Here is a 243,793-nt window from a genome sequence, read left to right as displayed (position 1 = left end):
AGCATGGGTTCCCTGCAGGGTCAACAGTCCTGCTGCAGACCTGCTCCAGCCTGGGCTCCTTTCCATGGGGTCACACCTTTGGTGTGGGATTTTGCATTGGTTCTAGCTGAGTATCTCCTCCACCCTGGAGCACAGCTGCCTCATCATGGTCTGCACCATGGGCGATGGGGGAATCTCAGCTCTGGTGCCCGGGCACCTCCTCCCCCTTTTCTCCACTGACCTTCGTGTCTGCAGGGCTGCTTCTCTCACATGCTCTCACTCCTCTCTCCAGCTGCAGTTGCTGTTGCACAGTTTGATTTCACTCTCTGCTCTGCTCCCCCTCCCACCACTTCTTAAACAAGTTATCTGAGAGGGGTGCCACTGTCACCAGTGGACTAGCACTGGCTCTGTCAGACAGGGACAGGAGCTGGCAGTTCCTCAAAATTCAAAAACAGCCAAAACCTTGCCAAGACAAATGTCAAAAGTACAGCAGGAGCATCGCAAAATTTTTCATGTGCCTTCTGCAAGTGGACAATCACGTAGGAATGCCCAGTGAGGTCCTAGTTCACACAAGACAAATCAGTCTTAAATTCAATAGGAAAATTGTTGTCTCCAGGAAGTTTTAGATTGAGTAGCACCCAAAGTGCTATTTCACTAAGTTCTTAAAGTAGTGACTGCATCATCTCATTAAAAAACAAACAAACAAACAAACAAAAAACCCCCCAAACACAAAGCCCCCACCACTGTTGCTACAGCAATGTTAAAAAGTACTTTGTGACACAGAGTTTCAAAATGCTTTACCCTAACAGGACAAAAAAAAAAAAAAAAAAAAAAAAAAAAAAACCAAAAAAAAAAAAAAACAAAACCAAAACAAAACAAAACAAAAAACACCTGTTTGTAGCTGAAGAACTTTTCTTCCTTTCAAATCCATTTTCAAAACACCTAAGGAGTACATCAGTTTGGTTTTCTTTTTCCTGAAGAAAGATATTAGAGTGACAGGGATGTATGAGTAGTGCACTCTGTCACTGCAAAGATCATGACACAAAGGAAGAGTGGGCCTTGAGGTTAGTTAATGATGTTGTAACTGCTCTTAACTCAGCCAGTTGTTTTAACTTGAAATCTGAACACAGGACACTGCTGCAGAATTTGTAAATATACAGGGAATAGAAATGAAGGAAAACTATTCTTCATATAATTGTTTAAAGAGGCAAATAGAAATGTTTTCTTTCTCTATTTCCAGCTGATAAGCAAAGATGCTTATCCACTAATAACTAGTTCATAGTGGGTTCAAAGTGCTCAGTTTTCTTTCTGTAAACTTCATGCAGATCATGAACACTGCACTAACCAAAGTGGAGACCTCTCTGGGAACCATCCTATAATTCTGTCTTTCCTTTGGAAATTTCACACTCTTACAGAGATAATATTCTATTTCTTATATTTAAGGAAACATTTTGCAGTATTCAAAATCTCTTACTAATCTTTCTCTCATCCAAACTAAGGCAATATGGGAATTTCCATCTGAAGCCTCTCCATACATTGGCTTTTATGCTTAGAAACATGTTGGTAACCATATCTGATAGAAGGACATACATTAAAATTTTACTCATGGGATGAGTGAGACCAGACATTACGGTAATCAACTTCTTTTAGATGATAATGTGTTTGGTGTCACTAATGCTACTTCTTTATCTCTCAAGGAACCATAAACACAGGCCATTATTTTTAAGACATTTGTTTGATGACTTGGACATTAATTTTTCTAGTTTCCTCCTTACCTACCATCAGAAGGAAAAGTGTCATCCCAGGTACATGTAACTTCCTACTGCATCCTCGTGACGAAGGGAAAGAAACAGAAAGATCCAAGATGGCATACAGAGGAAGTAAAATACAACATATAAATTGGAGAGCAAAACAGCTGGCAAAAAGAATCAAGACAAAAGTGTAACAGTGCACCAAATAGATAAAATATGCAGGGAAAGAATGATTATGAAAGAACAAGGACAACAAGAAAATAGTTTTGTAAATGAGGGTCAGGAGGAAATATGCAAGGGAAAACAGATTTCATGGTTGTGAATTTGTCAATGACTGCTTTGAAAATGTATGTGAAAAACTGTTCCTTGAATGATTAATACAATTTGGATGTCTGATATGATGCACATTTTTATCCTCTTTTTACAGTGATATAACTCAAACTATCTAAACATATGATAAAAATAATGTAGTAGATTGATCACACAGAATAGGAATTGGAAAGATTTGGATTTGGGCCTCTTTGTACGTACTCCATGGAATAACGATTGTGCTTGGTCTTTTCCCATATACTATGAATAACTTCTGAAAACACAATGTTGAGATTTTGGAAGTGATCTAAAAATAAGGGCTGGTTAATAGCTGTAAGAACAAAGCTGAAAAATTTTTAGCCTAATATTCTTGGAGCACAGAATCACAATATACAGTTTCAGTACTTAATTGCTCTGTGGCAGTTGCTCTGTGCTGTTTTTTGCTTTCTAAACATGTCTGCTAATTGTGATGATAAGAGAGTTTAATGCACTGAGGTTTTTTTACTGTTAATGCTAATCCACTGACCTTAAGCAGCTTGAACTGAAGATATTTATAGTTTGGCACTGTCTGAATTCTTGGATGTTGAATGGGAAAGCAGTAAGCGCTTCCTTCAATTGTTTGTTTCTGACTATCATCTTAGACTCTTGGCATTCCATCAACATCTAGGAGCAGGTGGCCTGTTTTGTCTTGTATTCACTAATGTTGCTGAAGTATTTAAAACTACATTAGTGAGAATGGTGTGATGACAGCACTGTGCTACATGACCTGTGATCCAGGGTCAGTCCTTATTTTCAAGCATTATGACAGAGGCAAGTGAAGAGCAGTTCCCCTTTGAGCAGTTCTGAAGACTCTAGGGGGCTCTGAAAAACCAAACAGATGGAAATGAGTATTTAAGCATTTCTCTTTATAGCAGGCCTAAGGCAAGTCTTCTTATTCTTTTTCATTGTTCTTCTTCAAAAGAAAATAAAGTATTACTTTTTAATATTTGGATGAATTTATTGCAGAAAATATTTTTGTTGTTGTTTTGGGTTGGTTGGTTTTGTTTCTTGGTTGTCTACATTTAACTTCATGAAATCAAATGAAATTTTGGGAGATAAAAGTGATTCTGCACAAATTCTATCTCCTATGCAGCAGGTCTGACTTTCTCTTAAAAGAAAATCAGACCTTAAATTTCAGTTTGCAAATGAAACTGCGCAAAAACAGGGATTCTTACCTTTATATGGATAAATACATCTTACCTTTAATATGAATGTTTAATTTAAGAAGTATAGACCATGAAGTAGTAGGGGAGTTTGGGGCAGAATGTCAGTAAAACATTATAGTTAATGTGCTGAGCAAGGACTGCACCCCTGAAAGTTTAAAATCATCTTTTAGAAGGTTCTTCAAGTCTGCAGGGAAAGATATTCCCTTATACTGGATCTCCAGTGGCATACTTGGAAAAAGAAGCCTTCTGCAAAAAGTTATGGACCCTTTAAATGTACCAAAAACCTGCCTGACTTTACCAGTGTTATCCTTTGTTCTAAAAACCTACCTATGAAATACGGTCTGTGTGCATTTCAACAAAACATTATAGGTACTTAATTAAATAAAGTTTACTTCTTCTGTTTACATACATGTCTTAGGGAAGTTTCATTGGGACTTCAGCAAAGCCTGCCTCTGTTTGTTTAACTGGGAGAGGAGATACCTCCCATGTTAACCAGATCTCTCCTTCCCTCTGTTAGTTTACCTTCCTCACTCCCACATAATATTTCCTTTAGAAAATATTTTCAAAATAGTTTCCACCAAAATTATTTTTTCAAAATGCCAAATGCTTATACCAGCATATTTTTATTGATTCTGGGGTACTGTTTTGGCAGTTTAGCAAAGCCTCAGTGTAAATTGCTGCTATATTTAAAAGACAAATTGACTGATTGCAGTGAATGTGGCATTACAAGCAAAGAGGTTACGTTGCAAACATAACAAACCCATAAATGATCTTTCTTTCAAACCATGAGGAAAAGATATGATTAGAAAGAGATTCTTGCTTCAAAAAGTGTCGTAAATTTTTAAGTTATTGTCTTATTTCAAGAATTTTTGCTCCTAGAAGGCAGCCTTCAAGACTTGCCCCTCTAAACCTCTATTCAACAAAAAATAAAGGTCACTCATAAGTTAAAAAAACATCAAACAAGTGATTTTTTTCAACACTCAGCTGCAGTCTTCTAATAGGAAATTAAGAACAGTATCTGAAATAGATGCAAACAAACAAGAAAAAAAAGAAGTATTAATGAAAAAGGGGGAGGAAATGTCAGATTACAAGGATTCCTCAAATAATATAGAAAAGGCAACTCAAATTGAAATGCATCTGCCTCTATTTCTATAAATAGCTCTTCAGTCTCTTTCTTTTTCCTTCCATCATTATGAGGTTTTCAGGTATTTTTGTAATGAATTAAATAATCTCTTTATAGCAGTTTGCATTCTCTCTAGGAAAATAATAGCATTGGGAAAATCCTGTGGACTCAACTGGTAAGCAGTGAATTCTGAGTCTTGAAAACCTAACATTATCTGCTATGTGAGTGTCAAAGACTGGTTTATTTATACAACCTTCAATTAGTAAGAAGTGGAAATATCTACATCTATCCCATCTACATCTATCCCATCTACATCTATCCCATTGTAACATTCTGTCTTCTGCATATCTTTTGTATTTTTGATACAATAGAAGAATGTACTTCCCTCCCTCTACACAAGAGTCTTCTCTTCTACTCTGCCCCTAGCAACAATAGAATTAGCAAAATGCCTAATTTTAGGCATTTAATTACTGAAGAATCCCCATCTAAGGTGACAATCTAGTTTATCTTTTAGAGACTATTGACAGAATGGAAGGTAGTCCTGTAATCTGAAAATAGACAGATGAATCAGCTAACTTCTGATTTAGAAGCAGATCTATCTCTTCATTAATTAGAGAGATGCAAAGATGGCTTAAATGTATCCTCAGTGACTTTGCAGATGACACCAAGCTGAATGATGTAGTTGATACTTTAGAGGGAAGAGATGCCATCCAAGTGCACAGGCTTGAGGGGTGAGCCCATGTGAACCTCATGAAGTTCAACAAGGACAAGTGTAAGAAACTGCACCTGTTTTGGGGCAAACCCAAACACAAATTAAGCCTGGGAAATAAGTGGGTTGAGAGAAGCCCTGCAATGAAATTGACATTCTGATGGACACAAAACTGAATGGGACCTGGAAGTGAGAACTCACAGCCCAGAAAACAAGTTGTGTCCTGGGCTGTATCCACAGCAGCGTGGGCAGCAGGGCCAGGGAGGGGACTCTGCCCCTCTTCCCTGAGGATACCCCACCTGGAGCAGTATCTTCATTCAGTGGTGCCTCTGGTGCCTCTGGCATGCAAAGGACATGGAGAAAAGGACATTTGTTGGAGTGAGTACAGAGGAGAGCCACCAAGCTGACCGGAAGACTGGAATGCCTGTCCTGTGAGGAAAGGCTGACAGAGTTGGGGTTGTTCAGCCTGGAGAACAGAAGGCTCCATGGAGGCCTTATAGCAGCTTTTCCTGAAGGAACTGCTGTAAGGGGGCTTACAAGAGAGCTGGGTGCACTTCTGACCCGGGCATGTAGTCGGGAGGACAAGTGGGAGTGGTTGGTGTAGATTAGATGTTTGGAAGTAACTCTTTACTCTGAGCATGGTGAGGCACTGGAATAGGTTGCCCAGAGAAAATGCTGATGCCCACCCCTGGCAGTGTTCAAGGCCAGGCTGGATGGGGTTCTGAGCAACATGATCTAGGGAAAGGGATTCCTGCCCATGGCAGGGGCTTTGGGAAAAAATTATCTTTAAGGTTCTTTCCAACCCATTCTATGATTCTATGTCTCTCCTGTATATATCTAAAGCTGGGTGAGGAGATCATTATTCCTCAATATTTACAATTTATTTTTTTTCTTTTTTCAATGCAATGTACTTACAGGAATTGAGAAAGTTCATTTAGTTCCAAGTTCATTTTGTTCCACCTTAGGGATTTCTATAGCCTCATATACTGCAGCAGTTTCATGCAAATCAGAGTTCTACTAAAAATATAATATGGATTTATCTTTGTGACATGACACTTGAACACAATGTAGAGGAAGGCTACTTTTATTGAAAAAACTGGGAAAATGCACATGAATTTGCTAAATACTGTCCCTTTGGACTGTATAATGCACCAATGACTTGTAAAAGACACTTTTTCCCCTAATTTTTTTTTTTTTTTTTTGTGCAAGGCTTGGTGGTTCAAATATCATACACAAGAAGGAACAGAGAAATATGATAATGGTGTGTGGAAAAAAATGCATAGTATTCAAATAACAGGTGGAAGTGGTTGCGAATCCCTGCAACAGTTGGATAGTAAACCTCTGGCATAAACATATCCAGGAGAACTAGTTAATTTCTGAACTGTTCTCAAAAATAGCGCTATCGCTCTCTGGGATAAAGATGATTGTTGTGGGTCTATATGTTGGAGATAAAAAAGGAAACAAAAAACTGTACCTTTTAGCTAGAATGTAGAGAGGAAGGAATAAAAAAAGCTAGCCAGTGCTTCAAAGAAACCACCACACAATCCCAGAGACTATGTAATATTATAAAATATTGTCTAGGCAACACCGATGACCCGTTTAGGTTACTCAGAAAGAGACGGGTTGAGTAGTTTGGAGAGGGCTCAAGATTTATTCTTTCCTCATTGATATCCTGCTTCCACTTCTTATGGGGTGTTCACATTTATTGCATTTTAAATGCTAAAAGGCTGAAGACTGGAGCCTTTCTGGAAAGATATTTTGCTCTGACAGGAATCTGCTGCCTGCTTTTATGATGCTCTGTCTTGCCTACGATGCAGTGCAAGCTTAGAAGAAACACCAGGAACTTTGCTGGTTTCACCTTGTCTTGCCTTCTGAGGTTGCATTGAATTCCTCATGCAGGTATAGAAAAGGTCATGAGAAAATACAGCTTGATAATCCCACAACATTTTTGTAAGTTACTTTGTCACATTTTTGGGGAAAATGCCTGAGAGGCCCTGCAGCAAAGAAGTACAAGCTTCAGAGAATAGACAAGTAATCTTTGTTTCTGCAGGGTAAGATTGGTTTGGGCATTTTTTTTATAGTCAGTGGAGCAGAGGGACTTGTTTGTTATCTATTTTGTGTTTGCAGAAGCAGAAAAATTAATTCCTTTTTCTTCTTCTCTCTAGTTTAAGCCTTGAGGTTAGTCTAAACAGTGGTTCCTAATCAATTAAAATAAGGCAATTTCATTAATTGTGTGACTTCCCTTTATCCACTGCAGAGGCTTTGGCAGTCGATTCATCACTTTCTGTACAACAGTACAAACTCTGTTACAACTCAAGCCCAGTCATACAAATGATGGACAAAAAAACCTACACTGGAAATCTGAAAGCCCCTCTTGTGTAGGGAAGAGACGGAATATGAATCATCTTGATAGCTGAGAGAAGTGTACCGGTTACTTAATTAACAGAAAGAAATCTATAAAGTGGGTGATGCCAAGCTGTGGCTTGGATGCTCTCCCTGTTTCAGCTTCTCTTACTCAGTGAGGGGATGGAAACACAAGGCTGGGAACCTGGGATGTCCTATGCTCATATTAACACTGGTGCTCGTACAGTAGCAAGCCTAGAGAGGGTAGAACAGTCCACTTAATGAGGGCATGATGTATGCTGAAGAACAAAGGCTTCTTTCTTTCCAGCTTGAACACCTAGGTTAGAGAACTCAAGGCACATGTGTTTATGTTTGAGGTCCATGGCTCAGTGCTTACCTGGGATCAGCTACATGGTGCAGTACACAGCATTATTAGATGGTAATTACTGCAAGGTTTTCATTGAAGCTCTCAATCTTTACATAACTGGTGGAAAGAAAAAACAAACAACATGAGCTCAGAATGGAGGGAGAGGGATCTGGATGCAACCTCCAAAGCAACAGGTCAAAATTGAGATGTTGAAGGATCATCTTATTTCAGCTGAAGTATTTGAGTGACCAATCACTCTTGCGTTGTTTCTTTTGTCCATTGTCTGGCCTTTCTGATCCATTCAAAAGTCTCAGAAATTATTCTGCAATTAGGTCAAACCCATGTTAATTTCAAGCTTGTGGAGCCGTGGACTTGCTTTAGTGTCTTAGCATTGTTCTTTCAGTAAGGACCACTAGGAATAGGTCTCAACATCTGTGAACTTTGTTGCTAATCTCTGTCAAGGGTGGCAGATAATTCTTCTCAGTATACCAAATAAGCACAGATGGGGTAGCCTCTAAACCTGTGGACAGCAAGATGAGCAGATGGACACAAGATTGATAATTGGGTATTGAATAGTACAGAAAGTCCAGTTGGTGCCCAAACCTCACACAGATTTGTGGTAATTAAAACACAAATATCTGGGCAAGAAATTGTTATGACAGAGGTTAATGGCACATCAATGAACCAGAATTCATTGCTTCAGTGACTGCTGCTAACCTGAAAGGTCTGTTTGTTATTTAAAGCTCATATTCTAATATAATTTGTTGTAAAAATTTGGCTGTTTCATGCTGACTGCGCTGGTTATTTGAACCTCTGAATATTATTTCCACTGTAATGAAGTCCCTAAAAAAGGGTACATTGGAAGGTTCTGCAGTTTCATCTAGTATTTCTGTGATTCCCTCCCACCACATCTCCCAACACATCTCGTCTGTAATGTTTCGTCCTTGCTAAACAACCTGTTTCATAAAAGAAAAGAAATTTGAAAAGTGAGCAGAATCATAGATTCTGTTTGGGTTGGAAAGGACCTTAAAGATCATCTAGTTCTGAATCCCCTGCCATGGGCAAAGAAACCTTTTGCAAGACCAGATAGCTCAGAGCCCAGTCCAACCTGGCCTTGGATACCTGCAGTAATGGGGCATCCAAAACTTCTCTGGGAAAGCTGTGCCAGTGTCTCACCACCCTTCCAGCAAAGAATTTCTTTTTAATATCTAATCTAAATATACTCTCAGTCTTTGAGGCCATTTCCCTTAGTCCTGTCACTACATGCTCTTGTAAACAATCTTCATGTTTCTTGTAGGCTTCCTTAATGTACTTGGAAGGCTGCAATTAGGTCATCCCAAACCCTTCTCTTCTCCTGGCTGAACAATGCCAATTCTCTCAGTCTTTCTCATACAAGAGGTGCTCCATCCCTCTGATCAGCTTGGTGGCCCTTTCTGGACTTTCTCCATCAGTTCCATGTCCTTCCTGTGCTGGGACCCCAGAGCTGGATGCAGCCCTGCAGGTGGGGTCTCACCAGAGCAGAGCAGAGAGGCAGAATCCCCTCCCTGGCCCTGCTGCCCACGCTGCTCTGGAAGCAGCCCAGGACACAATTGGCTGGGTCATGTCCAGCCTCTCATCCCTCAGCACCCCCAAGCCCTTCTGGGCAGGGCTGCTCTGATCTGCTCATCCCCAGCCTGAGTTGACACCGTGGGTTGCCCTGACTGAGGTGCAGCACCTTGTACTTGGTCTTGTTAAATCTCATTAGATTACCTTGGGTCCACTTCTCAAGGTTGTCCAGGTCCCTCAGCATGGCATTTCTAGTGCCCTAAAATATTTTTTTCAGCAAGTTGAGAAGAAGTGGCCTGTCACTGATTCTCAGGCCTAATAGTCTCAAGAGACAGAACTTTCTTTAGAAGGTATGCATTGGCTTGTGCATCATAATGAGACAAAGACAGTAGGCTAAAAGTATCTAAAGGTTGAAATACTTAGAAACACCTCCACTGGGATTAAAAATAAAAGTAAATATAAAAAGTCATTTCAGTACAACTGTAATTACAGCACAGAATTGAAAAACTGAGTTAGAATCTTTCAACATGAATATAATTGTGATAAGTTCTCACTCTGCATGATCTCTATCTGAACATATTGTTATTGTACATCTATATGTAATGAAGCTGTAATTAAGCAAACCGATGAAATATATTACAATGCCCACATTAGATTAAGTCACCTGAAATATGTCTACCCTTTCTGCAGTGCTTTGTTTATGACAGTCTTGCTGATATGGTGTTGCGGGGAACTGCTTACCAAGACAGATAAGAAGGAGCACTCATTAATTTAATGAAGAACAAATGATACTTACCTTTTCAAGTGCTCAGTTTCCCTGGAGTTGGGGATGTGGCCATGCTGGCATCTGTGCAGCTTAGTAGCGCATCCTCTGTTGCAAGGAGACAAGGGACAGAACATGAGCAATTTAGCCTACCTGTTCTGCTGATTAAAATTTTTTATTCAGAAATCCAAGTTAGCGGATCACCTAAAGCATGCTTCTTGCTCTTCTGTATGCACACAAACACAGGCATATGTGTGCATGCATCTTGTCTGCACTAGAAACAGCCTGAAGATGTTCAAAATGCACTTTCAGGACTTCTGGCCTACTAAGACACCAATGCCTGGACAATGCAGCAAGTATATAAGGAACTGTGTAAGGTCCTCCAGCATCTCTGAAATTGGCCCAGGTTATTCTGCGCTGCTAGGAGCCCTAGCTGTAGACTGCTGCTAAATTTATTGGCCAAAGATTTTGTCTTGTCTGCAGGTATTTTTCTGGTATTTCTTGGCTGTAATGCTGAAGCGGCTGCTCCTACAAAACATAGCTAGAAATTCCTATTCAAAGAAATGAAGGTGACTGAAAATTAATTTTAGATGTGATTTTTAAAAATTTATTTATTATCCAGACTAGGCAGTATTCAGTAAATGAGGGATCTTACTACTTATTTAACTTCTGGCAAAATTGAAATGAAAGGAAATTTGAAGCTTGAAAAGAACCAGTCCATGCTCTCTTCATAACTAATGGAGAAATTAACAAAAATTTACTCGTTTACTGCTGGTGGTTAACCACAAAGACAAGATTAATTATTGCATTGTCCTGCATTTTTCAAGTATGTAATTATAAAGGACAAGGCAAATAACAAATTCATGCAGGACAAATTCATGCAGGATTAATAGCCCACCTCAAACAACGTGGACTAGAAGTAAATATGTATCTTTGGGACAGACAGGACAGAGCTCAGCAATAATCTTATCAAAAGTATCCTGTCAAAAAAGGCTCTCATCAGTTAAGACAAACAAGAAAGTGCTTGTTACTGAGGTACAATGGAAAATAACACAGACCTTGTTTTCTTTTGATTGTGGGGACAAAAGACCTGTTGAGCTTTAATGAACAGTTTTTGAGGAAGTATACTGTGAGACTAATGGTATCGTGTCCAATCAAGTTTTTTGTACTTTTATAAAGAAGAACTCTTGGACAATGTAGGAAATCTCATCTGTTAATCATCTATTAGAAAAAAATAGACATTGTGAATTATTGAGACTAGAGATAGATGATTGGGAAGGGTGAACCTACCAAACCTGGATAATATATGCCATGCTTGAAACGCACAAAAATTCAGCTGTTCAATCTATATCTACTGTGGTTGGAAGAGTAATAATACTTAACTGATAAGAACAATGCTGTTTTAATTTTAATGCTTCTTAATTTTATTGGTTTGTGTGAAATAAAATTAAAGGGTTCTTGTAATACAAAGAAAAGGATAGTGATTATTGATATTTTTCTGCCTTGATTATTTCCTTGTTAGGTGTTTCCATCTTCTCTTGCTTGTAACTTATTGCCTATGTTTTGTGCACATTTTTATCTTCATAAACTGACAAAATATTTCCTAATCATTGAAGGAAATAATTTTTTAAGAGATAATAACATATTTTTTGTTTGCTTCCTTTATGTCTCACACTTACATGGCCATCTTTCACCCTTTTTAAAAGTAAGCATTATTTTAATGTCCATGAAATTATTCCTTGCCTGCTGTTTTACACAGCTTGGATTTAGAAGTCTTTGCCAGCTGACCTGTAGTAGTGTAGTCCAGATTAGATTTTAAATGAGGGTTCTGATTTTTAATTTCTGGCTGAGATACACAGTTCTTGATCAGTTGTGAGTGATTAACCAAACCTTTTGTGGAGCCTTTCCTTTTCATTAGGATGTTTATGTTTTTCTGTCTTTACTCAAGTGTTGTGAAAATATCAACAAATATTTCATGTACAATTATTGACATAGCACCATACAGAACTTAACAAATACCCAAATTCTTCCCCAGTAAAATATGAATGAATGCTCTAAGAATATTTAGGGGGTTTTTTTTGGTGTTACTTACCTGGAAAATTTTGTATTCATAATGCTGTCTGTTTTCCTTTTTTAGTTTTATTATATTTACCTTTGGTTTTCAATGTGATTTTATTACCCCAGTGCTAAACAGAGTGATTTTCTTCCACTGCAATTTCTGTAAGGACTTAGCATCCATGCCATCTTCTCCTGGAATTAGTTTTTTGGTTTTGCAAACACTTTTTGCTAATGTTTTAATTGTACTTTCAGCATTTTATTTTATTTCGGTAAGCAAGTTATCAAGTGGATTTTATTACGCTTTACATGACTTTGTGCAGTTGAAACATTACCTACCTACTTTTTAAAGAGAAAAGATTCTAAAAAGCTGTATCAATTGAAGTATGAATCAAATTCGTGAAGCCCTATTGAAGTGAATATTTCCATTTTTCATTTAGTGAACTGTTTCACTCAATGACTGTCAGAGTGAAAATGCAGTTCTAAATGTGTAGATTCAACTGTATGTTATGTAAGAACTATAGTGATTCACAACCTTATGGCATAAGTCCATGAAACAAAAGGACTAGGCTTGCACCTACAAAAGACTTTGTGCTTCACTTTGTCTTTGCACTTGATTATTTCTTGCAGCTGCAACAACGGTGATATTCTTAAGTTATTGTTAGAATTTTTCTTTCCATATGAAATAAAAAGAAGTGCTATCATACTTATTAATTTTAAAATGGGATTTAGACTTACAGGTGTAGATCTCATAATTACATAAAAATATTTTAGAATCAGATGTGATACGTTGTAGGCAAGCATTTGTTGTTTGCTATAGTTAATTAAAACCAGAAGATGTCTCAGTAAAGCTGATTTCAAAGCATTATTTAAATTCCTCCAGGAGAAGAAATCACAAATGACATGATATACTGAAGAGCAGCCACTAAATTAATTTCTTTGTCCAAGAAGTGTCACTATTTAATTTACATAAAGGGGTTTTAAGTGCATTGGCACTGATACACATGAACTGTGCTTTAACAAAGATTAATAAAGATTTCCGCTCCCAGGAATATAGATATTCTAGAAGAAAAATAAAAAGAAAAGGAAAGAAGTGTGAGCAGAAGTGTCAGATTAAGCTATGAGAATACAGAGACAATAATACAGTCAGGGCATTCAACGACGATTTGGGCAAAGATTTATAGCCAGGTATCATTTCAATCAACAGGCAGTGGGAGCAGCAAGGTTTCTAATACCCTTGAAAATGAGGGATTCCTCGTATCTCCAGCTCATCAGCCCCATACTGAATTTAGTGGACATTTATATGTCTATTTATTAATTATTTATTTATAAAATTTTTACTTAAAATTTGTAGCGGATAGGAATGTACTCTTTTGAAATAGCCAACAAAAGCTAGATCCTGAAATGTTTCCACTGAAAGCCAGTGATTTAGTAACATACAAATATATTCTTAATTTCATAAAAATAATTCAAAATTATGGCATTTATCATAGGTTTACTTTTTAGTTCTCACTGTGTTTTCAGATTGAAATGCCCTTTCCAAGGCACTAGGTACAATGGGAGTTTTCTATTAAAAAGCACAATGGCTGGCACAAGAGACGCCCACTCTCTGCCTAGTATCTCCATATGGTCTGATTTTTCATCCTTTAAAACAATATTACTACTAGAGTGGATGGACATGTTTCTGTGCGGACCTGGGACTAGGCCAGAAAGCAGTGCCTCCTCCTTATGCTCAGGACAAGGCTGTTACCATCTCCCACTCTCCAGTGAGAAGAGAGATATTCTTCTTTTGCCATTCTTGATGATGAACAATGTTGATGATGCTTCCAAAAGCTTTCATAGGACTTCCATTTCAGATCCTTTTCTTCACTGCAAGTAACCTCCAAGAACTGCACTGTACCAGTGATCTGGAGGCCTGGCTCTGCCTCTGGGCGCTCAGAGGTGTGGTATCATCCATCCCTTTCCCCATGTCTGGTAAGGCTGAGATGGTACGTGTGCCTAATGACTGCAGCAGGGCAGCTTGGTTTGGAGCAACAAGCCTGTGTGGAGCACCATGGCAAGCCCTCACAGGGTTTATTAACAGCTTTAAACAGGTGCTTCTGAAAATGCTAGCTGCTCGAGTGATGAGTGTTTGTTGTGATGGAAATTAAAGGCCAGTGTAGCATGGCTGCCTTCAAACAGCTGAGGAGCTGTGAGTGTGCATCTCCGTTGTGCTAATTTGCAGCACACATATGCAGTGACTGGTTCAGCCTGCAGAGAAGGATCATTGTGTTTGGCTCACATTGCTCATGTTGTTTAGTCTTTTGCTGGCAGAGCCTAATAATTGCTAATTACTGTTCTGCTAGTATTTGTAACACTGAACTGCTAAAGTACATGACTTTTATCTGGGTTCTAGGCTTTTACTCTCCAGCCAACAGCCACACCAGAAGGCTGGAACAGGCAAAATTCAGAAGTGCTTTTCTATGCACCACTGACAATCTGACGGGAGAAGAAAACAGCACACTTGTTGAGAGAATCCCAATTAGCCAGGGTTTGACTACCAGCTGTGCTTCAGCGAGGCACGATCAGGCCCAAATAAGCTGGCGTGGCCAGAAACGTTTTTTCAGAAAACTGGCCAACAATGACATTCCCTCTGCTACTGCTTTCCTCTTTTGCCCCCATTGCTGCTCCGCCAATTTCTTTACGGGTTCATTTCGGCGGATGATGTCCCGCGGGGACGAGTATTCCGATTCCTGCCGGAAAGGCTGCTGAGGCGAGACCGAGGTCCGCGCAGCGGGGGCAGGACGGAGAAGCCCCACGCCCGGGACCGACGCGGCTGGGGGCGGGTGCTCATCCCGGGGATGTCCGCACCGGACGAGCCCTCGGTCCGCGCGTGTGCGACCGCTGCCGGCCACAGGCGGGGGGCGGGCGGGGTGCGGGGTGCAGGTCCCCGGCCGGCGGCCGTGCGGCGGCGGCGCTGCGGCGGCCCCGGGAGCCCCGCGGCGGGCACTGCCGGCGCACCTGCGGGGCGGGGGCGGCCGGGGGCGGTGCGTCCCGCCCTGACGTCACGGCGCTCCCGCACCGCCGCCGCCGTCTGACAGCCTCCGCCGGGCGCGGTGCGGTGTGGACAGGCAGGCAGTCAGAGCGCCCCGGCTGCGCGGCTCGGCTCGGCTCGGCTCGGCTCGGCTCGGCTCGGCTCGGCTCGGCTCGGCTCGGCTCGGCTCGGCTCCTCACGGCTGCTCCGCGCTGCCCTCGCCATGTCGGTGGCCGGGCTGAAGAAGCAGTTCCACAAAGCCACGCAGGTACCGAGCCCTCTCCCCGCGCTTGGAGAGCGCTCGGCTGCGGCCGGCGTGTGCGTGGGCATGCACGGGTGTGCGCGGGTCTCCATTCGAGTGAGTGCGGGGTGAGTGGGTTTGCGCGGATGCTGTGCCCGGTCGTGCGTGATGAGTGAGCGTGCGAGGGGCCGTGTGTCTGGCCGGGTGTGCGCGGTGCGCGCATGGATGTGCGCCATGCGTGAATGTGCACGGAGGGTGGTGGGTCTACAGGGGTGTCCATCTGCGGAGGGCCGGGGCTTGCCGGGCCGCCGCGCCTCCCCCGAGTCGGCTCCGGCCGCGTTGCAGCAGCGGGCAGGGGCTCCCGGGGTGCGGGAGTCGCTCCTGGGCTGCCCTGACCTCCGCGCTTGGACCCGCGGGAGCAGCTGCTGCAGCAAATACCCGCCCCGGGCTCGGACCTTCCCTACCGAGGTCTGTGCGCCGTGTTTCCATAGGCGATGTTTGTTTTAGCCTGACTTTGGGAAAACAGCAATAAACAGACCTTTTTGTTTCGTGGGTCTAGACCACGGGTGAAATCCGAGTAATGAGGTTTGGTTCTGTTGCTTTAGGGATGGTGTGATATTGTAGGAAGGTCAGGGTGAGTGTTTCACCAGTAGTTGAGTTGTTTCATAATACAAAATCTGTGTGTTACAGTCTGCAAGGGTACAATTTCTGACTTAGTGAGCTTTAGGGCTAAATCTAAAATGGTTTCATAGAAGTCAGAGGAATTGATTTACATCTAGAGAGCTGACAGCAAGACCTGTGCAGTGTAGGTGGGGGTTTTTAGTGGTTTTGGGTTTTTTGGGATTCTTTTGTGGTTTTGGTTTTTTTGGTTGTTGTTGTTTGTTTGTGTGTTTTTGTTTTGTTTGTTTGGTTTTTTAAATTTTGTTTTGTTTGTAACTAAATACAAAATCCACAGTTATTTCCAATTGCTTGCCATTGCAGGCATCTTTAGCCAGGAGTCTTGGTCACTGCAAGCAATCTGTAGATCCAGGCACACAAGATAGATTCAGCTGTTTGACTTTTCAACACCCATGTATTTGCCCTTCTCATGCATCTTGTCTCTTGAGCACTATGGGGAAATATTACCTGAAAAAATTAACCTTAATCCAAATATTTGTCCAAATCCTGATTTTCCATCCCTTTTAGTCACACCTACTGCTGCGACTTATAACTCACACTATAACTCTGAGTGCACATTATAACTCTAAATGCAATGGTTTTATACCAAGTCCTGCATGGGTGCGCAAAGGTATTGGATAACACTGTGTCTCACCTTTCATGCCACATTGTGCTGCATCACTGGTAAAATAAGCCTTGCAAGAAAAAGGCTTCACTCAAAACAGATGGCATAAGGAGCAGGTAAGGGTGCCTGAGTCCATCCAGCAGTGCCCATCTGCTGCTGCTTACTTTGTTGTTTCTTCCCCTGCTGCCCTTGGTACTATGAGCATTATGGCAATGAGTTCTGGTACTGAAAATAAGAATTTCAGTGTCTGTGCTGTCCATGTTTTAAGAAGCAGGCAAGATGAAGTTCACATTTTAGTACTAGAAATCTCAGTTCTCCATTTTTGTAAGCTAATGAGAATGCATCAGCAGCAGCAGAAGTAAACATCTTTTTTTGAGGGAGCATGGTGTGAAAGGTCTGTGCCTGCTGTGTTGTCCTTCAGATGACACTCTCACACTGATTGTCAGCAGTACTGTCATTTAGAAGGAAGGAAGAGTTTTAGCTGTCTGGAACAAAAATCTTTAAGTCTCTGATGCCAGATTTAGCAGCCTGACATCTGATGACCCAGGGATTTTTGGACCCAGCCTTGACTTTCACAGTTTGTTTTCATGCAGGCCATGAAGACACATTCATGTATGAGAATGACTCAAAAGTATGTTGAAGAGTGATCTGCTTATTGGCTTGCGTGCATTATGAGTGAGAAATCCGCAACATAGTTGTGTTGACCTTGCTCCAGGGAGTAATCCTTTTGACTAGCAGTTAAACACCAGGTGAAATACAGATTGACATTGCTGGCATGAATGAAGCTTTCCAGATAGGACCAGACAAACAGGAAGTTTTTTAAAATTCTAAATTATTGATTTGGTTCTTACTCATGTTTTTTTATATGATGTGGTGTTTTAATAGAGTCCTAAGTCATATCAAGAGCACATCTGGATTGTTTTATGCAATGTAAAAATTTTATTTAATTTCATTTATTGTTTTCTGACTTCTGAAATGTCAAGCTAACCTGCATGAAGTACTGCCAGTTTAGCAGCCATGCTGGAGAACTTAATGCCTGTCAACTTTCATGGACCAACTGCAACAGCAGTGAGACATTGATGAGCAGGAGAATCCTTTGCACCTTTTGGAATCAGTCGATTGTTTTGCCTTTCATACAAACTAATGGGTTTACCTCTGTGCAGCAGAAAAATAAAGTTTAGAGAAATCTTCCTGAGTTTGTAAAAGCAGGGTGAATCTGGAAGTCCTGACATTAATACAGAATTGCTTTCATACAGATGTTAGACTGACCAGTGGGGAGCAGGTTAGGTTGTTCATTTACTTCTAATATATATCTGCAGAGCACCTAAAAAGGAGACATTACCCCATTTGAATGTTAACATGCCACCGCAGATCTATCATACATCCTGAAGCTAGGAAGATCTAAAGCACGTTTTTTCCAGAAATGGGCAACAAAGTACTATGCCCATGAATGATCCCTTTTTCTTTAGGCATGCAGACTCCTTTGCCAGTAGTGTTATGCTGGTGTGACCGACAGAATATTGCTTCCTCCAGGTTTATGTACAGTAATAAAACTACAACAGTCACTTTGGGTGATACATATTTGACAGTCTAGGGCATTTAAACAGAGTTGTTTTAAAATAGCGTGAGCTTTGTTTCCACATGACTGCATTCATTGCATAATATGGCTCTTGTGAGGCACAGTCAAAACTGTCAGAAAGTAATAATTTCATAGGGAAGAAGATTAACAAAAATTCTGGGAGTGGCTGCATCTGATGTTCCATTTGAAACAACTGAATAAATGTGACTGACATTTAAATAGCAGTATGAATGTGGTGGTTTGAAACAAAAGCCTGTAGTATGGTTTATTTTCTACCACTGTATTCTGCTTTCATGATTAAATTTGTCCCAACATCCAGACCAAATTAACCAGTTTATACAGTTCTATGGAGAAAAATGTTTGATATTGGAAGAAACATCTGAACAAATTACTTACACTCCATTCATCATTGTCAATAGCTTGTTAGATGCTGACACTTAGGTGGAAAATACTATGCTTCTGTCTTTGGCAAGGTAACGTGTGAATGGTGCAGTAAGAGAAGCACTCTGCTATTTAATAAGAAGCAAATGAGACTCCTGCCTAGCTATGCTGTTGTCCACAAAATTCTGTGATCTTCCTAGGGACTCTGGGATAATTCAGAGCCTGTCTACACAGGTTCTCTTGTGAAAAAGAGAATATTGGAGTTCATCTGCCAGAATGTTTTTTGAATTCTTTGGTCAGAAGTATGTAAAATGTTTTTCTCTGTAATCTATGACTCAGTCCACTTACTAAACAAACTGCAACTAATTTTTACTGTTCTCTGTTGATATCAATATTTTCCTTAATCTCTAGCATACTCTGTATTCATAACATGTTCATGACTGTCCTGCAGTGTTGTGTGGCAGCTGTGTTTGCTTTTCCAGTGATAGGACATCACCTGTCTTTTCCGCTGACTATTGTTGAAGCTGGACTCAAGAGTGGGTCTGCTTTTCTCCTTCCATGTTTCCTCACATGTAAAGGTACATGTGGGAGTTGGCCTGGAAAGCTGGGCAGCGTTATATTTTTCTTAGTGCAAACGCTGCGCCATGTGTCGGTTTTGTGAAACTTAATGATCTCCCTTCTCATGCGGTGTGGAACCTTCTTGTGAGCAGTCTGAGGAAGGTGGAAGGAGAGTCGTTTGTAGGGTGGTGTGGCTCTGAGGATAGAGCCCAAACAGGCTGCTGGAAACCTCTGCCCGAGAGGCATGCACCACTGGCAGTCTGCTGGTTTCTCTCAGTGTGGAGCACTACATTTTGAGATCAAGAAAAGGGAGCAAAATTTTGATTTGGAAATAAAGACTATTTTTAGAAAACAATACTTAGCTGCAGAGGGGATTATTTCCACAGCAGGTAGGGAAATTCCTTCTGTTTGTGCACTCTAGCTGATTGCCAGATGCATTATTCACATTTGGCATCATTCCCATGCGTCCTTTTATCGATATTACATAATTGAAAGGGTGAAAAATTGACTTTAATCTAAATTGCTCTTTAGTTGGATACTGTGTAACCCTTCCGAGTTGTTGATGGCTTAAACAGTCTGCGCCAGTTTTAAACCCTGTTTCTACATCTGATTGGAGGAACTGCTGCTTTTTGTACTAAAAAGATCATGTGGTTGGTTGTTTTGTTGTTGTTGTTTTTTTTTTTGTTTTTTTTTTTTTACATTTCTCAAGCATCTATTACTGTACTAACTTTCCAACTGATGGATGCACTTTCTGTTTTTATATATGTATATAAAAGTTGGAGCACTAAATGGCACCCATCTCTAAGTTTTCTCCCAGAGATGTCTGGAGGCAAAGAATATCCATGGATGCTCTCCTCAAAACATAGCATGCACCAAATTTTTGTTTCGTATCTTGACTCCCATCTTAACTCGAATTATTAAATAGCAAGGAAGAACTGGATGCTCTTGGTCACTTATGCAAAACTGTCTTTGAGTTTTAAAACTCAAAGACAGTGTCCTCATGACTAGCATACTGATAGATAATATGCTGCATAAAAGTGCTGGAGCAGCAAAACCAATTTTAATTGAAGAAGATTTCGCAAAGGTTACTCCGCAGAAAATTCTGTACTTTTACCTAGCTCCTAATTTTAAACAGAAGGGAGGTGCTGGGTTGGTCAGATGTATTTCTTGTGAAGGATGGAGGCTTGAGGAGCTTGAACATTGACTGTCATGACCTAGTAGTGTACCAGTGAAGTTTTTGACTTTTAAAAGTTCAACAAGAGGGACGGAGTTGCGAATCTGCTTTGTGGGTCCCAAGGAGCTGCTGCCGCTCTGTGCGTACATGTGAAGAGAAACTGTATGGACAGCATTTAGTGGGAGGTGCCCTGACTCATGGCCCTCTCTTACCAGTGAAGGTCTGTGGTATGTTCAGGGACAGCCAAAACATCCTCCAAACCTCTTTCCTTAGTACTAAAAGGTCTTCCTTCTGCTGCTTTCCAGAAACTTCTGTGACTCTGATTCTCTTCTCAGGCAGTGGCCCCTGATGGACAATGGTGGTGCTTATCCTTTCTTAAGTATATGTGGATAATCAGGCGAAAGAAAATTGAGCTGCAGCGTGGTATTACTGCAATGATGTTTGCCACAGCACAATTACCTTGCTTTCAGTGCTTATCTAATCCTGCACTTAATCTTGGAGACAAAATAGTAGCAGTTTTATAATCTGAGGTTATAGCACATCACAGGAATCCATCCAATCTGTCATAAAAGTGCTAGAAGTTAAAATTAATTATTTTTTTCCTCCCAAAGTGGAGAAAAAAGAGAGAAATTACTATTTTGTGTGCTTACATTTTGTCGGAGAAGGGAGACTCGGACACCAGGTGGCCATCAGCAAGTCTCAATTTATTATCATTATTCTCATGATTAAATATACTAGTTAATCAGCTCATACATATTGCAAAATCATAGCTCCTTATTGGTTAGGCTGCATTTTTCGTCATTGCGAGTTATCACTAACAACTTCTACATTCCTGTAGTTAAGTAACAATTTCTGTTCCGCGTTCGCATCTCTTTTTGCACATTCTTATAAAGCTTCTTTGTTCTCAAGGGAAACTTTGCTCTTGGAGCTACCCTTGGCCTAAATATCTCTCAGCACTATCAAGTCAGCCTGACCATGGCCCTTCTCTTCAAGCCAGCCCTGCACAAAACTCTCCACACTTCCCCCGTTTTCTTTTTGGGCAAGAAGGGTTGCATGTTTTTCAAAAAGGCTGTCTGTAAATGCTCTAATCCGTGCTAATATACACTGCAATATACAAGGCCCAAAAAGCAAAATACATATTATAATAAGCAAAGGTCCTGCAAACATCATAATTAAGCTCTTAAGCCAGCCAGCAATTCCTAAAGAGCTCAGCCAAGCGTCAAAAGGATTTGAATTAACAGTAAGTTTCTTCATGTTGTCGTGCAACAGTTGTAACTTTTTATGAATTGACTCTGAATGACTGGATAAGTTAAGGCAACACATGCCCTCAAAATCCTCGCACCCGTGTCCATGGGCCAAAAGCAAAAAATCTATTGCGGCACGATTTTGTAGTAGCTGATGTCTCACATTGTCGACATCAGTCACCAGTTCACCCAATATTTCAGAAGTAATATTAATTTGTTTTCCTGTCCAACAGGCCAATTTTTTCAATTGTGTGATTGCATGTGCTGCAGTTACCCCTGGTGTCAATAATGAGGCAATGATAGTTGTTGGTCTGTTCCACAGTTCTACCCCGTCATCACATTCCTTCCCCAGTTGGTGTACATCACGCCTAGCTCGTCTGGTCCTCTGTGTCTTGTTCTGAACTATCGTGATACTGGGAGCAAAAGGTGTTAGTTTGCCAAGGTAACAGGGACCTCCTACTGAATGACCAGGCTTTCCTGCCCATGCTCTATCTCCACAAATTAAAAATATCCCTGGGGGCAATTGCTTTGGTTTGTCATCATCCGAGCTCCCAAAAAATGTATTCATCACAGTATTGTTACAGTATTCAGTGGTGTTTTGATATATAGAGCTTAGTGGATACAGTGATGTGCTTCCGTTTAATGGGCGCTTTCCTCTAACTCCCCCTAGTGTCGTAGCGCCAAACATTATACATCCACCACTGGGCTTAGAGCCTAACAGTTCTAATTCTTGAGGTTCCTGACCAGAAATATTCAACCTTCTGACAACTTGAAGGGCAGCGACTGTAACATTGCCATCGTCACTCAGTTCTGTTACATTGGATGTACTGTTAAAATTTCTAATCCAATTTCTAAAAATTGCAAAATCTTGCATGTTTTCCAAAGGAACACCTATCAAACATGTTCGAAAGGGGTCATCAGGTGTAGCCATTGACAAACAAAATGAATCCTGTCCTGTTTGATTGGCCCAAGTAACCCATATATTTTGGCGGGGGTCTATATTTACTATGGCCATACTTCCTACGCCGCACATCATTAGTAGTAAAGTCCCTAGCGGCCCCATTATTACCTTCTCCTCCCTCTTCTCCTATTCTTCTCTCCAAGGTGCAAGCGCTGCAATCTCCCAATACAATTGTCCAACGCAGCCTCAGGCTCTACGCCCTGTTGTATGGGCCCAATTATAGTTGTCCCCAAAAATGGAACCTTGTTTCTGCACCTAGCTGCTAAAATATGGGAATTTATAACAATTTGTTGTCTTTTAATCCAAAGTGTAACCTGCCACCGTGCCCAGGCTAATAAAAGTTGTTCCGGAGCTTCGTATGCCTCCTGAAATTGAACATAAGGCAGTCCGTTCGCTCTTTCTAATGCCAGTGCCCAATCATTCTCTCTCAAATCATTAGATTGGCACCATCGACACCACAGTCTGTAAATTTCTCTTTGTTCAACCCAAAATACTCTGCCACAACCCCCACAGCGAAAAGCGACCCACGCTTCACAAAGTACTTGTCCACAGCTGACACAAGGACGATGCCTCCACGGCTGGAAGGTGGGTGGCTCTCGATGTGCGTATTCCCCAACCCACCAAATCCAATTGCCAGGCTCCTGTTCAAGGGCTGCAAGAGCAAAAGTGTTATATGGGGCTAAAGTCTCCAAATATGGTCGCAATACCAACGTCAACTTCTGTTGAACTCTCCTCTGATCTGCTGGTGACAGTCTCTCCCACTGATCGAGCATGAAGGTCGGGTTTAATCCATTTGGCGGGAATCCACAGCGATCCTGTAGGGGTGGAAACACAAACATAACCCTTTCCCCAATATATAACTTCTGCTGGACCGTGCCACATCCCTGTTTTGGGGTCCCTATATCGTACCCATGCTGTCTGTTTTTTATCCTCCTTGCCTTTTCCACTGTTAGTATGCCTGAAAGCAGGCGGTTGCTTTTCATCCCCGAACACACACAAGTGATTTAAAACATAAAGGGCTTTATATAACCTTTCCTGAGGGTCTGTTATCTGTTTATGTTTGAGCAAATATTGTTTGAGGGTCCCGTTTGCTCTTTCCACGATAGCCTGGCCAGTAGGTGAGTGTGGTATTCCTGTAACATGTTTAATTCCCCACGACCTCATAAACTGACTTATTCTTCTGCTCACATACGCAGGCCCATTATCTGTTTTTATCTCCTTGGGTACTCCCATAACTGCAAAACAACTAGTCAAATGTCGTATTACGTGAAGTGCCTTTTCTCCAGTTTGAGCAGTAGCCCAAATATACTTGCTGTACGTATCTATGGTAACATGAACATACTTAAGCCTACCAAATTCAGAAACATGGGTAACATCCATTTGCCAAAGAGCATTACACTCCAACCCTCTGGGATTTACCCCGCACCCAAGTCCTAATCCACTATTATGGTGACTGCAAACAGGGCAGGCCCTCACTATGGCCTTCGCCTCTTGGATGCTTATCTTAAATTCCCTTACTAGTCCCTTAGCATTTTGGTGAAATCTGTCATGGGCTTCTCTAGCTTTCATCATGTTATCATCTGCCACATGCATAACTAGTTTATCTGCTCTTGCATTTCCTTCTCCTAAACCAATCTCCCACTTATGACTCCGGATATGTATAATGCAGTACGTTGCGGTCCTGGCTCTTAATGTCCGCTTAAGTTGTACTAAAAGTTGATAAAGTCTTTTGTTCTGTACTTCCTTAACGGCGGCATCCTCTATTCTCTGAGCCACGCCTGCTACATAATATGAATCCGTCACCACGTTCAGGGGTCCCTGGAACTTGCTCAATGCCCAAACGACAGCAAGCAGCTCCAGCGTCTGTAAGCTGTCTTCGGGTTCAGCTTCCAAAAGGGTATGTTTCCATCGAGAACCCTCTTTCCACGTTATAGCCGCTTTCCGAGATTTCTTCCCAGCGTCTGTGAAAACTGTAGTACACCCTGTTATAGGCTTTTCTGAGCGCAGGGGTCTGGTTACCCAATCCCAGTCTTTTAGCCATTGTAGGTGACGTGGTATTAGTGGACCGGTTTGTATTTGCGCTCCGGCTCCTAAAAGTGCTACCTGCAACTCCTCCGAATTAAGGAGATACCAGTCCAAGTCCTCCTGTTTTATTGGCAAATAAATGGTAGCAGGTTCTACTCCAGTAACTTCCACTATTCTAGTGCGCCCCTTCTTAAGCAATGTTGCTATTTGCTCAATTTTTGTATTAATTGTCCTTTTGGCTTGTAGGGGCAGGGACAACCACTCCAATACCCTTAGCTCCCCCGTTTTCTTTTGAAGTTGAGTAAGTGCCCCAAGTAAATGATCAGGTGTGGTCCATATCGTAAGATCAATGTTCAAGGTGGGCTCACGACGAGACACAAAACCGCTCTCAACACATCGCAAGATATCCCGTAAGGCGGCACCCTGCAACGGAGTAACAGTCACTGGGGTAGCTGGATCAGTACCCTTTAGTAATGGCCGCAAAGAGTCCAACAATGAATTAGGGATTCCAACTATAGGTTTTAACCATTGAAGGTCCCCTAAAAGGCGTTGAGCCTCATTAAGGGTTGAAAGTTTTGTTGCCAATTGCAGCTTTTGTGGACGTACTGCTTGATTTGTAATAGACCAGCCCAGGTATTTCCAAGGGGATGACTGTTGCATCTTCTCTTGAGCAATTACAAGAGACGATTCTGCTAACGTGGCCTGAATTTGTTGCAGCTGCTGTGGTGTAAAGGGTGTTGCTTGCGCGAACAAGATATCGTCCATATAATGGTAAATAATGGTATCAGGCCATCTCGCCCGCAAGGGCTGGAGTGCTGCATCAACATATAATTGGCACAGCGTAGGTGAGTTCCGCATTCCCTGGGGCAAAACTCGCCATTCAAACCGCTGGTCTGGCCCACCCCTATTAATGGCTGGCAGGGTAAATGCAAATCTCTTAGTATCTTGGGGGTGCAATTCAATGGTAAAAAAGCAATCCTTTAAGTCAATAATTAATAATGACCAATCTTGTGGAAGCATGGCAGGATTGGGAAGCCCAGGTTGTAGCGCCCCCATGGCTTCCATCTGTTCATTAACCGCTCGAAGGTCATGTAGTAGGCGATATTTCCCTGACTTCTTTTTAATCACAAAAATAGGAGTGTTCCATGGACTAGTGGATAGTTGTAAATGTCCTTGTTGAAATTGCTCCTCCACTAGTTTATGTGCTTGTAGCAAACTTTCCCTTTTTAAAGGCCATTGCTTAACCATTACAGGGGTATTTGTAGTCCATGTAAGTGGAATTGGGAAAGTCCAAGCAATGGCAATTACCCCAAAGGGTGCTCATTTGATAATACAACCCCAAGTTGTGCTAACACGTCTCTCCCAATTAAACAGTGTACTGTGGGTGGCAAGGTGACTATTGACAAAACTGTGACCAATTGTTGGTCCTCTATCGTCACTGTCACTGGAGGTGTTTTTCGGGCTAGGGTAAATCCTCCTATTCCTGTAACTGTATCCGTGGTATCCTTGGTAGGCCAGTCCTTCGGCCATTTATCCGGGGAGATAATGCTGGTATCCGCTCCTGTATCTAATAAGCCCCAAAGTTCAATTGTATTTCCTGCATAGGTTATTTTCACCTTCTTTTTGGGTCTGCTGTGCAAGTCCATTGTGAGCATTGCTAAACCAGAGGATCCAAAACCTTGGTTACCGCGAGGGGTCTGTTGCAATGGTTGCACTCCCCTATTAAGCTGTGGAAGTGGTATAAATTGTGCAATGCGTTGTCCTGCCTCAATCGTTAGCGGTGGAAAGGGAGTGTAAGCCATAATTTGTATTTGTCCTTGATAATCCGCATCAATCACACCGGGTAACACAAACAGTCCCATTATAGAAACCGAAGATCGTCCCAGCAACAGTCCTCCATAAGGTTGTCCTTCAATTTTTATAGGGCCATATATTCCAGTGGGGATTTTAGTGGGCCGTGTCGTCATCAGGGTGACTTTTACTGCTGCTGCCAAGTCGAGTCCCAAGCTCCCTGTTGTTGCTGGTTGAAGACAGGAGGTGGCGCTGATGTCACGGCAGCGACTTGTGTCTGGGCGCGGCTGCCATTCGGATGTTGCTGGAGCCACGGTGGAAGCACGGAGAGGAGCAAGAGCTGCAAGCACTTGTGACTGTGTGGATTCTGCCTGTTTCTGCAACCCTAGTCCTAGTTCCTTAATAACACTAACTAAAAAAGCCTGCGAGCCCGTCGGTTGCAAAGCCATCCTCTCTAAAGCTTCCTCTATGGTCCAGTTGGCACCCAAAGTCGCTAACACCTTTTTAGTGGACTCATTGCTATTTTGCAAAGCACACTGTTTAAGTAATGCCCCGCGCATATACTCTGGCACTCCTGCTCTCTCAATAGCTGCAGCAGCTTTGTCTATAAAACTTCCAAATGATTCCTCGCGTCCCTGCTTAATTCCCATATACATAGGTATTCCTGAGCTATCCTTCACTTGTTCCATAGCGAGCCGCACCAACCTCATCGCTTCTCTAACCTTATCTGGACCCATTATCATTTGGGCTTCGGTCCTTCGATAGTGCCCAACCCCCATTAATTCCTCCAGCGTAACTCCCTGTAACGGGTCTCCTGGTCCCCTCTGTACCGCTAAGGCTTCATTAACACGTCCGTGCCAGTGTGCATTAAATAACAACTGCTGATGTTGTGTAAATATCAATTTCACAATGCTCCGCAAGTCATTGGGAAGCAGCAACTGTGTATCAAACAAATAGTCGAGCATTTGCTTAGCGGGCTCACTCTTAAATCCAAACTGACTAACTGTCTGCCGCAACTGAGCCAACAATTTCCAATCCAAGGGAGAATACGTTCCCAATTGCACCGGCTGTCCCTGTTGGTCCACCCCCTGAGTGTACACCACGGGGAATGCCCATTCTTTTGCTGCATCTACCTCCGCCTCCTCTCCCGTTTCCAGCCCGTGCTTAGCCAGGGTATTCCATGCCTCCCTCCGCTGCCGAGCCATCTCCCCCCACAGGTCGCTAAGCGCCCCAGGGACAGGTTCTGGCTCCGAGGGGGTTGCTTTTGGAATGTCGCGCCCTGAGGTATTTATGGGCTGTAACAAAGCATCCGGACTCTCACTCGCGGGAGGCGCAGAGGGCTGCAAGCCGCTCAAATCCGGACATTTCTCGGGCCCCCCAGGGAGAGGTATCACGACTTGCGAAATGCCAGGTGCTCGAGGTTCACTGTCTGACCCATACTGAGCATTCCTCTTATGTGCCTCAACTGCTTCCCTAGCCGCCCTCTTTTCTGATTCTTGCTTCAACAGCGTATTATGCACTACTCTCCAGACCTTCCCTAGCTTTTTTGCCGTCTTATCGTCCTCCAAAACTGCGTCCCACAATACATCTCCTAACTTACGCCATTCTGTAAGCTCATGCACCGTGTGCGGATTTAAAAAACAACCTTTCGCATATCCCCAAGCTAACAGCCCCGGGAGTTCCTTTTTTAAATCTATTTCTTTTACCCCCCTCCTATCTAAGTGGTGAATAAATAAATCATATGCTGCTTGCCTGTCCATTGTATCGTCAGCGCTGTTGCAACTCTCCGGCTTCGGCAGCACGTATGGCCCAGGACCACCGCTGTAGCTCCTGAGGGTGTCTTCCCTACGTCGTTTGACACCGACCCGGTTGCGTCGGGCCCCAACGCTACTTCACCGACCGTGGCACGTTCTCCCCTGTTTTCTTTTTAAAAGCGACAGGGGCACGTCGGGGTCAACCATTTGTCGGAGAAGGGAGACTCGGACACCAGGTGGCCATCAGCAAGTCTCAATTTATTATCATTATTCTCATGATTAAATATACTAGTTAATCAGCTCATACATATTGCAAAATCATAGCTCCTTATTGGTTAGGCTGCATTTTTCGTCATTGCGAGTTATCACTAACAACTTCTACATTCCTGTAGTTAAGTAACAATTTCTGTTCCGCGTTCGCATCTCTTTTTGCACATTCTTATAAAGCTTCTTTGTTCTCAAGGGAAACTTTGCTCTTGGAGCTACCCTTGGCCTAAATATCTCTCAGCACTATCAAGTCAGCCTGACCATGGCCCTTCTCTTCAAGCCAGCCCTGCACAAAACTCTCCACAACATTTTTCATAAGATTTCCCTTTATGGAGGTGCTACAGACCTGCATAGTAGAAAACTGAAAGTTAGAAGTGGTTGTTTGAAGTTCAGCATATTTTCAATTTGCCTGTAGATGGAAATCACTGTGATGGACCTGTACAGAATGATTTGTGAGTATTTGCACTTGATGTAATAGTGGTGATGTTCTTGTGTCCGTGATGAAGGACGTATCTTTATAAATAAACTATATATAAAAATATTTCAAATTATTTTTAATCTGTAGACTGAAATTGGATTGACGTAGTTGTTGCAGCATCATATGGTTCACGCTGAGTGCAGCAGTTTACACTCACCTTCTTGCCCATCATCATTTCTCCAAAGAAAGGAAGTGTTATTTGATCCCAGCAAAGGTGCTGCTGAGTCAGCAGCAGTATAACCTTGTGGTTTGGTGTGATGCCAGAGGACCTTCTGAAAGAACTAGAAATTCAACCACTGATATTGCACCTCTTACTGGAGGAGGGATGGAGAATTGAATGCATATCTATTTCAGAGTGGATAGGTGCCACTAGCTGTGATCCTTATCATCCTTTTCAGCGTGGTCTTGTGTTCTTGGATTTGTTATCACTGTCAAAAGGGGTTGCTATGCTGAATCCTTTGTAAGCAGAAATTCTAAAATAGAGAAAAAATGCTGGCTTTCCCTGCCTTTTCCTCCACAATTCTATGGCAGCAGAATACTTCACACTGTTAAAATGTTTATATTCCTCTCTGCCTCCATCATATTTTTTGTGGATTTCAGTTTGATGTTTTTAATAACCTGTGTTATTTATACATCAATTGTAACTCTTTTTGATTGCCTAATTTCCAGTTTCTATTGGCTACAAAAGATCTTTGCTTGTGAAAAGAGTTTATCTAAACATTTTGATATAGAGCTTGTTTTTCACCTTTGGGTTATGAAATTCAGTTACTGTTGTGCAGAAACACCAGAAATACTGTTTATCTTTTAATTTAAAGTGCCATTAAGCACTAGACATTGCTTTTGTTCTGCGTCTTTGGGAAGGAGTTCAACTACAGTGAAACAGGGAAAGAAGAACAAGTTTCATTAGAGATTAAACCTGGGTTTTTTTTTTCTCTAGAAAGAAAATTTTCCTGCAAATGTTCATTTAGTCTTTCAGTAGACTAACAGGATTTGCTCTTTTAAGCAACACTTAGACAGATAGATATTATTGCTGAGTTCTTTTCCCAATCTGTACACTTTTTAGCTTTGAGGTCTGTGCCAGAAATTCCTTTCCATGCAAAATCAATCTAGATGCAGAAAACCAATTAATAATTCATAAGGTATAAATGTCAAAAATAAGTGGTGTTTGCCTTTCCAGATGAGTCACTTAGAGCTTGTCTGCCTTGGAAAGTTATGGCGTCGTAATCTGAGGGCTGAAATGGAAATGCTGCAATTTTACAAGTATAACTCTGCAATGGATGAGTTTCTTTCTACTTATAGAAGAGCAGCTTTTCAACTTAACTGGGTTTTTTTAATAAGGGAGTTGAGGGTATCAAACTGAGGCCTATCCTTCCACTGCAATGAAGGCGTTTGCAGTGAACTGGCTAAGGCATGAGAGGTGACCAGCTTGTGTATTTTTCTCTACTATTTCACCATATTATTTTTTTTTCCTCTGGGAATGTTATCTTTGTCATCCAAACACAGTTAGCTAAAACTGTTGGTTGCTTCATCCAATTTCTTGCACTGGTCAGGAACGGATGGAATTTGGTTTTATTTTCTACTGTTGTGAATGGAATTGAGAACTTTTAAAACGGAGCTGAGGCATGAAGAATGTTCCAATCAAATGCAAACATTTTTAGGAATCAGAATGTTTGAATGTGGAAATGTACCTTGATGTGCACAATAACCAGGAGTGCACATTTACTGGCTAGACTCCATCATCCAAGGAGCCTTTCACTAGTATTAACAAATGGAAGTTAGTCTTTTAGGAAGAGTGGTTGGATCTTATGTTATTATTTGCAGTCTAGGTTTGGGTTTTAAATATGCACATAGTATTCTGTGGCTGGCAGGGAATCTTTCTTTCTCACAAAATTGCTTAAAAACATATTGCCAAATCTGAGGCACATTCACCACTGTCAAAAGTGGATATGACTGCTGCAAGTTGTAAGCTGAAAGCTGAGGCAAACTTAGTGAATTACATAAATCTTTAACTTTTCAATGCAGAAAAATATTTTTTTCCTCTATTAGACTCTTTCTGTTTTGTTTCACCTATGTAAGCTGTTGCAAAAAAAGGCATATAGGAATGAAAGTTAAGCTTTGAATGGTGGGAATGGGATTTTGAGAAAGAGCCAAAAATATATATGACATCAAAACACAAAAAAACACCAAAAGATAAATAACTTTTTTTTTCTGTTTTATAATATTATCATTCAAAATATATAAGTCAGGATGATTTTGGACCTGTGACTTTTCAAAGGCCTGGACTGACATGTTTTAGGAAGGCTGCTCTTTTATGTCCAAAAATCTGTAACACTTGAAATAGAATAACAAAAGCTCTACAGCTTCTGGAAAGTATACTATTTTCTTATTTAACAGTAGACTTGGGCAGGAGTAAAATACTAGAAAGGAAGATGAGTGAGGATGAATGCCTGGAGAGGTCCACAACAGGGATCCTTGAAAACTGAGCAGAGGTAAAGTGTCTGCTCTGGTGTGTATGGGTAGTGACTAGAGGGAGAAGGATTGGCAGATGTTCGTGAAGGACTAGCGCTTGCTATTTCCTGCTTCATTAGCCTGCTAGCTCCAGGATTCCAGTTCCTGATCTGGACACAGTGATAATGTGTATTGTTCCAGCCCAGGAGCAAAGACAGCAACTGTTCCCAAAACATACAGCTTAAGTATCACCAGTGGGTTAGCGAGGTCAGCAGGAATTTAATGGTGTCCATCAGTATAGGTGGAATCGAATGTGACTAACAAGGGAAGAAGCTAACATTCTAAGATGACAACCCCAGCTGTTACAGATTTACTGTCTCACAGGGAGAAAGAATAAGGAAAAGGCAATACTCCTCTGCTGCTCTGATTTCAGGAAAGTCTTTTAACAAGAACTGCTGGACAGCCACTGAAAAATAAGCTTTCCATGACTTAGTGCTTTTTTCTTTCCCTAGGGAGAGTTTGCTGTTCTGAGTAGACTGACAGAGCCTTTCTATTTTGTGTGTGGAAAGTTTCCCCAGTGCTGACTGCCAAAGGTTCTGCTGGGTTTTGATCAGCCAAGTCCCTGCATCAAATCGGTGACTCATTCCAGCAGTCCGGCGGAGCTCAAAGCCCTCCCAGGCAGGAGCTGAGCTCTGGGCTAGCGTGTTCCTGGCGCTCCCTGCAGTGCCGCGCTGCGCTGCGCCCCGAGGGGCTCTCAGCGCACCCAGATGGGCTGCAAAGGCAGAATGTGCACTAACACACACTGGCTGTGCAAGTGTATAGCTTTTTGAGATGAAAGGCAAGATTGTCCCAGTGTGTCTTCCTTTTCCATAACCGTAAGGAGAGGGAAGACCCTTGTACTTTAATGTGAGAAAGCATTGCTGCAGACTCTTGAGATGAGTTTCAGTATGTCTGCAGAAAAGGACCTATCACTCTTCTGCTCTGTGCTGTTCAGTGCATGTCTTAAGTGACTAAACCACATATGATCTCGTTTGACAGAAGAACAGAAGTCTCTGGATATGTGTGCAGTTGTGGCTCTTGAGGTCTAGAGAGTCTCAAGGGCAGGAGCTGGGGTTTGGCTGCCTTGTTTCTTGATGCACAGCCTGAATGTATTACCCAAGAAAAGAGATGAACATGCTTGGGTTGAGTTTCTGACTGGGGCTTGCTGGTTCCACTGCAGAATCTATTCTAATAATAAAAATAAGTTCTTGAGATAAAAACAAGTTGAAGTGGGGATGGACTTCTATTTGAAAATGTCTGCCGGACTATAGGAGAAAATTTATGTGATGCCCAAGGGCTGACCATACACTTATTTCTTTTGGGCTGATAGGATACTTGCTGATTTACCCCTCTCATCTTAAGAACAAGACCACTTCCCAAATTATGTATTAAAAACAGCTATATGAGATTTCTAGCAACTTTTGTAAAATGCAGGCAGTCTTCCTGAGCAGATTTGAAAGCTTCTCTAGAGATGTAAAAACATGGTGCTGTTATATCTTGCTCCTTGTAAAAGATTCTTTCTCTCTTTTCTTCCACAGCACATTGGAGCAAGAGAGATTTGAAAATTTAATGAAGCTGCAATAAAACAGCCTATTCTAGTTCCATATTTTTCTCATTTCTGTTTGCAGATTAACTACATGTGTGCTCAGGGGAACTTCTTGATCTACAAACAGATTGACTGCTGTAGACTTTTTTTTCCCTGATTTCCTCCTGATATTTCTTTAAAGCCCTTGGAAAGTATTGTTACAGTAAATTGCATTTCCTTTAAATGCTGTATTAATTTTCTTGCAGTAAAATTAAAGTTGGAAAGGTAAATTAAGCCGCTGAGGGAGAAGCTGTGGATGTCAAATGAGCTGTTGGTTAAAGAATGACGACCAGATCAGGAATATGAGTGACAGCCTTGTGGATGGCTGAGCCAGAGGGCTCAGGGATAGAAATTTAGGGCTCTTTGAAGCCATTTGAAGCATGTGATGGAGCATGTAGCAGAGAGATACAGTAAGTGGGGAGAGTAGGATCAGGTGTTGTCTTTGTATGCTGTGTTTTAGTAATTTTATTAACACTACAGTGAGGACTTAACAGAAGAGAATGCGTATTTTTTTCCCCCTATTCTCTATTGCAACGTCATGAATGTAGTCTTGATACCACAGCACACCATGGCTGTATCAGAAGTCATCAGGTGTTTGGTATGCCCCTTGAAAGTGGCTGGGTTTGTGGTTATAGTTTTAAGATGTGAAATATTGAGGCTTTGGAAGCATTAATAAGCATGGACGAGATAATGCCAACTCGCTCCTTAGTATTCCCAGGTGAGAGATAAGACTGCTTTAAAATGCTGTTGCCCTGTCTTTGGGGTTGCTTCCTATACATTGAAGAAGAAAGTAGCAGTCATTTCTGGTGCCTATGCTAAGCTACAGGGAAGACTTGAGAGAAAGGTATAGGGATTCTGTTCTATCATATCACAGGGAAACCTAAGTCTGATAGAAAATCCCAGGGAAGAGTGGAAGTGGCAGGGGGAAAAGATAAATTAAAGTATGTTTACAGGTACTTGGTTTCCTGCCACAGCCCTCCTGAGCCTGAGCCAACATGCAAAGCTCTGCAGTGGCCTCTGCTGCAACCATTCCTTTTCCCACATCTCTACTGCAGAGCAACCAGGAGGGCAGAAAAAGTGACTTTTTGCTCTTTTTCTGTGCCATCCTTTGATATCTGAGGAATTTCTAGGGTAGGGTTTGTGGGCCTACTTTTCTCTGCAGCAGGTCAGGGTGATCAAGGAGCTGAGACTTAAGCAATTAATTTATTGTTTCTGTTATTGTGAGTCCTTGGCTCTAGTGAAATAGTGTATTTGGTTAGCAGGCTGGAAAGGTTTGGTTTTGTTTTGTTTTGATACCTTATTTGTTTTTAAACAACAAGAGTCCTGGCATTAACTATTGCTCTAAATTATAAAACAATGTAGGGAAGCTCTTAATTCTTTAATGTAATGTTTTAAAAGGTAATACAAAATGTTTTAAATTATTTTTCTTAATTCTTTAATGTAATGTTTTAAAATATTTTTAATATTTTAACTGTATAAATCAGTTAAGGAAAGCAGAAAGCATTTATGTATTATCACAGATTTTGCAAGTAGTGCATAGTCAAGATTTACCAAAATTTTCCCAGTATTTTGTTTCCAAAGGAGACTTTATACAAATGTACAATGGAGGTGACCTTGTTCTTAGTATGAGACATTCACTAATGCATGTGGTGTATGCCTTTACTCAGCAGCAAGAAAACATTATGCAGACTAAATTCTGCCGATCTGGGCATTTTTACTCATTTATCTTAAGCATTCAGAAATGATTTTTAAACAAAATTGTTTTCATTATTATTTTTTTAAATTATTATTATTATTATTACCAGTTTTAGCAGCATATAATCCCAAACATTAAGGAGAAATTACAGAATCCAGGTGTTTTAAAATTAGTAATGCAAGAGCAAAACCTAAGGGTTTGTTATAACTACATGGTTATAAGACTTAAGAGTTTTGAGGGGGAAACCACACAAAACAGCAGACAAATGACAGGCACTGCAAAGAACCATCTGTAATTCTTCTGAGCCATTTTGTCTTCTTAAAGTTTACCTCCTTTGAGAGGTGTTCCAGTTTAAAATGTGTTCCAGGTCTTTGACAGTGTGTGACTGTGCCTCTCCCTCTTGCTTTCTTTCAGACAGAGTGAGGTAGCAGCTGACCTGAACTTCTGAGTCAGTGTCTATATTGGAAAGTCACACAGTGCAAAAAGCTTGTGAAAATTGCAGGAAATATTCCAGTTCCAGACGGGTTTTTCTATGTCATGTGAATATTTAAATTTTTTTTTTTCAGACATCTGTGAAGAGCTCTCTCTTCAGCTGATGGGTTGACTTGAGTTTTAAATTTAGTAAATTGATTGGCTACTACTAACTTACTTTGCAAGCAAGGGGGTGGTCAGATGCCAGAAGAAAAGCAGCATCATCCACACAGAAAAGAAATCATGTGAATTTATGGATCAAGAGGGCATTTTAAGAAATGGTGTAATAATTAACAGATGTGGCGGAGCAGGTTTCTTTGCCTTCATCTCCTTTTAAAGAGCTAGATTGTATTTTCTGGAGCACAGAAAACACAGGACTTTAAAGAGGCAAGAATGGAACTCCTGAAACACTCCCTGTGATCTCTGGTGGTCTTGGTAGCACTGCTGATTTGCTATCTTGGAGTGTCATCTTCAGGAAATCTGAGGTACTGGGTGCCCTGCTGTAGTACTGATTGTTCACATCTCCAAGGTTTGAATAATGCAAGCCAGTAGGCTGGTGAGGAACCACTTCTGTGCTCCATCATGAGTTTTGATGTCTGCCATAGTTGGCCTCCAGTAAGAAGTGAAGGATCCTTAACCACTTTCTTTCTGTGCACCCAGACATAAGCTAGGCAGTAAATAGTTGAAGTAACCAAGGGATCTGCACTGGCAGCACAAGCTTTACTCAGAAATCCTCTCCCCGCTTTGCATCGCTTTTGTCTCGCCAGTGTGCAAAAGTTGTGACAGTGGAAAAGTAGCTGTAAACTCATGAGGAAACTGTGAATTCATGATCTCTGGGTATGCCAAAAAGGGTAGCTATTGTAAACATGGCCCTGAAGGCAAATGTCTATTTATTCTGCTTTTTTTTTTGCTTTGTATTTCTTTGTATTTTCTGTTCTGAGCCATTGTTTTCATGCAGCCAGAACCCAGTGACTAGAGTGGTGTATGATCTTGACAGATGCTGGTCTTGCTGAAGATACATGCTGTGTAGTTCTGACTTGCTAAGTTACCCCAGTGTGCAGTGCTAGTGAGTAATGGTACTGCCAAACCTGCTTGTTGTCAGTGTTTTGAAATGCATTGTTTTAGAATCTCACTTTACAGACAAAAATAGACCTGTGATTGTGATTTCTCCTTGACATGAAAACTTTGGTTTTGCTGTTGATCAAGTAATCAGTGGGACTGGAAGATCTGATGAATTTAATCTACATTCAACAGGCAAAGCTCATTGTAAAAACTGAAATATTTTAGGTGAGTGTGGGAAGATCCTGAATTCTGCATCCCTCTGAAGGGTCAAGAATATGATGTCTCCTGGCTTCTGGAGGCTTATCTTTCCAGATATTCCAGTAAAGCGGTGTACTTGATCAGAGCCATGTGCCATGAATTTCGATCACCTTCAAATTCTTTATTTACACCTCAGCCTTTGTTTGGTGTGTGGTAGGAGAAAGATGTATATTTATGTTACTTTTAAGGCCTTTTATTTAATTTCTTTGAAGAGTTGAAGATTTAAATGAAGAAAGTGTATTTGGAAAGGTAAATTTTCAGCAATGATAATGAGTTGATCGTAATTCATCATCTTTTTAAAATTTGTTCTGTTCAGCTGCACTTCCCAAAGTTCACACAAAAGCTTGGTAAATTGTAATAAATACTATTTCTCATGAATAATACTTGAATCAATCAGGGAATTTATAGTTTCACTAATATATGTGGGTGAGAGCCATTCAATATTTAAACTGATTGGTGTACCCCCTATTTAATCATAGCTTTGCTCATGTCATTATGTATCTGTCTGATTCTGTAGAGTCATTGTGATCTCTGTAGTCTCCCTTGGTAGGGACATGTGCATGGCACAACTTCCAAGGCTGCATGGACTTTTGAAGTTTCAGAAAGCCCTCTTTGTTACAGAGAGCCGTCATGTAAAGTGGATAGTCTGGCTTTTTTCTCTTTAAATCTTCCTAAGGCAAATGTCATCATTGGTGTACTTTACTGTCATGCTGCAGAAAGAATGCTTTTCTGTACTTATGCAAACAGCCTTTGGAGAGTTCTGTTCCTTCTGTTTACTTGTGTTTCTAGGGCTGTTACAACTTTTCTTCCCTTAAGACCTAATGACATCACTGAGCGACGTTACACGAGATCCTCATCCTTTAATATGAACTAATCAGTGACACAGAATCGTCCAAGGAGTAGAGCACAACCTGGATAACCTGTGTTGTATTATTTCGGTCGTTGTTTCAACAGAGTTGCGCACAGCAAGGTCCAAGATCATGTGTCTAAATAACAACACAGAGATTGCTTTGCCTCCAGACTGCTATAGCTGGTGCTGCAAGTAACTGTAAAGATTGGTGTATCCCAGTGGAATCCTACATGTACACCCAGCCCTCTACCTGTGTCCTTTCTGCTGTGAGGACAAAACTAGACGGTGACAGACACTTTCTTTATACAATTCCTTCAGACTGAACATATGTATACACTAACATGTATGCACAGTTTTGTATTTTGATTTCTTGAGTGACATCCCAAAAAGCAGCTGTCCCCCTGAGACTAACCCGGCTCTGGCTGTGTTCAGATGTCTTAGTGTTTGTCTGCTTCTGGGGTGATGTCTATGTGGTAATTGCTCTTCCTCTCTTCTGGTCCTCACCCTCTCTCAGGCACTGTGAAGCTCTTAGGAGCCATATAAATACATTACTTTTACTTGCTTTTTTATACTACAAATGTATTTGGGTTTATAGCATTTCTTCTGCCCACATAACCTGAATTTTTCCTGCTAATTTCACATATTCATTCTCTGTGGAAAGACCTGTGAGTCAGTCTTTGCTTTTCTGCATTTGGAGATGAATTTGAAATTCTTGAATCCAATTAGAGTCTCCCTGTAGATATGCAAGCCTTTTTCATTTCACATTCTTCTGCTTTACTTGTCCTTGTGGAACTAGCAGTGAAATTACTATGGAGAATCCCTATTCACATATCTGTATATGATTATGTATCAAGCAGTCCCAGCCGTTAGGGATGTGAATGCAGTACTCAGACAAAGGAGATAGGTAATTTTGTGTATATGTCCATATTATTTATGTATCAGCCTAGGAGATATTTACATACAGACACCATACCCCGGTAATCTGAAAGTTCCTCTTTAGGTGATGAAGTGGTACATCAGAGAAAATTACTGAATATCTGAAAATGGTGCATCCATTGTATGTATGTGTGCTGCAAACATAAACAAAAGGGAAGATGTGGATACTAGTAGAAAAGGGATCATCAAGCTTTTTGTAGCAATCTTAAGCTTGAGCATTCAAATCGAGGGATGAAAGTGCCTTCTGATGTGATAATTAATATTTTATGTTTTAAATCCAAGTAGAAAATCATGGTAGTTTAATGAGACAAGCAGTACTATTTTTACATATATAGTGTAATCAGCGGTGAACATTTAAAAATCTTTAAGTGGGCCATTATGATACTGAGAGGCTGAATTAAAAGCATGATTTAAAAAAATATACCAGACTGACATTGCATTGTTCTTGATTTGAAACTTTGTGTGTTCATGATTCCAAACCTTCCAAGAAGTGCAGGGGATAAATGTTTAGTTTAAAACTCCATGAAGTAGATATGTTCAAGTTAATTGTTTTCCTCTAAGTTCTGAAGCTTTTATGAAAATAGTATATAAAATTGCAGGATTTCAAAGTTTAAAAATCACAGACGTTTCATAATCAAAGTGAATTCCTCCATAGACTAAGTGTAATATGTGGTCTTTTCTTCCCAGTGTTGGCATTGGCATAATGACCTTTCCAATAAGTGACATCAGCCACTCTTTGTAAGTCTTTCTCTGAAGATCTTTCACCCCCTTGATGACCTTCCTCTGGACACACTCCTTGAGCTGAGCTCTCAAAACTGCACACAGAACTTGAGGTGAGGCTACACCAGCACAAAGAGGGACAATCATTTCTCTTGCCCAGCTGGCGATGCCATACCTGAGGGACCCCAGAACACCCCAGTTGCCTTCCTGGTGGGCAGGGCACTGCTGGCTCATATTCAACTTGCCATCAATCCAAACTCCCTCTTGTTTTTCCACGAGGCTGCTTTCCAGGCTCCCATCCCCCATCTTGTACATATAACCTGGATTATCCCATCACAGGTAGAAAATCCACCACTTGCTCTTGTTCAATTTCATGTAGCTGATGACTGCCCACCTCTCTAGTTTTTTCCTTATCTCTCTGTAAGGCCTTTCCACCTCTGAGGAAGTTCACAGCTTTTCCTCTTTTGATAACATCAGCAAAGTACTTAACATACTTTCAATTTCTGTGTCTGGGTAGTTTAAAATAAAAACAAAGAGTGCTGGCCCTAAAACTGAGCTTCATGAAGCCCACTGGTGACTGTCTGCCAGCCTGATGTGATGTGATTTACTACCCATCTATCCATCAGTCAATTTCTCACCCAACATGTTATAGACTTTCCTAGCTGTGTGCTGGACATTTGGTCCAGCAGGCTACTGTGAGAGACAGTATATCAATCATGCATAATGAATGCTTTCATTGAGTGCTGTACATTGCATCCTCTCCATTATATAACATGTTTTAACTATTTATATTCACAAATGACCGTGAAACTTCTTTATCCAGCTCTTAAGACTGTTAAATAAAGTTTTCCTCTACAAAATTTGCATTAAATCTCACCTCTTCTAGTTCTACTCTGTGAATTGTTTTCCTATGTCTAACACTGCGGAAATGACTCATCTGTGTTAGGTGATACCTTGACCCCAATGAAGTAGTTTTACAAAAGTATTGCATTTTTTTTTCCACATTGAGAGACAGACAGCTGCAGATGCTCTGTCTGTAGGGTGTTGTTCAGTGACAGAGGTCTAGAGAGGCTCTGGCAAACGATGGGTCTCTGTGCCAGTATGGAAATACTAGTATGTGGCACTGATAAATAACTGTGATTGCTGTATTAAAAACTTGCTGGGATTAAAGCCATTATGAAGCTCTTACAAGTAAAATGAACTGTAGAAGAAGAAATTGCTTTGCTGCTTCTGTGTGAGTGGCTTCTTTTGGCAGAGGTCTGGAGGTCAAGAGTCAAGTCAGTTCCCAGCCAACACTTTGCTGTGTTAGGGCAAGTATGCAGTATAGCTCTGCCTGAATGGTGGATAGGAAAAAGGAAGGACAAGAGTGTGGTCACATAGTGCTGTTACACATGCTGGCCAAAGAGCCTGAAGCAATAATGAGTTATGAGACCGGCTGCAGGAGGCTGCTGAGAGCTATGGTGTCAGCCTGTGTCATGGGGATCAGCACAGATCTTCAGGTTCTTGGAGGATTTTTTTTTTATGGCTCTTTGAAATACAAGCTGACTGTTAAGTTCCTTATTCAGTGTTTCTTTTTCTAATGGAGCCATTGGCTGATTTGTCTTGTAGAGATGGTTCTTGCTAATAACTAATCACATGACACAGGAGTAATGTTTTAACACCGTCTGTAGACTGGAGCGGTTTTGCGAAAAAATACAAATTTTCATAAAATTTTTGGCAATTATTGATAAACTGCAACATTTATCAATGAGATGTAGAGGATGCAGAATAAAGTCCAAACAAGAATTTTAATGGGGAACAGAAGCTTCTGTTTGTGTTTCAAGCAGTTTGTAAGCCAGTGTTTCACCAATTTTCTGCACTTCTTTCTTAAGCAACTTTAGTTTCTTAGAGTAGAAGAGGTAATTTATAAATGAAAGGCTCTGAAAGCAAGAATGACCTCCAGTGACACAGCCCACTTGTGAGTAAGAAGTGTAGTAAAACAAAAGAATCTTACCTGCTGAAAGATTTTGTCTCTCTTTCCACATTGGCAGAGAGGACCATATCATCTGGACCTTCCCCTGAAGTCTTCATGCTGCTGCCATCAGCAAAGTCAGTTTTGCTTCAGATGTCCAAGTGAGGGATCCCTTCACCATTAGAGATGCAAGTGGCAGCAGAATCACTATTGGGAGAAAAGAAGGAGAGGGCTTAATGGATTTTTACTCTAGAATACACTTGTCAGGAGACAAACCAGGTTAATGATGAACACAAGAGTGAGGATTAGTGGACAAGGCTGGTTAATGAAGCCTCATTGGCATTTAAAACCACATAACAGTATTTATTATCCTTCTTCTCAGCACCTCATGGGGAAGCTCTCTAGTTGTGCAAATATGAGAACTGGGGATTTAATTCTACTAAAAAAAGAGATATTGAGTAAGCCCTTTCATATAAATAATGGCTTTTTCATAGGAACAGAAAAAAGACCTCTTTAAAATTTGTGTTTCCATTCTAAGCTGACTAAAAGGGCAACACAAACATTATAAAGACAAATGCTGGGATTAAGAAAGGCTTTTTTTGGAGTTGTTTTGAGGGAGGAAGAATGCTGATGCATTTCCAAATGGGGATGCAGTTTTTATAGGAACTTCTGACACACCACAATAATCCCCTTAATGTTACATTCACACAAGTAACTTCAGGAAATGGTAGTAAACAATTAGTTAAGAAATGAGTAATGTGTGGTAGTAGACAAATAGTTTTGACTGTATAGTCCAAACTATACCAATTACAATTAGTCTTTCAATAACAGTCTTGTTTTGTTTGATAAGAGTGCCTTTGTGATGTGATGGTGGCTAAAGTTCTGACACATACCAGCCTTTGAGACAGTCAGTGATGCTCATTATCAAAATGCCACAGCACAGCTAAGCCACAGTGATTGTTGTACTGCATGTTTTACTCTGCAACAGGCCCAATCCAACTTAATTTGGTAAATTACTGTAAACTTCCTTTGAGTACTCTGCAGAATCAAGCACTGTCAAAGGGATTGTTCAAGGCTCTACTATGCAGAGGAAAAATCTTCAGAGGAAATCTGAAGAAAGTAGATCTGGATGGGAGATTCAAGATAACTATGTTTTGTAGGAATGGCATATCTAATTAAGACATAAATAGAAATACTTTGCAGGGTATTTTCAACAGCATAAAAAAATAATGACTTTTTAATTGAACTATATATAGAAAACTCCATTTGACATTTCATTCATATTCAAAATACCTAATTCACAGTGTGCATACTTGAGATTTAGGTAGTTGCTATGCCAAGCAGAGGAATTATCAGTGAAGTAAAAGTTAAATGGGCTCTGATTTTTTGCAGTCCAAAGGTAGAGAAACACTAAAAATGTTACATTTGTCACAGGAGTTTTCAAAGAGACAGTAAAATAAATACGTGGAATTGTTAGCTTTATAGACAAGACTATAAACATATGAGATTTTTGGTTTGAGCTTTGGCAATTGAGAAATCACCACAAAAGATATTCAGCAGAAAAACCAATACTGACCTTAAACTTGCATCATTATGGTAATGATCCCTGTCTGTGGGACATTTCAAGATCACATTTCTTCTAGGCTTCCCCAGAACATTGCTGATTTGAAAACTGAGTCTTCCACTGTTTTTTGCTTTCTGCTTGCTTGTGCAAACATCAATAACATTGGAACAGTGATGCTCTGGCATTCCCATAAAATCTGTGGTTTACAGAATAGTATGTGCTGTGCATTGGAGTCCCAGAGCATATTGCTCCCCTGTGACCTCTCCTTCAAAGAAGCTTCACTTACTTTCAGCTCTTGCTTTTGTTTATTTCAGCCTAAGGAAAAGTTCTCTGTGGCGAAGTTTGTCTTTAGTCTACTTTTGCCTTCCTTCCAGCAGAACGCTATTTGTTTTTCATTCCTTTTCCACTCAGATACATTTAAAATGTCCAGTAAAAGAGGGATGCTCAAGGAACTGTCTTGTATTTCTCTGTTCCATCTTTCCTTTGAACTCCCCTGACACTAGTCATGAGAAGGCAGTGAAAAAGTACTGATTAGCAGGAAACATCATGTGCTAAGAGAAGAAAAATTGGACTTTTTGAGAAGTCTGTCTAGACATAATAATGTTGCAACAGACTGGAGCTGACTACAAGAGTGGCTAGTGCTTTGAACAGCTGTGTGAATTGGCGCTCCCTGAGGGAAACAGTGACATGGTCAGTGTGAGTTGTTCAATATTATTTTCCATTCAAACCTCACACTCTTGGAAAGGCATAGAAAGTTAACAACACTTTGCTGTTCAGACATGGGATTTTCAGGATACAGAGAAGACATCTACAGGTCCTTTTCCTTGCTATCCCTTGACCTGCTTGGAAGCAGAACCATTTGGGAATTTGCAGATGAACTCGTTCCAGCAAGGTGTCAATAAAAGTAAAAAGAGTTCTCTGCAATACTTTGCCTCTCTTTGCATTTCTGGCTGTAAATGGATGAACACTACATTCAAGACTATATTTTGAAATTAAAATATCACTTTTTCAGTTAAGTGGTCAATTAATTTTATATGCGTCTGAACAGAAAGACTGATTGCAGCCTCAGTCTTGGCTCTGACTCCTGCTTTGGAGGAGGATTACTGTTGTGGCTGACTGCTGGGTGACTAAATGAGGAACATCCGTCACTAAAGGTGCACTGTGGTTTAGGTTAATCTTGGATCTGTAGGCTCCCTGTCTGGGTTTGTTGTGGGTTTACATGATGCAGAGATAGAGTATAGGAAAGAGTCATTGTTATTGGATCAGAGCTGATTCATTCTGTTCATCCCTTCAAAAAAAAGTTGTACTCTTTGTGGCTGGCTCAAGCTGGGATGCTGACAGCAGAAAAAAAATTGTCATTGTGTTTCTAAAAGGCACAAGTAATTCAATTCCTCATGAGCTTTCTTAAAACATATTTCTGCTGTAAAGAGTTTGTCAGCATCCTCACCTCCAGAGAGTCAGATATGCTGTTGAGTTGTGTCAATAGCCTAATTTACATGTTCTCTCCTGCTAGGAGTTACAGCAGCTATGCTGAAATCTTTTGAACTCATTTCTCGAAGACCCACATTGGTCCATGTTTAGAGTGTTGAGCAGCACATCAGCATTGTCAGGAAACTTTTAAAGATGGCACCTTTGGTGACTGCAATGTCTGTGCCTGTATAACATTTATTTCCTGTGTCTTGCACTGTGGTTTTGCGTGTGTTTGGTGTGAGGTGAGGCAGCGGGAAGCGGGGGCTGATCACTGGGGAGTGGCACTGCCTTGCCTGGCAGCTGGGAGCTGCTAGTGACTTCAGCACAGCATCGGTTCAGGCCCCCACTTAACAAATTCCAGTTACCATCAGTTACGAACTCCTACGAGGGAGAAGGGGGGCACAGGAGACACACTTTACCCTGTGCCTGGCCTTTTCCAGTTGATTTAAGAGTATTACAGTGATTATATAATGCAGTGTCCCGGGAGGCATGGGCAGCAGATCACATGCAGGAGCTTTCCTGATCAGAGAAATTCTGGCTTATGAGCCATTGTTGGGCAGCCTTGTCCCCTGCCCTCTGAACTGCTTTATTGTCAGCTCACAAAGCAGTACAACTACTTTTATTCTCTTGCTTTATCTGATAGGATGTTGAGATTGTATTTAGTCACAGGGTATGATAAGCTGTATATGGCTTATCTGTAGGTTATGTAATGCTCCACGAACACAGTCTGGGGTCTCAGTTGGTCCTGGGCTGGCTGTGCAGGGCTTATGCTGTAGCACTATTGTCATGGCCCCTGTTTATCCATTTGTTTAGAAACAGCTCACACATTTCATATGGTCTTTATAGAAGGTGCTAAGCACAACTCTTAAGAAGCCAAGGCGTCTGGAATAAGTCCTTTTTTCCATTTTTTAAAAAAGATATAATGCTACATACATGGAAAGTGAAAAGGTGATATAATGAAATAGTAGTTATCAGTGTTTTGCTGTTCCTAAACTTTCATCTACCTTGGTGAGACCATTTAAAATATTTAAGAACATCTTGGTTACCAAAAGCTGATACAGTATTCAGTAATAAAAACCTGAATTCTTGAACAGCTGAACTTAAAGATCATTATTGAAATTTAATCCTGACAGGATTTTTAAGCTGTTTTAATTGTGTTTTATGAGCAGTGCTCTTTGATGGTTAAAAAATCTGTTTAATAAATGTGAACTCAAACCAGATATTGTTGTAGGTATTTATAAACTTTGTATTCCTTCTACAGTTCATATATCTTATTTTCTTTGTAAAACACTATTTTTTAAGGCAACTTCAGTATTTCCTTAAGGTACTGAAAGGCTGCTTAGAAGGCTTTTGCTCCCGATTAAAAGAAATCAAATAATAGGTTTGGAAAGAGAACAATAGATATGGATGATATTATACTGTTTGGATATTGTTTAAAGACATTTTTCCTGCAAGATGCTTGTATATGGAAATGTTTTTCAATACCTATTTTTCTCCAACTTGGTGCACGCTGCTTATGATTGTGTACCTTTTGAAGTATCACTGTTTCTGAAATACGTTTCTTGCAAACACAGCATCTTATGACGTAGCAGTACTGTAATGATGATGAGGAGGAGGCTGTGGATGTTGTGGATGTTGTCTACCAGGACTTAGCAATATCTTTGACACTGTCTCCCGCAGCACTGTCCTGGAAAAGGACAGGTGCAGACTTCATTTTGTTAAGATGGCCAGGCCTAGAGAGTGATGGTGAATTCCGTTTGCATTCAGTTGCCATCCAGGCACAGGTGGCATTTCCTAGGGATTGCTGTTGGGCCCAGTCCTGATTAATATCTCCTTTGGTGATCTGGGTGAGGGGAGCGAGGGTGCCCTCAATAAATTCACGGATTTAAGCTGGGCAGACCTGTTAATCTGCTGGAGGACTGGAAGGCTCTGTGAGGGGATCTGTTTAGGCTGGAGGGCCATGACGTTCAACAGGACCAAGAGCTGAGTTCTGCTCTTTGCCACAACAACCCCAGGCAGCACCACGGGCTGGGGCAGAGTGACTGGGAAGTGGCCCAGCAGAAAAGGACCTGAGGGTGCTGGTGGCAGTGACTGAACTGGCCAGCAGTGCCCAGGTGGCCAAGAAGGCCAATGGCATCCTGGCCTGTACCAGCAATAGTGTGGCCAGCAGGACCAGGGCAGGGATTATTCCCCTGTACCTGGCATTGGGGCGGACACGCTTCAAATCCTGTGTACAATTTTGGGTCCCACAATTCAGAATGGACACTGAGATACAGGAGTGTATCCAGAGAAGGGAAATGGAGCTAGTTTGAAGCAAAAGTCCTGTGAGGAGCAGCTGAGGGAGGTTTCTCCAAGTTGTTCAGCCTGGAGAAAAGGAGACTCAGGGGTGACGTTGTCTCTCTAACTACTGCCTGTGTGGGGGTCAGCCTCTTTTTCCAGGCAATTAGTGACTGGATGAAAGAATGTAGTTCTAAGGTACACCAGGGGAAGTTTAGGTAGGGCTTCAGGAAGAAATTCTTCACAGAAAGGGTGATCACACATTGGAATGGGCTGCCCAGGGAGATGGTGGAGTCACCATCCCTGGGGGTGTTTAAGGAAGGACTGAATGTGGCATTCAGTGCCGTGATCTAGTTGACATAGTGGTGTCCAATGAGAAGTTGGACAATGATCTCAAAGGTTTTTTCCAGCCTAATTGGTTCTGTGACAAGTATCAACCTTAATAATGTCCTTTTGAATCTGATGGCTCTTGCCATTTGCTTGAGTCATTTCTCCTGTTCCTAATCTACTAGAAAATGATGCTTCAGCCACAGATCACAATACCAATGTGACTACTGTGAAAGATCAAAAAATTTGAGAATCTGCTACTGTAATACAACCAGTTAACCAATAGTCAGCAAGTTACCTGTGTTCAGGAAAACAGGTTTATTTCTCCCAGAATTATTTCCATTGCAGCCATGAGCAATGATAGAACAGTGACCCTTCTTCCAGCTACTTATAGATGGTGAATAATGTTTCAAAAGCTTTCAGATCCTGTAGAAGTTCTTTTCATCAGGTTTCAAAGATGAACTTTTGATAGCTGTAATGTTAATATGCATTGGAAAAGTACAATATTTAAATGGAAGTGAATTGCTTACCTTTGAAGGCTTACCTGTGAGCTTTCTGTGATGTGATTTAGGTGCTTATTTATGTTTTGAATATACTACTTTCTGTCTGAAAGAGAATGTTCCTGTGTTGAAAAGTTTCTGTTATGCAGATGCTGTTAAAATCGGTTTCTGGGAAAGAGCTACTAGAATTTAAACATGAAAAGTAAGAGTTTGTGATAAATGTTGTTATCGTCCTGTAATTTAAATGATTCTCAGATTCAGACCCAGAAACCAATTAATACAGGAAAGACTATTTGTTTCCATTTCTGAATATATGGAAACTTTGCAAACTGCAACTGCACTAAAGTGACATTCTAACTTCTCATGGGCTCTACACTCTGATTCTTAGGGTACTGGCTTATTAATTGATGCTTTGAATACAAGTTATCAGTGTGCAAGCATGGAAATAGAAGATTTACAAATAAGATATTCCAGAAGCAGCTATCATGATTGCATGAAAAGGTAAAAGACTAGTAAGCAGGAAGATGTGAAAAGTTAAAGAAGAAGCTCAAGATGTCACAAAAATGTTCTGTCCATATAAGAAAAGGTGCCATCACATAGGCTTTGATCAAGTTACAGGAGCCACATTTTTGTGTGGAACTGTTGCTTTAGCCATGCAATAGTTTCATTCAATCACTTCAGCATTTGCAAATATCTTCTACAGATAAATTAATCTGCAACAAAGCAGTTGGATAGTCTTGCAGCAGTATTGGTACTTTTCCTTTCTTTTCTTTGACTTTGACAATATTTTGAGGAGTTACCTGTGACAGGATGAATACTACACACTAAAGTGGACTCTTAATAAATTAAAATGTCTAGTGAAGATAGAAATGTGGAAAATATTTGGAATCAAATACGAGTAATCAATGAACACATTTTACCGTTAACTGTTTCAGCAGAATCTGGTATCTTGGTTACTGTATTCAGATAGTGAAAGAAAAATCTCACTAAAATTAGGAATCAGAAGATTGTCAAAAGAAGTTGATGGACTCATAGCAAACTCTCGGACTTGGACTTTGAATAAAGATTTTCCCAAATAGGTAACTGAAAATATGGCAGTGAATCCTCTGCTGCTTTTGGGCAAGCCAGAGTATAACCACTTGGGATTTCTCACAGGAAAGGACAAGATAGACATTGAAATTGATAGAGCTAGAAATGGAAGTACATAGGTTTGGAGGCATCTAGTTTACTTGATAGAATACATGATGATTATAGAGCTTGGGATGTGTCTCGAGCAAACCCATTTCTTAGCAGAATGCATTTTTGATCAAAATAAGAAAAAAAATTATACCATTGTCTATAATAATTGTTCCTTCACAAAGTCTATTCCCCATGTACAAAGATTTTAAATGGGAAATAACAATCAGTTACAGAGTAAAATATAGACAAAGTGTGCCCTACAAAAGTTGAGAATGTCAAATTTCTATTCTTTTAACCTCCTTAAGAGAGATGAAAATGGGTGTTAAGAATAGTAATTATTTTTTGATAAAGAATTGTTTAGAAATAACGTCTTTATTCCACTGGAAAACAGTAGTCTTTTAGGAATACTTCCTTAATGTTCTAAAAAGAAAAAAGCTGGACATAGCAACGGGGTTCAGTAATGGCAGCAGTTGTGGTTATCTCTTTGCGTGTATCAGTAATCCGCAACCTAAATTGAACCCAGCTGTCTTAGCTTGTTATTTAACTGCTGCAGCTTCTGGAATAAGCATGTGTTTGGCAAAGGCTTCATGGGGATTATCCATGCCTGTGAAAGGAAATTGCAAAATTCTGATATGTGCCTCCAGTACTGGAAAAATTAATTTTTGATTATTGATCTGGGCCAAATAGGTGAATTTGATTCAACTGCCTTCTAATTTTGATGTATTATGATTTTGCCACTCGTCTTGAGAGCTTTTCTTTACGTGTCCTCTTCATAGGTCCTTAAATTTTTTTTTTTTTTAGGTCCTTAATTTTTTTTAACTTTTTAAAATCATGCTTATTGAAAAAAAAAGAAAAGAAAAAAAAGAGATGAAAAAATAAAGGATTAACTTTGAAATCTCTGCAACTAGCCAAAAGCAAAATTCCTAGAAAACTGATGTCTTAAAGATGCCATTCTCTGGCTCTCTGTGTCAACTGGTATCAAAATAAAACATTGTCTCCAAATAATTTCTATGATTCTTTTTTAAAATAAAGCATAGGTTTTGGGGAATTCCAGAAAGTCCATGTTTTAGAATAATTTTGCATGCTTTCTAGAGTTAAAAATGTATAAACTTCTTTTGTTTTTATTTTTTAGTCTGTGAAACCTGCCATGTGTATAAATAAATATTTCTCCAATCATCTCATATCTCACCTGCAGTATATGCAGTTTAAAACAACATTCTTTTATAATGACTTTTGTAGTCTTCCTAAGCTCCTGACTGTTAATTTCTTGAAAGGATTTTTCCCATGGTCTTCATTTTAGATTTCTCAATGGAGCTTCATTTTTAAATGATGTTTTATAGCAGAAACTGTGTGGATTGCATGTCACTCCCTTATCAATTAGTGATGACTTCTAGTTATTGGCAAAGTCTGACTCTTCCACTCTGTTAAATTTTAACCTGCATATAAATCAGGCCACAAGAGGATGTTTTCCCTTCTTATTTTCTGGATTCTAATTTGTGTTTCATCTTAATAAAACCATAGCCAGAGGAGAAGTTAGATGATGACCCATAGAGGCTTTCTTTCCTCTTCATGGTAGTACAGTTTGTGTTCTTTACTTGATAGAATACATGGTGATTATAGAGCTTAGGATGTGTCTTTTTCAGACACAAACAACTTACTTTAAGAAAGATTGGTTGTTTTAGAGTTCCCCTCCCCCCCCCAGCATTTGAATAGAGGTTGTATTTTGGACTTTTAGGCTGGCGGGAGGGCAGGATTCTGTTTTTTTCACTTAGTGGAAGGTCAGTGATCTTCTCTGGAAATTAATTCACAGACCATCTTCAGTCAAGATGGTAGGTGTGATTAAACAAGCAGAGTTCTTGTGGTAAAACTCCATTTCTGCTTAAGGTTTTTTTTTTCCTTAAAGTTAGGTAAACTTCACTTTGACAAGAACTGTCAGCTTCTTAAGTAAAATTTTAACTTCTTGTATTAAATATCAAAAATTATGGTCAGAAAATTTCAGGGAATTTAATTCCAGGAGGTATATTTCAGATGTGATTTTTCTTCTATGGGCTAAATTCTCATTTGGAACTAAGTTGTGTGAAAATGGGTATGGTCTGGTCTGCTGTGAGTTACTTTGCTTAAAGGGCCTTCCAGAGAAGGTGGGGATGTATGAGGCTCTTAGATTTTTTTTTCTTAAGGACACCATAATACCTTTTTTGAGGTTTCTATCTAGAAAAGTGTAAAGGTATTTGATTTGATGCTAATAAGAAAATTTTGAGGTAATTATCAGACAGTAAGAGTAGCTTCATTCCTCAAGTCTACTAGTTCTATTAAATTCAAGGCAGGGAAAGATGAAATGATACTTTTAAAATTATGTAAATGTTACTTCTTAATGAAGTCCTTTGAATTAAAGTACTAATATTTTTTTTTCTTTTAGCAGAGTAATGCCTTTTATCAATCTTTATACAGGAAGCAGATCAATTTGCTTCAGTAAAACCTTGCCAGTTAGCAACTGAGAAAAACTGTGGACAATTTATTCAGCTGAGAGTATGCAGCTCTGAGTTTAAATCACCTGGTAACGGGGTGGAAACATCACTCTTGGGACATAGTATTTTACTGTATTTTCTTTTCCTTGCTGCTGCTTTGTTTCTCAATATATGCAGGCAAGTAATGACTGTGTCATCTCTGCTTTCCTAAAACATAATAGCTGCTAAAATAGTGTGTCATGTAGATGTCTTTCAGTGTCTGCCATCCTGTAATTTCTGCATTTATCTTCAGCACACTAACAGAAACAGAGACATAAAAAGAGACTAGCCCATTTTTTTCTTTTACATGCTGGTTTTGGATTTACCTGCAAAAGTCACAAAGTCAATGTGTGTATCTGTCACCTTTGCATTCCCATACTCAGGTCAAGTGTATTCCAGTGTTTGGAAGCATGTTTGATTGTTGGAACCTGGGTATTTTGAGTAAAGAATCATTTAAATTGCCCAGATGAAGGGATTTGAAATCTGCCATGAGGTACATCTATCTGTTGCTTTATTCACACACAGGTAACAAAGAACCTCAGCTAATGGGAAAAACTACTTTTCAGCACTTAATATCGGCACCTACTAATAGCATGCTCCTGACTTTTATATCCAAGATCAAACCAAATCATCCACTTTTCCCCCCATTTTCCCACTAGTAAAAATAGTGGGATGAAAATTGTTCATCTTGAAATCCTGTTTGCACTGATACTTGGATGCCATCCACTGAACCTCTAAAATGAGTCTTTTACAACCTTCTGCAAAGAGAAACATTCACAGAAGTAATACTAATGAAATTCCTCATTATATAACATAATGTGATGATACTATAAAAACTGCAAGGTATATGATGATACAGCAAGGTATATCTGCTAGATAAGTAATTTTAACTGCTTATACAACTAAGTGTGAGCCTCTTTGGAGTTCCTGAGAACTACAGAAAAACCTTTTGAGCTTTTTATCCTTAATTTTTAAATTTTGTTAGTTTTGTTGTTGTTGTTTGTTTGTCGTTTGTTTAGTTTTGGTTTTGATTTTGTTTGCTTGTTTGTTTTTTAAAGGGGCAATGGAGACATGGTTATTTCATTGAGGTTTTTGTTCAGACACAAATCATAATTGAAAAGCAAGGAAGAAATAGACACTTTTATTGCAGTGTTGTGAAGTTTACAGATGCAAAACATCCTAGTATCATGTGATACAGTCTTGTCCAGGCTCCTTTGAGACCCATACTTTCTACCATTTAGAGACTTTGGTAAATGTTTATTTTGAATTAAGAAAAAGGAGGGGAAAGTCTGAAACATTAAGAATACTCCAGAACAGATCTCTGTGCTCTGCAATAACAAACTTTTTGGCATAGCTACTCTGTTTGGAGGGAACATGACTTACCATAATTGTAAGTTATATCAGAGGATCCATCACTTGTAATGAAGTAATTAATTTTTTTGGACTAAAATAAAGTGTGGTTTTGAAATATTTAGAGTTTTATCTAGCACAATAAAGATGTGCTATGGAGAAAGTGATATGGAGTTTATTGCTTGTCTGGTGGCAGTATTTAAACAAATAAAAAATAAATTGAATAAAAATGTTGTAACTCACAGTAAATAATTGTCTCACTACAAACTAGCATGTTTTGTATCACTAAAGCTTTCAAGTTTTTTTGTTAGCTGCTATATTAAGCAGACAACAGCTGCTAGCTGGTATGCATATAGGTCTGTACTTATGCTCATAATGAGTCACTCTGATTATGCTTACCTTTGGGTTACTTAAAATAAATTATCTCACCTATTCATTCCTGTATCTGACACTGATCTGCTTATTATACCATTTCTGCAGTCTGAATTTTTCATTAGAAGATTCATCGTAATGGCCTCATAGCAATGAAGCTTCTTAAATTGTTACATTTTTCATTTCAAGGGTTAAATGCTTATAATTCTTTCTCCATCTAAGTTTTCTCCATCTAAATTCTTTTACCATCTAAGATGGTAAAAATTCTGCTTTCAAACTGCTAATAGAGCAAACTGTCCACTTAAGCATAAGGTTTGACTAAAAATGTAGGATTTCATTGGAATTTGATAATACACAATGGTTTATAATAAAAATCCAATGGGACCTGAAGTAATAGATACTCTGGATGTTTTGGTATTGAGGAATAAGGACAGGAAAAAGCCCTGTCTCAATCACTTGGCTGGTTCCCCTTTGATTTTTTCCTCGTCTGTTTGGATGCAGTTTGCGCTGGTCTTGGACAATGGGTCATCACTTCTTTTGGGTGAAATCATGTCACTTTTGCTTCCTCCAGTCAGAAGATGAGCCAGCCACAGTTGCCTGACAGTTGATGTTTGTGTACTTCTTAGAGCAAGGTCAGTCTTATTTTCTTTGAATGAAGAGCTTGTGCTCAGGCATTGGTGAGCACGAAGATCAGTAATGAAAAAAGCCATCTGATATTTTTCATTTGGGGCACATCAAGGATAACAGATAATTAACTTATAAGCCAGTTTTATTCCTGCACAGGTTTACCCTTCTCTGAGGGTGTGGAAGGATCTTGAAATTCTCTATATAATGTGACTTCTTGGCTAGGTTTTGTGAAGGTGCTGCATGTCAGTATTTGGAGATGCTTACAGGGCAGTTTGTATGATAGCTTACAGTGTCTTTGTAAGGTAGCTAAAATTTTCTTTTATAGTTTGGATTTTTTGACATCCTAAATACAGTGATTTTTCTAACTTAAAAATGTTAGGCTTATTTTGATAAATTTGGACAGATTCTTTTCTGCAGTACATACAGACATACAGTAATGTTACATGGTTTGAAGGCGATTTGCCTTTGCAGCTGTATCTGGAAGCAGATGTAGCTGAAAGCTGTCTCTAAAATTTAAAAATTTAAATCCTTAAAAATTCTATTCTGCCTACTCCTGGGCCAGAATGCCTGAAAAATTTTACTGACTTTTAAAATCTTGTCTCACCTAGTCCTTAGTTTATTGACTACAGTCTGTCAGTGACTTTGGTTCTGTTTCTACAACCAACCAACTGAATTCTAAGCTTTAGGCAATTTAGTAGCTCAGCACTTTGCTTATAATTCAGATCAGGCGTTAAAAAACTTGACTCTTTTCTGTCTAAATTAGTCAATGCTTCATGCCTTCCATGCAGTGAGAAGACTTGGTCTCATACTTACCTTGGGAATGTCATCTTTCTTTTTGTGGTGGATTCCTTGTACCACTTCTCTTATCAGGACTTGAAACACTCATTCAGAAAATGTGAGAATTCTTCTTAAGACTAGTAATGTTTATTGTCTGTGCCTCCTGTTTTTGTTAGCAGTCTTTCAGTCACCAGAGTGCAAATCTTATACCTTATTTCTGAATCAGATCTTACAAACAAACAAGTGATCTTTTGAGTAACTGGAAACATGGCTGTGAGATCTTTATAAGATCTCTAGCTTAGATTATTTTACTGCCATATAAGTTTTGTTATACCAAATCTTTATTTAATTCTAACCAAGACTCTGCAAAGAGTCTTAAGGGTTAGTGTTATAATTAACTACCTGACAGAAACACAGATGTGTACAGTTACTGAAATTTTTTTTCTGTACTTCCTTCCCTTAAACATCCTCTGAGGATTTAGAAAGCTGCAAATGGAACAGAGCCCTGGCTGTAGGTGGAAGGTGACAGGCGGGAAGAACAAACAAAAAAATGTTTGAAAATTGAGCTCACTCTGGTGCGTGTGGGTGTTAGTGGAGCTCCAAGTGGTCTCCAGAATAGTGAATCAGTATATTTTCCTCTTCAGCAAATCATCATAAACAATTCATTTCACAGGACACTAGGACCTGCTGGCATCTGTAGAGGTAAAGCAAGCAGGTTTTAGTAGTAACTGCTGTAAGAATAGGAGGATTGGGGTAGGGGGAAGGAATTGTAATGTTTTGGCTTCCTCACAACAATATTTAAATGCTGACTGTGTCCTAGGCCATCTGGCTACAGTTAAGCCTGTGCATTTAGAGCAATCAGGTCAAACATGTTCTGGAGACTTCTGCTGCTGTGTATGAGCAGGACAGTGGGACAAGGAGGGAAGTCAGTTTACAGAATATGCATCAGTATGTCCAGATCCTGTGACCCAAAAGGTATCCTGTCTGTCAAACAGTCAAGCAAGGAATATATCTCTCTTTCCTATGCTTTTTATGTTGTGCTGGTGTAGCAAGGCCTCAGAAGTAGCACTCGACCACTTTTTCTCTTTTTCTGAGAGGAAAATGCTGCACCACTTTGCAAAGTTCTAGAAATTATGTGCAGTCATTTTTTAAAGGCTATTTTTAAAAAATGAGGAGAAACGTGGAGAAAATGGCATCAAAGGAGACTGGGATATTTAATTGAGCCAATACTCTTTCATAGAGCAGATAGCACTTTTCTCCTATAGTGCCTCCTGTGACAGTGTCTAAAAGATTTTTATTTCTGTTCAAAGATGAGGAAACTGAGGCAGTGGTATAGGCTATGTATTTAGCTCTCCTGTGCAAGTATCATTTGTATGGGATGTGCATTTTAAATAAGAGAAATCAAAAGCTATTTTCTTAAAGCTTTTAGTGGGAAAATGGGTCATGCAGAGCTCTCTCAGGATTTTGGACACAGCCTTACTGAGATTAATTTATGTGTATGTAGAAAACCCTAATAAAAATGCTTTGCTTAGCAAAGGTGTATCATTGCTGCTGATGTGCAGGCAGAGAAAATGCTTCTTATGTAGTTATTGCTTTTACAGTTTCATCTGTAGAGTTAAAAAGCAGACTAGGTTAATGACAAAGAGATTACTAGCATGCTAGTTTTACCCTCGTGGACTTGTAAAGACCTTAACAGGGAGATTGATGTTGCTAATAATATTTCAACCTTCAGCTTAAAGAGATTGCATATGAAGAAAGAAAGAGAAGTGAAGTATTCTTACTAATTCCTGGTTTTGTTAAAAAATTGAGCTTTTCTGTTCTGATACTGTTGTCATGATCACATAGACAACCTGCACATTTATCACTGTTTCAGTTAAGCTGCATAAACTTAGCACCAGACAGAATCACTCTAACAGAAGTTTTATTTAAAGAGCATTGTGGGCCTGATAAAATCTGTTTTCAGAGGAATGGGGCAGACACAAGAATGCAAGTGGAGGTGTGATTATCTCACAGCTACTTACATCTGTATTAGTCAAAATCCCTGGTAAAATGTCCAAATGTTCTTGTTCCTTTCCAAATAAACAGACGTTGCGTGTAAGTGAACAGCTTGTGTTAAGAACGTCAAGCTGCTAATTAAATTCTGTAATAGTTTTCACATTTATTTGATTTAATCACAGAGTGAATATAACCCTAAGAAGTGTCTTCCGAGAAGGAAACTGTACTTTGTGAAACTTCATGTCCCTGACAGAACCAGAGCAATGAATGGTTCTTGACACCCAGTTATCTCCCCACCTGCTTTAAAAAAACAGAATTTGCAAGTACCTAACCTTACATTTGATTATTCATGTATCATCCATAACAAACAGAAGCAATAAAATATGTCCAACTGGGATGATTCTTTCTAATATTTACAACTTCTGAACCTGGTTCCTACCTTAAAACTTTCTAAAAATAACCATTCAACAAGTGAAAGAAGGACCACTCTCTTTTATCTGTTTTTTCTTTATGATCGTGAACTGGATCAATGAGTTTGAAATTAACTAACAAATGGCACTAAGAACTCATTAAGAAATCAGTCTCTTTGAAATTGAACATGAGTAATGTCCACCCCCCCTTACAGATTGTGCCACTTGAGGATGGCAATAACAGACTATGATCATAGGAATTGCCTTTTGATGAAGATGTTGTGCTGTGTAATTGAAGACTGTCTCTGTTTCTTCAGATCACTGGAGAGTATCAGCACCTGTCACCAGAAACTAAATTTTTACTTGCTTTTTAAAGAGACCAAATATTCCAAAACAAGTCAGTTTGAGTAATTTTATCACATGGAATATCACAGGAGATCATGGTATGAAGATGATGTTATGCAGACAGGGAGTCTTGATAAGCATTGTTTCTTTTGGATCTGTCTTTAGCAGGAAGATTTCATCTTTTCAAGGAAAAATCAAGATACCTATCTTCTGAAAAACATTGAGGACTAGTAAGTGGTGCTTTTTCACATCTTGCTGTATATTTTTTCCTTAGTGTGTTTGTTTTTCCCCTATTGCACTGTATTTTGAGTGTGTTACTCCAGAATAAAAGGAAATAATTGGGAAATTTGAAAGGAGTCTTCTGTCTCATCTTTTAAATGCAAGTGAGTGGATATGGAAAGAATATCTGCTGTTGTGGTGTTGTATTATATATCGTCAATGAATTACATTTGTACTTCAAGCACTGGCTTCCATTTTGGCTATCTACTATGATGAGTGGCATATTTCCATATGGAGCCATTAAGAAATAATAACTATGAAATAGGTATTTTGTCATTTTTCAGAGAGGAGGTGATGACATCCGATCTCCTTTGGGCAACACATCCTTGGGAGCTGTATCACCCCAGTGTAAGTACAAGGTCTTTCTAGAGCTGCAAAGCACAGTGCCCTACACCTGCAGACTGCAGATGGCTTACCTAGATGGCCAGGGCACGTTTCAACGTGGATTTCAAATGGCTGGCTGGCTGAAAACTCAGCTGAACAGCAGTCAGCATCCTTGAAGCTGACTCTGGATTTAGATGAGGAGGACAGCAGTTTGCCTGGGCTGCACGTTAGCTAGATTCTGCTCCTGGCCATGAGTTCCAGCTGCTGCACCACTTTGCTTTATGGTGGGATTTTTCCTTTAATGAGGAAGGGGACCCTGGCCAAAATTATCTCTTTCTGAGACAGTTTGCCTCAATTGAATTCTCGACATTTTAATGGAAGATAATGGAGTTGTGCTTAATAGCAAGAGAATGCACATTTCATGGAGTAAGAGCAGATCTACCCACAGCTTTACCACCAATAATAGCCAGTATGAACTGGCACATTTTTGTCCAGATTAACTGCATCTGGAAAGAAAAACTATTTTGTTGATGGTGCTTTCTTGTCAGGACATTCACAGCTAATTGGGATGAAAACTCCTCTTATCTGTTACACAGTGAGTATATATCTGGGTTAGTTTATGTGTTCCGAAGATGTAGGTTTGGTTTTGGATGCCTTGTTCATATTTGTTCAGGTAGTATCCTGACAATGACAGTATCTCTACGTTGATATGGTTTTAGCACATTTAAAAAGCAGCTAAGATTTTACTGCTGCAGTAGGACATTTGGACCCAGAAACTCATATTGCACTTTACAGTAGCACCCAAGCCAGGCAGTCTAATGGCACTTTGCAGTGCAGTTACTCTCACTAGGACCAGGTGGAGCTGCATAGCCAGTTGCCAAGGGTAACTGCTGTAAAGGCAAATTCCATCTTTGGAGGCCTGAGTTCTTTATCTCAGTATTCCCATGGGGTGTCTGGACCAAGTTTATCTGCTGTTCTCTTCCTCCTGTGATCTATCACTCACTTCCTGTGCTCTCTATTCTTACACAGTAATGCTTTTACTCACTGTTACAGTATTTCAAAAGTATCTAAAGGTATTTTGCACTGATGTGAGGAGCAAATACCACATGATCATTTAAGATAATGAATGAACACGACACAGTGCTGTTGAAGTTGTGAAAAACATCAGAGGTCAAAATCAACTTTGCTTTGTACCCTTTGCCTTCCTCCAAAGTCAGGAGTAGCAGCTGAAGTTAGCTCTTATGAATCTTATTTGCTCTTTGTATCAGGAGCACTTACAAGGCTACCTTTTATTAAAGCTGATCAATCTGAAGCTAGATGTATGCTGAACAGGCTGCCCTTTTGATACAGTTGGTAGCTGCAACATCCTGATCAGAAATTAAAATGTGTAAGTATTGAAATTTATCAAGATATAAGAGGCTAAGAGTCTTAAACCAATGAAGAAATGAACCTTTGCTGCACCTTCATTTAGCATGTCTCTTTTTCTGTGCTTTGGGGCGTTGTCTTCTAAAACAGAAGAAAATAGAGCAAGAAAGGAGGCATAGCTGCATGGAATAGTTTCAAGCCTCCACAGCTTAAAAAAGCAACTGTTTTTTAAAAAACATACTGAATTTTCAGGTTAATCATTCCATTAATCATATCATTAATCATATTCAGAAGTGCAGCTTGCTTTTCAGCCCCTTAATGCTGAAGTTAGATGGTTCTGGTAGACCTTCCTTTAAAGTCCAACATGCATCTACCAAATTTAAGAAAACCTTGACTCCAAGTGATTTGTTTTCACCTCAAAGTGTCCATCTTCTTTTATGAGTATTATCTCTCTGGCTTTTCTGCATGTCGATATTCAATATCTCTCTAACAAAGACAATGGTTACTGCAGATGTCTAGCAGCCATATTATCTTAATATGTTTTAAAGATTGGTAGTTTTGTGCTGTACGTCCATTGAGTAATAATTATTTATATAAACTTGCTGCAAATTATGTATATGTATAGTCACAGATCCACAATATTTCTGGAACATGCTCTCTTTTAAGAAAGGCTTGTTTTGTTTTAGTTTAAATAATTATAACTCAGCTAGGGTAAAGTCCCATTAAAGGTTATAAATACTGCAGCCACATATGGTAGACAGACTCTTCTTAGATCTAGATAATCCTTTTGATTTTGGTTTGGAAAACACTGCAGACCAGGAAGCAGATAAGAAATATCTTGACCTTTCCTTTAATACTCAAAGATAGCCCCCCAAAACTCACAGAAATGCTTCTGCACAGCTCCTACTCATTGTTCAGCAGGACATACCTTCAGCAGGTAAGGCAAGGGAAATTTCAGCAAGGAACGAGAATAAAATAGTATAAATAGTAACCAGCCTAACTGAAAAAGTGGGTGTTGGTTCTCTCCAGCTGAGACTTTGTTAGAGTTCAACTGATGCAGAAATAGTACAACTGAAATTGGTATCACAGGGATGGAGTCTCACAGAACTTCAGCTGGGAATTGAACTCTCAGATTCTAAACCCTAATTTTACTGACTGTGGATGTGCTAATAATATCTTTAAGAGGAAGAGATGTGCATTGGAAAGAGTTGGAGGTAAATTAGGGTCAAGACCTAGGACAGAGTAATGTACCTCAATGTTGTAGTGAGTAGCAAGCTTTTACATATTCTATTAAAAGGTAACGAAGGCTCCAAAATTAGCAATTCCATAAGGGAGACATCCCTATGACTCATCTTGCGTAAGCAGAGCTGAGTCCTCATGCCAGAAATAGAATAGAGTTCTCCCATTCTATGAAGTGAAAGCAAAATAGTTGAGAAAATATAATTTTTCTCCCTTTTTTCCCCCTTTAGCTTTATTTTAGTTTTGATTTTGTTGCTCTCAATTAAGCAAGATTTTCGCAAACTCATATAGTCAGCATGGCATTAAAAAAAAAAATAAATCAATCAGATGTTCTTGTATGTGTAAGAAATTGTTACCTCAACCAGATCATTCAGTACCACCTATTTTAATTGTGATAATTTTCAATTTAGAGGGCACCTTTTTAAAAATGGACATTAATAGCCCCGTGTTCCATCATGAGTTTAGAAATTGTGTCTTTTCAAGAACATGAAGGAATGCTTTTGTTATATGTATGGAAAAATAATCCAAGTAAGTTTTAATATTGTATGACTGTGAGTGGTTTAGAATTAAAAAAAAAAAAAACAGCCATATTTTTACTGTGTTTTCATAGCACCATGCCCAAAGATGTGTTTTTTATCTCTTATGTATTTTGTCATAATACTATTTTTAAACATAAGATGTTAGTCATAAGAAGTCAAGACTTTTGAAGTAGCAGTAGCCATGACAACCTTCACTCTTGGGGGTGCAGTACAGGGTCTGTCGCTGCATGGCTGGACGTACACTGCATGTGACTGGATGAAATATTAATGTGTATGGTAAAATTACTTGTGACTTCATTAAAGACTACTTTTTTCAGGTTATGCAACAAATTAGCTGCAAGATGCAATTCAGGAAACTAGTTGTCACTGCTGTGCTTGTTCCATCAAACAGAAGATAAAGACACTGTTGTGCAAGCAAGGTCTATTAAAAAGGGCATGTTTTGTGAATTATTCTTTTTATTTCTTTCTATTTTCAGCTTTCTTCTCACATTCTGCTTACTTTTCTTTATTTCCTCCCTTTCTTTTGCTTATTTCTCCTTTTTTTTTTCCTTTCGGTTTCTCTGTTTTCTGCTCTTCATCATCCTCTGTACTTAGAACTGATGAATTTGTAAAAACAAGTAAATAGAATTTTTTTTTTTACTTTCTTGGGAGATGTGCATGTTTTTAACCCCATCTGAATTGCACTGATCTTTAACTGCATAATTCTCACTGCAGTCATTTGGAATAATTGAGATGTCTTGTGATACCTATCTTTAAGTATTTCAGAGTTAAAATATGACATGTTTTCTGAAGAAGTGTTTTCCCTGAGGACATGTGGGGCTCACCAAGGCAATATTTAGATGAGTGATGTTCTCTTGAGCACCATAAGTATTTGACAATGCAGATAGAATTGTCTGACTGAAACTCTGAAGCCCCTGTCGCTACTACTGTACTGAATAAAAAAATTTTAAAAATCTCTGAGCAGGGTTTAAGCTTTGTACATAACAGCAAAGGTGTTTACAAGCATGTATGTTTGTCCACTTATAAATACCAGATTAAAATAATATCAGAACTGTATTTAGCAAGCATTTTTTAAAAAAGGGGTTTTCTACAGAGCTTTTATCAAAACAAATTCAAACATGCTCTCAGATAATAATTATTATGGTGGGAAATGATGTTGTGAAGAATTTATTCTTTATGCTGGTTATGGTTTTGTTGAAAGACAGTTCTGTACAGATTGCACAGTAGAGAAGAAACAAAATAAAACCCATGGGTTTTTTAAAGTAATGCTGCCCACTCTGTAAAGTGAATGAGAATATGATAATGAATTTGCAACTAGTTCAAATATAATAAAAGTTTATTTACCTTAGTGATATATGCAGAGAGCATATTAGGAGCTAAATTAAAGTTACTTAGAAAGTCTAATTCTGCCATTTCTCGTATTTTTTAATGCATTTATAAAACCTTCCTTATCTGAAAACAATTTTATGCATATGGTTTAGTTTATGTTTTTATGTCTCTAAAATACAGTTACATAGATAGTACTTTAACAAGAGACAGTATTTCAGAAATAATTTTAGATTGCAAATAACTTATTAGAAATACAATTTTTTATTAAAGATACATTCATTATGGTTACATACTATTATAAATTTACATACTATTATAAATTTAAAATATTTATTTAATTTAAATTTTTTATACATATATATCAAATCAAAGAATACAAATCTTCAAGTTAAGACAATTGCTGCATTACTTCTCTGAATTTTAAGAAATTTTCATTTTTCAGTTGGACAACTAGAACAAAGCTAACCTAAATTTCTTATAAAGTTGCTTGGGAATGAAATAGGAAAAAATTGTATCCAGGCAACATCACCTTAATAGTCTTACAGCATCTTAGATCCACTTACTCCATATTGAAACCAATTTCTGATCAAAAAAGGACAACTTACATAAACTACTTTTTTTGTATGTTGCTCATGTGTCTGGATTTCTGGTAAATATGGGAGTTCCTGCACATTAATACACAGCTAGCCAGAAATGAACAGTTGGTGCACTTGTGCCTGTATTTTCACAGGCATACACATCAAGCTGCACTGACAGCAGTGTAAAGTGAGATGTTTCAACAGGCAATGACCTCTGTACTTGAATGTAGATATTACATTGGCTTTCAGATGGCAGGAGCAGGTTAGTGTAAAAACTGTCCTCCCTTTTAAGAATCTGGTGACACCTGCTTCTAAGGGGAGTCAGTGTGAGGATGTTCTCTTCTTGCTTTGCTGAGCTAGCAGGGACCTGGAGTCTCCTGTCCTTGAGCCTGTGCATGGTGACCCTGACTGCCAAGAAGGAGGATGGTGGGGCATTTGCTCTAGTCCCCAGAAACAGTCTTGGAGGGCAGGGGACAGGGTAGTAATGCACTGTGGGCCATGACATTTAATAAAGTTGTGTGTGCTAAGCAAAACACCTGGGAAATGCCAGACAGGAAGGGAGGAAGAATTTGGGGAAGAGTTAGGTTTCACATTTTGTAGTGTGAGGACAGATTGGGTGTGACAGCTTTTCCCCAAAGGAAATGAAGGAGAGCTTGGCAGTTTAGGGTGCTGCTGTCCAAGAGCTGTCAGCACCAGCTTCTCCTTTGGCCTGGTCAATTTTGTCTCTAATGCAAAGAATTGCAGAGGTGACAATCTTGCTTGTGATCCAGCGTCTTCCCCAAGTTTGCTTTTCATTTTTGTTTATTTGTACAAATTAAGAGATAAATCTGGTCCCAGGAGACCTTCTTGTGATCAGCACAGAATATTCTCATGCACTACATAGGCCAGTTACATGCTGTGTGTTTGTATCTCACATGACAGACAAATCAGATTATAATAGTGGTACATCAGTCATATTAAACTATGTAATAACCATTGCTTCTCTGCTGAGCTTGAACATATAATCATTTGACTTCTTACCTTCAAGACAGATCAATAATTTCTGTATTTTCTGTAAAGAAAATATTTTCTGAGGTGCACAGTACTTGAGCGTGTGGAAGGTGAGCATGGACTACATTATGTTTACTCTAAAAGATGATAGTTGGATTTTTCTTTTGACTGGTGGCAGATGTGATTACTCTTTTCCTTTCTCTTTGGCATTTGTACCATTTGCATATCAGAAAGTCAGTGATAGCTCATGTGTAAATGTATCTGCGATAGAAGGATTACAATTTTGATATTCCACTATTGATTCCAATATTACATTTTGTCAGGACTACCCACTTTTGATGTGGGTGTTTTTGAAACACTTAGGTAAAGTTCTATATTCAACTTTTTTCATTACAAGACTGTCACTTGGATTTTGAGGTGGTAATTTTTAATTTTTTTTTTTTTCTAAACTGTAAATCCAGCTGAACCAGCATGAAAGAAACCTGTCTCATAAGCCAAAAAGAACATTTATCTGGAATGCAAAATGTGAAAGAGGAAAGTATAGGAATAAATTGAGATCCTATGATGTTTGGAGGTAAAAAGTTTATTATTTCTTGAAAGTGATACTGTAGGAGTTTTTTTAGCCTTTATTTTTAATTTTTGTTGTTTTAAGTTAATTTATTGAAATAAAATGCTCTGAATTTTTTCTGAGTGCTTCTGAATGACTCAGGAAGCTTATTAAACAGCCTATAACATTGCTTGGGTGCAACAGTGGAAAAAAACCTGCTCATAAATAAATTATATTTGCTGACAAGAAGTCAGTGTACTTCTCTGGTAATGATTCTAGCATGGTAATGCAAAGTATCCTGTAGTTCTTAAAGGATACCAGAATTTCAGAATTTTCTTTTTTTTTTTTTTTTAATTTTATAGCTGCTTGAGAATACCTCATTTTTTAAGAATTCCTTATTTTGGAAGAATTTATTAACTCTTAACTCTTGTGTGAAATATTTCTTTCAAATTCCACCTCTTTAAATGCTTATAGCAAAGCCACACACTAAATTTAATATGCAAATGATTTACTAACGATCAGGTAATGACTTCTATTTAAAAGCTGGCAAACCTTTTTCATGGCACAACTGGTAATGTTGAAGTTGAATGCCTATGTAGACATATGCTGTGTGCTGCGCACAGCAATCCCATGTTATTTATTTTGAATAATTCAGAGAAAAGAAGGGCAATGGAGCTGGAGAAGGGTCTGGAGCACAAGTCCTCTGAGGAGTGGCTGAAGGAGCTGGGCTGTTTAGCCTGGAGAGAAGGGGGCTCAGGGGAATCCTTACTGCTCTTTACAACTGCCTGGAAGGAGGATGTGATGAGGTGAGGGTCAGACTCTTCTCCCACGCAACCAGAAGCAGGGCAAGAGGAAACAGCCTCAAATTGCACCAGAAGAGGTTTGGATTGGATATTAGGGAAAACCTGCTGACAGAAGGGATGATCAGACATTGAAAAAGTCTGCCTGGGTTGAATCACTATCTCCAGAAGTGTTCAAAAATCATGTGGATGTGGTACTTAGGGGCATGGTTTAGTGGTGGACTTTGCACAGCCGGGTTAACTGGTTTGGACTTGGTGGTATTTTTTCCAACCTAATTGAATCTATGATTCTATGGCTAACTGTGAAAAAGATGTTTTTTTAGTAGTAATTTACCTTAGAGTATGGAGAATTTTTGATAAAAGAAGGCTATCCAAAACTCAGAATTTACTTCTAGTTATCTATGCCTGCTTTCTCACTGTTTTGAAGGTATGAAGCATCCATCCTGGGACAAGATTTGCTTCAGAGATTCCCAGTGCCCGCCTACCCTCTTTGCTTCGTATCTGCATGAGCAGCATTGCACTGCACTGTGTAGGAGACACATCACATGAGATTCAGGCCAGGTGGATTAATTCTCAATGGGCCTCAATAGACCACATTATTGTTTTACAATGTGTATCCCTCTCGAGCAAGAGCTTACTGGATTCCATATGTTTTTTCAGATAACCTACTTCCTTGTGACGTGTATGACTCCTATGAAGCCATGCAAAGTTTTGAGGGAGATGTGGGACCTCCATCACTTGTAATATCACAAGACAATGATTTCATCTTAAAGATAGTTCAAAACTTCAGCAAAAGAGAGAGAACAGACCTGACTTGCTGTTCCTGATGAGGAGCTGATGAGCTGTATTATGTATAACTGGGGCTTTTGGAAATCCCTCTGAGCCTTGCAAATACTGAATTGCAGTAGCAAAGCTAAGAAATAGCAGGCTGTCAAATCACTGTCTCAGGACAGTGCCAAATAGGCACCACAGCTTGAAAGCATTCTGCAATTGATTAAAGTGCTCTGCTCAGTGCTATGCTAGAGAGCTATGAGAAAGCAGATACTTCCTGCAGAAAACAAAGCAGAATTTAAAACCTCTTTAGAGCTCAGGATTCAGCATCCCTGTTATCAAAGTCAGAAAATTTTTATAAGGTGAGAACAAGGACTGAAAGTTTATTGAAGCAATAATCTGTTTGATATAAAGAAAAGATGATTTAAAACTAAAAGTCTATACTATAAAGAAACAAAGAACCTGCTTGTCTGTTTTGACTTTTGTGTCATCAGCAGTCACAGTGGGTGTCTATAAGCAGAGTAAGTACATTCTGTTTATAATGATGTGATCTTAGTTATTTTTCTTTTTTTTAGGTGGTGGTAGGAACAAAATTGAGTTATGTTTCTGATTTTATACCTCAGGAAAGCACAAAGGTTTTCATTCTTATTAATTTATAGTTTGTACAGGAAGAAAATATGGAAAATTGTTCCTGTAAGTCGAATTGAAGCTTACATGTTTGGAGAAATTACTTCAGGAAGGCCAAGTTATGGAATGATTTTGTGTTCTCTTAAAGTGGATGTAAAACAAACCAATTAATGTAACCTAGGATGACATATGATCTGTGAATATATTGTTATATGAGTTATTAAGGTAATTAAATTGCCTGCCTCAAGGTGCTTAAATATCTCAGTACCAGTAATGAGGTTAACAGAGTTTGATCTGTAAGTCACCAGCTTGTATCAAGATGAATTGTGTAGGTGGAGCTAAAAGTAATGGTGCTCCTGGCCTGCTGCAGAGCAGTCCAGTACCCTGCTTTAAAACACAGCTGTCCATGTTCAGGGAATTAGTCTTCTAAATCCCAGGGATGTTGCTGTGAGCACCAAGTGACATAGCATCTTATAAACAAACTTCAGCTGTTACCAGTCCAGGAATTTATGGCCCCAGAAAAAAACAGTTTCTCTGACAATTTATGTAAATTTTCAACTAAATTATAACAAAGTGGTTTTTTTCTAATGGGCTTTTTTATATAACATCTCTGGAATTGTGTGTTCTACTGTGTCAAAAACATTCAGTGGAGGGTTTTGCCTGGGCTTTGTTAGAAATAAAATGAGGTAGTGTAGTATAATTTCATGGCTATTTGTGACATTAATTTTTTTTGCATGATATATTAATGTACAATTATATCAATAACCTGATTCAAAGTTTACAGAACAAGGGCACTGTTTTTAAAGTTATGTTCCCTCTGGGCCAGTTTCATAAATTGAAATTGCTTGTTAATGACTTGACATTTTGTGGTTTTTTAATTCAGCAATATTGTATATAGATCCAAGGTTTCTCTGCTATGCAGACAGATTGATATTAGCCAGAAGCACATTCTAATCTTTTGTTTACACTGCAGAATTCAAAATATATTGTTTACTTTTGCACTTTTTCACATAGAACTCCTTACGTTTTACCTGTGAATAGAACTGACCCTTGCTGAGTTAATTGGTAACAGAGCCAGCATTTGCTAGACTTATTCCAACAACTGAACAATTAATTCTCATTAAAGCTAATATGATTTAGGAAAATTAATCCAACTGTATATTTAGTTGCCGAAATACATAAACAAGTTTTAACCTTAATATTTATAAAATGAAACTGAAGCTTTTCAGCTTTGAGTAATAAAATGCCATTAGACACTCCAGAATTGGAACAGAATGCTAGTACGAGTAAACTGTGGTGTTGGTAGCTGTCATGTGCAGAGGCACTGCATCATTTTGTTACAAAGGTATCTTTTTACCTGTCAGTAGGTGGAGGGAGTGCTTATTGCGGCCTTCCCTTTCCTCTCAGTTTTTTGTATCAGTGTAGCGAAGTGGAACCACAAGGTTTGTTTTCCAAACTGAAACCCTGTGGGCTTGCAGGCCGATGCAGAGTTTGCAGGTGCTTTTTGCAGGACAAGTGATGATAAGGCTAGTTAGATAGGTGATGTGTCGAAGTTATTTAATGGGTTAGCAGTCAGTTGTTTTGGGACATTGGTAAAGTTTCTTGCTAGCATACTCTGGGATTGAAAATACTCTAAAAACTATAGGAGAGTTGTGAGGTTTCAAGTATGTAATGGAGAAAAAATTGAGAAAGGCTTTATGGTGTAATATCTCTGGGTTGGCATTTTTTCAGTTCTACTTGTGAGCTGCATGCTGTGCTTTATTTGTGAGGAAACATGTATCCTCTAGTGAGCAGCTGTTGAACTGGTATATGTTAGTCTGCTAGTTAACTGCTCATCACAAGAAATGCAAAAAAACACCAAGGATAAGGAAAAGATCAGGGGAATAATGACAGGCTCAGGAACCCTTCTAACTTACTGCAAAGTACACTGAATCAGGGACTTGTCATCATAAAATACCAAACAAATACCATCAGAGGGGAAATGTTGGATCATTATACTTAGTGCAAAATCTAACATGATTTAAAGAAAACAATACCTCATTTCACTTACTAATTGGAGGACATTCCCCTTGTTGTTTGAACTGGCAGCAGAGAAATCCTTTGTTTGGACAGCTCTTGCACAACTTAGTTTGCTCCAGTCTATGTCCTTTCAAAAGATAACACTTGTTTCTTTGACCGGGAGACTTTCCATTTACTGCATGCGTAATTAGTCCTCTCGTGAGAAGTCTCTGAAATCAGTTAAAATACATTGCTAAAACCATTGCCACATGCTTAGATGAAGGTAGACTGCAGATGTTGAAATACTCTTCCAGTTCGTGGTCTTGAAAAATTGTTTTTATTGCCATAAAATATCTTCCAACCATAAGAAGAAAAAACCCAAAACATTTGTATAGTGGAAAAGAGCTAGATAAATTTAATTTCATACTCAAAAGGAAAAATACTGTCTGTAATGGTTTATTTGATTATACATCCAGTGCAACTACAGGAATTACTATGGTAATTTCTCTCTGCAAAAGTCCAAACATTACTACTGAAGAAAGATGCTGTTGTAATGACAAACACCTTTTCCAGCCCGTGCACACGGACATAAATCTGAAGCAGAAACAAAGTTGAATCTATTCAGGATATTGAATATTTGCTTGGGATATAATCTAATCCTCGCTCAGTAGCATTAAATACTGCTCAGAAAAAAAAATTGTGTGAGTTAGTGTGAGACTGAGGAAAAATTGTAATTTGAAATTTGGTTTAAGTGGTTACTAAGAGAGGGTGAGAGTTCGGTTGAGAGCATTATAAAGCATTTTAACATAGTATTTATTCCTTTTAGATCCAAGTTAAAAGAATTAAATAATTGCCATTTCTCCAACATGTACCCTATTGTATGTGACAACACTTATAGCACAAAAAGATCCTGATCTCTGGGGTTGGTAGATTCTGATCCTAGAGACCTAGGGATTTTTTAAACAATAAAACCCCTTATTCCTGACTCTCTCTTAACACTTACCTTTCCCTTTTATTTTCTACATAACAGAATTATTTTAATTCCACTGGTACCTCTCTGGAAACCTTAACTCAGTCGCAGATGAAAACTGGAGTGTGGAGCACGTGAAAGATTCAGCTCTGTGGCTCTCCCATACTTTTGAAAGTGTTGTGTTAACTCCTGAAAGTACGAGCACCACATCTTTCTGTAGACAGGTGTGACTGGGTCATGTGCGTGGTGCTGCAGGTCCCAGGTCAGGCTGCTTGGACCTAGTGATGTATTTCTCTAGCTGAATTCCACCCAATCCGTCCTCGCTACCCAAGGCATTTTGGTGCCTGCTAGAAAGGTGGATTTAGCTTCTTACTGAGCTGTGACTTGGAGTATAGACCTTCAATTTATAAAGAGGTACGATTCACCCAAAAAATTTTTCTTTGAAATGAAAGTACTTAAAATTCTTCCACCTGTCCAGTTCAGCTGAAATGTTAATCACAGAGCCTAGAAAATTGTGCATAATCTCATAATCTAGCAGAGTTCTTTCTTGTCTTGATCTTGATTGCCTCCATATCTAAAAAACACCAGCTGTCATTTTCTACACTCTCTGGGACCTTTTTTTCCTCATGTTCAAACCACCTGGACTGGTATTTTTTATGCTGGTGAACAGGGGCAGCACATCTCCATGCTTACATTGCAGTTTCAGCTATTCTTTTCCATTTTAGATTTGTATAGCTGAAAAATCTCTGCATGCACTGGCATTCTTTTGTTTTGTGTCAATTGTTTTATTCTTACATCCAGAAACTTCTCTTCAGTTTTCTGTTTTTACACTGGGTAAATTTTTTTGTTTTGACTGTTCTAATTTTCATCACTTGTTTGGTACTAGATGCTTTTCTTATGTGTATTTTTGGATGTTGTTTTTATTGCCTTTACAGTGCTGTTCGATGTTTTTTGCTTGTACTTTCTAGTAAATCTATCTTTCATTTCAAAAGTAAGAAAAGGTAAAATTTTAGCTTGTGTTTCTTAGAAAAAATGTTTTTGGTGACTTTACTTACAGTTCAAAATTTGTATGATGGCGTTATAGGTTTGAAAAGCATTATAGAACCTTCCTTGAACCTAGTTTGAATAGCTGCATATGTCTTTAATTGTTACAGAATAACATTTAAGCATCTACTCCTGTTTTTAATTTTATTTTATAGCTACTCTCTGAAAAGTGTTTACATGGGGCTTACAAAGTTCTAAAAGACCTGTGAGTTTAGTAGTGTTAGATGATAGCAGTGTGGTGAACTTCAGATGAATCAGTGGCAAATCCAAGAGTTAGAGTACCCACCACCATCTGTGATGAGGAAAGAGCTGTGTCCTGATTATGAAAAAAGGCTCAAAGCTAATATTCTCTGAGTCATAGCTCCACCAAAGTTTGTACAGCTGGTGTCGTTGAAGCTAAACTGTGTACAAAGATCTATCTACAATTTTTTAAGTAAAAGATTAGGTTTGCCCAGGTACAAACACAGCATCTTGCAAAACAAAGCTGGAGCATAGTTCTTCCTGAGCAGTCTTCAGACATAAAGACTTTTAACGTGTCTCTAATATCTACATCAGACAACAGCAAAGTATGATCTGTGTCTTTAAAATAATGAATTTAGAGCTACACATAATGGTACTGTCCAGGAAAATAAGATCTTCTCTATCATCATCTTGAATATCAAAGAATACTTACAAGGTGTCCCTGTTGCTAATAGTAACTGGCAAAATTGACAACGGCCATTACAGACTGTGCATCCTTATTATGCATTTTAAAGTTCAATGAACACAGAGTTATTTTGAGGAACTGCTGCAACAGAGATTCCTGGTAATGGTGCCCCTGTAAAGAGGGAGAAGTCAGATACTACAGTCCTGAAGAATGTGAATCAGCTAAGAAAAAAAGTTAGACCCCTGAACTTAAGAAAAGCAGAATTTAGTTCTTCAAGGAGATAGTCAGTAGGATCCCCTGGGAAATTGTTCTCAGGGAGAAGAGAGCAGAACAGAGCTTGCAGATCTTTAAGGAAGTCTTCATAGAGCACAAGAGCTAGCAATCCTCAGGAGCAAGAATTCAGGCAAAGAAGGCAAGAGATTGGCACGGCTGAGTAGGGAATTTCTGGTCTAACTAAAGGAAGAGAAGCAAATGCAGACAGTGAAAACAAAGACCTGGGAAGGGTATGGAGATCCTTAGGTTCAGTTGTGTAGGGATGGGGTGAGGAAGGCCAAGGCAATGCTGACCTGAAATTGGCAAGTCTGGGGTCGGCTGTCTGTCTCTGCCCCCAGACACGCTTAGGATGGTTTTTGCACGCTGGGCTTCAAAGGATGAGACTGGACGCTAGGTTTTTTCGGTCTTCAGTTTGTTTATTATCTCTTATCTAAAAAGTCCTTTCTCTGCTTGAAGGATCTGACCAGCACGGCAGCTAAAGGCACACTCTGCCCACCCCTAAGGCGGCCGCATCTTTTATAACAAAAACTACGTATATCATATTTACATTTTTGTCTCCAATACTTATCATCTTCGTCACTAAGTACACCCTCATCTTAGACCAATCTACAAGTGCCAACACCACCCCAGAAGATGGAAGACAGGAAGAAGAAGGAAAAGCTTGGTGGCACACCCTGATTCTTCTATCTTGTCTCTACAACCCCCCTGTACCGAAACCCCAAAATTTGTAATTCACCCTATAATAATATCTTCCCTTCACTATTTACACTTGAGTGGTTCTCGCATGTTCCATTTCCTCATACATCGGTGGCACATCTCTAGATGGATCATAATCAAGCCACCAAGTGCTTTTGGCAACATTCTAGGACTCCCGAGCCCCCCAAGGGTTCTCTCGGTAGCTCTGGACATCAGGAGTGATGTGTTGAGCTCCCACAGGCAAGGGCAATAAAGAATAAGAAGGTCTCCTTCAGGTGTGATAACAGGAAGGGAGGGAGGGAGGGAGGTCAAAGAAGGTGACCCCCTGCCTGGTAACTGTAGATAAGGAGAAGGAATTTTGAGATGCTCAAATTGGGTTTTTTTGCTTCAGTCTTCAATGGCAGCCTATCTTCCCACAGCTCTCAAGGGGATGGACAACAGGATGGGACTGGGGGGTCTAAGTACTCCCAACTGTAAGTAAATATCAGGTTCATGATCACCTGAGGAACCTGAACATACGTAAGTCTGTGGGACTTGGTGAGCTGCATCCCAGAGTCCTGAGGAAATTCACTGATGTAGTTGCCAAGCTGCTCTCCCTGATATTTGAAAAGTTGTGGCAGTCAGGCAAAATCTCGAGGGACTGGGAAGAGTAAAACCCATCTTCAAAAAGGGTAGAAATGAGAGCCTGGCAACTTCCCTTCTGTGCCTGTTAAGATCGTGGAACAGATGCTCCTAAAAGCTGTGCTAAGACACAGGGAGAATCAGGAGGTGATGTGAGACATCAAGCATGGCTTCACCAAGGGCAAGACCCCACCTGGATTGCTGTGTCCAGCTCTGGGGTCTCCAGCACAGGAAGGATGTTGACCAGTTGAAGGACTGCCGCTGTGATGAGAGGGATGGAGCACCTCTCCCGTGAGGAAGGGTTGAGAGAACTGGGATTGAACAGCCTGGGGAAGAGAATGTTTTGGGGTGATCTAATTGTGGCCTTCCAGTACCTGAAGGGAGCTGCAAGAAATATGGTGAGAGACTTTTTATAAGACTGTGCAGTGACAGGACAAGAAGAAATGGCTTGAAACTGAAAGAGAGAAGGTTTAGATTATATATTAGGAAGGGATCTTTTACTGTGAGGGTGATGAGACACTGGCATAGGTTTCCTAGGGAAGTTGTGCATGCCCCATCCTTAGAAGCATTCAGGGCCAGATTGGATGGGGTTTTCAGAAGCCTGGTCTAATGGGAGGTGTCCTTACCTTTGGACTTGATTGGAACTGAGAAACTAATATCCACAGGTGAAATAATTTGCCAGAGCCATGAATTCAGCACTGATTATTAGCTGAGACTTGACACAGGTATTAAAATATTTCAGAGTCATCTTGCAGTAGGTTTCCTGAATTTCCTCTATGCACATGTTTCATGTGTAAAGCAAACAACTATAGTGACGTAGTTTTGATAACTAAAGTTGCTGGTTACGGCATGTTTGATGCCTACTGTACATGTAAATGTTTCAGATATACAATTAATATGTATGTTTTTATGTTAATTTATTACTCTTTCTCTATGAAACTTCTTTATATTAAGCTATGATTTTATAAAAATCATTTTGTCACGTCTTTGCAACTCTATTTGGTGCAAATCATGTATAAGTATGATCAAACTGCACAGCCAGTCTGAGGATTTTAGTGCATTTCCTTCTGTGTCATAAGAGCAGCAAATTGCATATTTGAAGATTCAGTGTTTGTGATTTCTCTTTCTCTAGTGTAATTTCTGCTATACATAGATTGTTCACCAGAAGTGTAGTTAGTAAAGTATTTCAGTAGGTGGGATCAGTTGCAGATAATAATTCTGGGTTTTTTCACCCATTTATTTTAGGGAGAAAGACCTCTGAGATGGTGGGAGAGAAATGTCTGCAGTACAGGGCAGCTGGGATTTCAAGAAAGGAAAAGTAAGCATGTGGAATGGCTGAAAATAGAATGGTTATGTGTGGACAGTAAAAAAACTACAGGGGAAACTCAGGGGGAAGACTAGAGTTCCACAAGCGCTGGACATTGGATTATTATTTTATCATAGGCTAGTGGTACAGTATGGGCACCTAAGGGAGCTGCCTATAGCTGAAACTTTATGGAGCTGAATGTCAAATATTTTTATAGTACCTGCTGTCCTGCATCTCCTACAAAGATACCTTTTTAAAAAGGCATCCTGTGCCTCCTGCCTGGAGTAAGAAAAGGTCAGAAAACAATTACTTCATCAGTAAGTTTGTGCACAAAAACTATTCCAGGATCCATTTTGTATCAGGACTGGGACTGTTCCAAGATGCTTCAAAAGTTGTCCACAGAGATTGAGCATTTTTGTTCTTTTTTTCTCCTTCATCCTGTTTTGTTGGGGTTTTTTTCACAGCACTGTATAATGTCTCTCTTATGACTCATGGTTTATCTGACATCTTCCCAAACAAAACTACAACAGCTGAGGCTGACCTGATAATAAATTGGACTAGCTAGTAAGAAATGCTACTTGTGTGGGAAGTGAGAGTGTTTGTGTAAGGCTGGATTATGATACCTCAGAGAATATCCCTCAAATCCAAACACTGGTGGGAAAGGTATGTCGGAATGGATATATAGCTGACAGCATACCTGGGACTTTTCTGCTCTTTAGCTGCCATTTGAGAGTGCTTGCAGAAAAACAAAACCCTGTTGTGGTGTGGATAGTGGATCTAAGCCTTTATACTTTGGTATCAGTAGTATATTTCTTCTCTGAGAGAGTAATATTTTATAAAGCATAAAATTGTACAGGTGTAATAAAAAGTGAAGCGAATTTTGACTGATGACACATTTTACTTCTGAGTTGTTGCAATAAAACTCTGTGCTGAATTCTGTGCAGTGATGGTTATTAAATACATGGTAAAAACCTCTATATGTCCCCTGGCTTTGAAATCCTAACTTATATCTAACTTAGATCTATCTGTGAGTGTTTTGTTGTTACGGTTTTTTTAATGTAAATTGGTTTCAGGTAGATTTTGAAAAGAGAGCACATGTCCACTGCTTTTCTTGAATAAGAGTGTTTACATGATTTAGGGAGCTTTCTGGGCAAGACTTCGCCATTTCTTAAAATAATTACTGCTCTTTTAAGAAAATAATGAAAAAGTTCACTCTTCTCTCATTTGAGGGACCTCTCTTATCTCCTAGCATTTGCAACAGGCATCAGTATTAGGAGAACAACTGCTAAAAAGGTGATTGCTCTCAGGATCTTTCAATGCCCATAATTTTGGGTCCTAGAACTCCCTTTTTTTGTTAGACCCTCAGTTTATAAATCAGTAAAAATATACTGCGTTTCTGAAAATTTATATTAACCTATGGTGCTTAGTGATTGTCAGCCTTGAAGCCGGCAGATTTCTTTTTCTGTGTGCATTTTGAGGTGATGCTTTTGTAGCACTGCATTGCAGATGGGGCTTAGTTATACACTGCTTCCTTAAAATTTCTTCTCTAAATATTTAACTTGATAAAAAGGTGGTGAACAGATGGTGAGATTCCAGGACAGACCCTTGACTGTGTCCAATTGTTATCAGCCTATAGGCAGAGTATGAACCATTAGCCTGTGAGACTGATGGAGCCATTTTTTCATTCATCTGCTTGGTCATGCAGAATCTGATTAGTCTCTGATTAATTACTGGGATAATCTCAAAAAATATCAGTACCAAGATTAGGAATGGTAGGCGTTCTGGCCTTATCCATGTTGTTCCCGCCCTGTTCAAAAAGGAGTCTCCATTGTCTCTTTATCCTAACACAATGAGAGAAGCTTTTCCTGCAATTATTGGTGTTCTTCGCCAGTTCTGGCTTCAGCTGAGCTCTGAAGATTTCCACTGCTGTCCCTGTATATGCAGTCAAGATTTCTACATTCCTTCTTTGCAACCTCTCTTGTTGCTTCTTCCTGTGCATAGAAGCTCAGCTGTCAGTGCGTGCTTAGCCAAGCCAAACACCTGATGTGTTCGCCTGTTCTCATTATGGAGACCCTACTTGTGCTCAGAGGTGGCTGCCCCCAAGGTGTGCCAGGCTTGCTGCACTCCTCTACCTTCCTGGACTGCCTTCTGTGCAATCACATCTATCATACCCTGGCTCTTATTGATGAGCCAGCTTTCCCAGAGGCAGCTGGGTATATTTGTCTTGGGGCTGCATTACGCAGTACAGACATGCACATGTGCCTCAGTGGTGTCAAACAGGATATGTTTGATACTAATTTCAGTTTTGCAGCTTTGTCAAGACTCTTAACATAATCAAATTTTGTTGCCTCTGTTGGTGAAAGTATTTCTGTGGGGTAGCTAGGAATATAGGATTGAAAAGAAAGCATGGGAGTGGGATGACTAGACACAAAAGTTTCACTAACTGACTTAGTTGTTAAAAATTTTTCAAATATTGCCTGTCATGAAACCCACCAGTCCTTTGCACTGCACTGTTGCAATTGTCTCAAATATCCACGAAGCAGCAAGACCTGTCTGAAAACCCTTATCACCATTTTCTCCATTGAGAAGACTGGCAGTTTTAATACAAAATAACCATTATTACTCTATCCTTTGTAAAAGTAAAACCTTTAATTAGGTAAGCAGGCTACCATGCAGTAATTTTAACATTTCAGTACAATCAAAATACATAGTTTATAGCTTTTGGTTACATACAAAAGAAAGTAAGGTTTTGCTGTGTCTTAGCAGCAGCAAAGTCTGTAATGACAGCCAGAATGCCTTTACCTGAGTAAGAATGGTTGGTCATTTAACTCATCAAGAGCCATATATGAATGGATTTTTAGTATTCTGAGGTTGCAGAGAAATTTTTTGGAAAAAGCTGACAGCAACCTACTTCAATATGTACTGTCCATGCAAATTTCTCCAATGCACTAGGTGATCTTAATAATTTCTTTTGGACCTTCTCCACTTTGAGTTCCTTCTTCCCTTCATTTGCTTCAAAATCTTAATTCAAACTGTTTGAGAAATTCTTAAACATACCTAAATCTACTCTGTAGTGTACTGGCAGTTACTATTTATAGGTATTGTTCAGGTGCCCTGAACTACAAAAATCTTTCTGCAATTATTAATGGTGCTGATCCTCTGGGTTCCTAATGGTCTTTACAAAAGGCATCTCAGTCAGAAGCTATTACATAGAAGAGATGCAGGGAAGAACAAAACATCTCATGCTGTCTCATTTGACCTGTTTGAACAGTGCTCAGATCAGTCATGTCCTTGATTGTACCACATGAGATGGCCAGTGTCATAACAGCTTCAGTTTTACTGGTTTTGTCTGCAGCTTGCAGGAGCTTTTATAGCTTCATGAGGAACATGAGAGGGTTTTAGACGTATCCTTTTGCTGCATTTTGTGTGTCAAAATTGAGGTGCACCTCTCCTCAGAACTAGTGCCTCAGCAGTGGCAAGCATACAGTCCTGACAGATTGAGCTAGCATTATGATGTGTGTACTGTGTATAAAAATAGTTCCAGTGTTCCCCAGGCAGACTTACAGCTCCAGGACACAAAAGAGAGAAAAGTTGAGGAAGTAGGTGCTACTCTTCAGACAAAGAACAGTGACGTAGAAACACTAGCAGCCTCATTTCAAGAAATGGCTAGCTCTGTCAGTTTGTAGGTTATTACATTTGGTCCCAGTCCTGCAGTATTTAGAGGTAAAATTTCTCAGAATTTTAACTAGGATTCTTTTCCTGTGTCAGGATAACAAAATTGTAATTTGATATTGTTTTGTGCTGAATTATTTTTACAGTTTCAAATTTTAGGATGATTGTTAAATTTTTTATTGATAAAGCTATGTCAGGGCATGATGTCCTTATTTTAGGGTGTTTTTTCATACTTAAAACTTAGGGGATTTTTGCTTTTTTTTTTTTCCTGACACTCCCACAGTATAAGAGAAGGGAGTACTCATTTGCAATTCTAACTGTTCATTTTGCTCTGCTTGACAGAAGCAGCATCGTGTGTTAAGAAAAAATGTATTGGCAAATGCCCAACTTCACAAAAAAACTTTATAGAGCAAATAAGAATTAGAAACTTATCAGTTACTCCTAAAGATAAGTAAAATGTTTGTTGTAAGAGCAAATTACATGTTCTTTTCCATTAAGCACAGTAATTCTTTCTTCAATTTCCTCAGTAATTTAAAGTAGCGTTATCCCTCAGAATGGCTGTGCTGTGGTAAAATAAGCTTGAGAATGAAATATAAACTGTAGAGCAGAAATGCCTTGTCATCCCACTTTCCACTAAATAAAATGGGTCATCAGTCACAAGAGTGAAGTGCACTACCAGGTTATCTCAGCAAAGGTTGTACTGCTGCTGAAACTGTACAAAAATAAAGTCAGGGTAGCTTGTGACAGAGCTAATGCATGAACAGATTCTACTGTGGTATATAGTGATCAAAAATAAAAGCTAATGGTTGGGTGGCCACAAGGACAGGAGCTTGTAATGATTTTTCTGACATCTCCACAAATAACTGCTGCCTCATGCTTGTGAAGTACAGGAGACAGTGTATAGCTGGGGGTAGCTTTCCTTCTCTTAGAAAACAGGCTTTGGGCTGTGCATCTTTTGACATCTTTAAAAGGAGATCCAATTGGTTTTGGTTTTCCTAATTCCACCCCAGCTCCCGAACACACACATCCCACTGTGCCCTTTCACAAGTGTAATGGCAGAACCAATTGTACGTTTCTGTTGTGCTGGAGGGAACTCTTCTCCAAGCTCCTGTTTTCCCACCACTGCAATAGCTGCAGCTTGCTTTCCCATGTGTCTCTTTTGAAACTACTAATACAAGCAGGATTCAGTGGATCGTGGCCCACCTTGTCATGGTCCACATATTCATAGTGGGGAACCTGAGGGTTGAAGAGTAAGATGTGAAAAGTAAGTCTTGAGAGCACCAATAGTGCATGTATCCATACAGTTTTTTGCTCTAATTTGTCAGATTGTGTCTATCAAGCTAATTTTCACAGTGTCATTATATGTGATGTTCTTTTAGCTTTTGAAAAGTGCTACTAAACTTTTGTGTCAAAAATCTCTTTTTGTACCTCTTGTTTAGCATTTGTCCATATTTATATTGGCATAGAGTGTCTGGATATGGGATTCTTGGACCATAATCAGGAGGCACAACATGACAGATTTGTAAATCCATCACAACTCCTGCATCTTTTAGGAAGATATAAAAATGGTTTATTTTTCTGTATCTTACCAGTCACAGAGTAGCTAAAGAATTGTTTCACAGGGAAAATGTTATTCACATTTCATCCATATTCACAACATAGTTTATTTATTGTCCACCAGTCTACACAACTTCAAAGTGAGTGACATATTCAGCATAAATGGAGTATGAAAAATGAAATATTGCAAAATCCAGTATGATTTATCTGTCTTTGTACTTCCTACTTTCATTTACTTTCATCATTTTCAACCACTAAAATCCTTAATTTTGAATTGCCATAAGGTAACAGTAAAAAAGAGAATACTAGTACTTCTATGCCTACATTTATATATATATTATATATAATATTTATGTATTTTTTTATGATTTAAAAAAATCCCACTCATCTGTATGGATATGTATTGTAATGTCTGTATTACTCTGCCCCCAGCCTGTGGTGCTGCCTGGGATTGTTGTAACCAAAGGGTGGGACCCAGCACTTGGCCTTGTTGAACCACATCCACTCGGCCTTGGCCCATCAATCCAGCTGTTCAGATCCCTCTGCAGAGCCTCCCTGCCCTCCAGCAGATCAACACTTCTGCTCCACTTGATATCATCAGCAAACTCTCCGAGGTTGAACTCAATCCTTTCATCTGTCATTAAGATGCTAATGGCCCCAGTTCTGAGCCCTGAGGAATACCCAGTGGTCACCAGCCACCTCCTGGATTTAACTCCCTTCACAGCATTGTCTGGGCCCAGCCATCCAGACAGTTTTTCACACAGTGAAAAATGCACTCATCTGGTTTGTCCCAGACAATGTTGTGTGAAATGGTGTCAATGGCTTTATTAAAGTCCAGGTAGACAATATCCACTGCACAACATCCTCAGCCCTTCTTCCCCCATCCGCTAAGCAGGTCAGATGTTTAGCACTGCATCACTTCTGCTGCTTTCCTTTTGTAAAGTCAGTGAGAATTTTTCTTCTGATCTCTGTAGCAAAAGGTTAGTTCTGGCAACTACATCATGTTTCCTAAGAAGCAAGTTTTGCTAACTTCCTGCTGAGAAAATTTGTACTTCACAAACATTCTAACTCCAAGATGCAGTGGTGGCTGGGATCCTCATTAAATCCATCCTTCTGCTGATGTGTTGCAGGAAGGAATGTGTATGTGCTGAAATCTGGATGCAGGTGATTGAGGGACTCGGCTTAAGTTATGATCATTCAGTGAGTACCTCACTGTAAAAACATTTCAAACACAGTGGCACCATCCACATAGGAGAAGAAGATGTCTGCAGGGGTACCGTTTCAGCTGTAATATGGGGTTTCCTTGTTTACTGGTTTTCTGAAGACTGTGAGGATAAATGAGTTTAAAATATTTTTTAAATTATGTGTACGTGAGACACCATCACAAGGAGACGACAGTGCAAAGACTGTGCTCCTCATAGACTCAACAGCCATCAGGTGGTACTGTAGAAGATGCAAGGGGCTTCTGCCTCTCACTGAATGGTTTGTGCAGGCTGGTCTAGGATTTTCTCTAGATGGTAGGTGCATTAAGGCAGTTCAAGGCCAACAAAGCATATTAATATGTTCAAAGCTGACCATCTCGTTATATAATTTTTGCTTGCATGTTTCTTTCAGAAACTAATTTGAATGTAGTAGTTTAAATCAAGAAAAAGCAGTGTAAAACATTTATGACTTCTCAGGAATTACTTTTTACTTCAGATTGTGTATACTGCTAAGCAACTTCCAAGGCAGAGTAAACCAATAAAGTACATAGTGTTCTTTCCATCTCTGTGTTGCTTTTATGTCCAACTACATTTCTCAAGGCTCTGTAAGAATACAGTCCAACTTATTCTTCCCCTCACCCCCTCAAGATGAAACTTTTGATGAAATTAACATGGTAATTGTCTGCAAAATGGACAGTAGCTCTGAACATATTGAGAATTAGGCAGATTAGTCTCATTCATTAATTACATTAAGAGATTACTGCTATATTTTTATTTGTGGTTGTGATGTTTAAATTCTGACATTTGAAAACCTCATCTGGTTTGCATTTTTGTTACTTTTGCTTTTACATCACCACAGAATAACACATGGTTAATTTCATATTGAACATAAATGTTCTCTATTTAATTAGCAGATTAACAAAAAGGATCATACATGCTTTGATATCCCATGCAGACTGTAATGTGTTTTTACCCTAAAATTCATGACAGGTTTTAATACTTGCCGCTATGGAAAACATGGGGAGGACAGAGGGAAGAAAATGTTCTACTTTCCACTCTAGTGTAAGGTGTTTGTTTTCTAAAACATTTCTCATTAGTTTATTTCAAATGGAAGGGGAATCCTATGCATTTCAGAGCTTTATTTTGCATGTCCCTTTCATTGTATTCTGTAAAGTACAAATACTCTTTTTGCTGAAATGTAATACCTCTAGGATAGAACCTGGAGTAAAGCAAATCAGTGCCTGGCAACACAAGGCACATGTTTTTAAGAAAACAGATGAAAGAAGAAGAAGAAGTGAATCTTCCACTGATAGGGCAGCATAGAGCATCTGTCAGAATAACTTGTGTCATAAAATGGAAGCTGATTCATCTGTGTTACACCTACTGAAGGGCCTGTCTCCATTATGCTCTGGTTTCCTTGCTGTTTTCATGCACCCTCTTTTCTCCTGAGGTGGTACTCTTTTGTAGGTAGCAGATAGTAACCTCCACGTGTTTTACAGAACCAGTAAAGTCTCTGTGCATGTGGCAAGGAGTGTATGATGTGTCCTATGTCAGCTGTATACTGCAACATGGAGAAAAGAGGTGTCAGTGAGGTGCCTGTAGGTGTGGAGGCAGGCAGAGTCCATGGGCATAGGTCTTTCTGAGTCTCTCAAAGACAGATGTGGTCTTTCTAAATGGGACGAAATAAACTAAATAAACTAATCTAAATAAACTATTGCTGTGTAATAGTTGACATGAATATGCAGCTGCCTTTCTAAAGAGAAGGACTCAGGATAGCTCTTCATCTGTGTTAAATGCTGAAAGAATCAGGTGGGGCTTTAGCACCAGATGGTATATTCCATGTCTGCATTTCTGCACTCCTAGTTGAAAATATTGTTTCTTTTTTGTAGGTATGGTTTTATTCACTGTGTGCTGTATAAAAGGTGATTGCTCATTTTTCAGAGGAACATGCCTCTGGTGTGGTTTAGGAAGGATGAAATGGCAGCATTTATAAAATTTTACCTTTATTTTTGTGAAGACTTCAGTGTTTTTCAGATTTATTTTCTCTCATCTCTGCAAGTAGCCTATTTACTTGTGCATGTGCACATTAGAATCTACTTTGCTTGTTTTGTTTTCTGTGTGTGCTGATGGAGTTTAAGAACATTTTCTTTATGGAGTTTAAAAACACTTTCATTGTCAGTGATGGACTTCCAGACACTGAGGGCAGGGAGTGGCCATAAAAATGGATTAACTGTTAAAGGCAATTTCAAAAATAATCTGTTGTCACTTTTCATATTTTTGTAAAAATTAAGAAATGTAAGCAGTTCCACATTTGCATCTTCCAAACCAGTTTTTAAAATTCAAAGTCCTCATTTTTTAGTGAGCTTGCACAGCCAGGTCTTGAAGACTTCATAAACTGCCATACTTTATTCTCATAAACTGTTAAAATTACAGGGGAAAGGCAGGAGGCAGCAACTGAATTTGTACATGAAGAGGAGCATTCCTCTTTTCTGTGAAACTTCAGGTACGTACATAGTTAGATCTGCAATGGCTCAGAGGTTTGACTGCTATGAAAACCTGAAACACTGATTGTAGAGGACTGCAAATATCTTGAGATATTCAATGGTGTAAATTTTTACAAGTTTTGAGGTGGCCACAGATCCTTGGAGCAAGGACCTGTGTCCTCTGTGGTTTGGGTTTTTAAAAAATTCTGGCTTTTTTTTTTTAAATCATATTTTCACCAGGATTCCATCATATAAATTGTGAGCTAACATTAGCACAAAACAGAATTTTTTATTTTATCTCTCAAAAATCTGTATATCCCTTCTAGTAGTAAGACTCTGCTTTGTAAATTAGTTAAAAACTTACCAAAATGTTCTAGTTTTCCTTTGTCACAGAAGCATCGATGTCTTGAATACAAGCTAGAACCATAGACTCATTACTGCAACTGAGGCAGAGTTTGTTTGTTGCACTGTGATCAGATGTGACAGTAGTCAAGAAACAGTCAGTGAGATCAATGCTACTGTATAATTTATTTTCAGGGGGATATTATGGTCATCTTTCTCATTTCTTTGGTGCCTCTTGGAGAGCAGTACACATCAGAGAGCAGCAGACTCAGCTCTGCTTTTGCTTAAAGCAGATATGTTTGTGTAGCTGCACAGATGTCAGAGGTCCTTCTGGTGGGTCTCTTGTTTATTTATGCAAGTTTAATTTCCTTACATTTTAAAATTATTTTTATCATTGGTAGCTGATACACACAGTGTCGAAAAGAGGAAAATTATCATCTTCAGATTTAGATATTAATCCCTAAGTCTGTGGTTATGCCTTCATTTTGGTAGGAAACGTATGCTCTTCCTCCATGCATTGCTGCAGCTGCAGAAGAAAAGCTGCCTCTGCTCTGTGTAGCTTGCTCATAACACAATAGAGTGTCAGGCTAAGTGGTGCCTCCAGTCATTTTCTTCTTTTATCTGGGTATGTTTCATCCAGTCCTAGCTCACTCAGTCCCCCATCTTTTTCCCTTGCATATATCTCAGAAGCACAAAACACCACACCACCATTTCAGTCCATCAGGTGGTCACCCCAGAAATGCCCAGTGGCTCACAGAGCTTTACTGTAACATTGCAGTGCTCTCCAGCCCAAGAACAGGCCAGTGCTTTGGGATATATTGCTCTTACATGGTGAGTTGAGACAGAGGACATCAGTTTAATGGGAATACATTCAGTTTAATTTAAATAGTGCTCATGTAAAAAAAAAAATTGGAGCTTAAAGCAAATCTCAGCAATTTCTAAATGTGCTGCTATCAAACTGAAAGTGTTGGATGGGTTTGGCTTGTTAAGTATGTAGTTAATAAGCTATCAACACTGCCTGCCAGCAACATAAGAAAATAGTTTGGACTGGCACTTTGCTGTGCTGTGTAGACTGCCTTTTAGATGTAGTGGCAATAGGAAAACCAGAAATAAAATGTACGTCAGTACTAGCAACAGCTTACAGAGAACTTTTTCCTCACAATCTTCTTATAATGTCTTCTCTTAGACAGATAACAATTAATTCAGTGAGAGATTTCAACAAACCCTTTTCCAAATGTAGCAGGAACAGCTTCACAATGGCAGAGTTGTACAGCTGCTAAATTGAGAAATCACATTTAAGCCATGTTCTCTTATCCTCTAGCAGCTTTGAATGTTCCGTGCATTCTCACATTTCCAGATGTTAAAGACTAGGCTAACTTTCAGCCAGCAGAAGGCATGTAGTCTAATATACACTATGTGGAGGTGTAAAATATGCCCTAAATTTGGTTGCTGTGAATTTCTCATGCTGTTATTTTGCCTGTTCTTTTTCTTTTTCTCTTTTTCTTTTTCTTTTTCTTTTTCTTTTTCTTTTTCTTTTTCTTTTTCTTTTTCTTTTTCTTTTTCTTTTTCTTTTTCTTTTTCTTTTTCTTTTTCTTTTTCTTTTTCTTTTTCTTTTTCTTTTTCTTTCTTTTTCTTTTTTCTTTTTCTCTTTTTTTTGCCAGTTATGCCCTACGTATTTCTGCTAGACATTAATTAATTCCTTTATTGAGGGAAAAATTACAAAGCTTTAACGCTCTAGAAAAATGGGCTGTTAATTTGCCTAACAAAGTCATGTCTGCTTTACCAATCAATATTGTTGCATCACTACTTGCATAATGCTGATCAAATATTTGGACTCTCTGTTGTGGAGATTTTAGCAAGCTGTAGACTGTGCTCTAGCCCTCTTTACCTGCTGTGACTGTTTTTCACCACCTGTGAAATACTCCAGTGTTTTTCAAAGTTGATGTCTAGCACATGTAAGTCTGCTGGATCAGTACCAAGACTAAACATTCTTCATGAAGAGTGAGTATGAGCTCAACCTCCCAGTTGGCAGCTTAAACCACTGCTGTAGAGAGCACTGTTTTGTGCTGAAATGAGTAGGTGAGGACAAGCAGTCTGGTGACGTAGGTTAAAAACCATGGGATTATTTTAATTTCCTGTCACCTGGGCCCAGATTGTGTCTACTTTGTGGTAAGGCATGTGCCAAGTGAAGCATTGGGATGGCAGAGATCATTGTTCTTGATGAATTTAGAAGCTACATGGAGGAAGCAAATATGTTAGTGTGTGTAGTTTAGCTAAGATGGATCACGATCCATAAAAGTACTCCAGATTAGGATGCTAACTGAATGGATATATCTGTTTTGTGTTCTTTTCCTCTCATTTTGCACTCCATATATTGTCATACTGTACATGTGCCACTCATCTGCCCTAAAGATTGCTTTGAAGACATGAGAGAGGTATGGAAGTTTGTGTGAATATGTCATTTTAAGGTGTACAGTCTTTCAAATACAAATCCTATTTACACGTGATAATAGAGCATGATAGGTCAGGAGCTGGCAACTGGTAGCATTCCAGATGAGAAAGCCAGTCCTATGTACCTTTCTAAGAGAGAAACATGAGCACTCCAGAAATTTTAATGGCTTTGGATTAGTTTTGCTGCTCTCTTAGAATTTCCTTATCATCACCCTTATCATCTTCCATCAAAGAAACAGGCAGCTGCCATTTTTTTTTGGCACTCTGAGAAATATAGCACAGATGTTTTCTTGCTTTGTGGCAGTGCAGTGTAGGGCAGGGCTCCCACTACTGATGTGCGGTGAACTTGTAAGAAATGTGGGTCTGAATCCAGATCCATTTGCACAAAAGTAAAAAACTTGTGGGCATTTTATTGCCCACAGGGTCACTATAGAGACTGACAGAATCATGGTGCTGTTGTCACTGAAAGTAGGGATGTCATGTAGGAATAGATTCTCTGCTCCTTTCCTGTACTGCAAAAAAACAGAGATTGGCATGTTTTCCAGCTAACACAGCCACCTTTTTAATTCCAATTTCTTCCTTTTCTCATACTGGTGTCCTTCTGGGGACAGAGGGTGTTGAAAAAAGCACACAGTGTTCTGACTGTCTTCAGCTCTCTGTCAGCTTTTGAGCTTCTGCCAGCTTCTCTTTGTCAGCTCCCAAGGCCACTCTAAACTTCAGGGGTGCTGGGGTTGTGACCAGCTCTCTGGCTGAACTTAAACTTTGCAGAGAGCCAGCCTCCTGAAGTGTGTGTTTGGTGAACAGGCAAGACTTCAGCAATAAGTTTAAATATGTGAAATTAATTCTGTTATCATGGATGCCTTGCAGTGTCTCTGCTATCAGCCCACTTCTGTCACTGGAATGCATAACACTGGTTTCAATTTTTGTCTGCCATAGAGTAGTACCTTCCTCATCTGTTGTGGTGTGGGTGCCTCTGGTCAGGGACTTCCCTTACAGAGATACAGCCCAGAGCAGTACTGCACGAGCGCTTCCTCAGCAGTTCCTTCCCTGCCCTCAGCCTGTTGTATTTCACTTTCCAGAGCACAGCCTCCAGTGTGATGCAGCAGCAGCAGCAGCATTGCAGCAGAATCTCTGCAGTAACTCCTGTCAGTGCAGAAGCTTGCGGCATACTTTCATATTGTGCACTAGCGCTGAACGGGAATGACTTCCCCTGCATTGCTGGAGTTGCAGAAATTCTGCATTGTGGTCCTTGGTAGCAGTTAGAAAGCAAAAGGCTGGAACAGATTCAGGAAAGGATTGTTCCAGCCACCCTCGTCCCTCCCCTTGGAATACTCTGGCTGAAGATGAAAAATCAAAAAAGAGATTGAATCTAAATGAAAAGAGTAAGAACATGGGACAGGTTCACAGGTTCACGATGCACATTTCTTATCATGTAACAATGCTGGAGGTTGGGATCCCTACCTGTGTGTGTCCTTCTTGAAGAGAAATAGTTTGGCTGAAATATTATGCTTTTGCTCCACACTGGCATTACTGGACAGCCTGTCCCACAAGGAGTTTCATTCATGGTTTGACAGGCTTTAGCAATGGCCTGTCTCTCACACTGACAGTTCTTGTGTCTTACGTGTTCCCCTCTACAGCCAATTTCCCTGGCTTTCTGACCTGCCTTCAGACTGTTAGTGGGACTCATAAACAGGGCTGTGGGCCCTACTACTAGCAGCTGTGAGGACTAGCAAGGCCAAGCTATTGTGTGTATGTATAAAGGGTATTTAGACGATGCTTTGTGAGAGAAGAAGGCAAGCCTTTTAGAATCCAGTCATAGCCTTCCCTGCTTGAGTTTCCAAAATTCAGTTTACTTCCTGGTCTTTGAATAGCACACTTTATTGTTCGCACTCTGAATCCAACAGCAGAGTCAAGGGAACGTTCAAGGGTGAATAAAGCTAGCCAGCCTGTGGCTAGTTTGGTGTTGTGGTACAACAGGCCAGCAAACAAAAATTTCTAGCAGGAAGAAAGTGATTTCAGTGCCATCAGGGGACAGAGTATATTATTCCCTGATTAAATATATCTACTGAGTGACAGAAGGAAAAAAGAAAAGATAATCTCAGGCTTGTCTGGCAGATGCTTACCTAAAATACATCATGAACATTTCTGCTAGATATGCTGCTGATGGCAAGCAGTAGCAGGTGCAAATTAATGCTAACTATTTTCCCATGTGCTTTGCAAGTGCATTTCTTCATTTTGCCATGGAAAAAGCAAAGCCTCAATGCCATGATCAGAATCTCAGTGAAAACAGGACATAAAAAATTAAGTTCTCTAGAGATTCTTAGTTCTCTAAGTTTTTTACTTTTGTCTTTCACACTGTCTTCATGACCTGTTACAGCTTCTGTGATAGCAGTGGTGTTGCTATGCTCCTCAGTTCTCTATGGGAAGGATCTTCTGGTGCTGAGCTCCAGCTGGCATGGTGGCCCTCCGTTTGTGGCTCTACAGCTGAAGAAGAGAAATTTACTAATGAAATGTAAATGGTCATTACTGTTACTTTAATGTATGTAAAATTTGGATCCTATTTTCATTTTACTACTAAGGTGGCTTTTTTATATTCTCATGTTGTGTCCTATTGACAGTCTCTATTTTGCATGAGTTGTTTACATATTTAAAAGAAAAATAGAATAAAATTCAAATAATGTGAACTGCAGAGTTGAGTGTTACAACCTTTCCTTGTGAGATCTATTGTGTTTAATGCAAGTGTGGGGTTTGCTCAATTTCACTAACAAATAACTACAGTATGAATGTAAGGCTTATCAAACACTTCTGGATTCTTGTGAGATTTATTACATTTGTTGAGTTTCCAAAACTAATGATACTGGGTCATTTGGCTTGTGAATGATGAGTACCCTTATCTAGATGGTTATTCTGGAAAAATTGGGTGAGATTGCTCTACATCTGCTCAAATGATTTTCAGTATATGATAAGGTGCTGTGAATCAATATTGATGTTTTCTATGGCCTCTTAATGTTTCTGAGATAAGGTATCTCCATATTAATCTGGAAAAGTCCTTTTTTAGTCTGTTGATGCCAATTGAAAAAGAAGAAGTCTAAAATGGAGCTAATTTACATATGCTTTTGTGGTGGGATTTTCTTACTGTTGCTATTCTAATTTATCTGAATAAGCAGAATACCTCCTCTCTTGCTGACTGTTATTGCTGAGAATGTGATTTGCCATGAGATGTTTCATAATCTACAGAGAGCCGGGGTCATGATCATAAATCTAAATTGTAGATGTCACGTGTTTTCTGTGGTAGCAAATTCTGATACCATAAATGCCAAACAGTGCAGGATCAGCCAAAAATTAGCCTGGAAGTGGCAGTTCTTTTCCTTGCTCTAGTAGTGACAGAATTTTTTAAAAAGAAAGTCTTGGTTAGAGACTGTGCTTTTTAAAAAATAAATATGTTCCTTTTTGAATATTTTCTCCTGAAAAGGCTGCAGTGTTGGAAAACCCTCACTGTACACGCGCAGACTTCTTCCATTGAAATGTGTGCTTCGTCCTTGTGTTTGAAAAGCTTACAAAGCATCACAGCATTTTAGAGCCTATCTGAAAATTTTTAACAAACCTGAAGATAATTCTTTTACTGTGCTTCCTTATTGTGACAGAAAAAACTCAAAACGGTAAAAAAACCATGGAAGAACTGTAGAAACCTGTGAAAGAAATATTGAGCAATCAGGAATGAGAAATCAATAGGTTGACTTGAATTTAGTGAGCATGAACTACAGAGGGCGTTTCTTCTTCCATAGTGATTTTGTAAGCTTCATTCATTAATCTTTCCCGTAGCTTTCATATTAATAAAAATTTTCTTTCTACCAACCTGTTCACTGTGTGACAATTTGATAGCACTCTGCTGTCAACAGCCTTCCTTTGAGGAACAGAAAATTGTGCCATGGATACATATTTGGAGATAGGAATGCATGCAATAAGGAGACTGTTACTTTTCAGTCTTACTGTGGTATAACCACTTTGCAATCAGGGCATTCAATTTTCATCATATGGAAAAGGCAGTGTATTGTGTTGGTAATCTATTTTGAACTGTTTTTTCTCCTCCTCTATAGGAACAAAACTGCTGTCTACACTTGCTGCCAATCTAGTATGTCATTAAATTAGTCAAGCTGCAAACTCAGGTGACTAGAGTGCAGTTTAATGCAGGTCTTACTGCATTTTCAAGTTTGGGTAGCGTCATATCATAGTCTTCAGGATTTTCTGGTAGAGGGTCTTTGACCTGTGAATTGTTCAGAACTCTGGTACAATTCAGTGTCCTGGAATAGCTGTCTAATGCGTGTTTGATTTATATTAATATTTTGTGAATAGTGAGAGATGACAGCATTAAAGATGCATCTTTATAGGACTGCTATATGAGATATTAAGTGATGATCCCTGTGTTCTATAAAAGTTTACTGGAATTTTCAAGATATTCATAGTGACTGCTCAAGCATTCTTTTGTCCCTTGCCATACTGCATCATAACATAGCAATACACCAAAAAAAAAAAAAAAAGAGTTATTTGCATTAATACATGAAAAATGAAACAAATGGCTTCCTAACTATGACTTAACAAGTTTTGTTGTTTCACATGAAATCCATCTACAAAACCTCATTCCTGTTACTGTGGCTTATGTTCAAGCTCCTGTCAACATTTACCAAAATCTGTGTTTTTAATATTAACTACCGGGGTGGGGGGGGGAGAGGAAATGTGTAAGAGTCATGCCAGTTTTTTTGTCCCTACTGAAACCATTCTGACCAGCTGATGTTGAATTCATATTCTACCTGGGTGGAAATAGGATCGTTATAAAATTGGAATTTACTCCAAAGGACTATATAGCACTGGTTTTCAGTCAAATAAAGTATGAAGATACCAACAGTAAAATGTGACATTATTATGGGTAGAAGAAGTCTGTATATTCTTGAATCATAAAAATGTTTTCAGGATATCACCTTGTTCCTTTAAGAAGCCCAATTTTAGATCTGTTGTAAAGCAAGAACCAAAATGTTGAAGCTTTAAAATGACGTGGCCAGGGAGACTTTCAATTTCTGGGTGTCTGTAGCTGTTAGCTGATGATGTTCCTGAGAGCTTCTTAAATCTTTGGCGTGAGAGCAGATCCTGAGCTGGTGGAAGCTGGCATGGCTTCATGACCTATGATAATCAGGTCTGTTAAACTTAGATACTGATGGAGTGGTAGCCTGAGTGAAATGCTTTAACAGTTGATTTGGAGGATGAATATAAACAGGCTGAAAAATATCTCTAAATTTAGTCATTACTACTACAATGGCATAGACGTGGGCCCTATTGCAAATGCCTTTCTCAGGCTCAAAGGTCCCACCTGACTACTTTTGATTTTGGTCTTGAAAAGGAGGTGTGGTACCCTCTTTTGAGCAGATGATCCCCTTCTGATCCAAGGGGCAAGAACTGTTGAGGGTTTAATTTTATTTTATCCTTAAATCTGAATTCTTAATTAGAGTTCTCATCTCTGACTCCTTGAGCAACTGCGGCCTTCAAGGAAAAAAAGTAATCAAAACCAAACAGTACTTAAATTTTTAAGTGGAATTTTGGTTCAGCTGTTTTTTTCCTGAGGTCTTTCAGTGCTTCTCCAAACCAGAGGTTTGTCTGGATAATGGAGTTGAGCGCGGTTCCTTGAGGGCATGCGGTGGAACTGTCCTGAGAGAAGAGACTCCCAGCCCCAGAAGGGCTGAAGAATTAACAGCTCATCTCTCTCTCTCTCTCCTTTGACTCACCCATTTGTATCAGTACTTGCCACAGAGCTTCACAAATTAATTTTCTGCTTAGCACACAGTATTTTTAGCCACCTTAAATGAGTGACTCTGGTAACTGTGAGCCTAATATTGACGAGGTAAGCAAAAACTGAAAGCAAGTCTAGAAGAGGGGAGTGACTTGCCTCTTTGACTAAGCAGTGACCACTCCAGAAGACTGCTGGGCTGTGCTTTTAAGAGTGTCATACAATTCTCAGCTGGAGTAGTGGTGAATGTCAAAGAAAGGAGCAATTGCTATGCTTTATATATGTGAATTAGGATATTTTGGGCATCTATGGGGATGGAATGAGATGTCATTGCAAATCCTCATCAACCATGAAAATATTTCAAAATTATGAAATGTAGAGTTACAGCCAAAAAGGGCTGGGAGATTAATTCCTTTTGAGTACTTTGTAGCCTTGGAGCTGAACCGCAGATATTAAAAATCTATTTTAAATATTAAAGTGCTAGTATGTTAGCATACCGTTATTTTCAGGGATGTTAAATCTTTATAGTAGGAAGTTTCTGTGCAGATTTAGCCATATTATCTGTTGTAGGATATCCTTTTGCAGAAGACTCATTCATGAAACTAATTAATAAACTTTTAAAACACTGAAACTATCCCTTGTCCACTACTCCTAACAGTACTGTGTTTGATTGTTTTGTGGCACTTCACTTATCTCTGTAGAGCACAAGTTTAGTAATACAGACCCCACAGATTCATTAATATTCAGATTATTGATAAGAGGCTGTGTGTATGGTTTTGCACATCTCTTTTGTACAGGAAATGCTGGGAGATACAGTTCCTTGTTTTTGTCATAGTATTGTTGTTTCATTAATGCACCATTTTGGCTACTAATTTCTGAGATGCTGACAGAAAACAAACAGAGCTGATAGCTATTTCCTACTGCACAGATAATTACACCCTGCATTAGTAAGTGCTTGGCCATGATGCACTTGCAGCTTTGTTGTAGTGAACTGAAGTGAATTTAAAATCATACAGATGTCTGGATTTTACTAATTGCATGTAAGTGACTGTGGATATTCCTCCTCTTTATACTAAAAAAATAGTGTAGAGGACTTAACTACAGTAGTTAAAACCAAGAGGGGAAAAGTGAAATTTTTTCTTTCTTCTTGCTTATTACTGGAATCACTTCACTGAAATCAGTAATTAATAACTTACATAGTGATTAATAAACCCAGAGTATTTACTAAACTCATACTAACAGAGTTCCCTTTATTTCTTTCTATCCAGATAAGTGAGTTGGATATTTTATGTATAACTTACATAATACTCAAGCTCTTTTATGGTGTGCATATAGGGGTGTTTTAAATCAATCTCTCTATCTGTCTCTCTGTCTATCAAGTTTATATATAAACTCTTGATTATTACTGGTGATCTACTTCAGGTTGAGTCAATATCTAAAAGTTCTCAGGCATAGGTGCCTCTCGCCTTCTGGATGGCTACAGCCATGCCTAGGAAGCTTCTTATTGCTTTGTGCTTAGGTGTGGCTTCTATCCTTGGTCAAAGACTGGGTCTCTGAGGCTTAAGCAGCAATATGTTATTTCTGAATGTTTAACTTTAGAGTGTGCTGGAAATAAGTTTTACAGAAGGAGTAATAAGTTTTAGTGTTGTACTGACTTAACAGAAAAAAACTAGCATTTCTGTAAGGAAATATTATAGCTAGATTTTTTTCAGTTGTTGCTGAACCTGTTGTTCTTTTTTTAATTGCAGAAAGTGAGTGAAAAAGTAGGAGGTGCAGAAGGAACAAAACTGGATGATGATTTCAAAGAAATGGAAAGGGTAAGTCTAAATACAGCATATATTCATTATTAGCATGCATTTTTTCTTTCTAGGGCAGGAATTTCAAAGGTTTTGGTCCTGGAATCACTTAGAGAATTTTGAAACACTTAGCTCAGCAGGACTGTGTTGTCAGTTTTCTATTTCTTTTTGTTTTCTAACGAAGGGATATGTGATGTATGGAACTCTATAATGCAAATGCTTCGTTCAGAGATTGGGGCTGAAGTCATCTACAAATTAGCTGCATTTAAACCTTTGTAGATGATCTCTGAAAACTGAATCAGTCTACAAGAAGGGTGTTGGTAATTCCTGGCTCCTTGAGTATCAAGGCTCTAGGCATGACAGTGGCACTGGGGTATTCATTCACAGGTTCAGAGGTCCTGTTAGGCAGCCTCCACTGGCAACATGCTTCAGGTAGATAGAGAAGAACCCTCTGTTTGGTGAGGCTGCCAGTGATAGCACTGAGCGTCTCAGTGGAGGGAAAAAAAAAAAAAGGCAAAAAAAGCCACAGCTGTGCGTGGCAGTGATCATATTCCGCCTGAAAGGATCAGTAGGGGCAGCGTTTTTTCAGGCTTCGGCTTTCAAAGGTGCTGTCAAATCTTGTAATAAAAGCTCGTGCTAGGAGATTTGTAACATATGTATCTGATATGTAACTCTGATTAAGCGAAAAAGAAGCTATTTATCTGTACATTTGTATAACGAGGTGGGGGAAAAAAACTTGGATGGAAAATAAAGGGCATGTACTTTGTACTTCTTACAAAGAAAGCACAGAGCTGGTTTCTTCCTCTCAGCTTCTTTTTAAGTGGGTAACTACTATAGGCATTCCTACTGGAAAATGTTAACATGGGTTCAGAAAACTGAGGTAAAGTTTAGAGTGAAAAACAGGACATTGCAACAGCCAGGTGTGGCTCCCACATCATACTTGGTGGGGGGGGGATGGATTGGCAGCCCAGGAGACAGGTGCACTGAAAGCTGCGGAAGGAATGGAGTAAATCCATCAGCTGCCTCCACACTCCCTGCCTGGCCCTGGGTCCACTGCCAGCTTTTCTGCAGGTAGTGAGCATGATCCTTCTGCACATCCCTGGCCGTCCGTTCGCTCACCCCCACCATCCTCTGCAGCCTCCTAGCCATTTCTGTGTTCCCTGCCAGGCAGTTCAGCTACTTATTCACCCAAGTCTGGCAGACCTCTCCTGCTTCTCTGTGTAAAGGATAGAGCAAGACCTGACAGATGGCAATGGCAACAGGAAACAGGAAGGACATGATGACAGCATAATGCAACCAACCTTTCTCAGGTGTTCTTTTTTAAAATAGGAACTTGCCATTATGATAAAGGAGTTCACTCTGTGGGATGCAAGCTACCCTGCAGAGAAATGCAATGTGTCCTCATAAATACAGAGCACAGGACATTATAGGGGTGCCCCAATCTGCCAAACCTTTTTTTCTCTGAGACCTGATTCTGAGAGTAAGAATAGTTGCATACTTGCTACATTCAGTCTTGGATATGGACAGGGACTGCTTCCTAAGAAAGGAAGACTTCTTACTACAAAAGAAAGTAGAAAAAAGTAGTGCTATTCAGTCCTAAGTTTTTTAAAATTCTATATATGGGAATCAGCCAGGGAGCAATAAATGGTCAGTGCCTTCATGCTGATTGGTTTCTTGAGACTGGGAACTGAGGGATATCTAGTCTTCCTTACCCCAATTTTATCAGACATTTCACTGGAAGAGGTAAACAGCACATTTTATTGTTAGTGGTTGGTTTTGAGTGGCTTCTGCTTTCCTCTCATTTTGACACTTATTAGGGGATCAAAGATAGTTCTCCAAAAAGCTGTCTCTGAATGTTCTATCAAAAGGTTTTCCCTATTGTGGATGGTTCCCATGGTGATATAAAGAATTATTCCTGCACAATAATCAAATGCATCAAATGTATCAATAACATTGTACAAAGTATCAAATTCCTAACCCTTTCTGAGGTACTCTGTACTAATGGCCTTACTTGAGAAGGGACCTGCTATAAACTGAAATGGTGGACTCATACTTTAGTAGTTTTTCAGGTATTATCACCTGGTTCCAGGTTCTGGTACCAGGGCTGTTCTGAAGCACATAAAAGTAAAATTATAAGAAGAGTTAAAAAAATTTATAAGAACGAAATGAGAGAAAAATTTCTTCCTTTTGTCTAACTTCCATTTTTCTTTTTGTTTAACCCTCTGTCCTCTAGAAAGTGGATGTTACCAGCAGGGCAGTTGTGGAAATAATGGCAAAGACAATAGAGTATCTTCAGCCAAATCCAGGTAACCTAATTTCACAATTTTACAGTTTTGCACCACTTCTTGAAAACAGTTTTTCTTACCAGTATCAAGTCTGACAGATCTCATCCTCACTGGCGCAATCAAGGTTGACACAAAATTGGCGAAGTTACGGTAAACAACGGAGATGATGCTCCATGCTAGGCCTCCATGCTAGGCTGCCACGGTGAATGGAGAGTGGCTTTGGAAGGCTTTGTTTCCATTCTGAGCCTTCCTTCTTTAGGTGAGTGGGCAGCACATGCCCACGAACCAGGTGTACTCACTTGTAGGTGTCAGCACTGAGAGCATGGGGTCTCCCCCAAAGCTGGTGATGGCTGTGGCTGCCCCGGGCAGCAGGGCAGGGCGCAGCCAGTGCCCGTCCCTCGGCTCCAGCCAGGAGCTCCAGCCCTGGCATCAGCACAGCCCACACCTGGGCATCAGGGGAGGAATGGTGGGAGCATCTGCATGAGGCAGCTCTTTCCTTTACCTTCCCAGTCATTTGCCATGTGAAGGAAAAAGGACCAGGCAGTCCTTGCTGACCATGGAAAAGCAAAGTTTGAAAGACACTTCCTTCATGGCGTAAGAAGAGACACCACTTTTCCTCTGGTCCTCTGCCAGTTTCCCATCCTTATTACAGGAAAGGGATGGTGCAAAAGAGCTGTTGATGTCATACTGGAGAAAAGGACAGAAAATCAAGTGTTATCAGATGTGTCTAAACTGAACCTCAAAACAATGAGTCTTTTCCATAGGGAGAAAAACCAATGAGTCTTTTCCATAGAGAGATGAAAGAAGAGGTTCAGTTGGGCTGATGTAGAACTACACGTTCCTCTTTTGCCAAAGGTTTCTTGCAGGAATGGGTGATCTGGACCTGCAGTAAACAGTAAACCATTACATTGAATATTAAAGAGATTTCTGTACTGATCTAGGAGCATAAGTGTTTTGATACTAATGTAAGTCAATGCCAGTGTCACTGTTAAGGTCAATGGAGTTATCTTGTGATAAATCACAGAATCACAGAATGCGCAGAGTTAGAAGGGACCCTCAAGGATTATTGAGTCCTGGTCCTGAACAGCCCTGTCCCCAAGAGTCATACCATATGCCTGAGTGTAGTACAAACACTTTTCAAACTCTGTCAGGCTGGTTCTGGGACCACTTTCCTGAAGGTAAAATTAGGCCTTCTGTCTGCCATAAGTATCTTAGAGCTTCGTGGAACTGCAGACCAAATTCAGACATTAACACTGAGAAATTTTATTCCTAACAGCTAGAAATAAATTTGAACTGCTGTGAAATGTTTCAGCTCCAGTGTGGTTTGCTGAAGGGCTATTGCTGCTACAGATTAATTGGTGATTTTTATTTATGTTAGACCACGGAAGATAAGATAATATTTTAATAAAGCTGACAGTGGTTTGAAAAAAAAGAAAAAATAGGAGGAATAGTATTTAAATAGTATTTACAAGTTCAAGAACTGCTAGATAGAAAATAATGGTGACCAGAACAGTTTCTATGTCAGCAGATGAAATTCTGTACATTACTTGAGTCCACAGCTTCATTGCTCATCGTAATGTACTCTGCAGGAAAAGCAACAGGATTGGCAAACATTTCGGGGATAGTGATAAAATTGTTAACTGCTGTCAAACTGCTGTTAAGCAACACTGTGTAGACTGAGTAATAAGCTTTTGCTGTTTAGTGCTTCTCTGATTGCCTTCTTGACACATCTGAGTGGTTATGGTTGCTGGGAGTGGTGAAACAGGCTCACGGTAAAATCAGACAGCAAAATTTCTGCAGGTAGCTATGGGTGTGATTTCAGGCACTTCAGGCAGTTTTAAATTTGCAGTGCTGCATGAAAGAACAGTTTCCATATCCCTTCCTCTGCTTGTGGCACATGCAAGTAGAATAAAAAAATTAACATTGTAATAGGCAGGGGGAAGATTCACTTTCGTCCCTATAAAATGACATCATGTTGTTCATTCCACAGGTAAGAGAAGAGGACTAAACCTTTTCAGCACTCACCTGATCTTAGATTGTTTACATCAGTTGCATAAAGGCTCTCTATAGTGAGAAGAATTGTAATTTATTTTTTCAATGAAATAAAAAAATTTCTCTTTTAAAATTCTCCCTACAGCTGTGTATTACCTTTTACGTGGGTCACCAAAAATGCCATTTTCTATTATTTCCCATTTGCTTTCCCATTTTCATAAAAATTAGGAATCTTACATTGGGAAAAGGGAGGGAATTTAATTAAAAAAAAAAAAAAAAAACAATAAAACAAGCCACAAACAAGAAAAAACCCTTTAACAGCAGTATTTTAAAGAAAATTAAAAGTTTACCTGGGTTTGGTAGGAAGAAAAGGAGCTGAGATGTAGTACACGTTCCTTGATGAATAATGTGCCTGGAAAACATTTGGATAACATAGTACTGTGATACTATAGTTCACCTGAGTCCATGGTATTTTGAAATATCGATTAAAGAAGTATGCATCATTTTCTAACTTTTGCTTTCTACTCTTACCTTGCTGTCCAAAATATAGCCACTTCATTTTTTTATGTTCCCTCTTATATTTCTTTCTTTAATTTCTGAAAATACTCCTCCCAAAAATTTGCTCCTGATTTAATTCAGCTTGCTGCCTCCACTCCCCTGACTAATTTTGTTTGTGCCTTGTTTTCTTTTGTGCGTCTGTATTTTCTTATTGCCACCATCATTTCAATGACATTTAACTTCATTAAAATGCAGTTTCTTATACTGAACAGTAAGCAAGTCTGCTGACTGTAGTTTTGTAGTGGGTAGAAACAGAAGGCATGAAGAAATTCACATGTTGAAAAACATAATCTGATGGCACTCAAGGGTAGTGGGAAAACAAAAAAAACCCCATAATTACTAAATGTTAAAAATGCATTGCCCTTTCATAGCTGATTTTGAGGCAAAATAAGTACTGTGAGACTTTTCTGATTTTCCTGTGTGTGTTTTCTTGACAGTATCTGTGTGAACAAAGGCTGAAAAGTAAAACATACTCCACAACAAGATCTCTCTCTTGATATGATTTATTTAACAATAAATATTTGAAAACCATTTGTTGACTCCAGTCTGCTAGTATTTCATTTTGCTGACGTAACTTGTGGAAGGCTGAGTTTTGACCAATGAAATCAGCACACAACAGTGTGAACTACTAATGTTTTGTAGACAGGAAAACTAATTTTAAGAGCACCTTACAAAAGCAAGTGTTTGCAAGGGGGAAAGTAGAATTCATAGCTACCCTCCAGTAGCACACACAGTAGTGCAGATAAGAAACATGCTCTGAGTCTGCGTTGCTGCCAGTTGGATTTATCTGGAAAAATTTGAAGTCAAGTGGTACTAACTAATTCGCTCTCTTCAGGCCATTCACATGCTGTAGTTGCAAAAATTAGCTAAAGCACAGCAGCAAACAAATTAGTTCTTTTATATTTGCTGTCTTTGTTTTCATCAATTTCAATATTTGTGTTTTGTCTTTTAATATTTGTTCTTCAGGTGTGTGTCTGAAATAAAATGCAAGCTGTAGTACAGTTGAAAACCTTATTGAAGTAGGAGTTTCCCTAAATCCCAATACAAAGCAAAAAGTGTTGCAAAGGTTGCTGCACATCATATTTGGGGACATAGGCTTTCCTCATTTTCTACAACCGAAAAACTTTCAAACATTTAAAAAATGGGGAGTACCACAGTTTAATCTTCAGTGTACCTAGGATGGACTTTTCCTTGAGGGTAAGGCTGGCTCAATCTGGTATCCATCTGGTACCTAGAGATTTTAAGAATAAGATGAATCTCGAGAGATCTTAAAGATTTTCATCTCTGTCACATGTCAAACATGCTATCTTGGGAGTGTTCCTGGGCTTTCCACTGTCCAAGTCATTTCATGGGAAGCTTTGTCTTAAAAGTTCAGGACAGACACTCCTCTCTAGTCTGCCAGTAAATAAAAACAGTATTAACCAACAATATTTCATTCCTTTGCTCTGAAAATAATTGATGAAAAACAGGGCTTAGTCCTAAACTTACATAGTAGCTTTAAAATATGTTTTAAGTTACTCAGATAGATTTAAATACAAGAATGGATTTATGCCTGTGTAGGCAAACAATTACATGCTTGTAACCTCTGTCACTTGCCTTCTTCAGCTTCCAGAGCTAAACTCAGCATGATCAACACTATGTCAAAAATTCGAGGCCAAGAAAAAGGACCAGGCTATCCGCAGGCAGAAGCCTTGCTGGCAGATGCGATGCTGAAATTTGGCCGAGAACTTGGTGAAGAATGCAACTTTGGTAACTTGTTTACTTCCCTTTCCATTATAATGCAATGAGAAAGGTAGGAAAATTTCATACAGCTTTCATTATTGAAGGGCTGCACTCTTACAGAGGAAAAACATCTGTAAGAAGCATTAGAGTTCTGCTTCTCTGCAAGAAGCGTTAGAATTCTGCTTCATCTGACTTTTCCTTTAAAGTGGGTCTAGGCCTGTTTTGAGTATCTTTTGAAAATTTCAACTAGAGGAACTTTTTGTATAAATGGAAGTCAAAGTGTTTCCCTTTTGACCCATAGGCTTTAACTCTCTATTGTAAATTGTGATACTGTGGCTATGTTGGATTGAAATATGTACATGTACAGAAATTGTATTACTGTCTATGCATATCTAGAACAAAGCGCTTTTGTCCTCAGAATCCTTAAACCAACTGTTACTGTCATCATTGCAGGCAAGGATTAAAAACTAACAGATTTTTAATCAGCTTTGGCCTTTTTTTTTTTCTGACCAAATTCCACATTTTAAGGAACTAATGAACATTCCTGTCTTAACTGCTCCTCCCTCCAAGCTCAAATAAGTTTACAGCTGTCTGGGTTACAGATGTTAAATTGACTCTTAAAACTATGTTCGGCAGTAGAGTTCTGATTATAAAAACATAACATTATGGCATTACAACAGCATACTTTGTCTTTCTGTCTTGTTTGTGTGGACTTCTTGGTGGCCATTTTTACATGACAACATACAGGACCCTCAAATGGGACTGTGGAAATCCTCTTCGCTATTTGAACCATCATAAAATTGTTTTCCTCACATAAAGACATACGGAATGGAAAAAGTACTTTCTTTCTTGTTTTATGTAATTCACTGTTAAGCTTGACAGATGTAGTTTGACTTGTGCTAAATACTGCTGGTTTTTTTTATTGGCTGCCTCTCATTTATTAAAAGGAAAATGAAGAACTAATATAATCTAGTTTTTGCAACTCGCTTTATATTCTGTGACAATTGCACTACCATGCAGCCTAGATATGACAGTTATTTTCACATTCTTAACTAACAGCAGCTATTACAGCTATTTGTCATTCTTTGTTCAAATCTGGAAGGCTCTCTCATTTGCAGTGCATTACTGGCATCTGCTGCTTGGGAGACAAAGCTTCTGATTTCTCATATATTTTGATTTTAGACCCTTCATATTCATTGAAAGTGGTTTTATTTTTGTTCTCCCTAACCTATACCTTAAAACAGGAGGTATGTTTGAGCTCCTCGGGGGTTTTTTTGTTTCTTTTGGGTTTTTTTGGTTTTTTTTTTGTGGAGCAGAAGTAAGACAGAGTGGTAGTTTTCAGGGCCCTCAAGTTAATCTTGGAGGAAATTTCAAAAGGCAGTTAGGGTTATTGAAGTTTATGAGCTTCATACACCTATACTTGAGTAGTGTGTGTAGCAGATCTCTCAAGTGTATTAGTACTATGAAGTCTATAGTCTCATCAAAAAAACTTTAACTAAAACAAACAATCTGTGAATTTTTTAAGATTTTTTACATTTGGTACTGTCACCAGTCTCAGTGATAGAAATGGGGAGACCTAGACTCAAATTAAACTATTTTTTAATGCAGTGTGGTGATGATAACACTAAGTAAATACAATTCTCTTCTAGCGTATTTATTTCAACAGAGTGGGGAATGAATGGACAACAGTGATGTGGAGGAGCCTGTCCTACACATCATAGAACCACAAATTCAGCTGTATTACAAGGCATGAACTCTGGTGGCTGCAGGAGTGTAAAATCTATCTCTTCACATAGTGTATCATCCTCTATTTCTTTCTTAAATTTGAGACCTCAAATGAAATACTAACTGAAGTTGTCATGATGTTTCCATGACTCAGTTTCATTCTAAGGTGATTTGAAATTAACTTATTTTGACTGCATCTTTTATTTCAGGACCAGCACTTGTTGATGTGGGAGAAGCTATGAAGGAGCTTTCTGAAGTCAAGGACTCTTTAGACATGGAAGTGAAGCAAAACTTCATTGACCCACTTCAGAATCTCCATGACAAAGATCTGAGAGAAATACAGGTATTGCCCTAAATGCAGCATTTTAATAATGCCAAGTGTGTGGACTGTCTATATGTTTAGAATTTTTGTTAGTTGCATAGTTTAAAACGGGACATTCAGGTTTGAAAATGACCTGACTTTTGTCTCTTTTGGCTTGAATTTTGCTTTCAGTGCTGTATCTCTTAATGATGCTTTAGAAAGGGAAAGATAAAAGTTTGAACATTTTTTGATGGTAAAATTTTCAGTCTTATGCAGGCAAGAGCACAGTACTCTAATCTTGCCATTTGAAAGCTCATTTCACAAAATAGATGTGCTGATGTTTACGTGCCATTTTCTAGTGTATGGCAAATGCTTATCTGCATAAGTAGCTGCTCTTCTCAGCTCAGTAAGGCTCTCATACTGTTAAATGTATGTGGATGAAAGATATCTTGGACTGTTTGATATAATTTAGAAAGTGGGTAGTTATAAATATCGTAGTGCATGACAAATTGATTCTTCTGAGAGGAAGTAAACACTTCAAGTCATCATGGTCATGCTGGTAGCATTTACTTGTGGCCAGTTGAACGTGGCAGCTGCTAAACAGATGAACATGAGCGTTACCTGCAGGTAACAGACTAGGAAATCTTCAGTATAAGATAGCATTAAGATAATTTAGTGGTCTGGTAGAAATGATAAAAATAAATCCTGTGTCGTTTGTTCATGAATGATGTTGCACAGACAAAAATATAGTAAGTTGTGCTTTTAAAAGTATTTCTCCTGAACATCTAGGGAAAAAAACAATGTGTTCAGGTAATTCTTCATCTGAGTTAAAAAGCAAGAAACCTGTGTATCTTTTATAGAGATGGCAATTGAAGTTGTCCATTCTGCCAGGCCTCTTATTAGTCTTGGTCTGTCATTTAGATCATTGCTTCTTAAATGATTCGTAAACCCACGTATGTCATTGTTCCATATTTCTCTCCTCTGGAGAGGGTTAGTGGGCAACAAACAACATATGCTTCCAAGGGTGCATGGACTACCTGCTTAGAATCAGGAAGGTTGGGGAAGGTCCTTTATTGTCTACTTGTATTTGTGTTTTTTGGTTGTTTAGCATCACCTGAAGAAAATGGAGGGTCGACGCCTGGATTTTGATTACAAGAAGAAAAGACAGGGCAAGCTCCCTGATGAAGAACTTCGTCAAGCTCTGGAGAAATTTGATGAATCAAAAGAAATTGCTGAGTCAAGCATGTTTAACCTTCTGGAGATGGATGTGAGATAACTCTTGTTAATCTTTGACCAGAGTCTTAGAAAGATAGTGGAGGCACTTTCCTCCTTGTTGGACGCAGCGTAAGGCTCAGAATCTATAATAATGTACAGCATGTTCTTGTAGGAACAATATTTTAGGTATTTTATAGGTAACTGAGCTAGAGGATGTGAGTCCTCTGCAGCGTTGTTGTGTTTCCTAAATGCAAAGCATTACTTGCAAAACTGAAGTATCTTTCTTCTTAGAATTATGTAAATATAACTATTTATGTTTGCTTGTGGTTATAGGGTTTGGGCCAAGGCTTTTTCTCAACTGTATGGGCTGCTGAGAGGACTGTAAAGATCAGAAATTATGAACTCATAACCCTATGGTCTCTGCTGTGATCAGATGCAACAGGGAATAGAAAATACAAAGTTATAGTGACTGCTCATATCTGACTCTGCAGAATATGTTTTGCTTATATATTGGTTCAGATTGAGCATTTTCTAGGTTTATCTAATGATCTATTTATAATTAGTATTGAAATTGTTGAATTAAGCAAGAAAAAACGTCTCTATAACAAGTCAGCTGAGGTCTGTCTTACAGAATATGTAGTCAAAGGAAATTATTTTAAGTGTTTCTGTTGATGTGAATTATTTGATTTTAATTACACACCTATTCTAACTCCTCATTTTGTTACCAGATTGCTGTAGAGGAGCTATAACAAACCTGAAAATATTTGCATATAGAACTTGGTATCTGCATAGGAATTAAATATAGCTGCACTGAAATGAAGGAAATATAACAAGTTTGTAGTTTTATTCTTTGTAGTAATATCCATACCCGTGTGTGCAAATAGTGCTGGCAAACATTACACCATTTTGGCATTGTGCACTCTGAAAACCGCTAGCAATCGCACTGCCCCCAAAGTGGGGATCTGGGTGTTTTTTCCCTCATGAAGTGAAAGGCTGTCTGCCCTCACGGCAATTAATCTGCATCCAAGTCTGCAGTAACTTTCTGTTTTGGTCTGCTTCACAGGTCAGAATACAATAGAAGCATGGCCACAGTCCCTGTGGTTCTGTGCCCTTCAAAGGCAGGGAGGGAGAAGGTGTATTACACTCTCATTACAGTCTCGTTTTTACTTTCATAGTGTTTGCTGAATGTGGTAGGTCTGTAGGCTGCTGTTCATGCAAATCAGCCATGGAGAGATGATCAGCAGAGAAGAGTTGCAGTTACCATTCCAGATCAGATGTGGTAATGAATAAAGACTAATAAGTAAATATTTACTGCTAACTGCAAAGATTAATCAAGGTTTTAGAGGGATAAGTTAAACTACATTTGCAGTGGGCAGTGGTCTTTATTCTGTATTGCCTGAGCTTTTTGGTAGTCTCCTAAGACCTGATGTTTTAATGTCAATCCTCAGATTGAACAAGTGAGCCAGCTTTCTGCTCTTGTGCAAGCCCAGCTGGAGTACCACAAGCAGGCCACACAGATCTTACAGCGAGTTACTTCTAAACTGGAAGATAGGTAATGCACTTTTTATAAGTTTCTTGAATAGTTTGTTAGTTTTACAGAGGTAGAAAACCTATGACTAGAATGCAATGCTGTTATGCTTCTCAACTTGGTACTTGTTCTTTTATGAAATCAAAGACCATTTCATTAGATGATTGCAAGCTGAGATTTTAATGTTTTTGCAATGCATCTACTTCTAAGTATGAGTTCAGGAAAGCACCTCAGCTCAGTACAGCCATCAAATCTGAGTTAACTGAAAGTGTTTATAAATACTGAATTCAGTGACACTCACAATTTTGGATTCCTTACTGTTCGTGCATGTATTTGCAAAGTGTGCTCATTCTGAAAGAAGATGTTAAAAATTGATTTTGAAAAAAGAGTATCTTGAAATTCTTCCTGAGCCAATAGTGAGACCCTCGTTATTAACAACTTTATTAAATATTCCTCCTATTATCAGATCAAACTTGGTACAGGACTTGAGCTATTTCTTCTATCTCCGTTTGTATAACTGCATATGCTATCAGAATTCCTACATCTTTTTTTAAAAGAGTTACTTTAGAATTTTTGTTTCCATCAAAACAAATTTATCAGCTTCTCACACACACATCCTTCTTCAAAGAAATTTAACATTCAGGGAAGGTTTCTCTACTAATATGGTTCTGGCAGACTCCTAGAAAAAGCTGGATATAATTCCCAAGAGGAGATAATGTTCACACACTGTGCAAAGGCAGCTGTTTTCTGATGTCATTAGTATAGATCAAGTTGCTAATACTGCTGGGTTTGTCAGTATTAATTTTCTCAGAGCATGCATCCTGAAAACCTCATTCACTTTTGAGTCTTGAAGTCTTTGTGTCTAGAAGCAGCACTTGTTTTGGTGGGTAGGCTGTCGTGGTGGCTCTTCCTGGATACAGTTTGCAATACTGTCTAAACAGCAAACAGAACAATTTTTAGCACTTGCAAAAGAGAACTGCAATTCTCTTTCTTTACAGAAGCATTAAAAATTCCTCAGGGACAGGGGTTTTATCTGTTAGTCCATAAATTATGCCATTAAGTGAACATTCATTTCTACAATAGATTTCTCTTCCTGTACCAATTCAGATGATCCTTTGCAATTTTTAAATTTCTGCTAACTGGTCAGTATTTTTAATTCAACTTTCAACTGTGAATGATTTTAGCTTTGCAAGGACCTCTCATCAGAATGCTATGGTAATTAGGTCGAACTAAATCTTTTGCATCCCTAATTGTAAAGAGGTTGCTGGCTAAATCATACTTTATCCACAGTGCTGGACACAAATTGAGCACTGTGATGTGTTCATGCCAGAGATGAGTCAGGGATGTAGAGCTGTTACTGTCCAAACTACTAGTCTTTTTCTGCTGGTGATAGGCAGGTAGCAAGTAATGCATAACCCCTGGGGTTTGGTGGGATTTTTGGTTTTTTTTTTTTTTTTTTTTTTACTATAAAGAGCAGAAAGTAAATCATTATTTACTTTTTACTGAGCAAATTTGTTACTGTTCACTGTCAGTGATGTCTACAGCTCATACTGCCCAATTTCTAGATACCCTTTGAAATAGTGAATGGAACCTTTTTATGCTGGCTCCTTCCAAGACTGTCCTGTCTTGGAATTTATAAGACATTCCTGACTGTCCTGCTAAATATTCACAAAAGAATGCTTAAAAAATATGAGTTAGACTCCAAAAACTATGAAAAATTTAAAAATGCACTTGTTTTCTATTTTTTTCGTGGCTCTTTAGATTAGACTTCAAGACTTTCTTCTTGAAGTACAAGTGAAAGAATTTCATTTCTTTTCTACACATTAATGGAAGGCATAAGTGTCCTTAAAATGCCATTATTCCAGGAACTGGGAAATATTAGGAGCTTGGCAAATGTTGGGAAATTTTCAGTAAAATTAATAAAAGCTGGAAGGTCAGCAAAGACTATTTTAAACTCCCTTTTTCACCACGTGAAATGAGGATGAAGTTTTCCCAACACAGTATCATGACAGAGCAGCTGGGAAGTAGGAATGGTCTCCTTGGAGTTATTTCTTTTCTTGAGAAACATGGCTGATGCTGAGCTTTTGGGTAATTTTTAGCAAGTCAGTAGAACTGTCACCTTATAGTTCATAATGTGAAAAAAATAGTGTTTCATGAAAGCATTAAGTGTAACAGAACTACTGTAAGTATTTCTTTGAAAAATTTACTGTCTTGAATTTTGCTAATGAGTGAAACCAAACAAAGACTTATTTTTTCTTTTTTTTTTTTTTTTTTTTTTTTTTTTTGCTTATGGATTTGGTTTTTAATGTGAAAGAAAAGCACTCTCTAGGAGCTGACTTATACTGGTATTTTGGATGGTGACGAAAACCTTATTATAGGGACCAAAAGTCAGGAAGTTAGGTGCAGGTCTTTACAATAGATGGATCAAAATGTGCTACCAGCTGCAAGTCTTGGGCAGATATAGAAAAGGCTAGAAAAATCAACGTGTCTTGTAAGTACATACTAAGTGTTCTTTCATATGTGGAATTAGAAATACATGTGGTAGTTGTTCTGCATAAGCTGCTCTGATTCTGTTTATCCTTTCCTTGGATTTTGCCCTGGAATCTGTAAATAGACCCTTCTTTAGAAACTCTAGATTTCTCAATTAGAAGAAATAGTTGAAATTAATGATAAATAAATGGTTATTTTGAGAGTAGGGAAGAGTGGACTTTTGTACCTTTGTGAAACAAGTATTCCAAATTGCAAATTAACCAAGTCTGCAGATGAAGTCAGTACATTCCCACGGAGTCTTCTTACAAAATGACAAGAGTTGGCATCAATCAACTGAATAAATAATGCTTGCAAGGATTAGAAGCAAAATTCATGCTAAAAATGGGGACAGAGATGTTTGTCTAGCCCTTCTCTAAGCATTGATAGTCAAGTAACAAGTTTTTCTTTATTATGAGAAACTTTGTTTTTGTTAGGTGAAAGGAAGATAGACAAATAGCTAGGTTTCTAAAAGGAATGAAGAATTAACAATTTCATGGCACAGACACCTTGGCTAGTTTTGGTAATTTAAACTACTGTTGTAAACAAAAAAAACTACCCCAAATTACTCAACTTGTTTACTATGGGTGGCTGGTGGATGAGAATTTCAGCCTTGGAAATAAAGATATTTGGTGCATCTCATCTGCTAACAAGACTTTAAGTGTTGACATTTAGCCTTGATGTTTTGGCAGAATAAAAGAGGCATCTTCTCAGCCCAGGCGAGAGTACCAGCCCAAACCCCGTATGAGCCTGGATTTCTCCACTGGTGACAATACACAGCACAATGGAGGAATATCCCATGCCACCACACCCAAACCGTCAGGTAATGGCAGAGTGTCCATGCAGAAGTTGCCTGCTTTGTTCTGGAGATTAGTTCTTCCATGAGGGAAAATGGGAATGGGATAGTATATAGAAGAGAGATGTTTGAAGTGGGTTTTTTCAGAAGTGTTCATATCCTCAGGAAGAAGAACAGAGATGGATTATCCACTGCTTTAAAGGAGTCTTTTGGTCAAAAATATATTTTCCTAAAAGGTTACCCTGAAAAACAGATCTTTACAAAATAGGCATTTAGAGAACCAAAATAACGATGGAAAGTTTTCCACGAAGATGCAGAAATCTAAGGCCAGCCCGACCTCCATAATCATATCCTACTTAGGTAGGATAAATAAATTAGGTATTACAACACAATGAACCTGAAAGTAAAAATAAGTGAAAAGAAAAACTAAGCTATATGAGCTATTTTCTTTGTCCAAGTAGGACCAGCACACACAAGATTAACCATTAGTATGAGTGTACATAATTACTATCTTAAAGAATGGTTTGTTTAATATCAGCACATACCACGGAAGTCTTATTATTTGTTTCTTACACAATAATGATGTGTTATCCCATGGTATGGTGAGGGCTGGCCTCTGTCCAGACCCTGATTTTAGTTGTTCCAGTTTACCTCAGTGACAATTGCTATCATGTTCCACCTTGCAAGAGGTGTTTTTCGCTAGATCTTTACTCAGGATTTCCTTTCTTTCCATCACATCATGATGCGAATGTTTGATTTTCTCCCACATATAGACAGGAAGAATATCTCCATTTGGCTCTGAAATAATCTTACACAACCTTGCAAACTCCTAACAATCTCCTCACTATACTAACAAGGAGAAGGATATAATTGAGATTCCTAGTGCATGAGTGTGGCTTGAGTCTTGCATGCTAGAGCTCTCCTCATTCCATCTGTAATTTTCTTCTTTACTTCTCTTTTGCAGGGTCATGAACACTTGTCTGTGCTAAGCCAGAGCAGACTGATGTTCATGACATTTCTCCAGCATTTATATTTCCCTCTTCAGAGGGAAGTTTTTAACATTTTCTTTAGGAGGATGTGTATATTGGTTTCAGAAATATGCCTTATTTGAAAATTCTTGAATATATGTTTGGAGTGATTAATTTAAAGATTTTATTTGCTACTTCTTCTAAATTTCAGCTGGTAGCAATGAGGATACCAAACATGGTCTAAGGCTTGTTGATGTCAGCACAGTAGTCTTCATCACAAAGAAACCAAAATACACTCTAACCATTATGTAAAGAAAAGAAAATAAGATTTCACTATAGAATTTAATAAATTAGGTCTGGTATTTGAAAAATTTACTCTATTGAGATCTACAGAAATGGAAAAGTTCTGTTCTAAAATAACTCAAGCATGGGCCTTCTAACCAAAATGAGTGTTCAAAACGAATATACAGAATGTCTGAAACTTACTCATCTTAAAGCCAGTATTCATGAAAAAGTAGACCATATATTCTTAGAACTATCATTATGGTGAAGTGGCATGTGTGGGTTCATTTAGACCACTGAAAGTGTATGAACTTTTACTATGGAAATTCAGGAGGGGATATGATTTCTTACAATTTAGTGCTCCTAAATCCTAAATATTTTGACCGGTAACAATTTTGGTTTTGGTAGGCTTGAAGCTATAGAGACTTCAGGGAGAGGGAAGAGAGAGTATATTTGTTAATTTCATATAACATATGAAAATCCAATCAAACTAATGGCTTATAATAATACCCATTAGCTATCCTATAGAGATTACAGTCAGATGTTCCTGAATTAGCATATTAGAAAGCTCTCAATTTTAAACTTTTTCTGGATCTGTCCTGATGGCCCTGTAATAAAGTGTTTTGTGGAAATGGAGAATAAAAATCTTTGGAAGTGTGGTACTAAAATTAAGAGGATTAGGAGCATATACAGTGGTATAGCTGTACCAGTGACGTTTCCAAATAAAGCGCAAACACACAGTTATATCTTCACTGTTGTTTTAAGCTACCGCTTACACTGCTTACCTGAGGTAAACAGACAAAGCATCTCTTTGCCAGTAAAGCTGGAAATATTTTAGAGCTTTTGCTTAATTTTTTGTGTTTTATTAACAAATAAAAATTAGATTCCAAATTGATCATAGTTGTGCTTTCAGGTCTGGGCTTGACTGTAGCTTGGTTCTTTTGGGATTCTCAGACTTCTACCAGGAGGCATGTAGAGTAACTGAAGACTGTCAGAAGTTAATAGCTGTCTTCTAACAAATTTGGCAGTCCAAATATCAAAGAACTGTCATCATAATATTAGTGAGAATAGAAAAAACCAAAATTTGTCATAGGTACAGTAGTAAAATGGGTACTCTTAAGTGTTGAGATTTTTAAGCACGTTGTTTCTGTGTTTCTTCTCCTTAGGTGCTCACATGGATCAGCCATGCTGCCGAGCTCTGTATGACTTTGAACCAGAGAATGAAGGGGAGCTGGGATTTAAAGAGGGTGATATTATTACCCTCACTAACCAGATTGATGAAAACTGGTATGAGGGGATGCTTCATGGCCAGTCAGGTTTCTTCCCCATCAATTATGTCGATATTCTAGTTCCGTTACCCAATTAGGAATGCTGACCCACCACCTCTGACGCAGATAGCTGTGTCAGTACCACTGCTTTCAAAATGCTGCTTCTTACACCTTACAAGTGCAAACTGCAGTGGTTAGAGTTACCGATTCCTAATGAGCATCTTTGGTTTACGTGTTGTCATACTATGTGGTGGTGATGCGTTGTATCTTCTGAGCCAGCATAGCGTGGATTAGTGTATTGACTGTGCTGGCCTGGTAGTAACCAGAGCCATTAGTGAGATGAAACGGGGAAGATGATGGCAAGCAAAGCAGGTAATTCATAGTGAAGTAGCAGGAAGTGAAGGTGGTGTTGGGAAGATAATGCCTGTCACCACCATATTACTTTTTCAGTCTTAGTTCTCTATAAAAAGAGGGAAAAGTTCTTGCCATTCCATCTTTCCCTTCCTAATGATACAGTTCACACAGGTCTAACATTGACTAACCAGAATTGTATCTTCCAACCAAACTGGCTGGCTGTTCTCACAGAGAGAGTGTAAGCATAGATGGTTTCTCAGAAAGTGAACCACTGTACTGTGTGTCCTGCTGCTCTCTGCTAAGTTTTATATTCTTAATTATTGTTAAAAGGCCTATTTCCCTCCAGAGGTAAACTGTAAGCTATCAAATGGGGATTCCTGTAGTAGAAATGTTGGACCACAAACCACCTGAATTTGCCCTTCAGGAACTTTTAGCATGCTCACCAAAATGCCAGTAAATGGGCAAGATGGGGAATAAAACTGGCATTTATTTAATGTTTCTTGTCAAGTCTTGGCACAAAACCTTGCTGCTTAAGCACCAGATATCCTTTGTAAACTCATTCACTGAGGAATACAGTAACCAACCAAACACAACCCTCATTTCATTTGTTTCAGTCTGCCATGTGTTCTTTGAACATCATTTGTGCATACTCTCTCCTCAATGAGGACAAAATAAAACATGTTATTTTTCTGTTGAGCAACTGAAGACATGTGGCTGTATATATAAAAACATTTCCCATCTGTTTAGTTGGTTCTCCTGTGTTCCTCCTTCCTGCACTTGGTGTGTACAGTGCTGTGCCTAGCTTCTTGGCATTCTTTTGGTAACAGTTGCAGTAGTTCTGTTAGTTTAGTTATCCAGAGTTCTATTTATCTAAATTGTACAGATCTATCAGAGGTTTATTGTGCTGCTTCGAATGTGCCACTTCAGTACTGGATGATGTGAAATGAAGACAATTCCCTACTGCTTAATGTTTAAACTATATCATGGAAAGTATTGTTATTTCAAATAAATGCTGAGAGAATAACTAGAATGATGTTGTGGACTATTGCTTTGTTGCTTTAAAATCTGCTTTGATAACTTCAACTAACAAGAATTTTTTTTTAGAAAGCATATTTCTCATTTCCTGCAAATGTGAAAAATCTTTCCTTTTTTTTGGCATTATCATTTTACTTCAGTCAAATAAATCTCATACATATAATGGCCTTTATAAGCAGGATGAACTTAACAGTGACCACATTAAATTAGTCTCTCAATGACTAGAATGCAGTCTTGTAGATACAAGTTATTGCTTATCAAAGAACCCTGGCATCCACAATGCTAATGAAGCTTAAAGACTTGGGAACTTGTAATTTATTTATGGTTTAAGTAAAAACAGAGATAGTGTTGCAAGCAAAGCGGACTTGACTTGGATAAAACTAATTTAAACCAATTCAAGTATTTTTGTGCAGTGAGAACCAAAAGACTCACTTTTCCTGTCCCAGTTCTCAAGCTCAGATTCACTCCTGACTCTCCCCACCAGCTGCTCACTGGCATGGGTACTTGTAGGTGTACAGTATGTCCCCAAAAGCTCCTCTCTGCTGCTTCTCCCTCCTCATTTTTTTCCCCCTTGTCAGTGGTGAGTCAAGCACAGGACTCATTGTGGCTATCTGCTGGTGTTTCACGGACTGTCTACACCTCACTGTTCTTCAGCCTTGGTGTTCCCTCTGCTAAGAGTGTTTCTCACTCATATTTTCCCCTCTTCTGCTCTCTGCCATACGTTCATGTCCCAGTGCACGTCGACAGAGACTGACAGAGCAGAAGAGTCTCTCAGAGATGGCACCTCATTCAGGGCTCAGTTCAAGGTCAGGCTGGATGGGGGTCTGAGCAAATGTGTGTAATTGAAGATGCTCATTGCAGGGGTCTTGGGCTAGGTGATATTTTACAGTTCCTTCCAACCCAAACTATTTTAAAAAATATAGATACAGATGCAATTCCTGTAACTTTTTGCTGCAGTTCAGTTTTAAATCCTATGTCTGGCCTCTAAGGAAGTTTCTGCTAGTGATTGGAAGAAATCTGTTTCAAACTCAATGGACGTGAAACTTTTTTACAGATGCATCAATGGTGCCATACTACAGTTACTGTTCATTAGCATTACTACAAACAGTGGCAGAACTAATAACTGAGTTAGTTATCAAGGTCTAGGAGTCACAGGTACTGCATTGGCATACCTCTGTTTTGTCAGATTATAATTCTGTAGCATTTCTGGAGAGCAGGCAACCACAGGGCAACAACCTCAGAGATAGATTTACATGATGTAGAGCAAAAGGGTGGTTGGTGTGCAGTGCTCCCCATCCTGCTGAGGGGCCCTGGTTTTTAAGGTGTGGGAATGGTAGTGTCTTTCAACAAATAGAACCAGAATTGCACAAAACAGTCATCACGATGACATGGGCCTAGCCTTGACATGTTGCAGAATTCTTGGCACTTCCTTATTGCTCTGTTCTGTGTCTCCTGCAGGTAAAACCTAAAGAATGCTTTATTCCTGAGGTGGTAGGATCAAAATCTGACTTGGCTAAGAGAGGAATTACCAGGGCTGACAAAAATTTGTATCTAAACATTCAGTACTAGGATAAAGAGGGCGATCCAGAAAAAAAGCAGGAGGATGTTTGCTTTTGCACAGCAGGTAGTTCAAAGCTTTGCCTATGGAGCTCCATGACTCTTTCTATCTAGAATCACATAAGATATGATGTTGATGGATAAAATCTTTTTTCTCTGGGAAACTTATAGCTCCTGTCATCCTGCTTCCTAAGGTGTATGTTTTCAGAAATACTGTAAAAATATTACATGGGCTCCTAGTTACCAAGCTTGGCTGCAGAACTGCTTGTCACAGAGGAAATTAGGAAGCCTGCCAGCACTGAGATATCAACTGACAGATATAGCTAAGTGTTTTGGGTTTGATGTTGGTTTCTTTTTTTCCTGTTGATCTGTAAGGTTCTTAGTCTGCTTTATTTATTGCAGAGTGAATCTTTGTGAAAAACATAGCAAAATACCCCAACAGTTCCCTGAACAGTTCTCCGTCTAAATAAAGCAGTGATTGAAAATGTGGGGTTTTTCTTCTTTTAAAATAGCCCCTTCCCTCCAGAAAGAAAGAACATGGGAGTCGAATCTGGGTTACAGACAATTCTCCCTTTGAAGATAGTCATACTGCTTTTCCCACATGAGCTACTCTGACAAGACTTGAAAACTGCTATGAGGACTTCTTTTCTAGTTTCATACTTGTAGGTCTTGCAAATCTTTATGGCCACTTCTATGCTGAGTAGTAGTTCTGTTTCAGAATGCATTCTAAGCTTCTCATCTCTCAAGGATTCAGGTGCTTGTAGGTCAGTGGAAATGGTTCTTCTTCCCAGCACAGGAGTAGGCTGACTTTGTGATAGGCAAATGATGCAATGAATTTGGGTGTATACTTAGGTAACACTGTTTAAAAGCAAGTACATTCTATAGATATGTTTAATTTTCTGTAAAGCACAGTAGGTTGTCTTAGACTTAAGCTCAGAATGTCTAGAATGTTCTTAATTATTATTATGTAATTATTATTTTATATTTTTTAAACTTTTAGCACTCTGGTAGTTCAAGCACCAACTTGGTGTAATTTCCAGAAGGCTTTTCTGTCTTTCCTTGCCATTTGATCTAACATGTTGCAGAAGGTGGGAACAGGTTTGTCACACACATTCTTGCTGTGCACTGTAATGTACAGAGAATTTCTAAGCTGATTATCTTCGTTACTATTTCCCTGGAGATGCAGCAGAGTGGAGCAGTCAAAGAAACAGCAACTTCTGCTATGCCGTCCTAGAGCTGCTGGCTCTTGAAAGCTCTGGTAACTCTGGAATACACACAGAAAACATCTCCCTTTCAGGTGTCTCTAGGGCAAACAGTGGACAAGCTGAAGTCCTTGTAGTGAGAGCTGTCTCCTGACACGCAGCTCATTTGGTGGGGTAGTAGCAGCCAGCCTCATGCTTCTTGTTCTCTCTTGCACTCTGCTTAGGGCTTGTGTCTTTCACTTTCTCTCCACCTTTGGTAAAACATGGAATTGAAGCGCTAACAATGCAGGGAAAGATAAAGGGGCTCAAGCTCCTCTGTCTCACTGTCATGATCCGCTCATACAAGCGGGGGTCGAGATGGTTCGTGATGGACCGATCTGAGAGTGCAAAAAACAACACAGGGGATTTCAGTATTAATCAAAACAAATGCACCTTTTATTGACTGCCCACTGCAAGTGCTATAGAAGGATTAGAAAGGAGATAAAGGATAGAGAGAGAGAGAAAGAAAGAGGGGAGGGGTATATATTTCATCTCTACCAATGGAGAGACAAAAATCCTCGTGGTCTGGCCTACAGATCAGTCTTGTCATGTCAGCAAGAGTCTCGGAGCCTTTGGTTAACTCAGGGGTCTCCTATAGTTCTCTGCCAGGAGGGGAACAGGTACAGGACAATGGAGAAAAAGTCCTTTGAGAACAAGTACAGACACACCAGTTCAGGACCCATTGTTCAGGACTGGTTCCTATGGGAAACCAGTCTTGGTCCAGCAAACACATCTGCAGGTAACACTTGGCAGACATCCCACCTCAGTCAGCCCAGCGCCCCTGTGTTAGAATTATAAGGGTCTTGTCTCAGTCCTTGTTGGGGGGGGGGCTTCAACCTCCATCATTGACACTGGTCATGAGGTAGATGAAGGATTTTCCTTGGGGGATTACCGAAGTTACTTCAGAAAGTTAGACTTTCTCTAAAGCAGGTGCCATCTGGCCAAGAGGTGGGGAAATTCATGGGCAATGTGATGAGTGGGGACTATTAAGCAAGCGTAAGACCGTGGTGACACAGCAAGCACACCTGCAAACAATCACTTGGCAAGCATCCACCTCAGGCAGGCCAGAACTCCGGGCAGGGTCTTCAGGGTCCTGGTCTCTGTCCTTGCAACGATCGTGACTCAAATTAATGAGACTTAGGACCGTCTCTTACACTCACCTCATCTGTCAATGGAGATGCTCCAGGAGAGGCTGGGCCTCTCTCTGACAAGATCTGCTTTAACAGCATCTGCAGATACAACTATTACTTCTTCAGGTCTGAAACTGGAGCATTCAGCAACTTATCCAACCACCATCAACAGTGCTTATCTAGAGGCTTTCCTGTCCCTCAGCAGGCACTGACATGGGATATGTCCTGTGCTCAGAGCCTTCACATGGGCAGCAAGATCCTTCAGTAGCCACTAGCTGTAATGCACATCACCAAGACAGCTGTTTCAGTAGAATTTCTAATAAACATATATAAGCTGGAGGTGCAATTTTCCCAATTTTTAGGTTTTTTCTCTGTAAGAGAGGTAAAACTTACTTTGTTTCTGTTGGAAATAGTAAAACCATAGCATTGTGAAAGCTAGAATATGCTATGCGTTATAACTCTGTGAGACTGTCACAGCTATAATGGCTGACTGTCTGAAGTATTTGAGGGGTACTGAGGCATCTAATGGTGGGTGTGACAATATACAGCTTGCATAATTGCACCAGGCTGACTGCAGAAGGAGAATTCCACAAATACCTTGGCAAAAAATCAAATATTTAACGTGCACTCGAAGTGCCTGTATTTAAGTTTGGTTTCTGGAAGTGCCCACTGAGTTTTTACTTAGCTGAGTTGCCATCATGGGTTTTGTTTGTACCTCAAGTATTTGTATTTATTTTTCAGAAGCAATGAAAGCTTGCCAAAACTCATCTGTGACCCTTTGTAATTGATAAGCTAGATAATCCTTTGCCAATTCTGCAAGTAGAACTCAGTGCAGCATGCAGTTAAATTTTCTTGACTTATGTTGAGATCTGTTGTGTGATTTATCTTCAATACATCTAAAATGTTGAGCAAAAATTGGAGCACTTATTCTAACTAGGCAGTCCCAGTCAAAGATTTCATATCTGCACCTGCCTGGATTTTCCACAGATCAGTAGGAAGAGCCCAGTAGGAAGAACCCAGAACATCCTGGGTAGGAATGTAAGAGGTATCATATGCCTGAAGCCTCAGCCCATGTATGGGGCAAGACCTCCTTAGCTTTAGAAGAGGGAGAAGGGAAGTTCAAGCTGCTAGTAGGAAGTTTCACCAGAACCATCCTCTCTTATTGATGAATTTTCAGGTAATACTGGAAATGAATACTTCCTAAATCATAAGGGAACAGCAGAGTAAGAAAAAGAGGGAGGAATTTTATTTCTTTTCTGTTCTTGTAGATAAAGGATGTGTATTCCTGGAATTTCTCTGATTTTAGCCTGGAAGTGAAACATGATCAGAGATGATCCTAGAACAAATACTGCACAAAGAGAAAAATAGTCATAAATGGAAAACCTTGCAGGCATAATTTAATCCTTAACCTTGAGAAAAAAGGTGGCCTCTCACAGTCCTTTTACATTAGGCAGCAATAGCTTGTGAGCAGCTCCAGTTACTATAATGCAAACTTGAACCATGAGGGAAAGACACAGTATGGTGATAGCATCAGTGATGGTGTCTAGAGGAAGCTGCAGATGCATCAGCTTCATCAGTCCTACAGTGATCTTCTGATGGAATCTTGCACCCAATTCCTCTGTGAGGTATAGGGAAGAGTGGTGCTAAGGCAGCAGATCAGTTTCTGCAACTCCTCTAATCAGGTGCCTTAAAGTGCTATCTTCCAGAAGCCAAACTACAGACATAAAGTAAGTAAAAGGCAGCTGGCATGTTTATGCCATCATTTTAACACTTCTGATCAAGAGGATAAAAAGCCTGGTGCACCACAATGTCCAGTATGACAGAGCAGAACGGGTATCTTGGCTGTATGTGAATCTGAGGTAGCTGTTAAAAATGAGTAAGCTTCCAGAGGTAGGACATTATAGATCATTTCACCACATCCTCACCATTCCTTTGTCCAGAAACTGCTCCTTGCTTTCACTTTGGAGCATCATGAAGTTATCCTTTGCTTTGAGCTGGAAGTCTAGCAGCATCTCATGAGGTTCCCAAAATCAGAAGGTCACATGCTACCTGATCAGTTTTAGGTTTTAGAATGAAACTCAGCATAGATTTGATTTCCTATGCTGATAGATAATTGTTGCCTGGGTAGTGCATTTAGATTTCATTCTCCAGCTATGCAATAGGAATTACAATAATTCCATATTTGACAGAGTAGTTGAGGATAGATATAAATGCACATAAACCTCTCAGAGTTTTCACTGTGGACTTGAGAAAAAAAAAAAATCTGTTGTTTTCTTTGTAAAACTATGGTATTAATCCAGCCAAAACAAAATTTCTGCTTTTATTTAAGGCAAGACATTTTTCTTTTGACAGTTCAAGAATGTTTACAAAGCATTAATACCCTAAACTTCAGCTGAGAGTCTGAAAACAGAATGAAGGTGTCTTCCACTGAATTCCGGGATTGAGTTTGGCAAAAAAGAAGAAGCACTAATGCACTGCAATTTCATAGTTATCTGGAAGTCAAAACATTAGCACTTCACTAGACTGTGCAGCTTAATGGTGATGTGCTCGCCACACCTTCATGTCCAAGGGTGTGTCAAGTAATACTGCAACAGGCATTGGTGCTTCTATTTCTATTCTGATTCTCATCTTGCAAAAGTAATAAATGATGCTGAGCTTACACATTTTTCATTTATTTATGTCTAAAGGAACTTCATGCAATTCCAAAATTCCATGTAACCCAAGAAAATCTCTCATTTCCTGCTTTTCTGCAATATTGAAGTGTGAAGAGTGGTATCAAGAAACAAGTCTGCTTATCTGGCTTTTATGCACACTTTAAGAGATACTAATACTAATATTAATACTAAAACCCTGGTAGAAACTGGAATCACAGACACATGTTGTAAAATCTTTCTCCCTATGTCAGACACTGGATGCTGATGGTCAGCAATCAGCTGCTGCCATGCTGGAGCAAATGTTTCCATTTTGTACAAGAAGCTTTTCACTTGATATCTGAGGCATCTGTTTACTTGGTGTTTGTCTCCCTTTTGATAGTGCGCTACTGTCAGTCTTTTTCTAAGCTTAACACAGGTCAGGACCCCATTTTTGTCACAGCTCCTGTGGGAAACTAGAGCAGGGAAAGATTGTGCAGAAGCAGGAATTTCACAATCCTTAGTGAGCGTGTAGGTTCTCATGAGGTGTAGAAAGTTTAACAGAACATTCTTAGTTTCTATTTCCATAAAATTCTGGAAAGCATTTTGTCAATTGACGATGCACAACCTTGCAGCCTTGTTGATGTATTATGATCGGGGTTCATTCTGACATGCACCCAGCAGCCCCTGGAGAAGCCAGTCTGTTTCTTCAAGCTGCATACAGCCTGTGGTACCGCCACCTTTTCAAGACGTGGGAGGGATGTAAATCTGTTTTTAACGAGTGCAACAGGTTTGAAAATAAATGCAGCAGTCGACCTTTTGGATTTTGGACCACGGCGCGCTACAAACGCCTGATCTTTGCTGCTGTCAGGTGCTACCACTGTGTGCCGCTAGAGGGCGCCGTGACATTTCAGTTTAGTGTTACTAACTTTAAAATAGATGCGCTGTCTTTCCGGAATATAAAGTTTTAAGGGATGCTGTTAACACACGTAGTGACTTCTGCAGGTTATGGCTATTGTACAACGACAATTTTGAAAGTCTGCTTTTTCAGTATCATCAAAACCTGAATTTTAGAGTTTTAAATTCCCCAAATAACACAGAATGCCAAGCTGTGGAAATTGCTAAAGCTCACCTTTTCTTTCATCTGTCACATTTTCATAATGTTGGCAATTTTTTTTTTCATATAGCTAATAAAATACACCTAAGGATCGAAAAGTCCTGTAAAACAGTTGGATAGCATCCACATCACCAATCAGTTCTGTATAAAATATTTTTAGCTGTCAGCTTGGTACAGATCATTCCAGCACAAAATGTTATTATTTCAGTTAGGCTCACACACACTTAGACTAAGATTTTTTTCTCCCCTCTGCCCCATATAATAATAGAATTGCAGATACTCACCTTCAGAAAACATAAAATTAAAAAGAAAAATCTGAATTGGTTCTGAAATTGCTCATTCAAGCACAAACTATCCGTCACAAAATCTATCTGCGGGAGAGTAGCTTACTTGGGGCCAAATTATCTCAAAGAATATATTAGAATGCGAATATTTTGACAGGTCATAGCATCTTTCATCTGAAGTTCCCTAAATATTTCACATATATAAACTGAGATTCCTTCTAGTACCAGAATCTTTTATTATAACTAGTTTATATTTGGGCCCTTGAGGAATAAGTAATTAAAATCTCTTTTTACAAAATGTGTTTTGAAATTGTTGTTTCAGTGCTCACTGTGAGTGTAGGGTAATTTCAAATGTGTTTTGTTTTGTTCCTCTAAAAATGCATTAAGAATAAGAGGAGGTGTGGGAACTAATACTGACTAAGAAGTTAATTAACTTGACTGCCAGATATAAGTGAGAGAATAAGGAACAATAATTGTTTTTAGGAGTAAAGTTGAATTCTGCAGGGACATTCCAAAAGTTATTCCTATTGGTAAACAGCAAAGCTGAAAATACCTCTTAACAATGCTGAAATAGGCATGAGAAATCTTAAAATCATCATCATAACTGGTTTATAATCATATCAACCTTATGCTGATGTGCAGAAAGAGAGAGTGCACAGAGCAAGAAAATAATAAACTAAGGCACTGGAACTTGGTATAGATGAGGCAGAGAAGAGTCAGGATTTCAAAGGTACAGGAGCAAAGAGGGCAAATCATTGCCATGTGTCCCTGCATGACTCCACACGACATGTCATCACCAGTGCCAAATGTCATCATCAATGCCAAAGCTTTGTAAAATGTGTCTTTGTCCAGCATCACACAGAGACAAGTATTTTCCTTAGACATTCACTATTCCTAGCTATCGTTTTGACCATTTAGAATTAATTAAAAAGAAAACAGGCTGACAAAAAGAAACTAGGTCTTTTTTAATGTCCTTATTGGAACAGAAAAATAAGTGAAGAACACAAGAGTGGGGATAGAGCTCCATGGATACAGGCTCTGTTTCCAGGAGCACACCACTGTAGGAGGGAAGGCTTAGGAGCTCTGCTCCAGGCGTGACAGTGTCAGCACATTCCTTGCAAGTATCATGAATGTGCAAAGTAGAAATGTTTTGTTGATGAGCTCTGGAAAATCCCTTCTAGCAACCAATCTTTGCTGTCTTTATCCCTTGGTCCTTTCAAAGCATCATTAGTGACAGCAATTGTATCAGCTAGCTCTTTGTTCCTAAAGACCTTAGGGAATTCCCTACAGTTAAATCCATCTGGATTACAAAACACAAGGTTTCCAAGGAATGTGCAGTCTCAATGCCAAATTATTTGGATATTCTGTGCTGTGATAGATTCTCAAAACTTCTAGACAGTACAGATGGCAAAATATCTTGTGATGGATGAAAGCAAATCCTTTTCATAGGGTGTTTAAATTTTTATTCTTTTCCAAATATTTGGTATTTTTGTCTCAAAGTTTTTTTTTTTTTTTTTTTACTTCAGCATTATTGCAACCGTTTCCCTAAGGTACTTAAGCATAATAAGCCACAGGTGACAGGCAAGTAAGAAAGCAAGAACTGAATGGAATGAGCCACAGTATGGGCCATGGATCAAAAAGTGCCAGGAGAACAACCCCTGAAACAGCTGGAAAGGCCTAGTGTGATACCATTGTGTACCTATTTGAGACAGGATGTGGCTACAAACATCCCCAGCAATAAGAGCTTGGGGAAGCTGGTATGTGGACATCTGGCACCATGAAGAAACAGAGCACCCAGAATTCAACTGTTAAAGCATTGTCTGCCAAGCCCTCAGGCAGAGGCCATCATGGAGCCACTAGACCCTGTCACTTTTTCTGCATCCTCAGCATTCTAGCATGAAACACGGTGCATGTGGACATGTGAGCAAAATCCTTTACCTAACACAATCCATCCTGCTGGTTTGGTCCACTTAATAAAGTAGTCAACTCATCTATGTCATGTTATCTGGTGTTCTTGTTCCCCCATGAGATTATGTTATTACCAAAGAATTGAAGTTACCTTGCTTCAAAATATTTTATCCCTTTTTGTGAGAGATAACTTTTTCTTAATTTAAATGTAAATTTTAATTTCTTACATGTAAATGTCTCAGCACTGGAGAGTTTTTCTTTTCTTTGTTAAATTCATGCTTTTGACCCAAAATGGTTAGTGAGAAGACTTAATGTTCTGCCATCTTGTTTTTAGGTGTTCCACTGAAGTAAAAGTTTTTTCTTGCTTGTGCAGTCTATATACCATATTTTTCTTATGTTTCAGTAGAAAGAACAAACTAATAAACAAACCCCTTAAAAAAACTAGTATTTCTAGCTGTAGAAAAAGTGCTCAAACTTTTCTTCTCTTCAGGTGTTTTACTCTGAGTCAGTATTCTAAGATAGAAGGCCGTGGGAGACAGTTTGTAACTAAATAAGTCCTAACTTTCTCTGAGAAAATTAAGCTTTAGCAAACAATTTTCAGTAGCCTCTTGAGTATGTCTGCAATTAAAGATGGGACCTACAGCAAGACTTCCTAGACCCAGATTAAAATATACAGGGTCTTATAGAACCATGGAATCATAAAATGTCTTGGGAAAGGACCTTAAATATCATCTAGTTACAGCTCTCGTGCCATGGGCAGGGACACCTTTTACTAGATCAGGTTGCTCAGAGCCCCATCCAAATGAGGCTTGAACACTGCAAAGAATGAGGTACCCAAAACTTCTCTGGACATCCTGTCCCAATGCTGTATCTCCCTCTGAATAGGGAATTTCTTCCTGATAGTCAGTCTAAACCAGCCCCCTCTCAGTTTAAATACATTGCCTGTTTCCTGTCACTCTCTGTCCATAAGAAATGTCCCTCTCCTGTTTTATAAGGCAGTTTAGGGTACTGAAAGGCCTCAATGAGATGGGCCTGGAGCCTTTCTTCTCCACACTAAACAGCCTGTCATTATAGGAGAGCTGCTCCAGCCTGCTGATGATCTTCATGGTCCTCTGGACGTGGTCAAACAGATTCAGGTATTTCTTGTATTAAGGACCCCAGAGCTGGACATAGCACTCCAGGTGTGGAATCATAAGGGCAGAGTAGAAGTGAAAATCTTCTCCTTTCACCTGCTGGTCACACCTGTTTGGATGCAGGCCAAAGACTGGCCTTCCGGGCTGAAGGTCCACATTGTTGGCTCATGTCCAGAGTTTTATTCACAGGAACTCTCAGTCCTTCTTGGCAAGGTTGGTCTCAATGATCTCTTCTCCCACTCTGTATTTATATCTGGGATTGTCCCAAGCCAGGTGCAGGACCTCTTGGACTTGTTGAATTTCAGGTTTAACTTGTACTTTTGAACTTCTTGTGGTTCTTGTGGGCCTGCTTTCAAAGCTCATCTAGATCCCTCTGGATAGCATCCCATCTTTCAGTGGTGTAAACAGTACCTGTTAACTTCAGGGCATCTGTAAATCTCCTGAAGGTGTACTCAACCCCACCATCAATGTCATTGATGAAGATATTGAAGAGCACTCATCCCAAGACAGATCGCCAAAGGGCATAACTTGTCACCATCTTCCACCTGGACACAGAACAACTGACCCCAGCTCTATGGCTGTGTCTGTCCATCCATCCATCCATCCATCCATCCATCCATCCATCCATCCATCCATCCATCCATCCAATTCCTTGTCCACTGAATCATCCATCAGTCACCTTTGTATTTGGAGATGAGGATATGGTGTGGGACCATACTGAAGGCCTTACAAAAGTCTAGGCTGATAACATCTATCAGTCATCCCTTGTTGACTGTTGCCATCATCCCATAAGAGAAGGCCATGAAATAGGTCAGTCAGGATGTGCCCTTAGTAAAGGGCTATGCTGGCTGCCTGACATCACCTCCTTATCTTTCATAAGCCTTAGTCCATCTTTTGGCAGGATCTGCTACATGATCTTGCCGGGCTGGTGAGGCTGACCGGTCTGTAGATCACTGTGTCCTCCTTTCTCCACTTTTTAAACATGGGAGCAATGCTTTTTCCCAGTCATGGGGAACATCACTTGGCTTTTCAATTGTGATAAAAAATGTCTTGGTTACAACACCAGCTAGTTCCCTCAGGACCCTGTTACATAAAATGGTGTCAATAGATGCGTTGATATGGAAAATTACTGTACAACTTGCACCGTTGTAGAGGATGCACACCTACTTGTTAAGAAGCTTGCCCTGAAGGAGGAAATGTTGATAAAATTATACCAATTTCTGAATCTCTGTTATCAAGATTATAATTTTAACTTTCATTTCCTCTTGTTATCATGTCTCTCCTGTGTATTCCTTTTCCATTTTGCCTTTTTCCTTATCTGCTTAACATTCTGTAAAACTTTATGTAGCTTTCCTATTTTTGTTGCACATACTCAGACAACAGGGATCTAGTTGAAAAACACTTTTTAAAAATTCCCTAAATCTGCCTGCATTTAGCAGTGCACTGCCTCAGGCTGTGTGCATCTCCTCTCTCTTTTAACTATTTTGATTCTATGAATGGATAATTGGTTACTTATTTCTACTAGATTCGGTACAGAAAGAGGAAAAAAATTCTCCACAATTTTTGAAGAATATAAACATGTTGTGGTTCTACAGTAATTTTGCATATCAATACTTAGCAGCTGTAGATGTAATCCTACATACTACATATTACAGCTTAAAGTTGTCCATAATAGGTTTTTCCATTTATTTTCTATAATATTATACTATTCAGATCTGCTTTAAAAGGTGTCCCATACTAAGGTCTGTAGTGACAACCTGGAGTGAAGGACTTGTAGATGCTGCTGCTCAAATGAACAAAGAAAACAAGTAACAGTCAAAGTGTCTTGCATTAGCCGTGTTCCCAAACAGCAAATCCTGTGCAGCTGGTATCCTTGGGGTCAGCACTTCTGCAAACTGGAACCCGCTAGTGGGAGTATCCACACACACAGGGAGATGGAAGGAATGCTGAAGCCCAGGAATCTGATGAGGAAAGGGTAATTAGAGATTCCTCTCTGGTTGTTATCAAGAATAATGTCATGCAATTCCTGTTCAGTTTGACACAAAGGGAACACAAGGCACAAGAAGCTTCTGACTTAATACTCTTCTCTCAAAGTAGTAAGAGGGAAATTATAACAATATGTTCCTCTCTTTCAGTTAGGTCTGAAAACATTTTTTCATGTGAGCATCTCACCGAAGTTCCTGCTCTTATTATTTCCAGTTAAGAGCAAAAAAGCTAAGCCTTCTGTCTTGGTTTGAAAGACAGGTGTCTGCCAAGGAAGATGAGAACCTACCTTGGTATGGAGAGTACAACCTCTCCCTCTGAATTATTATAGCTTTGAAATTAAGAGACTTTCAGCAAAGATATGGGAAAAGGAATAACAGTTCATTACTAGTATGTATATGTATAACAAGGTGAACAAACAACAACAATGGCAGCAGCAAAACACAAGAGGAAAACCCCAGAAACCCCAATGAACAGCGTCTTCCCACTCTTCAAGCGCCTTCCCCGTCGGTGCAGTTCCGGTCGCAGCCAGCAGGGGCGCTGCTGGCTCCCGGCGGGCAGGACGGGTGCGGTGACTCCCCGCGGCTGCAGGGGGCGCTGTGCCGCGGGCTCGGGCAGCGCGCGGTGGTGGCGGCTGGGCTGCGACGGGAAGGGATGGAAGGAAAAATTCTTTACAAACCCCCAGGGTCTGCCGATCCCGGTGCCCCAGCAGGTCCCTTGGAAGCAGCAAGGGTAGAAGAAAGGAAGCAGGAGACAGAACCTGGCAGTGGTGGCAAATTCTCCTCTCAGTAACCGTAGCCTCTCTCCCCACCAAAGGCGGAGAACGCTAGTGAGGTAGAAGCTGCCCTCAACCCCTTTTCCCCAGCCCAGTTCTCCTGGTTTCTCTGCCCTTTTCAGAGAAACCCCAGGTAAAAAGGAAGAGTAGCCAGCTGGAGCCCTCCCCTGACCTGTGGCCACTTCTTTTGTCTCTCTTAATGACACCCAGTCATTGCTGTGTCCTAGCAACACATATGGGAGAAAATTCCCTGAGAGAAAGAAACAAAAGGAAGAATCCTAAACCCCAGTACTTTCATACAAAATATATTTCCAAAGTGTTGATTTACCAGCCAAATATTTTGTATAAGCTTCTGTGTGGATATGCTTCATATATTTCTGACATATTAAAAAAAAAAAAAAAAAAAAAAAAAAAGCTAGATTTTCTGATCAGCTTCTCTTTTGTTACAGCTTCAATCATCCAGAAATCTTTCCTAGCAATTCTGTGCAGGGAATCTTACATTTACAGGAATTTGTATGAGAAATATGTGGTTAATTTTAAGAAGGGATCAAAACTCAGTTCCTGGTATGTACTCAGGCTATCAGAGCACTCTGAAGATTTGTGAAGTTTTTCATCCCCCATCTTTTACTCTCTGAGCTATTTTTCACCTCTACAATCTTTTGGTTCATGGACAGAGCTGAGGAGTACTCTCCACTCAGAAATGGTTTTCATTCTGGGCTGCTGTTAAAGGATAATAAACAGATAATAAAAACACTGTCATGTTTTATACTGTTAAGTTGCTTCCAGCAATTCAAAATAAATCTGCACTTCTATACTAACAACAATGTATCTAACTTTTTCAAGTATGTAAGTAGAGTAGTAATCAGTAGATGCAAAGATGCAGAGATTTTGTGAAACTGATGCCAGTAGACTACATATACCTCTAACATCAACACTTGCAAAAAAATTAAAAATGTAAATGTGGGAAGAGACTTGTTAATTGTTTGAAGGTGAGAAAAACACCCTGGTAAAATTCAATCCTTGTTTAGCTTACTAAGAAATAGAAATAAATTAATTTTTGTAGAAAAATATATTTTTAAATATAAACTGATTAAAAGAGACAACATATTTGGTCTACTAAAGCTCATAAATACAATAAGGAAAGGCAGTTGGCCAAAATATACAAAGGGTAAAAATGCATTCCTGCTCTATAGGTAACTGGGTCTCTCCCAAACTTCAGAGCACATAGCAAGGCACAGAGTGTAGATGTAGTTACAAACTGACAAATGAATTGAAGTCCTGAGGCTTGAATAAATTTGTCTATATGTTTAATAGCCCTTACCAAAGAAATTGATTGGGAAGAAATCAGTGGAATTGGACAGTAGAGAAAGAAGTGAACACACTATCAAAAAGGATGTAGATAACAGGAAAAAAGAGCAACATGACATTAATGACTTCCTCTTGATTAAATTAATCAGAACTGTTGGTTTACTAGTAAGAATTTGTGTTTGAAATACATGAAGACTGTTTTAAGTGATACATTATGCCAGGATTTCTCTCCAAAGTCCTCCTTTCTTGAAAGGATGCTGAATGGGTCAGTAACCCTACTACAAACAAGTCAGACAGGCCAACAGTGTAGCCTCAGTTGGAGGGATTAATAGAATCGGAAAACCTAACATCTCTCTTGTATGCTGTCAAAATCAGCTAAATATATTAACCTTCCATTATGGTACCTAGTTGATACCATAAGGTATAAAATCCAGAAAAAGTGTGTGGTGGCTTGAACCCTGACTGGATGCCAGGCACCCACCAAAGCCACTCCTTTCCACAGCTGGACAGAGGAGAGAAAATATAACAAAAAGTTCCTGGGTTGAGGTAAGGACAGAGAAAGATCATTAATCAGAGTCTGTCACTGGCAAAACAGGCTTAAATTAAATTATTAATTTAATTTATTACTAATAAAATCAGAGGAGGATAAAAGGAAATAATAGAAGACCTTAAGAAGCACCCTCTCCTCACCCCAATCTCCTTCCCAGCTCTACCTCCTTCCTCCCAACAGAGCATGGGGGGAGAGACAGGGAATGGGGGTTATGGTCATCACATGTTTTTTCTCCCACTACTCAGGAAGGGGACTCCTTCCCCTTCATTTCTAAATTTCTTTAGGAATTTATAACTAGTTCCTCCTCACTTACACTTGGCCTTTTCTAGTGCTCTTCAAAGTGGAAGATTCGCACTTGCGTAGTTCAAAAAGAGAATATAGCATAAAGACCTTTCTAACATATTCAATCAATCATGTAAAGAATTTTATTTGGTGTTATAGGGACAATTAGCATTTCACCTCCACAGTCCCTGTATTGAAAATTTACCTTACTTCATCCATTTTCTTTGGTGGCATATGTACGTTTCTATAGTACATGAAGAACAAGGCAGTTCATATTAATGATAAGTAATTCAAAAGTTTTTAATGGATGCTTTAGCCCTATGTAGACCTGAAGAATGTTCTTCAACTGTGTTTGGGTACTTGTACTGCATGCTAAAACAGCAGAGTGCAAAAGAAGCATTACCACGTTGAAAATCTCTGCCTAGCTGGCACACAAGTACCTTCTCATTCTATTTTCTGTTATAGAAAACATTCCTAATGTCAAGCATTACTAGCACACCTCTGGATTCCCTGCATGTTTTCATTTTACAAGAGAAGCTGCATTGTCCTCTCTTTTTTAATATAATTACAGAAAGAGATTATTCCTTGTGCAGTAAGTACCATAAAAATAGTTGAGTAACCTTTGAAATACTTCAATCAGCTCCCTCAGATAGTGTGAGTGAAGTATTTCATGTAAGTCTCATAGAGGCATTTAGCTAGAGATGCAGAAGACAAACTGACAGATGACAATGACAAGTCATTTAATTATCTGTGGTTTCTTTTTCATGTACAATTAGGAAGGCTTTGTCTTACTTTCAGCTCTTCAACAACTTTGAGCAATTTGCACCAGGCCGAGATAGATACCTACAAGTACATTTAATCCACTTAGAAAGGGTTGCACAGCATTCAGGGAAACTGAGAACAATCTTGGTGAGGAAGAGGGAAATGCTGTTTGCATTTGGAATTATTAAATATATCGCTTCTTTTTTTCACTTGTTCTTAGAAAGCACCTTTTAATGGATTTTTGTTTGTCTTATCATTAATATCTTCAACTCAATGTATCCAAAAGTGGTTTGTAAAAAGGTAAATTTTAGTCATAAAGTTTAGAGGTAGCGAGACATCAACAGAGAGGAGGAGGAAAATAATGCCCAGAACTTTTTGCCTGTTTTAATGGCTGCACCAAATTTTCTGCTACCTGTTGTCTAATAATTCAAACTTTATTGTCCATCTCTTTGAAATATCTTTAAGTTTTCCCATGTGTCTTAAAATCAGAATTCATATTTAACTGCATGGATAGTAAAAAGTAAAAATCCACATTTTGGCACATTGCCAGTCGATGTCCAAATATTCATCTACCAGCACTCACAAGTCCTTCTTGGCAGGGCTGTTCTTTATCTCTTTATTCCTCAGCTTCAGAAGTATTAATACTGGGGATTGCTGTGACCCAGGTGCAGCACCTCGCTCTTGGCCTTGTTAAACCCCATGAGATTCCCACTGCTTAAGCTTTTCCAGGTCCCTCTGGATGGCATTCTCTCCCTCAGGCATGTCAGCTGTGCCACTGAGCTTGGTGTTGTCTGCAAACTTTCTGAAGGTTCCTTCAATCTTACTACTGTTTATGCCATTGAAAATATTAAACAGTACTGGACCCAACACAAATGTCTAAGGGACAGCCCTGATCTCCATTTGGACATTGGGCTGTTGACCACTGCTCTCTGGATACAGCCATCCAAAAAATTCCTTACATACCTAGTAGTCCATCCATCAAAATCTTCGCAATATAGAGAGAAGGATGTTGTGAGGGACTGTGTCAGAGGTCTGCTTACAGAAGTCCAGACAGGTGACATTTGCAGCCCTTCCCTTGTTCATGGATGAAGTTGCTCCACCATAGAAGGGGAGATTTCTCCACCACCATGTAGGTCAGGCAAGATGTGCCCTAGGTGAAGTGGTGCTGGTTGTCTTGAGATACTTAACTCCATGTATAAATTGTATTTGGCGGCCAGTAGCTAGCAGAGTACCTGAGGGGTCAATACTTGGTCCAGTTCTGTTTAATGCCTTCATAAATAAGCTGGATCATGGAGCAGAGTGTGCCCTCTGCAAAGCCACACGAAGCTGAGAAGAGTGGCAGATACACCAAAGGGTCACGTTGTAGTCTCACATGGATTTTGTCTGGCTGGAGAAATGGGCTGACAGGAGCTTCATAAATTTCAGCAAGAAGTACACAGCCCTACACCTGGGCAGGAGCAGTCCAGCAGTGAGTCATTGCAATAAAGAAAATAAATGGGATCCTGGGCTGCATTAAGCAAGGGATCGCTAACAGGTAGAAGCAGACAATCCTTCTCTACTCAGCACTAAGGAGGCCACATCTGAAATCCTTTCTCTAATTCTGGGTTTCTCAGTCTGAGAGAGACATGGATGTACTGGAGACAGTCCAGTAACTGGCAGTAGCACTGGAACTCTTGGGCAGCACCTCACCAACCCCTCTCTCACCCTATCCTATGAATTAGTTGGACAACAACGTGACTGGCCACCTGAATGTGCCTATTCCTAAATTAAATTCAAAGGCAAATGAGAAAAGAAACATGGATGATGAGTGAAATAGCCCAAGCTTTTGCCCCCAAGTTGCACCCACTGGACTGAGAAATTACACTGGTTTTCAAGCCTCCTGCCCTCAAGAGAGTATAGTGTTCCTGGTGGAACTTCTGGCCTTAGACTTTGGAGTTTACATCAGTCATAGATAAATGGCTGTAGGTCCATTGCCTTAAGAATTTGCTGCTGGAGTTGCAGAGCAGAAGTAAGCAAATCTCCCTGTCACAAAGACAGGCTTCTGTGTATACAGTATTCAGCTGGAAGCTGACTGTGGTTTGGGTTTCAGGGTGGAGGAATGGTGGCTCCCTTAAAGACAAGCAAAAGGCAGAAGTGGAGGGATGTGCCCATCTCAAGAGTTAAGGTGCCATCTGAATGGAATGGGCCAGTGCTTTGGGGATTATGACCATCAAATGCTGTCAGGCTCTGATGAGTCTTTCCTGGGGTGAGGTAGAGGGCTTACCTCCCAATGCCAAAGGATTTTGCAAAGAACTTAGGCAGGGAAAGTGAGTGAAAATAGCACAGTCTTGTGTGCTACTACTCTACTATGTGTGCTGCAGGTATGGAGAGAGGAGAAAGACTCTTACCATGGAGACCTCAAGTCAACTGTAGGCTGCCTCAGCAGCATCTGGAAAGGAAGGATTCTTTACTAGAGTCCCAGGACTGCCAGGGTTTCCAGAACTGGTGACTCTAGGAAGGCACGACAGCTGCTGTTGCTGCTTTGTTTGCTCACTGCCTAGGACTGGAAGGACAGGGCAATTTACCCACCCATCTCCAGCAGTGATCCTTTGTGGGAATTTCCTGTCCCAAAATACCAGTCACTAACCTTAGGGATACATCCTTTATCTGCCTGTCCTAGGGTGATAGGCCACATTCATATCTGCATTGAGGTGCTGTAGCAGGTACCAGCTGTAATTCACATCACTGCCAGAATTATAAACTCAAATAAAATCAGGCTTTCTAATGATCCCTACGCAGTCTGCTCCCACATCAAGATGGGAAGAGGTTGACTGAGGATTTAAGGAAGTTGTGCACAGAGAGGTGTTAGCTCCAGGTGGAGACTTTCTCAGAGGGCCAAGGGGCTCTGCACACCCCTGGTTTCTAGGCATGCTTGACATCCCACCATTTCACCTCCTTGCTGCAGTAAGCAGCACGTGTTTCCATGCCCCAGCTGACATAGAGGTGCAGCAGCTGGGAGTGGGAGAAGAGGGCCAGGCAGATCCCCTCACAGCCAGAGCTCTGAGAGCATTGCCTGGGGAAGGACAGTAGCATCACTCCTGGGGTATCCCACAGATATTGTGGTGCCCTGCAGACACATGGAGAAGGCAGTGAGCTCCCTTGCAGCAGGATGGTGCTGGCTCTTCGGGGCTGTCAGGCCCAGACAGGCAGGCAGGATTGGTGCAAACAAGGCAGTTGAAGAGCAGCCTGCCTTCACTCCTTCCCTGCAGCACTGCAGCATGCTGGCTGGTGTTCTGGCACTCCTGAGACCCTGCCAGGCTGCTGTTGTCTCCTCTCCCTGCCCAGGCAGTTCCTTGTGATCTTGGAGAAACCTTTCTCCTCCTCCTTGTTGTGGGAAGTGAAGCTGTCCTGCAAGCTTACATGCTTTCCCTCGGCCACAGAAGTATTGCCTGTCTGGCCCGATCTCCTCCAGGAGGAATCCAAGAGAACAGTGTCTGACAGGGCTTCCTGTCTTCCTCCCAAATTTGATTTGATTTGTCCTGTACACTTGTGCAAGATGTGTACTTTCTGCAATCCTCAATAGCTAATCAAATGTCATTAGTGTTACCCAACCTGGTAAAACCCTGCAGTTTATAGGATAGTTTCCACAGCATTTTTTCATCTTGCTCTGAGTATCAGCCTGATATATAAAATTATTTTGGTGGCTGTAAAAACACAGAAATTTTTAAAGTATGCACTAATTTAATAATTGCAATAAACAATTTAATAATACACAAATATAAAATTATTATTAAAATTTCAATAATACACAATTAGTTTGCACTACTTAAGGCAAATATGTGTATTTTTATAATGGTAAAACCTAAACTGAATCCTAATGTAGTGTTGCACTTGGTTCAATAGGTGTTGTATCAGAACTGAAATCCTGTATTGACCAAATTGATGACCTCTTCTATCTCCAGCAGCTTTAAAAAGAAGAATTAAGCACTGTCAGTGAAGTACTTAATGCACTTAAAAACACCAGTAAAATAATCTCCCATAATCTTCCTATCAAAATCCTCTTTAATCTGTTTATTATATTTCATCTTCTGGTTAGGCACAAGAACAAATAAGAAAAGAAAAATTCTTCATGCTTCAGCCAACATAAATGAGGAAAATACTTCCTCTGTTTCTGCTCTGACCTGACAGAGTCTGAAAAGAGCCTGGATTACTGACTGTTTGTAGTCTGGCTTTGCTCTAATAATATGTGCTTTGAGTTTTCTGCTAGCTGCGACGGAGGGTAATTTCTTTGCCAAGAGAAGAAGACTCTTCTCCTCTTTCACTTCCTCTCTCCCTTGCCCCACTCAGTGAACACTTAAAAGATCGACTGCTGGGCACTGTCAGACTTCTCTGAAGCACTGCACTGAAAATCAAGTAAATGTAGACCAAATGTGACTACCGGCAATAATTTTTATCTGGTGTCTGACCAATGAGACAAATAATATCCTCAAGATTTAACCAACTACGGGGTTTGGAGTAAAAAAGTAATTTTCTTTAGATCAAATAGGAACAAAAATTATAATTTTTTCTTTCTCCTCAGTAGGGTAAAACATGCTGAGGATCATCTGGGAGGTTCACCCAAAGTAGGAGTCCATGCAGGAAGCTGTGAGATTTGTGAGACCTTCTGTCCTTTCTGCTCATTTCCTATGTTTCTTTATTCTTGTGGATTTTCTTCATTTAGGTTTGACTTTTCTGTAGGTTATTGAGAAGTGTTGTGGGTTCACAGCAAAGAAATCCTGTAGCTGGGCCTTTTATACAACGGTTTCTTTTCTTTTCAACAACTAGACTAAAACAGTCTTATTATTGTCATGCCGACTTGATGCAACCATGGAGTCTAGGGCTATATCTAAGAGTGTGATTGAATCTTTAGTTACTAATCTTAAATTTCTGCTAAGACTGTTGATTGATTTTGATTGTTATAATTGCTTTGGAAAAGCTCTTTTGTTTAGCGGTACATAGCAATGTATCTTATTACCAGGCCTGTGAGATTTGAGCTTTTTATTTGACATGAACTGAAGAATTTATTCCTGCTGCTTGCTTAAAGGTTTACGGTGATTCTTTTCAAACAGAACTTATTCCTTTTCAAAATCAAGTGGCTGCAGAAATGAGAGACATTCATTCCCTGACCATCCTTCTCCTTTCTGTGTCTATGAAGAAAGGTAGGTAAAGAAAGCTAGGTAGAGAAATTTAATGGCTAGTCACTAGGGAACTATCTGTTTTACCAACACCTTCAGTGGGCTAATATGAGGAGATTCCCTGCCAATGTAGACATCTGTTCTCTTACCTTGATTATAATTAATGATAATCTGTATTCCACTTATCTAAATAAAGCTTCAGTGCAATAAGTGTAAGTGATATCCCATTTCCACCTCAGTGTGGCTATCATCCAGTCTCTTGAGCTGACTGACTGAAAATCTTTGGAAGCTAAGAAGCTGGTTCACTGCTCTTTTTTAAGTCTCAGGACTGCGATTGCATTTACTCACCTTGGCTCAAACCAAAATTTCAGTCTGTAGAAGAAGTCTATGTTCATATAGAGCTCTGTAACACCAGTTTTAAATATAATTCACAAATGTGTGATGAAGGATGTGTAAAGATGAAGAAGGCAGGAATGTTTAGGATCCAATTTTGCATTACTGGTAAAGACTTCATCTTTCTATAATTACTAATAATAGACACAGAGGAGTGAAACTAGAATTAAATTATGCTCATGGCTTTTTACATGGCATTGTTTCAGGTCTCTTGACCAGTGCAGTCAAAAGGCAAAGTTCATTGTGAGAATTTCTTGCACTATGTCCAGTTTCATTTAAAAAACTCTTAATATTTGCACATGACTGAGTATATGAGAAATCTTTTAAGTATGTTTCTTGCCCTCATAGAAGCTTAAAACACTTTGAAGATTTTCAAATGCTTTTTAGAGTATTAAAAAAATGGGGGAGGGGGGGGGAGAGACAGCTAAAAAGGAGCATTTACAGCAATAAATTGAATCTGATTATTTTTAAGAATCTTCTGGTTTTGAATGGCAGTTATGCCTAATCTTCAAGGAGTGCAGTCTGATACACGTCTTTGAAAAACCATAAAAGACAAGCAAATACCCTGTATGAAAAGGAAATTCTACATCCCCAAATTCTGCACTGAGAGAAAAAAAAATTGTATTTCAAAGATGCTTTTGTTATCATGCTGCCCTTTCAACCTTTTGGGTGAAGCTCTCTGTAAGTAAACACAGATGCTCTGGGTTTTTAACTGCAGCTGACTAGTTTTAGCAATGCATCTCTTCAGTGAAAGTGTCATTTAGCCTCCTGTAGAACAATGGCAAAGGGTAGTTTCACTTCTATTTCTGCCACTACTGTAACATGCTACTTCTGAAACACAGGTTCTGGATGAGGTGAGGCACGTGTACAATGTGTGTGGAACCTAAGGAAAGAGGCCCATGGAGCCTTGGGGAACAGGACGCAAGGAGCATTTGACAGATCTCTGGATTTTGACAGATGATTTTTTCTTTATAGAGAGAGGGAAACAGGGAGTGGTCTAGTTGGGCAGGTTATTTTTGGGCAGGCAAAAAAAGAGGGAGAGAAACTGCAAATAGTAGTATAAGCAGAGGCTGAGCCTCTGTTTTGTGGCAAAAACTTAACCTTTTCTATTGGTCCTTTTCTTGGCCAGTTATTTAAGTCAACTCTCTTTGTGGTGTGCATCTACAGGTACAACATTTATTGCAGTAGGGCTCAGACTTTGTTTTGCAATAATTATTCTCGGAAAAACTGCTGTCAGGTCCTTTTTGTCTCAGTGTTTTTATCTCACTTTATATATAGGGAATACTTAAAATATCTTTAAAAGTAGTGGCATTTGAAGGCCACAATTTATCTTTCTGTGGTACAAAATGAACTGATGTGTGGCAAACAAGGTAACAAGGAAGTGTTGCTTACTCTGATTTTTATCCAAACAAAAAAAACCCCTCTCATCTTTCAAGAGAAAATATTCTGATGAATACCAGAGATCTTCAAGATTTCCAAAAGACTTTAAAAATGTCAAGAATTCTGAGTGATATGTAAGAAACCATGCTGGTAAGAAGTGAGCAGTTCAATAGATGGTACTTGCTGCTTACCAATGCAATACTGCATGCAAACAAAATTGATAAAAGGCATTTTGTTGCCTCTTAAATGTCCAGTACTTTTTTGTCATATAAAAGGTGGAACTTTGTCATATAAAAGGTGGAACTTACAGATACATAATGCGTGTATATTTTGTGTGACTATTAGAGAATGCACAGTTAAACTTTTATCTAAGTGAATATGTGAATAAGTTTTAAATAAGAAGATTTAAAATTAGTTGATCCAGTTCCCTAATATGGTGAAGCACCTCTTAACATATATTTCACAATGTTTTGGTTTTTATAGGGCTCAATAATTTTATTTGCTCAGAAACATGCATGCATTGTAACTCAGCCAGAGCTCCAAACTAAGGCCTGAATCCAAACATCTTTAAAACTCGGATATGATCAGATCCAAAGTTTTGGTTCAGCTCATTATAAGACAGCTGCAAAATCTGGATTCTGATGCAGTAACTTCCTCAGAATTTGTAGTGTCCAGATGTTTGGTGGGGAGTGTTGCTTGTTCAGGTCATTCCAGCATTTGTTCTTTGTCTTTATTTTTTAATATATTCTTATATGTTTATATTCATCTTTTTTCTTACATATCTGTTGAGACAGTAAGCTTTATATTGAGTTTGAAACACTGAAATGTCGTTAATCCTGGGTTTCTTTTTTTCTTATGTAATACAAACAGGGGATAAGCATGATACTGTAGAGAGACTGTCTTGCACAAATTCGTTGTGAGATTCTGCTGCTGGACACTGTCTTGGATTCAGCCTTGAAGTGAACCAATGCATCATTTCAGGGGCTGGAAATTCTCAAAACCTTGCTCCTTCCTTGTAAGACCCACTAAGTTAATCACTGCAAATTTAAAACCATGAGTAAAAGTATTTTAGAAGTTTTAATCTCACTATCACAATGGTGTCATGTTCATACTCAGTTAATAATGTCATTTAGATTATAATATCCAAGACAAGTTGTTTTCAAATCCAGGACTGTATAGCTGGTGAAAACCACACTGTTTGTAATACACTGGTAGATCAAACATTTACATTTATTATGATGAAGTTTTTGTTCCTCCTTTTGGAATTGCTTTACTCCGACATGTCGACTCAACTCCCCCATTGTTACTGCTTTTTTGCTTTCTTTACATATGATAATCATTCCAATGAATTGAAAAGTGACATTGTTCTTGAATTATTGTACCTTCTCTGAACTGTTCATGGAAATGAATATGGAAAGGGTAATACTTTTTGATTTAAACTAATGATATCACTGAAGTAACTACCTTAATCATGTCAGAATAAACTTCAAAAGACTTTGTTTTCCTTTCTGAGGAAATTAAGCCCAGAGGCCAAAAGCAAGGATGAAGACTTCTAGGTCAATTTATCTAATTTAGTAAACAAGTATCCTGCGACAGTAAGTAACTGGCGCTAAAAATAGTGACTGCTCTCCTGACTCTATATTGTAGGCTGTTCAATATGCAAACAAAACCTTTCTAGGAGGGGCTGTAGGCAAAAATAATTTGCTCTGTGATAATTTTATCTAGACATAAGGAGAAAATTAATTCTGTGCCCCACAAACATACTTCCATTCTGCAGCATTGTGCTGCAGGTGGTGACTGACTGGCAGCAAGGCTGGGAGTACCTCTCAGCAGAGAGCTGGAAGAAGTGACACTTGTGCATGTTCTCCCTGCTAACAAGCCCTGGGCTGTAAAATGTTGTGTGCTGGGGTGGGGAGGGCAGGGCCATTCTTTGCGTGTCTCCGGTGCCCTGCGATCAGTGTTCGCTTGGAGTGTGCTGTGTTCAGTCAGTATGACTTCATTAGCAGGGGACAGTTTCAGTATGTGAAGGAAGGAGGAGCAGTGCCTTCTAAGTCACAGGGATGTTGTCAAAGCTGAGCTGCACAGGAACAGCGTGCAGACAAATGTTTGGCACCAGAATTGCACTTGGGCTCCAGCAGTTCAGCTTCTCAAGTCCGGTTGCACTCTGCAGCCAAAATCACAATGCTCTGATTTCCCAATTTATAGGGACCTTTGTGCCTTTATATTAGGCTTCAACCTCTGCTCAGTTTAACCTGCTTCATGGTATATTAGGAGGAACTACTTGCAGTAACCTGAAAAGGTGTAAATATTTACTTACAAGAACAGCATAAGATGTGTATTTTTCATAGAAAAATTGATAAAATTATTTTACTGGGAGCTGAGCAGGACTTCCAGCTTCTGCAGCTTGAGAAGGTCTGAAAGTATGTATACTGGCTAAACTCCTACCAAGCTGTCTAACAGCAAGAATTTTAAAGGGAGGGCTCGAGGACTCTTTTGTGTGCCATCTTTACTGGCAACACTGCTTTATTTCATAAGTAGTCTTATTGATCTCTGAGGTAATTCTTGGATGGTTACTTACTATTTAAAACATGTAAGAAAAGCAAAATTAGATCATATAGCAAAGTTACCTTTACAATCATGGGGAATCAAAACAAGTGGTTTTATAGCAGGCCAAGGAATTGCTGGCCTTTTTTTCAGATCTCTGTTCACCTAATCCATCTCAAGAAGCAGGGCTCACTCTCTGGCATTTAGCAACAATGTCAGGGAGTGTACAGAGTGTACTTCCAGCACCAGAGAAGTTGGAGGTTCTTCATTTGCTTTCTTTATGGTTCCTCCTTAAAGTGTGTTTCTAGTGTATCTGGCAATCTCCATTCACCTACATGTAGAGACAGAGGCATGTTGTACTTCTTCATGTACATTTTCCTGGCAATCTGCACAGTAAAAATTTTTTGTATCCTTTCTAGCACATAAACAAGATCAAAGGTGACATTTTCCTTATTTCTTAAATTAACTTTTAACTCTTGTAATAACAAGAGTTTCCATAACAATCACACATGCATGTTAGTGCTTTGAAAAAAGAATCCTTACTTTTCCTGACACATCTTAATTACACAAAAGAAAGGATGGAGAATTGCATTGTGTGGTGCCATGGAGTAGAGCTGCTTGTACTGGAGTCAGAAGATAATAAAGAGAAATTAGCATAGGCTGGGCAACCAGAAAAAGTTCCTAATGAGTTCACATCCTGAGAGGCATAGGGAAAACTCTTGTCACATGGAATGCTTAACATTTCATTTTTAACATTAGACTGCAAAACGCATTCAATGAGGGACTAATCCTGCTCTGGCAGGGGAAGGTACTTATAATGCAACTAACAATTTCAGGGCCAAATTCTCTGCTTCCATAAATAAGCCAAACTCTGCTGAAGTCAAAGGAGACCCACCCTTTCATGCCAACAAAGGATATAGTCTTCCCTGCACTCTGAATGTAGCACAGTTTTGAATGGGGGTCATTAATCCCCATGAAGCAAGAGGCCTAGTAAAGTACTTGGCTTTCCAGAAGAGTTTTGGGGTTTTGGTTTAGTTCTGTTTAGGATTTTTTCCCCCCTACTATGATGAAGGCCTGAATAAGAAAAAGCAATCTGTGGCATGCTTTCTTTAACCCCCAGTATGCAGTGTTTATTGACTCTCATAGAAGTCTTTGTCATAGTTGTATCTCATTAAGCTGTGTGATTTTTTTCAAACCTGGTACTGCAAAAAAAATTTGTATTAAACTAAATCTTTAATATTTTAACAAATATGTTTGATGCAGATAAGGGCACCAGCCCAAAGAACCAGCATTCTAAGTGCAGGCACATTGCTAAAAAACCTTTTTGGTTTTGTTTTGTGAGTTTTGGGGTTTTTGGGTTATTTTAAGTTTTGGTTTTTGTGGAGGTTTTTTGTTGTTGTATTTTCACTTTCGTGATCCTGATCTGTCAGTGCTTAGTTTAAACAACTAAATCTCTCTCCCCTCTCACTTCCCTCTGCCTCCACCAGCTTCATTCCAGCAAATAATTGGCTCAAATGTGGTATTAAGATGTACCCTGGGAGATCATCTAACCTCTCACTTTCAGACCTCCAAGTTTCACATGCCTAGCAGCAATTCACAATTTATTTTCTCTGCTAACTGCTTCTCAAAACCTGAGAGAATTATCAAGACTCACTAGCAATTCCAGTGGAGAACTTTTAGGCCCAGAATCAAAGTTGTTGTCATTGGATAAAAAAAATCTGATCAGATTTAGTCAGAAATAAAAATAAGGATGGCATGAACCTCCTGGACTGTGATCCCCATTTATTCATAAGAGCCATAGGCATTTGGACCGTATCAGAACCCTGCTTGAAATCCCAGAGTGAAAGACCTGAGTGTGATTCAGTGCATCATGTGGGCAGAGGAAGCACAAAATTTTTGCAAGCACATTATGTACGTTTTTACCTCAAGATCTGGGATCAGAATGGCTTGACTCTTCCTTCTGTTCCCCTTCAGGCTGGGCAGGGCCCCTGCATTTAAGAAATTAAGAGAAATCTTGCCACCAACACCAGCAGCAAAGTGCAGAAGTGCCCTGCAGACAGACTCAATGGCAGCTGCCATTAGAAGCCTTGCAACCGGAGTTGAAGGGCACAGTTTTGCTGCTCAGGATTTTGGCATACCTGCAAACCTTTTTCAGAGTGTGTATCTCTTGGGCTGTTAATGCAATGCTCATCTTCAAACATACTCTGTTCAGTGTTGGAAATGGCCTCTATCAGGTCATCAGAGGTAGAGTGGAATATTGCTTTCCACTGCCAGAAGTAGGATTGATTCACAGGTCTAGAAGGGACAGACCTTGTGACGTCCTATTTCTAAGTGTGCACTGATAGCAACACAAGATGTCAGTCCAGGTTCTCTCTATTTACAGCTGAACACCAACCTCTTTTTTTATTTTCACTGCATAAAGAACTAGCTGCTCTAGCTGGAAAATACCATTTCTTAGCCTGAAAGGTTCTGGGCTAGAAACATTTAAATTATCAACCCGATACTTATGTGATAACTATGTAAATTCTTCAAACACTTAAAAGAACAGGGCTTTGCAGGGTAAATCGGCCTAGGGGTGGAGCCTGGAAGTAGTTGCTGGGATTCTCAAATACCACCATATATTTTGTTCAGAGCGACTTTAACCCTGGCAAAAAAGCCCTTCTGGACACTGGGATTCCTGTGATTTGCATACTTATTAAAAGCTTCATCAGTTTCTGCTCTCACAAGCAGAGTTCATCTTCGAACACAACCTTATTACTTTATTAGAGGGAAATAAATGGTTGTCCCTGAGACTTTCACATGAGAGCCAGAAAAATTCCATAAAAGAATATTTACAGAGTAGTTCTGGCCTGTTGTTCCAACAACATTCAGACCACAGGTTATTCTCAGGCATTAGAGAGAGGCAGTGATTTTTTGTTATCCAAAAGACATTTTACAAAATGGATTTTCACAGGGACGTTAGGCCATGCTGGAAAAACAGAGAACTGGTTCTTACAGCACATGTCCGTGGTCAAAAACTGAAGGCTTTTAAAATATTTTTAAGCACTCTTTCTACCTTCTGCATGTTCTGAAAGGTTCTGGTTTCTATTGCTCACTTCTCCTCATTTCTGATGATAGAGCACTGCACTATCACGCTCTTCTTAAGGTCATCACTGACTGCATTTATAATGCAGTCCACCATGAGACACCTCAGTGCCCAAAGTTTATATTTTCGCTGTTTGTTGCAGTTAGACTGATATCATTAACCTTTAAAGAAGAGTTGTCTCCAGACTGCAAGTAGCCATTGAATTTGGAATCTGATGACACAAATTTCATCATGTCCTCATCTAGAGACAAATAAATACTCTCTGAGTAGCTGCATCCAGTGCCCCAGGTGACTACTCTCAAGTGTCACAGAATCTGTGCCATGATAAAGGCAGCAGTATTGCAGGGCGTGTAAGACATTGTAAAGTTGGAGGCCTGCTGCCATGAGGAAGCACACTGTGAAAATGTTAGTGCTGCACTTCGGAATCCCACATCCTTTGGCAGTGTCCATATCCTCATTGGTAAAATTCACATTGGGACACATGGCAAGCCAGAGAGGAGATACCCCTACAAGTAATCTGATTTTCTTTCAATGGTAGTGTTGGTTGGGTTGGATGTCTTTCTCATTTTTTTCTGTGGAAAATTTTAAAATGGTTTTGAAACTTGGCATTTGGTAGAATTTTTCTTAAAATGCTCAGGACACATCTTCTTTCTGCCTTTAATCTGCGACAAATTAGCCTTTTTGTCATCATCTGTTTATCAAGCGGCCCAGCCTGAAGCTTCCTACTACTGGTGGAAGTGTAGTTTTAAATAATCTCTGGGAAGACTTCTACCCACTGATGAAAATGTCAAAACCCATAAATTTTACAGCCTTTCTTCAGAGACTTCTTCAATTCCAAGGAATACCACCTGGTATTCCTTGGAATTGAAGAAGTCTCTGAAGAAAGCTCCTTCTTCATTGCTGTGGATGCAGAGGGTGTGTCAGCTTTCTGCTCGAGCATGTCATAAGGGAAACAGTAGCTTGCCTTTTACCTTAATGGGAAGCACAGGGAGAAAGAGCCCATGGGGTGGGTAGACTTTTACTTTGAACATGCTAAAGCAGCCAGTCAGGGTGTCAAAAAATAACTCCAGGGTGTTCTGGAGGATAATGTTTTGTTTGCTGGTGAAGAAGTAGAGGCAACCAAAATCTTACTGATATATTTTTCTGTCAGTGTCTGGTTTGTAATAAAAACAGATTTTTTTCCTGCCACCAAAAATCAGTTTTCTGGGTCCAGTAGTGTGAACAGTTTGTCTGAAAGTTTTCTACATCTGACTTTTTTCAGTGAACTTCTCATGAACAATTTGGATGTGATGTTAAAATGTACCGTTTTCAGGTAGTCCATCTTTCATTATGTTATGTAATACACATATCCAAAGCTGGCCCCTGACAGAGCATCCCAGTTCTTTTCATGGTAACATTCAATGCAGACATGGATAAATATCCATTAAATTAAAAAGTAGTAGTCACTGTAGGACTGGATGGACATCTGAAAGAGTAGGATCCTTCTTTACATTCACTATATTGTAACGGGTGACAGATTTAACTTTCTTTTTTTTCTTTTTCGCCACATACATAAGTGGCCAATGAAAAGGGTTGAATGCCTCTTATTTTTCCTCTGTTTATAGTCGTCTGGAGGGGGGAGTGTAACTGTGCTATCTTTAAGGAACATAAACGGGTACATAGATTTGCAAATAGAGGTCAGTGTAGTGTTGGAGTCCTGTGCAGCAATAAACTTTCACCTTTTCACTGTCTTTTTTTTCAGAATCTGCAATGGGTCATCACTGTGTTCTCACTTTTGCATTATGTACAGGCATCTCCAAATGTTTTTACATCTTTTTTGCAATAATAACTGTTTATTTTGCAAGTCAAAATCCCTATTGATTAAAATAGTGCTGTGCCTAGAACTGTTGAGTGGTTGTTTTTTTTTCAAGTATCATGCTGCTCCCTCCATAATAATCCAGTGGTGGAAGAGGGCCTACATAAGTTCGATTTTCAGCAGTGTTGGGGAAAAATGGGGGAAATAATAGATTTCCTTATAGACTGGGGAAGGCTACTTAGCTTCACAGGTAAAAAAATTAAAGGGTGTATGAAATTTATACCCAGAATTTTGAGCATACAAGTTTGCCACCTTGGGTGATTAATTGCATATGCATTTTTCATTTAGAAGCTGACTAACAAATGAAGCAGCCATCACAACCTTTGACATTATGTGCTAGTAAAATATAGCCCTAAAATTTTTATGTCCATAAACAGCTGAATGAATTTGCTGCAATACTTGCAGTAAAGAAGAGATTATTGTCACTGTTGCTTAGAGCAATTAAATATTCCAGGTTTTTAGTCAATAATTTTGCATTATGGGATAGGTTGCAGAATTCTGAAAATGCTGCCATATATTTTTTCCACAATAATGACAGCCGGAAAGAAAGCTTGATCAAAGCCTTCACTTTGCAGGAGAGTACTCATCTAACCTAAAACATTCTGTTGCATTCATTGTGTAAATAAATAGTGGGAGAAATAAAGAGTAACTCATGCTGACAGCTTCAAGATGGAGTTGAGCACTACTAGCAGGTTCAACAACGAATGAATGTTTCATAACCTTCAAGTACAGATTTTGGACCTAAAGTAACAAGTCTGAATTGTTCCACTTTGTGTCCAGCTCTGAGGTTCTGAACTGTCTAGAGCCACAGCCCAACATGCTTCCTTTTGTCAATACCTAACTTCTTACTGCTGCTTTGTACTTCACAATAAATAATCATGGTTTTTGCATGCTAAATCCTTTGTTACTATCTATTTCTCCAGCCCCCACAAACTGGCTTGGCCACCCCTTTATCAGCAACATCCTGCTGATGTTCTCTGAGAGCATGGGAACTGGGGTCTTCAGACAGCATGCTCAGCCCTTCACGTTATTTGCAACATCAAACTAGGGACATGAAGAAACATATCCTTAGATGAAGAAGTAACTCCCAGCCCATAATTGTGTTACAGGTAGCTGGAAGATTCATCACAACTAAAGGGAAAGAGAGCTTTCTGCCACCACCATCCTTTCTGTGTGTCACTGACCTTGAAATCCAGTTTATGGTTCATGGGCCTATTGGCCATTTTTTCTGGTCCACCTGGTCTTCTTTTGGATCACTTTATGTCTTTTTGTTATTGCCTCCTCCTGCGTGTTCTTCTGAAGTTGGCATTTTGCTCTGGATTTCCACTTTTGCAAACAGCCTTGCCTGTGTCTTGTAGCACTGATCAAAACCCCAGTCTGCCCCGTTGCCCTGTGTGCCCATCCTGCTGGACTGAATGAGGGCACAAAAGCCTCTTGGCTCATTAATATATAAGTATCTCTAGATAAGTATATGCTGGATATAAATGATGTATTTTTTTATCTGAACTCTTCATGGCCCAAAGGACAGAGGCAGGCAATCACAGGGTTGCCTGAGAACATGTGGGTATGATGGTGTCAAGAAATGGCCATCAGCCAATCCTGGTGCAGTATGAGAACATGTTAAACACACCATGTTTAACTACAGGTGCCATAAAACGTATGAAAACACATAATTTTCCTGTAACTGTTCTGGTACTGTCAGGTCCCTTTACACTGTATGGTGCTTGTATCCCAGCTCCTTGAATTAGGTGTTGACTTTGTGGAACGTGCCAGACACACATATATCTATATATACTCACCTTTTTTTTTCTCTTTTTTTGAGTTGAAAACAAGCAGAAAAGAATGGAAGGGTTTGACACAAACACGCAAACAACATCTCTCAACTGTTCTACAGCCTTAGAAAAAAAATGGGGCGCAGAAGTTGAAACTGCCTCCAGGCAGCTTGAAGTTTTAGGATTTGCACTTACATAACTGATTATACTAGGCCTTACTGAATTTGGCAGCCATGAAGGGGTTGTGTTTTTCACATGGATGAACTGTTCGTGAACAATTTCTTCAATGTATTGAGCACAAACAGGCTTTTCTTCAACATCGAGCATGCAGGTCTCTCCTCTCACTTTCTCGCCTGTTCCTCCCCCCTCCCCTCCTCCCACTAACAAATGAAGTTATTGTGACCACCGTGGTGGTGGTTTCTGTCTAACAAAAAACAATACTTCTGATAGCATAGCGCTGTTAAGGATGAGGAAATGGAAAGAAGAAAATTCACTTTGGGCAAGGTTGCAAGCCATGCAGTAGTGCCAGAGAGGGGACGCACAAGGCTATTGCCACATGCTCCTATGCTTTGCAGATCAACAATAACCACAATCCCTGTGGATTCACAATGCTCCAGAGCCAACAGCTCAAATCCCTGAGACATTGTAGGTCGCTCACCTGGTATGCACTGCACCCTCTAACAGAAAACATAGATACTGCTGTTCCATTCCTGGGATCAGGGGGAATGCAGCATTAGGAGTCAAGCCTTCAGAGGAGAATGGAAAAATCTTTCTTTTCTTTACATCCCAGGATATAACAGGCAAAGGAAAGGAGGGGTAAAATATCTATGATGTGCTGAGAGTGGCTCTGTATCCTTGACCCACCTTTTGTCTAACTTTTGGGTTATTTTCAAAGAGGATTTGTAGTTTTCACCATGTGGGCAACACAGAGATAAGAAAGAACTTTCTGAATTTTTTTTAAAAAGGGAAACCATAAATACTGTTACAGTTTAGAGTGAAATATTTTCTAAAAATATGCCAAATAGCTATTTTAAGAGGAATAGGGAAACTGGTACATTCAACAATGGTATTAAAAAAAATTTAAAATAAATTTTCTTTTTTATTCATTTGGAATACAGATTGGTAGAATAATGATGTATAAGTTATTTGTTCTTGCTGAATTAGTCTGGGAGGAAATAAAAACTAACAACCCTCATATATTATATTAGAGTTAAAACAAATTATAAAAAGCCTTACAGCTCTATTTCTCAGAAGTTCCTTTCAAATTTTTTTATACTATTTTTTTACTACCCAGGCATATGTGAATGAAATTTTGGATCTAAGGATGCTTCACTTTTGTTAAAGTCAATTTGATTTTGTTCATGTATTAAGGTTTTATATACCCTGCTATAGTTCTTATGGCTGCCTTTTTTAACCTCAAAGTTTAATATGAAATCTGTTTAAATGTGATGATTTTACATTCTGCATTTGGGGTTTAGCTCTTTCAGCAGTGTTTGAACACATACATTGCTCATGTTTTCTGATTCTGAAGTGTTAAGGCACCAAACTACTTTTAACATATGGAGAATCTATTTTACCAAATACCGCAAGCATTTTACATGGCAATCTTGTTTCTCAACTTGTTGATTTTTTTTGTTTTGTTTTTTTACAAAAAGCAGCAGCATTGAAGCAATGATGAACTAATGATTTGATTATCAGAGATGGTAGGCTAGCCAAGCCACTTAAAATAAGAGCAGCAGGTTTTTCTGTACTTTTGAAAATCAGATTGTAAAGGGGTGAGGAACAAAGCACAGCACTTTAAAAAACATCTGAAAGCCAAATGAAAGCAGGGAGACACTTCCTAAAAAGCCCCATGCAGTTGTGCTTAAATAAAACTGTTCCTCATTGAATACTGAATATTCCCCATAGGACATTCTAGCAAGATGATGTAAAGTAGTTCGGGTGTGGGAGGCCATACCATGAAGCACAGGAAATAGTTGAAATCTTTTGATATGTTTATAATACTAAGTAAATGGGAAATAGCTATAGCTGAGGTTGTCAACTACTTCACAGTCTGGCAGATGGTCACATTTCACTGTCAAATATTGTCTGAAATTTCATACAGAAGCAAAGTGTGCAAGCAGTTCTGCAGCTAGTGCTCAAAATATTCTCTTAAAGCAATTTGCTTTCAATTTAGAAGTTTTGCTTTGGTATTCCTTTTTCCTCTGTGAGGCTCCTAAATAGTCCACACACACTTGTAATGTGTAAGTGGGTTTTTCTTTTCACTAATAGGTAAGGATGCTCTTTACTGCATGCTTTTAAAACAGTCTGCAGCACCAGCCATGACAATCTTAGCAGACACTTCTGTACCTTCTGTTTTGCTGTTTGTAGGAGATTTCTTCCTTCCTCCCTCCCTCCCTCCCTCCCTCCCTTCCGCCACTTCCACCACTTCCTTCTGCCACTTCCTCCCTCCCTCCCTCCCTCCCTCACTCTCTCCCCTTCTTTATCTCTGCCTCTTCCTCGTTTCTGTAAGAAGTCAGCATATTTCCTACACAATGCCTCAGAGAAGGCAGCCTTGTGCATACATCTCCTCTTTGGAGCCTCTGATAGAGAGAGTAATTCAGAGTTGTTTAGAAAGTCTCTGGGTGAGGGGACAGTACAACAGAAAATGAAAAGCATTGAGGCACCGATTCAGGAGTGTTTTCTTTCAGTGCACTGTTATTACTCCTGAAACTAGTAGGCCTGAATCCAAATCTCAAAATAAGTAGTTTAGAATTTACACTTCAAACTGAAGCAAGTTTGTTTGGTTTTTGTTCCCCCAAACACTGTATAATATCACCTCTTTTTTGATGGATTACAAAAAGAAGAAAAAACAAGGCAAACCAAACAAAAAGAACAACAAAAAAAGTATACAGTTATGATTTTTCGATTTCACTGTTTGTGTATATTGTTTTAATATAGAGGAATATCAGTTCCTATTCCTATTCCTATTCCTTTTCCTATTCCTTTTCCTTCATAGAAGGACACAATTGTGTTCCTCTGAGTTTCTGGAACCACAAAACAGCCTGTCTTTGCCTGCCTGTGCAGGCTTTTTTGTAAGAGAAATGAAGGCAAGCAGAGGGCTGATACACAAGCTGCTCTGGGCAGCACTTGGAAAGAGACCACAGTATTTATGTGGATCTAGAAACCTTATTCCATGGTTTATATGCATTTATTGAGTGCTCTTCCATCACTAGGCAGAACGAAAACCAACATCTGTCCAAAGAGAATTAATACATAATCAGCATTAAGGCAACTACGTATAGAAATGCAAATACTGGGCAAAAACTTGATCCAGATAAGTTTGATAGATCTTAAAGAACATGCAGTTTAAGAATAAAGATTATGTTGAATACCTGGGAAGACTGCTTACCCTGAATGACAGACAACTTTTATGTCAAAGAAGTATTAGGATATCCCAAATTATCAATATCTATAAAGGTCTTTGTTACTTATAGGTTATCACCTTCCTCATTCTTTCATAAATTTAACTTTCTAGCAAGCCACTCATAATAGCATCCAATAACTATGATGATTGTGGTTGGTTGTAGCAGCGGGGGGATTTAGATGGTGGATGCTGCTTCCTATTTCCCAAGAAGCATCTCCTATGGAAAAGCAGCTTGGGTAGACATTCAGGCAGAGAAGTCTGGTCCCCACACCACATTCAGCGCTTCTAGCTCAGTGAAGAGAGGCAGAAGGGCCTTTTGTATGATAATTTCCAGCCCAGGTTTATTGTATCCAACAAGCCAAAGGGGAACCAGGAACAAAAGGCAGAACGTGTGCTCTGCACAAGGCTTAAGTAGGGGAAGATATGGGGGCAGTACAAAGGGAAGGCGGGGCTGGCCATCAGGGGTACCACAACCAATGAGGAAACAGGGAAAGGAGAAACCAGGGCAAGTTGGGACATATTGGGGGAGGAGCAGTGTTTACTGATCCTGGGGTGGATCAGTGTTGTGCAAGACTCCATGGGGAAGTCTTTTCTGTCCAGGTGGGGAAACTCAATGACAAGTCTATCCAGAGGAGGGCTCTGGGGAATCCCCTGAGGGGAAAAGATCCTGAGGATTCCACAGCTGCCCTGTTTTTTCTTACTGTGAAGACTTCCCCAGTGGACTTCTGCAGACACTCAACTAAACAGGGAAACAGAAGTAAAATGATGAAAACGATGATTACAATAAAAAAAAAAATTTCTTTAGCAAAAGAGGAAACCCATCCGGTCAGCCCCCATTGTCTGAAAAGTTCATTGAAATTCAACAAAGAGTCTTATAATCTTTGGAGCAGTGGAGAGTCATCTTCTGTGATGAACATCTGCATTTACAAGCTTTTTCAAAATATGAAGGTTTTGTGAACAAGAAAATGTAGGAGTCTATTTCATGAGTTGAGTTGTTTTTTTTTTAACTTGAGGTGCTTTAGACCTTGTTTTGTCTTACAAGAGATACAACACAAAAAGCAGTACTACAGAGTTCACCAGAAGCACATCCGAGCCCTGAACAGGATGCATTATCATCTGTGTCACTTTTGTTACAACTGTTTTATATAAACTAAGTGGTTTGTTCTGGTTTGCTGTAGTTTTCATCCCATCAAAATTGAAAACCCATTTAGCTTGGAAAGAATAGTTGGAATGAGTAATATTTTCAGTACAATCATAACCTTTGCGCTACCCCAATTTTGTCTGAATTTTTTATCTATAATGTGGCACTTACTCATAAAATAGACTTCAGGAAAAGGGTACTATTCAGCACACTTTAAAATACAGTAAAAATAGATGGTTATTCAAAAATTCTTGTAGGATACTCTATAATTATATCTATGTTAAAAATCTCCTCATGGTGAATCTTTTTTCTAGGCAGTGAGGAAATGCCACTTACTGCCCCAAAAAAGGTACATTCTCTGGTCTCAAAGTTAGACATGAAAATGTTCACTATTTATTAGAAAAATCAAACAACAAAATCTGCTTTTCTTCATTCAGACTGTTTAGTGTATGTGAATTTATAATCTCAGAGAATATGAGGTAAATTCCCTATATATAAGAGAAAATCCCATGCAGATCTTCTTGTAAGAAGAACAGGTTTCTTGTTATAGAGCTCATAAAATGTCTTCAAGCTTGCCTGTAACACATAGCAGACTTTAGTAGGAAACACCTATTTAGACAATTACTTTAATTCTTCATTCTGACCTCTACGGACTGGTTGCTATCAATGACACTATAAGGGGGAGATAAAATTAATATCTGGATGTTCAGTATGTATCATGGATGTTCATTTGGATTGAGTTTTTGTCCTCTGTATCACTCAAATGTGCTGTGGTTTGTGGTTCCAGAGACTGAGAGGAACACAATTGTGTCCTTCTATGAAGGAAAAGGAATAGGAAGAGGAAGAGGAATAGGAATAGGAATAGGAATAGGAATAGAAATAAGAAGAGGAAGAGGAAGAGGAAGAGGAAGAGGAAGAGGAAGAGGAAGAGGAAGAGGAAGAGGAAGAGGAAGAGGAAGAGGAAGAGGAAGAGGAAGAGGAAGAGGAAGAGGAATAGGCACTGACATTCCTCTATATTAGACCAATACACATGAAAAGTGAAATTGAAAAAGTCTTAGGTATGCTTTAAATGAAGGTAGTTCCAGTCCCCCTTTACTACTCATTACAGAAGAATTACTGATGTAGGAAAACATACTTATACTTTGGAAATTGAACATCCTGGTTGAAATATAAAGTGGTTTAAAAGTGATTTTTAAAAATTAATTAGAACTGACTTGCTTAGGCCTGCAGCCACACAGTTCTTCAACCAAACCTGATCCACATGCACCAGAATCCCTGGAACAGCCCACTGCCACTGCTTAATCTCTTCTAAGACTAACTAACAAAGCAAAATGGTTCATATTCAACATTTTTGCTATAATAGATGCTATTCTCTTAAAACTATCCCCTAATGTCTGAAAAAAGACCTATTTTGAATTGTTAATATATTCCATACTGGAAAGATTCAGACATGGTCTTCTGATGTTTCAGAAGTAGAGTCTGAAGTCAGAGTAATATGTTACAACAGTGTAGCTTCCTGGTATTAAGCAGTGGAGTATTTGTATGTATTTGTGGGACAGTAAATGACCAAAAATTTTAAAATTAGCTATTATAAGTCTGTATATCTATACATCTCACTCTGTATCTATATATGCTTTATATTTTGTCTTCCTCTCCCACAAGCTTACCTTTGAATGAAAATAAACTAAAACTGACGATTGCTGTGAAATCTTGTGGGCTTTGTTTCAGTGGTATCTGGAAAACAGGTATAAACTGGATTGACTGCATTTTTCCCTTTCTTCCCATTTTTTACTGGAAATAAATTCTTATTTCTGTAAAAAACTGTGATTCCTAGGAATTCCTAGTGAATATGGGTGAATATGGAATGCCCAATACAGCCCAAACATGTAAAATTATATTTATTCCCATGCATGTAAAAATATGAATTCTGTCAAATACATTAGCCAAAATTTATAAAGCCCCCCAAAAACCCAACACAGCTGAGGTTTTCAAATTGTTTTTATTTAGACTGATGGGCTGTAGGCCTTTTCTGTATTTTGAAGTTAATATTGCTTGGCAATATAATTAAGCATGTCTTTCTTGATTCAATCAGTCTAAATACTAATTTTGATTTAGCCTGAAGGGATTAGCTCAGGAAGAAGTTATGCACCTTTTGCATAACTTTTAATATTCGTAACTTATCTTAGGAAAATGCGGAATGCTGCACAAACAAGTAGAGTCACAAAGACTCCTTATCTATTTATATTAACCCTCCACGCAGCCTCTGTTCTCATCTCCCCACTTAAAGTGTGGGAATTCACTTAAAATTAGTGATATTTCCATTGCAGTGAAGTGTGAAACACTTGTTTTATGCATGTGCTAACTTTTATGAATAAATGTAAATTCCCTGGGGTAAATTATCTATGAAATTATCTATGGTTTTAAATTGCAGAGTTAGCAGATTTTGTAAATAAGCTTTGTTGTCCATACGTGTGAACCAAAAACTGAAAACTATTGGCCTGGTCTATCTTTAGAAAGAGTTTGCTTTCCAGTTCAACTTTCATTGATCCTGTTCTTGTTAGGTAGCTGCAGTTAGATGGCAGTGTTGTAGGTCACAGTGACACCACTTGGCACAGAGGAAAGCAAAAGAGATCAAATCATTCATTGTTTTAGGCAGTTTACTGCCTCAAATGCCTTAAATTTAATATGTAACATCTCTTGACATCCAGTTTTAATTGGGGTGTATGTACGGGTCTCTGTGTACAGACTTATTAAAAGTGTGATTTTTATTTTCTGCTTAAAAGAGGAAGGGTTCTTATTTCATATATATAAGCTTCATGTTTACCCTTGCTTCACAAAGGAAGCCTAATGTGGGCATTCTGGAAGTCCATGGATGTTTTCTAAATGCAAAGAGATAATTTACAAATGTGGTTATTTCTTATGTGAAGGTGTTTCTTATGTAAAACTGATTACTGGCAGTATCCATGCAGTTCAAATTAGAAAACAATTCGCTGCTGTAATACTAAAACAAAACAAAACCAACAGAAACCTCTTACATAGGAATCCACATTATAGTATATAGCTTTCACCTTTCTGTTATTACCTGAAAGAATGAATCTCATGTAAAATGCAAGGATGATGACTCTTCTCTAGTCTCTGGTACACAACTAATTAAAAATTTCCTTGAACACACCAGGACCTGTCGCACTGCTTCTATTCTCCAGACAGACATGAAAAAAGAGCAGATAGCTATGCAGATACTATTTCAAAGGAAGATGATGTATTGAAATTATTATGTTTCTACAAAATATAACAATTTTCCTTTTTTACTACTTGAAATTTTCAACAGACTTTAAGACAGTTTTATTCTTCTATAAAAGAGTATTCAAAATGTACATAGAGATCATGAAACAAAAATTTGGTATAACAAAATGAGGGATTTCCATGTTTAGAATTTGATTTTGGGCAGTGTCAGATCTTTGATCATTTAGTTCAGTGAAAGTGATAACATTTTTTTATTTGACTGTTATTTACACTGTTGTTCCTCCCAGAATTTTTTTTTTCAGTTGGCAAAGTAGCTGGCACAAATTAGACCTATGCACTGACAAATGGCTTTTTAGATGCTGTTCAGATGTTTGTGGAATGCACTGTATCACAAACTGCATATCAAGAGTAGGTGATCCCATTGTGTCCCAAAATGCATCTTCATCTTGGCCTGGAAGGAAATGAGAGAGGAATACACTACTGCTGCTTAGTGTAATTGTACATTGGCATTTTTGCTGAGACTCTAAAACAGTGGTGGAGACAGGTTTTTTAGTGTGAATCCTATTAGGCCCAAAAGCACTCAAAATAGAGCTCTGAAAACTGGCAACAACCATCTTAGTCATGTATGAAGACTTTTATAGGCAATTATTCTTCCTCTCTTTTTAATTGAAAGTAGGAAAAATTGATAGAATCTGCAAAGTGCAGATTCAAAGCCACCTGCTCCCCTAACCTTGTGATTTGGGTTTTTATTTTGACAAAGAATAAAGTAGATTCTAGCACCTAAGTCCAGGTCCACTAAAATTGAAGGTAAATCACTAAAATCTGGGACTTACTGGAGACAAGATTTGAGTGTCTACTCAGCTGTGATTTGCGACAAGGTAACCAGGATATATTTACCAAAACCTCTTTTCCCCTTCCTTTTCCTTTTCCTTTTCCTTTTCTTTTCCTCTTTTCCTCTTTTCCTTTTTTCCCCTTCCTTCCTTTCTTTTCCTTTTCCTTTTCCTTCTCCTTTTCCTTTTCCTTCTCCTTTTCCTTCTCCTTTTCCTTTTCCTTCTCCTTTTCCTTCTCCTTTTCCTCCTCCTTTTCCTTCTCCTTCACCTTCCCCTTCCCCTTCCCTTCCCTTCCCTTTCCCTTCCCTTTTCCTTCCCTTTTCCTTCTCCACTCTTGTTTAATTTTTGACATATTTTGGATGCAGTGAGTATGCAAAGCTTAAAGGATTTTATTAAAATATGCAAACTATTTAAACATTAATACAAGATAATACATCTGTAATCAGATATGACTTCTCATAGCTCTTCGTGTTTTTTAATAAAATAATTTGATGATATGTAGTAGTCAAAAGTTAGTGTGGAGTGTATATTTCTCATGTTCTACCTTTCTCTTTTCCTCTCCTTTTTGTTACATCTGGATGAACAAAAATCATCTGCAGAGCAATTTTGGAGTAATTGGTGATGTGTCTCTTTGCATAACATCAAAAATACCTTGAGAAATTATAAGACAAAAGACAACATTCAAAATAGTGTGTAACCGAAGTGCCTAGAAATGTTTGTCAGGTCAGAGCATAGTTTGTAAAACATGAGCCTTAAAGGGAACATTTGTTCTGGAGACGTTTTTCTCCCATGCCCTGTACCCAGTCAAGAGAGTGGGAAGGCTGGGGAAGCCTTCAGGCATGCAGCTTGCAGTCTCCTTCTGCAGCATTCATGAGAGCAGCGAGCTCTGCAGCCTGGAGAGCAGCTCTTGGTGCCAGGGGGAGTCCCTGCCGAGTTACGGGGCAGACTGAGGAGTGCTGAAATCAGTGGCAACTGTTGAGCAGCTGTGGATGAGTATGCTCCACTTGATTTCAGAAAAGGAGGACGAGGAGGAAGTCTGATCTACTGTACTCTTTCTCCAGGGCTGGAGATGGTCCCCCGAGCTCCTGCTGTACAAATCTATGGGAACACTGGAAAGGCTGCAGCTAAGCTCATTGTTCCTGCTCCTTGTTTTGAACTGTTCATGCAAGAGCTGTTGTACTAGATGAGCTCAGCAGCCTGCTTGGCTGGTGGTCTGTCTGTCAGTGTTGGGCAGACTGTGGCCACGAGTGCTAGGGCAATGTCCAGCTTGCTTTGCCTCCTAATCATCTTTTTGCCTGAGTGATATCTCGTGGCTGTAACATGTTCATATTCAAAATTTCAAACTGTTTATTTTTTTCATCCCAAAAGAGTTCTGCTTTGAAAATTTTGTAAGAGAAGGTGAAAATGAAAATTCTTAGTGATGTGGAGCTATAGACATGTTCCCTGAGTATAAACAAAATGAATTAATGTCTTTAAATAAAAATGTTGTCCGGGGTTTATAATGAGTTGAATGCTGTGGTAAAACGGAATTACATGAAGGAAGAGATTTACATGGATATACACAGAAAAATCAGCACAATCTAGGACTCTTCACATTTGGGCATAACTTTTTACATTTCAGATAATAAGGTATTGATAGCTTTCTTGTCAGGCCCAATTACTTCTCCAACAGTAGGACTGAACCTTTCTGACTTCAGAAATGATCATTTAGAAGACTGCAGATCTACAGAAATTATGTAGAAATTAGCACTACAAGCCTATTATCAGTAGGCTTCAAGGACCATAGGATTAACTTGTCAACATTTGTCATTTTCCTTATTTATTTTCCATCTGAAACACATTTCTATTAAGTTCTATCAATTGCTGGCTGTTCTTTCCTCATCTATGTCAGTGTTTTACAGAAGCTGATGTAACAGCAGTAACACTATGTTCAACTGGCCTCTGGCTGATATTTGCTCACCCTTCCTAAGTGGAAGGAGCCTTGGGAAGAAGAATGCAACACCAAATAAATGGTTTTCCTAAAAGCTAAGGAAGGAGAGTTTTTAAACTTTATTTTTAAAATTATTTCACATTTTAATTACTTACTCATGTAACAAAACATAAGGTAGATGAGTATAGGTCATTAGAAAGGGAGGTAGATTTGCTTTGTGGCCAAACTTGACCAGATGCCTCGTTCAGAGCTCATTCTTCACAGAATCAGTGACAGGTTGTCAAGTCAAATTATTAATTAACTAATCAACTATGGTATGTTTGGTGCCTTGTACAAAGCACTGAATGACATTAGCTCAGGAGTGTTTTTAGTGTGGAGAGTTAAGTCTCTGAAGTGATATAGGCGAAAAGGCTTAGGTGTGAATTCAAGTAAAGTAATTGACACTGTACTAAAAGTATAGTAACACAGTGCTTTGGAGAGATAATCAGATGGTCATTTACCAATATATGAACAGTGCTAATTAAACAATTGTATGAAGTTTATTATGGGGTATTTTCTTCATTTATCAAGCCTCTGAAATTCAAAGGGTTTGGATATTTACTTCATGCATTTTTACTGTGTATTATTATAAATCTGTCTGTAATATTGTATAGCACAAAAGTCTGGATTTTGCTCTAGATCAAGTCGCTTAAAGCTCTATTCAACCTGGTTTTGGACACTTCCAAGGATGAGTTATCCCCAGCTTCTCTAGGCAGCCTGTTCCTGTATGTCATCACCCTCGCAGTAAAGAGTTTCTTCCTAACATATAGTCTAAACCTACTATTATCCCTTGTTCTGTCACCATACGGCCCTGTCAAAAGTCCCTCTCCAGCCCTCTTGAAGACCCCCTTTAGGTACAGGAAGGCTGCTATACAGTGTCTGTGGAGCCTTCTCTTCTCCAGGCTGAACAACCTCAGCTCTTTCAGCCTGTCTTCATAGGAGAGGTGCTCAAGCCGCCTATCATCTTTGTGGCCTCCCCTGGACTCACTCCAGCAGGACCATGCCCTTCCTAGAGGTGGATGCAGTTCTCTTTAATAAACTCCAAAAGCTGTATTGCCAAAACACTATGACAGAATGTAGAAATCACCATTATTTGCTTTGGAATAAATACCAGACCTCAGGAAAGAGTTTTTCGGGTATGCATGAGTACACAAATGTACAAGCAATAAAAAAAGCCTTGGTTCTGTGATAGTATGACATCTTAATGCCAGGGGGAAAAATCCCCAGAATATGCAAACAAATACTTCAGCCATGTCAGAAAGTGCCATTCTACTGCAACTGGAAATGGCTTGTGGGACTGGAATGCATAACTGCCTAACAGCTCCTGTATGAACAAAGTATTACCCCTCCATCTTTCAGTAGAGGATAAATACACTGTGCTAAAATACTGAAGTTTGCATCACAAATGTCATTTATGGGTGAGCAAGAAGGTGAATATCTGTTTCTGCTGCTCCTTACAGTGCATATGCAAATGCTAATGTCTGTGCTCTGCTCCCAGCTGCTTTTTTGCGCAGTTAAATTTCTTGAAAAGACTTGTGGAAGTGGAAGGAGGTGACAGAGTTTTGCTACCACCTGACTCTTCCTCCAGAACTTGAAAAGTCACTAAGGATGACAGATTCAGTACAGAGACTTCTAAGCTATAGATGAGGTGTTAAGGAAAACTGAAACAATTTCTGTATCAGTGTTTCTCTTTCACAAATACTGTATCTCTGCATTTTAACTATCTACTGCGTATCCTTGGGGAACAGTAGATGGTAAGTTCTTTTTGGGAAGGTCTTTAAACACTGTATGACAATTTCAGGAACTTTATATTGTGGTTAATCCTAGGTCTTGTATGGCTAGTTAAGCCTCACCCAGAAAGCCTCACCCATCAGAGTTTATATGTGTTATTATACTTTGGAATGTTAAGTGTTTTAGATGCAGTCTCTGCTGGGAGCTCTTATATAAAGAACAGGTTTTCTTCCATGAAACAAGCAAGTATTCAAAACACACACTCCTCCCACCCCCCCCCCCAAATTCTGAAATTGCATTGTATTGCTTAAGTTTTTAACAATTTTTTGTGATACATTTTTTATAAAAAGAGAAATAAAAAACAATGCTGTCACATACTGAGTTTTGAACAAACCAAAATCAAAGGATTAAGTGTTCTAACACTTAAACACTTCATCCAATTAGTTAGTTTCAGTGTGGCTTTTCTATCTCTGAACTGCTTCCAATAAACTTTGAATGCAGAAAGATAAACCCATTTATATGTTTCCATTGCTATACAGAGTATGATGTTGGTTTTTTTCTACAAAGTAGTTTAAATGTTTAAATATGCATGCTGTTAATTTTTTTCTTTTTCCTTTTACTGTGCTGATTCTTGGGATTTTTGCAACTTTTTTTTTTACTAATTCATTGTATTTTGTTACTCTGAAATGGATTCTGAAGACCTTGAAACATCGCTTTCTGGAAGGACCAGCTGTTTCTGGCTCAATGTCTTGAAAAACAGATCACAATAAGATGCAGTGCAGCTATAGTTAAAAGGTGGTTGCTTGCTCAGATGCCAACAGGTGAAATCTGATTGATGCACACGCACTAGCCAACAAAATGCTTTGTTTGTCAGAGGAAATAGAAAGTGGCAAAGGAGAGGGGAGGGGAGCACAGGCATGAGATTGTAGTTTTTCTGGTTGCTTCACTGTTCTAGTAATTTATAGTAAGGTATAGTTCTAGAGATTGGATCCCCTTCAGCTTCACTGTCTGGGATGGAGTACAGTATTAAAATTGCATGTTCCAAGGAAAATTACTAACTTTTAAAAAATGACACTTTTTTGCTCACTAACAAATTTGATTTTTCAGACATTGCTGTTTTCTGCATAAACACTTTGTCTGCTGGTTATTATTATTTATTTAACTTTAAAGGTTCAAGTCAAAGTCATGCCAGATATTAATTATTAAAAAAATCATAGAAGTGTTTGCTGCTTATTACTTTTTTTGAATAGTATGTCTTTAAAAATGCAGAAGAAGAGGAATCTGAAGATAGTCATATGATGCACTTCACCTACTCTGTACCTATACTTAACCTATTCTGTGAAATAGAATAAAACACTAACAAAAAATAAAATAAACAAGCTGAAAATCATTGTGTTATTTGCAAGCAGAAGAGGATAAGAAAGGCAGACTTGTACTCAGGTTTTCAATATTCCTTGGAAAAGCTCTGGGCCCTTCACTGCCTACACTGAGCAGCAGCTGACATACAAGAATGAAGAACCTACCTACCCTGTGAGACACCTGAAGGCTCCCACATTCATAATCCCTCAGCCGTCTAAGCAGGATCAAATTATCACAACTTCCTACATTTGGGAAAGGATTGTGTACTTACAACACAAGCTGCTCCTCACTGATGCAAGCCCTCGTTATGAAAGCAGGTAAGTGGGAACTGAATGTCTAAATGGAAATGTCATTGCCTTTGTAGTTTCTGAGCTGATGCAAAACTTGAACCCCTGGAATTAATTTTGCACAGTACTGAGAACAATGGCACATCACTATTGTAGAGGTGAATTTTGGCCAAACGTGTTGTGTAATTCTGAGAGCAATGGAGGAAAATGCCTAAAGCCCAACATGTTAAATTTAACATTAACTTACCATGTGTTATGCCTGCTCAGAGGCTCTACCTGAATTAGAGCTGCATGTCTGTGTTTAAAAATTCATTGCTATTTCAGCAGGAAACAACCTGTTTATATAGAAAAGAGACATAGAGCAAGCAATCCTATCTTGTCCACCATACTAAGGCAATGCTGCTGGGAGAAAAAAAGTTAGATTTTCTACAGATGTAACCTGCCTCCATTCTAAATGTGGAGAACAACATATTCTTGCTAAGCATGCAATCTTCTGGCTAATGCTGAAAGTGTCTTCAAAGTTGTTAAACTGATGTTTCACTTTTCTGAACAAGGAGAGTAATTCTCTCCCTACACATGAAATCTTGATATTTTCTAAGTTCTTAAAAGATCTTACATTCTCCTAAGTCTTCTCAGAGCCCTGAGCTGATGATAGTATGGACTTGCTATATTGCACCTAGCAATATTGTTGTGAGTCTCACAAAAGAGTATGGAGCATACTTCAGTAAGTACTGTTAATTTTTTCCTATGTTTAAACATAGATTTGTTAAATATCTTCAAGTCCATTTAAGTAGGAAGACACTTTCAGAAACATCTCTCTCTTCCCTCGCTACTTATTAATTCACAACTCTGGTGTTGTACACACAACTGTTACAGAGCTATTAGACAACAGCAGTACGGTTCCAATGTTGTAGCTATAAATTTGGTGTGAGAAGAGAGAAATCCTCCCTTTTGTATGCAAAAAACATGCAATTCATAATGTAAGTAGTAACAATTGTCAATAAAATATTTCTTGACAATTAACATATAGCTTGGTTTTACCTTGAACCGTCAGGCCCTTCAGGCTGTTGTAAATGCCCGGAAATGTCCTTCTGATTTCTTAAAAGATAAGCATAATTTGCAACATGAAATTTGGAAATATGTAATTCCTGACAAATTCATGACGAATTTTGTTCATGACAAAAACATGAAAAAAAACATGTTTTGTTCAGCCAAGTTTTGTTTCTCACATCATGTGGCATTTATGATATACTTTAGACCACACTATACATACAGAAGCCTTAACCTCTATAATTACATGCTGCTAAAACCAAGAATGTTTATGCACAATGTTTATGTATTTTTCTAACCATATGTTTGTAAAAAAGAGAATCAAAATTCTAGAAGTTCATCTGTCATACATATTCATAGAGTATTCCTGATATACTTGAATAACCAAGCACTTTTCAATTTAGGCAACTATGCTTCACATAGCTGTACTTGAAAGAGAATTTCTAAAATCTTTACCGTGGAGTTTGTTTGTTGTATAATTAACAGGTTTTAAAGAATTATCAAATGAAAGAGGTTATAAATCTCAGTGTGAAAGAGCTGTTATGATTTGCCATGTAGATCTGAGCCACAAACCCACCATGCCTTCTCTGCACAGGGCAAAGTCTTTGTCAACAGTGTCTGACATAATGCATAAAAGATGGAGAGAAATGTGGCACTCTTAAGTCCTGGCACATGCTGCTTCCCATATGGTTTATTTGGCTCATCAGTGAGGTGCACATTTTCCAGGCATTATCCAAGTACCTAAACACATGTGCCCAGAATGCAGTGGGAGCATTCAGATAGGCTCATGGTGGGAACTTTAGGGATAAGCACAGTAACAATACATTTTCTTGTGACTTTGCAAGAGACTTACAAGAGTTGCCATGAACCTTTCACAAGCAGCCAACACAATTTTAGTCAGATTCTTGTTTGTCTCAGCTTGTGTTTTGACTGTCATGTTAGCAGATGATGGAATAGCAGGTACTAGCCAAAAACTTTAAGTGAGGGCTTGAAAGTAACTGAGAGAGCTAGCTGTATGGAGGGGCTTTGCTCTCCTGACTAAGCACCTGTAGCCTTTACCTCCAGGCAGATGTGGGCAGCACGAGTAAGCACTACAGCATTTCAGCTTATTATCCTGGAAATTCTCTTAGGCTTAGCAGGCAAGTGTGTCAAAGAAAGTATGCCAGTACACCACGGCAGGTGGGGGCCCGTCCCTGGATCTGCACACCCTGCACCCGCATGACTGGCTATGCCTGCCTGCCTTGTGCTTGCCACAGTGTCCCACCCTTGCCAATATACCTTGCCAATATACCCTGCTCCTGCTTTAACCATCCAGGCCTGCATGGCCCATACCGGCCTGCATATGCCATCCCCGTCTGCATGCCCCATGCCTGCTTGTGTGCCCCAGCCCCATCTGCCTCAGCCTGGAACGTCCATTCCAGCCTGCACGCTCTGTGCCCGCCTGCGTGCCTCGTTCTTGCCCACACGCCCATCCCTTCCCAAACATCGAATCCTCGCCCTCGCCCTCTACCTCTGCGCTCCCCATCGCTGCCTACACCTCCTGTGGCTGCCCGTGCGTTCCGTCCTCTCCGAAGAGCCCCGTCCCCAAGGCCCCGTGTGCACCGTCCGCCCTCGGTCCGCACCCCTGCCCGGAGGACCCTCGGGGGCGGTGGCGGGCGGGGGCGGACCGTCGTGGGCGGCTCCCCGCCTCCCTCCCCGCCGTCCGGCAGCGGGGGGCCGCGCCCCCGCGCACCTCCCTGCCCTGCGGGGCCCGGAGGCGCCGCGCACCCCGCGCCGCTCGCAGAGGCGCGCAGGGGCGGCCCGAGGCAGGCGGAGCGCGGCGGCAGCAGGATGGCCGCGGGGCAGCGCCGGGGCACTGCCGCCTCGCCGCTCGCACTCGCCCTGGGGCTCCTCGCCGTCGCACAGGTAAGGGGAATCGCGGGTCGCCCACCCGCCTGTCCGGGACGCGGCTCCCGCGCCACGCCGGGGCGGCGAGAGGTCCGCACCTGTGGCTGCCGCGGTGCGCCCGGACTGGGGCAGCGCTGCCGCGGTCGGCTCCTCCTCGGCCGGCAGGTAGCTGCCGCGGCTGCCCGCAGCCCCTGCCCGCACGGCGGGCGGCCGCGGGACTCTGCCGGCTGCTGGGTTTGCCCAGCGCACCTCTCCGTGAGCCTGGCTGGTCTCTCCAGCTCCCTGGAAGGGAGGATGGAAGGGTCGTTATAAAAGTTGCGATGTTGCTGAGCTTTTCCGAGTGTCGGGAGTGAGGTTCTCAGCCCGCTTCACTGGGAGGAAATACTCTCCAAGATACAGAGAAACTTTGAGAGTCCCCGCCTGGGTTTCTCACATGGGTGTTTATTTCCGAAAGTCGAGACCTGAGCCGGGGCCGTGTCTGTGCGTTTCCCTCGGGTGTAATTTATATCCTCTAACGTGCTTTACGGTACTTTGTTTTGCTTATTCATCAATTTGCCATTGCCCAGCTTTTATTTCAGATTTCTGCAAAATAAAAAGAAATAATGATAATAACACATAGTGATATTTCATGATTAACACATGATAATAACAATAAAGACTCACTGAGGATGCACCAGTTACCCCTCTGGATACAATGTTTGAACTCACTTTCACCTTTGTTTGTGCCTTAAAGAAAAAAAGGTGTAGACAAGGCTCTCTAAAACTGTTCCCATTTGATTTTGTTCTTAAATTTCAAAGACAAATTTTAAATAACTAATGCACATTTCAGTAATGATGATATTTTTGTATTCAGGGCAATATCTTAAATCCCTCAAGAAAATAACAAAAAACACCTTAACTAAAAAAAATTACAGGATCACTTGAAATAAACTTAGAGACACAATTCTCTGTATTTGAATTTTTGGTCTCCTTCTGGGCTCATGAAATGTGTTTTGTCCTCTCTTGAACCTCTGTAGTAACTGTACATCCATGGGCAAGTTAGCCTAGTCATCTGAGTAAAGTTTTTAGTTTTGATAGAGAAACTTTTGTGTTAGATTGCTTTGGCTTCTGTAATTGCACCACTTTTGGCTCCATGCAAGGAATCTGTTCAAAAGCACCGTGGAATGCCATGAGGGATGACGTGTGATGCCAGCCTGCACCTGTAGGCATGTGACCAGGACTGGATCAGGACTATGTCACTGGAAAAGCTGTTGAAAAAGGTTGCAGGTTGCTTTCGTAGCACTGGTATCCTCAGGATGCCCGGATTGGCCCATAGAGACCAATCTCTAATGACATCTGCTGTCTTTTCTGATATAGGCCGTTAAAACTGTAATAGCTGTGATACTGCAATGGAAACCTCATCTGCTACTCCCTTTAATCCTGCCACCAATTCTCTTCCTGAGACTGAGGACTGAGATCGAGCTGATCTCCCCTGGCACTCTGCTCTCTCCCAGCTTATCCTGGCCCTGTGCTCCTGCTTTCCCTCTTTCTTGCAAGCAGTTCTGCTTTGTGAGGAACTAAAATATCTCCTTATTTCTTTTTACAAGAAAATACAGACTATTCAGGTTTACATGTGAAAATTGTGGAGTGATAGAGATGCAGTGCAATGGTTGGGGAGCTGAAACAGGCAGTTTAGTTTCCTGGGGTTCGTACTGGGTCCAGTGTTATTTAACGAATAATAACCCATTCTTGCCCACATGCCCATCCCTTCCCAAACATCGAATCCTCGCCCTCGCCCTCTATCTCTGTGTTCCCCATTGCTGTCTGCCCCTCCCTATTTGTATGTTGGATACTTAGTTACAACAATTTCATTTTACACTTACTGAGATTGTGTTACTCTTGAAATAGCATTTTGGCGCTACCTTCTGCCTCCAGTCTCAAATTTACACACTGTTAGTGCGAGTAAAATCAGTTGTCCTCACGGACAGCATTTCCTAGGGCCAAGAACATAATCAGCTCGGGAAACCTCACGTTGTTTTTCTTGCATTTGTAATGTGAGATAGTGGAATAAGTGGGGATTAAAGTTATGCTTCACTGAGCAGCCACAGGTTAGACGCCTCTGTGCCTGTATCACAAAGAAGGTGTATATACATATATATATGTGTGTGTGGGTGGGTGGGTGGGTGTGTGTGTGTGTGTGTGTGTGTGTGTGTGTGTGTATGTCTCTCTCTCTCTATGTATAAACAAGCTGCAATTCTGTAATGCTGCCTTTATTAATTTAAAATTCTGATTAAATTAAGGTGAAAAATTATTATTCTTATTTACTAAGTATGACCATATATTTAGGGTTTGGATTATATTTTTATACCATTCTATGTTATCATAGCATGGTTTGGATTGAAAGAGACCTAAGTATCATCTGGTTCCAAATTTCCTCACATGGGCAGGGACACCTTCTGTCAGGCTAGTTTGCTGAAAGCCCCATGCAGCCTGACTCTGAACATTTCCAGGTATGGGACAAAAGAGCATGCTAAATACTTTTAATTTCTTTCTTTCTTTCTTTCTTTCTTTCTTTCTTTCTTTCTTTCTTTCTTTCTTTCTTTCTTTCTTTCTTTCTTTCTTTCTTTCTTTCTTTCTTTCTTTCTTTCTTTCTTTCTTTCTTTCTTTCTTTCTTTCTTTCCTTCTTTCTTTCCTTCTTTCTTTCCTTCTTTCTTTCCTTCTTTCTTTCCTTCTTTCTTTCCTTCTTTCTTTCCTTCTTTCTTTCCTTCTTTCCTTCTTTCCTTCTTTCCTTCTTTCCTTCCTTCCTTCCTTCCTTCCTTCCTTCCTTCCTTCCTTCCTTCCTTCCTTCCTTCCTTCCTTTCCTTCCTTCCTTCCTTCCGCCCCTTCCTTCCTTTCCTTCCTTCCGCCACTTCCTTCCTTCCGCCACTTCCTTTTATAAATATAAATATAAAATTTTTATATTTGTGCTTGTGATTATAGTAAATACCTCAACAAAAGAACCTAAACTAGAGTCTAATATTGCATTGTACTCAATAGTTATTGTAGCAGATGCAGTTTTTGCTCTGCCTAAAACTTCATGTATGCATTTCATGTATGCACTTCATGGATAAATGCATGTGCTCGTCTGTTTTATGGGCTGACTTGGTATGAGCAGGTTTAGGTCTGGAAGGGGTGTAAGCAAATGCAGGCCATTAGTAAACAGATTTTTCATGGTGGCTATTGTATGCTCAGGCTATCTGAGCTACATATTTGCTATATGCTGTTCTATTTTGTATTTAAATCATTGTGCTTGCTATAGTGTACCCTTTTTATCTCCACAACACATGTTGCAGGGTGAAAGGAAGTGGTGGTGTTTCGTGTACCAAGAAATAGTCATATGGAGAAGAGAGCACCTTTTTAAAACAGTTGCATGTAATAACAAAATAATTATATTAATATAACTGCTTAATGATATTAAGCAGTTACCTTTATACTTCTTAAGTAAAATTCTTACCAAGTGAAAATCCACTGAGTTTTGTTCCATTGTCCAGAGCAGGCTATAACTTCCTCTTCCACTGGCCAAAGTTGAAAATAAAGCCAGTCAAAGATACTGAAAATAAAAGCACCCTCCCTACCTTTGAAAAACTGACCATATTACTGTAAGAGGATCAAAATGCTTTAATCAGGAGTAATTTCAGTTAAGACTGCAGGAAAAACATGGGATGAAGACAAAAATATTAGGATACAAGTACTGTATTTACATGGGTCAATTAGTCAGCCAGCACTGAAATATCACCATGCCCCTACTTGCCCCATGTACAGCCATCTTGAAAGCAATTTTGTACCCATCAAAACAATTTGGTAGTGTTTCTCATAAATCTTGGGATCATTGTGATCAAAATTGAATCTATGAACCTAATTATGGCTGGCAATATTAAATTTGAGGAAACTCAAAAGTAGTTTCATCTTCTTGTCTAAGGTGTAAATAAACTGTTGCTTCAAAGACTAGAGTTTTCTTTTGGGATTTGTAATAGATCAAATGGATTCTTGGTTATACTGTCAACTCAAGGCAAAAAATCACATTGAGGTATATATTTTTTCCATCATCATCTGACATATTGAACTTCCTGTTAGTTTCACCCTTCCCTTTCAGTTAGAATCACAGAATCATAGTTTGAATAAGGTTTGCAGAGACCTCATCCTGTCCAACCTCCCCCAGTCAAACAGGGTTCCATAGAGACAGCTGCCCAAGATCATGTCCAGGCAGCTTTTGACTGTCTTCACAGGAGACTCCACCACCTCTCTGGGAAACCTGTTCCAGGGCTCGCCCTCAGAGTGACCTAATGGCCAGAGTGAACATCCCATGTTGCAGTCTGCAAACATTGCCTTATATTCTCTTGCTGGTCACCACTGAAAAGAGCCTGACTGTGTCTTCTTTGCACCCTCCCTTCAGGTATTTATATACATTAACAAGATCTCCCCAAGCCTTCCTTTCTCCAGTCTTCACAGTCCCTCTCAGCCTGTCAGTCCAGCTCCCCCATCACCTCTGTGGCCATTTGTTGGACTCCTCTTGTATGTCCATCTCTCTTGTGTGGTGGAGAGCCTAGAACCAGACACAAGTCTCCAGGCATGGCCTCACCAGTGCTGAGTTGATGGGAGGGATCACTTCTCTCAGACTACTGACAGTCATATGATCAATGCAGACCAGGAAAACATTTGCCTTCTCTAGTGCAAGGGAAGCATTACTGGCTACTGGTCAGTTTTGTGTCTACCAGCTCTGACTGTGCCCAATCTTTTCCTGCAGAGCTGCTCTTTACTTTGACAAAACACTTTGGGCTAGCTTTTTGCCATGGTGTGCTAACTTCAACCTGTAGTAAGTACACTTGGCTTCAAATGACTGTTTTTAGGAAGGATTAATGGGAAAGTGTATTGCCATTTCTGAGAATTCGGGTGTATGGAACAAAATTTAATTTAAAACACTTCTTATGACCTTTCTTTCATTAAAACCTTAAATCCCCTTTGTTTCTTTGTGAAGAAGGGGTAAATATTTAGCAAGAGAGAGGACTTGCACTGGAGATGTCGATTGCTGGAATTATGAAAGTGGGAATTAGTTTGCTTAAGTTACAGATCTCTGAGCATTCATAGCCTGCAGCTCACTAGAGATTTAAGCCCTCAGCATTTTCACACATTTTCACAGGCCATATGTGAATATGTGCATATGTGAATATGTGCAGGGAAAGAAGTGATACTTCCTCTTCTCCTGTTGCAGCAAAATCAGGTTATTCACAAAACGCTATTGCATATGGATCCTACAGCAGTCTTGTTTTCAGGGTAATGGGCATGTACACGAGGTAGGGTGAAACAAGGGTTTGTGAATTCTTCAGATTAAAAAGGAGTTTCAACAGGTTCAGAGACAAACAGAGGTGATGGGAATATTTTAGCACTGGTCGGATTGCACAGTTTCTGACAAGATCTCTGAAAATATTAGTAGTTCCTCTTGACATCAGTAAACCCCTCTTCTATAATAGCTTTTGCCTCCTGAAGATAAAGGAAAAAGAAAAACTATATTTCTCTGGCATCTATGTGATTTGAAATTTATCTCTTTCCTCCTTTATTTATGAATGCCAGATTTCACAGGCTTAAAAATACTTCCCTTTTCATGAATATTTCCTGCAATGATTTGGTTGATAATGCTACCATACAATTAAGTACAGACAGGGAATATTCTGTGATCAGTAATGAGTGATGGCAGAATTGTTTGATGAACATGTTCTTCAAAAAGTGGAGGTATAGTTTTTGATAATCTGGATTAGATTGCTAGTATCATATTCCAGTTTCATACCCCTGTAAATTGCTTCTCTTAGAATAGAAATTAAAATTAAATTAAAATTAAAATGTAAATGCATCTCTGTTCTTAGTGTAGAAGTTGACATTGGGTGCCTGAAGTGAACACTGCTAGAGCTTTATGGGAACCTCAAAGGATGTAAATAATTGCTGCTAGTTTTTCCCAAGGATTAAGGAATTCTGTGTGGCTGTATGATAGACCTGTGTTTTGTATCAGGATTTTTGAAAGTCTTGGTAAGAAATTGAATATTTCACTTAGACTTTTCTTAGACTTTCACTTAATATGTAAAAGAAAAAAAGAGAATAATTTTTCACTGTAATCCACACTTCCACACTTACATAATTTTACTCTTCAGTGCCCTTTATTTTGTTTGTTTTTTTGTTTGGGAGTTTTTGTTTGTGTTGTTTTTTTGTTTTTATTTTGTTTGGGTTTTTTTTAAGAAAAACACAATAAATACACCTTGCCCATGATCTAGAAGAGAATGAAATGTGATGAAGTCTTCTAGGGATGATGTATGGTGAATAAACTAGTAAGTCATCAGCTGAATTTTGCACCACTTTACCATTTTACAGAATTCCCTGTATACTTCTAGTCCTGTATTTTAAATCCTCCTATGACAGGTCCTGTACAGCATGGGCACATGTAGCTATTGCACACCTTAAGGCACTTTGCATTCTGAATTTGCAGTTCTGTCCCACCTGCAAGCAAGATGTTTCTGTTACAGTAAGAAATGTAATGGCAAAGAAACACGTCGTTTACAAGACTTGGTGAATAATGCCATGTGCATCTGAGTCATGCCCCCATTAAATTTAATTAAACTCTTTACACCCTTTTCCGTCTTAAGGGTATATTTTTCATGCCTTTTGAGAGAAATGTGCAGTCAGCATAATTGTTGAACATGTATGTGCAAGGAAAGCTACCAAGAGGGGGAGAAGTGGAAAGCAAAGAGGCAATCCAAGGCCTTTTGGAAATACATCTATTGGAGCTGCAAAAGTTACCTTAGAATACATCCTGGGATGACTAGATCACTGGTGTTGTTGGACACGGTTACATTTCTTCAAGTGGAAGAAGAAAAGAAGGAAGATAAAAAAAGATGCTTCATCACTTGGACTGAACATATATAGGTGAAATTGTATTATTACAACAATGCGTTCTGCTGAATGACAGAATTTTTTCATGATGTTCTACTGAGAGGACAAAAGCAGTATTATATCTGCTGCTTACACACCAGTTTGAGGCTGGTGTGGAATGGAGGGGGTGATCTAGCAGGACTATCTGATCTTGGCCAGTAACACCCATCAGAGGAATTAAACAAAGCTTATTCTTGCATCCATGCTTCAGATTTTTCGTAGTTCTATACGGCTAGATGTCATAAATAATTACTACTCTGCATCAGTCCCAGGTATGGCTTGTGGAGTGTTTGATCCTGCCTACTTTCAACTCAACCAAGTTTTTCCAGAATTTTAATCTGTACCTCTATATTTTTTTTTAACTGATGCCATATATGTGCATTCTTCCAATAAGTATTTAATAATGGAAGAGTGGATTTATACAAAACTGCCAGTAATTGTTTAATTTAGTTTTGTTTTGACTTACAGATTAAACGGGCATATGTAGTACATTAAATAGAAAGACCTGCTTTTGGATTTTGACATTGTTACAATAATAAGGCCATTCTCTGTGTAACTCAGGTGGCTGCAGAAACCAGATTTTACTTGTACTGTAATGGTTTTTTGGATTCTATAAATAGTTGACGTGAAGGAAAGACTTTATGTATAAGAATGACACTACTACGTCATATACTACGTCATATAATAGTGAAACACTACTCCTGTGTGTTTCAATCAAATCTTTTATTTGATTTTATTTTAGTTCTCCAAGTGTTTTTTAAATGAAATAGAGGGTAGCCACCCTAATCCTGACTTACACTAACTCCCAAAGAAATGAGTGAGCTGAGATGACCATCTCTTTCTTATTTCTACGGGCTTTGCTACACTATGTTGGGGTAGGACAGTGGAAATGAAGAAGGACGGATTTCATTTTTTTTTAACAGGTGATTTATATTTCAAGAGTAAATGAGCATAGTGAAACAAGAACTATTTAATTTGGGGTTTTCAGTCAAAGACCAGGAAATAGCCTTATATTTGCATTGTTTCATTTATTCAATTTTCCGATGTACATCCCTTTGAAACAGTGATTGTAGAACATACACACCTTCGATGGCAAATTTTAAACATACCTGCCCTGGGTAAATCTTAGTGAGTTTGTAGAGTAGAAAGGATTTATTATTTGATGACTGGCTTGTTCAATGAAGCTGAGCACAGGGGTTACTCAAGTGCCATTAGTTTCCGATATAATTTGGAAAGATAACTTAAACTTCTTACTGCAGTAACAGAAATCTACTAGACACTGAACAGCCATGCAGTGAAGAATGTTTTTATCTGCTAGAAAAGACACATAAGGGAAAAAAAAACCCAGGAAGACTTGATGCTTGGTTGCTGTTCAGATGAAGAAATACAGCAGAATTCATCAGACAGGAAGATGTTTCTGCACTTCCCCTGACTGACTGACCTATGTCAGTCAGGGGACAGCAAGATGAAAAGAGATGCGCTTAATATTTAAGAGAGATAATATAAAAGTGAGTGCACAGTTGATAGTGGGAAAAATGACTGTTCTAACTGCATATGTGAATATGAAATCCACAAATTTATTAGACTTGGTGCTAAAAGAGAATTTCAGGAAATTATTTTAAAGTCATAGTTGAACATTTTTTAATGAAATGTCAATTTAACAGAAGAAAATTCTCCCTAGGAAAACCTTACTTTTAGAGATTTTAGGAATTTTAGAAACTATTCTTATTTCTTTCCAAGCCTTCATTTTCATTATGTTTAAAGTAAAAAAAACCAAAACCAACTAAACCCATCAGAAACAAACAAACAAACAAACAACAACAACAACAAAATCCCAAAACCCAAAACCAACCAACTTAATCATACTTCAAATATATTTTTACTTCTGTAATTGTGTGAAATTTTGTACTTCATACCAGGTCAAAGTGAAATATTCTCAGATTAATTTGGCTAGTAAGACCTGTAAGCTGATTATAAGGTTTTGGTGGAGGGTGAGTGGTGTTTGGATTTTCATTTTTTCCCCAGATTTTTAAAATTTCTTGAGAGGTAGAAGTCTTTTATTTTATTCTTCTTCTTACCTCTTTTCATTTTAAACTATAGCAACAAGATATCTAATAAAATCTCTGTAACGAAGAAGCATGTTTTCCTGGTCAGTCTTATCATGCCAAAATTGCTATTTTCCATGTCCTTATTTCCCTCTGTCCTGAAATTAATGGAGCTGTTCTCAAATATGTTTACATAAATTAAATTTTTGCATTGAATCTGAAATATTTTTTGAGAAATTATGACATGGCTCCTTTTCCTCTTAAAAAACCTTCTGCCTCCAGACTTTACTTCCTGTCCCCATATAAATCAACTCACAGGATCAAGCTGAGGTCTTGAATTTCTAATGCTTCTAATGTACACTGTATTTTGCATTCTTTATATGGCTTTTCTAGTTGTAAAACAGAGATGAGACTTTATATTTTCTTGCATCTTTTATATTTTTTGTATGATTTTGAAGCAGGATTTTGTAAGTTCTTCAGGAAGTACACAGAGCAACCTAGTTCTTGACAAAGTTATTCAGAAGAAATTACAATTTAAAGAACTACTGTGAAAACCACAGTCTTTAATGGCAGAATTTCTGCTAGCTGCATTTTTGCTGAGTGTTTTCACATTACAGGATTAACACCTGAAAATTATGTTTAAAATAGTTGAAGTTAGATTTTTCCACATGACAGCTCTGAAATTCAACTAAGCATCTACTTGTAATAACAAGATTATATGTCTCCTTCCCAAAGTCTGCATTGTGTAAAGACATCCTTCAAAATTTTTCATGCTCATGCCATCATTATCCCTGCTTTAGTAATGATAGTCAGCTTTTTCCAAGTTTACAGCTACTGATCAATTTGTCTGAAATGCTGGGTAAAATAAAACAGTTTCTGGAAAGCAATTTCTAGAACAAAAATTAGGAAGAAATTTCCACTGTTTAAATACAGTACCATAATGCTTTTGTCAACTCTTTGTAGCCTACCTAAAATACAAGAGACAGAAACCAAAGAAGTGACAGTACATCTTTTCACCTGGGGACACCACTTTCATGAAAAATTCCATCTACAATTCTTCGTATTTGTGTATGTATCTAGCTGGTTGTCTGTATAATACAGACACCTTATTGTGACCAAGACTGGAAGTGGAATATTGAATCTGATAATTGTACTTAATTTTTCAAACTGAGTTTTTGGTGCATTTGCAATACTTGCAGTAGGAGTGTTTGTCTGAGTAGTAGCATGTGTTAAGAACTTGGAATTGATAATGGATTCTTGATTGCATAAAAAGCACAGAACCTCAAATATCTTAAGGCCAAAATAGTGTTTATAACCATAATATTTTTTTCTTCTATGCCCTATTTTATCAAAGCAGGAGAATTTTTGTTTGTTTTCGAACTTCTAGAACTACATGAGAAACACTTCATGCTGTTCATATTTTTGCTGTTTTATAGTGGTTTTGCTTCTGTTTCCATTTTCTAAGTATTTCAAAATATCAGGATGAAAGACTGTATATGTAAACTGCTCTGATCTGAAAAATTCACATGGTCCTATGAGATGAAGATAGCATGGAGTTTAATTTAACCTGATAGAAGCTTTTCCACTTTTCTGAAATATAAACCCCGTGGATTCAAAGAATCCAAGTTTTTTAAAAGGTCTGCGATGTATACTTTTACCTCTGAGAAGCACAAATAACTTACACTGAATTGTAAAATTTAAGAGAGTTCAAATCATCTTCAATGTGTGCTAGAATGACTAAAAGAAGTATATGATCTCATGGCAACCTGGATATACTTCCCATGTCATTGGCAAGGCATGGTTTTGTGTGTATTTAATCTAAATGTGGATTCTGAAACTGGAATTTTTAGTTTGGTTGTTGTCGTTCGTGTTTAACAACATCTTCTTCACTTGATGCTGAATTCAAAGTTGTGAAAGAGTGAGCATTAGAGATCCAAAAACCTCTTTCAAAGCTAAGAACTTAACTAGAGCACTTTTTTTGTTAACTGTTTAAGAGGTGAGCCCTTCCCTCCTCTTTTCAGTGTGACTTGTTTCTTAGAAGTCACATATCATTATGTTGAGAAATCTAAGGATTCTCCCATACAGAATTAGTGAGAGAAGGAAATTACTGGGGTTAGGTTACAGTTTCAAATCACTTCAGCTCGTGTCATGTCTCTGAGGAGTGCAGCAAGAGATGTGCTCATGACAAATTTTTTTTCTGTTTAGTTGGTTTTGGTTTTTTTGTTGGTTGGTTGTTGTTGCAAGGTTGTGTCCTTTTTTCCTTTAAATAAAGGAAAGCAAACATCTATGGAGCTGCAAGCAGTGAATGTTAGGAACTGTTTCTTTCAAGTCAGTAACAGGTAGAAATTCTCTGTTAACATTCTCATAGCTGAGCAGAAGAAATATGTCTTTCATATTTTTAACACAATCTGGAAAATAGGAAACCATTGCAAGACATTGAAAGCTGAGGGTTATTGGATGCAAAAATAAAAGTAATTCAGTTTAAAAATAATGAAATACCAATTTTTAAAGACAAAATAAGGCAGAAATAATCCGAAACCATTTTCAAATAATTAAGTACAATATCCAAACTATGACATTTGAGATTGTGTTTATCTTCCATAGCGACAAATAGTTTGACATCTTGAGTTATGAAAATTAAATATATGAGTACTGGTTTTAATTACTTGGTCAAAGAGGATAGACCTGCCTTTAGAAATCTTGTTTACATGAATCAAAATATTAAATGAACATAAGTAACCTATGTTTATTATTTTTAACTCCAATGGTAAACTACTTAAAAAAAGCAAAGCAGCATTATTTTCTGTGTTTAAGCAGAGTAAATTAGGCAAACAAAAAGTCATTCTGTGCCTTTTCCTGAGTAGAATGTGTAGGTGCAGCTTTGAAACAGTTTCCTTAAATATGGTAGCTGTGCCATAAATTTTGCCATAATTTAATTTCCAAGAAAGAGAAAATTGAAAAAAAACTGTAAAAGGGTGGTTCAAAGGAAGATATGAAAATAGAATAGAGGATAGCCATGGATTTTCACTTAAGGATTTCCTCTAGTAACAATCATGAACAGGCACAGAAGTCTCACTGGAAAAGTTTTGAATAGTTACATGCAATAATATATTGCCCACTGAAAAGAGTTTTGAGTATGGACAGAAGCAATTAACTGAGAAGGTAACTGGATCTTTAGTATGAAAAACACTTAACTTCTTATGATGTCCCTTAATCTTTTGAGGTAAGTATTTCATTTTGTTTTGTTGTTGCTTTTTTTTTTCAGGCCTTTAAGTAATTTATTTATTCTGATGTAGCTTTTAGACATGGAGTTCTCTTGGCTACTAATTCATTCATTAGATCAAGAAAGAAAGGAAGGAAGAGTAAAGTGATTAGTGTAATGTTGGCAGTCTCTTATTTTCACAGAATTGCTATAACCATTGCACTCTGTTTTCTTAGGCTTCTGTGTCTTCTTCACCTCCTACCTCTTCAAGACTACCAGCAAATATTAAAAATTTTTCCTACAGTAACATAGTATGTCTTGCTGAAAACAAAGTTTAATACAAAGATTTAATTATATTAATAATACAAAACCAGTGGAGAATTTGTTCCTTCGCAACTTTGAATAACGGGATGACAGAGTACACATCTATAGAATCTTGGAAGAATTATTCACATCCTCTCCTTATTTATTTCTCCCTCCCCTTGTTCCCCCACCCACATTTTTCTGAAGCTCTGGATGTTTGCCATGGCTTGAAGGATGTTGAGCTGCATGTGCAAGTGTTATTGCTTACTTGAATAACTTTCCTTGTTCTTGTATGTGTAATTTTCCTCATTCAGAAGCCACTTGCCAGATTTTTAGGTCATCATCCCTGTCCTTCTCTCAAGATCATCTGGCATGTTCCATTTAACAAATTCTTTGCTGTAGGGTTGCCAATGATGTGTTCGGTTTTCCCTCATGGAGTGCACCAGTTTGTGCCCGTGGATACTTTGTACAAAGTAGACATCTGTCATTTGCAGGGGTGTTTGGTTGTGCGTGAGTGGTAAGCATGTGACGGAACTTTCTGAAACTGTTCTCTTATCTGAAATGAGCGACTTGTGGGATTTCATCCAGCATTTTCCTTATAGCCCTACCAAGCAAAAGTATCCCTAAGTGGATCTCTTCTGTATGTCATGTAATTGCTTTTGGTAAATAACTTGTTTCAGCTTTTGTATTATCCATTGTCATAGGCTCTCGGCTGTCTTGATTAGTGTGATCATAAATTTTCTTGCCATAATTAATTCTGTTAGTCTTCTGCAGCTTCTTTAGAGTGGTTTGGATAATTAGGTCTGTGTTCTTTGTAACTGTATTTTGTTCAATAAAGAGAAGCATGATAGATAATGTACTAACAGCAAATTAATCATTTTTAAATCTTCCATTAATCTTTTGTTTTCTAATCAAAGCAAGTTACCAGTAAATGCATTTTTATTTGAAAAAAAATGATGTTGTTGTCTTCTTCAGGAACTGTCATAGACCTGTTGAAGGACTGTTCGGTGTTTTCTTAGAACATAAGAAAACAGGATCTAGAACATATAAAAATGTTAGGATCTAGAGCATAAAGACAACTGGAATAATAACCATAACCTGAAATAAATTAATGATCACTGAGGAACCACATTTATAATTGATTTATCCAAATATGAATTATGTGGTATTTTAATGCAACAATATTCGAAAACTCAAATTCCTCAACACTGACAATATTTTCTCTGCTGAAGTTTTTCCTGTTCTTGGTATCTCCACTGTCACCCCAAATCATGGCAAAATTTCACAGAAGTTTAGAAAAGGGTTTTTCTGTTTGCTTTCTTTTGTTTTTTAATACAGTGTCCTGTCCCAGAGAGCTAAAAATTAGAAGGTTATGGCTTGTCTGTTTCTGCAGTCCTGATCAGAAGAAAAAAGAGGAGCACATTGTGGGTCAAAGTCACCAGCAAGCCAGCAAGAGAAACACAGATATATGCCTATACTTGAAAAAAGCAATGATGAGAAAACATTACAGCAGAGAGTAATAGATCCAGTAGAATGGCATATGGGTGAGTCATAAATAGAGACAATCTAGAGGGACAGAAAAAACTCTCAAAAATTTGTACACAAATTGTTATGATTTGATGATGTTTTTTGTCTGATTTTGGTCTCTTTTATGTATCTGAGGCAAAATAAGTGAAAATTATATTGGTATTAGTCATAATCTAACATGCTTTTGTAGTGATTTGCTACATATAATGAAAATGGGACTCTGTAGTTAGGAACCAAAATGGGTTTTATTATTTTAATTTCACCTTCTGCTTTATCCGCACAATAAAATATTTCCCAAAAGATCTGCAACCATACAGGGACTTACATTGAAAGTTATACATCAGCTGTGCAAGATACCAATATATTGACCCAAGATTACTTACTTTTTATTACATATTGTTGCTCAAAAGCAGTACTTTATCTACCCCTTACAGAAGGTGCAATATTTTGGTGTGGTACAGGAAATGGGATTTCTTTACAATAAGGTTATTTAAACTGGGAGATGGTAGTGGCAGCTTCACTACTTCAGGGTTACATACTAAGCTCTTGTAGCTAAGAGCCACAAACACATCCCAGAAACTTTGGTCAGCAGAGAGGCAAGGGAGTGTGTGACTCCTCAGGGACCCTGTCTTGGGGCAGCACTGGGACTAGAAGCCTGCTAGATCCTGGGGTTTGATTTCACCCCATTGGGAAGCTGAATTACACAGTAGTCCTGTTAGGGAAGGTCTGCTGCTGCTCATGGAAATTAGCTGGTAGCACTGCAGGAGAGTTGCTCATAAACCACATGTGGCTGAAAACCACGTGTTGATTGCCCAGATATTAAGTATGTGATCATATAAGGACTTCTGTATGATGTCTGTATTGGCAGGAGATAAATTTAACCACAAAGGGATAAATTAGATAAAACTAGTGAAGTACACATTCCAGAATGCGGGCAATTAGCCAAAGATGCATATTTCAACCCTGTAAGGTATGTGATGCCATTTTAAGTAGGTGGGAAAGCAGAAAAGCAGGTTTACACATGTTACCTCTAGGGAACCATCCTGCATTGTATAGAGACACTGTTTAGATCAGCTAGTCAAGGAGATAACAGTATTCAGTAAGATCACCACTTAATTCAAGGAGATTGAGACCTTTGATTCCAGTGTTTCACAATTGCTTCACTGTTTTTAGGTACTGTGCTGTATGAAATTAAAAAGTACTGAGCAATTTGAAGAGTAGTAGGTTAGATTAGACCTGAAGTGACTATAACAACTAAAAGAATGTATTATTTACATTTTTCAGGTTTTCTGTAATTCTTTAAGCATGCTTACTTTCATTTTTCAGGGAAAGGTTTTCTATTTATTGGACTGTTAGCTGGGGAAACCACCACGAGCCTTTGCTTTTCTGAGAGTTGACTGAGCCAACATGCCAAAATCACCATGTATGGTATGGTGTGTACATCTAGCTCCTGAGCAGCATGTGCTGCATGTTCTGTGACCTTACTGGTTCAGAATTTAGCACAGAGGCCTTTTACAAGTAAAATAAATAAGACAAACTGAACGCCCCTCCTAACAACACATATTAAAGGAATGTGTGTATATATATATATATATATATATATATATATATATATATATATATATATATATATACATATAAAATTTATGTACATGTGAGTGTTTAAAAATTCTGATAAGGACAGAGTGAGTTTTAAGAATTTTTTCTCTATAAAAGTGTATATATATGGTGTGCAAATTTATATGGATTTTCTGTCTATGAATGATAGCTTGATACTGAAGGATATGCAAAAAAAAGCTTGTTTATCAAAAAGAACATGCATATTTCTGTAATAAGTTTTTTTCCCTTCCTCTGGCAGGGAAAACAGAGAATGAATTGTAGAAAATATGCAATGAATTGATCATTTTAATACATTAAACTAAATCATAATTTTGAAGTGTTAAAGTTGTTGAACACTCTATAAGTTCTCATTTTAATGTTATTTAGTAATATGGTGGTCAGCAGACACCTTTATGGAAGGCTTATACACTAAGGAAATATAGATTTATTTGAAAACTTCTAAGCAGTGCTTTTAGTTAGTCTGGCAGTGACAGTGTGTGATTCTGATATTTTCTCCTTTGGGACATTACAGAGGTAATCTAAAAAGAGATGTGTTGAGGTTATTTAATTTTCATATATCATATATTCCGAAAAGGATAGGGCTGCTAAAATAATGGTGGGCAGGACAGTTCTTGCAGTACTATATTTTGCAGAATTTGATCTGAATACTCTGCATTGCTACTTTTTAACAACCTGAAAGGCCCTCCTGATCTGCATGCGAACTAAATGCTGTTTGGTGAATGAAGGGATTGAGAACAGCCTTGCTGTGATGGACTGGGGATGCAGGTGGAATGAGAGGCTGGACATGACCCAGCCATGAGCACTCACAGCCCAGAAAGCCAAAGGTGTCCTGGGCTGCATCCAAAGCAGCGTGGGCAGCAGGGCCAGGGAGGGGATTCTGCCCCTCCTTCTCCATGACTGTGAGACTCCACTTGGAATAATGCATCCAGCTCTCAGTAAAAGAATTACATGGATCTGTTAGAGAGATGCCCAAGAATACAGCCAGAGTGCTGGAGCACCTCTCCTGTGAAGACAGACTGAGAGAGCTGGGGGTGTTCAGCTGAGAAAAGAGAAGGCTCCATGGGGATGTTACAGCAGTGTTCTAGTATCTAAAAGGATCCTGTAAGAAATATGTGGACAGAGTTTTTAGCAGTGTCTGCTGTGATAGGACAAGAGGTCATGTTTTTAACATGTAAGAGGGTAGATTCAGACTGGATGTAAGGAAGAAATTTTTTACAACAAAGGTGTTGAGGCACTGGAACAAGTTGCCCTGAGAAGTTGTGGATGCCTCATCTCTTGAAGTGTTCGTTGCCAGGTTGGGTGGGGCTTTGAGCAACCTAGTTTAGTTGAAGATATCCCTTCTCATCACAGAGGCCCTGGACTAGATGGCTTCTAAAGATCCCTTCCCATCCAAACTATTCTATGATTCTAAATGTGAAATAGAAAGAAAATAGAATTATTTTTACAATATTATTGTGTGAGTGGAGTTGGCAGGAGGAAGGAGTACTGGCTAAAGACTACCAGACATCGGTGAAAAGTCACTATCCAGCCAAACATTAGGAGGGATAGTGAGAGGGGGATAGTGTTGTCAATTGACCACACGTGAGTTCCCTCCATTTATTTGTGGAGAGTTCAATTCAGATAGCTTGATGAGGAATGTCTTTGGCTTAGATAAAATGGTAAGGAAGAGCTATTTTAATATCTTCAGGTTTGTGTTCAAGTCTGTCTCTTGACAAAGATGGATAGAAGGCTTTTCAAAGTGATCTCCTCCATTGCTTTTCCAATGCAAGCAAATGATAATTCATTTGTAAGGTGCTAAGAAGATACAGTACCATAGATTTGTTCAAGGACCAGGTGTGGAAGCAGCACCACTGTTTGACTTTTCCCTTTGACAGATGACTGGAACTAAAGACTTGTCTGGAGCAAACATTACCTCATAACATATTTGGCACCAGCACAGTTGAAAGATTAGAGAAGAAAATAGTAAAGTGTTAAAATGTGAAAAGGAAAAGAATATTGTTGTCTCCATCCAAAATTCACAATTTCTCCATTAATGCAGCATAGACTGTCTGTCTGGGAAAGTAGCTTCTTTCACTACTCTGTGTATGGGAACCAGTGGTGCTTCCTGGAAAAGGTATGTCTGGACATCTTGAACCACTCCAATGAGAAATTTCTTCCTATTTGATGACATGCAGTCTTTTTAGTGATGGAAGGTTAATGTGGTCACACTGACATTTTGTGCTAGCATACTAAGCCAGCACTTTCTTCCTACTTCCTCAGACCTAATTATCTGTGAGCTACTAGTGAGCTAGTAGCAAGCTATGTTTAGAGTAATGTCTGTAGTAACACCTGGTAATAGCAGGGCCTACCAACTCCAAGATCCCTGGCAGCTGAGTCCACCCAGCAATCTGCTTTCAATTTTCTCACAAGCATTCCTGGTTTTGCTTTGCAGCTTTTGGGAACTTTATGGACCAGTTTTCTTTTTCCTCTCTGAAACAAATGTCAGCAGAGTCAAGATCTATAAACTCACTATTGAAAAGTGAAAACAAAGTGCTGACTCAGCCCAGGGAGTTGGAAGCAAGTTGCTCCCATAACAGGTTTGAGTAGAAATAACTGCTATGATAGCTGCTCCCATAACAGGTTTGAGTAGAAATAACTGCTATGATAGCTGGGAGGGGTCTTGTAAGTTGCTTTTTATTGACATTTCCATATGGGCTTCTGGTGTTGTGTTTTTGCACCATTGCTTGGATTGCATGGGCTGTGCAAACCCTTTTGGGACCCCAGAAGAGTATTTCTTGTTGAGGCCGTTCACTGGCTGGAGTGGCTTTGAATCAGTACTGTCTGGTGCTCAGTCACCCTGTCCTTGTGCTCTGGAATATGGAAGTGTTCACTGCTGGGATCTGCACTGGTGTAAGTACAAACTGGCATGTGCAGGCAAACTGTGTTTTCTGGCTTGTGTTTTATTTCTCCTGATTGCCCTCTGAAGGTGAAAACAGAGATATCCTTTGCTTTTTGGGAGTGGTATCTTTGAATTAGGTAGGGTTAGCTCCCTTGAAGACATGTCATGTGCTGCTCTCTGTTTACATCATCTCTGCAGTGAGAAATAAATCCAGCAAAACCCCCTGCTTTCATTAGCCTTAGCTTTATAAATTTTCCACACTAGGCAGTTATCTAGTTAACATATGGGCCGTACAATAGATTATCCCAACGTGAATATGCTGTAAGCCACTCCAGGGATTTGGCTGCTGTGATCAATCACAAGAGCATTTGCTCTAGGGCCATGTGTTATTATTTATAATATATGCTGTTTATACTTCATAAAATTCTCTTATCACTCTTTATTTCATAAAATCAATTTATTGAAAGAAAGAGCCAAAAGATTTATCATTTTCATAATAAAATATCTTATTTCACCTGCCAGGAGTAGCCAAATCGATTTTTAACGTCTGTTAATGATTTAACTCTCCCTTTCTACTGACGTCAGTAAAAGGGTGTTACCACTCCCAGTCTTCAGTGAAAGGGTATTTTCAGTTTACAGAAAAATATACTGCTTGCCTCTGCATTTATAAATGTATAATTTACACTACACTTTGATTTCTTATCAATAAAACGTTGAAAACTTAGGTAGTGCCTAGAAAATTGGATAATTGGATATTCTGAATATGGTGGATATTCAAGAAGGCATATCAAGAGGACATGTAAAGAGTTTTTTAAAAAATAAATAAAATTTAATATTTACTCTTCTTGTGTTTATTATGAATAACTAATTTAAGAGAACACTTTTTTTTGCTTATCAACCTTCTCATTGCAATTCAGAGATATTTAGATTGAGTACTGATTAAATTAAGGCTCAAGAAGTGTGTGCATTTTTAGAGAGAAAATGTGTTTTACAAAGAATTAAGTCATTGATTTAACAGATGCTTTTTTATGCATTATGATACATAACATAACTCAGATAGCATTTTCTTCATTTCACAGTAAAAAACATTCTCTAAAAGTGACTACTTGTCTCCTGTTCTGTGTAAGGGCATTGTGAATATCAGCTTTAAATGTGATTCTGTGATGGATTTTCTTTGTTCAATTGGATTTTCCACTCTTATTAAAAGGTTTTTATAACTGCCTAGCCTTGATTATAAGGAGATGAGAGATTATTTTGTATATAAGATCTTACATCTTATTTGTTTACATCTCACAGATGTAAACAAATACATCTGTGTTAACATGTTTTTCATAAAAATTAGTTGGTCAGAGGTTCCTATCTAACATATTTTCGGTTGTTACCTAGTGTGTCTCTGTCAAAACATTTTATATATATTTTAGAATTTTGATTTACTGATAGTTTTTTTTGAGGATTTTCCACATCCACGGTAGTTCTCTTGTTTCACAGTAATAAAAAGAGCACCCATTAAGAGTAGCCAGAGGGATGAGAAAGATGTGTGCAGCAAGGAGTTTGACTCTTTCCCCTGCACTTCATTTGTAAGCTGTCACTTGTAATTGCTATTGCAAAATCTTATGGTATGTTTATTTGTTGCTTAAGAAAGAAACTGTGATGGAAAGATCATTAATTTTGGTTGATTCTCAAACAGGGGAAGTATTTTTTAGGCTCCCCATTCTGTAAGAGGCATGCAGGTTTATGCACTTTCTACAATACATGAATTGCTTTCTGAAAGGATCTCTTTTAATTTCTTCTGTGTATGGTAATCCTAGGAACACTGCCTTCCTAATTTAGCACATATAGATTAACTTCTGGCATATTTGTGATTAACGACTCTAAATCTGCTGCCCGGTGGCCTCTTGGGTAGCTGCACGCTGGTGGAGAGGGCACTGAGCTGCTTTGTGAGTGTCACAGGAATCCAAATCTGGCTAGTTATTCAAGTCTTAACTTGCCATGTTTAAATTTCAAATAAGCATTTGGTTTTGGTTTTCTTTTCTGATGGGGAAAAAAACTATTCTGAAATTTTTGAACTAACTTGACATGTACTATAATCATGAGTACATTTTACCTGTTGTCTTAGTTCCTCAGAAGGGAAAAGTTTTTAACTCACACTCAGTTTAAAGTCTCAAATCAGATTCAGTAATTTAAAAAAAAATTGCTATGTCTAAATTCTGAATAGTATTCCGTTCTTATGCTTATTTAAAGTCATGTTTTAACCTGTTAAAATTGTATTATCAAAAACATTATTTTTAAAGGTCTGTCTGAAGAACCTAGCCTTTTGACTGTTTTGCTCTGGGCAAAAGTGAAATGTTGCATTCTTCTTCAAATCCACTTGCTATGACTTGAACAGTGTAAGCAGCTATTGGTCATGATAATCCTGATATTCCAAATTCCTTTAAGAAAATACTTGTATAAAAATTAAGTGCAGGAGGACTTCTTCCTTTTCTTCCCTTTCCTTCCCTTCTCCCCTGTCTGAGAAGATCACTCTCCAAGCAGAAGTAATCAGTTTTGGTGTTATCTTCAGGAGACTGACCACTTCAGTAGTCCCTTTACACACACGGATATCTGTGTTGATGGCTGTATTAATTTTTAACCTCAGGAGAAGACTATTTTTATTTTCTTGAGGTCTATTAGTAGTAGCAGATGTAGTTTGTTGCCTGCTTTAACAGTGTTATGGACAGTTATAGATGTGTAAAAACTGCATTTTACTCTGGTAGAAACCACGTTCCACAGGCTGAGTGTGTGACTGAGCTTGCTCGTGCTAAGATTACTGGCCATGGCAGGAACTTATTTATACCAGAGGGAAAGAAATTCCAAGGACAGTAGCAGTTCATAAAAACATGGTGTGTAGACCATGTCTAAGAGATTCTAAACTTGGTAGGAAGCACCAGAAGGTAATTAGGAGTCTTTAAATGTGGAAATAGGTATGAAAGATATATGAATATGTTTTTCTCTTCTTCAGCAAGTCAAGTAACTCTGGCAGGAGGTACAGTACGAGAGAAGACTGGCAAAGCCCGAGTCACAGGCAGTTTAAATAATTTTCAGGCTTTTCCAGCGCTTTGCAGGGCACAATAAATTGCAGCAACTTCAGCTACTGGGTAGTTCAGCGTTACTGACTGAAGAGCCATTTCTTAGTAAGACACTCATTAGCCAGTTAGCTGTCACCTGATATGAATGGAAGTGTAGTTCCTTAGTTTTTTCCCTTGAGTAGGCTAGGTCTGTCCAATCTCTTCTCTGAAAAGCCTGGCTATTGCTGATGACGATGTTTTGGATTTATGAGAAATAGCAACTTCACACCGGCACAACAAATCTCTCTTCTGGTGAGGAAGGTATGGTTCAGTCAAATCAAATGCTAAAGTTTCCTTATCTCTCAGGATCCATACAGTGGCCTTTTGATTACATAGCTAACATAGCCATTTTTCATCAAGAAGTGAGATTGCCCCATATGGTGAGAAAACCCATGCAATGTAATTTATATCACTCCAGAAAATGAGTTTCAAAGGTGTCAATAGGTGGGAAAAACACTGTGAAATTATGCATGGGGGCCAAGTGAAGTACCATTGAGAGTCTTGGCTAGCAACGTAGCAGCCTCTCTGTTTGCCAAATTGGTATAAATATCCTTTCAGAGCTGTAACAGAAGTGACAGCAGGAAGCATAGCATTATGGAAAAAAATGTAGAGAAAAAGGACTTGGTTTAATCATTGACACAGGTTGAAGAATGGATGGTTCACATTAGATCATAGTAAAAAGCATGTACTGAAACAAGTTATGTGGGAAATATTCCACTTACAATACGTTATGTACATAAAGTGGCTTTCATAAAAGACAAATAAATGGATGTGAGGAACTTTATAATGTTCTAAAATAATTTGGTTTTTAGCAAAATCAAATTAAACCAAGGGACTGATAATAAAAACTGACAAAATTAGTGATTCAAATCAGAACCATTTCCTCAGATTTCTGTTAGCAGTAAACTGTGAGAAAAAGTCTGAATGGACCTTCTGTGTAATCGACTGAACTGGGTCTATAAAATAGACAGAGCTATGTTACTCTTTGATTTTTCAATTTAGTACTTGATTAAAAGTTCCTAATATATGAAGTACACCTAGTACAGACTGCTGATAGTAGAAAAACAGTTCACATGTCCCAGTCTTCTGAGGCATTTAAGGTGTACTCTGTGTTGCACTTCAAATTACCAGAACATGTAATCTCCATCAGCAAAAGGGAGGCAAGCCAGTACAAGCAGGAGTCAGAAAGTTAAGAATGCAGCAGAGAAGTAATAATACATATTATGTTTTCTTACCTCCTGTAATTAACTATTTGTTGCAATATTTTTACAGGTATTCCTTGTGTCCTTGTCCACTCCTGCATGCGTGTCATTTGTTGAAAATGGATGCACAAGTTAAATTGAACACAGATTTTTTTTTCTTTATGGTATATCATTTATAACATCCATAAAATCACAAAATAGCAGTGTAAAAGTGTCTTTTACTCAGGGGTTGGATACCAGTTCTGAGGAAGCATGAGTGTTTCAAAGGTCTGAATGGAATTTGCCATACAATGTAAGTTCTGTAACAACCCACATTACATGCTGCCATTAATATCCTATACAAGCAATTGCATTATTCAGAATAGGCTTGGGGTATATGTATACTACAAAAAACTTCAAAAATATTAAAAATATTCAAGACAAGATCATAATTTTATTTTCATAGGCCATAATTTTTAACTAAGAATTGATTAAGTCCTGGGAACATAAGTGAATGTGAGTATTTTCCAAAACATCTTTTTGGTTAGGTTAGGCACTTTAAAACAATACAAATATACAGTATCTTTTATAAAGTAACATTATCTTTTTCAGGCTAATTCTACTTTTTTTTCCTTTAGAAATTCATCAGTTATTCCATTTACTCATGCCAAAGTCCTTCTCAATCCAACATTTCCTTAACTTTTCCCCATATTACACCCACCTTGTCCCATTCAGAGTAGCAGCTAGTCAAAAATGGTGTGGCAAAATGCTTACTGGCAATGGTAAAATGTGACTATTTTGCCTTCTCTAGCACAATTTATCAGAGTCGTAAGTGCCCCTCTAATTAAAAAAAAAAAAAAAACAAACACATAAACCTTTAGGCTGGGATGACTGCATTCTAATTTAAACTTCTTTGCCTTTCAGATGCAAAGGAAAAGTACTTTCATTTGTAAAGGCAGTTTGCTTAACTCTAAGCTATTGGTAGAGAGGTCTCCAGCTGCTGCATTCCACAATGGCCTTTAGTTCCTGGTCAGTATTAAGGGTCGTGGTGTGACAGAGGATTTGTCCCAGTCAGGTTAGAGTGCAACTTGAACTCAAATAGGCATTTAAGCAAGAATGAGTATCTTAAGGACACTAGTCTGCCAACAGCAATCTCATAACTTCTCTTAACTGCCCACATCCAATCAAGCTCTGATCTCTGTTCTGTGTGATGTAAGTATTCTGCTGCAGTTCCTAAGCTCTAAATGTCACCAAGGGCTTGTCAAACCCTGATCCTTATTCAAAACTAATAATGCTGGAGTTAATTTAGGGCAACATATGGGACAAATCCCAAGGTGATGTGACATCTTGTTTATTTGATACGTGTTTTCCTTTCCTTTTTTTTATGCACCTTTTAACTTTCATCAAGATCTGTCTCCAGCTCTGCAGTGAAAACACTATTTATACAGCTCAGGAACACTGTGGTCCTTGCACAGTAAAGATTTTTTGAGTAAAACTCTACTAACTTTGTGGAAAATTACTTTTATTTTCTTTTCACTTTGTTTGTAGACAAAAATAATAGTTTTCAAAATAACCTATAGGTATAGAATAAGCAGGATGAAAAGAACTTGGGGACTAGTAAAGACATTTCTGAGACCACATTATTAGATAGTCAGATGGGAGTGGATATTTGGCAATATATCCTTTCCCGCTCCTTTGTCCTCCTTTGCTTTACCGATTCTGATATCTGGAATGTCCAATCTGTTAAATGCTGTATGAAGAAGCATGCATCCTATCAATTCAGCATTCTTTCAGACCTTGACATTGATAACACACAGAGAAAACTCTCCAGAATTACATAGCTTGGAACAAAGACAGATAGTTTGTGAAAGCATTACAAGCTTGAAAAATTAGCTGGTTTGTTTTTGTGATTTTTTGCTAAGCAAGACAGTGACAGGTTGCATGTTGCATTTGACAAATTTCATTAACTAAGACTTGAGACTTGTTTAAAATATCAGCTGAAAGGGGGCTTTACTTGATTACCCATGTGGATCCTGAAAATTACGAAGAATGACTAATCTAGAAATGAGGGAATGTAGTATGAAACAGATGATGCTGCAAAGATTTTTCTTTAAAAGCTGAGTAGTAATAACTGTTATTTTTAAAATTAGAGCAGTGGGTTTTCTGGTTTCTGTTTCTTTATTTGTTTTCTATTGCTTTATTTCGGGGTTTTTTTTGAAGTCTTGCCTCATTAGCTTTGTGATTTCTTCTTATTCAGTCTTTTGACTGGTGGCATTAGTACCAACATCTAATCATTATGTGCTAATAAAGAGGTAATATTCACAGTTTACAATAACATTGGTCCTTTGTGAAACAGAACAAAAAGATGAAACCTGTGGCAAACAGAAGATATATTTTCATGACAATTTTTTTTAAAAAGCTGTTTCTGTTTCTTACTCTATTCCCATTCTTTTACAATTTTAAACTATATCACACAGACTGTCTGTTAATTAGGATACAATATTCATGTGATTCAAGAGTAATCTCTACCTTTCTATACAATCAGGAGAATCACAAGGGTTGGAGTTTTAGAAAAGTTAACTCTTTTTTCATAACAGTATGCATTGTATACTGAACAGCATCTTTTACTTAGAGGGAAGCTGGTGGGTAGTCTAATTTTGACTGAACAGTCGCCTAATTTTGTCTGTTCTCAACCAGTTTTGTAGCACTGGAGTTTGCAGCACAATTTGTAGCAAGCTATGAAGCTGACATTTGCTCCCAGTACACAGGAAGGAATTTGGGGGTGAGCAAAATGTGTAACCACTTCTTCCCCGGTGATGCTCACTAAATCAAGAAGTGGGAGGAATATATTGTATTTAGCTGTTTTGAACCATTTGAGAGCATTGTTTTCATATTCTATCTTGAAACTGATCTGTACATATTTTAGCAAAATAGATAAAAAACACAGAGGGAAAGAATAAAACTGACAATGAGATTTCAGCTTTTTTTTTTTTGAGAAGGTTAATGTAAAAGTAAGTAAGGAGAGAAAAAAATCTCAACAGATTATTAAAAGCAAAAATTTGCTCCTTTTTGAACTTTTAAAGACTAATTTAAAATTTCTTTCTAAAAAGAATTTAATGAGTGTCTACATGAGCTATTTCAGATTTAAACTCCTAGGAGATTATGGGCTATCTTTAATAAAGGAATATAGGGGAATGGTAGCTTTAGCACTAGTATTTGGAAAACAATGCCTAGAAGACTGCACATGAGAAATCCAGTCCCTACATTATTATAAATTATTGTTCCATTACTCAGCAGAATAGCTGACACTTCCTTTGCCTCTGACCAAGAGATGATAATTCCTCATCTGTAGAGAGATCCCAATGATGAAGATCAAAATTCATCAATTCAAGAACTGAGATGAAGTTCCCTAATTCATAATCTATCAATCTCAATTTTGAGATAATTTTTTCCTTCCACCTGAGCATGTTTTAGAAATGATCACTTGTTGCTGCATCCTTTAATGGCTCTTGTATCCAAATATATATATCTTAAAATTTGCCAGTCAATGTAGGTGTTTCACAGTAAACACCAGAGCAGGTGTGTTTCTAATCTGCAAATGTATCATTAAAGGACAGTGCCCAGATGGCAAGATGTAATCCTGATCACCAGGAGGACTTACTGAAAATGCTCTGCTTGCAATATACAACTAGTACCACCACATGAAGCAAGTTGTAGTTTCCCTTCTACTTTTAAGAAATTTTGCATTTGCTTACTGTTCTGCAACTGGCCCTTTCTATCTGGTATGCCAATTGTAGCTGTGAACATTCACATTTCTAAGCCACAGAAGAGTGGCTTAAATATGTAAAGTGACCTTTAAGCCACAGAAGAGTATTTTATGCCTTTAAACCACAGTAAACTTTTTTCTTTTGTTTTAGATGAGGATTTTTGTATTCTGTTTCTGCAATATCCTTAATGGTAATACTTTGAGACTTTTCAGTAAATATCTGTGGCTTCTCACTTGTTCAGTGTAAGGTCTGAGTTTGTTTTTTCAGTTCCATGGCTGGACAAATGAAACTAAGACCTAATTAAAAAAGTCAGCTCTTACAACAGAGAAATCAAATTGATGTAAGATTTTTTTCCTAGTTTTAGTTTTACCTCTGCTACCACAGCAATGTCCACAGAGTCTGCCACTGGTGCTGCTCAGGAGATCAGGAGATGCAGAATTTCATCTTGAACTCTCCTGTAGCTTCAACAGGGTTTTTCTCTTAAGAGGGTTCTGATATTCTGCAATCTTATAATGAAGAGCAGGATTAATCTGAAATATTCTTAATTCTTAATGCAGCGCTGAAATACATTTCTCAGACATGCCATGAGACATCAAAGGTCTGTCAAAATATCACATACATGTGGTGTTTTGAGACTGAGAATCCCATCAGATCTGCTAACAGACTTCTGTTAAAATTTTTATTTTCAAGGATCTAACTACACTGATGCCAGTAGTGCTTTGAGAAGTGCCTTCAATTTAGTATCTTGCTTCTGTATGGTTTTCTTCTTTTTATAGCACAAGATAGTGGTTTGGAAAGGTTACATTTTAACAGCTTATGATTGCTGTCCAGTTCAGCTCTTTTCAGTTAAGAAGGCATTTAAATTCCTCTTTATGCTTATCAACAGCGGTATACCTCCTAAGGTTGCTTCTCCACTTATGTGGTAGCATCATCCTCAACAATATGAGAGTAAGGGGGTGTATGTTAAATCATGACAACAGGGACTTTCTTTCTATTTATATTCTACTTTGTTTGTTTAAAATTTGAGGAAAATGTGTGAAATGTGCTTGTGATTAGGATATTAGGAGATTTGAATCTTTATATTTTAGAAATAATAGCTCTTCTAGTAATATTCACAATTTTCTAAGATCTTGTTGATGTCAGTGTAGTAAATTAGGCAAGGAACCTGCGAATAAGTATGTAGTCTAACAAAAGGCTGCATCTTAAGGTATTCTCACAAGGTCACAGGTTGACAGTACATCAACAGTTCTAAGGTTTGTGTGATGAGATTTCTGAATTAGTGAGACTGTGGTCAGAAAGTCTGTGCTGGGTCTTAGCTTACGACCAGAGACTTTCCCAGGCTAAGTACAGAGATTGGCCTTTTGGTTTTGTAGTTTGCAGGAGAACATTGGCCAAAAATCTATCTTACAAGTATAAAATATAGTTCTATTTTGAAATACTTCACTTTTTTCAGTACAGTCCACTACAATTTAACTGTCTTGATTTTATTTCTGAATAATTGCCAATGAAGTAGAGGATGTGGTCAAATCCAATGTAAATACCAATGCCATCTAAAAATAACATTTATGAGAAGTGCAGAAAGGATGGAAAAAAGTAAGCTGTCATTTTCAAATGTTAATTCAGAGTTGAGGTAATCCTTTTATGCTGTGGTGATAAAACAGTAAATAGTGTGTGTGACTTATCTAGCAATTAGTTGAGAGTACCTTTAACTAACTTAACCATAATTCTTGCTTCATTACATGTATTGCCATCCCATGGCTGAAGTTCCACTGTGCACACTGTATGTGCACACCATCCCTATATTTCATGTGCTATTTAAGCAAAGTGTGGAGAGGTGCAGCAGGCTGTGTGGTTGAGGTGAATATCGGTGTCACTTTGTCTGTGTAACTGGTAGATTAAATTGAGAAATTGGCTGAAAACCTGTTCAGGTCTCTTTGCAGCAGATGCTGATGAACAAAGAAATGGTAATAAAGACCACAATTAGCCTGCCAAGCTGTGGCCTTCCTTGATTGCCAGCCAGGAGGCTACAAAGCAAAACACAGCATTCAGGAATTTCGGAAGCAGACTTTTTGAGAACATAAGCAACAGGTTGTCTCAAATCTTAGAGCCTTGCTTTGCATTTTCCTGTAAATATTTTATGACAAATCTTTAACAATTTGAGAGAGTGTAGTTTTCAATTAGGTCACCATCTCACTAGAACATAAGAATCTAAAGACCGCTGAAAACAGCAATCCATCAAACCCAAGTTTTGATTTCTGACTTTAGAAAATAGTGAAAACCAAGAGTTTTTTGCATGAACGCAAGGATTTTAACACTTTGTGCCAATAGATATCCATGTCCCTTAGTGACAAATTATTTTATGCCTATATCCTTTCAATCTGTCCATATGTTTGACATTTATAGTACCTCTGCAGTGGTGGTAGCAGCACTTTTAGTTAAAGGTAAAAATAAAAGCAAAACACATGCACCCACACACACAAATATGTACATATATATATATATATATATATATATATATATATATATAATATATATATATATATATATATATGTACATTTGTTTCTTGGGATTAGGTGATGGCTGTGGTCTGTGTTCAGTGTATAGTTTCCTTGAAAGCTTTCAAACTCTTTTAGAAGCTCTGGCCTGCAGTCAGCCTCCCTGCCTTACACCCCTAAGCAACCAGCAAAGGGAGCACACCCCAACCTGGAACCCACAGAGCAGCTTACCAATGGCTTCCACAAACACAGGAACAAAAACCCCACCACAGTTACAGAGGGCCATTCATAGTAAGTAAAGTCATGACAATTTACAGGTTTTTCTGCTTGAGGTTTTTAAGGAAAATCAAGGACTTTTGCAGGAATTAAAGGCTAAGGACTAAAAGTCAGCTATATTCTTCTCCAACATGGGTACAAATAGAAGCTGAGTTTGAGCTCCCATTGTAATTTATTACCTTAGGGCTTCTTTCTTGCTCTGCTTGCAGTGTTGGTGCGTGGGAATGGTATGTGACAATAATGGCAGAGATAGATGAGACCTGTAAAATGAGAAAATTGAGAGATGGTAAAGCAATTATCAACCTAAGCCATTAAGAGTTTTTAATAACAAAGTCAGAGAATGATAGGGCTTTGGAGGGGCTTTCTGAAGATCATTTATTTCAACAACTTTTCTAAAGCAGATTCACTTACAGCAGGTTGCATAGGATCATGTCCAGGTGAGTTATGAATCTTGGCAAAGAAGATTCTAGAATGTCTTTGGGCAGCCTGATCCAGGGCTCTATTGCCCTTCTGGCATACAAGTTTCCCTGATGTTCAGAATAAACCTTCTGTGTTTCCAACTTGTGACCATTGTCCTGTCCCTGGGTACTATTGAAAAGAGTTTGGTCTCCACAGATTCTTGATTATATGAAAAACAGAGGGGAATTTGAAACTTCATAGTTAAAAATACCCAACAACCTTTTAAAAAAGTCTTTATGGAATTCTATGGCTCCTGCATAATATGCCTTTATGTTATTTCTCTGTTATTACATTATAAAGCCTTTCAGCTTTAGTCATATCCACAGAAATTTGCACCTAATCCAGAGAGATGGTGTGAAAGTTATATTAGCCTGTTTTTGTCTGCACAGGTCAGAGTGGAGTGCTGGCAAGATACTGAGTGGGGTGTGGCAGCCTTGCTATCACAGGCAGTAGAGATGTAAGCTGGGCTAGGCAGTAAGCTCAAAATGAGAAGTTTTAAAATAGAACTGGTGGGCAGTTCTATTTTGTTTGGGCAAAACGATGCAGAAATAGAATTTACAAATACCTTTGCCAGCATTTTTGGAAGTGCTTTGAAGTTCCAAAAAGTGAAGCCACAGTTAACATCTTCTGTTTGAATAGCATGTCTTGTGTAGAAGTGCTCTCTACCGACTCAAGATGTTTCACTGGGGGAACATGTGTTTCACATGCATGATCATGCATGGTACTGAAGTTAGTATTTTAAGAAAGAGCAAGTGAAATGCATAGAGCTAAAGATTGTAGTGTGATCTTTTACATATATGAATATACAAAGATTGGGAAATATTATTAAGATTGCTGGCATCTTAGCTACGTCATATATCTGACTCTTGAAATATAGGTAACACAACATTAATATTTGTTTTATGTTGCATTTTTCACATGGATTATTGGTAGTCTTTATGCAGTCTTCCAAGGAAGGAAACCAAAATGAAGTCGTAGTTTAAAGAAATTACAATGACCTCTGTGCAAGGCATTTGGAGAAGAAGGAAGAATTACTTCATCTGTTGGTGATAATGCAGCATAATGCAACATGAATGAACAAAATTATTGTTACTTACAGTATTAGAATATCTTAAGAAACGTCTCTGAGAATGCTGATATTTTAAAAATTTATTTGAATATGTTCCCTTAATGACCTCAAGGGCAGGATAGACATAAATATTCAAAGCTTTGAAATCTTTTTTCTGCTTTGTATAAGAAAAAGACATAATCACTCTGCACAGTGGAGGACCATATCTGTTTAACAATGTGCAGTCATGATACTGCAAACATGGTGATCCGTCTTTCTTGGAATATTGAAGTTTTGGTTGCTTTTGGGGATTTTTTAAGCTCCCCCAAGTTGAAGTGTGTGTATGTGAGATTCTCGCCTTTCACTTGGAAAAAAAAGATATTTCAAGTTGTCCTGGTTACGGAGAAAATATAAAATATGTGAATTTCAGTGACAAAGGTGAGGAAAAATGAACAAATATAATGGTAGTTTTATATCAACACTCCTGGAGACATGAAATGTAATTTTGGAACACTTGGGGTGAACAATACTGAGATCTGGTTTGTTTTATCTACCTGCATTAGAAATTGAACAGGATATTTCTGCTAACACTGCCTTGTGCGTGAAGCTTTACAGACCTGTCTGTGTGTAAAATGTGTGGGCAGATCTCTGGTACATAGTGACACACAAAATTAAAATTAAAATATCAGATAATGTTGAAGGGATTTTGCATGAAACAGAATTTCAGGTAAAATGTGTGGAATGCTTGGCGGACATCTAGAACCTGCGTTAAAGAGTCTTTCTGGAAACTTTATGACTATTCCAACTTGCTTAGCTAGACTGAAGCTGGAATGACTGACTATTAATCCTGGAACAATGTTTTCAGCTTCTGGAGGCACAGCTCCAGGAAGATAGTTATCTCTTGCTGTTAAAAATATAGGTCATCCAAGACAATTCCTTCTCATCAACACTTCCTCCTCTTTCTCCATGAATTCTGTGCAATTGTGAGGGATAAGGCCAGACTACTTTAATAGATTTTGAACACACTTAGGTAGAATCCTTCAGAAGCTTGTCAAACAGACTTACAGTTATGCTCTGATAGACAAAGCCTTTTATCTCTGGAGTGCAGCCATGAGGTAACAGTGGTGTAAAACATGCTTGAGTATGCTCAGATGTTTCTGTGTATGATGAATTCTCTTCCATAGAGAATGGTAGGGCTCAGTGGCATGGCTCAGCCAGGGAACTAATTTCTGAGCTTTAGTTTTGTTTCTGCCTAGCTTGCAGGAAAGAAAACATAATCTTTGCTTTTTAATGTTTTTTATCAGATGCTCTTCACCAGAAAGTGCCATGTATTTTCATTTTGGGTGGTTGTGATTATAATTGTTTGGGAATTTTTGAACAGTGCTTTTGTTTTTTCTCATTTGTCTTGTAAGATTCATCGAAACTGGAACAAGTAAAATTCAGTGTTTATAAATTTTCAATCAAACTCTAAGCATATTTCAAAACTTTTGGAACACATGTTCAAATTTTTTGAACAAATTGTTTTATTTTACAATAACATTTTATTTTGAACTCTCAGTTACTTATGAAGAATTGACAAAATTTAACTATTTTGAAGTTATACAAATGAAAAATTATAAACTCGAACTTACTTTTAACAGTAATTCAACTCTGTTACATAGGTAAGCAAATTATGAAATTCAATTTGACCTATAAAATAATTATGCATATTCTCCAGTCATTTCCAATCCACAGTGTCCAGGCTTCTGTTTATGGGTATCAGATATTTTTATGACTTTGTCAGTTCAGAGAACTCTCTGTTATTGAAACTTAAGTAGATATTTATAACTAAATTTAAGCAATCTATGTTTGTTTTAATTACTAAACTAGGTTTCTGAGGCAAAATATCATGAGGCAACATAGTTCCTTAATGAATTGTGCAATTTGTTCTGAATCTTTCAATTTGAACACCTGTTTTGAAGCACAGATGTCAAAACTGAGTTAAGTGGTCTCATTGGTGCCTTGAATGTATGATATTGCAACAAATATCTCTAAACTGTTGAGCATCCTCTGGCAGGAGAAGCTGGATTTAATATGCCTAGTGCATTTAAAATGGCAAGTGGCATGTATGTATGCAAATGTCTTTGCTAACGATTCTCAAGTGACACTGATGGTGAGAAAATCACAAATATAGGATCTCTCAAATAGAGAACAAATCCCTTCAACTGCTTATGGATATAAAGAACAAATTTTCTGGTACGTAAAAAACATATGAGTCAAGTAGCATTTAAAAATTACAGTTTTTGTACTTGCAGGCATTCACTCCTATGACATGCAGTTTAAATATCCGTAGAAGTTTAAGCAAAAACTGAGATAGTTTTTATTTTGAATGATGCTGACTGTATACCTTAAATAGTGCTATTGGTCAGTGCAAAATAAAGTTAAAAGACTTGCTGTGAAAAACAGCTTAATTGTGAAGATGATTTATCTCCTAGTCTTTACTTTCCTGGTATTCCTCCAAGACCATAATTCAGTTCTTATGCTAGGATGAAGACTGGGCTTGTGAAAATTTTCCATCAAGTGTGAGCAAAGTTAAAATTTAAAAAAAAATATTTGTTTTATTTAAATTGCCATGCTAGTGGGGTGGGAGCATTAATTAATTTTACAGACAATGTGATGTCATTTGAATTTAACACAAATTAATTGAAATATGAAAATTCTTCTATAGTCATGAGTGTCTTTTCAGTTAAAGATGAGTAAAGTAGGTTCTCATCTTCTGTCCTGAAACACTGGACTCTTAATTCAGCTGACAGGATCTTTCTTGTCTGCATGAAATAAAAATGTATGTTAGTAGATCTAAGAGATACTTAAAAAAAGGAGAACATGTAGTAAAGGAATGAGTGTAATAAAAAAACTTGTATCTGCTGGTCTGAGCTTTAATCTGGTTATGGAGTAGTGGCTAAATGCAGCTTTTGACCTGTTCTCTGTGTGTGGCCAAGCTCAGCTTTACTTTCTTCACACGTCAGTACATATGCAGCACTTCTCAGTGCACAAAACACTTTGACCTATAAAATGAGAAGCAAGAAATGTCCACAAAGCACCTTGTGCTCCAAGAATTTGTGATTTTTTAGCATGTAACAGTAGTTAACCAACAATTTTGTTTGTGTGAACTGCGAAATATCTGATATTATGAGCCTGGTGCATACCAGAGTGATTTTGTTTTATAATTACCTCTGTGGTGGTGGAAAAAATAATCGCAGGCCATTCAGGTTGAATTTGCCTGAGCTGAAGCGTGACAGACAGGTGTGTAGCTGTGGAAAAACTACAGCTTGGCACTGTTGCTTTTTTCACCAGAGTTGAGCACAAAAATAAAAGGGAACCCAAACCAGGAGATGACTGTCAACGCTCCTTTCCCTCCCAGCCTAAATATGGGATGTCTTTGGCATCACTGAAAACTGTCAGGGAGCTTTTCTGCACAAAGAAAGAATTTGTGCTGTGAGCAAGATATTTTTACTTCAGTTAGGGAACAGCCAAGGGAAATATACAGAAGCTGTCAGTAGAAATGAAGGGCTGAACAGGATGCATGCAGAGTAACTGAATGGTCATTTTATCTTTGGCTCAACTTGCTTGGTGTTTTTTACAGAAATTAATATGTACGATTAAATTTTTAGACCGTATTAATATCATGCTTCATGCAAATAGATACTTCAGAAGATATAAGCCTTAGGTCTACATGAATACATGAATAATACCCCAAATATTGTTTGTATTTCCTTCATGGTTTAGCTGAAAATGTTGAAGGAGTAACACCTAAATCACTAAGCTTGCTGGCCCAAATTTCATAGCCTAACAGCAGAATCCCTGTTAGTCCATAATTATGGCTTGTAAGTTCCAAGTGAACAGTAATATTGTAGGGATCACAGCTGTTGAATGGTATAGGAAATGAGTCTTTGGATCTAACTCTTTAACAATGCTTACAATCAGTGACACCCTTGGGAGGACTTCCTGGGCAGGACCCCTGCCTGGCAGGCACCCTTCAGCGGAGTGTGCACATGGAAGTACGCTGTATGAAAATGGGAACTGCTTCTTGAAAATACATTTCTTGCTTCAGCTGATAGAGGTGGCATTACAGAGTGTGGCATAAACATTTCACTTTATCTGAAAGACAACAGATTTCCACACATTCACTGGGAAAATTGTCCTTGGAGTAGTGTGGTGTTACATTTTCAACAAATACAGTAACAGAATAGTAAATTTTTTTTATTTTGTTGAAGAAGAAAACCTTATTCTTACATGATTTGATGTTGATACAGTCATATCTTCAGAAAATGGGATGATTTGTGATAAATAGATTTGTGATAAGGTGTCATTGGCTAGCCAATTCCAGATAGTGTATCCTGTATAAAAAAAAGGAATTGAAAATTGGATTCCTATTTTTTACAATAGCAAATTGAAAATTTTACCTGATAAGGTATGGGCTTGAAACTTAAACATCCAAAGAAATTGTAAATATATTCTGGAAAGCTTTGCTCTAAAGTGCTTTTCTTTTTCTTTGAAGTTTCAATAGGATGGTTTTGACCAGTCCTGTTTGGATATGTTAGGAGGCATTACAGCTTTACACACAAATATTTTCAGGTTTTTACCAGTTCTGTTTAATGAAAAAAAAAAATTGAAGCTTTGCACTAAAATCAATCATCTACTCTTGAATTCTTTCCTATCGTGGTGGAGGGTGAGCCAGGAAGAAAGAAATGAATAATATAGACATTTAGGGAAAAAATTTGAATGGACTACAATGATACTAACTGTGTCCATATCTTACAGCTTTCATTTTCATGGCAGCTTTAAAGAATTAGATGGTCACTAAGACTATTTAGAGGAAATGAGAAATATCAGAATTCTACCAGGTACAGGAGGATCTCTCAAAGGAGGAAGCTGGAGGAGCTTTCCTTGATCGTAATTCTAACCTCTTCAGGCAAAGGAAAGTCAGAATTGTTTTCCCATATCCTACCAACCAGTAGAAGTATATGATTTCCATCATTGTTTATGTCTATAGCACTCCATTATGGAAAATGCATTATTTGTATGACCAGATATGTGACTAACAGAGAAAGCAATCTGTGGAATCATAGAATGGTTTGGGTTGGAAGAGAACTTAAATATCACCTAGTTCCAATCCCCTTGCTGTGGGCAGGGAACCTTCTGCTGGACCAGGTAACCCTGTCCAGCCTGGCCTTGAAAACCAGCTGATTAGAATATGGTGCTTATAATGCCAAGGCTGCAGGTTCACTCCCTGTAGGGGCCAATCTCTTAACAGCTGGACTCAGTGGTGAGTCCCTTCCAACTCAGAATCTTCTGTGATCCTAACAAATTCCTGCCCAACCTCCAGGGGTGGTGAGTCCACAAACTCTGGAAAACTTGTCCCAGTGCCTCACCATTGTCAGAGTAAAGAGGTGCTTCCTAATATCTAATCTAAACCTATTCTTCTTCAGCCTGAAGCCATTCCTCTGTGTCCAGTCACTTTATGCCTTGTGAAGTGCTCCCTCTTGAGCTGTCTCATAACTCCCTTTTGGTACTACAATTAAGATCACCAATTGAAGCCTTGTCCCTCTTTCTTCTCTAGTTATTCCTAAATCCTGCCAAAATGCCCACTGAGATCTACATTTGTGCCTTTTCAAGCTGGGCTATATCTGTAAATTAATATATTTTTCCTAAAGTTTATCAAAAACAACTGTCTATAAAATTGAGGCAGGCCCAAATATCTGTGGATGAAAGTCCAGGGAATAGCATATTTCTTCTTCATGTGAGCAGTAGCATGTAATTTTAAACAAAAAATGTATAGTGCAAAGGGAGAGAATCTCGTTTTAGGAACTGTTGCTTGAACTGTCTCTAGCACAGAGAGATGAAAGGAACTAAAGTCTTAGAGGGCATATAATTCTTAGTGAACCTAAAGAAGTATTTGCTGGCAAAGTATTTGCCTCACAATGGAAAACAGTATTTGTTCTCCATGGCTGGATGATAAGTGTTCTTCTCCAAAGAGGAAAAGGCCAAGATGACATGTTCACTCATCATCTTCAGTTCTTTTCTCAAGTAGTCAAGTTTTCAGGAATTGTGTAAGTATTCTCATTAGTAATGCTAAGAAGATTTAAATTAAAAATGTAAAAAAACCTTAAAAGAATTTATATTCCATGAGAGAGGAGAAGGTTGCCTGTGATATGAGAACATATTTTAGATGCAATTAAACAAGAGCAGAACTGTATACAAAGTGACACACTACTCTTAAAAGAGGTCTATAACTAGTAATGACAATATTTGCTTAATCTTTTTGGGACAATAATAAACAGTGGATATCACAAGACAGTTTTGTTCATGCTTAGCTATAATGTGACTCTTACATAAGTGTATGATTAATACACAAGTATAGTAAAGAAAAAAACATACAGCAGCATTTCCTAGTCTGTCATTTACACATTCTCTGTTTTGAGTAATTTCTTCTGTTTGGCCCTTTTTCATATGTCTTCTTTGACTGTAAGCATACAGAAAGAGACATTTAAAACTGATCTATGGAATTTCTATTATATAGGAAACCCCACAGTGCTTGAAAAAGGAAAAAACCCACTTCTTTCCATTGATAGTTCAAAGAATTTTGACTGATTTGTCCACAAGTTTCATTTCTGCATGTTGAAATGTACAATAACTGTAAAAGTAAAAAATAAACAGTGTTAATACTTAATCTTCATAAAGAAGAAACATGCTTATGTTGCTTAAATGATCACTTGAATAAGCATAAAGTACTTACCTTTCCAGTGAAGTTCTGTTCTTTGTGTCTCAAAAATATGTTCCCTACATAACAAAAAATTGTCCCCCAAAGATATTTGATTCTTGATGAAAAAGTATGACCTTTCTAGGCTTACACATAATAACTGTAAATTTAACTAAAATTTTGCACAAATGAAAATGTTTAAGGGTATGGGTTAACACCCTGTGATTTCCCAGGATAATGAGTTCAGCAAATGCTTGATGAGGAAATGAAGACTTAGATATACGAGCACATAACTTTAACTCTGTTTCCTTGGAACTGGCAGAAGACACTGGAAATTATCTGTAAGTACTCCTGGTGTATTCGTTATGTTCTTCTTGTGTCCTCTTAAAGTAACTATGTTTTTCCACAGTGAGGAACACACTGTGGTGCAATATGTAGTCCCAGATTGGAAGCCACCTGTCCTTTCATTTGGCCAGCAGTTGCAAAGCATTCTTGTAGGTGATGCCTCTAATCCTTGTTCTGCCTGACCAATCTGCATGTCCAGCCTAACACACAGATTAGCATCTGGTAATACTTGTTGCTAATGCCTTGGCACTGTGTGCTCTCAAAATTGTGCACAACATTTTTATACGCCCACCTTTCTCACGTCGTGCATAAACAGGAGTAGCACAAGCACACAACCTTGCAGCAATCCCTTGTGGATGTGTGGGTGTGCCTGCTTTTTCACTTTTTTCTAAGGGATACTCTTTGCATGAAGAATCTCTGTTATATTGTGGTGTCATGCTCAGATGGCAGTTTTGGTTCAGAAGGCACATGGAATAACAAGAGTAAAGCTCTTGGAGTGATATAGGGTCATCTGAAATATGTGACTTTCCTGTTCAGTTTTTAGAATAATTAAAAAGTACAGACGGCTTAAAAGACCTAGTATAATTCTTAGTTCAACTAAAGACAATGTTTCATTTCATAAATAGAGGTGTCCAAAAACAAAGTAGTAGAAAATATATTCAGGGAACTACATCTATATCTTAATTATGATTTTTTTTTTCCAGCTGAGTTAGAAAGCACAATTTGAAAAAGATGGATGCCTTTATTCATGATAATGTCTTCTCTTTCTTCTGACCTCTTCCTTCTTCCATCCCTAACAAAGAGCTTTGTAAAACTGTAGGCTGTGATGTACATAAAAGTGTCCTTCGAAAATTCTTCATTTCCTTGTGCTTTAGCTGTGTACCCATCCTAGTACTTCTTAGCTCCCCAGACATGAGGGTCTGGCATTCCCTGTGTGTTCTCTCTGATGGTTGTCAGGGAAACAAACAATATGCAGCCAAGTACGTGTAGAGAAAAACAGTGGAGGAACTCAGGACAGCTCAACTCCATTTGTCTTTGCTTCTAACAAGTACAAGGAGTAAGGTGGAATGAGTAAAAAAAAAGAGTGGAAGAAAGAAAAAGTAAGAAGTCCAGACATGAGGGGTAGAAACATTTCAAACCCTGGGCTTTTGTGGTTTAAATTACATCAGTGGAGGAAAATGCTTGAGGAGAAGGGCACCTTGGATGGTGGTGAATTGCACCTGTAACTGTAAAAGAGGACAAACATGCAGTTTAAGTCACTTTTCTTGGAAGATTTTGAGACAGTATACCTTGTGACTATTTTGTGCACAGGAACTGGTTTGTGATAATTGCACTTGCTTGAAAAAGGGATTTTGGTTTTATTTTACTGCTGCAATATAACTGGCAAACAGAGGTATACAGATACAGCAAAATGACCAAAGACCAATTACAGCTTGAGAACTGAAAAAAAAAAAAAGGCAATTTAGAACCTAACTACCAGTCAGAAAGGCACTGGCAATATTTTTTTGTTTGTTTGTTTCATGTGGGCATTTTTATTATCTTTCTTGATGAGGAGTTGGTGAGCAGTAAGTTGTACCTGTACTCATTTGGCTGAAAACAGGAAGAGTTGGTTATTACCTCTTTTAATCTGAGAACTGGAGATTTTCAAATACAGCAACAGATGTTTAATTAAAGGTGGAAAAAAAGTCCATATTTCTTCAAAATATGCATAATTAAGGGCTTTGTTCTTTTACTATCTCTTAAGTGACTACTTTGGCTGGGGTGGGGTGGCAGCAATAGACATTTTCATTGAAGTCAATGTAAATTCTGTATCTGAAAAAGAAAAATTGTAATTTTTACTGAGAGGGGAAAATTAAAACACAAACCCTGCAGGAAGACATTTCCTCTCCTGATGGAACAATTTTAAATTAGCATAATCATAATTAGAAAATATTTCCTATAGAAGTACTGGTCTTGCCTGACTGAGTCTTATATGAATATTCTGAAATGGTTATCTTAGATTATGCAAAGTATCTGTTTTTTTAAAACAGTCTGTATATCACAAAGGATAAAACTGATTTAATGTAAACATTACTAACAAAAGTTGACTCTATCTTTATTTTTAAAGAAAAAAATTGTGCACAGATATTTTGTAAATGCACAAATAAATTTAAAAACCTAAATATCACCCAAGTAAACATGAAAAAGTTTGCTTGTATATCCATATTATTTATGGAAATTTATTTCTATGAATAAGTGAAGGAAGAATGTTTGCATTTCATAATGTTTTGGGGAAAAAAGCCCAAAACCCTTAAAGACTCCATTAGGAAAAATCAGAGGGGTGACTGCCAGTTTTAAGTTTCTAACAAATTACTCTGCCAGTCCCATGTGAGCTTTGTAATTGAAGATCTCTGATGCACAAATATTTAATGGGGGTGCCTCTGCTTCAGTTGTTTGTATTATTTTCTTGTTTTGGAATCAAAAGGCTTTAATTTTTATTTTGCATTTCTTTGTTTCTTCCTTTAATTTTGAAGATCCCAATTAAAAATATCTCCTTCAAATGGATTTGCCTAAGTCTTGCCTTTTGCTACTCCAAATATAAAGTAAGCTTCACTCTTGAATTTCTGTATTACTGTTGAATATAACTAAACTTATCAAGAAACCTACCTGAAAAGTTTCGGTTTGCAAGCTCTACACAATATTAACCTTAAGGAAACAGTAATCTAAAAGTCTAAATAAACCAAGTGTTAGTGAAACTTATGCATTCTTGACAGAAGTAGGAAGAGGGGGAAGAAAGATATTTTGCTGTTCTCCAGAATAATCTCAGCTGTCTGAATATCTTGATGTTCTAAATCTCTCTCCTATCCTGCCTACACATTGTACTAGGGAAATCTTTAGTAGAGAAGCACCAAGATTAGGAGTTGCACAGTGTTTGCAGCCCTGCTTGTAAACCTCTGATGTTTGAGCCCACTTAAAATGCTGTTTGAGTGTTGCCTATTAATTTGCAATTTTATTCACTGCTATTAAGGAGGATAGCATGGGTCTGCTGTTGTTTCCAGAATACATAAAATAGTTGGGCAGAAACATTGCATTCCTTCAGTTGTTCTGGCTTCCAGAGATCCCCACATAAATGTAGAGAGGATGTCTCTTCCCACACCTCTTCCAGGGACTGCATGATGTGGATCATGCAATGTGGACCCTGAGTGGATTCAACTGGTGTTAAAGAATTATTAAAAGAGTAACAGTGAAAGATTACTATTGAAGTAAAATTTAGAGGAACAGTTAAAGCTGATATTTTATATATGTGTAAGTGAAATGTAGAGAAACATACCACTGGCATTTTATCTGATCTCTCTGTAGACCTTTCCTTGAAGCTGAAAATAGTTGATAATATTCACTAAATACTTAAATGTTCACCAAACAGGAATGCCTCTTCTGGTGCAGAAATGTGGGGTTTTTCTGGTCTTTTGCATAGGGAATTATTCAAATTTCTTTATAACCTTCAATGATCTAGGGTAAAATACAAAACCTGCCCTTTTTTGTTACATCTCTACAAGCTGTTATGTTTCAATATTAATCTCAATGACAGCTAATGGCTGGAAATAATGGTTTTGTATGCCTCTGTATTGCCTTCAGTAACATTTGTGTAGTGAAATTACCAGGAATGTCGTTATTTTTCATCTAAGGAAAGAATAGCAAATGTCAGGATATGAAAGAAAGGCTCTATTTTCCTTCTACCTTTGCAAAGCTAATTGGAATAAATGGTAATAAGCAGACATTTTTATGTTAGCTCAGAAGCTGGCAATGTGAAGAATGAACTACAAGTTAGTATTAAAACATTTGCCCAGAAAACAGAAATAACACACTTTGTTTTATGGGACTGAAATACAGGGCTCATTTCTGATTTGAGGCAGTAGGCTTTTCAGCTGAGGTATAATTGTAGAACTGTTGGGCCAAATCCTTGAAGACTGCCTACATTTTCCACCGTTTCAATGCCACTGAAGAGCCTGGCAGGATGTCACATCGGTATTAACTAGCTCTAAGGACTTCTTTCAGTATCAATTGTATCTGAGTACTGCTTTACAAACAATTTTTGTTGTAACTTAGAGAAAGAGAGAACTCCTGCAGACTGTGTGCTGCAATTATTAGTGTCTCTTAACATGGTGTCCTTCTCTCTCGACTTGCCTGGTTATTATACCTGCACTGCATATACTTTTACTCTGACAAACAAATTAACATGGTGAACAATTGTAATTTGTTTCATCTTTTATATACCTAAAATGAAATAATTTTTTCTTTAGGAAATGCATGTTAATTCTTTTTAATTAGAACTGTTTTAATACCTTTAAAAGTTGTTTAGCCTCTTGTAAAAGATATATGGGAATGCTTTGCAGCATGTTCTCTTGTTTAAAAGATGCTTTACTGTAAAGTTTGGCTGTCACATTACACAAATTCGTCTTTTACAACATGCTTCTTGCTGTTAAGTGGATTGTTTGGCTGTTGTAAAACCCTTTTGTCAAGTGGGTGTTCTGATTATGAGCCAGGCTCTACTCTAATTTCCATCCAGGTTCTGAAAGGCAAGACCAAACTATTTACATAGATCTCTGTTTCATTATCCCCTGTGGTTTGTGTTTTGCTAGTTTGGGATTGTTTTGGTTCATATTTTAAAACTGGTTTTATTTTCCCATCTTATCTTTTTAAAAAATAAAATGAGGAACATATTATGTACAAACACTTCATGGTCAGCATCATGGAAAAATGCCCTTTTCCATTATATGCTAGGCAAGCCATTGGGAAAAAAGTGAAAATAACTATATCAATCTCCATTTTGTTGGGAATGTGCAGCTGGATACAAAACTTTGCTTTCTTAAAAGGAAAGAGAAATGCAAAATAAAATAAACTGGCTGCAACATTCTTTTAAAGAGGCAAACCTGTAGATCCGCATTTCAATGCAGAAAACTTCACTCACCACAAGTTAATTTCAATAGTCTCCATGGGCTTAAAAGTCCATTGTGAATTTGTTACTTCTAAAAAATTTCAGATGAGGTTTTTGATGATGTCTGAGTCTGATTTGTTTGGTGATTCTCTTATGCTACCACATACTCCATCATTTTTATTTGCAAAAACCCAATCCAACCCTTTTCTCAGGGAATATAATTTTGGTGCCATTTTAAAAATCTCAGTGAAAGATTTGCAATATTATTCTTTATCTATCTCTGGTGAAGACTTGTTCATGAATGCTTTTATTCAGCATAAGAAAATTGGGTAAATTAATTCAGTGATTCCTGATCAGTACAAAGACACTAACATTTGTCCTCTGAGTACAATTATCATGTGTAGTCTACTTCTGTTCTTTTTGTGCATGTGAACAGTTCTACCACTTGCCTTTATTATTTCCTGTACTTTTATCCCTTCTCTCTCTTTAGCAGTTAGAACAAGCTGTGTGTTCCTCTAGGGAAAGGTATGTTAAGGGCTTGTGGCCTTTGGCTTAAATTAGCTTCTATGAGGTATAAAGGTTACTACCAGTTAATGGGGGGATAATTTGGCTGTGCTGAGCTGGCTTTGACTTTCACACCTGGCTTCATGAGTGAATTATAAACAACTTCTACAGCAAGCATTCATGCTTGAGAAAAAAAAAATTGAAATATTTAATGTGTTTAGAGTGGCTCAGTACTTTGGAGGTGAAGGGAAAAATATTTCAACCCTTTTTCTACAGCTGGGAAAGCAACTACACATAAAACTGACTTCCCAGTTTCAGCCCCAAAAGGGAAGGTGCTGAATCATGCAGACTTTACTCACGCATCCATCTTCCCTTTGAAAGTACTTTCGCTGCAGAACAGAGCAGGATTTTTCTCAGTTGTTTTTTGAAGTATTATACTGCTGTGTAGAAAATACACCTTGGTATTACCTTTGGCATGAAATGCATTCAGCTCATCTTGGTTTTTTGTAATACTCACTATGATCAACAAAGTGGTCTTTATCCATGAACTTGATGTAATCTGAAAACACCTAAAGCCAGGATTCTTGTTTATTTGCATGTATATGGGATCACCTTTAGTAGCTGTAACCTGATGCTTTAATTTCTGGAAGTCCATATCAGATTCCTCTCTCTATGACTTGTGCATTTAAAAAAGAGCAGGTCAAAGGAAAAGTTTGACTTGTCAGCTAAATACTAGCCAAGTAGGCCTTTGAAGATTACAGCCAGGGATGTATTTTCCTCCTCTCTATTTCTGTCATCAGTCTGAAGGGAGAGGCAGCATCCTCCAAGCTAATTTTTATCTGTGAAATGAGAGCTTCAATAGAATGCTGCAGAGAAGTAATTTCCTGGGTGTTGTTGAAACAATAGTTGAACAAGTTAATAGTTAACTTAATATGATAAATAAATCCTTTGAGGATAAGTTCTTTTGGAACAAACAAGAACAGGTCAGTTTACTGTAACACAGTTTTAGTATTCTTGAGACCAATGGAACAACGAAGGGAGAGAGTCTAGTGCTGAAGCACTCTAAGGACTGATTGGTGTCATCTTTTGCATTTTGAGCTTCAAGACTGGAATTTTAACCCAGGTGGTTGACACATCCCTTTATATCCCCTTACCATCCTAGGAATGAACTGTGAAATTCAAATATCTCTGCATGCCCCTAATCCCATTACAATTTAGAAAAAAATGTTACAAGGGTAACTGAGATTTATTAATCTTTTGGAATAGCAGGAAAAAACGAGGTTTTCCTTAGCTTATTCCTAGAATATTTTCTGTTTCTTGATGGCTAAGCACATGTAAAGCACACATCTAGAGTAACAAAAAAGAGTTTTGTGTACCCAACACTACTGCGGAGAAGTAGCACAACTGTGTGATTATTGCTGATGAAACATTGTGTGCTCTTGGGATTACTTCAAGTCTTTCTGCTGTGAAGCCCGTTTTTAGAAATAGAGAGTCAGCCCCAGCTGAGTAATACTTCTATTGGTTCTTGGTAAGGCAGGTCGTCTCTGCACACAAATTTCTGTGACCTTTGCTCATGACTAGTTTCACCCGAATGTCAGTGGGGCAGAGCAGGAAGATATAATGATTTTTTTTCTCAAAGGGTTCAAAATTACTTTTAGAACAACTGTCCTTTTCAAATTTGTTGCAATGGTTGCTCTCGAAAGATCATCTTTCATTCCCAGTTGACATTTACAGAGTTTGAAAGAGTTTTATCAGTGTTTAGAATGGGAAGATAGATCAGTGTTGTATAGCAAATGTTCTAGTATAGATACTCATATAAAAGTAATTGAAGGGAGTGAAGCTGCAAGAAGGGACTTACGTATCTCAAAGAACAAAGACTAGAGAGATAGAATTGAATACTTCTGAGTAAATCAAGGATTGTATTGTTGTGGCATGAAAAAAAAGGGGATTTAGGTGACATTTGGAAACTGAATATTTCTCTAGGTTAGTGTGTTGTAAACAACTATCCTGCATTATCTAATGCAAGCTGTCACTGAGACTCATTCAGCATCTCTGCTTACAGACACTGACTTATTCCAGCTTGCTTTCAAGAGGCACAGATTCACTAAAATATACAAAAAGTAAGATATAGAGAATTAAGAAGTACAAAGTCCTCCTAATGGTACAGCCGAACTCCTTCACCTTATCCATGCCCATTTTTTCTTTCCACATGTAATCTCATTAACAGAACTGTTTGGCCTGGCTAAATAAGGCAAACTAAATCTTCAGAGCCACTTTTTACTAGATGCTTCTCTTCAAAAATAGATTTCTGTGCAGCATTGTAATTCTGACTGCACTACTGATTTGGAATGGGTTGCACCAGCCCATGCAAACTACCAGCTTTTTTTAACTTAAATTTCTCAGAGCTCTTTCTAGTGTTGGCTATTTTTGCAACAGTTTGCAGATGTTCTGTTCAGACCTCCTCTAGAGAATTGTTCACTTAGTACTCTGGAACTGATGCAAGGGAAACTTAGATCATTTTAAATCATCCCAAGTTTGTATACATAATGTGTAATAAAAGGAGAAAAGAGGCAAGTCAGTTGGCAAAATGAAAAGTGGTTTGTTTTCTAATCTATAGTTTTAGGAGTGCATAGATTTTAGTTTTCATAAATATTTTTATTAGTGTATTTTAAAATAAAGGAGCATACTGGTTTGGGTGTTTGAGTTTTTTTTCAGAGGGTGGGGGGGATGAAGGGGGAGATATATCTGTTGTGGACCAAATTAACCTGGCTATTTGCAGACTTTGTGGAATAATTCTGGGAAGGCATTAATATGAGAAATAGTTGCAAATATGTTGTCATGGCTCTTTTAAGAGAGTTTTCTACAAATCATGGGATCCAGGATTTGAGCTCAAAATCAGTTTAACAAGTCTTTTCTTCATTGTAAAATAGCTTGAGATGAAGAGCTAATACTGCATCTGAAAACTGTTGGAGTTTTTAGCAAGAACTCCACTTTCTGTCCAAGAATGTGGATATGGAATGTTTGGTTGACAAGACAGAATCACATAATGGCTGAAGTTTGAAGGGATCTCTAGAAATTACCTCCTGCAATTACCTCCTGCCACCTAGAGCTGGTTGGTCAGGAACAAGTTGAGATAGCTTTTTTAATATCTCCAGGGCAAGTGACTCCAACTCTTCTCTGGGCTGTCTGTTCCAGTTCCCAGTCACCCTCACAGGATGCCTCCTTACTTTCAGGGAGATCCTCCCATGTTTCAATTTGTGCCTATTACATTTTGACCTATAACTGGGGACCAAAAAGAGCCTGACTCAATCCTCTTTCCTTCAGGTGTTCATACACACTGATAAGACTTCCCATAAATCTTCTCCAAGCTGAATAGTCCCAGCTCTCTTTTGTATTGGAGAGCCCAGAAGTAGACATGGGACTTCAGGTGTGGTCTTACCAGTGCTGAGTATAAATAAACCTCTTTCATTTCCAGAGGTCACCTGACAAGATCCCTCAGCACTGAGTATTTGACTGTTTAAGAATACAGGTCCTTAAAGAGCCTGGTGGTTTGCTGAAAAATAAATAAAACAATGCCAGAATAAATGGCCAGTTTTCACAGCATAGCAAGATCACCCCTCCAGTTTTTCAGGGACTCTGCAACTGTGCAGGTGCAGGCAGCCCTTTAGAATTACCAGTGATCTCAAAAAGAAGTAGTTATCATTATGTAAGATAGTATGATAGCTATAAGGTTCGTTTTGGGTGGAAGCAGATATGAAGAATTGTATTAAAACGCTGTATTAAACTGAAAGACAGGACAATAAAATGGCAAATGAAGTTGAATATGGGTTTAAAGGTAAAGCAAACTGAAGAAGACTGTCACTCAGTGTGTAGCAGAGCAATGGAGTTCCTCATTGCAATCTGCTGTGAACACTAAAATTTTGCATAGATGGTAAGATAACTGGACATGCTCACGGAGAAAGAAGTCTAGTAGAGGGTATCTGAAAAAAAAATTGTTGAAAATGTCATTTTTGTACAAGGAGGTTCTTTCAATACAAATTGCTGAAATCAGTAACAGTATTATCAGAAAAAGCCCTGTTTTCCACTCTCCTAGGGGCATTCAATGTTGGTTGCAGCGTAGGGGGTCAATGGATGTGTGATTTTATGGAGTACCATTGCCCTTAAGACTTTGTTGCTTTTGTATATTGGGTTAGCCAAAGTAACAGTGATAGCTGTTCATAACTTTCTTCTGGACTATTGGGTAAAATTAATACCTGACAGTATTTGAACTTCAAGGAAATTAGCTTTAAGCTGGTGTCTCCATAGAAGACAGTTCAAAGAACAGGAGTTTTACAGAGGAAGTTTATCCACAGCTGAGGATTAACATTAGCAGAGGAAGACTTGGTCTTCATTCCTTTACCAAGGCAAGAACACACCGTCTGCTGCTGAAGCTCTATAGTCACAGCTCAAGAGACTCCTGCAAACTACATATGAGCTTTTAGAGTTGATCACCAGAATGTTTGGGATGAGCAGAGTAAAAACATGAAGTAAAATGCCTAGAGTTCAAAGTGGCAGTAGAACTACAATAGTAATTTTAATGTCCTGGCATCAGCTCTCTGCATCAGGAGTAAGTTTGTTCTGTGATTACTTTGCTACAAATTGTGTTGACATTAATAATCTTAAATGTGAATGTAAAGAAAAAAAATCAGGATCTGGGCAATGTGTGTGGGGTTTTTTGAGTTTTGTTCTTTTTTTTTTTTTTTTGTGCAAAACTTTATAATCAATTGTATATCAAACTAGAAGCTGGTAAATTTGTTCAGTTAATAAATGATAAAACAAGATAATTTACTTCCAGAAAACAGTGCTAAGTCCTTATGATTGCTTCCCCCACCTTTTTATTAATCTTGCTGGATATTTAAAAGTAGAAAAATAACATTTTTTTGTACTTGGCTAATAGGTGCTTTGTAGCAGACTTAAAGCTTTTTGAACCTCTAAAACGGTTCCCAATGTCTACTGTGAGATTTTGGTTTGAGTCTTATTTGTTAATTTCACTTGGTCAAAAGCTCTTTAAATGCTTTTCAGCGCATTCGAAAATATGATCTGTCAGTGTGTTCCATGTGCATTCACAGTTTAGCTTGTGCGTGTCAAGGCTCATAGGGATTTATGTCAACCCTAGCAGCAGCAGAATTTCTGAACTTGCTTGCATGACTTGAACTACATTTATACAAGCAGCTGATATTTGAACTGAAGGTGTCTAAAATAACTACGACTGTAAATTGTTAGTCTGGATCACGGTTATGCCCTGGTTACCAGCCTGACTATAAATACAGCACTGGAGCTGTCCTAAGGATATTAGATCACAGACCTGAATTTCCTAAGTCATGTTTAGTGGTCAAGAAACCTCTTCTTGCTTTTCAGCTTGAAGTCTATTAAGGAAATACATTTAGCCACGCAGCTTTTGGTAGGAAATGTAAGCATAAGGCACAGGTATAGGAAAGCCAGGACTCATTTTATAAGGAGAAAACCATGTTTCAAATTCAAGTGGAACTTGAAACATAGTTGTTGGCACTTGAAGATTACAGACCTGTGAAAACTCAGATATTTTCACAATGAAACCAGGATGCTTTGCACATCCTGCTGCTCTACTAAATGCGCATATTTTTAGACCAACCCTCTGGAAACACAATAAGCTGGATGCTTCTTTGAGCTCCTTTTCTATTTCTGAATTGCACAGATAAATTCTCTTAAATTAGACATTTGTTTACATGATTTAAAATGTCAGTATCTAGGGATGTCAGCTTTCAACATGTTCAGATACCTTCTTGAAAACAGACAATCCTCAGGCATTTCCTTCATGTTGGCTACTCCTCTGGATTTCAAAGGGTTTTTTTCCCCTGGTGCTGTTCAAGGTGCTAAACCTCACCCTCTGACCACTTTGTTTTCAATCTACCAATTTTAAATATTGATTCTACCTATCAATGGGGAAGTGACTTAGGAAAGATATAGAGAAATAGGATTTCAAAATAAAAAACACCAAACAAACAGTCTTTTCTCAGCTATTGCTTGAGCAATCTCTGTATAAAATGTTCACATGCTGAGTTAAAACCTACTTATTTTGACTATGTGTAATTGGTCATTCAGTAAAAGGTGAACAAATTAGTCCTATTTGGTGCAAACCTCTGATTTATTGTGTGGGATTTTGCAGTGATTTTAGCTCCTAAAATACTAGTGGAAGAGCAAATGCAAAGCTTTCTCTAGGTTACAGAGTGCTGCAAGTGGTGGCAAATGTGGACCTCCATGAAAGGAAAAAAAATAAACTTCCTGTGAAAAAGGAAAGGTGGAATATTGCTGTTCAAGGTGGAGCCTGCATTCAGCTGATGTTCTTTTCCTCGAGACTCTGCAAGAGAAAAAGAAGTTAACTCTGTGAAATGAAGTGCACCAGAGGTAGGTGAAAGACATTGAACTGATCACCTTCTGCCTGAATTCAGTGAGGCATGGAAAAGATATTGAAAAAATAGCATACACCTGCTATAAAGCAAACCACTCTGTTAAAAATGCACAGTTAGAAAAAGCACTCAATCCTAACATATGGTGGTAATCAGTGGAATGGTCACATTGAGAAAGGCATCAGAAAACATCAAAGAGAAAATAGCATTGCTTTAAAATTTTCTCTGCTGTAAGAGAAAGGTAAAAGATTTTAAGGTTCTGCATCTGGTGTCTCCAGATGTCTTGTTTTTTTTTAATGTTCCAAATATAGAAAAGGGGCATCTAAACCAGTTCAGCTATTTTTCAGCAAGGCACAGTTAATAGTCCTGGGAAAAAAAACCCTTACCATATTTTTTGACATTTCATTACAGTGTATATGTATATAACATTCTAGATATGGGTTATGTGTTTGGTGGAGTTCCCTTTTTGTCTTTATTTTAAATATTTAGTTTCTTTACCTTGTCATCTTCCTTATTTTTTTCTGGTATTACTAAAGTAAAATGGGATTTCCCAAACATTACTGTTGTCTGCCTTCTACTTTAGATTCTGTTTCCATAGTAAATTTATTTTTAGCTGGCATATATTGGATGGAAATATTTGCATTTATAAAATCTGGAACAAAACTTGCCCTGCCCCCAAACACGCTCACTTTGAAATTAAAGTTGGCCATAACTCACTAATACTCAGGTTCTTATGAGGCCTTGGGGTGACTAAAAGTAAACGAGAAACCTGATAAATTTAAAAAGTCATTCAGAGTCCACAAACAGTCAGAAACACTGGGAGCAAACACAGACATGTTCCTCAGTGGTAATGGATTCCTGGGAGTTGAGTGCAGAGAGAATATATCAGCTCCTTTGTCTGAGAATTCTTCAGATATCTAACTGAAGAAGAACTGTAATCTACTTGAAATTTCAGGATAAAAACAATAATAGTACTGATATAGAGCCTTTCTGTCTGATGTATTTTGAATCACAAGATTAAAAAACTATGTGGAATGTTGGGTAAGAGATTTTTTTCTCTTATTTTTTTTAATTAAAAAAGAGTTGATTTACAAATGTTTGTGTATAGGCTGAATGAACACAGGTCTGGAATAAAGGCAAACTTTTTATGCAATACAGGAATTAACAGCTTGTCACACTTTGACGATAAGTTTACTTCATTGACCTGTTCTACTTGTAGGACAGCATAAGTGGATTTATCCCATATAATGCGTCTTCAGGCAAAATGATCATTTCTGCATCACACAGATGAACAAGTGTTTCAAGGACATAATGCAAAGAAACAACTTGTCAAACCTCCAAAGATATACAATAATTTTCAGAGATTTAACAAGATCAGGCAAGATTTTGTCACTGGATTTGCAACCAAAAAGTATTTCTGCAAAGGTTCTTAGTTGAACTTGAACATTATAGACATTAATTTTGTAGAAATTAACATCTTGTTCACTGGTAGTCCAATGAGTTATTGATCCTAAATTCCATTCACAGACTGAATTTTCAAGGTGTTACCAGTTTAGCTCACAGACTATCTGTGTATCTATGGCCTTCATAGAATATTTCCTTTAAAGCTTTCATTACAGAATGATAGTGAATGTTTAAAACACTCCTGGAATGTTAACAGCAGTGTATACATACAGTTAAGTACTGGACTGGATCCACCTTTTCAGTACCTGCTTAAAATAATTTCAACATGCTGGTGGCCCTTTGAGGATTTGTTACACACAAAAATTAAAATTATTTTGTGTAACCTTCAGAAATAGGGAAGTGTGGCTTTTTTTTTTGGTTTAAAAACTGTTTTCACAAGGACTGGAAAAATATCAAGAGTATAAATATTGGTCAGAGTCTTTATCCCATTATGATGGTCAGAGTTCTTCAGTGATTTTTATTTTCATTTTTAGCATTTTTTTCTTTGCTTGAGAGAAAAAGTGAGTTCGACCTGAGCGTAATATTTCAGGAAGTCCTTCTCATTGTGTCCACTTGCCTTTGGTTACGCTCCCTTAATAAAATGCTATCGAATCTTTAGAGGCATTTAACAAGCCTCCCTCTGACTATATACATCATGGTGCTCCAAAGTCCTATTAAATATTTAACAAGTCTTACAAAAATTGCATGCAGGTGGATTACAGTGAAAGGTCTTTAAAATACAGCGTATTTTATGTTGTGGTGTGTTGAACACAGTTCCTTCATGATGGCTTCCAGTAACTCTCATGTCCAAGATGAAGGTGCAAGAAGTTTGAGTGTATCTTTTCTTGTCTAATTCTTTTATCTTAATTAAAGATAAGACAATACGGGAATTCCTCAGACATAAACTGTCTTTGAATCATCTATTCATTCAGCTTTTTAAATCTTTTGCAGAGAACACACAGCAGTCTACAATAAACTGTTACATACGCTTCTCACTGAGGAAAAGAAATTTAACCTGTAAAACAAGTCCTTATTTTTTAAAATACACAGATCACTTTCTGAATAGAAATGCTAATGTGTTTACCTCCCTGCATTGCCAAAAAAATGAATCCATTATTCAGGAAAAATTCTAAGGCAGAAGCAACAAGTGTTTAGTTCAGATTGTGACACTAGTACTGTCAAATCCTTCTAGCTGATGGTTTGTTTTGTTTCTGTAGAGCACTAACTTGCTTACACATTAATATGTGTGAGAAATGTTTCCTTCTGATTTTCCAAATATGCTAATTCTTTCCAGTAGATGGTCACCACATTGTGTTTGTAAAACTTGTATTGGATAGATTTGCATTTTGTTTACAGCGGCAGGATAGCTATTCTGATGCAGAAGAAAGAGAGTGTGAACTTTAAAACTGTCTTTAATGACACCAAGCCTCCAGACAGGCTGAAGCAAGGGACTCCCTGCTCCCACCCAAGGAGCAGGCTTGTGCTACTAATTAACTTGGCTTTCTGGGGTGCTTTCTTCTGGCCTTGCCATCCCAGGTGAATACCCTACTTGTTCACCCATAAAACCATCTCCAAAACTTATTTGTGCCATGCATTGCATCAATCTGGCAAAGTTCTGCATAATGAAAATCTGTGCATTGGCAAGTGTGTGTGACTTTCAGTACTAATATGAACTTTTCAGGTGTGCCATTCCTCCTCCCCCTTCCTCTGACTATTACAATTCTAAGGATTTTAGATTTCAAAAGTTTCCTTTCAAACAGAATTGGTTTAATTCTCACAGTGCTTTGGTTGTTAGACTTATACCCAAGAACACCTAAGAGGTGTCTTAAAAAAGGATTTGAGTCTCTTTAATGGGCAGGTTTCTGTGTGCATTTAAATCAAATAAGTGACACTGAGAACAATCTACAGTTTTTCTCAATCCCTGGTTAGATTCGATACTTCTTCATGAAAAGTAGTCTTGTCCAATCTAGACATCTAAAAACAAAAGTACCAGTAGGTAGCAAGAAGAAAGTGAGAGTTTTTTCTTTGTGGTTAAAATTTTTCTGACATAATCTGAGGATGACAATACATAAACTCACTGAAAGACACAAATATTTTTTGACCTCCTTTAACTGAGTCATTGCTCTCTCTAGTCTTTTCCTGTCAAAACTGAAGAACATCTCAGCCCTTCAAATCTCTGTTTGTAAGGCAATCAATCCACCTACTGGATCACAGTTATTTTCTTTTTCTCTCTTCTTTCTTCCCCTTGAGATGCAAAGAGTGGAATGACATACAGCACTCAAGATATGTATGCATCAATAATTATTACAGGAACAAACAGATAACCTCGTCCTCACTGGCCTTCTTGAAGCCAAACTTTTTATTGGCTTCTCAAGTACCATTGCACACTGAGCTGATGACTTCAGAGAACTTCCAAGGCCGACTCAGAGATATTGTTTGATTTTAAATGTCAGTTCTGAGTTGTTTCCCCACTGCACAACCTTACTCCCACGAAAACCCTGAAGCCCTTCTAGAGTTCTTTGCCATGGGCACAGCATTTGACTACCCTTAAAGAGCCTGGTATGACCTGCATCTTGGAGATTTCAGGTGCCTCTCCTTTCCAGGTGTCTGAAAGGGAAGTGATACACAGCTGTAGCCAGTACCAATCCTTGAAAGAGGCACCCTACTCTTCCATCCTGAAAGTCCCTCCCAAGAACTACCATTTTTCCCTCTGCTGTATAAGTCCCAGTGTTGCCAAAGTTATTTCTTATTTAACCCCATAGCAATGGAATTTTTTATAAGGCTTCACATGGGACCTTATCATAGGCCATTTGAAAATCCAGTCAGGATTAATTAACATGGTTATTCCTATTCTTCTGCAATGCCAATAGGTTAATAAAGCAGAATTTCCCTTTACAAAACCCACACCGATGACTTCCCAGCAAAACTGTGCTCACCTGTGTGTATGTTAAGTAATCTCTTTCCCCATTTTCTTCCAAAAATCCCCTTTAAATCATAGTTTTCAAAGATGTTTATGGGAGTGTATGGACTTACTTGATCTGCAAAACCTTTTAAGAAGGGTTGAAAGTAAAAAAAAAAATTAAAATAAAGAATTTAAACTGAGAACTTTATGATGATTATTGATTTCGTAACTCATGTTACCCACGTAACACTCACCAGATTCTTATATTTCATAGTGGTTTTGACTATTTTACAGACATCAAATTGATGAGTGAAATTTACAAATGAGATAAGTATTTATTTTTTTGGATGGAGTGCACAAAAAATCCCTGGAAGAACAAGTGTTTTGACAGTGAACTCTTTGCTGTATTGTTAAAGATTTTGTCTTTGGATAAATAGTGATTTTGGAATTTATTGCATTTGTCAAACAAAAAAAGTCTATTTCAAATACAGTAGGAATTAGGAAGTTCAAGGAGACTAGATTCACATATCTTAAAATTCAATTTTAGGATGAAATGTTCTCAGTTCCATGGAGGTTTAAGTCCTCCTTGGAAGAACACAACTGTGACAAGCTACTGTAGATGCTTTTTTTTGCACAGCTCTGGCACAGCAGACTCTTTCTAGCTGAGTTGTATTGCAGGTGGCTCTGGAAACCTTCAGAGATGTAGGAATGATATGAATCTCTGCAAATTTTGAGAAGGGAGTTTGGAAGAGGGGAAGATGTTAATGACTGTTACCAAATCTCCAATGAAAAGGCTTCAGGTTTTGTACTGAGGCTCCAATGCCTTTCTTCCTTTTTTGATAGAATTAAGAGTGCACCATGCATCCCCCTCCTCACACACATACAGACATGCATGATCTACCCTAAACACATTTCCCTTTGTGTATCAAGTAAACTGACTGTGGCTTAGCCTTGAACATTCTCTTCAGTCTTAAAATCACTGATTTTTGTGCACTGTAGGAGACAGTGTGAATAAAGAAGAGTGCTAACTGGATCTTACAAGTGAAGGATCTTAGGTGACCGTGGAACATTTAAAAGATTAGCAAGAGGCTGGAGGTTCCCTGTCTCTAGTGTGTCAGCTAGTATCTATTCCCACTCTTAGTATGAGGAAAAATAATCTCTCTTTTTGGTTTTCTAACACTTATTCATTCTTGGATAAATAAGTACAAATTTTCAATCTTTTTACTTTGAGGTAATGGGAAGTTCTTTCTGACCTTGCAGTTGCTTAGGTAGTTTCACACTGCAAATTCATGCTTCAGGGTGATCCTTTTGTTCATTAGCTCATCTGCTACATTTCCCTCACTGTAGCTGGGGCTGCCTCCCACCAGGATAGTCTAGTCCGGATACTTTCAGGCCACCATCAGAATAGGGAGTTGCCAAAATAAATGTTTTCTAAAAAGATTTCACACTCATGTCTAATGAAATAGACATTTTTCTAACTGTTGCTTTAGAGCTTAGATTTTCTTCGAGGTTTGTAATGAAAATATTTCATGACCTGTTGACATATTCATATGGTGATTTTCAAAAGAGATATTTCGTTTACAAAATGGTCTTGGCAACAAGCTGGAATATCTGGGAAGTTGAACAAGACTGTTGACAGGCAAAATTAGGACTGAATCATAACTGATACTAGGTTTGCAGCTGAGCCATTTTTAAAAGTGACCAATAGGGTTTGCTCTAGTGTTTTTGAGAGTTCAAGAGTGAGACTGGTAATCACTGCATACTCACACTGGTGATTATGATTCTGGAGATATTTACATGAATGGCAGGTTTTGACAGAATTGGCTAGCCCTTAACTCCAGTGGATGTACACACTACAAGAATGGCACAAAGAAAATGCTTGGCTTTTAAGAAGTTACTCAGCGTGAGAAAACTTCTTTTTTTTATTGACAATAAAGCAAAAATTAAAAATTCAGGCTCCCCTATTTTTTTCCTTTATATTTTTATTTATACCCTTTGTTTTCTTATCACAATGGAACAATTCTGGGTTTTGTCTTATTGTCCAGATTCCCAAGTCCACCAGGAGTTATTGACTCTTTTTTGCTGGTTCTAAAGCTTGCAAATACCCTAGCAATTCTTCATATTATGCAAGAAATGAGCACAAATGCATATGGTTTATTTAAGGTTTTATTTAGGTTTAATTCTGATAGAGGACCATGTTTTTTTCTGATGCAAAACACCTTAAAAATTCTGAAACTTAAATGACACTTGCTGTCATTGAATTCCATGTAAATGCAGCCGTTACCTTTTATAGGCACTACAATAAGTTGAACAATGATCTTTACAGTAGCGGAAACAATAGTTCAGCCTTTTAACAGTATCACTTATGGGGAAAAAAACCATATATTTTTACTCCATGCAAGTAGCTGCAGTGTGAAACTTGAGGATCAATTTATGATACCAATCACTGCAGGGATTATGGTTTTATATTAACATATTTCACAGAAGTGTGATCAACTTAGAGTCTACACTATGATGTAAAATGGAAAACACAGATGACTTTTGGATGACAATTCAGGACAAAATTGCTGACCCAATACAATATATTTTTGTTTGTATTAAAATTTAATATAACTTCTAAAGATTTTACTGAGTCAGTGAAAAATAGAGAGAGATTCATAATTGTGGCACTAGGGAATTTAAAAACTGTCTAATGTAACTGAGCAATAGCTAGGCCTAAAATCCAAGTATTTCCTTCAGATAAAATAATAACAATTTGATACCACTGTGAGGGTAATGAGGACAGCTGTAAAATGAACTTTATAGAAAGGATAGTGTTGATAGAAATTAATTGCATTTTTGTGTGTGAAATTCACATGCATACACATTCACAGAAGTTATATGATACCTGTGTATTTTAATTTTTTATGAAGTTTTGAATTTAAAAAATAAACAAGTAAATAAATAAAATAATAAAAAAATAAAATAAATAAATAAATCTACAAAAATAAACTTTACTAACTGAAAATATAGTACCATGCTGATAATAAAATAAAATGCATTTTGCCTCACTACATGTAGTACCAATAAAAAAAAATTAACAAAACAAATGTTAGGGTTTGCATATAATGAACACTAAGGAGAGAAAATATTTGTCATAGCAAGTGTAATAGAAGTGTATAGAAGAAATGCCAGTCCATTTTGCACCATCCCTATTTTTTAAAAAATAGGCTATGTTTTTTTAAGGTCTGGACCACCTCAAACTTTTTTCAGCAGTTAGAGAAACTAATATTTAATGTAGAACCTTGACTTTGCACAGATGTAGAGCTTCACTGCTTAACATTTATTGCTTCATTTTACAGCTCTAGCACTTGCCCAAATCTCCTGAATCATAGGCTGTGATGCAAAAGTTTGTAGTTAGATTTTCTAATATTGAGGTATACTATATGATTTGCTGAGAAAACCCTCAAAATCTAAACAGCCAGCACACCACCCCATTAAAAAAAAAAAAAAAAGATTAGTGAAATTAATTTAAAGTAAACTTCAGCCATAATATTCAACTTTTCCTTCAAACAGTGAGCACTAGTGGTAACATAACTATGGAAACTCCTGATTATTAGGAGTTTTTTGATAGTCTTAGGTTGAGCTTTCAAGGTTATAGGTGAAATATATTATAACCTTTAAGAACTAAAATATTTTCACCCATTTAGTTCTGCTTCTTGTAGTCTTAGTACATTCACAATGATATCTTGATTCATGGCTCACAAGTTTTAAAGTGTTAATTTTTCACTACATAAAGGAAGATTTTTCCTAAAAATGAATGTTACAAGCTTGAAAATTTCCTAGAAGAAGAACAATTTCTTTGTTGTAGTTTGCCCGCCACATAATGGATCAAAGACACAAAATATTATCATCACATAAATAGTAAACTGATGAAAGTTTGAGATAATTAAAATATTTACATCTTTCTAAATTGGTGACCAGAGAGAAATTCTTTTACTGACTTTTATATTTGGTGAAATAAGTCTAGACAAAATGACACAGCCATCCCAAACAGTTTTTTGTGCTCTCCAGGAAGAATGATGTGATAGTGATATCACCATGAATATTTTTGTTAATATGAAAATTTAAAACAGTGAGTATCGAATAAATCGGTCTTCTCCTAAAAAACCCACAATGTAGGTGCTACCTGGTTTAAAAGAGAAATGTCCTGTCAATGTGAAGAGTTTTCTTTCATAGTTTATTTTTAAGTTCCAGTCATTCCATGAAAAAAAGATAGGTTATTGCATTCATCAAAAAATAGTTCGCCAAAAAATAATTGCTTGGAAATCCTGAACAGATTTTTCTCAGTTTAAAGACATTAAATCTTTTTGTGTTTTTTTTTTTTTTTTTTTAATTCTATTGCTGTTCTTGTTATTCATGAACATTTATCAGATATAAGATTTTTGCATTATTTCTGTTGTATTTTAAACTGATGTTAAGGTGGTGAAATACACTAAATCTCACTTGGTTATGTTTTGGAGTCCTGAAAAGAATCCAACTATTTTCCTTTAGGCAGTCTCTTGGCATCAAAGCAATAATGCGCTATACTGCTATAACATTAATATAGAATGAACTCAGAGAACATTATTTTTTCTCATATTTTATGAAACCCAATTTATTTTCAAAGATTTGGTTTTTTAAAGCATATCATCAGTAAGGGGTGATGGAAAAGTAGGAATTTTGGTTACATGGGATTATCATGTAGCATATGTAAAACAGGTTATTGGATTCAACCCATTTCACAGCAAACAGGTGGACCTATTACAGAAACAACCTTCCTATTTCTAATACTAATTGAAACTCATGCTTCTGTGTGCTCAAGAAGAAATGCCAAGGATTAAGTTGGCAAGAAGCCTAAACTAACCTTTTCCTCTGTAACAGGCACGTACAAAAAGCTGTTCCAGTTTCACGAAACAGCAGAAACGATTCTTTATAATAATTCTTGGCAAAGTATTATATTTATGTGCACACAAAAACAAAACAAGAAGCCTAGTAATTAATTCTCATTCTTTTCTGTAAATCCAAGTGTAGGACAAAAATGCAATTCAAGCGCAGCAGTGCTTCTTAAAATTTAAGTGCATATTGTTTTGGAAAACCATTTTCATTTCATGCATGGAAAATTAACTTAGCAGCATTAGGTGATCCCAAAGTTTTTGTGTTGGCCTAAGAATATATACCTAAAGATTTTTAAGACAGATGTCTGTGGTAGATAATAATTGGAATGAAATTTCATTCTCTAAGTTCAGTATAGAGAAAGTATTATTTGAGGTGACTGAAGCTTTTTCCCTAATACAAGAATAGTAATAGAAATAACTATTATTATTATTATTATTATTATTATTATTATTATTATTATTATTATTATTAAATTCATTCAGTGAAACTGAGAAAGAGCAAAGCTAACAGAGGAACAATTAAATGGCAGCAATGATGTGTGAATTCAGTGAGAGCTTTGAAATGGATGGGCCTAAATTTTCTCTGATGATGAATTCCCCACAGGCTTTTTAAAATTAAAAACACAATTAAAAGCATACCAAATAAATTCACCTTTATAAAAAAACAAAATTACGACTTAGTACAAAATACTTTGGCAGAGCAGAAACAAACAGATTTATTTTAGCAGTTTTTCTCAGTTATTTCAGTACTTAGTGATCCTAATTTCTTGCACCCAGTTCAGTGGTAACAAACTCATTCTGGTTGAAAGGAAATGCTTCTTCCTACTATTTCAGAGACACTATGCCATTTCTCAATATTGCATTAATTCTGGCATGCTTACCCTCTCTCTTTGCAAAAGAGAAATAATAATCTTTCTTCTGGTGAATCTTCCTTTTTTTTTTTTTTTTTTTTTTTCTTTTCAGAATAATATAAACTTAGAAGGAGCTTCTAGTGGACTCCATAGTATTCAGTGCCTTCTTTGCCCCAGTCTTCTCCAAGCTGGTCTGCCTGTTGCATCTGATTTCCTCTTATGAGGGATAAAAAGGCTGGATTGATGAGTAATCTGAGGACAATGGATATTATTTGCATTGTCTATAGCAAAGCTTTTGACATTGTCTTCTACAATATTCTTCTATCTGTTTTAGGACAATGAAGCTTGGGTTTATGAATGAATAAAACACTTTGGATGTCATGTTGAGATGGTTGTACACTGCCTGGAGGCAAATAGGGTCTGCCCTGGTACCTCTTCTGTTTTACATCCCTCTCAATAATAGAGAGGAGGACACGGAGGGCATGTCTGTCGGTTTCGTAGATGACTTCAAACTGGTGACTGCTCCTCCCCCAAATATGCCTGCTGTACTAGGTTATTTCTCCTGATTTTTGAAAGACTTGTAAGTAAAGAATGCAAAATAGTAATGTCTGTGAGCTCAAGACACCATAGCTTTGGTTTCTTAAATGCTTCTGATTCAGGAATATAGGTTAGAGTATCAAAGGTGAAGATAAGTTGATTATAAAAACACATTATGTTTAGCTTAATGTGTTTTCCTTGGCTTCATCCATTCAGCTTGAGACCTTGTCAAAAGTAAAAGAGCTATAGCTGTCAAAAGTGAAAATTCAGAAAATCAAGTTGTCTGTCATTTTTGTCCTGACAGATTTTATGTGTAGTTTTTTTTTCTTTCTCCTCCCCCTCCATCCTCCACCTCAAAACTCCTTTTGTCAGACTAGTGTAAAACTAAAGTCTGATTTTGCTTCATATATTGACTAACTCACTCCATGTGAAACTTTCTTGCTGCCTCTGAGGAGTGTTTTAAGTAGAATGTAATACTCTTTCATTCTAAACATGCTAGGTTTAAGTTGACCTTTAAATTAATGGCCTTATTGTTTCTGATAATTCAAGGAATCTTGTAAACTTAAAAGTCCTGGAAGTTTCTTTTGGTGTTGTAATGCTTCTATTTGCTGTTCTTGTTGAAGCTGGAATGAAAGAGTAAGAGGGGTTATCAGAGCCGTTAACATTATTGAGAAAAATAAAGACAGAACAAAATGATTAAAACACTCTTTGGAGATGTGTGTTGGAAATATAGAACACAGTATTAAATATATTTCTATTTTTGCTTAAGAATGTTTTAGCAATAAACAGTGTCTCATGCTAATAACTTTCCAAGGAGACTTGCCTAACATTAATCGACCTTGTTTTAACATTCAGCTAACAGACACATGGCAATTGGACAGGGTCCCGTTGTTAGGAACACCCCTATGTGAAATGCCCCTCATTACTCATGATCTGAGTGGTATGTATAAAAAGGCAAAGCAGCCAACTCTCAATCAGTGATTGCCTTTAATGGGGGTGAAGGGGAATACTCTGGAGCCACAGAAGTTAAAAACAAAGACAAACATAGAAACAGCCTGGTCAGGGGCTGTTTTAATCACATAATGGGGACATGATCATTTGATCCAGCTGCATTCAACACTTAGGACTACATGGGGCTTCTGAAAACTGAGCATATTCCAAAGTGTCATAGTTTCAGGTTCAAATGAGCTGAACTGCTTTGAACTGAATAATCATACATCTTTCTCTCATTGGTGTATATTTATTACTCAGACAAAAAAGTTGAACAGCAAATTATCATGGGCTGCATTCTAACTATAGTACAAACTCTGCTTACAGGGAGAGCTGTCGAAGTTGGCATTACTGTATTTTTGGGAGAGATCTATCCTCTGCACAGTGATAGATGGCATAGATTTAGCACTAGATGCTCCACTGCCTTGCAAAGATAGGAGGAATAAATAGTCCTTGTCTGCTGCTTAGCTACTGTTTTCAGAAAACAGAAATGAAATGCCTTCCAAAGAGTTGAACTCATTCTGCTCTTCTTTTTGTGGTAGCATTAGTGCAGTCATATTTGGAAAGAGTTTTTTTTAAATAATTTGTTTTTTTTTACCAGCGTCTTTTCTGGTGGTGAATGGCTCATATTTCTAATGAGAGGTGATTACAAGCAATGTAATCACCTCACATTAGCTCCTGCACACTGATACCTGCTCTTACTGAAACAATTACTAATCTCTATTATTTTTTAGCTATTATTAGAGACTCAGATCTGAATTTCTTGTATAATCACCATAAATTTTTAAAATATTAAATCTGTCATGACTATAGGCATACATTTATGCTCTCCTATTAACAGTTTTAAGTAGAGAAAAGGATGTCTATCTTACTTCTACTGTTCCCTAAGTGGATGCTAATGACCACAGTTTAAAATTATCAACTGAACCACACAGAGCTTTGGCCTGATGTAATATAGTTGTTCCTATGTGTAAAGCATTGAACATTCGAGATTTTATATGCTGTGTTGTTGAAGCTTTAATTGCTTTTCTTTGATTCATGTATTTCTAGCCCACCTGAAGCTGAATTGAGATGGTTTGAGGAAAATACCGCAGTAGCAGTGAGCTTGGTCCAGGGACTTGCAAAGTTTCCACTGGGAAGTGAAACTGTTTTTCTGATAATATAGGTTCTAACCATATACAAACATGAACGGTGAGGGGAATATATATAGTTTTGCATACTCTGAAGATGTAACTTTAAATTTAGGGTCTCCTTAGCTGGAAGATAAACTTTAGAATATGGTGTCTGTTTAGGCAAGTCTGATTGCTTGTACATGAAGCCTTAAGAAGCATCATTAGGAACCTGGCAATTCTCCTAATTTCCTCTGATAACCTATGTACTATGGTGGCTTGCCATATAATGTTGTTTCCCACATGATTGTTTTCAGTATACTAAACACCTAGGGCTGGGGCTGAGGGAATTCAAGTATTCAGTTGAGATAATGAAGAGAGTATCACCATACTTAAACTAACCTTAACCCTAAGGGTGTATGAAGACAGTTTCATATGAAAGTAAATTTTTTTCTTGCACTTAGCATTAATAGTATTTGAATAAACTGTTATTCTCAGGTACAGTTTTACCACTCTCATTTATTGTAAATTTTAAGTTTTAAAGATTAAGAATGCTATATTTTGTATTGGTTTTAATCCTTGCTTTATATCAATACACTAGAGATTCTTAGCTTTGACTCATAGATTTTGAATGGATGTTTTGGTCTCTCTGTCCATTCTCACAGGAATTACAAGACAAAGACAGAGACAGCCCTGGTCTTAAAATAAATAAGCAAGCATACATAACTATAGGAAATAAGGAATGATACTTTTTATAAAAGGCTAATAAGTGAATATAGTAAGTTACTGTTTGCTATTTACATATACCTAGTGGGCTTTTTGTTTGTTTGCAATGGAATGAGCTATGTGCATAAATCATCAGGTTTGGGGCTTCTTTAATATTTACACAACATGCAGCTGATTTTTACTGTTAAACAATGGAACTAGTAAGACTTACCTATGGGAGAAGGAGCTTGATAAAATATAGTGCAGCTATTTCAAAATGCTACCACGAGTGCTGTACTACATTCACTGAAACTGAGCTGAGAACATGTAGCTCCAGTGTACTGACACTTTCTAAGTACATACTCATATATACTCAGAAATGTTTTTTAAAAGTGATTTTCCTGTAAAATCTGGGCCATTACCTTCTCTGTAAGATAATCAGAGCATGCATTAGACTAGAAGCACATCCACACAGACAGTGGCAGATGTCCTGGCTACACAGCTGTCAGCTGACGGTGCTTGGGCTCAGCTAAGCTTATGCTCAGCTTTTGCCTTAGTTGGCCTGTAGTACCTACAGGATTTTAATCCAATAACATGCTGAAAAACTAACAAAAAAATTTGAATTAAGGCTTAAAATTTAAACCTTAAACAACCATATTTTAACACCACACTGGTTCAAGTGAACTGAATTAGCAAGGAATAGTCTAAACTCTAGGCAAATGGTGTGTATAAAAATATTTGTCTTATTTTCTTGATTTCAGTGACTGAGTAGTTAAAACTACATGAGTGGGTGTTGTGCTTTTAATTCACAAGTCTGGATTAGGGTGGGGGAGGAGTAGGATGGGGAGGGGAAACCTGAGGCCCTGATGCTTTGGAGTTTGTTCCAGCTGTTTTGCAAAGATGTTGGGAGTTCCCAAATAAAAAGGTTGGTTTTTATTGTTCACTAATACCTCTTTTGCTAGAAAGGGAGAGAGGGTTGGTTTCCCAAACTTGTCTGTCATCCTTGCAGAATGTGGGGAGTGGAGGCTTGAGGAATACAAAATGAAATTTCATCGTGTAACCAGGGACTCATTGTTAACACTGTCAAACATATGGCACAGCTGTGAAATTTTTGTGCCAGGCCTGGTGAGCTAGTGGGAAAGCTTACAAAGCCAAGCAAGCCATTTGGACTGATGGTGTTGTTAGTAGGAAGAAGCAAATGATAAAACAACTTTATTTAAATGCTTAGAAAAATAGTCCTGTGATTTATTTTCTAAGCCACCAGATGTACTGTACTATACTGTACTATATAATTGAGACAGCATTCTCTGATGTAATAGAGACATAAAATGTGTGTGGGTGTGTGGGGTGAGAAAGGAGTAGTGGAATTGAGGGCAAATTGAATAAACTGTTGGAGATTTAGATTTGGCTTTTTTTTCTCTCATTGCACAGTGTAAAATGCTAATATGCCTCATAACCAAAAGGCTCTTAAAAATAACAGTGGGCTCAGAAGGGTTGATTTTTGCTCCAGATCAAATCCCTGGCAAGCCATTTCCTGTGTATGTAAAGAAGGTTCACATTTTGTCGTTGTTGTCAGCACTAGGAAGGTTAATGACCAAGGGATTGGGTGTGGAGCGGGGAGAGGTTCGAGCTACTTTGCCAGACTTCAGATCATTAGCAGGAAGCAGCCAGGAGGAAACGTGCTGTTTCTGGAGCCCTGTTCAGTGCTCCTAGAGCAACAAGGAACATGCAGGGGTTTGGGTAGCAAAAATACCCATGCTGGATACAAAATTTCATTTTTGCTCCGATGGTTTCCTCAGACCACAAGGTTTTTATATTGCCTCCCAGCCAGAATTTGAGAAGTTCTCTATAGTTGTATGTGAAAGGCATTTCCCAGGTGGTGGGGCTGCCACTATAGGTCAGCTTCAGAGAAAACAGGAAGGAAAGGGAGGTGGTCAGTGACGGGAGTTACGTTTGAAACCTGCTTGCCGTCATAATTGCACAAAAAGCAAAAAAGCCTTGAAAGAACTCTGACAAAAGTGATTTAGTTTGTAAAAGTGAATGAAAATCTGTGTGAGACAAGAGTCTGAAAAAAAAAAACAACCACCAGAACATGTCAGTGCTGTATTAATTACGTTCTTTTAATAGCAGATTTCCAGGTAGTAGGGATGAAAGGAAAAAAAGAGGAACGGATGAGGAGAGAACCAATGTCTGTACATTTTTTGTGAATTTTAACCCAGACAAGTTTGGGATTTTTTTAAATCTTGATTTCTGGATATCATATATCTCTCCTTTATTAACAGAAGTAGCATTACACAGGTGGACAGAATTTTTCATTTTCCAAGAAGATAAATTGTGAAGTTTCAGAAAAGACAGATGATCAGACGATTTATCAAAAAAGTAAAGGGAAAAGGAATAGAAAAAGAAAAAGGGACTGTTATATGGATTTTAATCTTATAGGACAAAATTTCTCATTGGCTTTGACTGTTCCAAAACCAATGCAATTTTGCTGTGCATGCTTGACACAGAACCAGCAAAAAAGTTGTTATAAGTGAAAAGCAATGAAGGAAGAGAAGAAATTAAGCTGTTCAGCTCTGACACTAAGAAGTATAAGAAACTGTAAGATATATGTGGGCAAATTTCTCAGAAAATTGTGGTTTTGACAGAATATAAGCAAAATTTGCACAGGAGAAATGACTGGTTTTCTGTAAATATTTGTTTAACACAGATGCAGGCATTATAAAGACATGTTACTTTAAAATATTAATTCTAAATAAAAGGACAGTTTGATAGAGCAAAATTTGCTGTTATTTGTTCCAGCATGTTTATTCCATTATTTGGGGCAAAAGCATGTAAGTGAAAACTGTAGAACTGTCCATGAACTCAAATCTGTCTTATGAAAGGGATAATGAAGTCTTTATCTGAGCAGCAAGGAGAAGACAAGAATAAATGTGTACATTTGAGCCTAACAGTGACTGACTTATTGTAGAAGAATGGAAGGTATAGATTGTTTAGATTGTATAGACTGTTTCAAGGCATATAAAAATAAAAAAATACTTTCAACTATATTTGTAACTGAAAATAGCAAAGCATATCAGAATTTTTATTTTTGTTGATTTCCTGCTACTTTGATTTTCTTGTGTATGTGTGTCTTTAACATGTGACTAAAGGTAATATTGAAATTCCAGTTTCCCAGTCAGGCCTAACAATAGTGAAAACCATTATAAAATGTGTAGAATAAATTGGTATTGGCATTTTCTGGTATTTGCAAATTCAAAATTCTCTTAAGTTTTATTTTCAATGAGTATAATTTAGCCCATCGTCACATGTGATTCTCTTTTTAACTTTGCGGGATAAAGTACATACCTTGAAAGAAGGAGACTTATGGTAGTGACTGATGTGCTAGTAACTTTTTTCTATTAATACTACAAAAGAGCTTTGTAAAAGGAAGCGTTAACAGGGTTTACTCATAAAGGTCTTTTCAGAAGACGGATTGTTTTATTTATTCTCATAGAAACCTAGAATGGTTTGGGCCAGAAGGCATCTTGTAGATCATCTCGTTCAGCCCCCCTGCCATGTGCAGGGACACCCTCCACTATAAACCAGATCGCTCATCCAACCCCTAACAGTTCCAAGGATGGGGCATCCACAGCTTCTCTGGACAACCTGTTCCAATGTCCAGGAGATAAAAGATAAGGAGAGAAAGACAGAAAAGATGTAGAAAAGAACAAATATAGCTACCAGCGCTGGTTCCAGTGGCGTTCGGCCAATGGAATCTCCAAGAGGAGGTAGGGTCAGGCCGTCCGCTTGCCGCAGGCTCTGCTTTAAATACCCTTCGCCCTTCCTGGGCCCTTCCCCCAGGTGGACCTGCGGCCATTTGGCCACCGCAAGGCCGGCCCGGGGCTCCAGGCCGGGTGCGGGCACGGCCTGCGGCGGGCCGGGGACGGGCGGGCACGGCGGGGCCGGGCCAGGCGCGGGGCTGGGCTGTGCGGGCAGGGCCTCGCTCGGCAGGGCCGGGCCCGGCCTGCCCGCCCCACACAGCGCGCAGGGCCCGGCCCGCCCTTGGAGAGCCTCGCGTTCGCCGCCTGACAACCTTGCAGTGAAAGCCCGTTCTGTCAACTTACTCTTTTATCTTTGAATCTTTCTGTTTAAATGGGTAAACAGCTGAGTTTATTTTCCATTATTTCATTCCTGCTTACTAAAACTAGTTCTCAGGTAGGGTGTTTTTTTTGTTTTTGTTTTTTTGGTTTTCGGTTTTTTGTCTGTTTTTCTTGTTGATGAAATGCATTTCATTCATTTTTCAAGTTCTACTAGCTACAACAGCTACAAATTACTTAGCTTACCATTGTTAGCAGTTTTTTATTTTCCAAAGTATATTTGGGGTATTAGTTTTCTGTACAAAACCCACAATCCTTGCCAGTAATTTCTTCTCCAGTAATAAGAATGAGCTCTTTGCCTGTATCCAGCTGGGACTGTAGTTGTGATTAGCAGACTTAATCTACAATTTCATTAGAGTCTTCTTTTTAGTAAATATTTCACAAAATATTTTTTCTCACAGGTAATTTTTAAATAAACAAAAGCATACCTGACAGTTTTATCTTCACTGTTGTGGAGCAATTCTTTCCTCACATTACCTGCATTCAGAAGTTTTTTGTTGTTTTTTTTTACAATTAAATTTGCATCTTATGCATGTCACTGTAGTCCGTTCAGGGTGTTGATGAGTCTTCTGAGTCTTCTTACATAATTCTACAAAAATATGGCTTTTTTCTTATGGACTTCTATAATTTTCTAAGCCAACCTTTTTCATATTCTGTAATTTCTTCCTGTATTTTTGCTCTCCACTTATTGATGTTTTCTGTGATTTTGCCAACATTTCAGTGGAATTTTAAAATCTATTTTTGCATGGTATTTTACCTAACTTTCTATCTTCTGTGATTCATTTAAGTTCTGAAAACAAGCCTTTATACTCTTTATGTTTAATGCTTTTCAGTTTCCTCCTTGCCCTGGCCAAAGAAATATTTTGTTTTTAATTTTTGGTCTACACAGATGAAGAGGCCTGTTTCCATTTTTTTCCTTTTGACAGCTAAAGGTGGTCTACAGCACCAGTTCTTTATTTCTGTCCTTATGCAATTCAGTTCTTCTAATAAGCAAAAGAGTTTGATTATAAGTCACCTGAACGTCTATTTGTGTGAAACTCCTTGCTGAACATGACAGATCTATAATTTATGTGAAAACATGCTTTTAAAAAGATGGCTCAGGTCAAAAATTGATAGTCTTCCATCAGTTACTTAGTTATTAGTCATTTGGACTAGAGGATCATTGTTCATCCCTTCCAACTGAACTATTCTGTTTTGTTCTAATTTTTTTTTTGTTGTATTGCATATGAAATATATATGTTTGTGACATGTATCTCTGTTTTCCAGAAGTTTCCTTCTTTTATTGCATCTGATTGTGGCTAAAAATGTCAATTATCTCTTTTCTTTAGCTAGTGCATGCCTATTGCACAGGTGCTCAGAGGCAGAAATTTGTTTAATAAAAAGCCCATGGCTTTTTAATAAAAACTTATGGCATAGGATAGAACTCTTGTTAATTCTTTCAGACAGAGTGATCAACTACTGTTCAAATCATTATCTCAAGACTTCTTGTTGTCTTCATCAGGACCAGGTGAAACTCTCTTAACCACTTTTTACACTTGGATGGGGTTGTGTGACCACTGCTTCACATGCATGATCCTTCATTATTGGTTGGCTTGGATAACAGAAAACTAGCTTCTAAACATATTATCCATGTACAAAGGACTGTTGTACGTGATGACCCTGTCTGCACTTGCAGAGATCCTACTGACTATTTATAACTGTTATATTTATGCCCTTTTTAATCAGTTCTGCAGCTGGATCTTTTTGGGGATATCTGAAAGAAGGTTGGGACTCCTCCACCCAGGATGCTAAACACCATATTGAAACATACAAACTGGTACATGCACTTATACTGATTTTCAGGAAGCTTCTCCAAGACAATCCACAATTTCCACATGGAACACTTCTGGAAGAAGTAGTCAGACATTTGTTCTGACATTAGTCAGACATTAGTTCTGAAAATGCCCAGAATTTAGTTAAGTCCCCTCTGTTGTAGTTAACTCACTGTTCCAAATCAATCCATTTTCTCACCAGTGCAGATGGCAGCCTGGGGAAGATACTGGATTATGTAGGGATTTTATGACTAAAATTCACTGGGCACACACAGAGGCACATTGCTGATACTAGGCTAGACCATATTTATACTATAGGAAAAACATGAGATATTTTCCTTTCAAATACAGTGGGATTTTCCTTAGTTTTTTGGGGGTATTTTTTTGTTCTTGAAAAATTGCTTGGTTTGATTTTCTCTGGAATGTCTATCAGGAAAATGAGAGGAAAAGGACACAGATTGATATGATAACTCCACTACCTTTCCTAAGAAACAAGGGATCTAATCAGCAGCTTTCTGACATTATGTTTTCCTTTCCACTTCTTTGTGTTACCTTGTTTTTCTGAATTATGAGCCCTTTCTTCTGAAGTACCGATATTACCTGCTTTTGCAGGCTTTATGCTTCATTTCACGGTGTATCACTGCTCAGAAGGTGGATTGGTACCTGGGAAGCTGGAGACTTTGAACAGCATTTTCAAACATTTTGCTTGTTTTAGCACTTATATTACTTAAGCCTTCACCTGCACATCTTAGTACTCTGTGATTACTTTGTTTAATGGCCCTTGTCTCATTGAGGCTGGATGTCGGCCATACCAGTGACCCACTGTGGTTCTCTCTAATCTCCTCCTTTCCTCTCTCTAATCTCCTCCTTTCCTGTGTCTTTCTTTGGGAAAGATAGAAGTAACAGCTAACAGAATTGCTTTCAAGCATGTGGCCAATCTTCTCCTGAGTAAAGGCTGTAGATTGCACAGCTGCAATTCCTCAGTGGAAGCAGATGAACCGTGACCTACTGCCGACAGCCACTTTGGGTTACATCATCCCACTAAGTCACCACCCACTGCTGTAGACAGCCAGCCTGAGAGACACAGCGAACAGGCTGCCTTTCATTGACACTTCATGAATTAACAGCTAGGGGCTGCACAGGAGGAGGACAGTTGGCATCTCTTCTTCCTCAGAGACCCAGTGTTTGAGATCCCTGTGGCAGAAATTCAGGGAAAAGAGGATGGATTACAAAAAGCCTCTCCTTGCTGTTTTGGAATATGTTGTCCTTTTGGCAACAGTGGGTTTTTTTTTGTTTTTTTGTTTGTTGTGGGTTTTTCCTTCTCTGCTACTAGGCTAGTATATTACCTAGAGAGATACATTCTTCATGCAGAATATTTGAGGGAAAGTGTTGAAGATGAATTCTCATTCTTCTCACATGTCATCCTCTTGATTCTCATTAAAAGATGACGGCATGTCTCTGTTTTTTATCATCCATGTTTTACATTTCAGCTCTTAAGAGGGGTGATATGGTGACCAAATGCTTCATCACGTTCTTGCTGATTTCAGATCTGCTCCTATGATGTGATCTGTCAGGCTGCCCTCAGACTTTCGTTTTTCTTTCTGATTAGAAAATTGAATGATGGATCAAACAAGAAGCAGTTCATGATGGCTTGCTTTTCAATGTCAGACCAGCAAACCCTACTTGTTAATTCTGTGCAAATAAAGTAGTACTCAATATAGTGAGACAAACACTCTTGAAAAGTCAAGCCAGTTCTGAGTGACATCGATCCTCAATCACAGTTAATCTGATGTCATGACCACTTAATGCGGAAGCAAAGAAATTCTCCAGGGCAAAAGATTTTTTAGCCTGGAGCAGGGTCTCTCAAAATTCAGCATCAATGCACTGCCTAGAGTGAAGGGTAAAAAAATGGTGCTGGACAGGCAGTATAATTACAGATAATTGGTAGCCCGATCCTAGTTACTTGGTTTTGGTAAATTACTTTATACAGATTCTTTTTCACATCAGTAAATCTGTACTTAATATTTTAATCCAACTTTTCAATTTGCTATTCCACAGGGGTATTATTGCTGTGAAAAGAAAAGAGACTTTGAAAATTCAAATTTTAAGGCATCAAATATGACATGTTCTTATTTGAAAGATGAGAATAGCTGCATCAGTGTTATGCCTCTAAAAATGATGCAAGTATTTAATAGTCTGTGCTCTTTTTATTTGAAATATAGTAAACAAAGATTTATCCACCTACTTTACTTTTGAAAATAGCTGCCAGACTGGACATTTTCAGTTTTTAGCTGATAGTAAGTACTTCCTGGATTAATTTTCCTTATTGTTTTTTGGAACTATATTTCCAAATTAAATAGGAAGGGGAAATCTGTGGATCAGTAAAGTTTATTTTTCAAAATTCAAACCTGCTATAAGTGAAGCAAAATGTGAAATGTGATTGCTTGAAATAAAATAAGTGGCTTTTGTTTACATTGGTTTCAGTTTATTTTTGTCCTCATTCAAAGCAGTTTCTGTATGTTGACTAGACAGCAACTAACTAAAGAAGCCTATTAAAAAAAAAAAAAAAAATTAAAGTAGCCCTGAAGATGAAATTAATGCAGTGTCTATCTGAATTTTGTCTAGGAAGTTAATTTTACAAAGAGCTGCATGGTCCTCACTCAATGAACCCTGGCTGAGCATGTTTATTCTGGTAAGAAGAAAATCATGGGAGATAAGGATTCTTGATTTAGTTTGCCTAATTCCTTTAAGGATTTAGAATGTGCGCAAGAATCTGCAAAGTTTAAGAAGGAATTGCTTGAAAATTTAATGTAAGACTGCTAGTATTTCTTGCTCTTTCTTGATGTGGGATGACTGTAATAGCAGTTGGTCTGTCTTAATGGAGTTTTAGCACTTTCCTCTCCTGGGAGAAATTAAACAGATGGGAAAAACAAGAAACCAAGTATTTGAGCAACTTCAGAACCATTTGTGGTTTTGGTTTTAGAAATATGAAGATTTTCTGGGTTGAGTCACACATTTATTTTTCTAAAGCCATTTACAAGTCCATAAAAAGTGCATCACACCAATCACCATTAGTTGCTCCCTTCTTAGCCATAGATAGTTGTGCTTAGATATTATAATTGCTAGTGTAATATATATATAAAAATTATTTTATTAAAACTGAAGTGATCAATTTTCTTGAGGACTAAACATTGAATAGTTGAACAACCTTTAAAAGTTTTCCTGCTTCACATGAGTAAATATAGCAACTCTGGAACTGGGTCACTGTCAGGCAAGAGAATTTGGAACAGTGCAACTGTTTAATGGAACAGTGCAACTGGGAACTGAGTTCTTATTGGAAAACACCTGTTTCTTGCATTATTTCAATAATATGAATGTACTTGAGTGATCACATTTCCCATTTTGTAAAATTAAAGTTGTAGTGAGGGAGCCCTCTTTAGCCCTGCTAAATCCTGGAAGAGCACTCACAGATGTCTGAGATTGTGTAATAGCTGAGAAAATACAAACTGTAGAAAGGACTTAAAATTGCCTGAGATGAGTCAAGTGATGATTTCCCTGGTTCGTGATGTCCTATAAATTCCTGCTATAATTTGGATAAAAATACTTCATAAAAAATACATTTTAGGGATTACAAGGAGGTACCATTAATATTCCTGTGCTGGATAAGATGTCTGAAGTGTGCCAAATTTTTTTTGTAATTATCCTTAAATAATCCTTTCCCAATACTTGCCAAAATATTTTCTAAGTTTAGTTCTTCAAATAAATAATAAAGGAAAGTAGTAAATAATAATTTTGTGATTATTTGTATCTGATTGAAACTATTACCTGAAGAAGTAGTATGTCTGAAGCTAGGCAATTTCAAAGCTTCATGTGTAGTGAAAGAGAGAGTGTTTTGCCCTTTTTTGCACAAATAAGTGAGATTGCATGCTGAGGTACATTTATCAGAAGGGTATGTGCCCCAGAACAGATAGACTCAAGAGGAATTTCCAGGGCTATTTAATCCCATCACCAGTGTTGTGCAACACCCTCATTTTCAATTTTTATAACCCCATTTTATGTTAAAATAGCAGTGTGAAACATAGCTTCATGTGTCAAGACAAGACTTAATGTTTTTAATTCATTGATTTTCTGTTAGAATGGAATTAGTTTCTATCTTTAACACAACATATATTAAAATGAGGCAGAAGCATAGATCAAAAGGTTATATATTTTGTTGGACAAAATATGACAAATATGAGAAGTAAAAAATATCCCCATACCTAATGTGTGTAACGGAAGGCAAAAATACATAGAAATAACACAGAAGGCAGCGCTTGGAATCTAGTGTACATATTAGTTTCAATATCATGTCTGGATTTCCTGCTTGGCCTGATGTGTTTATGTACTGAATGGATGACTTGCTGTGACCACTCTTCTACCTAAATTTATGTTGTAGAAGTTTTGGTGTGAAAGCCAAACTCCTCATAATTTGATGTTCTAATAATAAAAGGAAAGTTACCTTTATTTTATAATAGTTATAAGTGAAAAATAATAATAAACATCTCCTTCATCTGTGATTCAGAGAATTATTTCAATGCAAGGGCTGTCTAATGTAGTACTGCTCTATCTCTAGTCCCACTCAGCCTTGTCTGACTCACCAGTGACTCAAGTGTGAAAGTAATTATTCTGATCACTAGCCCTGGTTTTATACAAATGACACTGAGACAATTACTTCATTTACTACAGGCTGCTTCATAATATTTTCAAAACTGTCATTGCTAAGCCAGTTCTTGGGCAGCAAATGTTCAATCTGTTTAGTTGTTTGCTTGCAGGTCATCCAAAAGCACATCTTTTCACAGACTGTCATCCAGCTTTTTTGTTGTTCCAAGTGTCATCACAGTCTCATGCTCAGTGATTTTGTTACTAATTTATTAAGCTATTGAGGAACAAGACTTAATTTAAGATTTTACCAATATGTATTTTGAGTTTGTTGAAGATTGCTAACAGCTGGTTAAAAATTAGTTGAAGTTACTTGGAAAAAGAAAGCAAAGGCTCATACATGGCCAATCTAAGAATCTTTTTAATTAACTTTAAACAACAATAAAGCAACACCGTGAATGCTAAACAGAATTGTAAGGATAGAAATTCAAATTGGAAAAAATTTATTGTAGGGAATATATTGTAATATATATTAAACATGTGATTTATATTGTATTTTTCCTTTCCAAATCTATTAACTGTAACAATATCCTCTAAAAATACTGTGTTTATTTACTGTTACTGCCATCCTATTCCTCTGTTTCCATATTATCTCAAAATGGGGAACCTGTGTCATAACTAAAATGCAGTGTTTATGAGTTCGTAGATTCCTTGTGTGTGAAAGAATTCTAGAACTGTACTGATCATTTCATACATACTTTTTAGTAATTTCATTTGAATTGTGATTTCTGACTTTTGGTTTGTTTGGATTGTGAGACCAGATGAAGAGTAAGTCTCTCAACTACAGTGAGAATTGTTTATCTATGTTTTCATCCATCATTTCAAGTACCATTGTGTAAGAGCTCATTTTTCCTGCTTTCCTCACTGCTGTGTATTACCAGAGTGCCAAGGAGATGAATGATGGTGGCATTAGACTAAGGAAGTAGTGATCACTCTTTGGCAGCTATTATATGTAGTTTCTCGATTTGCTACTCTAAGATTTGGAGTATGTTTGCTCTTACAAAATTTTTTCATTGTCATTCATAAAATCAGCTGTCTTTTTGTAGAGTGTAAATGGAAAAGCATGAAACATTTTGTCTCAGGAATTATTTACATGAAATTTAATGTCCTTCATTAAGATGTGCCTGTGAGTGCAATTGTGACAGGAGGTACTCCTGTGTAGACACAGAAAATGCCCATAATTATTTTCTCCTTAGGCTTGAAGAAGGTGTAAAAAACTGTCTTGTGGGAGCCAGAAAACACAGTTCTGTTTTCGTTCTTGAGATGTGAGACAGTAAAAAAAGTACGTTCAGCTTAGTGTTCACTTTGCTACTGAAGGTATCAGGGCAGATCATACATCATACCAACAGACTCTGAATTTATTTTTAAATAATTTAAATATTTTTTAGCAAAAAAAAAACATTCTTATATTGTTTCTTAAGGACCAAAACTGTCTTCCAGAATCATGATTCCTTTGTGTGATTAAATCTGGGGGCATAAAGCATGTGACATTCAAAGATGTTTTTGTTCTTTTTATCATGGTGACTGTTTCACATGTTGAAATAGCACGTCATTTTCCTTTCTTTGAATATACTGTGACTGAGTGCACTCTATTGGAGATCTGAGGGAGAGTGTCTTTCCTTCTATTCTTACAATGGCCTGCATCTGGTCTTCTGGACAGGAAGAAATGTATACTGTTATATATACTTGTATACTGTTAGTTGTGTTGGATATTTTACTACAAACTGGCACCAAATGTTGATATGCTTCTACAGCATTTGGGCATTGATAGCTATTTTCAGGAGGTCTAAACTGAGTGTAAAAAAACAAACTTTGAAAAAAATTTACTCCATCTGTTAATAGATGACATTCTTCCTGTTTAAAATTTAAAAATCCACTTCCAGGTAGTGATGGAGTCCTACATACCTTCATGATGAAGATCCTGATTTTAGTTAAATCATTGCATTCCTCAAAGATGATAGTGTTTATGAAAATTTGCTTCTGAAAAAGGTCAGTCTAGTTTCTGCTTTATTGTTTAGCTAATGTAACTGTAAAATTTACAGATTAAACCCACCAAATTTATCTGTTCAATGTTCAGATTTTTTTTTACACTTTAATCCATTTTTTTTTAATATTAGATTGGGGATTTTTTATTATATTACTCTTTTGTTCTTTCTGGTTTTGTATTACTATTTTGAGGTCTTTTATTTCTGGGATGCAAATCAAGCCCTTAACAGACACGAATTTTCCTTTTTTATCTAGATGCCATACCATTTCCAGTAACTTTATGCTGGGAGTCAAATTCAAATTCCTTGAAGTCACGCAGGCCCTCAGAGCAGCATCGTGGCAGGCATTTGGGAGCATACTGAGAGTGTTCTTGATTGTCTGCTCTGTCTCCCTCTGTGCAGACTCTCTTGGTTGCTGTGGTCTGTCTCTGTCTATTGTCTCAGCCTTAAATACAGGTAGTTATCTTCTAGCAGCTGTTACCAGCTGCTGGATGTTACACTTTGCTGGTACTTCTTTCACTTGTATATGCAGTTAAACAATTCCTTCTTAAGCTAAGCTGGACTTAACTAACACTAATTTAAGTATTTTAAACAGAAAGATATGACAAAGAGCACTGAAAGTTATTTTTTGGAGAAATTCTGGTGTAATTATTTTAATAAACTTATGCTAGTATATATAGGATGCTACTTCATGCTCCCTAACCAAGTAATAAGATGCATTTTGAGATGGGATGCTTCTTCTAAAATATTTTCTTTTTCCAAAGTTGTTTATGACTAATGTGGAGAATACTGATGGCTTAATGCAGGAATTTTGCTTGAAATATAGAGCCTGATAATGATTGTGACCTCTAGCCTTCAATTCTAGGAAACTCTAAAAGTGCTGAAAAATCACTTGGTGAGATTAAGAACAGCATCTAACACAAAATAAGTTTCAAGTAAGCCTGCCACAAAAGGCATATGACTCATGTTCTAGGAAATTCTCTCATTATTGACTGTATAAATGCAACGCAGTGTAAAAGGGGTGCTGTGTTTTATGCACAGACAGGGAGACAGCATGTAACACAAGGAGTGAAGGGGATGTTGATTGTGGTTGGAAAAGGCGGTGCAGTTAAGCATGAGCTGGAAACTGTGTGAGGAAGCTGTTATCTGGCTGGATGCACTATCTTGTAGTGTTGGGCAGCTGCTATGTCGATGGCCACTGCACTCAGATAAAAAAGGCCTCAAAGTATCTTTAAAAGTAAATTAGAAACACAGTAACCTCCTCAGCAGTACAGCCCAAAAGATGTATGTATGGAACACTGAATAAATAATTGGAAAATCCTGCTGTGATTAAAAAAACAAAATGTTTTTTGTTAAGCAGGTGTACTTCTTCAACTGGTAAAAATCAATAGTTGAAATGAAATTGTGCTAATTTACTACAGCTAGATATCTGATGTCTTACTTGCTAATTTGTGTCAAATGCCTAGCCCTGCTGTAATTTCCTCCAGAATTATTCAGATGCTTATTTAGCATGTAAAGAACTGAGAGAAGTTAGAAATTCTGTTTGCAAACGTCTGACCTAATTGACTTCATTGATAACACATGCAGTAGTCATATATTAAATATGAGGATATAAAAGAAAGAAACATCCAATCCTATAAAGACACATCTTTGTCTTTTGTAACCCCCAAAGGAAACCAAAACCACAAAAACTCTCTTATATTCACAAACTATTCAGAATGAAAAGGATTCTAATGCTATTAAAACCTGTCTTACTGCTGGCAGAAAGCATCACAAATTTCATGAAGAGTATTTTTAAACTAAAATACAATTTGAAGAAAATATTCCTCAGAATCTATGAATCAAGTCTTCTACTAAAATAACAATCACAGTCAAAATACATAGAAAAAATCTCATGCCATGGAGCTACTTATTCTCATAATTTTGCTACTGGATGACCTAATATTTCACAGACATAAGAAAATCATGGCTTCTATTTCTGTTGTTAAGCTGTCACAAAAGCTTATGAATCAGGTGATGAAGTACAAACAAAACCAGTCATTGTATTGATGGAAACAATGGCAATTTGGCTACCCATGCATGAAAAAGCATACTCATCTGGAATAAATGGAGTATGCAGTTCTTTGTTGTAAAGACATGAAATTACTGAAACTTACCTAATTGAATGGCAAGTTATAAAAATAACATTTCTACTGTTTTCTACTACTGTGTTGGCTATTTTAAATATCTACTGTATTGCTGTAAATACTGTAAAATTTGATCAGCAGAAAATACTATATAGGTAATGACCATTAGCAGTCTGGTAGATCACTCCTGAAATTGTATGACAAGACAGTAATAAACAAACTATTGTTTTCATAAATAATCCCACATGAAGAATTATATTAATTTCCTTTTTTTTGCAATTAAATAAGAGAGATTAAAAAAAATATCCTGGGCCTTCCATTGTAAGTAGTTGAACTCCATGTCAGTAGGATTCGAGACAATGTCTGTAATATCAGCTTAGGGAATTTTCTACAAAGCACCTTATTCTCACACATAAAAATATTTACCATTAAAAAGAAGAAGCCAAGTGAGTAATTCGATTCCTTTGCGTAAAATGCCAAAATTCAAGTACTGAAGAAAATGTGAAGATTATAATTGTAAAATTTTATTTTCATGAGGAAAATATTCAATGTTCAGAGTTCCCAGGAAGTTTGATGAAGTGATTCTGAAGAACCTAGCAGTTTCTTCTTCCAAAACAGAAAATTCAAGGAAGCTGAGAGGATTCCATAGATGAAAAAAAAAAAAAACCTTCTGAGCAATGGGATTCAAAGAGGAAGAAAAATAATTACTTCTTCAAGTTACTCAGTCTCTGGATTAAATTAGATTAACAGTTCCATTACTTTCCTGAATGCATATTTGTAATTTCTTATTTTCTCACTTTGGGAAAGTTGCATAACTATAATTTTTTCTAACACGCTCAAAAATAACACAATAAATATATGGTGATAATTTAGGTCCAGCTAATTGTGATATACGTTGAAAAGCAATGGTAAGTCTTATTTTATGCTTACTCTCATGCCAATAATAACTTGAAATCCGTTAATGCTGATTAGATGACATTTGGGAATGACTTTTCTTGCTAATCTCAGATGATTATTTGTTCATGAAATTTGGCATTGTTTTTGTTCTATTCTGGCCCTTAGAAAAATACTGCAGATCAGTGACAAAGTGTATTGATAAATGAACATACTGAGGCTTGTAGAATGATTTCTAAATCTGTTACTTGCTCCGTATTCTTGCATGGCACATAATAATTCTGGCCATTTAAAAACTGATGCAGCTTCTAAATAATTACAGTTGAGCATTCCTGTTTGTGGTCAACCAAGCAAGGCAGCAAAAGAAACAGCAGAAAATGAATTCTTCAGACCTCTTATTTTGGTTTTGTTTAATTTTATATCGTAGAAATTTATGTGTCTTATTTCAAGTATTTTGATCAATGGTATTTATTTGGCTTGTTTTAGAAAGCAAATCTGTTTATGCCTTGGACACAGCCTTGCTCAAATCACAGTAGAAATTTTTTTCTTTTTTATAATAACTTTCATGAAAGTAAGAAGCCATACCCATCTAAATAGGCCCTGATTATCCAGTAAATTAGAAACTAGGTAATTCTGAAGTATAATTTCAGCTCTAGTTCATGAAGCTTTTTAACCTTGATGCATTTTGTGTTAACTACATCGAGAAAGAAGGTTCTAATCAGCAGGATTTTAAAGAAATTCTATAGCTTTGGATTATTTGCTTCTATTGGACTTCACCTTTTTTATCCCCACAGTCTGCTTTTTTTCTTTACTTGTTTTTTGTTTCTCCACTTTACCCTCTCCTTTCTTTTTTTTTTTTTGGTTTTTTTTTTTTTTCTTTTCCTATGGTTGCTTGGCAGCAGGACAATTGCTGTGGTTTTGTGCATTCTGCATTTTTGCCTCTCCATCTAATGGGACCATATTGGCTTTCTTTCTTCTTGGTAGGCTGTGGGTCAAGTGTAGGCGTGTGCATGCTTTATAAATTCATCCCCATCGTTGCTAATGTCTGTCCAAGATTTTGGTAGCTGGTGCTTTTGTCTGAGGGACACTTCAAGCTGTAATTCTTGAGTGCAAATCACCTTTTATTTCTTTTGTTCATTTATAATGAGAGACTGAAATGGAGCTTAAATAATTCCTTCAATGAAAACATTAACCAGACTCTGCTATTGTGGTTGTTTAAGAACTGAAAATAATTAGCACAAATTCACATTTCCTTCACAGAGCTTTAAAAGAAGTCAGGATATTACCATTAAGAAAATAATGCATTCATTCTCTGTGGAAAGGCAAGGAGGAAAGGAAAAAAGATTAAATATATTTCAAGACTAGCAGAAAGATTTCTGGTGGGAACATTTCGCTGTTGAATAAAACATTCCCTTGGGAAATACATTGCTATTTGTGCTTGTATTTTAAGGCACCATGTGAGTACCTTCAGAGAAGCCAAACAAGAAGATCTTTCTCTCATTAAAAATTCTAAACCTACAAATCCACTACAAACAGTAGCCAACTTCATAATGCCCTGGCTGATAATTCAGAAACTATAATCTTATCACTGTTTGGAAAGATTAGAATCATAAAGCAATATTTTTGATAATCAGGTCTCAGGAAAAATTTCTTTTCCACAGGGGTAGAGAATTTTTGTTTCTTTGTTTCTCTTATATAACTTTTCCTGCTCATGACATGCAATCATATTTTGAGCTATCAGAAGAAGATATTGCAGTAGTTAAGAATGTTGGCTTAGGATTTATTTTCATAAACCTAGACAACCCTTTCTTCCATTTGAAAGACAGCAAGCTGAGAATCAAAGCCATAAAATGTATGGGTTGTAAGGCAAGAACAAGCTATTATCTATCCATGAAAAGAAAAGCTGTGAAACTAACCTCTAAAGGTTACCTTAAAAAAAAATCTGCATGAACAAAGAGATCTTCCCTTCAGACCTTACTTACAGGAAAGACAGAAAGAAATGTGCTGACAGCAGTTACCTCAGGCGTGGGACAGTCTTCTACACCTTAAGCGGAGGTGCTAAATCTTTGCCAAGGATAATAAAGAATTGAAGGTAAAGAACTGACCCCAGTTAATCTGCTGAGAAACTGACTTTTTCCTTATGCCCCCTCTATTCACTGTTGACTGCATGAGAGTTGTGTGTACAATTACCTGAGTTTTCTTCTGCCTTCTCACATGGTAATAAATATTTTCTGCATATTGACAGCACTCCAGCATACCAGTAATAGAGAGCGACTGTCCAGCACACCTGTAATGGAGAGGCTCATATTAAAAACTGACTATACTCACATGGGCACATTTGGTACGGGTCTATGCACTGGGAATGTCACAGGACATTAGGCACTAGGAGCTTAATGCCATCAAATGTGGATGATTTATTAAAAAAGCCCTCAATTTTCTTTGACTTTACAACCGTGGCTTAGAAATTAAACATATCATATTGTCTAACCTCATTTCTAAAAATGAAAGAAAAATCAAATTTCTTTTTCCTTGTTGTTATTTGGGCAATAAAACCATTTCACTGAACTAATAAGAAAAAACCCTAAATTTCATGGAAAGGAAGGGATTTTCCATGGGGAAAATCATTTTCACAGCTCTAGGGTCCAATCTGTGAGACAGAAATTATGAAAGAGAAAGAAAAATTTAAGGTAGAGCTATTGCTACTTCTGTCTAAATATCAGTTTTTTCTTTGGATTCTGCTTTATCTCTCAAATGGATTCTTCTAGTCTTTGGTTTAAAGCAAGGGTTAACTGCATGACAGCAAACATTTAAAAATTTTAAATCTTTTTACAAATGCATTGACAGTCTCTCAGTTCACCTGAATCTTCATATTTCCCTATAGGGACTTAGAAAATTCATTGGGAAAACTTTAAACATTTCTGGAACATATAATAAAGAAACACACACTTGGAGAATAATGTCCTTCATTAAATAGGGTAGTATCTCCTTTAAGATATATTTATCTTAAAAACATAGTGTGCTCATATGCAAGAAATTCTCAGAAGATGACATGCAGAATAGATTTTAAATTGGGCATAGCTTTCTGGGTCTCCATGGAGGAATGAAAAGTGTTCAGAATTGTTAACAGTGGCAGAATTGGGTAGTAATGTTTCTGCATATTTTAAATTCTTACATGGACTTTGGTAAAAACAAACAGCTTTCACAATTTAGATTTAGAGCCAGACTATAACTGCTTCTGAATTTGGGACCTGGTATTGGACTTGTACCCCCCTCTACCTACCCCGTTTTAATTTCATTTTGAAGAATAATGAAAAAGAAAATTTGGATTACCCCTGCAGCAGAAAACTGTGGCAGACTAAAGCCAATGGTAATAATTTCTTATTTCAGAATTCCCTACGAGATTTTATGAAACAATTTCTTGAGGCAACAGTGGTAGAAATCAAGTTTATTTGACAGCTAGCAGCTGATTATACACACCTTTGAGTCTTCTAGGATAACTTTCCTTTTTGCATGATTGGCAGGGCTGAAGGATGCAGTAAAGCCCTTGTCACACATGTAAAAGTGCAGCACTTTTTCACTTGGAAGTGTGGGCAGTAAAGTAGAATGTTTGTGTTAGGTTTTATGGAGAGTAATTCAGAATGGAAATACACTCACAAGTTCTTATTGTGTTTGGAGTGCAGATTAGTCTAAAAACAAGGCAATGTACAATAACTTGGCTTGTTAGAAGTCTGCATTCCTCATCCCTTTCTATTAATGTCACTGCCACCCTTTCTGATATTCAATACCTTAAAT

The 243,793-nt window shown here is 38.2% G+C and overlaps 1 protein-coding gene across 1 annotated transcript; it reads left to right on the top strand.

Moving 5' to 3' along the window:
- The first annotated feature begins 15,285 nt into the window (after positions 1–15,285).
- On the top strand, positions 15,286–111,381 carry SH3GL2 (SH3 domain containing GRB2 like 2, endophilin A1). Its single transcript, XM_059874001.1, has 9 exons — positions 15,286–15,430; positions 92,784–92,852; positions 95,065–95,137; positions 99,272–99,415; positions 101,323–101,456; positions 102,523–102,681; positions 104,078–104,181; positions 107,376–107,506; positions 109,896–111,381. Exons 1-9 carry the CDS (start codon positions 15,386–15,388, stop codon positions 110,093–110,095), a joined length of 1,059 nt encoding a protein of 352 aa, XP_059729984.1. The 5' UTR covers positions 15,286–15,385; the 3' UTR covers positions 110,096–111,381.
- Positions 111,382–243,793: the final 132,412 nt, after the last annotated feature.

The sequence above is a fragment of the Haemorhous mexicanus genome, chromosome Z (assembly GCF_027477595.1).
Source record: "Haemorhous mexicanus isolate bHaeMex1 chromosome Z, bHaeMex1.pri, whole genome shotgun sequence".
NCBI classification, from domain to species: Eukaryota; Metazoa; Chordata; class Aves; order Passeriformes; family Fringillidae; genus Haemorhous; species Haemorhous mexicanus.
The sequence above is the reverse complement of the archived record's forward strand: the minus strand, read 5'-3'. Positions and strand labels throughout refer to the sequence as shown.

Bases quoted from the DNA above. Each gene is read 5' to 3' on its own strand.
- SH3GL2 (XM_059874001.1), top strand. From the start codon at position 15,386: ATGTCGGTGGCCGGGCTGAAGAAGCAGTTCCACAAAGCCACGCAG. The intron at 95,138-99,271 runs GTAACCTAATTT...TGCCTTCTTCAG, and splicing joins GTATCTTCAGCCAAATCCAG to CTTCCAGAGCTAAACTCAGC. The intron at 107,507-109,895 runs GTAATGGCAGAG...TCTTCTCCTTAG, and splicing joins CACCACACCCAAACCGTCAG to GTGCTCACATGGATCAGCCA.